The sequence below is a fragment of the Larus michahellis genome, chromosome 3 (genome assembly GCF_964199755.1).
Source record: "Larus michahellis chromosome 3, bLarMic1.1, whole genome shotgun sequence".
Classification (NCBI taxonomy): Eukaryota; Metazoa; Chordata; class Aves; order Charadriiformes; family Laridae; genus Larus; species Larus michahellis.
Genome location: NC_133898.1, coordinates 22,116,380 through 22,404,737, shown reverse-complemented (window position 1 = coordinate 22,404,737; position 288,358 = coordinate 22,116,380). Strand labels below are relative to the sequence as shown.

Sequence of the window (288,358 nt, the reverse complement as noted above, 5' to 3'; positions counted from 1 at the left end):
CTGAATTCCATCCCAAAAATCTGCTTAATCCCCTTTTTAATACTTGTGAGAGTGCCAGAAACGTTTTTTATTTGCTTCAGCAACAGCAGGCAGTTAGTTAGATGCTATCAGCTACTTCTTCATTCAGTTGTCCTTTGCACGCTGATAAACACCACATAAGACAAGGGGGAGAAACCTTCAGGCACAAGCTTCTCCTGCGTATAATAAGATGCACCTTGAAACAATTTTGATGTCTCCATTGAAATCAGCTTAGGTTAAGCCTACATAAATAGTGTCAAAGGGGGAACACACCCAGAACGCTCTGGGAGACCATGATAAACACTCCTGATGTTTTGCAGCTGTGCTCATCATCTGTGCATTTCACAATAAAATTTTACAAAGCATCCAGACACCCAGCTGGTTGTATTCACCGGGAGATGGCTTTCTCCACGATGGCATTTTGTACTGCGTCTGTTGCCCTGCGCTGTTCCCTCCCCCACCTTCCGCCCCCATCGCTTATTCCTTAACAGATACAGCAAACCGTGATATTTTTTTGGATGCATATTTTTTTAGGCTGCAGGATTGAGTTTTACTTGTTCAAAGGTAAGAAAAAAAAAATAACTTCCTTGAATAGGAAGGAGGTCCAATTTGCAGTTAATTGCAGCAAAGAACATGTGATTTCCAAGTATTTTTGAGTTAGTACGACTGTGGCTGTGATTTCCCTCTGAAGTGACTAAGCCTTGATGCTGAAACATGTAAAGTCTAAGTATGCGGGCGATCATGCTGCTTCTCCTGCCTCTCTGCCCTGAGACCTTCGGTACCCAAAAGCGGAGCACAGCTATCATCTGCAGGGTCTCCTTTTGTAAAAGCGAATAAAGGAAACCCAACTAAAAGGACTCACACCTGAGCCTCCTCTCACTGACAGTATATCACCGGCATAATTCCCTTGATGAAAGTGGAATTCCTCCTGATTTACACCAAGAGCATTAAGGAGAGGGGGCTCAGGTCTTAAGTGCCAGGGTTTAGCCGTATTTCTTCTGTCTTCATTCCTTCCCCGACGATTCCCAGGAAATCTCACTTTGGGGAGATAAGTGCCTACAAGAATGTTGAAATTAATTTCAGAGCAGCCTGAAATGGCCGTGCAGTCAACCAGCCGGAGGAAATGCCCCAGCAGAGGGATTTATGGCGCTATCGCTCCTCTTCGCCAAGCTGCAGGGTCTTAATCTTTCATGATGACATTATTATGAACCAGCCAAAGCAGAGACAGCCCTGAGAGACCAACAGCCCAGTCCTTCGTGGCTTTCCTTGAGACCTGCTAATCCTTGACGGGACTTAAGCAGAGCTAACCGAAATGTCCTGCAGGTCACCCCGGTCTGGCAAGACGTGGAGTTAATTTTGGGGGGAGCAGCGTTTGCCTCCTGACCTACAAACCAAGCCAGCGTCCCATCATGGGAGGGCATTGTGGTCTCCGTTTTGGGGGTTACCAACGCATGGCTCCACCAGTGGCTTTCTCAGGTCTTGAATTGGGGGGATGGCAGCTCCTGGACCACAGAGAGCAGGTACCCAGCATCCAGGTCATGAAATAACCACGCAAAATCGAAAGGTTTCTAGTTTGCAGCCCTACCAGAGACTGAGAAGAGAACAGAAAGCAGAGGAGAAATGGGTCTTTTGTCACGCCTGTTGGGCACCGTCCCATCTTCTACAGCATCTTCAGTTTCTTTGTGTTTCGAAGGAAAGAAATAATCCTTGCTAACTGATAATATTAAAAGCCCTAAATGGCCTGTTCCTTGGCAAACCGTGCATTGCACCTTTGCCTTTTAGAAGCAGAATTAAACACGTAATGACCCTCCCTCTCAGCTTCCAGGATTACAATAGTTTTCTCCGATTTCAGCACAATTACTTGGCTTGTAGGCTGGATCTGGGTTGGTCTGGAGAGTCCCATCTTCTCCTAAGGTTAGATGTCAGCGTTGAGTCTGAGACACATTTCAGACAGTTTGCGTCATTATGTAAACAGCGATAACAATATTTAATGATGATAAATCTGAATTTCACCACAAAACTATAAAACAACCGAGAGAATGAATTATGCAATTTACAGCTAGCAAAAAGGCAGCCAAAGGGAAAGCAAGGGATATGTGCAGCAGAGAGACAAATTTAGTGGTCTGAGACTATAGTGTCATTTGTTTTTGTGTTTAGTAGCACTTAGCAGTCACGGTGCGTAAATAATCTTTATTGCAGTGGAACCCGGGAACGCTGCTGGCGACTACTTGTCACTGTGCAGGACGGCTGCTTCGTGCAGCACAGCAAGGTGTATCTGGGGTCTGGAGGGTTCAGCTCAGGCTCATCGGTCCCCCGATGCTCAAGGGCTGATGCTGGGTGACACCGTGCTTCTACCCACCCCCTGGGTCATGTGGAAACGCTGGCGCTCGTTGAAGCCACTTTCTATTCCAGCCTAATGAAATTCTGCTGTTCTCACTAACCTAATTACTCGGATGGATTTTAAGTATACAGTCCTACGGATGGAACAATGGCGAGAAAGGAAAGAAAAGGAACAATAAAAGAAAATTGCATAGAGGGGAGCTACGAAAACTCAAACATTTCTATCTTATTTTTGGTTCACTTGTTTATTTTTAATATACAAAGACCAAAAAGAGGAAGAAAAATAAGGAACAACATCTGTAAACTATATTTCTTCCCTTTTTCTTCCTCCAGTGTCATCCCATTATTTTATTCTTCTTTTTTTTTTTACGACAGTATCACAATCCTTTTAGAAATGTACTGTTTTTCACGCATTCCTTCACTTTTCCAGTGAAAACCTTGAGACACAAAAAGTCAATATTCTTCAAAATCTCGCGAAAATCACATCTTGAGAACAGAAAAAGGAAGAGTTGTTTTTGAAAACTGAACACGATTTGATTTTCTACCTTGAAAAAAAAAATTGAGAAAGCGCAAATATAGTGGTGGTTTCACAGAATCAAAAATTAATATCAGCGTCAGCGGCTATTTTATTATTGTGATCCCACGTTGATGTGATGTGGGTGATATTGCGTACTATAAAAAAACCGATGTGTGCAAGAATTAAACTTCAGCACCTTGCCTTGCTACAATCATGGATGACGTAAGGGAGAGAGATCAACTTTGTTGCCCTTTTTCCTCACCCCATTCTTGGTAGGACTGGGCATCTTTGGGGCCTGCCTGGTTGTTCCTCCCACCAGGGTAGGAGGACCATGATGGTTGCGGCTGCGGTGGCAGGACAAGGAGAACTCACTCATGCTCCGGGGTGGACGAGCCCTTTGGAGGATGAGTTTCTAGGGCAGGTCCTTCTTTCCTCCCCAAATCCCCTGTTTGGGACAGAGATGGTTCCGTACAGGACTCGGCACAGCTCTGACCCTGTCTTTGCAAGGGCTGCTTGCCTCCTGCCTGTAAAACAGGGATAGTTTGCGGATAATACTTACCTACCTCTGGGAGTGCTGTGAAAATCAGTAGTCTCTGTGCTTAAGTCCACTGTGAACCACTCTAAGTAGAAAGTGTCTGAGCTTCCTCCAGCCCACAGCGAAAAAAAAAAAAAATCAATATACAAGAGTGAGGAAATGCCAAATTGCTCAAGCTCTCCATTCTTCTGGCTTCTAAGAGGATACTGTAAATTACAGGGTAAACAACTTTTGAAACGACATTAAAAAAGTGATGTGTCACTTGCCAGTGTCCCTTTAACTATGAAAAATAACAGCAACATAGGAAAAAATGTAAATTTACCATCAGGCAGATCTTCCCGCACAGCATAATGAAGAATTTGATGAATAGAATGAATGAAACAACAGAGGATCCAAGCATTACACAACGGCTATAATTGTGCTAACCAGCTGTAGTCATCTGCTGCTTCCAAAAAAAGTTCAGAGCATTTTGACAGTGTCGCCTGTGCGGATTGGAAGGCTGCAACAAAAATGTATTTCCATTTATTATTTGAAAAAAAAGAGGATCTATTCCTGAGTGTCAGATTTTGCTTGGAAGGTGCCAAGACAGCGGAGACCGGGGAACAGGATTCCTTACAAAGCTGGGGGAAAGAAAAAGGGAAGAAAAAAAAAAAAAGAAGAAAAAGCAGTATCTCTTCCAGGGAGAGAAGATTTTAGATGACAATACGCTGCTGGATCCAGTCTTTTCCTGAGAGCAATGGGAGCGCTGTGGCCATGCAGGTCACAGGAAAACCCAAACTGGGGGCTTTTTGTCCCAGGGAAAGGTGTTTTTTTGGGCACAAAGGCTGACACCGGACTGCTATTTTGACAGCGTTATACGGTGTGGCTGACTTGGCTGCTTGAGGCAAGGCTTGGGAATTAGGCATCAAGAAGCCCAGCTTTTAGGCATCTGTAGACAACATGTGGTGAAAGCTGGGGCCGCGCAGCAGCTGGGCCACCTAACTCGGCTACCGGGAAAGGTCGAGGAGAGGGACGGTGGTCCCAGCCCTGCCCTCTCCGGACAAACACCGCTCTGCTGAGGGACCTCCGAGCCAACACAGAGATCAGGAGCAGGACAGATGCCTGCTGTGGGGGTGTCTCTGCCATGCAAACTAGTCCTGAGGACACAGACCCATGGCAACCGCTTCTGGGGCCATCTCTTTCCTTGTAGCGCTAGCCAGAGCTAGGCTTTGTTTTTTTTCGCGCTGGAGTCAGGTCATATAGGGGAAGAAGAGACGATGCAACGTATTAGGATACTGTAGCTCCATAGGCGTGGTATGACGTGGGAATGCAGATGAATCCTCTTTGGAAAAGCTCACCATTGGTATGATTTCAAATGGACTGTTTTTTAATAAATGCCTTTTTTGATACATTCATGAGCCGCGGAGCTCTAGGAATGCTTTGGTGTGCATGGTGTGCCGGTCAGATTCATTTAATTTGGAGGTGAGATAGGCGGTTTTATCCAGCTTTTAGTACTTGGTTTTGTTTTTGGTCACAGATCATTTACTGAACCTGTTTTAAGTGGAATGGAGGGTGTTTTTTTTTTAAGCCAAGAGGGTTGGTTCTGGCTTGTTACAAAACAGCGGCTTTCAACAAGATCCAAATCTATCTTCAGCTTTTCTGGGTAACTCTAAATGAGTACTTTAACTTGGGGATTTCTGTTCTGAGGAAGAAGGGAAGTTAACAACTCAGCACAGCGCAGAAGTAGAACTGGCATGTGAGTGTTTCTGATTTCCCGTGTCTCCCTTTCCGTACTTGCACAATAAAAAGTGAAGCTGCTGTAGGTCGCCCTGCATCTTATGAATTGTAATCCTCCTGCCCTTCCTCGGATTTCAGCTCAGGTGCTGCACGATCCTATTGCCAGAGACAGTGGGGATGGCACCTCAGTTCAGTAGGTGTCTTGCTTAAGGGAGAAAAGACTTTTATTTAGGGTAGAAAAGCCTTGAAAGAACTTAGGGATTGCCCACTTCCTTTACACAAATATTTTCATGGAAACTGTTCAGCCCAATCATGTGAGTTGACATGAGCCAAGGGGGTAGATATGAAATGTAACTAAATTTTAAGGTTTTGAAAAGGCTGTTGCAAGCCAAAATTGAAAAAAAAAGAGAGAAAGAAAAGAGGATGGAGGAAACTCACAGATCATACCCTGAAATACAGCCTCAGTGAAACACTGCTGGTGATAGTCCTGCTTCAAACGGGAAGTCGGACTAGATGACCTCTAGAGGTCCCTTCTAACCAAAATTTCTATGATTCTGTGAGTCATATACATTTCCTCATCATTCCTTCTTGTCATTTTACTTGTTAGTTTTCCTAGGGAAAGCCTAGAATTTAGAACTTCAGTCTCTTTTATGCCAGAATATTTGAGCAGTGACTGCTGTCACTGGGTTAGGCTGTAGGCGAGCATTTGGCTTCTGCTGCTAAATAGTGTTAGAAAAGAACAGGCTAAATCAAGAAATTTTTTTTCTTTCCACCATCAGGCAAAACACTAGGTCTCAGGACTCTCTCAAATTCACTTGGTATTCATCATGGTACTGCTATACAGAAGTAAGGTGTGGTGGGTATTCCAGCTAAGCTTATATGATGGTGTCTAGCCCTTCCGAGCGAGGGTTGGGAGTGGAGGGGGGAAAGGGGAGGGTGCAGGATGGGCAGCTGAGTCACACTGCGCTGTTTCAGCTCCTGGGCTGGGTGGTTGAGTCATTTGACAAGGAGACCACTGAACAGCAAAGAGTGAAAAAAAAAATAACTTGGTCCACTTTGAAATATTTATACCTGCAGCACAGGAAACTTAAAGGATTTGACCATCCATCTGTTTGCAAACAATGAGCAGAGTACTGGAGCAACAGCAAATCACTCTCCCGTTATTAATTTTCAAATCATGTTTGGACTGGGACAGCTCTGACCCAGTTAGGAAAGATGCGGGCAGGGCAGGTCAGCTGGAGTTCCCTCCACCTGGAGTTCCCACCAGCATTCCCAACGCTCTTCCTCAGCATCCATTTGCGGAGACGGAGGCTCGAATATTGCCAGCTGTGAGAAGGAGTGTGGGCCACATGAAAAGTTATCCCTAGGAGTTCCTCCATCTCATTGTCCAACCCAGCAGTAAATTATTCAATTCACCTGGGATTTAAAAAGCTCAGAGAACTTCAGCCGTGGCCTCAGTCGACTGCGATTGAGATGCTGGGTACCCTATTCTCCGCCAGCTCCCGCTGCCTCTACTCATCACCTATCAGCACCGTGGCTTCCAACTGCATTGTGTGCTTCCATTTGCGTATATTCTCATTCAATCCAGATCTGCTTACCAAAGAGAAGCCAGCGCAATGCAGGACTCTGGCCCTGCTGGGAGCACGCAGCGGGCTGGGAGCAGGGCTGTGGCACCCATCAGGGATCCGGGTCACTCTGGATGGAGCCGGAGCTCCATTTCTTTTAGTTGCTTTGGTTACTTGCAGTGACTCAGGCCAACCCCCCCACCCTCCCCCTCCCCGACCCCGTCCCCAGCATTCGCTCTCTGGAATTTGAATGGTTTATCTCACGCCCCAGCGGGGTCCGAAGCAGCGTGCTGCACCAAGCCCCTGCTTATCGCGGCTCTGACATGGCTTCTCTAAGCAAATGTTTAGCCCTACTTGACTCGGGATGAGTGCTGTATTGATTATTAACTTTAAACAAACATCTGGTTTTCATTACGAATGGTAGCAGACCAGAGAGGGGTGCTGTACTGGGCGGTGCGGTCACTTAACAACCATCAGGGCTGACTATAAAGAAAATTTAACATATCCTGTAATTACAGTCTGCACAGCACAGGGGGATTTGGGATCTGCAGATCTGATTTCAGAACAGAAGAAAATGTTTATTGTATCTGCTACGCACATTTATTTACTCAGTAGTAGCAAGGCTTTTGAAATATTGCCTGTGCAAGAGCTTATTCCTTGCTTACGAGAAGGACTTTCTTGTTTAAGCCAGGAAATCCGAGCGAGGCTGACGGTCAGGATGGCCTGCTTAATGCTTTTACAGGCTTCAGGATTTCAGGGTTTGTCGAGTACGCGGATCTGTTCTGAAATATAAATAACGCCTTCCCCCCCCGCCTCCCCACCCCCTGTCCAGCCAGCTCCAGCGAGTCCCAGCTCCTCCAGCTGTGAGGAAAAGCTACAGCCGGGGCGGCAACGCGGCGGCCCTGTGGGGTGCGAGGACGGGATGGTGGGGACACGGTCCCAAAGAGCTGGTGGCCCCAGCGGTCCCCAGTCTCTGGCCTGGGAAGGGGTTTTGAAGGTTGTCCGAGGGCGGCCCTCAGCCCGTTCCCCCAACCGATAGACCCAAAAGGGTGAATTTGCACCCGGCGGCCGCATCTGTAACCCTGCGCGCAGCATCGGTGCCCGGCTCCCAGGGAATTATCAGCCAAAGGGACGTTTTTGGGATGATGTAATGCTGTAACTCGAGCTCCAGCTGAAAGGACATGGTAGGTGGAGTTTCTATGGAGCCAGACAGAGCTGGGATCCTCTCCCTCTCCCTTTTTCTCTTTTTTCTGGCTCATTCAGGCTGTCTCAATTAAAGCTCGGTCGAATTAATCTTACACTCTTAATGTCAGTTGCTATTTTTCTAATTCACCTCCACACTCTTAAAGACTATTTCTCCAAACAAAACGGGTCTGTTCTTCAATTTCAGGCTGTCAATTTCATGGGCTGCTGATACATTTATTAGGTGTGTAATTTGCTATTTTTAGGAGGCTGCGGGGGAGCAGCACCGTTTTTTTTTTCTTCTCTTTTGCATTTATAAACCTCTTACAGTTCCCCGTCCACTGAAAATATTTTTACTATTTAAAATATAGTATCAAAGTCCGGGTATCTCAGTCCAAATTCCTCCCTGGCGTAACTCTACTGACCTCTATTTCACAAGGAGTGAATTTATTCTCTAATGTTCTCTTTTTTTTTCTTTTCTTTTTTTTTTTTTTTCTTTTGGTAGACTTGAACACTCGGCCACTGCTGGAACCAGGAAAGCATCCAACTGTAGGGACCGATGACGTGATCAGAAACAGGCCTCAGCTACAAACTCTGCCGTAGGAAATACTTAGACCTTTTTCAGATAAGCCTGTCCCCTCGTCCGACTCTCTCTCTGAAATCACAAATGCCCCCACACCACACCGGGCACGCAGTCGAAATTTGTTGCCAGACTTTGCTCATTTCAAAGTAGCCGTGAAGAATTTGGCAACAATTTGAGGCCGATTCCTGTGGGGCGCGGGGGGACTTAGCTACACCCCTGCAATAAGGCAGTCTTTTTTGCCTGACTTGGGCTCTGAAATGAAGAGATTGGAGGGGTGGTCATCATCCCCCTGGGGACAACCCCTCTCCTCTTGTGCCAGCCATGCTCGGCCTAGGAGGTTCACCACCCACCAAGGCCAGGACAGGTGGTAGAGGCACAAGGGGATCGCACGATGGCCATACGTACAGGTAGAGCGGTGACAATGTATTTGTACAAGTCAAGAAGGCTACCAGATCACCATTCATGTTAACCAGGAATGGTTAACCAATGAAAGAGTGCTCACATTACACAGGTTGTAACTGGGAAAGGATGGTGGTACTAAAGAGGCAGAGGAGATATTTGCACTTCCCTTAGCATAGGTTTTGTGGGGTCGTGGAAGGACTTTGGGTAGAGTCCATACGTGGTTCTTCAGTGAAACCAACCAGGGGTAGAAGATGCCTTTTGGCATCTCCTCATGTCCGTATGCTTTTTCCAGCTGCTTGGGGAGATTTTCCACCTCCTGCCTCTCTTCAGAATATGGGGGCTCTGGGCTGACTGTCCCAATTGCTCACAGTTGTTGCCGCACACCTTCTGCCATCAACATTGCCAAAGATGCCTTGCAAAGAAGGGGTGTGAGCGCGACATGTCTCAGACTTCTTCTCTGGTGTTTGCAGCTTCTGTCCATGGGTGAAGCTCATGCTGAAGCCCAACACTTTCTACTGAGCCCTTTGCTGAGCTGTCATCTCTTGTCTTGTTGTCCCCATTCTTCCCTCCCATGCCCACACCGTGTGTGCACCAAAAATGTGATGAAGCAGTTCCAATGGGGTCTATGGACAGGAAGAAAACATGGCCATGCACAGACAGCTTTGAGCTGAAGGTGGGTTGAGAGACTGGGATCAGGGTCTCACAGCACTAACTCATGCTACCTAGATAGCCCAGCGGCAGAGAAGATGGTGTCTACTGTCTTCATGGGCAGCAATAAACGATGCAGAAATAAACAATGTGGGAAAGCAGAGCTCTAGGGCCAGACCTCCAAGCATAATTAGACACCTAATTTCCTTGTGGGCCTCCCACTGGAATCAGTGGAAGGTTAAATGTCGAAGCACCTAAATGCCTTTGGAGATCTGGCCCATCACCTTCTCATTATAAAATGCAAGAGATAAGCTCGCCTGTGCTGTCCACATGCCAGATGCGGTTGGACTTATTTGCTCTCTCCTGTGTGTCTGCATGCTGGAATTTCTCTGGGATCTAATTCTCGGCATATCCCCGCAGCATGCTGGTCTGCTCTGGGCATGTTTGAGATGGTTTGCGGTTTAGTGCTGCAACCCAGAGTTGCTTCAGAAAATATCTCAGGACTGCCGTGCCGACCGGGCTGCTGTGCCGCGGGGGCAGGATGGAAATCTCTGCCGAGGGTACGGCAACCTCAAAGTGGGGAAACAAGTCAGAGTCAAACCGTGCACCAAAAAGTGGGGGGCAGGATTTAAATGGAAATGCAGAAATGATGGCAGCTGCTTTAGAAACATGTCTGAAAAGTCGCTTTGCGAGGATGAGGCGGGAAACTGAAGGCGCATGATGGCAGGGGCTAAAACCCTTCCTCTGCATGGCCCCCCTTCCAAATAAACACACAGAGTTAATTACCAGCCGCTATCTCCGCAGATTTGCTAGGCATGCTCCGCCGTGCTTCTGCTGCCTCCTCTGCCGTCTTCAAGCCCGACCAGTCCAACAAATTAAGCAGCACAACTCCTCCGTGCAGGCTCATCCAGAGCTCATTACAGCTAATCGAGTGGCACGTGATGGACACCCCAGATAGTCGTCTGCTGATCTGCACGGCCCCGTTTATCTTCATCAGGAGAAGCGGCTGGTCCTGGCTTGTCCTTCCTGGGGCCGCAGATGAGCACCCATGGCCTCCTCTCGCTGCTGCGTGGGAGGCCTTGCTGGGAGGCGAGGGGAAACCCTGGCTGCAGGGGGGGGATGCATAGGGTCAACAGGTGATGAGTGTGTCAGACCTCAGACTGAAGAGCAGAGATGCTGCGCTTGTGGGTCCCGCTGCATCCCACTCTGTGGACACCGGGTCCCTGTGGTCAGGCTCTTGGAGAGCTTGCAGATGAAGTTGCTGGAGGGTGGTTAGGTGTTCAGGCCGGCTGCTGGCATTGCTGGCTGCTTCCTCCAGCCTGGAGGAGATGCGCTCTCATGGCGGGGCAAAAGGTGGTACCATGAGCCAACGCAGAGTGACAAGGGGCACCAGCACTGCAGAAAAAAAAAAGCCAAATTGGAAACAAACGATTTGATTAAAGACTCTTTCACAATGGATGCAGGTGCTTGTTTTATATAACCAAACATACTCCAAGGCAGTTCTCAGAGTTACTAAGTCAAACACTCATTATCCACGTTGCTCTTCCATATTTTCAATTGAGAAGGAAAATAAATAGCTAGTGTAAAAGTCAGGCAAATTGTTGAAAACTCTTGACCAACAATTGTTATTTTTTAAACTGGCTACTGACTACCCTGGTTTTGTGCTGTCAAGGGGGCTCCTTATCTTACTTATGGACTTGGAGGCCAACGCAAATCTAAAACATCTTTCATCCTATTATAGGAAGAGGTTTCCATTCACTCTTGCCAACTGTTGGACTTAGGGATGTTACGGTACTTTCTGACTCCTGTCCATCCTTATAAGCAGCATCCAATCAAATCATTTACCAGATGATATTATTTTTGGTAAGATTTTTTTCATGCAAAAATTTGTACTGGTAAATAATGCAGGGTAATAATTTTCAGCCACATTTTTTTTTCCACTGGTGAACACGTATTTAGGATAAATGCAAAATTGCTGTAAAAGGAAATGAATTATTGTAGTTAAAACAAGTCTGAAAACATTGAAACACTTAATGTTGACATTTTAAAGATAGCCTTTCAATACCATTATTCAAAACCAATGTTTGTTTCAGATTTACTTCAATTTTATCGAAACTGCTTGAGAATGACATTAAAAGCTTATGAAGAAAGCTTCATAAATACAGCCTTCAACTCAAAGATTCCTCCTCCAACGTTTCAGTTTTGCAAAAAAACCCAAACACCCCAACCCAAAACTGACACATGTTTCGGGTCCACTTCAGGCAGTCCTTCCCCCTTGTGCTCCTCTCCTGTTTGGCTTTGCCAGTGGGCTGAAAGATCCATTCTCCGCTTCTATCTCCGGGCAAACAGCACCTTTCAGTCATTCTCCATCTACAACCATCATCCATGGGTATCTCAAGTCTGACTGATTTTCGTTTTGGCCTTCCAGGACAAAGGCAGAGGGGGGTGACCCCCGTGCAGCTCAGTGGGTCCCCTTTCTGCTTCCTACGGTCCAGCCGCTGCCCCTGCGGCTGCTCTGGAATTTCAAAGGTGTGATAGTGGGAAGACACGAGCGCCACAGGTACGTCTTTACGTGCCGCAGAGTTTTGGAGTGTGACTCTCTACTTTCTAAGAACAGCGTGGATATAATTACGCAGAAGAGTGAGCAAGTGTTTTTTTGCAACTTTCCGCCTGCCTTCAGCCTGTGCAGCTGAGGGGGAAGTGGCCGGTGGTGAGCCATATATAGGATCTTTAGAGAAGTAGGTGTCATGCCACACATGGCAATCGTGCAGGCGTGCTCTGGCCCAGCTGATGGGGCTAATCAAACCATAAATGAGATTCATCACAGGACAAGGCAGATGAATTCCTCAGCTCCCGTGTCCTAACCCCAGAGACCCTGGTGAGGGCACAGTGGTATTGCCTTAGGGGGATGCACCTGCTGGAGGGTTCTTTCAGTTGAAATGTTCTTTTGCAGACCAACTCTGCGTCTGATTTTTTTTTTTTTTTTTCCATGGTTGGGTGGCTGTTTTTCTCATGAGCTTGACACACGGGGCCTGTCCTTCTCCCCCCCACTGGAAGGGGGGGCCTGGGTGGGAGAGCAGCCTCCGAGGGCTTGGCGCACTGATGAAAGATGACTGGCAAGGCCCCACTGATGAATATGGGCGCTTTGGAGACTGTGCATGGCACTTGCAGTAACCCTACTGAGATCCCTGCAGCTGAGGCACGGGGATCAGCAGAGACGGCCTGTGTGTTCGGGCCCCTGCCTGCACCCCCCTGCCTCCATGGGTGCCCATGGTGCCTTAGCCCGGGGATGCAGTCCCAGCTGCACACCCGGACCACCGCTGCAGACGCGCAATCCACCTGCACCCAGCTCCTCAGCGTCAGCCCGGCCGCGGGGCTGGCGCGGTGGGACCGGTGTTTTGGGGGGGGTGGCGTGTGCCCCCCAGCACTGCCTGCGCTGGAGGGCAGCTCCCCACGTGCCGCCGCGCAGCCTGGCACACAGCGAAGCCAGAGGTATGCGCTGAATCACCCGCGATTAGCAGTTTATAAACCACACCGACCACGGTAGTCTGATTTCTCTTTATTGTGTATGGCTCCTTGGGAACCGAATGTCCTGCTTTTTTTATACAGTTTTCTCCAGACAAAGGTCCCTTCCCTTTCTCTAATCTTGCCCTGCTTTTCCTTCCCAAGGCTGGCATATCAATCATTCATCTCTCTCTTGTATCCAGGAGGTTTCTAAACAACAGGAAACTTCAGGGATGGAACAGAAACATAAAACATTCCTGCAGTCGTTTGCCTTCTGCATGCTAAGAGAGACAGTGTTGCACCAACCGGCTTGCGGTTTTTTTGCTGAGCATCCTGGTTGAGACCAGCTGTGATAAAACCTTACGACAACACATATTTTTTTGCTTATTGGGTAATAGGGCTGGAGCTGGGCTTCGAGTGCCATGTCTCATACGGGAGATGATACATTTATGGGAGCTGGCAACAACTGTTAATGCTGAATCAGGACAAAGTTAGCAAGAAATCAGCTGAGGGTAGTTGCAGAACCCAGGAGTCACGGGCATCCTTGCCTTTACTCTAGGTCTGTCTTTAGACAAGCAGAAAAAGTCTCCTTTCTGCCTTTTTCTTTGCTAGCGGCTTCTTATTTGCTAGTTTGTGGTATGTAGTATATCCCTTCGTAAAGTACTTTCTACCTTCTGGGCATTTATGTCCTGTCTTCCTCTCTTTCTGCTCCAGGACGTAAATTTTCTGCACTGCTGTTGTCTCCCTCTGCCCACAGGATGGATGTGGCAGACATCTGAAGTACAACCAGAAGCGGCTGGAGGGCAACGCAATCCTTTAGTCAGCAAGCAAATGGGAGCTAAGATGCACCAGGACAATTCAGAGTCGCCCTCTCTCTGTATATTCCTGGTCATTTTCCTTCAGCAAGTCTTGGAGGATGTCCTGGGGTCACCACAGCACCGTGAGGGCTGCCTGCCCTGGTAGACAGTGTGCTGAGCAAGAACCTGAGACAAGGACCTAGCCCTAGCTCTGCCATTAACTGATTTTGAGAGGCTTCTTACCTTAATTCCTGTACCTCTCTTACCCCTCTTTCCCTGCTCTGTTTCATCTCCAGATGGGAGGCAGCGGGACGATTTCCCCTGGGAGTTGCATGATGCCCAGCTGTGTTTGATGGTCTCCGAAGGTATGTTCGTAACGAGCCCAAGCTTTCCTGGCCTGGCTGCGCCTCCTTGCCGTCAGGTCTGTCACTGTCTTAGAAGCAATACAGCCATTCATCCATACCGAGACCGGACTTTACACCTCAGCAATTGCAAATCCCTTTTTTATTTTAAAAAGACAAAAAAAAAATAATCCCTTCTCTCATAACTTTAGCGGATACAGACTTTCACGGCGGGGTTGTTTCTCATTCTAAGAAATAGGATCACATTGCTCCCATCCCCTGTCACCTTCTTATCCATTGCTGAATTCAATTCAAAACCACTTTCCTGCCTTGTAAAACCCCTCAGGACTCTGCTTCACCTTCCTTCATTTCCTACCAGTGGGCCGCTCTCCTCCTGGACCATATTTCTGTTCCTTCCTTGGGATAGTCCATGTTGTTTCACTTGTGCCTGCTCCTTCTCTCCGGTTTTGGAGCCAAACATCTTGCCCCTCTAAATCAACTCCTTCCTCAAAGCCTTCATTTTCTCCTTAGCTTACATTTGACGGTCTATAAAACATTTTTTAACCTGTGTATTTAAGATCTTTTATTAACCCCCCCCCCCCCCACCACACACGCACCCACAATTTATTAGCTTCCTGCGTTTGCACAATATCAGAAACACCAGCTTGTCTTGGTAGGGCACAGGCCAGTGATATCAGATAAAGCTCTGGAAGCTTGTTCCCTTCGTAAACCGATGGGACGGAGATTTATCACGGAGAAAATGCACAGTTACGTTAGCCGTAGGTACACGCAACTTTAAACTTGATATACGTAAATGACAGAAATAATCGACAGAATTAGGGAGCAGGTATGAGTTCAAACGGCAGCTAATTTGTTAAAGTAGAAAACCCCGGATGCAAGTAGAGATGTGCTCTGCTTGGAGGAGGTGTGTTTGATGACTCCGCAGAGATCTGCAAGGACGGGCTGGGGTCCCCGCAGCCCTGTGTGCACATACAACAGACCTGAAGCGCAACACCAGAACGATTAGTAAAAAAAAGAAGTTCTCATGCTTTTTTTTTTTCTTTCATTGAAAAAAAAGGCCATTTCAGCCAAACCCTAAAATCTTGCTTGTCAAAAACATCAAATAATCTGCCACTTTAGGAGGAAGGGTGTGGGGGATTCTTTTTTTTCCTTTTTAATGTTCTTTAGTGAACAGCTTACATATATCCTTGCACACCCACCCACGCACACATATATAAATATAGATGTATGAAAATAATACGAAACGTAGTTCAATCTCATAGCACATAATAATTAAGGGCCCAATTTAAATAAGCATTTCAGCATATGCTTACAATCTACCTGGCTTCAATGGGACTTGAGCACACACTTCATTTCCAGCACTGGCCTCTATGCCCTTTCTGAACCGGGATTTTACCTGAATGAAAGCTAAAACATTGAACAACTTTTTTTTTCTTTTTTTTTTTTCCTCCCTTACAGAATAAATGTCGGAGATAGGCGAATTCCAAGCTTTTCTATGCAGAACGTAGCTGTACAAAGTTGCCGACTACGTAGGAGAAGCCGCGATATTACACATTGTTCTCCTGGCAAGTTGTTGTGGCGAATATTTTTATTTGATTTGAGTCCATTCATAGTGTGAAGCAGCAGTTACCCCGCTGAAGATAAAGTAAGAGCGATTTGGATCGGAGCCCTGTTTTTGACTACAATAACTTTATTGGCTAGAGTCTAGTTTGGGTAATCACTAAAATTAACACATGACAGTACGAGTGCTGAGTTCAAAGCAGGAAACTATCCCAGATACAGCTACGAAAATTGCTCCAGCCCAATTACTGTAAAACAGATGAAGACAAACTTAGCGTCCCAGTGAATCATCCAGCCCAAATTCACATTTCGAAAAAAAGAGCCATTCCAGGGGTAGAAATGAGGACAAAACTGTTTCAGAATAGCCATGAAAAATATGTGCAGAACACGGTCGGATTATACAAATTTGCAGACTGTTCCCAGAAAAATGAAGGAAAACAAATGATCCTTAGTAATAAAGGAGCAAATATCTCCCTGGTGAAGAAAATAGAGTGAATTGGGCCCAGTGTGTTTTTCATTAGCTCTTTCCATTAAAGGAACACATTGTGCAATGAAGTTTGGCTTAATATTTAAGTTTTGATTAAATTAAATAAGCTTTTTACAATATTTAAGACCAGTAGAAAACATTTTTATGATTTGCTCCAAATCCCCAGGGAAATATTTAAAAACAAGACCAACAAGCAAACATGTTATTACCATATTTTCAACTTAGATTTTCTAGCACTGTGTTGAGCATGAGAATCTGAAAGTAAAATTCAGCAGGAATTGACTGGAAACCAAACTGAAAGAAGTTAGCTACGGTTCAGTCTTTACGCTGATAGAACTGGGGAAGGGAAGAGAAAAGGAGGAAAGGGGAGAAGAGGGGAGAAAAAGAGAATACAAAAAAAGAAAAGACACCACAGAGGGTGCAAGGAGTAAAAAACACATCTGCTAATGTTTGAATAACCTCAATTGTTATTTGAAAAATGCTAATTTACTTTAAAAATATATATATGCTGCTGGATTCAGGCATCAAGTTACCATGATCGGACAGGGTCCTTCCTCTTGTCTGATTTTCATTTACGCTAAGATCCATTTCTGTCACTTTAGCCAGGCAAACTGGTCATACATACAATTTGCTTTCCTTTTCAGTTCCTTTACATTGCTAGAGAGAGAGTCCGGGCATACCTGAGAATGAATCCCCGGATTATTTTTATTCGTATTTTCAAATGGATAGCATCAATGTAATAACAGAATATTATTTGCGTGCTGCACGTTGTTCCCATCATTTATCCCCCTCATAACACAATTATTTCCTAGTTGCTTGTCTTCCTTCTCAAGACTACCTCCTCCTGAACCTGCAGGCTGGGCTGCAATGCCTTCCTCTCGTCCCTGTAATAGCAAGAACACGACCGTCTCACGGTCTCAAGACCCCGTTGGAGCACTTGGGTGATGGGAGAGCACATAGCTCCCCGCAGCCGAGTTGCCTCCTGCGGGACTTTTGCAGTTGACGGGCAGCAAAGGCTTCCCAAATGATATATTTATTTTGTATTAGATTTTGGCATGCTGCATAGAGCTAAGGGCACCAGCTAACATCCCGATGAAGAACTGAACTGTAACTTAGACTTAGAAAATATTGGCTTGTTCTGACTCGATCAGAAGAAGTCCAGACACGCAGCACTACACAAACTTGGGTCACTCGTGTATTTCAGTCCTTGGTTTATCTCTCTTTTTGCCCTAGACCCAACCCCCTACAGGGGCAGCGTTTTCAATAGTGCTTTGTATAGGCCGTTTTGCACAATAATAACATGAAACAAAAATTGAGAGAAATCTGAAACCCAGAAAAAAAAAATTAGCTAATATAATATATTTTTAAACAAGTCAAATCAGAAAAAGCAGGGAAAACGGATACTGCCTTATCCTTGAAATGGATGGGAAAAAGTGCTTTGTGCTGTGTTCCCAACCGGGGTTCACTTGGTTCTGCGCCTATAGTGATAGAGGCTGTCTATACCATACTCGTTTGTAATGTGGTTTCAGATCTCTCTAAGTGCAATCTTAGAGCCAAGTAACATGATTATTATTACAACCTTAGCTCCAGAGTGAAAACAGCAGACCACTTAATGGTGTTTTCTCCCAGTCCAAAGAGATAAGGAGCTAAGCATCTCATTGCATTTGCAATAGGTGAAATAACTTTTTGTGCGACTGCTCTATGGAAGGAGTTAAAAGAGGGTTGGTGGCCATCCTGCGGTGTGGTGTCAATGCAATTAGTGCTGCTTATTGTTGACTGGGACAGCAGAGGTGGGGAAATTGCAGCTTGTTAGTCCCAAATACATTATGGCCTCCTAATGAACTCCATTTTATAGCCAAACTCCTTTAAATTGTCTCTTCCTATGATTAATTCACCTCTTTCTCCCCTTTCGGCAGGCTGTTGTTGATAGGGAGTGTCCAGTGTTGAATGAGTAAAAAGTACTAATGCATGTTCTTTCCAGGGAGAGATAACCCTTCTCTAAACATGATGAATGCATCTTTTACGGAGGAAGATACCCTGTGCGGCGAGGGCTTATGTATAAGCACTGGAAAGCATGTATTGCAGGGGGAGGTTGGTGGGACGACTTCTTGCAGCTCCTGGCTATTTGCGGGGGCTCTGGGGGCTTTTTGGGCTGCTGGCGGAGCCAAAGCATCCTTGTCGCAGAGGCCTGCCAGGCAGGAGGAGAGGGTGTCACTCACCCCAGATAGGACACCCAGCCAGTGCTTTTCTGTTCAGGGACCTTTGTTTTTTGGCTCAGAGACTTAAGGCCAGACTGGAAAACTCATAGCCAGGACCTGAGCCTGTTGCTCCCAGCTCCCCTGGTCAGGGGGTGCTCCTGCTCACCCCAAGCCACGTCCCCCTGTACTCGGCACTGGTGAGGCCCCACCTCGAGTACTGTGTCCAGTTTCGGGCCCCTCACCGCAAGAAAGACATTGAGGTGCTGGAGTGGGTCCAGAGAAGGGCAATGAAGCTGGTGAGGGGTCTGGAGCACAAGTCTTATGAGGAGCGGCTGAGGGAGCTGGGGTTGTTCAGCCTGGAGAAAAGGAGGCTGAGGGGAGACCTTATCGCTCTCTACAGCTACCTGAAAGGAGGCTGTAGAGAGGTGGGGGTTGGTCTCTTCTCGCAAGTAACAGGCAGTAGGACAGGAGGAAACAGCCTCAAGTTGCACCAGGGGAGGTTTATTATGGATATTAGGAGAAATTTCTTCACTGAAAGGCTTATCAAGCATTGGAACAGGCTGCCCAGGGAAGTGGTTGAGGCACCATCCCTAGAGGTATTTAAAAGACATGTAGACATAGTGCTTAGAGGTATGGTTTAGTGATGGTTTTTGTCAAGAGTTAGGTTGATGGTTGGATGGGATGATCTGAAAGGTCCCTCCCAACCTAGGCAATTCTATGATTCTATGATTCTGCGTGGAGTCCTGCAGGCTGGAGCCCCTGTTTTTGATCAGTCCTTGCTGAGGCGAGGGTCCCACCAGTGCCATGTGGAGCTGGGCTGGAGGAGGGACCATGCAGCAGCAGAAGCATGACCTGAGGGCTGTCTCCCCAGGCTCTCCTTGCCCTCCTGTTTACCCAGATGCTTTTGGCTGAGGGTATGTAAGAGTTAAACAGGATTGTACAGGGAAGGTGATGGTACTTGGCATTCTGCAGCACAGAGGTAAAAGGCCAAAAGATGTGTAAATACAGTGGGTTGACTAAAATTATACACATATATTACCCATATATATATATTTATGTGCATACCCACATGTCCCCACAGGAACACACAAATACTATCACAGCACTCACAATTATTCACGTGTCAGAGTTTTTTTTCCAACTCATCTCTGGCAAGAGAAGACAGCAGTAAAAGAAAGAGAAAAAAAAATAATCTTCCCCAAGCTGATTATCAAATAAAATACTGTTTTATTTTCTGTCTAATAAGTACAAGAAGTTCCATAACTCCCCTGATTAGGCATATTATCCTTCTTCAGAAAGTCAGCTTGATTTATGCAGAAAGTGATTTGGACATACTTTCCTCTGGCTATAGAGATTTCATAATTCCTGGTGTATGTCTGGAAAATCTCCCCTCGTCCTGAGTCCAAACCAAATTAATGTCTTCCAGAATGACCTGAGGAATTAATGAGGTTTTCGCTGTCAGTTCTGCCCATGCAGGGTCAAGTAAATCATTTGCTGGCCCTTACTCCAGTGTTTTTCGCTGTCTTTCTGACTCCATGTACAATGATAACAAAGTTGCAGATGCCTTTGAAATACGGCATCACTGACACTCTCCGTCCATCTGTTGGGACATATTTTAGGCTCTGTTTCTCTGTCTGCTGTAAACTCTGCCTTTAATGGAGTCAGTAATTGCTGATAAATGGGGTATCAATGAAGTCAGTGTACTGTAGGTTTCCCCATTCTTTTCTGCTGATGTGTGCTATTTAAATCTCTCTGCCATTATTTAAAGTTATTGTGTGTTCTCGTCTTTAATTCCAGCCCCAGCATTCTTGGCCCCAGCCGCGATTTTTAATACATAACAAAACTAGGTACTACGGAGAGCTGTTTGGCAGTAAACAAGTTATCCTCAATTCCCCACTCTGCTGTCCCCAACCAAAGCAAATGCGAAGCACATTGAGAGTACATACATCAAGTTCTGAGTAATTCACAGATTTTCTTTCTCTCATGTCATAAATATTTTAAACCAACCCAATTTTGACATTGCAGCCAAGCAATAAAACCCACGATCCGTCCCTTCTCCCCCTCTTCTTTGGTCTCCACATAGTAGAGAGCCTGAAGTAAAATGACCCCACACTTTATCCTACATTTTATATGACCTTTCTTTATAATTTATCACAGCTTTTAAAGGTATTAAAATCTTACTTAAGATGAGTACTGCTTGTGTCTCTGACACCATATAATCTATAATCTATCAGTCTCTCTGCCAGCTATCTTGGCAGTTATACCTCATTTTCTTGCATGGCATCTGAGCACAGAATAATCACTCTAATTGCAAAAATAACGATGACACTTGCAGTACTATCTGCACCCAGCAGAACCTTCCAAAACACCCAGGTGGACACAGTCTCCTTCCACACCAAAACCAAAGAAGAGGCAAAGAGCATGAGAGATGAATGGGAAAATCAGACCACCTCGTTGTGTGTGTCCTGCGACTGGCCATAGCCGACACCAGAGGATCTAGGAAAAAGGTGCAAAGAGATTCATATTGGGTATATACGGAAAAGCCATTACATAGGAGTACTGTTCCCAATGCCCGTCAATCAGTGCATAATTTATGCCCAGAAACATAGGAAGCTTTTGGTATTGCCTGCAAGGTTAGGACTGGGTTTGCATCCTGGCTCATGAAATGTATGAAATGTATGTTCCTTAGTCTTGAAGGATTTTTGGCTATACTTTGAGGACTCTTGGTTTGCTGTTTGAAGCCTGTTTCATAGTTCCCGTAGCCCTCTGGGAAGCGATGTTTGGGTCAGCAGTTCTTCTCTACTAAGCTGATGGCATCTGACTTTGAAGGAAGAGTTCTCTGCAGCTGGCTCTCGGGCCCAGTGGGATGATGGAGTGTCTCTTTGTCTCTTTCCTACTTACTTCAGGACACCGTAATAAAAGAGAACACTTTGGTGGTTATTCCTGGTTGTTATGTTAAAATGTATTTGTGCTCCTGCAGACCAAATGCTCCTGAATTGCATCAATAGCTCATAGGAGAAAACACTGCTTCGAGAGACATGGACTTTCCCCCAGCTGCCTGATTTGAAGGCACTTATTTGCTTATATGCTTCCAAATCCTCTTGTGAAAGAAGGATTATTATGACAACTTTGCAAAAGGACAATGACATAAGCTTTGTTCCTCTGCAATTTTATGGATTTTAAGGCAGAATAAATGGTTATATTGTAGTTATCTAATTTAAATTCCTGTCAAACAAAGGCTATGGGTTTTAATTGAATAAACCCTGAATAAAAATTTGTCCCCTTAGATTAAGTTAAAACCTACTTTTCAAAATACGCTGCCTTGATTCAGAGGCCTCACCTTATGGGAGAATCTGCCAGGCATCTAGGGAGGTTGCTGAAAACGCTCCCTGTTATAACCAGTGTGCCTTCATTCTGCTGGTTTCATCTTGTAGTCACTCAACCTTGTTATACTCTTGTCTGATAGGGAAAACGTGTCTCCTTGTGTAGATGGCTGAAGGGCAGTCAAGTCAACTCTCAGCGATCTCTTGGGGAACCCTAGCAGATGTAACCTCTTAAGTCTCTTCCTGTTAGACTCAGACAGCAACCCCATGAAAGAAATTCTCCCTCTTTGCTCAGGGGGAAGCCTGACCTCCCTTTCGCTGTCCTTATTTTGCTGAAAACTTCCTTCCTGGTTCTTTTCCCTGAAAGAAAGCAGCTTCTGGATTTTCGTTCTTCTGGGACAGATATGGCATGATGACTTTCATTTCCTCTCTTCCCTTTTCAGTTTCTTCTTCATACCTTCTTTTCTTTGCTCTTCTCCTCTTTTCTTTTCTCTTCTCTTCTTCCTTTTTATTTTTTTTTAAACATAAATGATGATTTCAGTGCTTTTTGCTATGGTCCCCCTAATGCAAGCGAAGCAGTCACAGCCTGCCTCTTGGGATGATGTTACAAAATTTTCAGAATATTACAGCGTGTTATAAATCTTATATTATTAAAAATTATTTTTGTTGGGAACACAACACAGCAAATGCGCACTCTCCTGTTTATTTTTAACTTTTGTCCAAATGGTTTCTACCTGCTCTTGTTCCTCTCGCGTTCACTCAGCTCTAGCTTGTGAGATTACTTAAATTCTAGTTACCCCTACTGGTATGACCAGGGGAAGAGGTTGAGAGACAAATTCAGTCTCCTCTCGGTCCTGCCAAGCACGTCCAGAAAGTTTGGTGTGTCTTTGGCCCCCACCACAGTCAGCCAGCATTACTTGCTGATAGCTGGCAGTGTGGCCGCATATTCTGGCCAACGCTGGGTAGCAATACCGAGTGGAAGTAGGATTGTGATGGAGCCATTCAGTCTTAAGTTGAGATTGTACAGATGTCCTCTTCCTCTTCTTTTCTTTTTTTCACGAACCATATTCTTAAAGCCCTGTAGGGTTGATCCCTCTTCAGACTGGGCTCTCTGTTGTTCTTGTGCAACCGTACCTTCTTGTTTTATCATAATTAATTCTTATGGTGTTGCTGGAGAAACAGTTCATTAACAAAAGAGCCACAACTTTCTTCTCACATTTGGAAGAGTTGGTTTTGTAAACCATGTCTTCAGGCCTCACCATTCAGGGCTTTATTCTTTATTTTCTAAGTTTTGCTCTATTCTTTTGTATTATATGGCAGTGGCATTACCATTAGGTGAATGAAATTTCAAGCACTTTGCTGTGTTGGGTTACTGTTTAAAAGAAGTAATCTATTCAGATTGTTTGTTGCTGTGAAAAATGAGAAAGACGGCCTTAACTATTACCCTGTTCACTCGGTACCAGTGTATGTCCATTATAGTGCTTAATATTTAAGAACTATATATTTAAGCACTTAATATTTAAGCACACAGTAGCTAGATCAGAGGTTTCCAAATATTTTGGACAAAGTGAGCACTGGAGTCCTGAAAATTTCTCATGGGCAGCCATGTACCCAAATATCCAACATTCAGCTGCAGAATGCAGAATTTTACAATTGCACATGTGGCCATGGCCTGGCTGTGGCTCACTTGCTATGATATCATCCGACATCAGGGTACGTGTCCGAGTTTTGGAACCCATGGGCTATATGATTCTTGGGTATGTCATACTAGGGACATCAACATCTTGAGGGGGCTCAAAACGTACAGAGATGGCTATTGCTTCTGTTCCCCTTTTGTTTTCACTCTGTCTCCCTCCATTCTCCTTTAACTTCCTTCTTTGTTTTATGTGAGTTGTATAAAATCTAAATTTAGGAAAAACCTTCCCCTTGCCCTTCACTTGTCCCTCTGTGAAGTATGTTAGCAGAAACATCTTAAACCTGTAGATTAAACAACTCATGTTCATCCCAGGTTTCATATATGTTAACCTCCACAGTTAGTTTGTCAGTCTCAGTTGTGACAGTTTTTTATTGCTTTCATATTCATACTCCTTTTAATCTTTCTATTAAAGTTGCTTAAAAAAAGCTGTTATGGGAAATTTGGGGGAAAAAAGATAGTTTTTCTAAGTATTTTTGACAAAATGCTTCAGTTTTTGATAAAAAGATGGAAACCAAAGCTTTAAAAATACAATTAAAGTTTTTGTGAAAATATTTAGATTTCCATTTAAATGTTTGTGGGATTTTGGAAATCAAACTATTTTACAGGGAAAAAAAAATCATTTCCAGTTTTTGTCCAGAAAATTTTAACCCTAATGAAAATTTCCATGAAAATGTTTGCATTGGTCTAAAAGCAGTTTTTTTACCCCTCTTCTCCAAAAATATTTCAAAAGAAAACATTTCTATATGCTACTTGATTTCCCTCTCACACCTGTGTAAACCAAATGCAATTCCATTGAAGTGAATGAAGTTATGCTGTTAGAAGAAAGAAAAAGCTTAAGCCTGTTGCATTTGAATAGATGACTCTGTCATTTAATAAGCCAAGCTTGTTCTAAACAGAACACCCTAAAATCCAAAGGTTCACGTCCCAGCAGTGTCACAGTCAGCTCTTCATCCATGCAAAGAAGCTCAGATGGTTCTCTGCAGTTGACTCTAAAATGTTCCTCTATTTAAGAGTAAAAAAAAAGCCTAGGCATGGAAAGAGGAATGGGCATGGAGGATCATGAGGCATAAACCACTAAGCCTTCCTGAGAGGTGATCAATGCTGAAGCACTTTGACGTGACAATATGGAAAGTCTCCACTGCTGCGGTTGGTGTTGGGTAGAAATGCAGAGAACTTCAGTCCTTTCATTCTGCTTGTCTTGGAGTCCTGCACTGACCTTCCTACAAATATCTGGACCTGAATCTCCCATGGTAGAGGAATGAAAATGGTGGATACCGGCATCAGCATTGATAATCTGTAAGTGATCCGGGCCTTTTCATTGCACTTGGTCATAGGTAACCGTGAGAAATAACTGTAGAACTGGAGCTGGAAATGTCCTGAACTATGACAATAGGTGCTAAAGAATACACAGGTAATAGGATAATAGTCTGGTCCTAACTGGCAACATCTAACATGTGCAATAACTCATATGAAATGATACTTTTCTTGATGGAAAAAAAGGAGAAAAATAGATGAAGCTTGTATTCATAGCAAGGGAAAAGTATACAGAGGTTCTGTTTCCAACCAGTGCTTTTCATTTTGCCTTGGGAAGAAAGGCCTGGGAAAGTCATCATAGCTTCCAAAATATGTACCCAACCATTCTGGATACAGACACTTCTGGAAGAGCTGCCATGATTTTTGGTGGCACAGATACCTGCACACAGTGTTGTAAGTGCAAGGCCTGGAAGCAGGGCAGTGGTTAGTGGGGAATCTGCCTTTTAAGTTCAGGGACTGAAGACTTGAAAGTTGAGATTGACCCAAATTATACCCCTGAAGACAAGTTTAACGCCCACTAGTCTTCACCGCAACCATAAAACTACACAGAAACATCTCCGCATCAGTCTTTTCTGCAATGCAATTTGTACTAATTTTTCCAAGAGTCCCACCACTAGTATTACTTAGCAGCTGAGATGACAGACAAGACTTCCATCTTTAGAGCCTCTTTCAGAGAGCCCCTTCAACTAAGTGCCCTGTGGGTTTTCCCTCCTATTAAGTCTCTCCTTTTTTTTTTTTCTTTCTTTTTTTTTTTTTTCTTAAGAATAAAATGATGAAGGAAAATTAATTTTCATTGCAGTGCAATGAACTGTGAAAGAGACTCTTAGTTGTGGTCTGGAATGCAGACACTGCTGGCTACCTTCTCAGACCATGGCTAATCACACCACTGACAGACTGGAGCTCACGGGCTGAGCTGTACGCCTCAGTGCAGCCTCTGCTGCTGTGAGCCCAGAACGCGCCGTGTTGCTGAACTCCTCAGGGTGCTGCATAAGGGATGATTGCTGACAGTGGATGGGGGAAAACTCCTGTGGAGCTATTTCATCCCGCTAGTCACCGCAGTGGTGTTATTCTGCCATCTTTGAGATGCTTTGTTTTGTCCCCTCACACTAACATCTAGCTATAATTCTTTGGCTTGCTTTTGCAGGATGCTCGCCGGTATTTCCACAATAACAGACTATGGAACAACATTATTCATATTAACCTTAGAAGCAGTGGGAAAAGCATGTGCTTGTGTTGCCCATGCCCCTGTGCACTCCTGGTGATTGCAGCTTCACGGGGAGGAAAGACAATTGTGGAACATGTCCATGGAACAATTCTGTGAGGCGCTCTGGACTCAGCGTGTTTCTACCACTCTCTTCCTTTTTGACAGCTTCCTGCGAACACTCAAATGGGGGGTGCTCAGCCTATTGCCAAGTTCTCATTGTTCTTCTCGCAAATGCCCGTGCTTGCATGTGGGCAAGGTACTCGTGTGTGAATGTAAATGCTGGGGATTAACGATGGAAGTACCCTCTCTCATGTATCGTGTTTCACCCGTTTCATCACAGATTAGGAACAGCCCGACCAGCAGTGGTGACCAGTCCCACATGGGAAATAACGAGTGATTGGTCGGAAAAAACAGTTCTAAAAAGAAAACAAGCACCCTAGAAAGCTGAGCTGTGTGAACACAAAGTGTTCTGTAAATAATTGCAAAGAGGGAAAAACTCAACCCTGAACTGAACTGAACTCAAACTCTGTGGCTCGATAATCTCTGAGTCTGAAGAATTGTGTTTGTCTTTACTCAGTCAACTGCTTGTTCTGCTCCAGGTGTGCTGGCATTTCTTATTTCAAGTGGGTGGGAGGCTGATGTGAAGAAAGCAAGAAACAATACCAACAGCTACCTAAGCAACTAAACTAGCCATAACTATAATCTAATCATTCTTGATAGGCAGGTAGTGCATCTTTCAGGTCTGAGGTACATCCTCCTCCCCACGTCCGTACTAAGGAGCAGGAGAGGGGTAAATCACACCCTTGAAGGTCACTGAGACGATTATATGGATCTGATGATGACCTGATGATGTCTGTGGTAGAGCCTCACGCACTGTCTGGTCATCAGCTGCTGGCTCTTAACTGCCTAAAGGGCAGCAACAAAGACTACTAAAATTCATCAAGCACTTCCCTAGTGAGACCTCTCTGTGTGTTCCCACTGTGCCCGACACATTTTACGGTCATGGCTGGAAAGGCAGGTAACTACCATCTGCCCCTTGCTCGTAGGCAAGGCAGCCTCTCAGGGGATAGCCCCTTCCTTCCAGAAAGCTGCATTTGGGATGTCTCATCACACAAGCACCCAGAGTGGTTCCAGAGACAGGCTGTGAACTTGAGCTGTTACCAAATCAGGACACCGACAACCTCAAGAGACAGGGACTATGAAGGCTGCCACCCTTCTGCTTTCCCTGCGAATTCCAGTGACTCCCTACAGTCTTTCAGGGAAAACCTGGTGGACTGAATAGTACCCTTACACCAACTCTGGAACCAGAGGAGTGTCACTGTTACGCACCCCCATGCCTGCTGTGGCAATACGGACATCCTGTGACCAAAGCCTCCAGTCCTCAATGGGAGGCTTGGCCTCACTACCAGCTGAACTCAGGAGGCTGTGGCATTATTTATTCTTCTAACCTTTGCAATTCCTCCCTGAGAAAGCAAAATGAATCATGCCAGGTCTGAGATTCCCCAGAGAAATGGCTGTGTTTGGTACACATGACTGTAAACTCGTCCCTTCCACCCTTTGGTGATTAATGGCCTGTGATCCTCCGTGATTCATGGCATCCAGAAGACATTATTTTCTGGGATGTAAGAACTGGACAGCATGTTTTCCTCATCAGTTACTGACTGCGATTGTAAGTGCCTCGTCTACGTTATCTAGGATGTCGGTAAAGGTTGTCAAGGAGGGAAACGGGGAGTTGGGGGAGAGGATGAAGGAGAAAGCCTGTTCCATCACTGACTTGCTTCTTACCCTGGCCCAGACACTTAGTGCTTCTCTCAGCCTCTGTAGGTTGAGTTTTCCTCTTCTTGGTCCAGTCTGAGACTTTTCATGTCCTGAAGCTGAATTCTTTTAGGCTCTCTTAGACCCTTGGAGGGGATGGTGTGGAAAAAGAAAACCGTTCAGTGACTGCTTTTAACTTGACAGTGATCCTACGCACACCTGTCCGCAGAACTGGCTGTGCCAGATAGCTCTGAGAGCCAGGTTCATGCCGTGCCATGCAGCGCACATTTAGGTTGAATTACTGTACTTAAACAAATTTTCATTTCCATGCACTTGATATACACTTTTTTTTTTCCCCTTTCCTCTCTCCCCATTGGCAACTTAAGGAGCCATTTTTCTTCCTGACGCCATCTTGGCACTCTCTCTACCAGCATGTGAAAACAGCAGAAGTTATACATATGGAGACCTCATCCTCAGTTGCCTAATGGATTCAGAAGACATCCTGAATATTCATCATTTCTCTTTTTATGAGCACCTTGGCAATTGCCTCCGAAGTTAAAGACTGTTGTAAATTAAGGAATGGCACTTGGTGAATACCAATTTATCCGCATTTCAAGACTTCCCTCACCCCCCTCCCCTCCCCTCCACACAATATTGAAGTTCCTGTAGTCTTTGTGAATACAGGGCATTGTTTCTGCGCCGCCGAGGCAGAATTGTTTGTGCATCCCTGAAGACTGCGAAATGTCTGCGCCGGGGCTGCTCATTTAAACTCCGTGCACTTACTGTACCCTCTCCGGAACTCCCTTCCCAGAGAAGTCAGCAATGACCTTCTCAGAAGTAATGTTAAACACATGCTGAGGAAGCTTGGCTCCTTGACAGGCCCTTTTAATTATTAGTTGTAAATTAGCAAATCATGGGGTTTTTTTCAGTTTCATATCACTGGCTGCTTTGCAGCATGTGGCATCCTCCAGGTACACAGTCCCCACGCGGTCCCTGAAATATATACTGGTGACAGACTCATCTAGCAATGTCAATATTTGGTGCTTTTTCAACATACGTAATTTTTCTACGCAACAAAACATTACCCCTTCAGAATAACGTTGATGCAGAAATCGATGCAGAGGATTAATTATGGTTAATAGTTACTGAGTTTTTTTTGAATGTGTGTCAAGTTCATGAGGAAAATCCCTGTTGCAGAGAACACTTTGCTCACTGGAGAGTAGAAGGACAGAAGAAGTAGCTTTGTCCGAGTTTTACGTACAGGACACCGAAGCACAGAGGGCTCCATCCTGCAAGATGCTGAGCACTCTCTTCCCGGCCTTGCCCAACTAAGTGGACTCGACATTTTCAGTGAAACTAAGCAGGATCCACTTCCCTGAGGTGACACGAAATCCCGTGGCAAATTAAAGGGTCAAGCCTGGATTTCTCAAGTCTCATTGTAGTCTTAGCTCCATCTTTATTCTTTGCTGGGCCTCACACTAAGGTTTTCATAAACACAAAGAGTGTTGCTGACATTCATAATTTTACTGGGGATGCTTGCCGCTTTTTTCCTAAAGCTCCAGCTCCTGGAACTGCCTTTATATGACAACCTCAGCTGTACAGGGGAAATACATGGTTTCTAATCCTTGTTCTTGCACACCTTGTGCCAGGGCGTCTCTCTCCCAAACTGTGCTGCAGGGCCTCGCAGAGGTGCCACACAGGGCACATTTGAGTTTCTCCTTCTTCTGTTTGATTTGGAAAGAGCCTGGGCTGCGGTGCAAAGGGGCCAACAGTGACCTGGGGAGGTGCAGGGAGCCGGGTACACTGTGCGGTGTGAACACCAGCTGGTTGTGATAGGAGGACGGCACCCTACCCATCACTTTTTGGGAATGTTCACATTTGACCAGAGAGAATGAAAGGTGGAGAGCAAAGGCAGCACGTCAGGAAGGATTTGAGGAATGCCAGCATGGCAGCTGATGCCAAGAAGATTGAGGAGAGGGGCACCTCGCTGGGCTAGAAAAATCTTTGTTTAATACAGTCAGCACAGCCAGAGATACATCAGGGGCTGAGATACAAGTGCAGGTGTGAAATTATCCTCCGCTGTCCCTCAAAGCAGGGCAGGGAGGAGGCAAATCTGGATTCTTGCTCTGTTGGTTTTTACTGCCCACATGGGCAGGTACAACCTTGATCTCCTCAGACTCTTGCTGGAAATCACAGTTGGTCTGACTGGATCTCCCAGAGCACATTGTGGAGATGGGAGACCACAAGCTGCTCTCAGCCGGAGCGAGCTCGATGTGTGGGGTGAGCCAGGGACTCAACCTGCGAGAGGCAGGAGGTGGGAGCAAAATAAGCCCCTGGACTCTGGATCCCACACACAAGACACGGAGCCTTTCCTTTTAACTTCAGTTATCTCCAAGATGTCTGGGAGGCCATCAGAGGTCTCCTCTTCTTGAGCTGTATTAAGAGCTGTCCATTAACAGCTTAGCCAGTCTGCATGGGTTCAGACTAAAAAGAAAGAGAATAATTTTGTTTAAAAGTCCTGTTTCATATACACATATATAAAAACATGTATATATACACACACAATATAGTCCGCCACAGGGCTCGTGGAAGAGTATTAAAAAATAAGATGTTGAAAGACTGCTGTCATTTTCCATTTATGTTATACATGAAATCAGGAAATTTTTACCAGCTTGTGATTTATAGTTTGTGATTCACATCTGATCTGGATCGGCATCCCAATAATTAGATCTTTCTTTTTTTTTTTTAAATATGCATAGGGAAAGACACACTGAGGACCAGCATCAGCTCTGAGGCTTCCAGGACTACAGTTGGCTAGGAAAAGTGCTTTTCCATCAAGTTTAACACTTCTGCTTTTACTGCAGAAGGGGCTCTGAAATGCCTCCTCAGACACAGAAGAGGTGCAATTACTGTGGTAGTAGGAAGACGGCCACTCTCTTGTGCAGAATATCATCTGCAAATCGAACTGCAGGAAAGTAGGTGAAGCCAGGGGTGATGAAAAGCGGGATTAATTGCAGAGATGACTAAAACTTTGTGTGAGTCTTTGTCATGCTTGCAGCAATTAATCTCCATGGTGATGAGAGACTGCGAATACGATTCTTCAATGAGAGATGGGGTTTGATCTGATAAAACAGAGAAATAGACTGCTGCATCAAGTTTTAACTGCTACCTCCCTGATGCCCCCAGAACGGAGAAGGAAATATTTTTCGCAAGGAAGTAAAGAATAAGAAAATGAATGAGATGTGTCTTAGCTGGCAAGGCAGCACTAGAGAAGCCCTTTGCATGGGCACAAGTGAACAACAAATTTGGCTTAAGGTTGATGCATGGAAGGAAGGAGGACTCAGGAAAGGGAAGAGGTTAATATAATCTGAACTGAAAAAATTGGATGGGTTCAGATTTCATGCAAGTGTGTTTACCCTCTCTCTATCAATCTGCTTCTTTATAGCTGAATTTCAAGTTGAATAATTATATTCTGAAGCTGTAATCATCTGATAAGCCTTTGTATTGCTGTGTATTTTTCATCTCTGGACCTCAAAAAGCTGTCCAAGCACTAACTGAGCTTTGCGTAAGATGTGAAGCTGGCTAGTATTACAATCCCTTCTGGGGGAAACAAATCACAAAAATCCTACAACTAACGTTAAAGAAAGTGGCCCACTAAAGATTGCAGGCAAGAGCTGGCCAACTCCCAGATGGCACCGCAAAATTTTCTGGTTGGTGAGAGCTACAAGACATTTTCTGCATGCTTGGGAAAGCTCAAGGCAGGAAGAGGGAGGTGAGAGGGAGATGGAAAGCTGCTTCCAGGGCAACCCATGGCTACCCTGGGGCCTGCAGCAGAATAGCTGTGGCTTGAGCAGTGTGGACCCCTTTGAGTCAGCCACTGGAAGAAAGCAATCACATATCTACACATAAGCAAAAGGGGTTTGCTTGATCAAGGTCTTAAGAAGGGCTTTGCAGATTTTCAGAGAATCTACAGCGTTAAAAGAGCTCTCTAGAAGCTTCATTTTTTAAATACCAAATCTTGGTCCTCTCTGATGGTGCCCACAGGCAAAAATGAGACAAGCAAAGTCATCTGGTACTTTATGAAATCTAGTCCAGAGTGATTAGCTGGATTTCTGAATGACTTAATGACAAACTCTAAGGTAAAAGTCAGATCTGCTGCTTAATCTTCTCTGTGAATGGTTTACAAGACCATACCTTCTATCTTCATTAATTAATAGTCATCATACAATATTGCAGTTGGAAACTGTTTGGTTCATATCTTGCATTTTTTCCTTTGACAAAATTGAGGGGAAAAAAATTCTTTCTTTTCCATTATGGAAAACTGTCTCCTTTCTATTGGAAAAATCTGTGTCTGACTCTAAATCAACCTTGTCAATCTTTGAAGAAATATATGTGAACATAGGTACACGACTGCTCCCAAACCAGAAATCGCTATTGTCACCAAAAAACTACATAAAATTATTACTTCCTGATGAGAAACACTCTCTGAAGTTTGTATTCATTATGCTAACTGGTCGTTGCAAGAGACACATTAACTTATTAACACCTTGGAAGTTTAGGCGAATATTTGCAATTGCAAATACTTGTTTGAAAGGTTATGACTGAAGAATGCAGAGAAATGCAGCAGAGCTCTTATAAGAACTTTAATTGGCTATCAAAAACTATCCACAATTTATTCGATGTCTCCTTCCAGGAGAATATATTGTTAGTTCAGCTGCAACTTCTTAACTTCATCATATTTTATATACTTTGGCCATCGTGTATTGCCACAAAGTATACTATACAGTGTGATTTAAAATGTGTTCTGATTAAGTACACAGAAATGGTCCTATTCACCATGCAAGGAATGAGGGGGGCATCATAAGTACCCATTGTTTAAGTGTAGATATTTTTAATAATCATTTGTTACATAAGCCTTTTAATCTTCTGCTTTGTGCTATACTTTTATTTGTATTCTAGGGTATTGTTTCAACTGCAGACCTGAAGAGCAGACAATGTCTTTCATCTGCCCCACTCCCATCACACAACAATGGGGAAAGAAAATGTAGGGGATGTGTCTCCATGGAAAATGAAAATGAGAAAAAATGGCCAAAAAAGCATCATGAGAGACCAAGCAGCTGAAAGATGGAGTGAGAGATCTAGAGAGTGCAATACAGGGAATATGCTGTTATATTTAGTATTGCTACAATGGTACCTATCCGGGACGTAAAATTTTGTTGTGTCTTAAAAAGAATACCGTAATTTAGTAAAATATCACAATAATTAGAGAGAAGGGTGATAAAGATGATTGGAGGCTTCTCTACAAGGAGGTGTTATAAGGTCTTGCTCTCTTCAGTGCAGAAAAGAAATGGCAGAGCTGGAATCTGACAGAGCCCCGTGAAATGCTGAAGCTGGCAGAGAACACAAAGAAATGATTAAGTGCAATGTACTCCTACAATTACACCGTGAGGCGGCAGTTACGAAAGTAATGGAGGAAAAGATGAGGTTCCTTGCTGCTGGGCCTCGTAGAGACCAAAAGTACTAATGACTTCTGCAAGGGATGAGACAAATTCATTAAGGATAGGTCAACCAGTGACTCTTCAAAGTGATTGTCCATGTGTGACGTCTATCTCAGAAAGTCCAAAACTATTGCTTCTCAGAAACTAGCTGAGTGTAATGGGGATGAATCACTCTGTGATATATGCCCTAGTTGTTCTGTGCTTTCCCTAAACATCTGTTCCTGGACCATATAAGAAGTAGGACACTTCTTAGTCACATACACAGAAGACTGGACTCACCAGGATGAGCCAAAAAGTCAGAGCCCCATCTCCTATGCTGACCAGCTTCTATTAGTGATGTTACCATGGAAAGCCCTTCCCCCTCACTAGGAGCCTGCGCCACTGAAACCTTGAAGACAGACTTGTATGATGAGCACCTTCTTCTGGCAGTCAAGTTACAGATGAGAATAATATTAAGAAAAATGAAACCAGCAGAGATTCGGCCCTAATGAGACAGGCAGAAGTATACTCACACTCAAAATACAAATATTAATATTTTTAACAAATGTGACAAAGGATATCTCAGTGCCTTTATCAGCTTTTTAAAATACAGATAAACTAACCCCTCCTTCCCCAGGAATCTCCAATATCTAAACCCGCAATCAAGACTTTTACTTATAAGGGAAGAAAAATGATTCCTTGGGAAGATCTTCAAAATAATTTCTTAAATGAACCCTAAGCCTTATCTTGCCTGTCAGTCATGTTAACGCAGATGTTTCCAATTTGAAGATGAAGAGTGAGTTTGTCTGAAGCCTATGTCTGTGAAGAGCCATCTCTTCCCTTCTTTTTATATGCAAAGGAGTTGGCCTCCATTTTGCAGAGAGAAATCATAACCTAGGAGGGTTAAGAATAAGAAGACATCAGTGCTTAGGTTCTGATACTGAGGAAGGAATTTGATGCAGCTGGGAAACTTGGGAAAGACATTACAATGAGGACAAAAGAAGGATGCAAAAAACGTGATCCTCATTGTTAGAAGCCTGTTAGATATGGAGAGTCATTAAATTAGATGTTGTGATATTGCAGAAGTGAAGTCCAAAATCCTGAAATCACTAACAAAGACTAGAGTTAACCAGCTCAGAATAAGGATCCTGGTGTTTATCACCTAGGAACAAATTTCGGTTCAAGCACACCACAGAGATCTCTCTATTGACTTCAGCAATCTTGGTCTCACATAAGAATGTGGTACAGGAAAAGATTGCTGAAGTTACTGTGTAGGAGCCACCACTAATGCTCTCTGCTATCAGTAGTATGCGGCACCATTGAAGGGGACAAGCCAAGACCTCTGCACATTTGCATTGGTCCTCAGAGATCCTGGGGACTCATACAAGGTGGAGCTTTCTCCACGGACTTTAAACAGAAACACAGTCAGCCCAGGACCGGAGAGTGCATTCCTAAGCAAGAACTGCCCCTCCAGCTACTCAAAGGTCGTGCTGTGGCTCGCTTGGGACCATCGCTATTGTCCTGTGTCTGCTGCCTGCAGTGATCAAGAATGTGGTTGCTTATTTGAAGAAGAGAAAATGAACTGCATCTTACATATAAAATAGTTATTCTCACAGTAAGAAAGTGAAGAAAATGAGTTTTTCCTCTTCGGCTGAATATTCCACTCGTTTCTTTTCTGCTCTAGGGCTTCCAGCTTTCTAACCTGATGAGTTATGGACAGTCATTCTTTCCAGCGTTAGCTGAATTCTTTTCTAATTATACATGTTCTGAATAGCACGAGGCAGACCTGCTGGTAGAACATTTGGTGCAGAGAGCATAATAAATTCCACAGAGAGCTTGACATGCCTCGCCATAGATGCAATATTCATTTTCATCACCACAGAAGAGATGAGACACTGAGCCAGAGTTTAAAAAACCATCGTGCTCCTTTACTAGGATGTGTGGGCGGGATTAACATCGGCTGTTCAGTTAAAAGGCTGCCTTGTAAGACAACTTCAGTAGAATAAATATCTAGACTTTTGTAAATCATATTTTGCAAACACAAAAAGATGGAAGACGCAATTAAAACCAGCTCTGTAAGATACAGAACTGTCACAATTTTAGCACTCTCTGTATTTTGGGATAAAACTGAAAATAACACATAGAAAGCATAAACTATGTCAAGAAACTTTATCACATGATTTTTTAGTCAAAGATCTTCTCTCTGGAAATTAGGCTGTAAAGTGCTCACAGTAAAAAGCAACTCTGAAAAGAGCGTGGGTTTATTGTCAGGCAATGATTTACAGAACGAATATATTCAGATTTCAAGTAAAAACATCTAATTTTTTTCAACGACCAGGCCTGCAAATCCATCCTGGGACCTCGAAGCAGATTCTTTTCTTGTTTCTCACGGATAGTAATAAAGTTTCTAAAGACCATCTGTGGAAATGGCCTGACATGTCTACAGACTTCGCAAACTGAGTATTCAGATTTTGGAAAAAAGTGGAGAACATATATGCAAACATGGAGATTTCCCTTCTTTTTATAGATTATCTGTAACCCAACTAATAACACGACAAGAGAATATTTATGGGACAAATAGCAAACCAGCAGCAGAAGGAGGAGAAGGGAGGTGGTGTCTGGTTGTGTGCTTAATGCATTAGGACATGGTACCCCGTAGATATACAGTGGGGCATTTGGCTTAAGGAAGGAAGACGGTGAGAGTCAAGGACAGGGAAGAATTTCAGCTCTTCCTCTCTGTTGGTTGCTGGGATTTCCATGTCTCGTGACATGCTGAGCGGGTCAGGAGGCTGTAAATTGTGTGCACAAGTCCTACCTGCTGCAAACGGAGGGATGCTGTGGAGACAAGCTCTTCGGAGACAGCCTTCCTTGTCCTCTCCTGCAACAAAAAAAGCTTTCCGTGAGCTGCTTGGACAGACAATTCCTTGCTACAACGGCACAACTGGCAGGTGGTGCGCACTGCTGGTGCAGAAGCAAAGGCTTATCAGTGCTCAATAGTCACGCTTTGGGTTCAACACATCTTGGGGAGATGAGAAAAGGACTCCTGATAGGGTAAGTGAAAGTAACAGTAACCACAAGCTACTGACCTCCAACTGCAGACTCCCAGAGAGCCCATCTAACCCTCTCTACCAGTATACCGTTTGTCCCTGTGGCTGTGAACACTTTTCTGGTGGCCAAATGTGTCCAGAGGCACCTGCTTTTCCTGCTCTGCAGTGCTGTGTCGCTTCCCTGCTGCTTCTTCCCAGACAGCCAAGACACTGCTCCCTGCCCTCCTGCTCCCGCCTGCCCACCACTCCCTTTGCGGGCAGCGTGGGGCTGATGGAGCTGGTAGCCCAAAGGAGAAACGAGGACCACATCCCTTGTATTGGCTGGATCCTTTTTCCTCAGCCCAAGTGGGCAGAGAGAAGCCCAGCAGACATATATTAATCATTGTATAACTAGGTAAAAACTCATGAATGAAAAGGTTATTTACTTTTGTGAACCATGACATGTATAGCTCTATAACTCACATGCCTCTATCTTTTTGCATTTTTAGTGTGACCTTGTGGTCAGGGATGCTCAGGGCTGGCAAACGGTTTCCTTCCAAGGCTACTGTCAGCATGGAGGTAACCGCCACGTTTCGTCTTCCCACAGAGATGTTCCTTTTGTTCTCTCTTGCTTTGTTGTTTCCCTTTATATATAATAAGAGTCACTCAGAGTCAGTGTAAATGTTTGTTCAGAATAGGGGATGGAAAAATGTAAGAATAATTCTGGTAATGGAAGTAGAATATAAACAAAGAGCTTAGAGAAAGTGGAGAACCAGTGGAGAGGTTTCCTGTTTAAGAAAGGAAAATGGAAAAATTAAAATGACTACTTATGAAAATGTAGAATAAACCTTCCACAGTTTAATGAAAAAGGAAGAATTTGCATCTGCTCACAGGTCCACGAGGTATTTTAACACAGGCAGTGGCAGCAAGAGAATCTTTCTTCTATTGGGAAAATGACTTTTGTAGGTACTTAAAGACACATGATTTCCATACATGTGAAATAGAGTATAAGTACTTGACAGCACAATGTAGACACAGAGGCGCGTGTAGATTTCACCACTCCTGACAGGACTGGAATGGGGAAGGAAAATCACCACATTTATTTCAGTCCTTGCCATTACTACTGGAAAGGCACCTCTCAGATACGGGCATGAAGGAAATCAGCAACAGGATTCCTAACCATGGTTCTTCCCTTCTTCCTGGCTGCAAAGACCTAAGCTTGCATATGGGCAGGCTCACAGGACGTTTGTTTTGGAGGATGGGATGTATTTCAGAGCTTCATAATCACCCTGATAGTGCTGTGCTGACCGTTTCTAATGTGCTAAAGGAAAGAACATTTACTGGGATTATTTTTTTGCTTAAGTGCATGTGTTTCACTTGTTATTTCAGATTTATTGGTGTTTACTTATTGCTGAATAATGACCCTGAGGGTAATGGAAATCTTAATAGGCTAAAAACTTGGAGCCAGTATCATCAAAAGCTTCCTGTTCTTTACTGGTGCAGCGCTGCCACTTTATTTGCTTACTCTGCAGGACAAATGTGTTTGTTGCAACATTTTGGCTGAAATCCTGATTCACACTTACACAGGGCTGGGATTTCATCCTGTGAGCTGTCTGCCTGTGGGAAAATGTGAGGGAGGCAGCCGCCACTCAGCTCCGCAGCACGGCAGGGCTGTGCATATGTGTCACCACAAAGCTCCAGGGATGTGCTAAGTGATCTATGACACGCAGCAGAGCGGAGCCCATGTTATCCTGACCAAAGCTGGCCATTTCAGTGACACCAGACAGGCCCAGGGTGACATGGTGTGAGTTGCAGGGAAGCCCCGTGACGCAGCAGGGGCATGCAGAAGACCAGGTCATGGCCCAGATGCTCTTCTGGATGATGTTACCCTGGCTGAAATGTCACACATAGCCTACAGATGTTCACGCAGTCAAGTCAAAGTGAAACTCAATAATTTCGAGGGCTGGATGGTAATTTTACCACCTGCTACAGGCAGCTGATCAAGGTTTCTAGAAGTCATGGGATACTTCACTTTGTGCTGGGGGCCCTTGGTTATTTCAGCTATGGCTGTTTTGTGGAGGGCTACCATCACCTGAAGAGCTTTGGAGCGCACCAGCTCCCTAAGAAACAGTAATGAAGTCTTGTAGTCACTGTGACAGAAAGGGGATGTGGCCTGCAGATCATCTTGTGCTTCTCTGGGCTGGCTGACACCCCTGAGCTGTGGGTCTCTCTCAGGTGTTTCACCCCAAACCTGCACCTTGTGGGAGCTCCCCGGGGAGCCAGAGGAAAGCATTGCTCCCACCTGGCCCTGCACACTGCGGCAGCGGACCACCACAAACCCTTCTACCTGTTCCTCTGACCGATCTGGTAATTTCCATTTGGTGCAGGAGACAGAGGGGAGGAAGCATGTACACACAGTCCTAAGACAAAAATTACTTTAGCCCAAAGTTTTTTTAACACATCACCTAAACTGTATTTTCAAGTGTCTGCTAACAAGAAGGTCTTCTGATGAGCAGCGGGAGTGCGCTGTAAAGGAATTTGCAGACCAGAGGTGCTCACCATCAATTTCCTGCTGTCTACGATTACTATCATTGCATTTTTGAGGCACTTTTAAAATAAACTATGCAATGATGTAATGCACACAAAAGGGCTGGGGTGGGAGTGCAGAGAAAGGAAAAGAAGCAGCATCTGGATTTTGACTGGTATCTTCTATAGAGCATCTTGATGTCTGTAATTAGTGTCATGTTATGAGAGCTTAAAAAAATAAAGGCGCCAGAGTTCCAAATAAAACATAAAATGGCTTTGATAGAATAAATGTTACTATCATTGTTTAAAAATGTTGTGACCTGTCTGCTATAGTTTCTGAGAAAGATATTTTCCAGTGCTGCTGCTCTCGCTCTGACTCTTTTTTAAATTCTATTATTACAGATAAGGACAGAGGAAAATCCTCAAGACAGACTTGTTTTAAATCTCTGTAACACAATGCCAGCATTGTCTCTCCTCAAGCTGAACTTCTAAATTAAAATAGGCATGATCTTTAACAGAGCTCTGAAACGCTCTGTTCTACAGACACTTTATCCCCTTTATTAGAGGACATTAATAATTCAAATGTTATGGCTTTGGTTAGGCAGACCCATTTGTCTGGTGTTGGAATAATTTAGCTGTACTGTGCTGTTCAGAGCTGTTTTGATACCCAGTGGGCCAAATTCTGCAGCCTCCTTGAGAGTCATGGGAATTTTACCTGCATCTTGGCTACATGCTGGGGAGGGAGACACAAATAAGAGGTCCTGGCAACCTTTTCCTTGACCTTTAGCATGCACAGAGAATGTACAAACACACACTCCCAGCCCAGTTTTGCAGACTGCATAAGGCAACATTTCCATTTCAGCCAGTTGGATTTCTGCCTGAGCAAGGCCTCTAGTTTTGTGATCTGAGAACTCTACATAAACACACTTGCAAAAACACATATGCAACCCACCTTAGCAGTAAGTTTTCCCCCAAGCTTTTTTTTTTTTTTTTTACCATGTGTGAAGCAAGATTTTTTCATTGCACTGTGCACGTTTGCCTCTGAATACATCACATTTTCAAGTCACAGGGATTTACTGTGACTTTTTTCTAGACTTTAGCAGCTGAGCCACTGTCTACCTACAGGTTAGATGTAGAACTCATTAGCAACACTGATTTCCAGGCCTACATATCTATAAAGTCTTTGGTTTAAGCTCAAATGTATCAGCATGTAGTGGCAAACAGATTAGTATGTAAACATAGTTTTTCCAGGTGGTATGTTTCTTTGGTATGAGACCAGCTCTACCTCCAAATACTGCTGGACTTGAAGTACTTAGGATGTGGAGCTGACCTCCGTGGTCTGACCCTAACACTAATAAAACACAAGCAATGCCCTGAAGAGGTTTTGTCTCTTTTAGAAGCAGCAACATAAATGGTGGATTAGGAAGAAGTGGATTCCAATACTGTTCTACACCTTGTCTGGACTGAAAGAGACAATAAAGCTCTACTAGTCTTGGTTGACCACTACATGAGCTGATGTAAACGCTATATAATGTTGAACCTTACACCTACTGATACACAGGCTACACAGAGACATTAATCTTGCTTCAGGTTGCCATTCCAAGAGAAGTACGATCATTATAAATAAGGGGTATTAGCTATCTGGACACAGATAGGTTAGAAACAGATTATATATTATCATAGAATCATAAGGTTGGAAGGGACCTCTGGAGATCATCTAGTCCAACCCCTGCCAGAGCAGGGTCACCCAGAGCAGGTTGCACAGGAACCCGTCCAGGCAGGGTTTGAATGTCTCCAGAGATGGAGACTCCACCACCTCTCTGGGCAGCCTGTGCCAGTGCTCTGCCACCCTCAAAGTAAAGAAGTTCCTCCTCATGTTTAGGTAGAACTGCCTACGCTCAAGTTTGTGCCCATTACCTCTTGTCCTGTCCCTGGGCACCACTGAAAAGAGCCTGGCCCCATCCTCCTGACACCCACCGTTTAAGTATTTATAAGTGTTGATAAGATCCCCCCTCAGCTGTCTTTTTTCCAGACTGAAGAGACCCAAATCCCTCAGCCTTTCTTCATAAGAGAGGTGTTCGAGTCCCCTAATCATCTTATATAATTTTATGTTTCAATTTATAATAATGCATTACATAGATTTATTAAAAAAAAAAATTGGATGCTTACCTTCCACCAGTGTTAGTCTCAGAGCAGATCATTTACCTATGAAGTGCAAGAAAAGCAATCAGACTTTCGCATATCTATGGGTCTTCTACATTATGTAACTCTATAAGCAATATACAATTAAATTTGAAAGTGAGGAGAAGAGCAAAAGTAGACACATGTTTATTACTACACTCACTGAAGACAGCCTGCCAATCACAATTTACAGAAAAATTTCCTCTATAATTTTACAGTAGAAAACCCAATTGGTTTTTAGTACCTTCTGTTGAGATATAAAAAACCACTATTCAGCTCCCTGCTCATCCACAGATGTAGAAGTGACACACAGTGTGCCTAAGGACAGATTAATCTGTCTTTAAGCCAGATTTTTAAGGAGACTTGGCAACTGCAAGTTACAGGTGATTTCTAATGGGCTATCAAATGCCCAATTTGACACCTACTGATATTCTTGAAAATCCCACCTGATATCTTCAGGCAGTCAAACACACTCACAAATTGGCCCATCGTAATAGGAGACTTAGACAGAGAAGATATCCTTAAACCCCTCACATCTAGTGCACCAGCCCAAACAAAAACCCCACAGAAATGAAAACGGCTCCAAGTTACTCCCTTTCTGCACGGTTTAGCCAGAGGTAGGGGCTAAACTCATTATTAAAAGCTTAAATAGTTTTCCCTGTCTTTAGACCTGCCATTGGAGAGGAGGCTCCATATTGCATTACCAAAATGAGGGCAGGTCCAGGTGTGTGCACCTGCCTTCTGGGGAGAATTGTGTTTGAGTGAGTGAGGTTATCTGTGGCAAAGTAGTAGATTAAGTAGATAGAGCCCACCGGTTATGTTTGAGTGGGCTCATTGATTCTTCTGTGACTTTTTAAGCTACTTGTTTCCACCTGTTTCTCTGAAGAACATCAGCTCTTCTCTGTGTGTTAATACTTGTTTCTGTGGACGGAGTTCAGCTGGGTTCTTTGTCTAAATTGGAATGAAGGCAATAACAGCAAAGTACTCCCTGTGGCAGCAGCCCCCACGGTGACTGTTGAGCTTTCCAGTGGCCCAGATGTGTCCCCAGCTTGCTCCTCACCATCCTGTGGTGCAGCCAAGGGACTCCCAGTGATAAACGGTCACTAGTGCCAATAACAGAGAAATGTATGATGAAGACATGTATGATGAAGCTCTGGGTGAGGAAGAGTGGCCACTACAGTGGCAGAATGAGAAGGAAAAGGAGCAACTGGCACTGAGATGTGAGAGACCTGGGGCCTGGTCCCAGCCTGCCTACAGCTTTCCTGGGTGTGCTTAGTCTGCTCATTTAATTTCTCCACCCCTCAAATCTCGAGGGGCTTTCTGACAAAAAAACCCATTAGTGTATGTGAGGTGCTGAAAGCACATGGTTATCACGTGTAAGGCTAAACATAGAGACAGTAGGAAAAGGGGCCTGGTACTTACATATGTGGTGTATAAGTCTCACAACAGAGTAAGCATATACAGTTCTACTCAATCATTGTGGCCATCAAATCTATTTAAATAAAACCTCGCACAGTCTGTTCAGCTGTTCCTCATAAATCTTAATTTTAGTTAAAAAACGAACTTCATATTTCTTCTGGGGTTTTGCTCTCCCATAGCTAAATTCCTGGAACTGTTGCAGCCCAGAGGTCTAAGGGAGTCTTCCCTGAGAAAAAAAATCCCATCCTTGGATCTGCAGACCGGAGTCAGACTCTGGAAAGGACTCAGAACCGGGGGAGGAGAACACTGGGGAGATGGAGAGAAGCAGGAAGGACATGGTGTTAGAGCTCTTACACAGAGAAACTCGTGTAATCTCTAGTGCTGTCTCACAGAATGCCTGTAGGTAAATGGGATGATTTGATGGGAAGCAATGCAGTTCTCCTCCAGATTTAATGTTTGTTTTGCCTGAGATGCTGTGGTTGTTTTGTGACCACTGTGTTCGTGCTTATTTTTTCTCTCCCAATACTTTACTCTAAATTTAATTTGCTGGCCTGGTAGAGACACACAAAGCCCTGTCTGCGTCCCATCTTTCTGCTCAGAGACTCACTAAACTGCCTGAACAGCCTCTGGAAGACTCGTTCCTCAGCCGAGGAGAACTGTTTCATTTCCAGAGTCTTCAGATTTCTTTGTGCACACATACCAAGTTGCCAATGCCACAATGGCTCTCCCTCTGCTGTGTTGACTGTGATCTTTTGAAGGATGAGATGAAAGCACAAATCACTTTCCCTTTGGCCAACCTGAAGTCTTCAGCTTTTGACCCTCAACCCAGGCTGGATGTAGAGAGATGATTGTCCCAAGGGGGATCAGTGCACCTTGCTGTGGCAGATTATAGGATTTCTAATAAAACCATTCCAATAGACTAGCAATGAGTATGAACTTGCACCAATAACATACAAATCTTGGGCTTTTTCAAGACGATGTAAAAAGCCTGGTGTGTGAAACTGTTTTTGTATGAAACCCATTCCCAGTTTCACAACTGTGATGTCACTTGTCCCACTGGATTTCAGCAGGTCTGCAAGTCAGAACTAAATGTGCATGCAGGAGCTGAAGTGCAGGCCTCCTTTGAGAGATGACGGACAACCATTTGACTGGAGAAGTCCACACTTGTTCATTAGTAGCATGACAGGAGTTCCCAGAAACCCTAATGTGGCCCCATTCTTCCAGGTGCTGCATCCATGGCCAAGAGCAGTCACTGGTCCAAAGAATTTACAACCATGATGTTGCAGCCACTCCTCTGCATCATGTCGCATTGGTAATATCAAATAATGTTCTGTTTATTGTTAACTTAACTCTCCTCCAAACTCACCAATGCCTTCAAACACTGGTTTCCAAAATTGCAGGTTCTCAGTTCCCACTTGTCTACAGTTAGGTCTTGGTGTGAGTGAACCAAGTGGTGAGAGCTGGTCAGGTGTCCTATCTAGGGAGAGGGAGTCAGAGCAAGTGCCTTGCACCAGGTAAGGAAAATCTAATTACTTACTCCTTTGAGAATATTACAATATTACCCTTTAAGAAGACATCACTCTCTGAGGAGAAACAACAGAAGTAGCATTCATCAGCTTTAGAAATGGTTGAAAATGAACCAGCTCTGTCCCAAACAGAGGTATTAAAACATGACAAATGTTGCAGTTATGTCACCTTCTGCCATTTACACAGCTCTTAATCTGCCTTCATGAATAGCCCCTTTAGCTGCAGCCCTCCCTTGTCCTTCCCTGCAGGAATGTCTCTGTTGCCATGTCTCAGACTTGTCTCTCTCCAGACACACCACGAGATTTATTTCTTGCTCTGTTTCTCCTGTTCCCCATGTCCTTTGGCCTTCAAGCTTGACTCCATAACATGAAGGACTCAGTCCACAAGCCTTCCTCTCTTTGTGGCTCTCAGTGAGAAGACACCAGCCGGTCACTCTAGTGGTCTCCCAGTTCTTAGTCCTCTGCAGCTCTTTCCATAGACCTCCCACTAAGCAAGTTTCCTTCTTCTCTATTTATTCACCCCCAAATGCCGCCACATAGTCTTAATTAGGTCCATCTGGGAAGCATATGTTCAGTTGCAGGGACTTTGGGCCCACATTAAAGGGGCAAGTTCTCCATGACAGAAAGAGTTAGAGACCCTGTCCTCAGTCTTTGCAGGAACACAAATACTGAAGAGTTGCCCTTTTTGCTGACAGTCAGGCATTCTTTTGATTAATATATCTCACTGATATCAAATAGGATTGATATAGATGAGTTAGAGGAGTTGGCAGCACTTTCTCTCTGGTGTGCACTGTACCTTCAAGCTCCCTTGCTCACTAACAATTCTCCTGACTGGTGGACTAGCAATGGCAAAACAAGAGAAAATCACACAGGGGTGTTCACCAACCTTGGAGGTTTCCTGTAAGGGTCCACCAGACTCTTCCATTCTGGCTCAAATTATAGGTATTACTAAGGAGAAATCTACCTATGACTCCTGAGAGATTGTATGCTCTTCAGACTTGGTATGTTGCTGGAAAGGATTCAGCAGGAGTGAACAAAGATGACAACTTAGTGTTGGCCAGGATAGGTGGAAATGGGGCACTGACCAGGAACTCAAGGCCATACAGCAGCATCACTGGTATGTCTTTAGCTACCAACGAAAAACACCGAACTATGCATTTTTCTTCTTCTGAGATATTCAGACTCATAGTAAAAACTGCTGCGAGGTTCAGACCTTGGTGCACATGGATATAAAGCAGTAGCAAGACATACAGAGCTACCTCTCTCTCCTTCTTTCACTCCTGTACTTTGTTTCTGTTCTGAGGTATCAGTGCGGAGTAGCTAGAAGAGAAGCCACCATGGTTTAGACCATTAAGCCTCCTAGACAGACGGATGTGAATTGAGACTGACAGGTTGGGTAGGGATAGTTGGAGTATTGCCTCTGTCCTTCAAACATGCTGGCTAGTGGAGCCAAGCAAGCACAAAAGAGTACAGTAGGCTGTAAAGACATTCAGACAGCTTCCTGAGAAACAAAAAGCTACAGAAAACAAGCTCTGACTCCCTAGACTGCCCCATATTTGCAGGGATTCAACAGTCATCGGTTCTCAGACTCACTCTCTTTTATCCAAAGTTGACTCCAGGAAAGCAGGAGGAAAGTGGGTTGAAGACTCTAGTAGGAAACATCATTTAGGAAAGATCTAGAATTCATCAAATCTCGGTAACTTAGGAAATAATTATTTTTGGAATTCTTGCAATATTATCATTTCTTTAAAGCAGAGGCCTTGGGTATCTTTAGGAAAGTCTCTTCCAGTGGAATTCACTTGACTTAACATCTCCGGTGCAGGTGCCCACAGCGTAGTTTCTGACACCTCTTCATGGAGAGATACAGGCTGTATGAGGGCATGATTCATTTGGCCAACCACGACCTTCATCATCTGTCTCAGGAAGATTTAAGTCACATTCTGCAAGTGCCTTTTTTCCCTTTAAGTTGATATTGTGGGGTCAAGAAGACTAGTTCAGGGATTGATATCAAACACTAGCACAAATGTACTCTACCCTAACTTTCTAAACCAGCAGGTTTCAAGACTAACAGGGCTGCATGGATTTCCTACACATCGTCTAGGGCAAGGCATTACCAGGAATGAGTGTTTGATTTTTCTGACCTTCAACACACATTACAAAGCCTCTCTCTTTGCCTTGGCTTCCCTTGAAAATAAGGTGGAGTGAGGAAGGTGTGAGTTTTTGTGGGACAGAGGGAATTCCTTTTTTCAAAGTCAGCATTGGATCCATGTAGATATTTTCACTAAAAAGTGTGCTTTTAAAGATCCACAGGTCCCACTTGGAGAGTTTAGTGGGTGATCCATGCATTACAGCTGTAAAATTCATAGCTTGATTTTGCAGCCTTTGATGCCATGAGTCGTCCTTCACAGAGTGAAGGGGCAAACCTCTGGCACTCTATGCATTTTTATCAGCTGAAGGGCTGGCTGTCCGTATGGCTAAGAGCCATTCAGTGTGAGTTAGGGGTGTGAACTCACCTCCCAGAGAAGTCTGGGAGAAGCCTCTTTCTAGTCTGAAGAACTTTCCTTAGACCAGGTAGGAAAGCAGAGAGGGTAGAAACTCCTGAGCCCACCCGCAATCACATTTTCTTGTCCAAGAACATCAGATTTTTGGGATATAGGCTGAAAAATAAAAACATCCTATAAGGAGACTGTTTAATAAGTTGGGGCAGCCAAGTATGTGAAAACTCCTGTGATCTTCTCAAGCCTTGTTGGGATTGGCAGAGAGGTTTCCGAAGCACATGGAGGTGGTCAGGCACTTGAAAAGGACTAAAGTGTCAAGTGCCAGCTGGAAAAAAAAATCTGCTAAATGTTATCACAGTATCTCTTCTTGGTGAGGTAAATTTCCATGCACTTATGACTTACTGCATGTCAACTTCATGTGCCGATTCAGGCCATAAACAGCCTGTCTTTATTCAGCGTATGTATGATCTTCCCCAAACACCGTCTGCTTCAGGATTTTGTGCAATTTAATGCAAGCTCATTCCATGCACTACACTCCATTAGTATATGATCTCAGCATCATTTAAATCAAGTGCATTGTGGCATCTCAGTCCTGAAAATAACTGTGTAGCAGGTAAGATCTTTCCTGTTCCTGCTTTGCCTTGATTTTTCTACCTGTCTAGAGGCTTCCAGAGACAAATGTGTAGAAGGAAGCCTCTCTACAGCTTTTGTGGCTTTTTAAAAATAACCACAGGCTCCTTGAAACTGATGTTGCCTTAGATGAGCTGAGCTAAGCAGTGCAGTGTTCAGCACAGATGTGGTAGTACAGGATTAACCTCATCAATGAGGTAATAGATTCTTCTTCACCTAAGAGTCTCCATGCCCTGCACATCAAAGGCTCCTGTAACTCTGGGTCAATACTGGCACTGCCAGGTACTTGTGCTCAAAAAGCCCAAGTCCCAGTACAGGTACTACAGAAAAATCTTTGTGACTTGACCTTACAGTGCTTTTTTTTTCTGAATGATCTACCTTAGCTCAAGCAAGATTTAATTCAGGGAAGTCCTGTGGTCAGTGTACACGAGAAAAAATAGCCTCTAATGACTACAGTTTGTAATTAATGGAACTATGAATGTTTGTGAGGTTGTCTAGTAAGTTGGAGTGGTTTTGGTATTGGTGTTGGTGTAGACGCACAAGCTGTTCCCTCATTTTACTGCAGTCTATATTGGTATGCAGCTCTACTGGCAAGAACACTGTTCGGAATACAATTTTTTGATTATAATTAAGGTGCTAAGAATCAATCATGATACTTATGAAGATACAAGTACAGTAAGTAATGAATCAAGGAATTCAAGAAGCTGTGAAAGTTACTGGTCTTCATGTATATGTTAACTATATGCAGTGTTCCCTAGTTTCATAATCTTGAGATTTGCGCTAACATTTCTCATTCCTTTCTTTTGCAAAGACGAGGCCACCTTACTGAGAAGGAATGTGAGCAATATAGTTCATCAGGATTTGAACATATACAGAAATTGTACAAATTCAACAGTGACTTAATAGCATTCAAGTTACTTCATGCGTTACATACCGTGTTATGTTTTAAGGTCTGGCTTCTCTGGTTTCAGAGAAGAGCTTAAGAGTAGAGCATACCTCTCTCAAGATATTTGCACTGTCAGGATGATGCATAAACTGATCCTCCTCATAGAAGATAAAACTGGCTCTGTGGATCACAGTAAAATTCACAGGCTCGAATGCCATTCTGGTATTCAGAGGCACCGCTGCTGGAGATCCGACCTTGCCATGGAAGCTGGTGTTTGCTGTATTCAAAGGGGAAAGCCCGTGCTGTCTAAGGCTTAAGACATCTGGCTTGTTGTTGTAAACCTTAAAATTCCAGAGCGTAAAAGCCATTTTCAGGTACTCAATCACAAATCAGATTTGAGGTTATCAGTGTGTACATGTAAGGTTTAGGATTCCTTTTAATCTATGTAAACAGTGTGCTCAAGAGCTGCGTGTATTTATGTAGAGATCAAAGAGGTGGCAACGTCTATGGAGAATAAGCAGCAAGAAAAATCATAGGGACAGTAAATGATCAGTTGTGAGAAGGAAAACTTGAAAAACTTGATTCTAGATATGGCAAATAGGTTGCACTCAGACGTGGCTCTGACATGTGCACACTGGGCTGGCATGTCACCCACTGCTTGTAGCCTCTCATTACCGAGTAACACTGCATTCAGCCCTGGGGACGCAAAGCAGCTCGGCCTCCAGCTTTCTCCGACTGGCAGCTTCCTGCCTTTTCACCGGCTGCTGCCTGCACCATGCGGAGACACGATGCGCTCCCCCATGCCAGGGCTGGGCTCCTTTTCACCATCAGATTTAGCCTCCTGTCCGGGGAGCATGAGCAGCTGTATGGGCTCTCCCCAGAGCTCCCACTTTTGCTGCTGTCTGTCCTTGCTGTCTCACCCTTTGAACCTGACCACGTGTGTGCTGAAGTCAGTGAGGAATTTGCTCTGGCCTTGATTACCTTCTCTGGTGGCTTCAAGTTAATTCTGCTGTGGCCTGAGCACGTCCAGCAAAGCATCCAGCAACCCCCGTGTCCACAGAGATCCGCAGGCTCTCCAGCTGCCCGCCTGCTGGCAGAGTATGGGGAAATCAAGGCAGCAGTGCCTGGCTTGGTGCTATATAGTGTATGGGGGAAGGACCAGGTCCAGTGAGACCAACCCTGTCCACCTCCACTCAGGTTGGCCACTTGCTGGCTCCGTGAGAAATGCCAAGGTGAGAGAATAAGCCACCTGACTGAGGAACAAGAAGCCTTGGTTAATGACTACTGCCTCTCCTTGCACCGACTAGAGTCAGTGGAGAAAGACTACTTGCTTTTCCATGGTCATTTGCGTGCCTTCGCTGTGCCACGCCGCCCACTAGAAGATCGTCTCCTTCGCAGAAATCTGAGGGTGGCAGGACAGTGTGATGAAAAGCTGCTGAAATGTACTTTTTAATGAGAAAATGAAGTGTTTTCCATTGCGGTACGATTACTTTTTTTCTCAAATTCAGCAAAAAAAGAGGAAACAAAAAGAGGAATATGTGTTCATTTGTTGTAACTGGAGTTTGTGAAACGAGGTCTTCTTGAGAAAGCTACCAAACATTCATTTCAAAGAATACGGACGTTTTGGCATCCAAATATTGTAGCATGTCCAGAATATAATTAGCTCCTGAAGTGGTTTGAACTTGTAAATATGTCTTTAGATCATAAACTGGTCCAGTAGCTATGCCGAGCTTTAAAGCTGACTCTTGGAAAAACAAGGTTTGGAAGGAGAGCTGAAGCCACAATAGACATACGCTAGGACCCGAGAGAATTTTTTTCATGCATATGGTTCATCTATTTACATATTTTACTGTAACCTTTTCAAAACCCTTGTGCCTCAGGCAGTGGATGAGATTACTATTAGAACAATATAGGTAATCGTGGATGGTTTGAGCTGTTTAGCTGCCAGTATGTATTTCATTCACAATTTAGGCTTTAATTTTCACCAGGCAAGTGAGAAAGAATGAGAAACATCTGCATCTGCATAGTAACTGTCAGAGGACCTCAGATGCATCATTGAAATTAAATCTCTCAACAGGCCTGCGAGTGAGGCTGGAGAACATGCTCTCTGTTGGGTAAACTAAGGTAGAAAGAGGCGGAATGATTTCCTATAAATGGGCTCAGTGGCAAAAACTGAAAGAAGAACCCAAAAGGCAAAAAGGATATTCCTGCTTTTCCCTTCTGACTTCTTAAATATACTCTCCAGGCATGGGAGAACTGATTCAGATCAAACAAGAGCTGATCCAGCCCATTGCCCAAAACCTAAGTAGTTAAAGTCTGTATAGTGCTTTCAAACTATAAACTACACTGTAAGTGCTAAGTATTATTATTACCTTGAATCAAACAAAACCCAAACCTGCTGGAGAGGTTGAAAAATATTTGCTTAACTTTTATGTATTTATTTTAAATTCTGGCTTGACTCTGTGCTTCCTGTTGTCTCCCGGGACCGAAAGCGCAGATACTCCAATGCCACAAGGTGGCTGTGCTTGCAGTATTTCTGACTTGGCTGGAGACAAGGAGCTCTGGAAATCTCACAAGAAAGCCTTCTGTGTGACTCTCCACAGACAGCTTAATCCACCTGAAAAGCGGGGGGTGAGGCGTCTGCTGCAGGAAAAGCCCCCGCTGAAGCCAGAGCGTGCTGCTGAGGGGCAGCCAGGATGGTATTATACTTGCCCAGCAGGAGCTGAAATTTTGGAGGTAGCGCTTCCCAAAACCTGGAGATGACACTAGGGTATTCAAAAGAGCCTAGATAACTTATGGACACAGTTACCTTTGATTGCTTCTCTGAATTAGCGGTTTTAAGACTCTTGTGCAAGCTGTGATCGATGACTCCCAGCCAGCCAGCATACGTCTTGGAGAAGGGGTGGGAAGAGTATCATCTGCACGAGACAACCTCTCCTGCAATCAGTCAAATCATCACAAAGTCTATCTGTTTTCCTCATTTGATAGCAGTCTGTTCGGTTCACCTCTGAGGTTTGTGTCGCTGTTTGAAGTCGGGTTGAGACTATTAACCTCTTAACTGCTTCTGGCCCTACCTGGCAGAACTGCACGCTATACTGATTTCGGTGGAATGCCAGTAAAATGTTGGCAAAGGAACAGATGCTGTTGGGACCCAACAGAGAAGTGGTTAGCCGCATGTATGTTGTTCAGCGCAGCGGCCTGAAAGCTCATATTGTGAGAAGCACTTTTCACCATGTGTAAAGTCTGACACATATTTCAAAGGAAAGCTTTTAATTACAGTTGGCAGGTCTGCCCCCATGGCTGAAAAGTGACTTAATTTTTGACCCCAGCAGCAGAAGAGTCTGTAAATCAGGATGCCATTGCAGTACGAGTTCAAATAAAGATCTGCAGCTTTATTGCCTGCGTAGGACTCCTTCGTGGGTTGAGTATGACCCACCAAAATGACTGTTGGGCTACAGACTATAAGCCAAGTGGCTTGAAACAAGTCACCTTGAGCCTCAGTTTCCTCATCTGCTGAATGGGAGAAAGAGTACATCCATTCTTACCAGGTGCTGTTGGACCTAAGGGTGAAACCCCCTCCCCTAGCTATTATTAATTACAGTGTGTTCAGATAACGGGGGCCGCAGACATGTCCTAACTGTAAAGTTGCATCTAGATTTGTATTTAGACTGCGTCTGACTTCTGAAGTGTTACACCTCTAGGTTTTACTTCAGCCCAGTAATGTCGCAGCCAGGATTAAAACTGAGTCTGGGTTGCCCAAAAAATGTGAAGTTGGAGAAGAAGAATTCGATGCAGGATATCATTGCTGTGGGACAAGGCACAGCTGCTTTGCAACATAGCAGCCATCCAGCCAAAGTTAGGTCTATACCAAGCCCAGCCCTAACTGCCTTGTTGCTCAGAAAAGCATGTTTTCACTCAGTTTGGCACCTCTCCACACTTCGTATTTAGGCTCCAGCAAATGCAGTAAGAACCAGAGATCTCAGGAATAGCACCATGTTAATGAGAACTCAGGCCCTTTTTTTTTTTTTTTCAGACATAAAGGGAAACCAAACTTGGATTATTTCACTAAAATAAACTGAAATTGAGCTATTGGAAATTCAGGGGTTTTTTTTCCTTCTTTTTTTTTTGCGTTTTGCTTTCTATCTCCGTCTTGTTCAGAGCACCACCTTTTCTCTAGTAAAATTAGAAGAATGAATGATGAAAAACTGAACAGATGAAGGAAGAAAACGTTCAGTTAGGGGAAAAAACTACGAAGAAATAACTTCTGAGAAAACTGCAGGTGCCAGCACCTTTGGAAGGAAGCCCTTTTTTAAGGTGTCCAGGTCAGCAAGCCAGAAAGTTCAGAGACTTTAGACAAGCCATCCACAGACTGACAGGCAGCTTGCTGAAACTAGCTTACGATGTACGAGGGCTCTAGGAGACAAGGGCTACTAGAAGTAATGGATTATGAAGGGCTGGTGAGAGTTCCAGTTTCTCCAGCCTTTCCTCCTTCTCTTTTCCGCACCTGTCTGTCCGTCTGTCTCCAGAGATGAGGACAGTCAAGGAGGATTGCCCATCCATGCTCTGTCTTGGCTTGTAATTCATACGCAGCAGGGGCAAGCAGGCATCGGGCCCCTTCTGTCACCCTCCCGCAGACCATTTATTTTAGAGGAAAGGAGGGATGTAACATGGTAAATACGGGGAGACAGAACTGGCAAGAAATAAGAACTGGCTGACAGAGAGGGGGAAGAAAAATTCCTCCTAGTGGTCATCACAGTAGGTTGATATGGTTTCGTTATTATCTCAGGAAGGAAGCAGCAACGCACAGAGCAAGACAAACTGTCCAGCTGTAACACCTGGACACCGCAGTCGTTTTCGCCAGCGATTAGATGAGAAAGCGAGCTTTCAAGCTACTGCCAAGTATCTTTCAAACCGCAGTTCCTCCAAGACAAAAAGACTGGCGTTGCACAAAGCCCACTGAATGGTTTTGCACTCTGACAGTGGTGTATGTGTCCTCCTGTGTGCTGCACTATGTATATACACATATTCCTCAGACACAGGTTTCCATAAATAACTCCCTGTCAGCGTTCCACTTAAAATGATGAATTTGCACGAGCAGCACCTTAGCTCACAACGGTGCAGAGCAGGATGGCTAGCTCACACACGCTTGCTGCAGATAGGCACTCACAGCAAGATGGATTACTCTGTGTGTACTCTGAGGCTGGTTTCTTTCTTCTCTTTTGGGTTTTCACCGAACCACCATGCCAGCAGGCACCAGCCAGCCCTGGTGTATTTTAAAAGGTGCCAGTAAGGAGCTGGGTAGACAGTGTGATTTGGCTGTTACTGGTAAAGGACTGCCTAAACCTATGGATAGTTTTAAAATCTGTAGCCTGTGCAGATCCTTGTGCACATAACAGAGAATTTTCTTGCATGTATGTGCAAAAAAGATAATGTTTATTTCACAGTAAAGGTGCCAGCAGATGATGCTGAAGGTGGTGCAGCATCACTGTCTCTGTAGGAGCAGTGGGCTTGTGCGCCCGATGTGGATCCCAGCTCCCTCACCTGGGGCGGTGGGGCTCTGAGCTGCCAGCAGGCATCACTGGGAGCCCTTTGGGGCAGAAATCTTGCTTTTTTTCCCCTTTGTGTGTGGCGCTTCTCAATGACTAGGCCCAGTTAAATGGGCTCTCAGCAGAAACCAGAGGGCATTCCTACTTATTGCTTGCATGACTACTATATGCAGGAGCTGGAGGAGACCATTATAAATATTTGCGATAGACACTGCACAGTGACAGTGCATGAGAAGAGCGTGAATTTAATTTTGTTAATCAGAATCTGTGAGTCTGTGTGAGAAAGAAAAAAGTCTTTTCAGTTAGGAGAGTCCAACGCTGCATGGTCCAGTTTTATTACCATAGTCACACTTTCATCAAGTTAATTCCATGGTTTCCAAATGTGCCAATACACAAATAAATGATCTAAACCAAATCTAACCATTTTTACCTTTTTGAAGCCTTTTTGCAATAGCTGACACCCAAAAAAAGATCCCTGTTGAAAGGTTCCAGTAAAAAATTCCAGCAAAACAAGAAATAAAGGTCAGTGTGGACAACACTCTTTTACATCACTGCACCAACTATTACTGTTGCGATGAACACCCTAGATAAGGTAGAAAATAAACCAGAGTTCCTTGAATAGCTGTACAGCATGTAAATGATTTAGGAGAGAAGCTACATTTAATAACTTGTTTATTATAACAAATCCAGTATGACTTCATGCTAAAAAGTTGGGTGGGTGTAATTCTCCTCTAGCTGAATACTCTGAAGTTTATATACGAAGCTGAGTTTTTTGGGTTTGAGCTTTCATCATTCCACAAGCAATTGTAGCTATGCACTGACACCACTAGGACAATAACAATGATTTAACATGATAGTAATAGCAATATAGTCAAAGGTTCGTCAGAATTTCCATTTTAAACTCTGTTTATTTAGAAATAATATTTCAGCCAGTTAAAACTGCATCAAGCACAAACTTGGCATTTGTGGTCAGCCTGGATGCCTGGATGTAATTACTTTCTTTTATACAAAAAAAAAAAAAAAGTTACTTGATTTTTTTCGTTATTTTCAAAAGCATTTTTTTCTTTGTTGTTGTTGTTGTTGCTGCCATTGTCCAGATGAAAGAAGTTTAATCTTAAACAACATGGTTTTGCAACCACACTGTCCATAAAGAAAACAAATCGCTCTTCGCATTAAAAACAGATGAGCAATTTAGGCCTGCACGAAGCTGATCCTGTGGCCTGGAGATCAATGGGAGCTTTGTTACCCGCACCACTAGATGCGAGAGCAGTCCTGTGCTGTAGGAGATGCGGGAGCTGAGCTCCCAGTACTCATCCTGATCTACCCATCACTCCCAGGGGATGGGGCTGGGAGCACTGGTTCACAAATTGCTGTCTGGAAAGGAGAAGGAACTCCCCAGCGCTGGGTAATGGTTTTGCCAGCACGTCGGTACCACACTCCCAAAGTCAATGCACAGGAGATTCAGGGGTGGAAAGCATTCCTGCTGCTCTTCCAGGCCCCCTCAAAGAAAAGGTAATCCCAAACACAGGATGCAAGCTTGGAGGTGGCTTGGCTATGGGGTCCGACCCATGGTATTACTCATAAGGGGATAAATTCTAATTCTGAATTGGAATTTGCTGAATTTTTGGAAAAGTTCAGAATTGGCCTAACCTTTTGAGCATATATATCTATGATACCTTCCCACACAGGAAAAAGAACAAAACCTTACATCAAAATGAAGCCAAGACTGAGAACACGTATCCATATTCAAAGGATAAGAAGCCCAACATGGTAATATACTTACCTTAACTCAGGCACTGTAAACCCCAGTGAAGGCTGCACTCGCAGCAAATCCAAATGTGTTAAGGGAAAACAGGAAGGGAAAAACCACCCAGGCAACATTAATCCTCTCCTGAAATCAAGTCAGATTGCTATTTCAGAGATTATGACCTTAAATGAGAATAAATTGATTTTTAAAAGCCTCATTGCTTTTTAAGTTGCCCCCCCTTTTTCCACTTCTGTGTGTCTGGACTTCAGGGAAGAATTAAGACTCTTCAGGTGCCTTGAAAGTATTTACTGTGTCTGAAGCATAACTTTAATTTTGATTTACCAGAGTTTAAAAAGTCAGTTTGGAGATGATGACAACAATTGTGTAAAGAAATGTACAAACTTTGAGCTCAGATGACTCATTTTTATGCTTGATTTGTGACTTAGCAGCAGCATATTAAAGTGTTGTTAGTTCTAAATACAAGTGAAATAAGGCTGTTTAATATAACAAAACTTCATAGAAACAAGTGGGAAGCTTGCCTCATTGATTTTAATGGGAATTTGTTTCCCAAGAAGAATTTGCTGGTTCAGTATTTTCCTAGTTGTGCAAAAACAATTTGCGTGGAAAATAGATCTGACATACTTGGGCTTTTGATGCTGCAGAAAGAGCGAAAAACATATTTTGGGACAGCCCTTCTTGTGGGGCTTCGAAAAGTCCGCGGTCCTTTGCTGTGATGACCGCAGCGGTTGTAGAGTTGACAGCATTTGTGAAAGCAAGCAAACTCCTCAGATACCCATAATGGGACATACAGGAGAGTCAGGTTTGCAGGAAGAACTAAGCCTGCCCTGCTGTCGCACAGCTGGTTAGCCCAGGGCTGCAGGACTGTGGCTGGGAGGAGCTGGCTGTGGACCACCCCAGCCCCTGTTTGCCCAAACGTGTCAGTCGTGCAGCCAGGTGGTTCCTGAGCCATCGGAAGGATCAATTCCCTCTCTCACGTCAGACCAGCCCAGTGCACTCCTCTTCTCACAGAGCTCTGAGACTTGGGATTGGGGATGAAATACTGACAGGAGCTGCTGAAAACTTTTCAGGGCTTCCAAGGCCAAATTTTCGTAGGAAGAGGACAAAATAATTCGTCAGCATGACATTGCATAATATTGTGTAACGGTCTTTGGAAATAATCCTCCTCTCGGCCCTGAATGATGTGGTTGCTGATGTGTTTGGTGATAATCGCATCTTTCTGTGGACAGCTCTGGCAACAGCCACACTGCCACCTCTTCTAACCAGCACATCAGGCCATCCTGCTGATTTCTGGGGTATTACTTCTTCTGTCATCTCTCTTTCCCCTCCTGTCTCCCCAAATAGAACCATGGCCATAACCGTGTCCCGCACCAACAAGACATCTATGGCTTTTCTGGTGCCAACTGGCAGCAGTTTCCTCCTCATTTTGTAATTGCTCATCCTTTAGCTGACTAAGGACCTCAGGCAAAACACCAAAGCCCGACGGAAGCAGCTTCCTTGGACACCAGCCGGCTTGTTCTCCTTGCCACCACGCTGGCATGACCCCTCGCCACTTGTTTTGAATTGAACGGGAGCCCCAGGGTTGCTCCCGCCATTGCAGCCCCAATCCAGGCATGTGCCCATGCAGACTCAGGAGATCAGCGTGGTCCCCTCCATCAGCTTCGATGACAAACTCACCAAGTGGAGTGATGGTCTTGCCTGCGGAGCTCCGCTTCCCATCTGCTGGAATGGCTGACAGCACCACTCCCAATTTCCAAGGGGTTGTGCTTTTAAGCAACTCTACCTTTCATTGTAATATCTTCTATTTCATTTAAGACTTAGGAAATGACACTGGTGTGGTAGGTGGTGAGCAGAGGCAGAAAAGATGGGCAGGACTTCATAACCTTTGGACTTCTTTCAGATTTGCAAGCTGATGAAAAACCCAGGGGAGCTTTTCTGATATTGTTTTCATACTCCGTGTAGCTGGAAAAGTGAAATTCTTCTGAATGAGCAAGATGAGGAAAATACTTAGCTCTGACGATGCTGGGAAAACTCTGGGGTTATTTTTGTCCACACATATAATTTCTGTCCAGAAGAAAAAAAATAAATTGCCTCAAGTGTTCTGAGTATGTGAGTTTCTTATCTTCTATTAGAAAACATAAGGACTGGCAGGAGAAAGCAGACTTTCTTCATTAGGTGCCAGAATATTTAACATAGGTTCCTCAATATTGGAAAAAGTAGTCAGAAGAAAAACAAGAAAAGTCATTATCTGTTTTTTTTCCCCTTTTAATAACCTTTTCAGTAGCACAATGCATTCAAAGCGAGGCACATTCCCCTCAGTGCAATATGGTCTCAAGACATGATTTAGATGGAAAATTTAAGTAAGATTAATGCAATTTATTATCCGCCAGGATATCCCTACAAACCACATTGCTTGGCTGAATTTTTGATTCTCAATCTAATATTTCAGATGAGATTTCCAGACGGGTGTCTTATTCCTCTATTAGTTTAGTGAGGGTGATATAGAGTTTGTAAAACAGGAGAGGTTAAGCTAGTTTTAACACTTGATTAATCATTTAAATTACTTTGTTACTGTTTGAATCCATTGACTTTTGTTTACCAAGCAACTCCCTGAAACCCAAAGCCAACAAAAACAGCAGGCAGCTTTCCAAGTTGTTAATTTATTCAATGAGTTCTTCAAAGGATTTCTAAAAGGGGAAAAAAGGAGCAAATTTATAGTTGCATTGAAAGGGTAGAGTAATTCCTGTTCATTGCTTGCTAAAAATGTCTAGGTTTTTATGACTCAGAAAAAAAGCCAATATTCAAATATGCTGGCCAGCTCCTGGAGACATATATTTTTTAAGCAAATCAACCAAGTACTTAATAGAGCCTGACTGCGTGTTCGTGCAAATACTGATTGAAATAAAATCAACTTGTGTGACAAGACACACTTTTCTCTGCTTTTTATGTGCGACTGTGACTCCGTCTGAAGTGAGATTCTGTTCCCCCGAAAGAAAATGTGAGCACTTTCAGCGGCAGCAGGATCAGGCCCGTAGGAAGTCAAGTCAAGAGCACAAGGACAAAGCTTTTTCAAAAGCAAGTATGAATGGGTGATTAAAAAGCCCCTTCAGCTACACAATGTACATGTGTACAGTTTGCAATTGTCCACTGGGGAAAGGAAAAAAAAATAATCCCAAGCCCTAAATCATGAAAAAAAGGCTAGCTTTCTATTCTGCATATTACAAAGTTCGAGTTTGGTAAATTGATTACAATTTCTTTACAGAGACCTATCAGGAATAAACCACTAAGTCTTAGACATAAATTTGAATTCCAGAGTCTCCAGCTAACCCAGCTCATAAATGAATTCCTAAATGCTGACTGTGCCAGAAGACCCAGCACTGCAAAACCACTTGGCAGAAGCCATTAGTTTCAATGAGATGAACTGCTCTATTTAGCTCTCATTCAAAACTTTACAGAAATGCCAGATTTACATAAACACAGGTTTCCTTGAATTTCCAGGGCTTTGATTAACTGGTAGATGAGGGTGTCTTACAAATATAGATTTGTATGCAGAGTTCAGCTCAGAAAGCATGAGAGACTGGAAACGGACTATAGGCTTTTCTTTCTTTCTTACTTTTTTCTCTTCCTGACCTAACAGAAAGCAGGAAAACTCCTTTAGAATATTTTGGAGCTGAGGCTTTAATAATTAATAATTATTCTGTGGTTTAGCGCTGTTGTAGATCATTTTACTGTCATTTATATCATCGTGTGTTAAGCTTTTTATGACAGATTAATATCCTTCAGCTTTTATAGTATGATTTTAAAGTCTTGAAGCAATGAAAGACTAAAAGAAAAAGAAAAAAACCACCCCTGCATTTTTCTATCTTAAAAAAAAAATCAATTATTGTGGAAGCTATTAAAGGCAAAGGCTACCTCTTTTGTCAAGGGACAACATCTGAATTTTGCTATTTCTTCTTCTATTTACCCGCACTTTTTGTGACCCACCCATCAGTCAATCAGGTTGAGACCAGCAATGTTTTTTGATACATTTGAATTTATGGTCGTGCTGGTTAGCTGAGGAGAAGTTTGGGGTTTTTTTGGTGTGCATTCTAGGTTTAGGGCCAGGTTATGGACCAATGCCTTTTATGGCCTCGATGTAGCAGCACTACAGGTTAGAAGATCAAGTCTCTCTCTCTCTCTCTCTCCTCTCCTCTCTCATTTTTTCCTTCCACCAGCAAATGTTCCTAAAAAACTCGTAACCTCTATACTACTATGGTGATCATCATAAATCTATGAATAAATGGCATTGCTAGCGAGAGTGCAAGAACTGCACAGATAATAACATGCAACTATGGTTTATTAACCTTAAACCCTCTTAAATCAGTCATAGAACCATAGCAGCCAAGAAAACTATTGTGGTCAAACGCCATGAACTCTAGGTTGCTTTTAACACTAGGAATATTTCCCCTCCTCTCCAGCTTTTCTACAATATCTCTGTTCTCGACCAGAGTTTTTATAATAAAAATTATAGTTTATGTGCATGTTTTTTGGTTAGACTCCGAGAGTCTGATTCAGCATATTTTTTTTTTTCTTTGCTTTTTAAAAAAAAAAAATCGTTGGCTGTGTGGGTGCTGAGCCACGGAGCCTGTGTGTGGCCCCGCGGCTTGGCGCCCACACAGTGGAGTCCTGCTACAGCTGGCAAAAACTGCTGGGATTTCATAGCTGTAAAGCACTACGTTAGGCCTTTGGCATTACCCCACCCTTCCTGAGCGCTGCCTTTGAATAAGCCCGTATCCTTTGGCCATCTATGGATTACGGGCTTTCCACTGTATTCTGTTTGGCCAGTGAATGAAAAAGGTTACTGAAGCCTGTACGTGCAGAAATAAACGTGGCTCAAGCTTTTCATTGAGAATTCCCCTCGTTTACCATTGGCTTTTCCTATGGGACTTGCTACCAAGAAGCTGAGTTTGGGTATAAGGCATTGTTGTGTTGAGAGAGGTTAATTCAGCCAGCGAGAAGAATGCCACCGGAAAATGTAACCAAAGCAAGCAAAGCGAAATCAAAGCAAATCCGAAGGCAAAACTAAAGAGCATTAAATTAACGAAACTATGCAGAAGATGTTAAGATGTTGAAGACCTAAAAGGAACTGAGTCCAGCCCTCAAACTTAGGTAACAACAAATGATAGTGCTGAAAATGAGAGCTGTAATGTGAGGATTTCAGGAACTCCAGAAATGAGCTGAGCAGTTTGATCTCAAACAGGATGGAAATGTAGTGTTTATAGAGCACTTAGAGCCATGACATGTATTGGGGTACAAAATCTGTGTTTCACATATTCAGACTTCAGGTTGGGATAAACATCATATCGAGTATGAACTTCAATTTGACTATTTAAACTATAAGGTCCTCTTTACCAAAGAATAACTGGAGAAACAGGAAAAAAAAATCCCTAAAACCCAAACCCCAAAGATAATTTACTACCGTTGTACTATTTCTCCTTACAGAAAAATGTAACAGGAAGAAACCACTGAAACATAGTTTAGGTCTGAAGAACCGTGTTTCTTGAGTATCTGTAAATCTATGAACATCCTGCTGCTTTGACGGGTTTCTGTGAGCCCTAAAGCCCCAGCTTTGGTGAAAGGCCACACACAGATCACAGCCCATACAGGAGGAACCCTGATCTCTCATTTGGCATGGCACAGAGGCCGTCTGTCCATTTGGGAGTCGGCGTCTGAAATCCAGCAGCAAACCTTGTCTTTCATAAGACAAATGGATCATCTTCTTCTAGAACATGGTCAGAACAAGTGTCCTGTTTCTATAGCCAATGGGCTGGTGTGTAGAGAACCCAAACAGATTAGGGGACCTCCAATGGCGTGCTTTCCTCCCCTGGATAAAACACTGTGCCTCCTATAGCCCCCGAGAGCAACCTCAACAAAGATGCTGAGATTTGTGGTAACAGTGAGAGGGTTGGGAGTTCAAGATCCGGGCTGATCTAGGGGCCAAAGAGTGAGGGTGTCTAAGGGGAAAGCCTAAGCCCTGCTCCGAGAGCTGACTACATGTTTTCGAGTGACTGTTTCACCTACGCTGAACTACTACAGGTATGCTTGTGAGCATTATCAGTCCTTTATTAGTTGGCCAAATTACTCTCTGCATTGTGGAAGCAATGAGTCTTGAGAGGTTCTTTGGGAGGAATTTGAGAAAAGGAGTAAGTCATGTTCTCTGCTGAGCAGAAACATGTGGGATATAGTCTTCACATTATATAGCATATCATCTATACCATCCACAAATAGCATAGATAATGCCGACACAGAATAGCTTTAATTTTCTTGACAAGGATTTTGTGTCGCCCCAGGGTTAGGATGTTTACAGGAGGCTTGCACAGGGTGGAAGGAGTGGTTTATATACGGTTTCTTACGTTTGCGGAGAGGTGCTGGTGACAACAGGTTATTCTTACAGTGCAAGAGCACCAAACCTGGTAGCATACGTGTTAGGGGCAGGTACGCAAGCACAGAGGCACACGCATACGCACAGATGGGGTGCGTTATCAGTGGGGTGTGTTGGAGATAGACCCGTGGGATCCAGCTCACTGTTTAAGAGAGGGGCAGGGATGTTTTCACACGTAAAGCACACTAAACAAAAAAATGCTTCAATAAAATTCACACATAACTCGGTGCATTTAGAAAAGGTTCCTAACAAAAAAAACAAAAGAAAAAAAAAAGAAAAAGAAAAGGAAAAGCATCATTATCAGTTTTTCTTGCCCATTTGAGTATGTGAGGAATTCTGCCAAGAATTTTTATTTCAGATAACAGATTCCAAGCTCCCATTATCAGTGTGGAGGAATTAATACCCTCTGTTCATATTTTTGCCAAGACCAAATGTGGAAAATGCTCAAGCCACACCTGTTTCGGTTCTACAACACATAAACTTCTGCTTGCCAGCTCTCTAGCTGATAAAATTAGTTAGGGGATTTCTGATCCTATTTTTTTTCTATTTTGTTTTCTTTTCAAGACAGTTACAGAACAGCAGTAGCAAGAGTATGTGGTTAGCTCATAGGGATGTGAGAGGAAAAGCAGAAACGCTCTAAATCTCCGGCAGTAGCTACACAGAGGAAGATCTGGCTCTAATATTGAATGCTAGCAAATGCGAGGGTGCTGTGCCGTTCCACGGGCATCGGTGAGGGGATGTGAGGTTACACTGCCAAACCAAGCGGGTTTACTCAATTCTTCTTTGAGGTACTGTCTGATAGGGCTCAGCACAGCACTTGGGACTGTCCATATTGTAAAGTAGGACAGAGAAGGAGAGGAGGTTTTTTGAAAGAAAGGGTCTTAATCGGTTTAATGCTCAGTGGAAGAGACTGCAAGGGAAACCGATGGCAATATTCATTTCAGTGCCCCTCTTTCTCCTCAGGAATGCAAGCCTGAATTTAAAAATTACCCTGTTATGATACCCCCAGGCTCTTGTATCAGTTAAGTGGAGAATCACCCCATTAGCACCTCGGAATGATGCTCAACACTCGGCCAACTAGCCAGTCACTGACCTTGTGTGCTCCCAGTGACCAAGTAAAATCCCCCTGGTCACCGGATCTGAACAAACTCTGTGCTGTACTACGTAACAATCAGAACTTCCCTTGTCCTCCCCTTAAACCTTTATCTACAATGTACACGCTGTCTAAAATTTAAGCTACAAAGCAAGATTATTATGCAGCTACTTTTTCAGTTACCTGTAATTGTTTTCACCTTCTTTCCACAGATTTCCTGGTTTTAGCTTAGAATAACAAAATCTGGTTAAAAATGCACTGAAATGCATAACTTCAAGGAGCTACATTAACTAATGAATTAAATTTCATCTATATCACACCAACACAATAGATTACAAAGCCAGCATTTCTGCTACAGAAGTGATGAATAAAAATAGTTTCAGAGAAAGAAATAATTTTCTTGGGAAAAAATTGGTTTTACTTTTGAAATTGCTGTCTTTCATTTGCTACTCTAGGTCTGGTGGAAATACTCAGCTCTCTTTCACTTTAGTTTATACTCACATTGTTCTCACCAATTTTCACAATGCTGATGTGGTTTACCTTCTCCTATGGGAGGGACCTTTTACAATCTTAAAGTAAAAACACAAGATCCCTCTTTCTCTCCTCCCCCCAATAATTTTTCATTTTGTTTGCACTGTAATTAACAATAAAAATAATGAAAGAAGCTCATAATTCACAGGTTACACAGAACTGTTAAACAGAGATCTACTTCAAGGTGTTTCATGAAAGACGTATATTCTTTCATGAAAGAAGTCTGCTTATTGTGAAACACTGGATAAAAACTAGGAAGTATCAGTACAATGGTATTGTAGTGGCAAAGGAGACATATTTTTGCAGAATGATTTTCAAATGCCATTGGCGTCTGAATTTAGGAAGTTCAGTTTTAAGGAAGAATAGCTCTAAGAGTCAAACCCAAACCAATTTGTGTTCTTTAATGTTTATTCCACAAACTAGCAGGTTTTCCCTTTTTTTTTTTTTCTTTGAGAAACTGAATCCCAGTGTTTCTTCAATATCATAGAATCATAGAATCATAGAATGTGTTGGGTTGGAAGGAACCTCTAAAGGTCATCTAGTCCAACCCCCCTGCAGTAAGCAGGGAATATCTCCCCAGAATATTTCATTTGGACACATCCAAAGGAGAGTTTAATTGCCATTGCAGGCTAATGAATTTGAGGCTGTGTGAGTGACATTGTTTGCAGATACTTAAACTATATACACATCTGGATAGTTCTTTTTCCTGAAAAACAAAGATTTCTGCAGCCAGTCATGTCTCCTGACCAATCCAAAGAGGAGTTTAGAGCACCTAGCCTCTCTGTCCCTGCCCATTTGATGATGACTGCTATTTTTGGGCCCTGATGCTTAGTTGGCTCTTTACACCATTCAGTACCTTACATGCTGCATTATAGTGTGTAATTTTTGAAAGTCTGAATGTCATGTAGTAGTAGTCAAAAACCTTAAAAATTGTCTGTTACATATATGCAGTCACCTTTATCAAGCAAGTTTATAATCTCACCAGAGGATGAAATCAGATCTGTCCAAGGAGACTGATTGTTCATAAAACAATGTTGACTAGCATTATTTCTTTTCCAGTCCTTTACTTCTTCTTTGATTATATCTTGTGTCAGTTTTATTCCTGGTTCTGCAATTGGAAACCCACAATAACAGTGCTATAATGTTTCACAAATCTGCTCATGGTCAGCTCTCCTGTTGATTCAAACTGTGAGCTTTTCTATCTTCCTTTTTTCTTTTCTTTTCCTTACCCCACTTCCCCCCAAATAGGCAGAAAACATTTAAGTCACCCAAGTAATTTAAGAGTCCTGTTAAACAATGCATGTAGAACCAAAGGCATTGACAGCTGAGTTATGGTAGCGTGACAATTTACCACCCAACCCTTGACAAGCTATCTGTGCTGGGTGTCTGTGCATTGCGGCCATGATGGGGCTATCCTGAGGTTCAATTTACACCACACGAGTAGGATGAGCTCTCAGCTCAAGCATTCAAAGGTAGTTACGGTCCTTTGGCTGTGGAGTGCCAACTTCTTATGGTGTTGCCTTGACATTGTGTTGAATCTCCAACAAGGAGTCACTTCTAAAAATGAGGCACAGGCTCCTAAGTCCCTTAGGTTCATTAAAAGTGTTCCCACTGTCTCTTTCAATGATCCAAACACACACACACGAGCACATGCACACACACGTATATATTCTTGTTTCCATTGCCAATCAGTCACTCTGTATAGCATAAAGCTCTGTTAGCCTTCTGTACACAACAGGTATGTCTATAGCCCAGCAAAGCGTGCACTACACTGACTGCACAACCAGATGGTTTCCAGAGCTCTTCTGCATATGCACCATGTTTATCAGAACTGTGAAAATCACAGTGGTACCTTTTTTTTTTCTTTTCCGTTTTCCTTCTTTTCCAGCTATTTATGCAAACAACATTTTGAAAAACACACAGAAAACTATTCTTTCCTGGCAACAGTGGGACTTTCTTTTTTTATTTGCTATTGGTTCAGGAATGCTTTTGCACTTAACACCTCCATGAACTTTTTTTGTGACAGAATATCTCATCTGGAAGGTCCATTCAGAGGTGGCTGGCTAGCGTGCCAAATGCAGGCTCCAAACCCTATCTTCCCCAGGTGCTAAATTACCTTTCCTGATAGGCTGAGTTAAATCTGGGGAGATGTTTGGATTAGGTTTGAATGGTACACTCAGATCCCAGCCATTCCTTCTTCCGGACACCCAATAGCCCTGTGAATATTCCAAACTGATAATGTCAGTCTTGAAAGGGAGTTGGTCTGAGAAAGCACTTTTCACTGCATTTTTCCTGAGCAGAGATCAAATGTGGATGTTCTAGGGGAAAAATAAAGAGCAGAGAACCATGTGGAAAGTCAGGGTTGTGGTTGTGGATGCACTCTCCCCCACAGCTGCCAGCGGTGTGCTCACCTGCTAGGATAGGGTAACATGTCAGCATTCACTTGAGTGCGGTCTTTGCTCTGGCACTTCATATACAACTTTTTATGACTTCCAAGGGGCACCTCACGGCCCAAGATGCAGCACACAGGGGTCCAGCAATACTCCAGCAGACCACGCTCCTTGGAGAGGATGGGCTGGCAGTGGTTGTGGGCATGGGGAGACTGGGAAGGGAAGAGTCAGCCTGCTCTAGCAATGGTAGGAGAGTTGGAGAATGAGAATGCTTTAGCTTTTCTTTAATTGATTAGAGGACTAAAGGTGGCTGGTTTTGGAGACGATGCTATTCGGCCCTCCTTGTCTGAAGAGCGTTGCCTCATTAAGAGGGAATTGTCTTGCACTTGACAAGAAACTCTACAATGAAAATGAAAATTGCAGGGATCTCAAATTTGAGTCATATCTGGTGTGTGGGTGTGTTAACCTGTCTGCACATAAACCATGACACAATGTATTGCGAGCATCATGACAGGCTCAAGAAAATTGCGTCACGGGGATGCAGAAACAGACACCGTGGGTGAGAACCAAGGTGCCTTCAGCTCCTTCGTAATGGCCAGATACAGATGTCTAAGGGAGAGCACCAGCACACGTAACACTGTGTCTCCTGTGGGGCTTCTTCCCACCACCAGTGATCCCAGATCAGGCCCTCCCTGAGCCTGCTACGTTATCCTCCTGTGAGCCAGAGCCCTGGGCTGGCTGGGCTCCCTCTAGCCTTAGTCACTCACTAGTAAGGTGTGGTGCAACGCTGGTTGAGCTCAGCCAGGATACTTCTAGCTTCAGGAGCTCTGGCAGCATAGGGGTGAGGCGACCCAGCTGTTCGCCCCTTGCACTACCCCTGTTCTCTGCCCCAGCCCATGCAGCCAGCGCTGCTGTCCTTCCCCTCTTTCTGCTTCCCACTGCTGAGCATAGCATGGCACAACCACCGCCTCAGGCCAAACCTTGTGCCAGTTGCCTTGCCCTTGGGCAGTGAGTGACGAAGACATCACCAGAACCCAGCATGTCTTGGTGGGAAGAGATGCGGGTGTTGCCCCTGAAACAATAACCCATCACCAGGTACCTGGGTATTTGCCTTAATTCTCTTTGCAAAAAGGAGACTGTTTTGCTTTTATTCTTTGTGTTTTGTGCTCTGATATAGATGTATTTCTCCAGAAAAGCTCCTGTGCATCAGGATTTCTGTTTTCATTTATGATCTTAAGGGAAAACATCTGTTGCTGTTGCTCCCTTACCATTTGTCTTCAGCTTTTCTTGTGACTGTTGTTTTACTTGTGATATCATGATTCTTTTTGTACCCTCACTATCTTTCTACACTGTATCTCCCCGTCCCTGTGACAGGTCACTTGCTGATGTCAGCGTTTTCCAGGACAAACTCTCATTCTTAATTTTTAGGAGGTGTTTAAGCTAATGTCTTGTCTGTTACTGCTCTTGGGACTTTTAATGTTCTATTCTCTTTTTCTAGAGTAATTTTTCCCATCTGAAATAGTCACAGGGAGATAATCTGCCTCAAAATTTGAATCTTCTCATTTTTCTCTACAATGGACAATTGCTGGACTTTCTCCGGCTTGGTTTTTAGGTTTTTTTTTTAGCTGTATTATTAGTGCCTTGATGCCATTTGTTGACGGCTGTTGTAGGGAAATATTCATCTTTCAGGCCCAGATTCATCTGATTTATGCTGCTTCTCTAAGTGCTTTGTAAATCTCCTATAAAGCCAGTGGAGAGACAATGAAGACAACTGAGATATTAAGTGAGTGAAATTGTCCTCACTGCTCTTTTGACTAAACCGTCACCAAATTACATAGTGACACTGTAGCACAACTGTGCTCCTAACTGAGGCAATTCAGGAAAAGGGTTACAGTTAGATGGGTAGCAGTCAAACCACAGAAGGAAGATATAACCCGTAACAAGAGTGCTACTGAGGGCCTGATCAGCACAATATCCCAACAGAATACCTCTTCCATGTTTTATTCCCTAAAGGAAAAGAAGGGAAATGTCAGAGAGCATAAAATCATCAGTGACAGCAGCTTGAGTCAATCCTGTGTTACCTTTAAATGGCTCTTTCTTTGAAATGAAACAGTGAATTCAATCCAATTCCTTGACACCTTAACTGCTACCACTGAGACCTGAACAAGCCATGCGCACTGAAATATTACCTGGACTTTCAGTGACTGATAGAGAAACTGATTTCTTTTCCAAGTATGTTATGAAGGACTTAATATAATTAAGATAGAATTGCCAGGCACATCTGTCAGTGCACAACAAAGTCTGATTCCCTTGGAATAAGATTGAGGATAATCTGAAGAATAATGTGAGCAAGCACGGTACTTCTCTATCCCAGATAATAAAATATAGGAATTTGGTTTCAGGAAATGTAATGCAACCTTTTTAGGTGCACAGGCCTTAGCTGAGTATAAACAAAAAGACATGTTGTTTGGAATAGGCAATACTGATATCATAAATCTTTCCAAGATCAAGAGTAATGAAAACAAGATCTTCCAAGACAGCTCATCCACTGGTCTCTGCATATCCCACATTCCCTTGAACTATCTACTCTTCTCTAAAATTAAAAAGGACGCTTGTCCTCTTCTGATTACAATGTGCTTATATAAGGCTCAATTTACAAACTGTGTTATACCTGTCCTACAGGGGGAATTGCCAAGTGTCACACTGCAGCGGCCTTTCACCTCTGGATGAGCTGTAGGATAAGATTTGGATTTTGGCTTTGAAACTGAGCAAAGGTTTCACATGGGGTTTGAATTCCATCATGCTCAGCTCTCAGGGGCTCTTTTCCTGTGAGATCAAATGCCTTGCAGGGCTGGTTCTTGTGTTATTTCCATCACTAGATGCTGCCTGCACTCTGCAGGCTCCCTCTAGCTTTGCATTCCACCCTGGATTCAAAGGAAAGGAGTAGATCCTGATCTAGAAATGCCCATGTCAGCCTCTTCTCCCTAAAGTAATGGGGAGAAAAGAATGACAGATGCTACTGCTGACACCCAAGGCAGTCTCTGATCCTAGTATATAAAATGTTTCCCAGTAGTTCTAGGGATCTCCCACAGACTTTTAAAGAGTGTTTTCAAAATTCAAGCATAAATTGTGAATGAAAATCCTTTTCTGGATTTCCTAGATACTCAGGAAACGGGGGAAAAAAATAATGTAAAGCTTTGATGGCCAGTTCTTTTCCCTCTTATAGTTTTGCAAAATTCCACCTGAGTGGTGCAAAACAAAAAAATCCTGATTTTATCAAAACAACCCTGTGAAACTCTTCTAAAGGATTTAAAAGTCTTTAGAGGATAGAGATGCCTGCATCCACTCAAAGAGCTCCAGTTGAGGTAAAGACATAGATTTTGTGTTGTGGAAACTCAAGCCAAGTAGTGAATGATGAAAAAAACCCTCATTTAATTTCTTGGCTTCTGCAGTCTTATCAGAGTGTTCTGCCCAGCAGAACTGAGCCCTGTGAAAAATGTATATCCCCAAGTTCAAATGTGCAGCGTAAAACAATATCTAAAAGAAGTTAATTCCATTGCTTGTTTCTTAAATAGTTTTCAGTGCGAGAGATGGTTTTATAATCATGTGTCTATGATCAGAGACTTTTGGATAGACACCAAATCAAAACATCAGCAAAGAGAATGGGGTGATGTGGAAAACTGATTTATTCATTCATAGTCAATAAAGTAAGCATGCAGTAGCTGGATTGTAAATAGCACCGTGGAGAAGATTTATAAGTCTTAACATCGGGAGACAGGTTTATCCCAGTTAAAAGCACATTTTAACTGGAAGAACTCTTCACCGTGTTTATAAAATGAGGCCTTGGGTGCAAGATGAAACCTTCGGCCTGTGTGAATTCGGAATGGGCAAAATATGTCATCTGCAACCATGTTTTTAATCTCTAAAGTAGAAAGTTATAATTGATATGAAAATGTAAAGAAAATAAAAATAAAAATTGTAAGCAAAATAAAACTAGGCCTCAGCAGCAGCAGGTACTGTGCTTAAAACTTCCCTTTGCTCCAGATTGCTGTGTTTATAAATCAAAATTATATGTCCAGTGGGGAAAAGGGAAGTAAAACTGTTTCCAAAGAAAAAAGGACAAGTGATTCATTTCTGTTAAAATCATAATTGAAAATACAGAACGTAGAAATGCTCTGGGTTTACTCTTATTTTTATTTGTAACATTTGCTTTGTTGCAGACAACACGACCAAGAGACTGAAAAAGAATCTATTTACCACTATAAATCTTTCAACTATTTGAAAAATAATACACATTGCAGGCTTTCTGCACCCTATAAAGTAGAGCTTTGTCTTTACCAGGGATAAATGCACTTCCTTCGATTTCCTGATAGAACAGGCGACTCCAGTATTTCATTTATTAAACAAAAAAAATCTTTATTGACTGTAGTGTATAAACAATTCTGAAGAAACCCTAGTGAAATCTAATGAGGTATTTCCCTTTGCAGCATGACAAGGTTCAAATATGTGCATATGTGCAGTAAGGAAAATAAAATTGACTCTGACAATCAGATACCCCAGTGAGCTTCTATCTTTGCAACAAATGTGCTCTAAATTCCAATGTGCTTTGACAATCACCATTTATTTCAATGCATCCTCCCTAGACACTAATTCTTATGGGCCAAATCCCTGTCTTATGAAAGTCAGAAGGGAGTTTTGCCACAGGTATCAGTGTTGGAAAGATTTGATCTGAACTACGTTTAAAAGCAATCAGATGGATGCAAAATGAAAGGAAATGAATGCGTTTACTCCTTGAAGTTCCAAGGACATGGAAAAAGCATACAAGTCTGGTATTTTTATTTTGAAGCTGACAGAATATCAATAGCCCTTTACAACTTAGCAAGATGCCTCTTCAAGGCCTTCACAATCCATTTAGGGGTGCAATTGTCTGTCTTCCAGTGCAATGAGTCAAATCTGTCTCCCTAGGTACACTATGCCCTTCTGATAGCAAAATATTATTCCCAGGAGCTCATCTGCACTAGAGACTCTCATAGGGTATCGGGCAGCCATAGAATTGAGACACTTGGATTCAAAGATGTGGTGCGAACATAGTCCATTGCACCAAGAGGTGGATAGATCTCCTTGCTGGATAGAAAAACTTAAAAGCAAGAGGAGGGCAGAAGTGGTGTGGGCACCTCTGTGCACAGGAAGGACAATCCTAATAGAGGGGTTCCAGGGTACATGTGAAATGAATCCTTTGGAAATTCAGTCACTTATATGACAGAAGTTATTGATAATTAATGTTAACAAGGAGATAAGGACAATTATATAATCATAGGTTAATTTTTTAAAATTGTTTTTTAACATGTTGAAAATAAATATAGACTCAGATGTTAAACTCTTTTAAGCATTTAAGGTAGATATCACTTGTCTTCTGAGATGGGTGGGAGGCTGTGTACATCAGCAAGCTTAGGTCATGGGGTGAAGATAAAGACTAAGCAACCAGATTAATGCCACCTAACCAGTCACCGTATAACTGTGGGAAGTCATGTCATGAAGGAAAAAAAATATCTAACATACCTTCAACTCCCAGTCATTTTGCCTTCCAGGATCAACCCGTCACTTCTTCCATGTGACTTCCATGATTGGTCACAGCTCAGCACCGCAGGACAAATTTTGGACATTCCCAGTCAGTTCAGAGAACAAACAACACACAAAGTAATTGTGAGGAAACTGTGATCTCCCTTCAGGCAATTCCACAAATTGAACAAACAAGAAAAGAAAAACTGCTCACTGTAAAATGGTCACATAATCCCGGAGAAGAGTCAATTTCAAACAAGAGAAACCTGGATACCTGTGAAGACATAAAAATAGAGAAAAATCAGTTCCTGCCTTTTAAAATACAGAAAAGGGGCTTGAGCAGCACTTGAAATGCAGTGGTTTGCTTTTGATGCCAATTTCATGGTTCTCATCAAATCTGAAGTGATGGCCAATGTGTCTACTGTCTCTGAGGTGCTAAGACAACATGTGAAAGGAAAGTGTGACAATAAAGGAGGAAAGTCTCCCTTCCTCAGAAACTGTGCTGCATCTTCAGTTGAGGCCTTATCTAGTTTTGTTTCTATTCCATCTGTTCCTCAAAAGGATTGGTGGAAAGGTGTGACTCCAAGGAAGATTTGTACTCCTCTAGCTTTTGGTTTTATTCTTTATATTTTAACATGGGCAAAGAGAAGACTTTGTGTGGCATAGCTCCAATATGCTTTGTAAATACACTTGTCTGGAGCTGTAAAGTTGGATGAGGGCTTCTGCTGTAATTTCTGCAATGGTGCTTTCTCACCCAGCAGAATACCACGTGCTGCACTGTTGGTCCCCTACACTTATTTCTGACTAGCTGCGTAATTACTACATGACTGACAACACTTCCCATTTCCTAGAACTGCTCCAATTATGAGTAATTTCCTTTTTATAAAATAAGGAATATAACTTGTAAAACTTTCATCAGGTTGCTACCACCTACCAGGCGAACAGGACCTCATTAAATGGGAGCTCAGGACTACATCAGTTCCTTGTTGGTGCATGCAAGTTGCTAAAAATCTTTGTGGGTGAGGTCTGGTTACTCAGACTGACTTTTACTGTGCGATTCACAAAGACATATCAATGAGTGTGCTGTGGATCAGGATGCACTCAGCAGGTGTGACATTAGAGAAGCTTTCCAGAGAGATAAACAAATAAAAATACTTCATTTTTTCACATATTTAAAGCACAGATGAGGAACTGAGTGACAAAAAGATTGCGTGACTTAGCCAAGGTCATACAGGAAGACTGTGTCAGTGCTGGAAACTGCAAAATTTCCAGCTCCCAGCTAGCTCCTTAATTATTTGATCATCTTCTGCCACAATAGGAAGATTACTGAGAGTGCAGCCATTCCTCAAATAATTGCTGGGAATTTTGAAAGATTTTTCCATGTACTCATAAATACATTATGAAAGTGTCAATTTTTAAAAGATGTCATAAGCATTGCCTCCTAATCTGTATTTCTTCCTCATTGTGTTCAAGTGACCTAATTTTGTAAAGGTATTGAAACTGCACATCAAAACCCATGGGTGGGCTCCCAAACACCCTGGAACACCGCCTTTAATATGTTTGGATTGTCCTCTGTAGACAATAATTCCTGTCGTCAAAAAAATGTGGTTTGGTTTTTATTTATGCTTAGCAAAAAACCCAAGACATATGTTATTTCTCATCTTCTAATTTAGTAAACAAACCACTCATAAAATGAGAGATTGAGGCACTTCTCATGAGCTTTGTAGGTGAAGCAGATAACGCAGACTCCTACCTTAGCCAGCCTTTATGTTATATGTTACTTTGCATTTCCTTTTCAGTGTTGCCACCATTATTTTTGCTTTGCTTTAACATCATTAGTTATGGTTCTCAAAGATGAATCCACTCCAAATGTACTTGGCGTGGCTATGTTTAACATTTGTCAGTGGTTTCAATAGATTTGAAGTAGATTCAAGTACCATAAAACCAGAATGGGTCAGTAGACCATCCAGCCTGACTTTCTGTGCAGCCCAGACCATACAATTTCACCAACTAGGTCAGCAATCCCTAAAGTTTTCAAATTAACTAAATATATATATATATATATATATTTTTTTTTTTGTAAACCAAACAAAGCCCCGCAGAGGTAGCCTTCTAGTCAACTACCCTACCCTATCAAGTTGTCTCTTGCTTTGCCTTTTAGTTTTATAGTTATCTTTGCAATGAAACAGCATTAATAAACAACGCACAAAGGCAGGAGAGTATCAGTCGAAAAAGGGTCACTCGCAGTAGGATTGTGATATATGATACTCCCAAAAAAAGTCAAAGCGATTTGGGCAAAAAATGGTATGATGAATTACAGGAAATAGTAAATTACAGAAAAGTGTATTCTTTGCTACTTTTTCATAAATCCCTTGAAACTATTGTCATGAGATGATGATTAGAAATTTCAGTAACACAGTGGTAGAAACAGTCTGACCCGAGAGACTGTATTTTTAGTTTTGTCTGCATAACTTCCGTCATTGTATGTGTGAAAAGAGCAGGAAAGCATATATATATGAATTACCATTAATCCATGCAAACAATGAATAATTTTATATATTCTAATTTATCTTCAGATAAATTATTTGTAAATTACAAGCCAGATCCATGGAGCTGCTCTCACTTAGAGATCAAATCTGGCCTCCTATTTTCATTATAAACCACAATTATAGATAGCTGAAAAAAAATTGTGTAAATAATTTACTTTCTTATCATTTCCCTTCAATCTGCAAATGTTTCCTTGAACGCAGTTTTGTTATGTAAGTGCTCTTCGGATCTTGGCAATCTAAGTACAGTTACCAACCCAGATTTCTACAGTGCTGTCAATCCAGTCTCTCCTAACTTACTATTCTTTTACCTACCGTTGAGACCACTTGTAAAATAAAGGTTTACAGTTCAGCATTTCTTTACATGACCTACTACGCAGAAATGGACTTAACTAGGTAAGACCTTAACTTACATTGCTATTGATGTCTTACATGCAAGATTGCTGTGTTTTATCTATTTACTTGGCATGAAATCCATTTGCTTCCCTCACTGAGAAGCTCCTATCAGAAAGGAGCCTTCTGGGTGCAAGTAGATTCCTCATTTTCCCTCTGTTTATTTTTGTCCATCAGGATTTTATACAATGCCCACTGAGACTGACAGAAAGACAGCTATTGACTAAATGGTCTTTCTGTCATGCTGCAGGAAAATGAGGAAGGCATATTGATTTTTCGGTTTGCTGTTAAGGCACATTTTGAAATTCTGTGGTTTTGGCTGACACTATAGACTTGGCAGGGGCTTAAACCTGCCAGATTAAAATCTAAAATTTGCCACTTCCCCAACTCACTGCTGTTCATTGCTCATACCAGGAGTGCTGTGGTTCTCTGACACGGCAGCCGTCAGCCACCCGAGGCAGATTTTCAGCTGCTGCCACGGCTCCACTGGACCCAGCCCGCTGTGTGTCTGCCTTACAGCCTCCAACCCCAGTTACATTGCATTCAAATGGTGGGAGCAAGTGTGTGGTCTGTCACAGACAAATTCTCCTTTTGTAAGGGAAGAGATCTCTGGTATTTCTCACAGAAAGTTTCCAACTAGCTCCTAGCTTCTCCCAAAACATTTTCCTTCGCTGGCTCTGGGGTTTAATGACTGAGCACACGACGATGTTCACATTGACATTACCAAATCTAAGTGCCAGTGCTGGGATCCTGGAAGAGGTTAATGGGAATTATGCCCCGAACCCCTACTCCAGTGAGACATAACCACGTAACTTTCATTCCTACAACAATCTCACCTCAATTCCATGTGTGTCAGTCATAGACAACAAAACCTCAAATCCAGCATTTCACTCAAGCTTATGCTTAACTTATAATTATATGAGTGTTCCGATTGCAGCCCCTGCCATAACTCAGGACACTCATATCAACTGGCATTTTAAATGCACTGGTGAGACGGGTCCTAATTTCAAAGCCAGGCAAGCAAAGAAATTAGAAATACGGTTTTCACAAATGCTTCTGCTGGCTCCCTTGAAAACTACGCTACTTGCATGCATGTCTAAATAAGGATTAAGGTGGGTTGCTATAGGCACCCAAATTTGGAGATGTTGGCCTAAATGACTTGGATAAGGAGAAGTGTTTTTTACATGAGGTGTTAAATAAAACCCTTGAGTTCCAATAAATAAATACAGCTATTTAGGAAGTGGTGACAATGTGCAATCTGCAAAAACGGGAAGCCTAGGAGGTGCTGTGGTAATAATGCAGTTACTTGAAGCACATTTAAGATACAAATATCTCTGTGGTTTTTTATTTGCTTCCACTCTTTGAGTCATTCTGAGAAACTTCACAAAGCTGTGCACATTCCAGTTACGGCTGAAGCATGATGCACTCCTCACTGCACACAAAAAGCTTTACTCCAGAGAGCGTGGGCTGAGAACAAGTCTTTTCCAGGCATTGGAAAATGCAGATTTGAAGCACAATGTAATGGAGAACTCTGTTTCATGTGTATAAAAGAAGAAGAAGAAGAAAGGCAAATATTCTTGGCACAAAGAGACAATTAAAAAAATAGGGAAGTAGCCACTCTCAAGACTGAAGCATTTCTGTCATAACATGTGCTGCTGAAGTCACCAAAATGTTGTGGTGGTGGTGTGGCTTTGTCCTAGCTGAGGAGAGGTTGTTTTGATAGTAGTATTTTGAATATTTATTACAAAATCATAAACACAGCCAAATCCCTCAGAGGGTTTACCTGAACCAAAATTAGTTGATGAAGCAACGGTTCAAAACAATTTTGCATCCCCTTATTTTAAAATCAAGGAATGGATCCAATTAAATTAGTTTCCAGAAGCTACTTAGAATACAGTAGCACTGGAGTACAGTTCATTTTGCCCTACAAGTATCAAAGACAAGAGAAAAACAGATCCAAATATTTTCAAATAAAGCCAAACAGCAAAACAACAACCATGGTTCAGTTTATATTGCTTAAAGAAAGATGATTTCTTTTTTTTTTTTTTTTACTCTCGATGCTTTGTGAAGTGGTTATCTAGTGATCAGGATCGATAGATTATGGATGCAGATCTGCAGCTGTTCTCTGCACAAAATTAGCTGCCAAATGCTTCCTAATGCCTCAGTTTACTCACTCACGGAACAAAGTAAATAGCTATAAATTTACCCAAGAATCTTGAATGAAATTTTTAGCACAAGTAGAGACGCTCATGATCATTACTAAAAGACAGTGTTTTCTTTGTGGTTTACTGAGGTCCACAGGACTCTTCGAATTTAGTCAGAGTTTGCATTAGGGGTCTGTCCATGCCTGCTCCCATTCCTGTCAGTTATCCAGGCTTTTTCTAGCTTTCCCAAGAGAGGTTGCTAAACATTGCCAACCAAGTCTGACTCTTCCCTCACTTTTCTATGAGCCATCCATCTTCCAGCAAGCTCCACACTGATAGATCCCTGAGGTCGTGCATAACGCTAGAAAGAGTCCGAGGCTGCTGTGTAGATAGAGGAATCTGCCTGGGGAAGGCAGGGTGGCGTTATCGCAGGATGAGGGCCTCTCAGGTCATTTAAAAGACCAACTTGGGGGGATGCCTTTTACTCTAAAAGGAAATGCACTCTCTTGCATATGCAGACTAATATCCAAGTTTGCAGAGGGAGATCAATTCCCCGAAACCTTATTGGTAGCAGTGCTAAGAACCACACAACATTTCAGTGAAAACCCATGAAACTTCTTCAGATAACAAACCCCAAGCCTGATTTTAAATGCTTGCTGGGCCAGGCCCAAAAGCTGAAATAAAGACCTGACCCCTATCACACACACATGTGACCCATTCCTCTAACTGCTCATAGAGGAAAAGGAGGTACTGAGCACGTCAACACTTACCTAGGCTTGGAGGGAAGGGTGCTTTCCCATAATCAGAGGGAAGTGTTGGAATGTATTGTTGCTATGTTTTTTAAGACCTTTTGAAACTGTGGCCCTAAGGAAATGAGAAAATACAGAGGATGAGGTTACATTGTTATTATTATTTCACATTTTTTGAACACAGGATTATATGGCTGGATTCATATTATATTAGCTTTCTAAATCTTTAAAAACACAGGGCCTACAGTGCAGGTCCGATGCTTTATTCATTAAATTCATGTTTTTCTATTTAAAAAATCCTGCCTATCTAGCAAGCATTCCTTTCTTGCTCTCTGTCTCTCGCATACTCCTTGGAATATTCTTGTCTGAAAACAAGTGTGTGCAAACTTTCTGTTTCATAAGTAAAAGATTTGCTTTTTGGTAATAAATCAGTGTTTCCTGCTTTCCTTAATTTTAGACTTGATGCTGACAGCCACTCTCTGACCAAGTTCCCCGACACCCTCACACAATGAGGAGCCATTGCACAGTCTTAAAAACACGTGGGATCAGTCCCTTCAGACATGCAAGAAGCTATCCTGTTTTCCAGAGAAGTATTTTCCACACATGAATGCGTTTCCAGGTGCTTCAGGTAAAAGAGGTAAGCGAGACAACATTCATGTTTCCCCTGAGACAGGGAGCCTGATCCTGCACCCACATATAACGATTTACATGATTATCAAGCCTGTTGACTTCAGTGGAATTGTTCCTGATTTATGCAAGTCTCAAGAAGATCAGGTAAAGGCTCATTAGGTTTACTGCTCCCTAAATCCTAAAACAAGAAAGATTATGATATTGCTACCACAAGAAATAATCTGTTTGCCATGGTAACACTGCACCATCTCGGACCTTCTGGTGTGTTTTTCATGCAGATGTAAAAAGTTCCTAAACTGATTTCTGAAATAATATCTTCATATAAATATATATATATATTTAATTTGTTTAAAGTTTTTGTGTGTGTTGTATAGTGTATAGTACATAACAGAAAAGAGATGAAGAATTATCTCACTAATACTAATTAGCCAATTTGGCAGGGCTTTTCTTCAATGGAAGATGACTCACTCTATACTTGGTTGACTGCCTTATGGTATTTCATCAAATGCTATTGTTGTATCTTCAGGTAGCTGCAGGGATAAATGGAAATGACAAGTAAAATGCATCAGATCTTTCTTCAGACATCAGGCCTAGCAATTGTTAGAGATGATCACTTGCCTGTTTTCGGTTGTACAGGCTCGTGTAGCCAGTAGCCTTGCCCCCTTGGATATCTCTTTTTCTCCCTTTCTCACTATTGTCTTATCCTCCTGACAGCTGTATTTGCCCTGATTTGATTCCTTTTCTCCCTTTTCCCAGTTGCCAGAGTTATGATAGCTCACCATCCACCCCAGCATAAACACATTTCCCCTTCAAAAATCACCCTTTTCCTGTCCCATTTTCATGGATGAGTAAGAGAGAGAGTGTGAACTAATTAACTTCTAACTGCCATCACAGTATTTCCTCAACAATCCTTAGGCAACTGCTTTTCTAAAATACTGCAAATAGGAAAAGAAATCATTAGGATGTTTTTCTAGATTTCAAATAATTGCACAGTACTGCACATCCTGTTCAAAACGCCATAATAAGATACACTCTGTATTGCTGAAACACAAAAGACATGAGCAAATCAATGCTTCTGCCTAACAGAATTTCCTCCATAACACATGGGAAATTTCGCAACTTCCAGAGGAATCACTTCTCCACTCTACTGCCCCTTGAATATCTACTAAACAAACTCCTTAACTCATCATTTTGGTGTGAATGAAGAGGACAGCTGAGCAGCACTGGAGTGAAATGTTCTGCCAGGCACCCTTTACTCTGTGTCACAATGGCCTCTAGTGGATTAGCAGCAACTGACAGACAGCTCCATCATCCCCCCCCTCGGTGGCTGCCAGCTTCCCTGGGGGTTTGGCATGGCTACGGGGCCTGATGCACCCCCATGGGCCAGGGTCTGCTGCAGCTGCAGGGCCTGGGCCAGGGCCTGGGCTCGAACCTGGGTCATGGCCTGGGCCTGGGGCCTGAGCTTGGGCATCAGCCTGGGCCTGGGCCAAGGCCTGGTCACGGTGCCAGATACTCCCCCTTGAGTTGCTGTCCCACTTGGCTACTCGTTGACCCATTTTCCCTCTCAGCTGGCTCACAGGGCACCCCAGAAACCAGCCATGTATTTCCTTTATGGTTTCCTCTGGAGTAAAGGAAGGAAACCCTGCAGGCCCGTGCACCTGTTGTATTTATTGTCAGAGTTGCAGTGGGGATGAAACAGAAAGAAAATTACAAAGTCTGCTCCCAGATGGATATAGCATTAGCCTTTTGCTTTATCAATAGAGTTTCTTTTGGTTTCTTAGTAAAAAAGAACAAAGTTATTTCTAACAGGCTTATTTGGCTTTGACCTCCTGCTGGTTTTTAACTTGTCTAATGCAACTTCATTGGTATTGTTTTCTTTCTACTTGTTACAACAACGAGTAAAAATTGGAATAGATGAGGAAAAATTCAAAGGAGAAAGTGTTTTGAATGCAGAAAATGACTTTCACAATACTGCCTTTTAACGGTCCGCTGTTCGGTTTGTGTAATTTATGCTTCCTGCTTCATAAAATACACTGCCTTATCGCTGAAGGTTTTGTGCTGCTATTTGTCTGTTAATGGCATAGCAGTGAAAGCGTTGCCAGACACATTCATCTTGAAATTTTAACCGTTAATCTTTCTTTCAAGAGTCAGCATGGACTCCTTGTTTAATGGTGGATCACCCATCAGGGGAATATGTGAGCTAAAACGCAAGGACCAATAGTTCACCCATGGTGCAGTCAGCACCATCCCCAGATCCAGAGAGCTGCCATGAGAGCACCTGAGACTGGAAATAAACAAATGAGGTGTGTCTTATATGGATCAGGGAAAAGAATGGCAGCTTTTCAGAAAGAAAAGTCAAGTGAGCAAACCCCTGTCCATCAGGGTCCAACCTTATTAGCTACTGCAATGAGGGAGGTTTTTCTCCCCTCAAAGTGCAGTATGACGTTCCAATGTACCTCATATACTTAGGTAGAACGAGAACAGAGAAACCCTGATTTTGTCAAAAAATGAATGTTTTGTCGCTAGCTTCAGTGAGATCTGGATTTTCCTGCTTCTTGAAGGCATGTATCAGTCATCTTCTTACAAAACAGCAATGTGTGTGATTGGGAGAGAGAGAGAAATTGCTGCTTATGCAGCACTGTCTCCTTTCTTTGGGCAGAGGGGCTCGCAGCTTGTTCTTGAAGTCTTAATGTACAAGTAAAGATGGGGCATGGCCCTCTGAAGAAATACGTATGGTCCCTCCTACAGCACTTATCACAAAGATCAACACCATGGATCTCATACAGGGGAATCTACCATGCAACTGGAAGACGGAATAACCACCTCCTTTGGGAACTCCTGCAGCTTGCTGTTGTTTATACCTTTCAGGCATGCTCAGGTGAAGTTCAGTCTTACGCAAGGCCCTGTGCATTGTTCAGATTCAGGGCATTACCCACAGGAGAAGGCAAGCCCTTAAGGAAAAACAGTTTTCAGCTTGGCATCAGGAGCATGGAAGGGCAAACAGTACACCAGCAATTACTCCTGTTCTGTAGTGATGGAGGTGGGCACTGGGTAGGCAAGATGATTCCACTGCCTCTCGGCAGTTTCACTGGCTTATAAAAGGTGATTTTCATTCCCTTGCAACATGCTTAGCAGATGTAGGATCCAATATAAGCATTTGTAGGTTAAGCTAAGCACCTGACGTAAGAAACACCTTACAACAGGTACATTGATAGTGAACATTTTCATAGATGTAGGTCCTTGGGGAACTTGCACTAGCACATACGTTCTTTAGTTCCAGATATCCTGGGAATCGCCAGGAGCACATTATGGCCCTGGTGTGAGTCAGTGCATGGACGAGCGTTTGGACTTTGTCAAGAAGGCTGCCATGCAACACAACTCCTTTAGACACCTCAGATTCCTTGCAAATAAGAGAAGTTTAACTGCTTTTAGCAGTTACGCTCACACGTTTGGCTGATTTGCTATTGCGACAAGTTCTGTGCCCTGCTTTACTAAGGAAATAAAAAACCAAAGCCTTAATTTTCTATCAGAGGGCCTCCACAGCAAAAAGATAGAAGAGGAGAAATGGAAAACACACAACACAAAGGCAGGCTTGTGTCTTTGCTGAATATTTTCATTGTTTTCCCTGAGGGGTCAGTGGGTTTTTACACACAGCACTAGCACATTTCATTTTGACAACGAGTCAGACTTTCCAAGTCACTACACCTTTCACAACACACTGCAAACTGTCAGTGTGGTAACTTCCTTAAGTTTAATGAAGTTACCTTATGAAATCTCTTGACAGAGCTGGCCAAAAACAAAAACAACCAACCAACCAACCAAAAAAAAAAAAGCATAAGGCTACTCAAAAAATAAGAGGAGTCCCCAGTGAAATGTGATACATGCAATCTGGAAAACCTCTGAGGGGAGAAGGAAGAGTTGTGTGCTGACAAATGGTGCAAACTTCTGGCTAAGATTAGATTTCTACAGGCCGGATTTAGATAACTGGCCCAATTTTCCAATGGACTGAATGCCTGCCGGCTCGCAGTATTGGCCGCGCAAGCCACAGGCAGATCATTAAGCTTGCAAAATCCAGGCACTAAGTTTGAGCCTGAATAAAGCTCCAGGGCCAATATCTTCTAAAAAACTCAAAAGACTATTGCCATTAGAAGTCAAAATGTTTGGAAGGTCTTGTTGCACAGCCCAGCCTAGAGAACTGTTCCTAAGCACCCATTTTTTAAAATCTAAGTCAGTCTTCTTTTTTTTTTATGGTGGCCATATGATGAGCCTAGAGAGGTAGCTTACCCTTCACTGTACAGCTGAAGAAATTCCAGGATAACAGTCACCAAAATTAAGGCATGTCTGTCAGTGACTAAAAGCAGAGACACCCACTTAGACCAGATTAAAAAAACATATATAATTTAAGGATTAGCAGGCTAGCAGAGTTGGAATAATTTCAAGCTCTTTACTGGGCTCAGGAGGAAATCTCTTTTAATATTCTATTTCATTCAGAAGTAGTCAAGGATTAGTGGTTTCAGAGGAATAGGTCAATACTGATGCATGAAAACTCTGGGGAAGGTCAGCACTGTTTGTCCCGGGTGCTGTGGCAAGGAACAGGTATCGCATCTTTATCTGCGCTGTTTGAAGCCCAAAAGAGTATGTAACAGGAGAGGGTCCTTCTTGCTAGCTTTGTTTAAAAGGGATCACTACTAACATACAGATGCCTACGCTGAGAAAATCTGCTGCCTCCTATTCAATGTTTTCTGGATGTTTTCTCCATTATGATCTATTTCAGTCCTCCTCTGTAACTTTTGTGTAGAGTTTTCCTACACAAAAGATCATCTGGGGAAATCCTTATTTTGATCATTGCAGGACTGATCCTGTGCCAGATCTCCTGTTGCCTTCAACAACAGCATGTCTGAGGCCCTGCTCATTAAAAGCTAGTTGAAAATTTTCAGTAAAAAGGAACTTTAAAACAAACAAACTCAGTCTTAGGAACAGTACTTGAGGTTGCAAGTAAGTGAAATATGTTTTTGGTTTTTTGGAGGTTTTTGTTTTGTTTTCAGTAATTGAAACAGCAGGTTTTGGTAGGCTGCGTTTTCTGTTCTTGGATTGTGAATGATTTTACTGAAATAAAAAAAAGTCCATATTTTTTTCAGAGGAAAAGAAATTCAATTTCCTGAACAGTTCTATAAATGATTGCAGATCCTGATCTGGGCTAGAGAAAAGCCCTTTGGACTAGTCAGGCACAGGCAGAGAACTGAGCCATCTTCCTGATAAAGTCTACTCAGATGTTGGCGTACGGTTTGTGTACTTGGAAACCAAGCAGGTCACACTCCCACACTCCCAAGCTTTTATGTACCAACAAGTGAAGCCAAGAATACCATGTTTCCCTTAAAAATATCATCCTTACTCTTAACTTCTCTTATTATAATAGCCACTAGGAGGAGAAAGAAGAGGTTAACAGATTAGCACATATCAAAAATGGCTTTTAAGAATAGATCACTGGGGCCCTGATACCGTGTTGCTGAAGGTAAAAGGAGCCCAACTGAGTAGGCTGAAGACTGCAGCATTAAAGTCATGATCACCAAAGCTGAATTTCACTGTGCTCAGGAGGCAGAGTCTTTGTTAAATCTAGGGGAACAGGAAGGGGAAAGACACCAAAGAAATTCTTTAAGTTTCTGAGTAAGGTACAAGCATCGCTTTTCAATTCTGTGTTGCTTGAACCTATGCATTTATTTCACATGAAAGGAAAACTTCAGGGAAAAATAAGGTGAGGCAGCTTTCATATCTGCAAACTTTTGATGGCAGGTCTAGTTTTCAGCAGCTGCTGACTGAGGGGTTTTAAGTCCATTTTCAATTTCTAGGCACGCATCTTCCTTTTGATCCTTTTCTACAGCTTGCTGATAACAACAGCATAGGCACTGAAAACTCCGAGGGGTTAGGGTGAATTCCCTTGGGAAGCAGTTAGTAAGCTGGCTTCAATGATGACATTTCTGTGAGCTACTCTGGTTTTCTGTGAGTAAAAGGAGTCACAATTTTGCTATTTAAGCAGCAATAAAAAGGATGCCTGTGTACCAGCTGGTTAATATTTGAATGATTAGACTCTGTATTTATCTCCTTTACTAAACCTGATCAGACCAAATATGATGATAAATAAACCCTGGTGAAATATTACCTCATTTGCTAAGAGCTTGTTTTAAGCATAGAAACAGCTTTGTCGAGTGCTTTTTAACCACAGAGCTAAATTCCAGTGCTATCAATATTTAAAAGAACTTTACATTCCCATTTTTTTAATTAATATCCTCTACTTTTCATGTTTACTTACATGGTAAGTCCCTCATTTTATAACTCATCCTTTTGATTTTACATAGAAGATCACTGAATTTGAAGCCAATGTCAAGGTATGACAGAAATGTGACATGATCAAGCTGTAACACAACATGACACATAATCTTGAGCATAACCACTGCTGTGGTGATAGTACTGAAAGCAAGGCAAGGAAAATAGAAAATAGCTGCCCAGGGGACTACTTTATATGGTGTGCAAGGTTCCACATCATATGGTATAGAGCCCATAGATACTGCTGTGACTGGAACTTGTGTCAAGAGTTGTGCTGGGTAGATACTGTGATAAAATCTGACGTTTAGAATACATTTTCTGTAGACTAGGTCCAAACACCTTCAGCTTCCCTGAGTTCACTTGAACTTTCCATTTCGCTTCATTAATCCTTCTATTTTCCTCTTTCTTTATCTGAATGAATCCGGTCCATGACACTGAAGTCTGGCCAGATGGGTTAATTCAAGAGGACATGAAACTATGTTTGGCTGTGTTTATTTGTGTGCAAAAGTCTCTGCCCATAAATTAAAACCCTCTCAAGGAAGCATGTGCAGACACACATGCACTCACACACACTTATGATTTTTCACACCCTGTGTAAGAGAATCTCAAGCACTTTACAAATCTTTAAGAGTGCATTGCACTCCCTTAAGATGAGTAATGACTGAGAACACATTTGCAGGACCTCGGTTTGGCCTGCATCACACATCACATTTCTGTGCCTGCTGTAGGAATTGCCCAGTGGGATTCAAGCAGAAGTTCATTTAGCCCAGTAGCCCATCTAATTGCCAAAACATGATCCATTGTCCCTTTTGAAGCATAAAGAAATGCAAAGCAGCAGCATTATTTATCCCTTCTATTAGTTTTTAAAATTCTTCTTTGTGTTTCCTGTTTAGCCTTCTCCTCTAAACTGAACAATTCCACACTTTTCATCCCTTCCTATTTGGAAGTCTTTCAGTAATCCCTGTCCTGCTCTGAAGACTGTATGCATATTCAGCATCAAGTTTATCTTTACTATGATGTGAAGGAAGGATCACATTTACAAAAAAAAGAGATTAAAACCATATTTATTTGGTATTCAAAGTTAGTATTTATGGGGCATGCTGCAGAATTCTGTAAGAGCCAGGAACTGAGGATGTGCAACACTAGCAGTTGGATGTCATACAAACCACCACTCTTTCAGAATCAATTTGCCAAATATCTAATTGATGACTTTTGAAAACCTGGACCTAAAATATTGCCTATAGAGCGACACAGGAAATTTGTAACAGAGCTTGAAATAGATTTCCAGTCTCTTCTATTCCACTGCTTAATGTTTCTCCAAAGCCTTTGCCACTCTGAAAGCCCAGAGACAAACTCCAATTGAACTTTCTCTCCCACGTGGCAGCACTTGACCATGGAGCCAGTCTCTTCAGGACAAAATGAAGGTGGGACATGATGGTCCAATACATCTGAGCCCAAATCAAGAACCCGATTTTTTAAATTAATATTTCTTCTCTCCAACAAAAGCATAAATGGAAGCCTAGCACTGTCTTTAAATACTTCCAGGATAGTTCCATTTCATCAGAGTTGGTGAAAAATTTCTCAAAAAGAGCATGGAGCTAAAGTGACATATTTATGAGGTGAAAAAATCAGTTGAGAGACTGTCAGAGAGATCTCTGTTTATTAGGTAAGTGTTCTCACGCTCTCATGACACCTGACATTCGGGGCTCACTCTAGGGAACAACCCCAATTCAGAATAATGATGCGCTCCTGCCTATTACAAGAAATCAGTTTACCAAGTTTTACACACAAGATAAGCCTTTTTTATTGTTCTTCTTGGACTCAAAATGCCCAAGGGACTTCAGCAGGTGTTTGTTCCATAAATATCAGGAACCCCTTTATATTAAATCCGGAGGGAAAGATCACAATAGAGCCAAAATCAAGACAAAGTCAAGACAAATCAAGCCAAAATAGACTTACTGGGGAAATGCCAATGTCCTAAGAAAGATTTTAGTGATGTAACCCAGAATTAGGTGCTAATAAGAACATGTAAAACAAATTAGATTAGATTTAAGATGCTTGGCAGCATGAGGGCTTTGAATAGCACAGATGGACTTCCATGTCATGTTTTGATCTGCTAGACTAAATGATGACATTTATTATTGAAAGTAGTTTTAAGGAGCAGTTTTGTAGCACAGTAAAATTTAGATGTGGTTTCTGTATGCAGCTTCTACAGCGATATCTTCTCATGCCTGCACATGTGCGGCCACTATTGACTTTCAGTGAAAGTACCATCTGTACACTTGTGAGGTACCATTTGGTTTATGCACATCATATTACCATAGTTAGGGCCACGTGGTACAAGGTTCTAGGCATCAGGAGGCTAGAATGAGGCCATTCAATATTTTGCAAGAGAGAGTACTAAAAACGGAAAGTTACTTTTTTTGCCAAATGGCAGGTAGTAAATTTGTGTTAGAGAAGTCCTGCTCCCCTTGGATTCAGAACACTCTGAAATCACCCACGCAGTCCTTAGATACCTTGCATACAATATGCATTCATGTTTGGATGCTTCTTTACACCTGAGTGCAAAGAAAGGTGCAACAAACATTTATATGCACTGCAGTGCAGAAGTGTGAGCAAATTCTAACCCCAGAATCTGTTTTAATGACCTTTCTCGTGTCGCTTTACGTTTCTTGCCGTATTTCGTCATCTTAAAATACTGCAGATCTTCTTTTCCACATCACTTGCATTGGTGTAAATCAGTTATTTACCATAACAGTCTGTTGTAATGAGAGAAGCATCAGTTTCCTCATGCATTTGTAACTCTACTTTTAGCTTGTCTCTGCTTGCAGACACAAAAGACAAAAATGGCCTTTCGTTTTTACTATCAAGAAGCCTGACAGTACTATGCTAGTTACTAATGAAAGGTAAAGTCAAAGAGCTAAATGTGGAGCAAGAGAATTCTTTTTTCTAGGGAAGAAACCATCCCTGGGAAATAAAAAAGATTTCAAAGGAGTTTAGTCACACATAAAGAAAGTGTTCCTTTCTGATGAAAGGTGATCTTTCCAGCAGATGCGTTACAAGCACTGGTGAAGAGACTTCATATCTGTACCACTTAACAGCATTTGAATTTATGCAAATAAGTACAAAACATTTCAGATTATGATGACTACATATTTTTGGATAAAATTGATAAGTCTCCTGAGTCTGATTCTGATCTTCCATCAGGATCACACTAATATCAGCAGAGCTACTGCTGGTTTTCTCTGCTGTGGAAATAACAGAAACACAGTCACATAGCTGTAGCCAGAGGTCTGGGGAAAAAAACCTCTGAAAATTTTCAGATAGAAACTAAATTCATTCTATGGCCTGTATTTCAATTATCTTAGCTTTCACAGTTGTATTTGGAGTCCTCTTGTTTTCCATTGCTCTTAATGCCCTACAGATGAGTAGTAAGAAAAACCTTCTGTAGTCCACTGGCCTGATGTCAGATCTGCCTTGGCAGTGCCCTCTCCCTTGTGAAACACATGAGCCGAAGGAGCATTTGTGGATATCACAAGCATGGATGGATCACAAGCAAAAAAAACATAGAGGAAGCCAGAGAGAGCAAACAGAACAGCAACTGAGACTGAGCTGCAGGGTGCCTACCATCTGGCCACCGCAGTGGTGCCTGCCGCGTGTGCAGGGCGCCCAGGGGGACCTCATGGAGGCACAGCAGCCTGCAGGGCTACCTGCCCTACTTCTTAGGGTATTCTCAGGTCTAGCTTGCAGCCTTGTACTTCAAGTGGTTCTCTGATACAGGACTGTCATCGTTCAGACCACGCAGAAGGAGTGAACCCATACAGTGACTTCCTTTTGCTTATATTACTTCCCTCTTGGCCTGCATGTCCATGTGAGCTAGTGCCATAAATTCTTGTCCATCATTTTTGAAGTTGCCAAGTCTCTGGTAGTTCTATCTGCATGTATACAGACACTCATTTGCAATGTACTCATATTTTCCTATAACTTCACTGTAAGACTTAGGTTCACTTCAAGCAAGAACTGAAATTTGCATATTGCAGTTTATCAAAATAATTTTAGTCTCTTGTTCCTCCCTGTTAACCCAGTTTCCCTATATGTGAGTTCAGTGGAAATAAGTTCCACGGCACATAGCAACATCTTTTTTTTTTTAATATGAGTGCAATTTCTTACAATTATGTTGCAACTCAGTAAGAAGAAAAGATTCTTTAAGAAGAAGATAAAAGCTACTGCATAAAAGATTACTCTGCACAAATGTTTATCATCTGGAATATCTTCTGCTTTTCTTTTTTTTTCTACTTCAGTGCAAACAGATGTCTAAGGAATCCCCTTTTTTCATAATTTTCAGCAGCATGTTATAGATATTCTACGTGCAGGGTATGGAAGAAAAGCAAAATCGACATTTGGCAGGTTCAGTCTATCAAGTTCATAAACTTTGCTGTGTCTGTCTTGTCCAAGATTAGAGACAACCTGCTCCAAGTCAGTTTCCCATTTGCACTTAATTAGGGAGTTCATTTTAGAGGTCAATGAAAAATAGCAGAGTACGTTTTCATAATAACTCTCCTCACAATAAAATTATTTCTCAGGCACTCGTCCAATTTTCTCTGGAACAAGGGCAAGAAAAGTGGGGACACAAAATAGAGTTATTGGATACCTTATCTGGAACTACCCAGCATGTTGTCCATTATCCAAGGAACACATAGTACATTCTGGATCTGAGGAAATCGGCCAAACATTGCATCTTTTCAGACAATTTTCCTAACCATATAGCTTCATTTTCTTCTAACAACTGGGACAGAGGTTTTGAAAATGCTCTGAAAGATAGGAGATAGTCTGCACAAGGAGTTCCTCAGTATCACCCTTACGTACAGACATTTTAATTGCTGTGGATAACAAGGTGCCCTTGCGGGAAATTGGATTCATGAAGAAACAGCGGTGAAGAGAAAGTTGAGCAGCAGCCGGGCTATGTTTCACTCTGTGTCAGTCTGGTGACATCATTTGCAAGAGGAGAAACACTTCAAATGATGCCTGTCAGCCATGTCATGAAGTCCCTCAAAGGCGCTTGCAGCATGAATTTGCTGTTATCAAGCAGCTGAGAGTGCCCAAGTTAGGCTCCATGCCTGAACTTCTCCAAAAGCCTAAGGTTTCCATGGATTTTGGATTTTGAGCTGATGTCAGCTGTATCTTATAAGTTTTCCTGAAATTTGGATGAATCAAAACTATTTTGTAGAATATGAAATATCTTTTCAGAAGAAGACTTTCCCAGCACTTCTTGGTCAGCTAGATTCCAATACATGTCTAGTGAGTAGCAGAAACAACAGGGTGCAAGGATTTGACATGAAATACTTTAAATCTGATGTGGATTTGGGGAAAGAAATTAGGTGAGTTTGTATTTTATTATAAACAATGATCAACTGATTACAGATTGTGGATTCGATGGAAGTATGATTTCTTGGACCAGAATCTGGCTAGGTGGGTATGATCTCAATTTCTCTACTGCGGTTCTTGCAATCAGAAAGAAACAAGGAATAAGCTGAGAAAAGCCTATAGCCTGTTTGTCAACGAAATACTCAGGCAAAAGTGAATTATAATCTTCACACGTCATGCTTTGACATATGAATTATGTTTTTGTTTGGCACTACAGGGATAACTTTGACCTATACACAAGAATTTATACCTGCTTAGACAAACTCCACACTATCCAGACCACTGACTTGCTAAATCTTGTGCCTGGCTTCTCTGAAAGTGCATACATAACAATACCTGATTTCTTGTTCAGTCTCACCTATAATTCTGGGATCTATGGTTCAGATCAGTTCATTAGATAAGGACAAAGACCACACCAAAACAGTTGGGTTTGGGTTTATGTTTTAGATGTCTTTTTTTCATTGACTGGAGGAAAGGTGTCTTCTTTTCCACGTGACATCCTTGCTTTTGGGTAGTGATTCAAATTACTTTATAAGATTATAGTATGGTAATGTCAATGCCAACCACCAACTTAGAAAGAAATAGTTGGGTACCCATCTCAACACTCTTTAGGAGCCACTGACCTTTTAACCTTTTTCTTCTGGAGTATACAGTGAACATGTTATAAACACATTTCCTTGACATTAGATGATAATCTTTTCTGAAGAGCTACATTTTGTGCCACAGAAGGCACGAATCTTAATTCACTTTGGGCCTCATTCTTTGCTTCTTTACGAAGACCACAGCTGAAGGTTCCAGTTGCCTGCTTGCTCTAGGTCAGAGACACAATTACATATATACAGAAATCCAGCAGTTTGCAAAGGCCTTGTAGACAGATCACTTGGGAACAAAGGCTGCCTAATAAACTATGGTCAGAGGAACTTACTCAGTGGTTCCCTTTTTTTTTTTTTGGTTTTGTTATTATATGAAACACAACATAGTAATTTTATCTAGGATATTGAATCAAGGCAGGCAATAACTGCTGTAGGTGCTTCCCTAAATCGCGTTTTATTTTCTTTTTTTGGCTCACCTTCATCCTTCTGAAGAAAGAAAGATGCAAAGAGTGGTTCAAATCATCTTGCAACGCCATATCGCATTTCAGATCATTTACACTCACAGTCATGTCAAGCAAACAGACATTTCGAATTGATCAATGCAGTAATTGAAACAGCAAGAAGAACTGGAGGTTATTTTGTCAGCAATAGCTTTCTTTATGAGACTGAACAGTGATGCCTTAAAATGGGATGTATCCAGGGAAAGCAAGCTTCCTGAAAATGTTGTAGCCATTACTTTAAAATAATATTATTTAGCCTTCATGCTCTATCCCTTGTGGGTTTTCAATTCCCTAGCAAACTTTCTTTCCAACATGTCTTTGATCCTGGTCTCAAAGACCTGACACTTTCATTTTGTAAAGACTGGATATACAATGGACTAGTCAAGAATAAGGGCCAGATGCCCCAAACTGGTGCAAATTGGTACTGTTCCATTGCCCTCCACACAGATTTACAGAAGACAAGGATCTAGCTGAAAGCCTTCCAAAGTCTTGGCTGCTTTGCTTTGCTATTTTGTGTAAACATTTACCTCAATTTTAGTCTTACTTCCTAAGGAAATGGAGTTTATGCAATCGTGTTCTCTGTGTGTGTGTACGCACATGCGTGTGTGAGTGTATGAGTGAGCAGTTGTTTGCCCTTTCCCTCAGTTCCTTTTGAACCTGGCGGTTCAGCTCAATCAAACTGGAGAGGGCAGGAGGTTTAAAAGAGACAAAATTCCTGCAGACACCACGCTAGCGTTCTTATTGAGGAAAAGGCTAATGAGCCGAGTCCTTCTAGCCTTCAGAAAATTTGCACTGTCAAGGACTTCGTAGACCTGACACCATCAGTTCTGTCCCTCTTGGAGCCACTTGCTGACCCAGGTGGGTTTCCCACATCAATATTTGAGCATCCAAAGCTCAGACTAACCCTGTTTAACTGGACCGGTGTTTCTGAAGAGGTTGTTTAGTCTGGTTTTCTCTATTTGCTTCAGAACATAGGTATGCTAATTATCTCATCTGGTTGAAATCCTTAATCCTCACCTGGTATAATAAGCTTAGCACCACTACTGAAGTTGCTCCCTTTCTTCCAGCTGTTGAGCAAAACAAAATCAGGCACAGCATTTCCCATGGTTTTGTATTCAGTTGCGCTCATTTTGTTCTGCTCTTGCCAAGGGTCTCAGACAGAGAGATCAGAGGGTGAATGGGAAATTATAGATGCTAATTCACAAACAACCTCATAAAACTATCCTTATTAGTCCTGTAAAAAAAGTAACAAAATAAAATGATAACTGCTTCACTGCTAAATCTTTGTGATAAATGAAGTGATCCTCGTGGGGGGTTATAAGGAGGTAGCAGGCTTCATTGCTTAATGGAGTGATGTATTTAGCAAGAGTGAAAGAGAACTGCAAAGAAAATTATGTGAGAAAAACATCTTACCATTTGCCAAACCAGCTAAATAAATAAATTATCTTCTTTGTGGCTGGCAAAAAAAACATACCACACCAAACAAACAAAAAAGGAGCTGTTAGTTAAGCTTTGTTTGATAAATATGGGACAGGGAAGTTATGACAAAAGACAAAAATGGAAATCTAAGATATACTTTGAATAAAATATGATCTGGAACTGAACAGTAATCTGGTATGCAAATGATGTATTTATGAGATTCAAAAAGTGATTTTTTTTTGCATTGAAAACAGAAAAGCAGGTGGTGTTCTTCAGCAAACTTTTTTACTTACTTCATAAGATAGTTTATGTGAAGAAAACACTGAGAGCACCCTGACCCACGGCAGTACAACAGGCTCTTTTCCTGTGTGCGAGGTAGGTCCTTTCTGTATGAAGCAGCAGGTAATGACAAATGAAACCAATGATACTTTGCTGAATTGGAAATCAGTGTCTTATGGGAACAAGCTCATGATCGCATGTATTTTTTTAACCTATGGACACCATTAAGTTAAGACTGAAGCACAAATTTGTCTACTTCTGGTGACTGCCTGATAAGGAAATAGGTGGACGGTGGCCAGCTAGCCAGACTGAGATCCCCTCTATTGTACTTACCCCTCTATTGATTTAAGCAAAATGTGAACAGATCTTTCTCTTGCATAGCAAGACTTGCTGACTGCTCATGGTGACCTCATCCATGTGTAGTTATTTTGGCAGACAGTTAAAACTTTTTAAAGGGCCAACAAGAATAGTTTTATGAGGCTGTTTGTGAATTAGTATCATTCTTTTGCCCTTTGCCCTCTGGTCTCCTATTTAGTTTGGGCCCCTTGTCAAGTGTTGGACAAAAGGAGCTCAAGTCAGCATAAAACCCTGGGAAGTGCTGTGCCTGCCTTTGCTCCTTGCTAGAGCTGTAGGTCTTCTGCTGGTTAATTGGTACAGCTTCATGGATGGAGCTATGCCTGCTGATATCAGACGAGGATGTAGCCCTTCAAAGTACGATGCTAGTTTGTGAGTACTAATTGTCCCATATCTTTTGACATGAACATGGACACAGAGAAAAAACCATGCAATCTGTACTGAGATGTGTCAGGTAAACTTTGACTGAACTACTCTTTCTGTCCATAGGTACTCAATACTTTTATAGAAGTTTCATCATTCTCACGTTACAGAGAGGGAAATTGAGACAGAGGGAGCTGAAATGACTTGTTTGGCCTGATCTGTATGTGTGCAGTTCCTGTTTCAGAAAGAACAAAAAAAGTTTCAAAATAAAAATGAATGCAAACAAGTTGCAGAGCAGTTATCCTCTATCTTTTTTAAAGTAAAGAAAAGCAGGGGGCAAGTGTAGTGCTTTGGCATCAGAGCTTCCTTGACAGCTGGACACAGTTAGGACCTTCATGAGGAAGGCACAGCTGATGCAGGTGTTTGCCTCACACAAGCTGGGCGCTGAGAAACCCCAGGTCACTTCTTTATTTTGCTCTGGATTTTCTGAGTAACTTTCAGGACCTCTTTTGGGCCAGCTGCTCAAACATGGTTTGACATTAAGGGTCTTCGCACCAAAATACTCGAGGATGTGAGTTTTTCACACCTCTGAACCTCAGCTCCCCTTGGGTGTAATGGATGTAGTTACATGGCCGTACCTCACAAGACATGTCATGAGTTCAAATATGTTAAAATATATTTTTTAGCTTAGATTTGAGACCTACAAGGAATCTCAACTTGATAAGAAATTTGCAGAAGTGAAGGCACAAATTGCCACAGTTAGCCAACCACGGTGGGGTATCTAACAGTCTTTCATTAGCAAATATCTAAATGCACACTAACAATGCAGGGTTCCTTTGATGTGACTAAGCCCCCTAGGAAAAAAATAAGAATATTTCTCAAGATTATCCAAATTGCTTGGACCAGCAAAAGTGAATTTTAACCTGTTAAAGTTTGATGAACAAGCTTTCTTGCAAAATGCCCAATGCTCCCAGGAAGAGGAAGCAAACAGACTTTCCTGATGTGGCGGTGGTCCTTGCAAAGCAAGCCAAATGTCATAGCAAAATGGATAGCTTGCATAGCAAAATATGTTGCATAGCAAAATGGACTCAATTCTGCAGCAAAACTCCTAGATTCTCTGAAGGGTCTACTTAGATGAGAAAAGACAGGGCTTGAGTGAGTTAAAAATACACTGAAGAATGCAATCAGTGCAATGTTATTCATTTTGATATTAAATGGGATTTATTTGACAGTAACACCATATGCTCAGTGGTGCTGTCCACAAGATGACAATTCCATTTTGCAACAACTGTTGAAGTTCAAAAATTGTTTTCATTCGGCTTTGGAATAAAAACAAAAAAGCCTTTCAGTTCTTTAAGGAATGGAATTGGATTGAAATGGCTGATTTCAGATAAAAAACTCAGGCTTTTCTTTTGTGAGGCCTTTTTGCTTCTAACGGGTTCCTTGGTCACCCAACGGGCAGGGCTTTGGGAGAAGGCAGGAAGACTGGGACACGGATAATCTGAAACTTTTCGGAGGTCCCGATGCTATTCAATAGCATTGCTTGATGAAGTGTCAACCTGCTGAAAACATTTCCATCAGCACTACTAGTCAATTCTTGATACTACTAGGATTTTTTTGGTATTGATTAGGCATGATAGTAGTACGCAAGCTTTTTCAAGGATGAGACCGGAGCCTTTTTCTGATGGGCAAAAGAGAAGCTGAAGATTTTGGCAACAGAAGAGCTTTGGAAGCAGCTGAAGTGAACACGGCAAAAATTGGGTGCTATTACTAACATGTCTCACAATGTCAGCGTTCAAAAGCATCAGGGTAGTTTTAAAATTCATTGGATTAGAGGGATGCAGTCTTTTACTCTCTTTGCCAGAGGTTTTCTTTCACATTGATTGTAGGCTAAGAAACGTAGGCACAAAAATATGCAAATACCAAAAAATACACAAACACCATTTTTCCAGTTGTGGAAAAATGTTTTCTTTCTCAAAGACGTTTGAAAACCTGGGTTTTTATCCAAAATACCTCCAACCTTGAAAACCTCGGTGGGCGGGGAGGGGGGAGAAAAGTTTCGATTAGGAAATGCTGCTATGACACCTTGTGGGGATTAGTTGCCTCAGGTACCCGTTTGTGTGAATGGCCTTTAGACCCATTCCCTGACAGCTGACTGACGTCGGCACTGACATTGTCTGTCTTATATGCTCCTAAGCTGCACACCTTTCCTCTCTTGAAGGAAGGATGTCATGGTGCATCACGGCAGTCCTCCCTGAGGTGCATCTTGTGAGCTAGTGTTTAGCTGGGGAGTCTAAATCCTTGAGAAGAATGAGACAGCCAGATTTCTATTTCTGTGAGGCACCGTGGTAGCATTTCTGAATTGAATCGTTGCTGTTTTCGGCCGAAACTTTTTGGTTTTGAGGATTTTTCAGCTCTTCAATGAAAAGTTAAAAAATTTGGCAGAAAGTGCGCATTGTGACAAAAAAAATTGTTAACATACAATCTTCTATTGAAAAAAAAGTTTGACAGGAATGTTGTTTTTTTTAACCAGCTCTAACAAAAGGGCTATAAACACATCCTTAGAGCACTGCAAATAATTAGACATCAGAATTAAGGGAGTTTTCTAGTTTTGGTAGAAGTTACATGTCACCAATGAGACTTCAGCTCTTTGGGCTCTCAGTGCTGTTCTTTGTCTGCAGGATCGTGCTCTTCCCCACCTCCCTGCTGCACTGACATTGCACGTAGTCAGACACAGAGCGCCCTGTTTTCCAGTGTACACACATGCACATGCGCTGACAAGTTTATAACCAGACCAGTTTGACACTCTCGGCTCTAGCTGTCTCAAAATCGGGCACATATGGTTAATAGGAGGCAGCACCAGTGGAGGAGCTGGGTTTCCTTTGAACTGGCAGGTGACAGGAGCAGAAGTATTTGGCAAAAAAGACCCTTCTGGTGGTCTTGTGTGTGCGCGTGGGTATGTGCATGTGCGTGTGTGTTGCTACTGTTTTGAGTTTCTCAGCAGAGCACATAGACAGAGGAAGACGACTGTACGGCCACCACACTGTGCTCCTTCCCAACATGGAGCTGGGATGATGCCTGGCCCAAGGGCACTAGACAGAGTACACTGTCACCAGCACCCAGGGCAGCCCAGCCCTTGCAGGTGCGGAGAAGGTGTGAAAACTCAGTTTGGCTGGTGGAGAATGTGTGTGCGTGTGTCCCCGCACTGCCTAATAAATATGTTCATCCAATTAAGAGGAACAATGATTCATTAACAAAACAGGTACTAAAAAAATACTCATTTAAGACAATCACTGCTACTTCCTCAGCTTTTCACTTCATTGCTGCTTATGTGAGTAAAAACAACAAACTAAATGGAGACCTTATGGGCACCAGGGACCAATTAATGCCACGTGACTTCCTCCCAGGCTTCCATGAAAATAACTGTATTATAATGGTCTGTGATATTAATATCGGCTTTGGGAAAGTTAGGCAGCAGCTCCATAGGGAAGGATGTAGCATGAGCAAGCACTCTGGAATGTGCAGTATTTGACAGAAGAGAAGTGGTGTGTCTCTATAAGTTGCATCTTTTCTTGCTTATTGAAACAGAAAAGTCAGCTGGGAAAATACAAATGCCTGGGGAAATCTAAGAAGTTTTTTATAAAGGGATAGCTTTCCAGTATCTGTTTGAATAAATTTCAGAGCCTCTCTGCTTTTAATACAACAATTATCAATTCACAGATTAAGTCTAAGAATTACATTCACAAGTGAGTTTGGGATCCTCAATTTATACAGCCTCAAAGTTCACTTTTCAGGTTTTATTCCTCACATCTTAGATAATTTTGAGGATTTGCGTTTAATCTCATGGCTATGTGGAACCTAACCAGACTTTTGCTGCACAGTATGTGGCTCAGGGCTGTGAAGAAGCAGCGCCATGGCAGATATAACTGCTGCCTAAAGTCCCTACGGCTGACAAAGCTATATGGGGATTGCTTCATAAGAAGAAGAATTTATTTTGCTTCTTAGGCTGGCCTGGCTTCTTTGAAACACAGTTCTGCTATTTCAAACTGCATCTGCACTGAGACACGAAGAGATTGCTCTCCTTACACTGGTGATGTACAGATAATGCAGAAAAGCCCTAGGCAAGTCCTATGGGTGCCAGCGGAGCTGCTCTGAGGTAAAAGTAGCAATCTCCCCATCCCGGCCTGCCCCTGGGACCCCACACTTCCTCCCATATTTACACCCTGCCATAATTACTAGGCACCATGCCCGTGCACTTGTACCGCAGTGACACCACGGGCCATAGCTTTCTCATGCTGGACTCCTCTTGGGGTGGAGAGACGCACACAGACCCGCCGCCCCAACCCCAAGGCTGGGCAGTTAAAAGGCAAACACATCGAGTAAGGCCCACCAGCAAACCAGGAAAGCACCACGTAGCAGTGAGATGGATGATCCAGCAGGAAACGCAGCAGCCACAGCAGCCCAGGTGATTGCAGCCATCCAGCCCACATCTCCCCTGCTGAGCCACGTACCTGAGTGTAAAGGACACATAAAATGGTTTAATGTGCGTGCCAAGGCACCAAGTGGAATGAGTACAAGGAAAGCAAGCCAGAGGAGGGCATAGTTTAACGTCTGTCACGATGACTTTGGCCTCGGTTTCTGCATCCCCACAGTAGGAACATTAACTCCAAAGATGCATGTTAGTAAGCAAGAGCAGACAGTCTAATAACTGAGCATGAAGTGGGTTAACTGAAAAAATAGATCTAAATAGCATCACATTTGGAGGAGTGATTTGGGTTAGAGGTTCAGTTCAGCTCAGCATTGGAAAGTTCAGATACTGGTTAAACTTCGGATAAACTTTTGACCCCTTTTTCTTGTAGAAATCAGACTAGAATCACACAAACACAGACTCTCTCATGAGCTTTCCAATACTGCTTGTTTTTGACTGAGCCAGTAATAGAAGAACAGATTTCCTCATGATACTCCTGTATTTCTGCTTTCAAACTCACCCAGTTTTTCTTTTCTTTTCCAAACCTGAAAAGTTTTTCATTCTATTCCATATAAGGTTTGGATGATAGCTGAGGGCAGGTCCAACTCTATCCTGACTGATTTTCACATCTCTGGGGATAACTGTCATCTTTGCTGGCCTTTTTCCCATGCAGTGTTAAATATTTTCATTAACGACTGGAGAATTAGTCAGTCCAAAGACACAGAGATTGTATTTTCCAAACATCAACTGTTCTTCTCCTCCTGACCAGAAATGCATGGCCCTGGTGACCCTCACCCTGTGCAGCTCTGCACTAGCTGACCCTCTAATTTTTTTATTCTCTCTCTCCTGATCTTCTTAATTTGGAGACTGCCAGCTAGCTTCGCTGCCTTTTTATGCCTTCTGCTCCTTCCTCTGTGGCCCTGAGTCCTCTCTCCTCATGACTCATGAATAGCAGCTCCCACCAGTTATATGTGCTCCCCCCTCCCATTGCTAGCTAAAAAGGGGAAGAAGGAAATATCTTCTGAAAATATCAGCACTTTCTTCAAGCCCACTCAGATCAACTGTTTGCTGATTCCTATCCTGTAGCCTGTGACCTCAGCAGCGCAGGAGTTTTAGTTCTGTTTTCTTCATTGGTCTGATTGCATTGTCAGCACTTAAAATAAATAGGAATTAATAACAGTAAAATTAATCAACACTTGGGAGCGTAACCACCCTTAGGATTGATGGAATCAACTGGTAGGTGATAATTAGAACCAGCCAGAAGCTTTTTCCCAAAACTTAAATGTAAATTTCCTCCATGTTAGAAACCACACATTAAAACACCCTCCCACAGCATGCAACTTTCCTTGTTCTTTTTTGTATTCTCACAGTTTGGCAGGTCCTGTACTGGCCACAAAAACAAACAAGAGTATCCAACCCTCACCAAATATTGCTTTCACATATTTCTGGCTCATCCAAACTTAGAAAGCACCAGAAATACAACTGAGCCTGAACTTCGGAAATTCTCAAGCCTGTTTTTCAGGCCCAAGAGGTGGAGGAAACATATCTGATCTCTTGGATTCTTTTTCCAAATGGATGTTTCTGTGGTTTCCCTGCCAGCGAGTGCTGCTGTGACTGGGTCTGCGTGCAGACGCGCCCCTTGCCTGCCTGGGTGGGGAATTCAGAGTCAGTGCTCAGCTGGGGGAACCAAGCCCAGCACTATGCTGTGCACCCATCCCTGCAGCCAGAGGCCAAATTCATCTGCATTGTAGCAGTATTAATAGTTATTTAATGATTTCCATTGCATCCAAGCTGTGTTTGCCTTCGGAGTGGCCCAAGTTATTCAACTGCACAAAGGACCAGATTTATCTAAGGGGATTCCCTCAATGGAGGTCAGGCGTAATGACAAGAAATGGCTTTGACTTTGTGCTTCCTAGTCATTTTCTTTCCCTTCTTCTTCCCCTCTTTAGAATCCAAAGGGCAAGGCTCTGTGCTGCTGCTGTTGACTGGAGCGAGGAGCAAGTCCAGGTCCTGCAGGCAGGAGCACGATGTGAGCACCCCAGCTCAGGAAACAAGTGTAGCAACTTTGCAGTTGTGCTGGGAACAACATCTTCAGAATGACTCGGTGTTGTGGCTTTGATGATTTCTTCAGACACCGTAAGTAGACTGACAAATTGACTTTCAAGTGAAAGGTCATTGAAAAGAATTGCGGATAAAAGCATCTGGATTTACAATTAAAAAGCTACAGAAGTTCAGTTTACAACTCTACTGGGTTCTGTGCGTAGGAGTTTCTATCATGTAATTTGGCAGCTTCTTCTGCCTTCTGATTGGGGTTGTAGAAAATAAAAATTCCTTGTGGTTTCTTTATTTTTTTTTCTTTTTAAACACAGTGGAGAGTTGTGGTGTTTTGGCAAGTCTGATACAAAGAAATATTGTACTGGCATTGTCTCATATTGTAGGTGACCTCAGGCCTGAACTGTACAAGGGAAAAAAATAGGTCTCTGTTGAATAGAGCACACATGTGCTTGAATCAGATTATAGAGAGAGTGTGAAAAGCAGAGCGTACACACACGATACATAGAATACTGATGTTGTAGGCTTAAACGCAATGCCCAATTCTCATCTCATCCAATGGGCGCAAATCAGGAGCTGTTTTGTGGTGGTAAGGCTTGCCCTGCTCTAGTGTATGAGGTTCCTTCTGGTATTCCTCTCCCTAAGCCCCCAACCCACGCACAAGGGCATCTGCAAGGCAATTAGGTGGCTGAGATTACTTAACATGTCCAAATGCAACATAACACATGACTCCGGTGGGTGGTTGCTTTTCAGAGTGTTTGTGAGATGTTGTTTATGGAGCCCATTTCTTTTTTCCCCTCTTACCCTTTCAGGAACCAGAATGGGAACTTTAATCCTGGAAATCCTTACTCATAAAGGCAAACACTGCATGCAGACAGGCTCCCTCTCTCTGTGCCTCCCTGGCACTCCCTCCTCCCTTCCCCTTCTTTGTGGGACATAAAACTAAACTAAACAGAGATTTGTCCCTATCAATATTGACTTGACTGATTTCCCTTTTCCTGACTTCTCTAATCCTGCGGTACATTTTCTGTGACATTTGTTTCCGGTAGCAGATTCATACGAATGTTCACTCTAGAAACAGAACATTTCCAAACATCTATTAAAAAGCAAAACAGTGTGGTCAAAGAAAATAACGGGGGATGTTTTTCTCCACAGTTTAATTTCAGCAGCTTCTGGTATTTTTTTTCTACTTGTAAAAATAGTTTTTCTTCAGTATGTAAGGGTTTCCTTTCATGAGAAAATAGACTCTGTTATAGAGCTATTTTGTGTGACAGTGCACTCAGCCTCCTTACATTGTCTTCTTTGCAGGAATTGGTCACCTAATATGGCCCAGAGATAAGATGCCATCCACAGCTACCTGAAAGCCCAGGCTGCAGCTTTTAACAGAAGCCTTATGACCTTCAGGCTGGTACCTATGGTGGGCCCGAGACAACTGCACTGATTTCCTTCTTTCCATCAAAAGGTTGCTTTGTCCTCAAGGAAGACAAGGACCTGCCCTGGTTTTGCTTCCAGCTGCCTCTCCTGGTCTTTATGTGACGGGAACAAGTCCTGGGGGCAGGACTCATGTTGCTGGATGAGAACTGTACAGGTCCCATTGGAAATCTCACGCTATTGCCAAAGGAAGATGGGGTAGAGGGGAATCGTATTCTCAAAGTGCCTCTACTGATGGCAGAGGAAGGTGCTCTACAACTACTAGAGTTAGGGTAGAAGGAGCCTGCCTGCTTCCCCTCTGAAAAATGCGTGCAATGACCTTTCTCTCTCTTGTTCTCTCTCCCTTGGATGCATTCAAAATTGCACAATATATGTTGCATCTGTACGACACCCAGACTAAGTAAGACGGAAGAACTGATGACAAATTTTGAAATATCAGCAAAGCACTAAGCACGACTTTTTTTTTTTTTAAGCAGTACATCCCCATTTTTTTTGTGAAAAGTGTAAATATACCCAGAAGGGGGACACTCCCTATTTGGGGGAGCTTGAGCTCCAGCACGCAGGATCTACACTGATAAAGGCAGGAGGGACAGCACTGAAATGGGAACTTTTCACGTGGGCATGGCTCCTACATAAAGGGGAGGTCACTGGGTCGACTGTACTTGGAATGAAAGCTGCACGTGGCTGCTGCTGCCAACTTTTACAGTAGATACCATTTTGCTCTCACAGCCAGTGTGAAGGAGGCTTTTGGCTGGTTGCATGTTGGCACGGTGGGCAAATGCTCTCTGCTCCCCTGTGGAAGAGATCCACATGGAGGGGACAAAGTTTCCACCATGTGCCCAGTGAATGATGGAGAATACAGCCTGCATAGAGAATCTGGTGGTTATTGAGGGCCAGTGGCTTTGCTCCATGTCCTTCTCTCTGCCAACTTATTGTACTCAAACACTGGGCTGAGCCCAGTTTTCAAAGGAAGTTAATAGCTAAATATTACCTTTCTGCTCTAAACCAGCATTGCTGGGAAAAGATGCTGTCAGTCACAGTGCACATAAGCCCTCCTGCAATCCTTGCCCACTGCAAATTGATGTGTCCACTGGCAGGATGCAAATGAGCTCCATCACTTAGCGCTGGGGTCAATTCTTCTAGGCATGAAGTTGCAAAGGTCCCAGATACTCCACAGCGTGGTGGGAGCTTTAAGGCCATGTGCTGGTCTGTGAGGCTGACTTAGGACAGCTGATGATGAGATGCTGCTAGTTTGTCTCCATGCCACAGCTCTGCAGATTTAAATGTAAATGATTGTTGCTATATTGTGATGCGTTGTAAGGCCATGCTTTCATCAAAGACCTCCAATATAAATAAAAATTGCAGTGACTTCAGCAAAAAGAGTTCTGTGGGTTTGGGAACTGCCCCTGGAGATGGAGGCGGCCCCTGGTGGTTTGCAACAGGCTTTGGTTGCCGTGGACCTGTGCTGCAAATGGGACCTGTGCAGGAGAGGAATATATGTGAGCACAGGGGTCGAAGGTCTTGCCTCCTCTCCCAGCTGCTCTCTCTTTCCTGCTGTATTCAAGATGAACATCTCACCCCACCCTAGGGGTGGAAAGTCCTGGGAAACAAGCATGCCACTTGCAGGAGTGAGCTGGGGGAAGCAGAAGAAACTTGATTGTTTGACTGACTTGCAGACTTAACACTTTTTCCACACAGAAATAAGTTGGAGTATCGCTCAAGTGGACAGTTGCTGAGGTTTCTATTTTTGTTCAATTTCTCCCCCTCCCCCTTTTACTAGTTTTCCTTCAACTCTGCTTTCCAGTGTCACTGAGTTATTATTATCCAGATCCAAATCTCACAGTTTCACTGAGGGAGAACGTGTATTAAAATACCAGATTTACCAGAAAACATCTGCAACTTGCAAGCCTATTGTATTACTATTATATGAGCAAGCCATTGTAAATTCTTTTAAGTCTGTAACTTATTTCACGTTAACACACTGTGTGTTTTACAACACCATTTCAAAGTTTATGGCCTTTTTTCTTTAGCCGCTTGTTCCAATTGCATCTTATATTTCATCAAATATGGTAAAGAAACCATGAGAATAAATTGATGCTCCATATGAACCCCCCTATAAATGGATGTTGCCAAATTGCTGTAAAATGGTTTTCCTTTTTAGCCCTCCAGAATTGTTAGTAGGTTTCTGAGGCCAAATTCTACAGGGAAACGTTATGACCATTTAAGGCCTCCAAACTTTATGCTTCAGTACAAAAAGGCCTAAGGGCGAGGATTTAAAATGGATGAAGTGGAGAAATTTGCACTTCCTTAAGAAAACACAGAGCATTTCCTTCCCCGTGTCAGAAATGAAAACAGAAAATACAAACTAATTTTTCAGGAAATTTTCCTTCTATAATTCCCTCTTCAGCCCTTCCTCTCCCGCCTTTCCCTGCTCTCACCGCAGCCCCGCAAGCCTTAGTTTCTCCTCCTGGCTGTCAGCTTTACGGCGGCGGGTCCCAGCGCCGGGAACTGTGATGGACGACGCTCTGCTCTTCACCTCGTGCGCGAGAGCTCTGCTGTAATGTCTCCTCGTGTTCGCAGCTTGCTCCTGCCACCCTCTTCCCCGCTCACCTCCCCGCCCGGGCTCGCGCCTGCAGACAATCCTTCAGGAGATAAGTACCGTTTGGGGACACCAGCCCAGCCGCCAATGACGGTTCGTCATTTGGCTCTAATTGGACGCTGGTGTAAAATGAAAAAAACACTTGTCATATTTATGAGTTACTGTGAGTTAATAATACGCTGGGATCCATTAGTTAAAGCACATTTGCTCCAAACATGTGGCTCCAGCTTTTTGTTTTTCATTCAAGCAACATTTTTTCAGATGAAATGCTGTGGCCGTTTTTCTCCCAGGCGCTCAGCGAGCCTCAGGGAGTTATAGCATCAATTATTTTTCTCCTCATATGTGGAACAAAAATAAAAATATATATAAAAAAAAAGGAGCGTCCTAGCCAGAGAAGTTGGAATTATCGTCCAAAATAATAATAAAAGAAAATCAAAACATCCAGAAATCAAAAGCTGCAGCCAGCTGAACAAATGTAGTCAAAATTGAAAACACAAAAAGTCGGCAGAAGATTCCCTTGCAAATAAGACGGGTTCTGCTCTCTCTGTATTTTTAGTAATCTCCTGCCCTGCCCGAGCCAATTCTTCTTCTGTTAAAATCTGTCTACTTGAGTCAATTTTCTCTGACTCTATTTTGAATGATAAATTCATTACTGCCTTGCAGGTGGATTTGCCTGAATTTAGAGACTCCAGAAAGGACTAAAATGACAAGCAAAACCAGAGCAGGAACAGAAACTTGTTTTCATACTCTTGCTTCTGAAATGGTGCTGCGTTTACGTGTAATAAAAATCAAGATGTTCATCTTTCTTCCTCTCCCCCTCTGCAATATTTTTCCAGTGCTGAAGATGTCAAGAGCAGAATTTACCCTTCCCTTGATGCCCTCTTTTTTTCTTTTTTCTCCTTCTGTTTCATCACAGCTGCATGGACTCCAGCCAACTCAAACTGTACCTTCGCACTTCACTGCTTAGGACTTTGCTGCACGTTCAATTTGACGAGACCTTTTAATGTAGATAACTGATGAGGCAGACTGAAACCTCAAACTGGCAACCGCGTTCACAAGGACGCCAGCACTTCACACCTCACTGCTTTACCCTTACGTAGGCTGATTTCTCTAAAATCAGGAGGCGGCGGCACGACAAACTTCATGGAACCCTGCTTACTCGCTCTCGTTACCTGCGGCTTAATTTGCAACGCCTCGCTTAGAGGAACAGAGCAAGCTCCACCTGCTCTTTGATTCAGGATATATTTTGCCCACCATTCCTAGGAAACATTTATGGAACGTTTTACATATTGTTGCTGTTTTGTTGGTAATAAGTTTCCTTTTATTTTATAAGCTTGAATTAAGCAAAAACCTCCTCCACTGCTGACTCAGCCTCCAAAGCTGCACTTTATATATGTCAAACAACATATATAAATTTATAAGGTGAACAATGGTTGTATTTAAGTACTGATTTAGTAATCATGAACTTCGCTGGCAGTATCCTTTGGAAACTAAATCCATAAATTTTATTAGTATTAAATGTTTCTAATGGGAGTTGACAAATACTTGAACTGAGTTGCTTTTTCTCCACACTTGGCAAAAGGAAAGGGACAAAAATTCCTATTACACAATGAGAAATGCATTAATACTAAAACCCATTCATCTCAATTTTGTACAAATATAATTTAAGACCTTTTACAACCATTGGTGAAATTACAATGTGCTGCGGGGAAGTTGCAAAAATTTTATGAGAGTAATAAAATTGTCATTGTAATACCATTATAGGGTGCAGGGACAATATAGATATTTGAATTACCTATTGTCCTTATGCCAGGTTGAAAAAGCTACATGCAGGAATTATAGCATGTAATGGAGACAACTGTTGAAACAAACCAGAGAAATGAAATCCAGGTCCACTTCAGCTGGCCTAAGACAAATCCTCATCAGAAACCTGGACTCAGAATACCCTTCCCACTTGTGTCAACAACAATTAAATTTAAATGGGCGGACTGTTTTATATTTGTGTCAACGGTAGCACAGAGACCAACTAATTAAGCAGAGATTATGCGTAATAAAATAGCGTCGCATCCAAAAACCTGATGTTTTTAGCTTCTGTGACATATTTCCTAGGGTTTGCACTCAAGCCTGGCTGAAGGTAATCAGGGTGGTCCCCCGTGTTCATAGCCAAAAAAACTTCTCAGGTAGCTCACGGCAAACCCATGAAATCTTACCTGGGATTAAAATGGTGTTAACTTTCTAGAGGTGAAAATTCCTTTCACTGAAGAATAGCATTGCTGGGCTACATCCAGGGAAAGAGCATTGCTTTCTCCCTGCCTGTCCAAGAGACGAACAAAAGGAAAAGAGAGAAGGGAAAACAAGAGAGGCAATTGCAGCCTTGTACGTTAGCAACATTTCACTGGCTGTGTTCTAGAGAGTAATAAAAGAATTGAAATAGTTCAAGCATCTGCCCTTGGCTGAGGGACTTGTAATTATACACTACAGACTCCACTCCCTTGGAACAACTGTCTTTGATTCCTATCTCTTCTTTTATTACAGCTGAAACGCAAAACTCCTGATGAAACCATTACATTTCCATGTGAAATTCACAACTATAAGGGGAAACCTCTGCAAAGCTGCCAGACTTTTGAAGGGGGGCAGAAACATATGGGCAAAGGTTGTAAAGTTCCCTTCCAAGTTTCAAAGGTCCAACCACTTGGGGCAGCCTGCTCTGGAGTTTGGGGTTTATTCTTCTCCTCTTAGTAAACACTTTGGAATGGGAGTAAGAAAGTTAATTTTATTTCCTGTTTATTAAGAGTTACCATATTGTGAACTCCCCTGGTTAGGCTGATCGCTCTCCTTAAAATCACTGGCTGTTTAGTCCTCACCGGGATTTTGAGAATCGTGGCAAAATCTCCCAGTAGACATTTCCAAACACGCAGAGACTGAGTGAGACCTACTCTGCTTTTAATACCACTTAAGGTTTTTGTCCTGACTTCAGATGACACCCTCCCACAGGTGAGAAGGACTCATAAACCTTGCCAGGACCCTCAAAGTGACAACTGGAGTTTGCTTTGTCTGCCCAAGTCTTCCCTGGAGGAGGTGGACAGGGAGCATGAAAGAAGAGACAGAGATGCCAGCCGGTGCTTAGTCCCTCTTTCTACACAGGAATCCACATTCAGGCATCTGCTCTGAAACCCCCAGCAGGGTGCACAGCAAGTGGGAGCTCTGGAAAGCAGGTCCTGGTCCATAAGAGTTCTATTTTGGGTGCTCCTGGTGGGAGAGCTCGAAGGATGTCACTAGTGGCTTCTGAAAATGCAGGCTGAGGTAGTGCCGCTGCCTCTCCCGTGCCCCACCTGGAGGTGGCAGTGCCAGGATCCACACTTGCGGGGGAAAGTCACCGCTTCTAAGGCCACAGGCAAAATGTCTAAGGGAAGGCAAAATGTCTGAGGGAATCCTCCCGTGCCCATGCACACACACTTGATATTTTATCGAAAGCAAATTAAGAGCACACCTTTCCGTGCTGAGGCTGCCGAAGCCTGCCCCCTCAGCTAGGGAAGCTATTCAGCAGCCTGAGCTCCCGTCACGCTTATTCCCATGTTTCGCGTGTTGCCAAGAGGCAAGAAGGTATTTCCCTACACTGCAACCTTTTATTTTCTGTTCTTTTTACTCTGGCTAATATGTCTTCTTGGTAACCACAGTATAATAAATTTCATAGAGCATGACCGGCATACTTAGTTCATATTATTCATTTGCAGTCATTTATTTTTTCCAGCCTCTCTTCCCCTCCCGGTCCCCTCTCCCCAGCCCTCACTCTGTGGAATGATAATAATACACACACAGAGTGCCGGCTGGCTGAGAAGGACTTAAAAACAACAAGTAAGAGGATCTTTCTGTCCTCACACCTGTTTTAAGATTTGTTATCCTTAAAAAGGAAAGCTGTAGGGATTCACTCTCTTTCTTCCTTGTAGACCCCAGTGGAATATACCATTAAACCACAGGGAGGAGAGAAAGCCTTCAGTGCACTTAAATATACTTATGTCAAATCCATCTCATTCTTCCTGCCTTCTTTCCTCAATCTAGCCACCGTTCCCAAGGGCTGGAGAACATTACAACCCATTCACTTTATATGAATGGGCACAGACAGACTTTTTCACCATTTCGATATGTCTACATTTGCAGGCATATCCTGTAGGCCAACTGAAACAGCCTTAATTTCAATTTACTGTCTCCCCGAGGAACATGCCATTCTCCTGAAAGTGGAAAAAACCCTCAATGGCCATTCCCTGCCCCCCTCTCCCTTCCCTCCACCTCAAGTCAAGATCTGAACTGGAGGGAAAATTTCTCCCAAGATTAATGGACTGCAGTTTTGATGCTTATAACAGGGCACATGATCTTTATTAAACAAGTAATGAACAACTTTCACCAAAGTACTGTATTTGCAAGGTGCTCAGTGTTACCGTACACGACTCATCTAAATCCTTTGCCAAGTCCCTGTAGAATGGTGTTATATTAAGAAAAAGAAACTGTTCCTCAGTGGTAATTTAACTCTGCCTTGTTTTTCAGCGGTCCTATCAGTAATGACAAAAACAACACTAAAAAAAAAAGTAGCCAAGATCTTGACTTACTAACTTTGGATGCCTGCTACGATCAACTCAGTAAAGCCTAAAGGTGGGATGCTCCCACCTTCCTAAGATGAGCATTAGAGGTTAGCTATTAATGCGACAAACCATAAACAAAACAGATAACAAACAAAGATTCAATGAATAGTGGCAGCATGGAAAAACACCAGTACCGCTTGCCAGGCCTTTGTGGTCACAGCTCTGATTGAGAGCAAACCAGCGTGAAGAAGTCTGGATTTAGGAGAGGGATACGTGTTTCTCTGCTGAAACACCGATGCCATACTGTCATTCAGGCTCTCCTGGTACCTCGTATTGCAAGATTTCACTGGGCCTTTGGTAATTGTCTGGAAAAACTGCCAACATAGAGGTCAACGTATAGTACTGCTATGGTGCACAGCTCTGCAAGGTTATCGTTAACCATTTATCATCTAATAACCACGGCACAAACCCAGTTATATCTCCCAGTGCTGTAAATACCATGATATTCAAACAAGCTTCTTAGGAAAGTATCAAACACTGGAGTGTATGGCCGAACAGTGATTCATTTTATTACACCGAAATAGTTTTAGCTTTGCTGACGTATTGCTGAACGCTTAATGTTTTCTGTGAGGTTTCTTTTGGGAGGATGATAGTTCATAGACTGATGGGCCTGCTCTAAGTTATCCAAGTGGCCTGATGCTGTAAATTTGTTCATAGAAGTATTGCATTTAAGGCAGCTCTTTCTGGTCCACTCGCATTTGAGATGTCCACTTATGAGCAGGCATAGGTGGGCAGAAAGGAGCGGGGGGAACCTTCTGGTCAAAAGAAGTCAAGCAGATTTGAGCTGGGACAGAACTGCCATCTCAGCTTCCCACGGACAGGCAAATTAACAACGATAGCCACCTCCGTTTTGGAGGTTGAAGCTGTTCTCTTTTTTTCTATTGTAGGGGAGCATTTTATTTATTTTAGCTACACTGCAATTAAAAATAGCAACAAACTGAGAAGTGGTTAGAGTGAACACACAGAAGAATCGTCCTCAGTGATAAATGAGTTTTGCTTCCCACAGTTACAAACAGCCTCCGCTTAGCAAATTGGATGTCTTTTCTGATTGCAAATGACTCCAGAAAAAACAAAGTCCCAACTGCAACTTGAAGGCCAGAGTTAAGTCTGCTGTACGTGGCCATGACTAAGTAAGAAAGACAGCACAGTCAGATAGTATTTTCTCCTCTGAAAACGTCCATCTTTTGATCTGTTTTTTTGGGTTGTCCCATTATCATTTAATGGGAACGGTAAATTTTCCAGGGAGTATCCAGGGGAATTCTTAGACATAGTCAGATTCAGGATATGGCACAAGGCCATCTCTTAACCAAATTAATAAATACTTTACAGCAAGCCATGAAAAGTCTTTGGAGCTATTATTCTAAAGGTTGGTTCTGGTCATTGCTTCTGTGTTAGCATTACTCCATAGTTCCCTTGCAATCACAGACGCTGGCATGAAAGAAACATTATGCTGAGACTAATGCTTTTCATACTTAGGAAATCTTTTTCTTATTAGTAGCAAGCAACGGGGAGAGTACCCCACTCCCATTTTCCGCTGACTGTACAAGTGTCCTAGATGGCAGGTTTTTTTAAAGAGAAATAGAGTTAAAGAAAAGCTAAAGCTTGACCTGCAACCTGACAGAGGCAACTTTGAACCCTGCGTTTGCTCACTGTGGGTTTGCCGAGGGCTGGAGGCATTGTGGGGGCTGCACCTGAGAACAGCACAGGAATGTCCCCTCGATCTGGGGATCATGTCAACCTGGTGATCCAGGTTGGAGCTGCCCTTTGCAGCCTTCTGCTGGTGGAGCAAGGCAGCATGGGGCTCCTGCAGAGGTGCATGCCATAGGTATGAGTATGGCCATTTAACCTGCAGAGTCAGTCTTTCACACAGAGCATAAAGTGCTTGCTATTATTAATTGACCCAGGTGTTAATTGGCTTGATTCTTAACTGAGAGAAGACTACTTTTCAAACACCCGGGACAAAACCTCTTAAACCTCAATTAGGATGCAGACAGGGAAGGTGCAGATGAGTCTGGAGTAATTACCGGGCAGTGGCTGACAGGCAAGTTCCTGTATTTTCAGCCAGAGCAGGTGATTTTGAAACCCAACCTCCCAGCAGCTGCCAGCTGGACAACACATTCGCTCCACAGGGGCTGCCCAGGGTGGCCTTTTCCCCCGCTGACAGCTCTCTGCAGTTTGTTGCACGTGAACAACCTAGCGCTGCATGGGCTAGTGAAGCTGTCGGCTTCCATACCCAGAGGATGGCCAACAGCAGGACGCAACTGCAGGGACACCACTGGAGGTGGTGGATCAGGGCTGTGTTGGAGCAACCTGTGGGCTGCTCTACCCATGCCCTTCTCCTCCAAAAAAGCCTGCAGGATAAGAAAGAGTGATAAGGAATTGGGCACCTTGCGCACCTCTGCATCCACGGGTGGAGCGCCTGCCTTGTCCCAAGGGATCCCCATTGCCCACGCGTTGCGAGGAGCTGGCATCCCTGTGCAACACAGTCTGCATGATCAGGGGTGGGAAGACGGGGCAATGGCCCAGCTTTCTGTATAACTGGGAGCGAACCTCGCCCTCTCTGCGCTCTCCTGCTTCATGCCAGCATGTGAAGATAGTCAAAATATGCGGCTCCTAGGGAGAGGCTACATCATTCGTGAAACAAACGTGTAGCTTGAAAAACCGGGCAAGCTCTCATGCGCGTTACATTGCAGCTCATGACATGGTAGAGGACTGGGGACAACGTGCACTTTAACACCCTAATCCAGCTCTTTCAGGTGGCTCTGTTATGAGCTTGGATAGCTTTTTTCTGTATTATCCCCATTTCACATTCAGAAAAATGAAGCCCAGGGTACGGGATGAACTTGCTGAAGTTCACCTGGCAAAGCACAGGGTACAGAATATGTCTTGTATACTGCCTGGTCTCTACAGCCAAGGCAAACATATTCATGTACATTTAAAGAGAAAGGATCCTGTGAGCAGAGCTGGAGCTACAGACTTTTCTTAAACACACACTCAAAGAAGAGATCATTTTCGGAGAGGAAACTATGCACCTGGAAAACATACTCAGTTTTAATGGATATTAATGTCTTGTAAAAACAAAACAAAGCTTGAAACTTCATAATTTGCCTAAAAGTAAAGACCATTTTGGTTTTAGTATTAAACCAGAATTAAATTATCCAGCACACGTTTGATATTCCTGAGCTGAAGCATTTTGAATCTGATGCACAGACAATAAATTAGGTAAGGCAACATGGTGCAGTGGACGGAGGGGGGTGAGGAGACTGGGGGTAAAGGTGCGCACGCAAAGTGTGCTGTGCCAGAACATCGCCGACGCCGGCTCCCGAGTGAAAGCTGAAAGACCCGGCTATCGGAAGGCAGATGGAAAAAATGGGAATGCCGTTCCATCTGCGGATACTGTTTCTTTTCATGGTTCTCACCGGCTGACCTCTTTTTCCCATCAGTTCCTCAGTGACGAGATCAAGGTGAATTACTGTGGATGGGTGAGTCTCGACAGAGCAAACACAGCTGCTGGCAGGGAGCGCTGCTTTGAGAAACAACATGGAGAAAGCAGGAGGGGAAGGCTTTTCTAAGCCAGCCCTGCAAAAGGTACTTCTCCTTTCTCTCTCCAAGGCTTAGTTCCTGTCCCACGGCAGTCAGTGATAATTTCCCTCTTGACTTCAGTAGGAGGATTGAGCTTCTGGAGGGCAATGGCTCCTGACCCGGTTTCTCCTCCTGTTATTATGTTAGGCACTAAGCCTGAACAACTTCTCTTCTACAGGCTTAAATGTAGCTGACTTGTATTCCCTTCAGAACAATCTTCCCAGCCCTTATTTGTCTTCCCCATCAGGCGGTTCAGACAAAGAAGCAGCTTGCGTTGCAGTGCCGTGGCATTGCCAAGGTGAAAGGAGTCTGCTCTACCCAAAGAGCAGGTTTGGAGCAGGGGCCCAAACTGAAGCTGTGGTGGAGGCGGAAGAGCCTTCTAGGAAGCTGAGGCTGTGTCACTTTCCCTTTTATGAGAATAAGGGCGCAGTTCTGCTATACACATAGCCAGCTAGACTGTACTTTGGCTTTTTTCGGGTCTCCCATGTTTGTTCCAGTAGTTGAGTTATACGCATATTTTGCTATGCACATAATACATAGCTTGACAAGCAAAAGATAGGAAGGGTAAATGATGGTATGTTTACCTTAGCTCATGGGGATGTCTTGGTAGTTCAACCTTCAAATGTGGTGTGCCTAACTTTTCTCTAACCACAGGTCCAAATCCCAGCTGGGCTGACTCAGCCTTTATCTTCCTCAAGATAAATTCAGTCCTGTTCACTTCACAGTGGGTGGGTGTTCCAGATGAAGCCTTAAAAACGAGAGTTTTGTCTGGTCTGGGTGGACCCTAATGATCCCTTAGCACTTTTCATGAGAAAAACATTGGTTGTGGGCCAGAATTCCTGTTCTTCGCTGCAGCAGCGTGCTGGGAGCGCAAAGAAAAGGCTCTAGAATGGAGATGTGCTTAGAGAGCAAAGGTACTAATGCTGCAGTGTTGAAGCAAACGCGATGATGCTGTAAGCCAAGCTTACTGAACCCCATGGGCATGCTGGCTATGCCCTGAAAGAGCTGGGACTTAAGGTTTCTGGCTGGCTAGAAGGTCTTGTACTGCCCACTAAAGTGGCATTAGGTGACAAGTGCTTTTCCCTGTCTGGGAGGTTTAATCCTACTGTGGAATAGGAAACCAAAGTATTCAAACCTTTGCATAGGAAGCAGAAGACAAGGAGCAGCAGGTCAGTTAGTAAGGCACTTGCACGGGGATGTGAGATGCTGACACGCCAGACCACACGCTGAGGGCATGGGAAATATAAGGATGTCCGTCACTTTGTGAGCGAATCTAGATAAAAATTTTACCCTGTTCCTAAGAAATCTTTCCAACCACACTTCTTTCAAGACCAGGATATTCCTGCAAAATTCTCCTTTAGGCAAATTATAATTTTTGCCATCCCCCCCCCCCCCACCCCGAAAAAAAAATCCCGATTAGCTCTACTTTTCTGACAACATAGCCACAGAAACACTATCATTAACACAGCCTCAGGTTCCTTCTATCAGCTCTGAAGGCTGCAGTCCTAACCCATATGCCACAGGCTCAGGCAAGCAGGTTAAGCAAAATAAAATTATTCTGTGCAATTTTGTCAGAGCTCAAATGGTTTCTGAAGCCAGTTAAAAAGAAAACAGGTTTTCAATTGCATTTTTCCCTCAGTACATCCTTCAAGGCTTGAATGCCTCTGTTCTTCCAGAACTAGAGGCACCGCGATAGCACAAGAGAGACTAATGGCTTTGTATTTCTGGCCAAAGCGGAAGGAATGGAAAGATCGTGAAAGATGACCAGTTTGCCTGAGATCTCTATCCATTTTGCAGGCACAGGTGGTTTGGTTTAGCATCTGAAATGTTGGATCCTGAAGCAGACCAAAAGCAACTTCCAAGCCCTAGGGAAGAGCCCATAATTAGTACAAAGAATGGACAGTCCTGGCAGGTCATATGGAGCTATATTTCCAGAAGGCGGCATTTGTTAGTGTAGCCAGCTCACTTTTGATAAGGCAAGCGCATTTCAAGCATTTAGGCTTAAATAAACACACTGATTAATGTGCTGTAGGTGGAACATAACTTTCCAATGTGCTGCTTTTAAAGTGTTTTCTATTCTAGCAGGCAGATCTGTACAAAATGTCATACAATAAAATACCGTGAAAATGTTGGAGATGGTTTGGAAGCGTAAGAAAAGCTTAAAATTAGTAGTGTTGTGCAGTCAATGTCAGGGAATTTTCTCCTTGGCTTCTTCACTGACTGTGTGACCTACTCTATGGGTGACTCGACTAAGGTTTCTTTCAGATCTCGCTGGTATGGTGAGTGGACTGAAAAGTATTACTTGCATGTGAAGTGATTTGAGAACATGCGCAAAAGTGCTACAGAAGTGCTAACTAGTATTATCAGCTGTGAATAGATATCCTTATTATCAGCAGACACTCTTCAACAGTCCTACTCTAGTATGCATCTGCAGCCAACAGTGATCTCATTCTATACAGCAGCAGCCAACGAAATAGGTTGGGTTGCTTAATATTAAAATGCATTAGGGGTTAGTAAGCAACGGCATAACTTTTTTTTTTTTAACTAAAAGGGCCAGGGCTCAGTACACGGTTGAGTAAATTTATAAACATGCAGTATTACTCGGTTCTGTTGTCCAAGTCCATTTTATACTCTAAAGAGCTTAGCAATATAACTATTCTAATTTAGAAAATATTTCTTTGGATAAAAAGTGGGAATGAAACTAATAAACTTTTTCTTAGTTTAACTTCAGAGTCCAACTGAGCCACTCACATGCTCACCTGCACCGTGAGAGCTGGCAGAAACCAAGTATGACTTTACGATGAGCGTATTTATCGCAGCCGTATCTGGCATAACAATTCTAAGACTGACGTATTCCAGACAGAATCGCAAATAGAAGGATACGTATGCATACATAAAAAAGCACGGGACTTGGAAGCCTTGACTTAAACCAAAGGAAAAAGGTGAGGAGGAAGAGGAGGTGCTGGCAGCCGAGTGTGTATCTCGGCTCAGTGATGAGAATCCCCTTTTACATTGTGCAGACTACACACCAGTAACAGCTGGCAGAGTATCTTTGGTTCACGCAAAGCGTGCTCCTTAACAGACAGACCTCCTCATGTTATCAAGTTCTTGGAAACCCCGTGTACAGAGTAACATCAGTCCTTGTTCCTTGGAGTTTCAGTAAAAGCCTACAGCAGCAGAAAAAAGAGCTTAAAATTTATTAGTAGCTCTGAAGAGAGAAGCAGATTAATTAAACCACAGAACTGAATCCCCCTCAAGCTTCAGGGTATTTGAAATTTAAATTCTAATGTTGTAGATTTGGGCCCGTCTCTTGTCCTGAGCTCTGCAGCAACACCTTGCTGTGCAAGGACCGTAAAAAGGAACCTCATATTGGGTGATGTCCCTGTAACCTTAGTCAGGTAAGCAGTCATCAAGCAGATTAAAGCTGAATTTAGGATGAATTTTTGAGAGATCACAATAATCCAAAAAGGAGCTGAAGAGTGAGCACAGGACTTCTTTGGTGGTGTCTCTCTTAAATGCATGTGACTTGAGTTGCGAATGCTGGTTCTCCTGCAGTAACCTCTGCAGAACATTTCATCTCCCATTTAAACTTCGAATTGTAGGAAATGTCATGTTATTTGACTTTCTATCTTCTCTCCCAGAAAAGCCAGGTTTTAAAACAAAGCAGGTACGAGAAAAAAAATGGCTGTTATAAGTGGAAAGGCTGTACTGGCACCTTGAGAAAGTGAACAGAATCAAGTACATTCAGGAGTCTTCAAGACATAAACTGGTACAATGTGGGATGTTTTCCTGGAAACATGTCCCTATTTAGTGGTGGTGGCTTCCAAGACAACAAGAGGCTTCCTGAAATGGACACATTTCCCTTGGAGCAATCCTATAGTTTGGAATACACCTTTTGCCCTCATCCTGCAATACAAGAGGCTGGAGCCTTGTTCTCACTTGCTCTGGCAGGATCTTCAACTGGTACAAAAAAGCCATCAGAGCTGTGCTGCTTTACAGCAGGGAAGGCTCTGGTCTATTAGCAACAATAAAGATAAGGTGAAAATCCAGTCTAAATGGATGTAATGTAATTGAAGTAACGATCAAAACGAGCAGATCTTCACCTTGCCTTAACCACCGTACCTCTACTCACTTACTGTTTTTAAGTCCTTTCCCAGTGCCTTTCCAATGCACGATATCTAACTATCCAAAGCGGTTTTGCACAGCCACCACTTCTCAGATGAGGTTTCTGTCCTCTCTGTGAGCAGGTAAACTGAGGCACAAACTGCTGGAGTAGGAGGTTTATAGTTGCCCTGAAGATTGATGGCTGACCGGGTAGAAAGTCAGACAAGCTGGCTGGATTACCAAAAAACTTGTGTTCTTTCTAATACTGGGTAATATTAATAAAAAAGGGAAAACAGCAGCAAGCCTGGCTTAAATGAAGAGTCATTGATTCAGTCCCAGAGTATATTTAAATATTTTATTGCACAGATGGGGCCCCTACAACTTTGTTTTCCTTCATCCCATAAAGGCCTTGTTTTACAAGGATACTTGCTGCCCCTTGGGAGGGCTGGATCCTGTTTCCTCTCCATTTATGTGTGGTTTTTTGGGGGGAGGGCTGGGCTCAGGTAAGGAGAATCGATTACTCAAGTGCAGGACAGAGCAGCTTTCCTTTATGCAGGGGCTGAGACTGCTGCCTTTGCTGTTCTCCCACCCACCACCTTCGGGACACGGCGGTCCGAGGGGTGTTTGTCTGGCTGCAGACCTCCCTCCCGCCTGTGAGATGCTGGCTGTCACCCCGCGGGACCCTCCACCACCTTCCAGAGAGCTTCTGTTCAAAAACAGACTCGTTAAAAACCCTGCACCAAAGACTCATCCCTCTTGGGGGCATTTTTAACTTAGTGCGCCCACATTTCTCTCCCACCTAAAGGGAGGGTGGCAGATTGCAGGGGAAATTACCATCTTATTTATCGTAAGGTTTTCCTAAGAGTAATTTTTCAGTCTTTTGGAACCTGACAAGTCTACTAAAAAGCAGAGTTCAAAAGATAGGTCCCTCTTTCCCACACCAAAAAACCATATATATATATATATATTTTTTTTTTAAGTCAAAAAGAGAATTTTTTAATGGTTTCTGTGAAAGAAGAGCTCACAACCTGAAATGGATGGGCTCCACAGACAGAGCAAGACACACGGGGAGCGATAAGCTCTAGTTGGCTTGCGTAAGACAGTGAATTTGGAAAGCTCTCCCCCTAGCTTCTAGATAAGAGGTTTCCTCTCGAAGGCAGTGACAAACACCGACCAGCCAAATTGTAGCTTTCTGCCTAGCAGCACATCACTTATAGCTTCCAGCAGGCATCACTGCTAAACGCACCGCGTGTCTCATGACCCGCAGGGAATGCAAAGTCTGGACACCAGTCATTTAAAAAAAAAAAAAAAGAAAAAAATCCAACGTAGAACCATTAAAGGATTTCAAAAACCCACAAACCAACAAAAGTTCCTTGTGATTTACCTGACTGGTAAAAGTAGAGTTTCTGCGGCTCTGCAGTCCCATAACAGGAGTTCTCAAAGTACCGACAAGTGACTTGCTAAGAGCACAATCCAGCAGGAACAGAAAGACAACCCATATTTAAGAAACCTCACCAAAAAAGCCATCTCAGCAGCCACCAGCAAATTCTGCTTGATGAGGATATAAATTATTAGCCTATGTTCTGCATTCCAGAGGGCAAGGATAGCTTTTCCTTACTCTCTAATTCTCCCCTCCTTTTTGGAAAATACATCAGGATGTGTATTGAAGAAGAGGAGTAGCTTTTTTCTGTGTTACTTTGTTGCATGTTTCTTGCATGTTATAGGCCCTTGATCTCATGATTACATACATTTCATGCTAATTTTATCCATTCTGTGTCTCCTTGCACGTTATGGCCCTTCTATAGAGTCTGAGATGTACCCTGCTTGGGAAGCGATGGGTTAAATGACAGAAGCAGTCTAGGTACGCATGAGTTTTCTGTGCGCAGGAGAAAGACTAGATCTTTTCCAAGGGTCCCTCATGCCATTATTTTATGTACTAAAATATTTGTCAGAAAGCTTTTACTAATAAACAGGACATTTTTGTTGTCTCTCCCATTCAAAACCACGAATCATGGTGGAAGAAAGGGTAGAGTGGCCTCCCACTGATAGCATTAGATGTTTAAGTATGCAGTGCTGGGAGGCGTCGGGGAAGAAGTGGATAAGCTTCCCCACTTTGTGACCAAAGTAGGTGATGAGAAACAAGTAAGCCCGATTTACCTACATTTAAACATGACTGTATCACCATTGCAAGGTCACTTTTTGATTAAACACCTCCACCTGGAGAGCAAGACAGATATACCCATGCTATCTTATTTTCCTTTGAGTCCCCAGATTGTGCCCTCATTTTCACACCAGCATAATTTCTTCTTCTTTGGTGGTTGAGATATGGACGTTAGGTCCATATGCCCTTAGCAAAGCTCTGCTTTTGCGCATGGACAGGGGGGCTCTGGTGACAGGAACCATTCAGGGTGGCTGTTCACATGCACTGAGAAAAAGTGAGGCTTTCAGTTAGCAACAGAAGAACTACTTTGGGTCCTTCACTCATCCCTGACGCTGCATTTAGGCACAGCCAGGCTAAATTCAGCGTTTCTGAGAGAGCTGAAGGTGGAGAAAGGCAGTGCTGGAGTGGTGCCTTACGGAGGCAGGACCGGTACGGTACGCTGGAACGGGGAACGTCACGAAACAAAACAAAACTGCTTCCCACTCAAACAGACAAGAAAAACGACAGGATTTGGAAATGCCTGGACATTCCCAACAGACTTTACCCAGAAGTATATCAAAGTTTGGTTTGGAGTAACAGCTACATGTCATTGAAAAATTACTTTCTCCCCCCAGATAATTTACAGAGCATCCAGGAGTGACCTGTCATCATGATCTCTGCCTTGAAAGCAAAACAAAAGCAAACAATAAAGAGTTTTGCATGGATTTATGCTGAGTTCCAGCCCTTAATTAAGCTGTCCAGGGGCTGCCGAGTATCCAGACTGCTCTCAGGGATGATGGCATAAATCCAGAGCAAGCCTACTGAAGTGAAAAGAGCAAGTCCAAACAAGAGTGGGAGAGACTATTTCTTGAGCAAGGAGAAGAGTCCTAAAGGCAAAATCCATTGGAACCCAGAGCCCCCTGCTCACGGAGGGTGACAGTTATTTTGGACTCAGCTGGGCTGAATCCAGCCCGATTATTTGTTTGCAGTGCTAGTATTTTGCCTTCAGAGAAATTGCAAGCCATCTGTATGAATCCATCCATCTGTATGAGTCCCATTTAACTTGTACAACACAGAGCAATCCAGCAGAGCAGTCACCTTAACAAAGAGCAAAATCATTAAGAGGAAGAGCTTTACGCAATCTCCAATTCACTGGTGCGAGGAAGATAAGCAACAGAGACAAAACCCAGTTATAGCCCTAGAGCGATGGATGATTTCAACCCTCCGATGGCTCTGCATGCTTCGGATGGCAGCACAGAGCCAGGCAGAGGTACTGGCTAAGTGTGAGATGTCATTACTAGTTTGAGAGATCTACCTTTCAGAGAGCTTGCACTTACTTGTGTGATGCTCTTTTCTTGTCCTGAAAAAAGATCTCTATATGGATCCTATCTGAAGTTCAAAGTCTTTTTTGGGGGGAAACCCATCAGCCCTACATTTCCAGAACTGTGGTAGGATAGGCTGCATCCCAGACCTTGAGTCTGTGTCTAACCTCATCACATCAGCAAGAGTTAATACCGGTTTCCCCCATGCCCGGGCAGTGATTGACAATGCTCAGACTGTCTCGCTGGGGCACCTGCAGATAACCACCTGAGATAGATCAGCACAGGAAACCATTTCCACACAGCGTGAATGTGCAGGTGGTGAGCAATGTAAGGAGCATGATTATTATCCCTTTTCTTAGCTAACTGTTCTGGGCCCCCTGCATGACGTCTGCATAGTTGAGATGTCATCACTCAGCCAGATGTTGAAGTCACATCTATCTAAATCCAGTTGGATATAGGGAAAGTATTGTCTATTTTGAAGGGCATAAATCAGGGAGCATTTCTATGAATAAGGGATTATTAAAAAATCGTGCACTTTCTATTAATAGATACCTATTAATGCTGCAGGTGTTAGTAGTAACTGCTCTTTGAAGCATTACTTAATCACCCCCTTTGCAAATCCCTGTAATCCAGCTCTCATAAAAATACATGGATTATTGATTGAGAGGACCTCTGGGATCCCTAAAACGAGGTTCAGCTCAGATGCCTGCACAGTGCAGGAGACGCACTACAGATCGCTGCCTGGAATGTCTGCCAGGTGTTTGCAGTTTCATGCATAGCGTGTTTTGGAAATAATAAAAGAGGTGGGGGTGGAGGGGAGGTCATTCCCATCCGGGAAGACCAGGCTCAAGTAGAGGAAGGAGAAGGAGAATGAGGACCATTAGTAATAGCCGGAGAGGTTGAAGGTGCAGAGGTTACCGGGTGGGCTACTTCTTCCTCTCAGGAAAACTTGTGAGAGTGAAAATACAGAGGAAGCAGATCAAATATACGTTATATTCTCCTCCAAACTAGCACACGGCATTCAGTCAGGTCTGTGGCATGCTTGTAAAGCACACTAGCACTCAGGACAATGTGCTGGGTACAAGGCTAGGTAAGAAGGTAAGTTAATGTTTGGGCAACACGTGAAAAGCCCTAAATAAAAGAGGATTCCCCCTAACCCAGTGTCAATATTTTAGGATTACATCTGCAGAGCTTAATGCTGGTGGGAATTGAGCAGATGAAGCTAACGCACACCCGTCTTCCTGCTCAGCAGGCCTTCGTGGTCGAGCTCTGTGTGGCTCGGACCTGCAGAAGGACTTCGGGACCACTGAAGTGGGACTCGGGCAGAAGGTGGTGGCTTAAAGGTGTGCTAAAGCCATGCTGTGCTGGCTAGAGACCCTGAAGTACTTCAGGTGCCAAGAGTAAAGCAACGTTATCCGCAGAATAGTAACAAAGCCAGTAAGAAATAGACGCTGCAGAGCCCCGTGCCCACAAGGCTACCCTGCTTCCTGAGCTGTTCGGGTAGGGCTAGCAGGGGACCCCTCCACCATAAGCACCGAGGAGCTTGCAGAGAGGTCCTTGAAACTCTAATCCACCCCATTTCATGGTGCCTTGCACCGTACTGCTGTTGGCTGCACTCTCTGAACTGGGTGTTTGCAAATCCCCTGGCTGGAGGAAGGGGCAGGAGGGACCACGGCTCTGCAGCCCAGTAACCGTGAGTGGGAGAGAGAGAGAGGATCCTCACCCATCTCTCCTTCCAGGTAGGTCTGAAAGTTATAGCCACCACGCCATGGAAAATACATAAACTGGACCTTAATCAATCAAATCCCAGTCTTCAAAAAGTACTGGAAGGTGAAGAAAATTTCTCAAAAAGAAGAAAGAATAAGAAGAAAAATCAATCCTTCACAGAAGTGCTTGATAAAGCACCATTTTCCAGGGTGCCACCATCTGTTCTGTGTTATGGGGAATAACCTTGATGTTATTACATTACAGGATTATTATTATACAGTAGTGTGTTAAATCTCAACCAAATATAACAAGCGTGAGAGCGACACATAATATCACTGATGGCTGGAACAACAAACACAGCTCAGGAAAGCGCATCTGTGAGGGTGCAGGGCTTGTTAAGGTGCTTAAATGTAAGCACGTTCCCAGCAGCTCTGCTGAATGGGCTAATTTTTTTAAACTATGGATCCAAAGGCAAATTGTCCCACACCAATTCTCCATCCTTTCACAGGAAAGGGGTATTAGGGCTTGAACTCTTGAACGTCACTGAACTGCAGCTGATTCAGCAGTACCCTATTGACCACGTAAGGCGTCGCGTGCCTTTTCTCTTTCAAGAGGACCAGTCTGGAGAATCCAACACTTTCCACAAGGCAAGGGGCGTTACTGCTCTGCACGTGTATTGGCTACCTGCACCTGAAGGGGAATGGAAAAGACATGAAAGCGCTTTCAACACTGCACTGTAGTATAATTTGTAGGAGAGTTCAACTCTTTTTGTGTGTGTGCACGCACTATAATATAAAAGACCAACGGAGAAAATGTGACAGGGTGCATGACTGTATTCCTAATGTTTCTGCTTTTCCTTTTCATTCCTCATGTGGGATTTTTTTTTTCTTGTTCCCTTTCCACTTTTGCCTTGAACCTTGGAAGATGAACAGCTAGGCTTTCTCAGCTAACTTTCTCAAGTCATCTTGGAGCACTTGGAGGTTTTTTTTCCCTTCACATCCTAATTAAGGGTATATCAGTGTCCCGTTGGGACCCAAGCAGTTAACGAACACCATCCGGCAGGTCACTTATAAACTATTTGCCCTGAGATTGAGGGCAAACTCTGGTGAATTCCCAAGGAAAGAATCAAATGAACCTGTTAATGAGCAGAGCATTAGGAGGAAGAAAAAAATAAGGCAGGATCTGAAGTCTTAAGGAAATGTAGGAAATAAAGGTTTGTTTATCTAATGGTTACTGGTGTCAATGCACAGGACTCCCCCTCCATTTTAAAGCAATTGCAAACAAAAGATTCAGTTGCAGATAAGCTTTGGGAGTTCACTTTTACATGAGACACTTGTAAACATTCCTCAAAGATGGAGAGGAAGAGGGACATGTAGCCCGTTCACTTCAAATAAAACCTGGCAGCAAGGTTTTCTCATATTATCATTACTATCTGGAGTGCCAAGATGAGCTTTAGGCACATCTTAGCCTGATTAAACCCTCTATATGGTAAATCAGATTCTCTGTCCCTGGAAAGTTTAGTTTAAGGTGGTTACTGCAATTTTCCAAACCCACCATCATAATCTGAAGAGATGCTCTGGGGACATTGCCAGCCCGTAAGAAATGTCGTAAGGGCCTGCCTTGGTGAAATTTTACTAGATGATCCAGAGAAGATATCCAGTGTGAGTTTGCCTGTCAGTCAGATGACTCATGGGTCAGAAAACACACACACCACACCCCCCACAAAAAAGAAATTCACTTGCTGTCTAAAAGCAATCATGCTTTTTTTTGTACCTGTGTCTGGGAGTGGGCTTGTCCTTCACTCTGAGCAGGCCAGGGATGGGGTTGGTTTCTTGGAATTAGAATTCCCTGTATTTTCATTACTTGCATTAAGGTCTGACATATGGCACAACTAAAAGCTGTGCTGCAATAACACAAAATGGCTCCAAAACTAGAAAATGTTTGATTTGCATGCAGCTGCACGACTAATGTTCAAAATGAAAAAAACAGCTGTTTAAAAAAAATAAATCAGTTAATCCCTAAAAGAAATTAACGTTTTAATTAAAATATAGGAGAAATAACAATAATAATAATTTTAAAAATCTTATGAGAGCTTGTACTGCAGGTAGTGGAAGGCATCCTACGTTGTCCTAATGTTCCTTTCTGTTTATCTGCAGAAAACATGTGACAGGACCTCCACTGGCACTCTGTGTCTCTGTTTTTGTTAGAAGTAGACCAAAAGCACCACATGCTGTTTTTTTCAAGCCTGAAGCAGCAATGCGGATGGGAGGACAGACTGGGGGTGGGAAGCTTTGCAGTGCAGCAGAAAGAAAGGATGTAAATCAGAGTTTCTCCTTCATCCAAGTTCTTCTGACACAGAACAAGAGAAAAATTCTTTGATCCCTCATGTTTGTCACGCAGCACCGGTGCTAGAAAACACATCTTGATTTTCTAAAGCTATAGCATGACCCATAAAAAACTTTGTTTATTATTTTTGCCAAAACCAGAAGGTCCCCAGAGAAAATGTAACAAAGAAAGGCACAGAAGTATCTAAACTGTACAACTGGCATCTCTGATAACACTGTGGATTGAAAACTTCTTCAAGCCAGAGCACCCAGAAAGTTTTCAGTTTGGCTGTTATCCCCTTCTCCAAGTGGATGGCTTTCAGGTTCTTGTGTCTGTTGGAATTTATTGTCTGTACCCTGCTGCTCAAAACAGCTCCGCGCATCACTTGCGGTGTCCATCAGAAGAGGGCTGACAGACACTGAAGGTGTCTCATCACCTTCCAGCCATCCTGGGGGAGCATCGGTGACAAAGAGGGAAATATAAAACAGAGGAGGGTCCTGGAATTTCTGTTCCCTGCTAGGCAGTGAGGAGTGGGTGCACTCTGTAAGGACCAAGCAGAAGGCTGTAAACTTGGCATGCCTGCACCTGCCCTAGGCTACACACAGTCAAGAAGGGTCTCTGTATCCCAGCCAGAAGAAGTAGTAGCGGAGGAGAAAGATGAGTGACATCTGCCCCTGGGCTTTTGTGCTGTCCCCTGGGGAGCGAGATAAATGCAAGTTGAGTGGATCCCTGCATGATAAACTCCACTTTCAAGACATGACTTCATGTGAGACTGTTGTTGTGGAGTCCCTTCTGCATCACCCAACCATGGCAACCTCCATGAACCCCAAGCAGCTTCACTAACTCTCAGGGCCACTTCACAAGGCAACACCTTTGCAAGCTGATAATTGGCCCATTTCTTTCCCTGCCCGTTGCCATCAATAGGGTATTTTCCACTTGCATCTCTGAAGCCAAGGCTTTTTTTTTTCTGAAGAGAGAAGAACTACTTTTGTGGGGGACAGTAACAGGAACACTAAATATGTTCATGGATGCAGACAGCTAGCCAGCTACAAAGAGAAGGTAAACTTTGATGAACAGCAGGAAACTCATAATTTAATACGAAGTGCAGTAATAGGGTCCTAATGTCCACTGGCTCCTCCTTTTCAAGGCCTTGCCTGAAATACAGACAGTGTAGCACTGAGGTCCACACATTGACTTTGGAAGAATTGAGTGATCCTCCCAAGAGTCTCTTATTCTGTAACCAGGGGATCTAAAACGTTTAGATATTTTTGGCCCCTTACCTCCTCGGCTAACCCATGCCTCCGGTTTTTGAGCCAGAACAAAACGTTCAGCTCAAACATAAGTCAACCGTCCTGACAGAGAAGTCAGTAGAGGTTTCTAGCCATTAATCCCAACTGAATTGCTCCACATCTTCTTACGACACTTCCAGGACTATGCGAGTTGCGACACCAAAATATAAGAATTAGCCAGCTGGCCCCAGCCAAGGCTCGTCTGGCTCCTTTTGTCTCACTCATCTGCCTCTGAGGAAAACTAGTTTCTACCATAGGCATGGTACCTACCATGGATAATTTGCCCCCATGATTCAATACGCTATGGTGGAGGTTCAAGAGGACTTTCACTTCCTCCCTTCCTCCTATTCTTATTTCTATATTTTGCCAACAATTCAAGACATCAAGGGAACTTTCAAAGCAACTTTCTCTGTTTCACAATGTCTTGGTAAATCAAACATATGTCGACAGAAAATCTAATAAAAAAAAACTATGAGGAGTTTTAATCAGAGGAGTATATTGAAATGTAGATAGTAAAACTGCTGTAACTAACTGCAGATGCTAAAGAAACTATAAAGCCACAGTCAGCATGGTTTGCCACATTACTGTATTAGAGCGGAGACTGACTACGGTTTTACTATTTGACTTAATAAACTAGCATTTTTTATTATTATATAATGCACCAAGGTCCTGTAGTTTTACTATAGTAAATATAATTCAACCGTAGTTTAAAGAGAGATACTGTTTTTGTTAGCTTTTTTAATACACGCAGTGAAGCTGGGAGAAGTATTTTAGTAACGCTTTTTCTGTGCCCTTCCTTTAACTTTCACATCACATATCTGTGTTTGAATATGTGATTTCTGCCTTCAACCATTTTTTATTTCGCTTGTGCTTTTTAGAATAGGAATTCATCTTCAGTGATTTTTGCCGCACAAGAGTTTGATATTTGAGAGAGAGACAAGTGACAACATTTGGATTCTAATTTCAGACAGATATGAAGGTGCCCAGGTCTGCCCTCTTAAAGAAATCCATTTGAAATACAGGCAATTTTGCAAAATTTTCATTCGTTTCTACGTAAGAGCTTGCTGGGTAGTGGTCATTTGGTCCCTGTGGAAATAGCCACACTAAAGGACAGAAGGGTGGGCTGTAAGGAAAAGGGGGCCTATTTTTCCTTGTGGTGTTATATTTGTACACACAGCTTAGCTCTTTCTTTCTGCCCACGCTTCCTTTGCCATTATATACCCAGCCAGACAGTGGCAGTCTGTTGTTCTCTGGGAACTGTGTACTAGTACCAGACTGACAACCATAGAAACCACAAAACCAGAAAAATATGTAGATGTTACTTTCATTCTGCCACAGGATGACACAGCTCCAGCATGGATGGGGAGAGAGCAGGTTAAAAAAAACCAAACCAAAACAAAAACATTTTCACATTTACCATCAAACTAATGCCAATTGACAATGATTTTCTCCATGTGTCATTGTTAATTGTGTTCTTACTGCTTCACATGTGAATATACATGTAGTCAGCCCCTGCAGCCAAGGAATACGGCAAAACACAGGCCTGTGATACCATTCAGCTTGGTGTATTAACACGAGCGCTGAAAGAATTCACTTTTGTTGTATGCATGCACACACACGTGTTAAAGCTGTAAGCTTTAATATCATGCAAATGCTTTGGTTCTTCCTGTTCTCCAACAGCAATTCACAGCGGCTGCCTGTGGCCAGGACATGCCCTTCATCCCAGCTGCCCCAGGGCATGCCCTCTGTCTGTAGCATGGGAGATGCTCTGCTTGAGTTTCTTGCTTGCACACAACGCAGCTTAGCGAGGAAATCCTGGCATAAACGGCCAGAAATCCAAGCATGTCCTTAATTGAGACCTCGTGCGCTGGTCCAAAGGTATTTGGAGACAAACTGAGAGTTAACTTGCCTGTTTTCCTCACCACTTCTCCCTAAAGCTGTCACTGCCAAATTTTCTCGCTAGTCAAAAAAAAAAAAGACCTGAAATTCCTCCTTTTTTTGGCTGGCCCCCCCCCCTTTTTTTTAAATAACAAAGACAGCTAGGAGTTTATTTAAAAAGAAAAAAAGAGTACTTGGTAAATGTGATTTATTGCCAGTGCAAGGATGGCCAGATGAGATCAAGTTAACTTTGATTTGAATGAAGACAATTAACCTGAGCAGTCAGAGCCACTGTGGAAAAGCACTGGTCCAAACCTGTTCTCTGCCACTGAAACGAGGTGTAATCACTGACCAAAGGAGAGAAAAGAATCCAAAGCATCTCTGAGTCTTTGATACAGGCAAATTCAATTCCAAATGTCAAGCTCCTGCAATGGAGGTAAATAAACACTGCAACAACCCTTCCCCTCACTCCTTTCAGCTGAAATGCTTGTGAGAAATTAATCTCTGGACCAAAAATCTATAAATTTAACTTTGCATCTTACATCAACTGTGAGACCTGGACTTCAAATCTTCTCTACCGTAAGCAAATGAAATCTGTGGCTTTTGGGTGTTGTATCACCAAGTCAGGCTGACTCCTGAGAAGCACAACACCACCAGCGGCAGAAGCAAAACAGACGTAGCAGAGCCACTAAGCATTTAGCCATATTCGGTCCATCTTCGTCATTTTTGCTTCCTTCCTCAGCCATCCTCCCTTTACAGCCCAGGAAAAACAGGCAGCTATTTTAGGTGCCCCACTGTTATCATCGAGATGCAATCTCTGCTAAACAAACTACTTCCAATACATCGCCAAGTAAACCCTGGGCTGACCTTTGACTCCGTCATCTGAAATATGACCATAAAAATAATGAGCCTGTAAACTGCTTTTGGCAATTATGCCGCTGCTGGAATGAAAGGACATTGTCATTAGCATGCAGCTTATGAACCCCAGCTTGCTGGTCCTGGCAGGCAGCCAGCCTGGGAAACCGAGCCGCCCTTAAAGCTGACACAGGTTCAATGGGATAATTAGGCAGCTTTTTTCTTTGAGTTTGTTGATATAAATGTGGTAGAGATTAGCCTTTTCCCCCTCAGCTCTGGGTAATGGTCAGGGCTAACAGGTGTCAGGCTAATGGTGGTGCGGGGAATTAATACTTGGTTTCCTGGTACCTTCCTTTGTTGTTTTTCCCTACAGAGGAATTCCTCCAAATCTTCCAGCACTTTGCAAGTGCCTTCTCTCCCTCCCTCTTTCCCCCCTTCTTATTTAGCTTTGCCCAAAACATTTTATCAAGAAGACCCTGCTGTCGAGTCGCACACAAAAGAGCTAGGAAGTGCCGACTGGAAAATAAATTACCATCAATCAAATCCGTCAATCAGCCTCCCATTTATTAGAAATAAAACTTAAATTTCAAAATAGCAATGGGCCAGATCTTTTTTTGAAGTTAGGGGGAAATCTCTGGGGAAATGAGCCAAAGCAGAATAAAGGACACCCAAAGCGTCGCACGGCTCTGAACAAACAGTACCACTTATAAAAGTGTTTAGGTCACTTAAACATCTGGTTATCTTAAGCAACTCGGGACAGGGCTCTTGGCACTCAGGAGGAATTAAAAATGCCAGATCAGCTAACAGCTCTCTATAAGTCCTCAAAGCAGAGTCTATCTGTGCTTAATGTCAACGCGAGACAGCAAGAAAAATCATGAGCGTGCCTTTATGCTGTAGCTAGCTGGTAGCCCAATGCAGCAAGCAACCTTTCATACTCATTTTACTCATGCACGCTGCCTTTTATCTCCAGAGCACTGTAAAGGGAAGGCTAGACCCTACGGCAAAAAAATCGCTCCACCCACCCACAAAACGCAGCTGCTTCTGGGAAGAAACCTCCTTGATCAAACGCATCAAAACCATCAAAAACACGTGGCAGCTTAGCTGGGAGGGGAAAAAACCCTACAGAAGGATATTTTTCCAGTGACATGCCATTGTGTATGCAGGACACGGTGGCAGGTAGCCTTTCAATTAAAAGAAAACGCGTCAGGGAGGCTGAAACCCCCATTCTGCTAACACGCGGTGCAGAGGAGCCAAGCCCAGCCACCCCTCAGCTGCCTCCAGCTGTCACAGCTAAGCCCTGACCAGAGGAAGCCCCAACCTCCCTGCAGAGCCTCCAAAGGCTGCAGCACCATCTGCTGAACCTCATGGTGGTCTCAGCAGCCGCGTAGGCTTCCTCCCCCTCTTTCCCTCTGCTTTTTCTGAATCCCCATTAGTATTCCCTTTCTCCAAGACCTTCAGCCCTTGCCTTCACAGTCTCCCACGCTGTCCTCTGGCTCCACACTCTGCACCCACTTTCTGGGATGCACAAGCCACTTAATTTCCTCCTTCCCTTCTCATTGCATTGATTTGATCCTCTGCTGACCCATGCCATGCCTCATCACCACTACGTTTCAAAGAGCAGCCATGCCACTACTCACCTCCTAGGCACAGAGGTCCTATTCTTTTTTTTCCTGCTCCCCACAGAGAAGCTGGGACCGGGATGTGGCTACTCAAGAGTCCTCCTCTGCATTCAAACCTTGCTTTCACGCCAGCAAAGCTTAGCAAAGGTGCTGCAGGGACACCATCCCTTCTCAGCCCCTTCATTTCACAGAGGAGGACACCTTCCCAATGCTGCTGCTCCCTCTGATTTAAGATTATCGAGTCCAACCATCAACCTAACACTGCCAAAACCACCACTAAACCATGTCCCTCAGCACCATGTCTACCCATCTTTTAAATACCTCCAGGGATGTCGATTCAACCACTTCCCTAGGCAGCCTGTTCCAATATTTGATAACCCTTTCTGTGAAGAAATTTTTCCTACTATCCATCCTAAACCTTCCCTGGCACAACTTGAGGCCAGTTCCTCTTGTCCTATCACTTGGTAGTTGGGAGAACAGATTGCTGCAGCCCACCTTCAGTCCTGCGGGCCCGCAGCAGAGAGGAGAGGTGCCCGTTTTTTACAAAGCCTCTTGACAATACAGACAGCGTTCCAAGAGTCACCAGCATGATCTTGTATCTCCCCCTTTCAGTAAAGGCACCTCTTGCAAATCTGCTGGACATAATTTGAGCTGCTACTGCAGCAATGGAGACATGGGACTCAGCGCAAGCCGTGTATTTCCCAGCTTTGCAGCGTACCATGGACTATGTCCTGCCCAGACCACCAGGCTGAAAGTCTGACACGGCCCTATTCATCTGCAATCCAGTCACTTAAACCTACCTTTACCATGAGAACCTGAAAGAAGGCTATATACGGGGCATGGGAAAGAAGCAGCTAAGAATTAACTTGCTGCCTTGCCCCCAAGCACCTCTCTGAAGAAATGAGAGAGCTAATATGAGAGTCCCTCCTTCAGTAGTTGAAAGTGGAAGATGCAGTGCTTAGAATTTAAGAGTCAGCAAATGTTTCAATTGGTGATAAGCTGTAAACTTATAACGGTGCAAATAAGTAACATGGAACAGATCACTACGGGCCGTGGTAAATTCTCTGGTAAATTTGCTGGAGTTTCTAACTGAAGAGCAAATGTATTTCTGAAGAGATATGCCCTACTTTGAAAACAATTTGTTGGGTTAAAGGCCAGAATCACTGGATTAAATCCATGGCTTTTATAACAAAATAGGTCCGACTAGCTAATTACAAGGGTTTACTGCAGTCTGACAGTCTATTTATCTACCTATTCTAGAAAACAGCAATGAAAACATACTGTGCCTACAAAGTCCTGCTTCTTGCAAGAGGTGTATCTGAGTTTGCGTACCACAGCAGTATTTCAGTTATCTCAGCTTTGGGCCGGTGTTGCTCATCCACCTCAATATGAGAGATTAAAAAAAAAAAAAAAAAGCAGCAATAATTAACCTCCCTTTGGTAGACTGCCAAAGATGGCAAATTAGAGGCAGCACTCATTTCACTGAGATTACGACACACCCTTTCCTTAGCTTTTCTTACTATGAATGGCCCAATAATTAATTTGCCATAAAAGTCAAAGGGAGAAGGGTGCTACTCTGTCCTAGAGAAGACTGACACCAAAAGAAGATGAGACAGCCTGCCCTACAAGGGTAAAACCACCAAAAAACCCCAAATGCATCAAGACAAGCAACGATCGTTCCATAAGCAACTTTGATTAATCTAAAATCCCTGCTTGTGGGGCAGTTCAAAGTTTTCAAGGCACAAACTTAATTTATTGGCTAAGAGGAATGAGATGCCAAGACTTCTGTATGTATATCTCTTTCTGTGGCTGAAGTAGTGCTCCAGAGTGGCTGCTTTAATGCCTGGGTTGGTCCAAACTGTTCCTGGGTTGGTCCAGAATGTTCCTGGTTTGGTTTTGGGAAGGAGCGAGTAGAGCTGCTACAGCTTTGCTTTGGTGTAGAGACACCGTAGCCGTTCTGCTCCGCAGTCAGCAGCGTTTACATTGAGATGAGGCTGTGAAGTGTCTGCCCAGGCACATTTGGAGTTACGATGTGCTGCCAAACACTTTTTTTTAAAAAAACAAAACAAAACAACAAAAAAACCCCGCGTCAAGTAGCCAGTATTTATTTGTGTGGCAGTAGCATTCAGAGGATGACCTGAGCATGAGCCGGCGCTAAGGCAGGGTCTGCAGCACCCCAGACCCTCCACTCTACAGGCTTCCCAGTCTGAGGCAGCAGGAGGGGCGAGAAGAACCGAGCAGGGAAAATACTTTTGCCAAAGGACACCCACGAAGCCAAGGGGCAGTGGGGGGAATAAGTCAAAACAGAAGACAGACAGACGATTGAGCATATAGGATATAGGGATATTTCCCTCCCATTCCTAGAGGACAATGGCAGAAGAGCATTGGCAGGGTGGTACCCTCCAGCGTGAAGGCAGATGAGTGGGTGAATTAAGGCAGTAGCCTGGCAATAGCACACACGCACTGTTTAATACCGGGCTGTAGCACCGAGGATCCTGACAACCTGCCAGCACTGCAGGTGCAGGCTGAGAGTTTGCATCCTGACTTTAACTCGCACGTAGTTGTGAGTCACAAAGTCTTCCCATAAGAGAAATATCTCGTGCCACAATTCACAGCGTATTCTTCATCTGCCCCTCATGAATCCTTTGCTTAAGTCAGTGTCCTAATCTGAAGAAGCCTGACCTTGAATTGGTACCTTCTATAAGGCCCTTGGGTACTTTAGTACTTAGTGTATGGTTTTAGAAGTCAGAGCCAACAGAGAGAGAGACTGCAATGCAGTCACGTGCAGACACAGACAATCTAGGGTCTCTGTAAGATAAAGAGGGGAGATGAGAGAGAATAGCCAGAAGCCCAAAATAAAGGTTTAAACTCTCATTTCTACTGATTGAAGTTGGAAACAAATCCTAGGTCTGCATTAAAAAGTGGATGTTTTTTGGGACGGGGGAGTAAAAACACTCAGACCCAAAATCCAAAACATCACTGAAATGTGGAATCTGGAGATGGGAGAGGTCAAAGAGGATCCGGGTCTTGCCCTGGAAAAGTTTGCTGTCACAGACACAGAAAAAAAAAACAAACCCAAACAAAAAACAAACCCAAAAAAGTGAATGTTTGCTGTTTCTCCTAAAACAGTGTCTTTAAGATATCTTTTAGTAGCAGGGTATGGGGAAGTGTGGGATAGGATTTCACAGCTTTTGGCAGCTGTCTCTTGCCTTCTTTCTCCATGCATGATGACAGCAGATTTCTCTCTAAAAGTATTGGCTAACTCCATGGGGAACAAGGACGCCTCAGGAGGAAAACATTTCTGTTGAACTCCCATTTGCACCAGTTCTGCACTGATATACATCCAGTTGGCTTCACTGGCATCAAACCTCAACTGTACCGATCTTAAAACAAATAAAAAACCAGCCTTGGAAAACCCGTTGTGTCTTCCCTGACCTGATCTAGCTACTGGAGATTTTTGGTTCCCAGTGTGCAAGAAGATGCATTCACTTGAGTAAGGATCCAAGGCATCTTCCTAGTGGGCCCTGTCTCTGACCTGTCACACAACTCACTGGATTTTTCCCATGCACTGCACCAGAAAAAGTGTTTTTCCTCATTTCACAGACATCTCTTTATAGCAGTCATGAGTGAGTAGTCCACCCTTGAGGAAGGGTTAAAAATATTTCCAGATAAGCTCCCATGCGGGCAAGCAGTTGAGAAAAAAAAAAATCTATTACAGGATCCCGAATACAGGATACGTAATATTAGTAAATTTAATTTTACTAAATAACCATCCCGCAAAGAATTCAATGTTATTGCAAGGCCTTTCAACATGCACATCAATTAGGAAAACACAAGGATTCAAGAAAAGAAGCAATAATTGCTGCCGCGATTGAGGTGGGGCTAATGATGACTAACGCACTTGTTATGGAACATTCTTCAATTAATTCCTCTGGGGAGACAGTAAATCTTGTTATCTAATCTTACACACACATCCCTAACCTGCACTTACTTTCAAAAAGTATGCTCGGCGCTTTCTGTGCATAGAGAAAGCCAAAACGTTTATGGTTTTCTATGAGAAACACAGTTAAGGTATTTATGTCGGCGGAGGGCAGAAATTCTGAAAGGTAAGAGGGAAACTCAAACATAATTATATCACACAAACATGCTTAGAAGTCTGTAATGGGGTGAATTTGGAATAGGACCTCATCTCAGTCACACCAAGACAGGCAGAGTTGCTTTTCTCCTTGAAAAAAAAAATCTGAGAAAGCAGATTTTCAGCTATACCAAGAATAAAGACTAAAAATATTTTCCATAGAAAATTCTAACAGTGCTTGACGGCGTGATCACAAAAAAATGAAACACTTATCATAATTCTTTGAGAGGAAAGTACTGTTCATGCGGAATATTCTCTGAAAAGGTCTTGGAAACTGTTACAGTTCATTTGATAATATATTGCCTAATAATAGTTTCCTCTTCCCTCATGCTCCCTTCAGTTGCAGTGATTGATGATGAATTTATACTACATGATGAAGTCATCCAAAGATCTCTGAATAACGATTAAAAATGTTAGTACTGTTTATTGTTCTGGCTTAAATGCAAGAAGGAGCTAATAAGATAAACAATAAATACCTCAATATTTCATAAGTACTGTTGTCTGCAGCAATAGTTATATACAGGTGAAAAATAAGGAAACCACGGGGTGGAAAGGCTGTAAATAATAAAACATAGAAAAAATATTTACGTTATGAAGAAATTACCATTTATTCCAGCTGCATATAGTAACATTGAAAAGGTAATAAATGTAGCCTTAGGCATTTAGTCTTTATCTTACATAAGATTTTAGTCAAACAAGACCAGGAAACTCACTGAAAGCTGTTACTGATATATGACAGGTTTGAGCAGATTTGGGCAAATCAAATACAAATTTCACATAATTGGTGAAAATATATTGCCATTGCTTGCTTGTATTGTGGATAATATGCAGCTGTTTAAAACTGGATGAATACTAAGGCCATACCTGCATATTACCCAGAAGCCTTAATAGTTATTATCTCTGATTTTGTTTATTCCTTCCATGTGTTTTTTTCCTGTGAGGAGGATTTTGGTTATCTGGAAAATATCTACCCTATAATGTTGCCCTTGTGGAAGCCCATCTGTAACATGTTTGGCCTCCCTAGTTCTAGTTTAGAGTCCCACCCCCACATAAACGTGCAATTGCCTTGATGTTGGCAGGTGCTGAACACTAGGAAGACTCAAGTACTGTCAGGTCCCATATTGCCAGACTTCAGCCATTCAGCTGTGAGATTCAGGTTCCCCTTACTCATCTTTAGAGACTCAGGGAAACCTCCATCACTTTTCTTCCCTCCCTCCTTTCTTCACTGAACTGCCAAATCACCGATCAAGAAGGATGAGTGTCAAGAAGGATGAGTCAAGAAGGATGAAAGCAGCCTTGGAGGCCATGCATCCACCCGTGGTTCATCCTATACAGGCATTTGGGCTCCGGCTTTTCACCCAGATCAGCTCCACTGAGCTTTTGCTCCAGATCGACGCTACAACCACTCCTCATGTTTGGAAGGGGCAGCGCTTCAAACTTCTCTCTGCCACTCTATTCCTACTGGCTTTTACTTTACTAATAACAAAGGGCTCTGCCATACACTCAAACATAAGCAAAATATCGGGGTATGTGAGAAAAGGGGATCTAAACAGTCCCAGCCTACCAAGAATAAGAAGGTTTATAAAATAATGCATACAGACAGGAAAAACATGAAATTCCAATGCCCTCAAAAATAAAGACTCACGGAGACAAATTCAATTTCCAGTTTTTAACAGTACAGCATGAAATACAGAAGAACCCCTCCCTTGCTTTTCTTCATTAAGATCAGTCGAAACCTGTGCTTAAAAGACCCTCAGTATTTAACGCAGAAATGAGATACTCATTAAATGCTTGTTCTTTAAAAACTCTCACTCTGTAAAGGGAATTCAATCTGGTTCTCTTTAGATCCCCACGTTAAAGGGCCTTATGGCGGGTTTCTCATAAGCAACGTCTAACTATTTCGGCTTGCTGAAAGTATAATGTGGAAAAAAGCGCATTTATTTGAAAAACAAATCTTGAAAGTTTAGCCATTAGCCTCAACGCCAATAAAATCTTCTGGTTCAGTCTGGAGTCTCTCAGGGGTAAATGTACAGGTGCTAAGTGCTGAGCAGCTGCAGCAAGTGATGAATTTAGGGAATGGTATGAAGTTTAAAAACCAAGATGACCAAATGAGATACACTTTACAATCAAAGCCCAAGCTTATGTTAAAAATTAGAATGCCTTTATAGATGCTTTTGTTTTTCCCCTGAGCCTTCTAAAATCAGTATGGCAGCTAATGCAGAGCTAACGGGGAAAGTATTGAGTACTTCTGGCAAGTTCTGGCTCGGTGAAAAGCTGAGGCATAAAACATTTGTGGGTTATTGGTATTTTTAATGTGTGTGGTAGAATGAAAGGCACAAGATCAATGCTCGTGCCCTACTCATTTACACAAAAGCCTCCTCATTCTACTCAGGCAGCCCTAAGAAGCTACACAGTAAGTGTAAACAAAATGTGCATGCATTTCTACGTGTTTTTGCCTCGCCGGAACAGTATAAAGGAGCTTTAATGTTACTCCCATTCTTATCCTGTGAATAAGAAATCATCGGATTCCATCAAGTGTGTCTGTGCTGGTGCAGCGTTAGTCACAGAGTGACGCAGAAATAATCCCACTTCTTGGCCTGAGAAGTCGTGTCTGTGAACATTACATGATCACAATTTAGCATCCAACGAGCAAGTCAGTCCATCCGTCCCTCCACGCAGGAGACCTCTGCGTGGAGCTCAGTGGGTGCCTGCAGGGGCGCTGGGAGCCCGTCTCCCCATCTGTGCTGACCTGCAGGAGAGGGGCTGCTTCTGCTCAGCTTATGCCACTGGAAATGAGGAGAGGCTCCTCAGTGGTCCTCAGAGTTACTCAGGTTTTTAAACTGAAGCCATGATGCGGGCCCATGGCTTTGCGCAGGACGGCGCGGCACGTGCGGGAGGGCAGGGAGCCCTGCCACAGCACCAGGTGGGGAAGAGGAGATCCCTGTCCTCGGACGTGCTAGGAAGGTGGAAAAGAGCTGAAGAGCAGGCCGTGAGGTTTTCTTAAAAAATCAAGCTGAAAAAGAGCCTTTCCGAGATGTCTTTCAAGTAGGCAACAGCAACTAGTGTTTGTCTATTTGTTACGTTAAATAACATCCCCCACATCGTCCTCACAGTAGCGCAAATGGGAAACCTTATACCTTTCTCCCTGTTTAAACACTGGCCTCTGTTACCTACATGTCAGGCTTCACCCTGAAATTTCCTCCAAGCTGTGTGTGGCTCCTGGCAACACCACAGCCCAGTGCAGCTGACAGAAGAGTTTCTGCAGCCTTCCAGAGAAGCAGGAACCAGGCCAGTCTTGAAGTAAAAACCATGTATTAAAAACATCAGTCTTCCTTTAAAAAGGATCAATCTAAATGTACATATTGGATCAACCCCTACCAATATGCTTTGCTTTTATTTTTCTTACAAGAAAAATTAAACAGCTCGTTTAATGAATTAGTGATTTTCTCCTCCATCATTAAGTCATTTCTGAAAGAAAAAAAATACTCTAAGTCCAACTGTATATTTATCATGTTTAGTGCAAAATAAATCCCATACCAGTTCTTCTATCCTAGGCTTCCCAAACTCTTGTACACGCTTTATAAACACTATTAATCATGCAGAACCTGTCAGCGGTGTTAGCAGAGCACATAATGTATTTGGAACATTTGCAGCATAACAGCTTTGAATGTAAAGGTCACCATCTCCACATTAACTCCATCAAAATAATTGGGTAATTTTCCTTTAAAAACACACAAAACAGTTTCTCTCCGAGATCCCATGTGGCAACTGAATCTGACATCTGTGAAAGAAAGCATGGAGCTGCATGTATAGTATCACAAAGCTGCATGGAAGATCAAAAGAACGTACTTGCTTATGTTACCTCACAAACAGAGGAATGTCAAACCCAGGAACTACACCAATGCATCCAAGCCAAGCCCATGCAAGTGAAGCGTTTGTTTTGCACGAACGATATAGCCCCTGTCCATCAGCGAGTGGGACCCAGCTGGTCTGCAGAGCGCCTGAGGAGTTGCCATGGCTGAATAAAGCCCTCTTCCTTCCTCCTCTTCCTCTTCTGCTGGGAGCGACTGTGGATCTCCTCCGCTGGGCACGGGAGCGGAGGCTGACCTCCTCTGAAGGCACGCCAGCGCTACTAATCAACTAGCGGGGAAGCTGTCAGCGTTTCTTCCTTGCCTCTCCTGCAGCCCCTTCGGCTCTGCCTGTCCCACGACCCAGGGGTGCACCTCGTCCTTCTGCTTCTCTCTGCAAAACCTTGCCTCCGACCAAGCTGACAGGCAGCCACAGCTGGTCTTATAAATAATATAGTAAGGGATGGATGACAAAGAGGAGGGATGGGCTGTCTCCTCCACCCTTGCTAGCACAAAGCCCTCAGCTCCAGGCACTCACACAGAAAAACATCGTTCTGAAAAATCAGGGCAGCTGTCTGGTCACCAGGACATTCACCTTTTTAATCACACCTTTGGATGCCTTTGAACATGTTGGAACAACGTCTGGGTCTTATCCCAGGTATTATATACAAGTGAAAAGTTCTTGAGACCTAAAGGAACCAATCCAAACGATTAATGTACCTGGGATTTCCATAGCCTAGGCAGTGCTACTAGTTCCTAGCACAATTTCAGCCAAACCTGGGCTGCAAGTATTCTGTATTGATGAGTCTTAAAGGACGGCTCTCAAGGGTTACCTTCAGGCTTTGAATTTCATGTTAATCCGCCTCTAACGTGCCATAGGTCCAATTAGAAGTTAAGAGAGATTTAAATTTTAACCAAGCCCTTAGGCACGACATTTTCTCACAGTAGCAGAGGTTCATGCCCTCTTCAGTGTCTTCCAACCTCTGCTGCTCAGCTGGAGGCGTCCCAGGAGCAGTCACAGCACACCATCCGGCATGGGGAAAAGATCAGATTGAGGGCAGAAAGGAGTCAGGTGGGGTGCATCCTTGGTCTGTCCTGGAGCTCTCTGAGCTCCAGCTCCCTGAGTTTGGTGTCACCCCAGCAAGGTGGCACCCATTCAGCACGCTCTTTTCAGCGCTTGTTCTTCAGATGGCATTTCAGCAGTGGTCTGTGACAATCGGTGACCAACAGCGCTGGACAGATGGGCTCTACCAGATCAGTCGGCGATTGCAGATGCCCTCAGCAAGGGCAAGGAAGCAAAGAGAAGTCTGCACCTCCGACGCCATTTATGAAGGTTTAGCAAAGATATTACACACAAATAAACAAACATTACACAGCCATTTTTGTGGAGTGAGACGTGGTCTGCATCAAAATAAAATTAAATAAACTTGTGATATTTTAATGATTGGAATCTCTTCCCTTTTTTGCAAACCTAGTAGAAAGAAACTTTCCACAGCTTCATTATTAATGCTTTTATAAAAAAAAACCCGCTGCTTCAGGACTTACTGCCTGACCATTCTCTACCATGACTACACTGACAGAGCCCTAGCCCATAGTTTTGTAGGATGGAAACTGGAAGTTCTTTGAATACCCAAGATTTACCTATTTTGGTTCAAGATTCTTACATATAAGAAGTATGGGATGAAATTATTGTGTCATATATGCCCCATTTTGGTTCTAAATCACTGCAGAAAACAAATAGAAAACATAGCAGGGAGACTACTGGACCTTACATGTAACTGCAAGGAGCAGATAGTTTTCCTTCCCATGAATCAATAGAACATTATTAGCATTAAAAAAAAAAGTCCTCCAAAAAATTCCAAAACAGCCATAACAAACCAGAAGCTAACTATTGCTTCTCCTTTACATATAATCACATTTCAAGAAAAGATTTGCAGATGGAGAGCCACAGAAGACCACCAGATAGCATAAGTGATATCATGTGGAAAGAAACACATGTGCACTTTTATCTGTCAGCTAAGACCATTGCTGCAAACGCCAAGATTCGTCCACATAAAATGAATTGGGAACCAATAGAGGCTTCTTTGTCCTGCACGCTTCTACTTATCAGAAGATATAACTGCTTTATGAAGTTATCTGTATAAGTTACGTTATTTCACGTAGTCAACAGTCCATGTGATAAATGGATTCCAGTCAGTGTGTCAGTTTTGACCTTTCCCAGATTTGTTACCCTGGAGTCTGGAACGTGACTCTTGCCATGTGGGGCTTGCTCTAGTGAATCTGCTTCAAGCACCCCAGGTATCTCCTTCACAATCAGATAGCCATCTTCCTCTAGCTTTAAAATAACTCATAATAATTTTTGAGAGAACACACCAATGTGCAATCCACCCCCCCTGGAGCTAAGTTAGCATATGTGTTGCCATGGGTTAGAGCCACGGAGGAATATATCTTCCACTATTTGTGTTTTGAACTGAGAGTTTTACAGTGCAGGGAACATAAACCTGTCTGAATGAGCTGATGTTAGAGAGGAGACTCAAAACATCCAGCCCATCAGGACGACGAGTGCTACTGATAGAATCTTCATGGAAGTATAAGTAATAAAAATCACTTAAATCTGTCCAAATGGTGGACTGGAAAATTCATCAAGTCTGTTGTACCCAAGGAAATAACCAGAAATAGATTCTTTCATCAACACTGAATTCTTATCCAAAGGCAAGCTGGTGTTTCTGAATTTCCTAGTGTCCTCATCCCTAGATAAGGTCACCATGTCCTCCTTGGCATTGCAAGTCTTTCCCTTCCTAGTAAAGGGCTAGGCCAAGTTGCTCTTGCGCTGGCCTTACATGGTGTGGTGGGAGAAAAACCGCTTTAGTCCACAGCCATTTGATTCATTGCTGTGACTTCTAATGAGTGCCGATAGCTTAGATTTTTGCAAAGGAAATAGCTGCCTAATATAACCAGCCTTTGGCCACCAGCTTGTTCTCAAATAGCATTGGCTTGCTCTGACCATTAGCCAAATCCAAATCCGAGACAGCGGGAGTGATGAGGCTCTGCGTTTTACTGTTCGTCCCTTGTACCGTCGTCCAAGGACCGCTTCTAAGTCATAAAACTATACCTACAAAGGGAACCAAACGGGGAAAAAAAGCACACGGTCCAACACATTGGGAAGGAGGTAGCAAGAAAGGCCTGTTCAGGAGATTTCTTTCAAAGTGGCAGCCGGCAGCTGCTGCTCACGCTATCCGTGTCACAGCGAAGCGCTGCCACTTGGCCTCCCTCGCAAGCTTTACTGAACCCAAATGCAAAGCCAAGACACCGAGCACAAGATCTTGGCCTCACAAAAGGAAATGGCACCCATTCCCTCCCAACGTCCAACCTCAGGGACAGGGTTTCAGCCTCAGGCTCTGCCATTAGCTCAGCACATTACCCCAAAACCATGCGGTCCCGTCACCTTTCCCAGCTTTCCCACCTGCAGGGGAGAGGCACATTTCCGCTCCTGTGTGAGCTGATTGAGGTGAAGGTCTCTAAAAGCCTCACTGAGCACCCATGGCCGCTGCCGTGCTCCTCTCGCACAAAGCAGAGAGGAGGATGCTGGAGCTGGGACTGCAGGCCGGGCTGGAGCTTCTGATAAATACAATAAAAGCCGTCCCAGCAATCAGTAAACAGTGGTATAATTAGCAAATGTTTTTCTATTTACTTCCTTTAATATGCAATAGGGGGAAACGAAATAAAATGTCAAGGACTTCATCAAACAGATGGTTCTGCGCTTATTATTTTTCTCCGCCGTATTGTTTGCGTCAACTAAAGAAGAAACTCCTTTACGAAGTGTGACTCATGGATTCCTGGGATGCTGCATTCTCAGCAGGGGGAAGACAGCAGGGGAGGAGAGGAAAGGGGAGGGAAGAGGACTCAGCTCATGAGCTTTTATTAGGAGTATTATTATGTCTCATTAATTAATCCAACCGCCGCTTTAGTGACGTCTCGGTCTCATTTCACAGGAAAAAATTACTCTGGATTGCCAAGTTAAATAGACAATTACAGGAAGACCAAATTATGCCTACATTGCATTCCCTCAGGGCACCAGGCCAAGTTCATGTCAAATCCATAATAACTAGACTACCCTCACTAAAAACAGCTCCTGTGGACATACGTCATGAACCATTTGTAATCTACACAGAGGATGTATTGATCTTCCTTGGGCTTCCTTTCTCATAAACTCATTATAGCAAAGACAGGATTTTTTTTAAGTATCTAACTCTCTGCAGCACATATGCAGAGCATAAGCCGTGTTAACTCCAATAAAGCCTAATTAAAGCATAACCATTAGCTGTTTAATTTCCTTTTCCTATCCCAAGGGGCAGCTGCCTAGAGAGCAGGAGGAGAAGCTTAGTACATTTCAGAGGAGGAATGAAAAAAAGAAAACCTTGTATTTTTCCTAAAGATACACAGGTAAAATCCAGGAAAGGTCTCTAGCTGTTGAAAAAAACCCCAAGTTTCTAGATCTCCTTGGACTACAGAAGAGCTAGGAGATCCCTAGGAAAACAAGGGATGTGAACAAATGTGTTCAAGAGAACACAGTGCCCTTTAAAAACTAGTTGACATCAGAACTACTTACGCCTTCAAATCTTGCTGTCGTAATTCATTCTCCCACCTGCAGCCCCAAGCTCTTAGTCTATTCTTTTGCTCTTCCCCTCACGTGCAGGTCCTGCCCTTCTCTCCTCGCTCCCATCCAATGGCTCCCAGCTGGATAGGCCACATTGTCCCCAGTCTCTCTATGTTCCCTGACTGGTCCCCTCAACTCTGGTGCTTTGGAGCTCCCTCTCAAGCACAGGTTTCCTTACTCAGGGCAATGAGTGCCAGTGGCTTAAGAAAAACTGGAGAAACTGGTGTTGATTGAACCAAAACACCAGGAGCCCGGCACGACCATGAGGCACAAACCCTCCTCCTTCCTCTGAGTCCCGATTATTCTCAACCTTTCTGTCAGGCCAATTGTAATTTACGTTTTTGTTATTCACCAGCTTAGTCTTCACATGAGGAAACTTTTTGGACAACACTGCATCCTCCTCATCTGCCCTGAGCACATACCTGGCCTGTGGCCGCTGCCCAGCACAGGAGATCTGGGTCACTCTCCTTCCCCTGGCAGGCTTTTCCTCGTCAGAGGAGAGGACACACAGCTTCTCATTCCCTTTCCCTTAAAGGTGGAGGTGAGCTGAGCTCCATGTGGCTTGGTCACCACCCAGACCTGGCTGCCCACCACCAACAGCCTGCCCACCACCAACAGCCATGGATAAGGCCATCTGCGATGCGAACCCCAGCAGTTTCCAACTGACTCGCAGAAATCACACTTTCCACCTCCCTCAGCTACAGCTCTGTACTGCTAAGCATGCCATGGGCTATTCCCTTCTGCTCCCCCAAGTCATATGCACATTTCTTGCTCCACGCTCCTGTCACCTCCTTCCCCTGCCAACAGTGAGAACAGCTTAACCGCACAGACAGCATTCGTATCAAGCCCCCAAGGAGCAGCCAGCTGAGTATCAACGTGTCTGTCAGCCTGGTGTAAATTTTAGCATGGCGCTGCACATCCGTTCTGTTGTTCTTGGCAAGCCGGCATGACGTCCTCACCATACGGTTCACACCAGTCAGGACCGGCACAACAGAAAAGCACGACTAGCCTCAAGGAAATGCCTTCCAAGCTAGCGTGGGGATCCTGGAAGGGGCTTTGTTTTCTCTTTTTTGCCTTAACACCGTACAAACAAGCAACAAGCACTGTTAAATCTCTGTTTCTTTCCCAGGCTGTAACACTCTCTTCTCTCCCTTTTTCTCTCTACTGCCCCAGTTCAGGATTTTTCGTGATCCCAGCCAACCTATTCAAGTGACAAAGCAGATCGCTTTGCAACATGGTCTCCAGCCAAAACTGTGACCTTTATTAACAGCGAGGTGAAATGGCAGCATTTTGATTATCATGGCTCTTTTGTTTTGGAGCAAGGCAAATAGTTTTTCCTTTTTTCCTTCTTTAACAACCAAACAGCTTTTTACCTTGCGAGCAGTTGCTTGGTATGGAGAAGAGTAGCAATTTTGCAAAATTGTCTGGTGACAAGATATTCCATCTTTTTCTCCGGCATTCATGAAATGTTTTGTTGATTCCTCACAACTCCTGTTAATCTTTCCTTTTCAAAACTACTGTTGAATCTTCAAATAGCGCTGTTGAGCAGGGCAAAAATGCTTACAGCACCCTATGCCTTATTTTGAGACGCACAAAGCAGTCTTTATTATTAATTTTAAAAACTGAAAATTCATTAAAAAGGAAAAAATCCCAGTGAAAAATCAAAACTTCAAACAGTCTTTGTGATGGAGGCTGAGCTGCAAAGGATTGCACACTAATAAAGGCTTTCCTGTTCTGAAATAGCAATAGGAAGAGGTGGAAGCATCAGCTTCTTGTTTGGTTCCCAGCTCCAGCTCTACTTGAAGGCAGCCTGAGCCACGTTGCACTCTGCTTTATTTTGCTGGCTTTTGCCAATTTAATTTTGCTGGTTTTTGCACAGAGTCCACCTATTCTGCAGTCACCTCCCTGCAAAATAACTGAGGGATCATCAGCGCAAAGGAGATTTTTGCAACAGTGCAAGAGGAATTCTGAGCTAAGAAGGGAAACTGTACATAGCACAGAGCCCTGCCTCTGGATTGCTAATGCAAATATTAATTTATAGTCATGCTTTGAAAAACCTTGTTTCACCTGACATTAATATCCACTGAAAAATAGAGGGTCTTATTATACAAATGCTCATAAAGACTAACTTTCAAGCTGCAAAGTCAGAATCTTGTTTTTTATACCAAAAGTAAATCTACATTCTGTACTTCAGCAGCAGCTTAGGCTACCCACCAAAGGATGTGTGTACCTCTCGTGCAAGATCTTTATGGGGAATGAAACGTCTATGGCAGTTACAGCAGCAAAAGTTTCTTAAAGCTTAGGGCCGCCTTCTCTTGGTTTCTACTCTGGAGAGGTTTGGAAGCGAGGAAGAAAGGTTTGTGGGTTTAGGAGGATGCATGTTACCCTTTCCTTAAGACATCTACATTATTTGCTAATGAAGGTACAGTGCAACAAGCCTTAACTCTTTAGGAAGGTAAAGCGCACCCTGCACAATGTCACATATAGTAGCAGAGGTGTTTTTCTGCAGGTGCGGACATCTGTCTCATCTTCCACTCTGGTCAAATCACCTTCAGTTCCTTCATTATTTACAATCTACTGCCCGGTGGAGAAGGTGTTTATAAGGAGGGTAGCTGCCAAGCTTCACAAGTCAACGGCATAATCTTCTGGTGTGTGTTTTCTCCAAAGAGCCTTCCCTCTCTTTATGGTCCCCCTGCCAATCAGTGGTGCAACGGAGAAGGTGTTTACAGGCAGAGGTGCAGCAGCACTTCACCTCCACTGGCAGCGTTACGCGGTTGTAAAAGTCATCATGTAACGTCTCACTTCTCCAAAGCAGGAGATGTCACGCAGCATGATGAAGATGCTGTCTGCTGCGTACTCCTCCAGCAGGCCAGGAAGAACATCTGTCACCAACATTTCTGCTTCAGCTCCATCTGCACCTGGTTGTTCTTTCTGCAAGTTCCCGTGTTATTTTTCTTCCATAGACTGAGACACCCTGCAGTGGGTTTGTTATCTTACATGGATTGCCATGGTCAAAGCGTTTGTCCAATGGATGCAAGAAAAAGTGAAGAAATTAGCACCAAGTAGCAACACTTTTTCCAGAAGAGAAAACATATGCTTCTTTTGTGGTTCACAAGATATTCTACGTATTGTATGTCTTGATGTTTTCTCTTTTATGAGGGTATAGCAGGAAAGACTCAACTTCTGGCCCGTTAGAAAGAGCCATGATAACATGCTTCAGGGTGGTAGGACAGAATGAATACAGATTTGTTCCAAATGCTGTCAAATAAATCTTAGTACTGGGGACAGGGAGGAATCGTGCTGCAAATAAGCTGAAAACACAGAATCTGTAAGAAGACACCAGAGTCAGGATGAGAGAGATTGAGCTCGTGATGCCTACTGCATAGAGGACTTGACTTTTTCTTTCATCTCTTTTACTTCAGTATAAAATAAGATTTGAAAGAACACCGCTTTCCTTGGACAGGAGGAATTGCTAAGATGTTAGAAGAAGAAAAACAATTGTGTTTTGTTTACTCAGTCCCTGCTTGTTTAGCCCACAAGAGAAGCTTGCACATAGTCCGGTTAATGATCTATCATTCATGTCCCTTATCATGCACTGAGGGCACGTATTGTGCATGAGTCATAATTAGCTTGTTTGTATAATACTAAAAGGAAAACAAACAGCCCCATATCTCCCTGTCACACTAACAATAAGCTGACACATACTTAATCAAAATAGAGGATGCTGAATTAATTCAAAGAGGTTGACTTTCAAGAGGGACAATTGGAAAGTCCTCCCAGAGCAGTTAGTCACTCAGGGGGAGTTCAGCCAAACGCAAGATGAAATTTGTCACATTCGTTCCAGAATTAATCATTTCTCAGAAATTATTACAGTTTGCTTTAACGTATTTCCAGACTTTGCCATGAAGCAGATGATGAACGACAGACTGATGCATCTAAATATTCGGAGGGTCAGACACAAGAGAGAAAAATACGCAGGGAAATTTCCTTGCTCATGCTTCTGACACAAAGCCAAGAACACCTTCACGCGCCCTGGCAATGCCTGCATCAGTGGAAAACTCTTGGGGAAAAAAAAAGACACCCAGTTAACCAGCTGCTGAGAAACAAAATGACAAATAGTACCGTTCGTCAAAGAATCTCATTTTCACAGCTGGCCCTTTGTTAAAACATTACAGGCAGAGGTTGCTGGAGCAGGAAAATGAAGCAATTGCTGGCCCTTTGGCTGCTCTGCAAGTGCCCAGGATGGGACGGGCTGTTCTGTACAGCTTTAGGTATTCCAGAAATCCTGCACCATCCACTAAAGCAATACATTACATTTGGGTGGACTCTGCTGGCAGTGCTGTCAGGTATAGAAACTGGGATCCAGACAACTTGTCAAAGGATGAGCCAGCTCAGCAAGAGCCTGCCTTATTTACCTGTATCAGACGAACAAGAGGAGAGGAAAGATCTTTCATTTACAAGGCAGAAAGAGAAAAACCACGGTATGCTGGGTGCCTACATTAGTCCATTGCACTTGAGCAATTACATGCCTTCCTCCTCTAGGGTAACACTGGGGTACCCTTAGGATCAGAGACACTTACATCCAGAGACTGTGCAGGCACCCTATACGTACACATCTAAGTTCAGCATTAAATATGGCAAAAAGCAAACATCCCCTTGCTTTAACATTCAATTTTGTGCCCTCTTTTCAGGCTTATGAGTGTGACTTGCCCAGCAAATAGTACTTTTGTTACATGGCATCAGAGAAATGCAGGTTCCTAAAGAAATATATGAAAAAAGGATGAATACTTAGAAGACTGATGGAAGTATCTTTGATATATTACATTATTAATACACAGGTTTTCTCTTACAGGTAAAAAAAAAAGTTGTGGGTTGTTTTTTGTTTTTTTTTTTTTTTTTTTTTTTTTATAGCTTGGCTAGTCACTGGTATGTCTCCTGATTTAGGTGAGTAATAAAACGGTTATGAAATGCATTTGGAACAAGTCACACTGCACGTGCCCGATAGTCTCTTTTGAAGCTTTATTCTCGTCCTCCTCAACGTTGCTTCCTTTCAGACAGCCTGGCTTTTTCCTGCCAATTTGCTCATCAGAGTTCTGCTTGTGTTTACAGCACCACAACTGAAAACCTTCATGGACTGAGTCAGAAATGATCATCTCATCCATATGATACTCTTAAGCACAGACTAGCCAAGTCTTTGGGAAAAAAAAAAGTTCAATGTCAGATGATTAGTCACATTAGCTTCATACCTCTGGAGCAACGAATTACTCATTTTATATCTGCAGAAGTATTAAAAAAAAAAAAAAAAGAAGAATGCAAGTCATGACTTAAGCCTGTCTTTCTTGGAGTAGGCAAAGATACAAATTACTTAGTGGAAGAATCATGAAATATCATGAGTATTGGATGCTGCTGCTTTTATTTGAGAGGCCAATACATTTTTGAGAGGATGAAATGTGATAAGTAAGCAGCTCTGCTTGGAAAGATTTTTACTTTTTATTTTTTTTTTTTTTTAATATGGCAGCTACAGAGTGTTAATTCATGTTACTTGACTTTTTCAGCCTACCAGGGAGGCTTCCTGGAGAAGCCAGGAGGAGGTTTCTGGCAGCTTTCAGGCAGTCAGACCAGCTTCGAGAGAATTAAAAGGACACGCTGACTTTTGGTCGGTGGTTTGGAGGATGTCAATTTATGCCCAGAGGAGGAGATTTTAAAATTTGCTGTGCACAAAGCTCATCTCGTTTTGCGGCCATCTGCTGACAAAACCAGGTAAGCTGCCATGTGTCTGACAAGCATTCAGAAAAACCCGGTGTGTTCTCCTCTGCGTTATGGCCCTTCACTGTAGAAGTTCAGGTGTTTCCAAAAGTAACCCTTTATTTACTCAAATGATAATGTGAAATGGAGCATTTAAAATAAACCAATAAATTTTAAGCTAACTAAAATGAAAACCTTCACGTAAACCCGTTTATGAAACATTGTTAATAAAAACAGAGCCCAAGTGAATTCAAGGAAGTTTTAGTACGTAACAGCTCCCCCCCATCTGCACCACAAGTGTTATGACAGCCGGAGTCTCACGGTCATTTGTCACATGAGGATTACGGTTCGGCTTTCGTATTTGGCAGAGAAAGGAGAGCAGGAGCCACCGCACCACAGCAGCCCCAGCTGTTTGGTTTGCACCTTCCCCCGCACGCTGTGCCCTCACTGCCTGCCCCCCTGGGTGCCCGCAATGCCACTGGGGCTCGGCCGTGGGCCCGCGGCACCAGGGAGTCCTCCCCACCGGTGTGGTCGGTCCTCTTCTGCAGCCTGTGCAGCAGCGGGGTAAGGCTGATGCTGCGCAGCCGAAGAGTTTCACTCTCCCACACGTGCCTGGTGGTGGCCCAGGTCACAGCCTCCTGCTGTCCTCACCCGAGGTGACCATGAATCACCTGGTCTCTGCAGAAGACCGAGTCCTCTCTCCTTCCTCTTGTGTCACCTTCCTGGGGCTGTGCTGCCTTTTGGGGTCTTTCAGCGCTGCAAGCCAGCTGCCAAGGAAGACCAGAATGTCCAGAGGCAAACGGAGGTGGTACAGAGGAGACCACCACGCCTGTGCCTCTCTGGCCATGCCTCTCACCAGCCCAGGGCAGCGCCAAATCCAGGCACGGTGCCGTGAAATACCCTGACACATGCCCCACAGCCTGTAGAAGACATCCGAGCCACGTGCATTCGTCAGCCAGCAGCAGCACGCAGTCCAAGTGTCTTCAGTTCAACCTCCCCTTGGTTTCACACGCTCACACAGCCCAGCCTGCTTCGGCATCCTCTACAACAGCGCCGGTCCTGAGGGTATCTCCCTGGCCTTTGCTACCAAGTCAGTGCAAAGCAGAGCAAACAGCATTCATAGCCCCAGCCCGATGCCAAAATCGCTTCGCACAGTGCTCTTGTAGTGGTGGATGTCATCAATTACACAGCAGCTAGGGAAGGTCATCCTCCCAGCACAAATATTTATACGAGGAGCCTATGGCAAATGTCTCCATTCTTGACACTTCTCTGTATTTACATCCTTAAACAAAACTCCTCAATAACTCCCCAAAATGAGCCATAGCAAACACACTGTTGGACTCTCAGTTAATGTCACTTGTAATCCTTCTCCTCTGAAGCAAATCCTCAACATCCATTAAAACCACTTAAACCGTCCATTAAGACCAATCTTCAAAGCCTGCCCTCAAACACCCTGTCCCCCTAGCTAATCATTCCTCCCGTGGTCCTCCCTCCTCCTGACCAGCAGAAATCACTTGTAAGACACGCTTGAAAGCCTGGCATATAATTCCAACAATTTTCTACTGATCCCATTTCTCTTGTGCACTTCCCAGCATCACCACCTAGGCTGCACTTCAGGCAGATGCTCTTTCCCTTCTTCCACGGTCTTCTCCAATTAGAGTTGTCTCACAGAGTATGCGGAGAAGAAAGAAGGCGAAAAAAGATGAGAGAAGAATATTGCAGCAGGGTCGCGTAACAGCATATGAAGAGTGGGATAAGCAAACCACAAAGCTACCGAGGGCATTGCTGCTTTCAACCATGGCTACATAGCTTCCACTTGGCCACAAGACAGTGAGACTTAACATTCATGAGAGAGGGAGGAAGAGGGTTGTGAGGTTGTTTTGTTGTGTGTTGCTATACAGCACAAAAGCAAGCTTGACTGAACATACATGAAAGGTAGAACCACATCCCCATGACAAAAATTCATTTGTGGCCTGCCCGTGTCTTCTTGCAGTAAACAGTTCAAAGTGTTCCACACATTTGGAGTTTCCTGTTTTCATATGGGCCGCTCAAGAAAAGATAGAGTAAAACATAGGAAAAAAAGAAAAAAATTGAACACTTTTAGATATTACTAAAAAAAATGGTGATTTTATTTTTTTTTTTAAGAAAAGAGCTAAATGATTGAAACCTTAACTTTTTTTTTTTTTTCTTCAGAAGCACACCAGTTTCAACTACAATTTGGGCAGCAAAAGCTTCTTAATTCCATGATGGAAACAGTGAGTCAGAGACCTGAGCTTTGGGGACTAACCAGAGAGACAGGGGGTTCCCCCTTTAAACCCCATCTCAATGAGAGAGCTACTGGTGAAGAACCAGAGCAGCTTTTTAGGGCAATCCCATGAACCCTAGGACGAAGGCAGGGAAAGGGCAGCTCTGCGACCCTGCAAGTGCAAGCTGTGCTCATCATACTGTTGGCAGTCCTTAGGGTGGGTGGAGAAGACATAATATCTGAGAGCATTTTTCTCTCTTCTCTTTCTCTCTATCTTTGTCTCTCTTATTTTTACTCTTAACAAAAACATGTTGAAAAGTTACAGCTTTCTTTCCTGGGTGGAAAAGGAACAGGTTTTGAAATCTCAAAATTTTGCAGGACAGGAGAACTGCTTTCTGCCCAGCTCAAAGGAAAAACCACGTCACCTACAAGATCTGCACATGCACCTTCTGGAAATACGACTCTACCTAGAGCTTATTAGTGCGACTATAAATGAATTGTTCAGCTCCCTGCAGAATTTATGTACCTTGCTTGACTTGCTGACTTTGGCAGTTTCTTCTATATTCCAAGCAATAAGAATTATCTGCTGCATTTCTTTTCTTGCATGGCTAGTTTAATACAACTGAAATATTTTCCTGCCTTCATTCTTTGTCATAGATACTTGTCAGACTTCAAAGAAATAGTCAGAGTATTATATTTGCAATTTTTCCTCTCATAACCCCTGTCCAGGTTCAGCAATTGGCATTTTCCAGTCTCAATCTTTTTTCCTAGTCTTTATAGAAAGTCTCTATAATATTATTTTAATTCCTCTTACCTAAAAAAAAAAAAAGAAAAAAGAAAATCCACAATAAAACCCTTCACCTTTCCCTTCCCAAGAGAAATAGTCTAAAATAGGAATATATTTTCTTTATATAGTGTCCTGGATTAAAGATATTTTGGAATCAGAAATTTGGTTGGTAGAATTTGATTCCTGCAGCTGTTTTCTTAGCTGCAAAGGAAAGAAGAAAGTTTCTACATGCAGCACTGAGAAGACTGAGAGCCTGAGGGTAGAGCCATCCTCAGTCTGAATGAAATCACAAGAAATGTCTCAGCTACAAGACACAACCCACACAGACAGCAAAGATCCATAAAGGTGCCCAGGACCTGACCCATCCTCACTGTCATTAAATCCGAGACAGTAATGCTGTGGGGCTGCTGGCAGCATGGCAGGGAGATGAGATGTGGCCATGTCTGCATGGAGCCTTCCTGGAGGCCTCCCCACTAGCATCCTACTACCTGGGGTCTGATCAAAGCACTGGGCATGGCCTCACAGCACCTTCACACCGTGGAGCCAGGTAAGGCTGGCCAGAGGGACAAAACTCCTTCTCTGCAGCCTGTGCCCAGAGATGGGCTGTCCACACCCTTCAGTGAGCAAAACAGCCATTGTGGTCCACAAGGAACAGTGTCTACAACTCACAAGGGTCAAGAGGTGGGAGCCTTCCTTATGGCCTTGCTCACAAGCAAGTCTGACTTGCCACGGGTGGCTGATGGTTGGGGGATGCTAGCTCCTGAAGGCTGCCTTCATGTCTTCTTCATGGTCTGCTGTGGGAAGAGGGTGGCCACCCCACCTCATGAGTACATGATGAGCTTAGCTTAGCTCTCCAAGGGGGATACGCCTATGTTCTCATCCCACTTAGGGTCATACTGGCTTTGAAGTAGGGCCTTTTCCTGTTCTTTTTAGCTGGTGATGATTGTCACTTGGGTCTCATAAAGACTAACTTGAGCTTCTGGGAATGCCAGAGCATGTAGGGTCAGCTGGCAGTTCAGAAAATGTGGAACGAAAGGGTTTATAGCACAGGGCTCGAGCTTGCAGCTGATTTCTTTTCTCCTATCTGACTTGTACCAGTGACTAACACATTAGAGGATAATGGATGGTTAATTCCTGTGCCCACAGCAACAAGAGGTGTTAAGAGAGGGAGTGGGATCAGGATAGAAAAGCTGCTTCATGGGTCCTAGACACCCGCACATACTAGGACTTTTTCAGCACCGGTTTATGAACCTGTACTTCACAGAAAGACAAGTAGCTACAACTAACGCAAAGACACCCAGTGCCTCCGTTTGCCACAATTCATGTGTGTACGACACATACATCACCCCCAAACCAAATGCAAAGCACATAGTCAGCTTCCCTGCTCTACCAACACAGAATTATTCAAGCCCAAAAGCCAACTAAATGACATAAAATTTGAGCTCTTTTATGCCCCACCGAAATCCAGCCTCCAGCTCCGTAAGTCTGTAGCTGTATATAACCTACTTTGCTTGGCAGAGCAGGTCTTCTGGTGTGCCACCTGTGCAAAGAACCACCACTATCTGCAGTGCTTTTCTGGCAACCGATTATGCTTAATCTGCTTCATTAGTACTGGTCAGGGGAAATGACATTTCTAATTAAAATGTTCAGCATTACCAGAAGTTTTTGGCTCACAAAAGTCTCATTGTGGAGCTGCAAAGAGAAGGGAGAAAAAAAAAAAAAAGAAGCACTGCAGGTACAAATCTCATGGTTGTCTTTGGCAAAAAAAGAAAAGGAAAGGCAATCATGGGAATCTGTTCCCCAGCATAGACTAAGTTCAGAGCTGCTTTCCATGCCAACTTCATAAACGACGTTTCTGTAAAAGTAACTACCTTTGGGTTGAAGTATAGTCAGTCAAGTGGGTAACCAACACACAGCTGAACACATAGAGATATACAGAAATATCTATGGCATCTTTGTTGAAAGTTAAAAAAGGAAATGCTCATAAAAAAAAATAAAAAATCCATCAACAATGAAAGCCAGCCCTTGGACCAGTACGTATTGTGGAACATAGCTTGAAAAAGAGGCTAAATATATAAGGACACCTGTGTCCGAAGTACCCAACTACTATAGCAGAACAAAGCCATTCTAAATGATGCTGCTGCTCATCCTATCTGCAATGAAAGGGGAAAAAGAAAAGGCAGATTTAGGTAAGAGTGACAAAGAGGAAAAGAAAGAGACATTGCTTACTTGTTTCTACAAGGACTTCTACAGCAGAAGAGGGGATGGGCCTCAGCTAACAGTGTCATTAGATAAAAATCATTGCTCGACAGGAAAGGTGATGATGATTAAGAGCCGGATTGATTGATGGGGGCAACAGTGAGACGTGGCACACAGCCAAGTCAAATCATACCGTCTTCTGAACAGCCCAAGTGAGATGATATGGTCTGCATCAGGCCAAAATTAGAGCCTGGCATATTTTTCATTGCAGCGCCTGTTTCTTTGTAAAGACCTGAAGGTATTGAAATTTAGGCTGACACACTGCAGGCTCTCCCTTTCAAAGGGGAGGAAGGAGAGGGCTTAATCCAAACATACAGATTCTGTTTTGCCCTAACGTAGCTCCTGTAAATTTCCAGTGCCTTTTTTTTGGTCCTTTTTAATGTTTTGAAGATGAGGGATAGGGCACAGAGATCACTATTATCCACTGGGGAGTCAGGTTTGCTTGGTCGCACCCCTGAGGGCACCCTTGGAGGCAATTCCCTCTGGCTTGGGAAAGCAGCACGAGAACAAGGCCATGCCAAGGGGGATGGGGGGGCCACCGTGGGCCTGAGACCAAGCTTCACCACCCAGCTCAGCCTATGGCCCAAGGGGGTGCTCCAAGGTCATGAGTTCTCTGAATTATGCAGAAAAGAACTTCTAAATAATTAAAAAAACCTACCCGTTGACAATTCTTATGTTGCTATTTAAAGCTCTTATCAAGGAAGAAAAACAGGAGATTCAATGTACAGAAATACATCCCCCCACCTGGAAATTATGCTATTAGAAGGAAGTAACTTAAAATAGGAGTTAGGATGCAAAGACATCCAACATCCAGCTTCCCAGGCTCTGTGCAGATCCAGAGCTTGGGCTGTAATAATCACTCCTATTTCAGTAGCACCCCAGGCCTTGAACCAAGACAGGCCAGCGCATGATGGCTTGCGGCTGGTTGGTCAGCATGGAACAGCAGGGCAGGACCTACATTTTGGGACCCCCAACCCCCATTTCACGCACAGGATACAGAGGCCAGAGCACCCACGGCCAGTCAGCTATCCATTTTGTGCTGTTTAGCGACCGCGCACAGCATCGGGGCAGTTTCTGCCACAGACCTCCAGCAGTGCTCTGCCCAACCCGTTGCCATCTGTGAAAAAAGAGAAGATGCAACCGGAATTTAGCAGACAGTTTTGCAGGTGCTCTGTACGTTATGATGGAGCCAGAAACTTAATTGTGGTCAAACGCATTTTGGTTCCATTCACATACTCCTCCTCTCCTCTGTCAGTCAAAACTGTCTGGGTATACCTGCAGTGATGTGAAAGGTCCCCCTGCCCTTCTGGGTAGTCACTTGCCTCATCAGCATTTTGTGAGATTCAGTGAACAAGTGTTTCTCTTTGCTGTGTTTCAAGAGGTGAAAAGTCAGATGAGATTGGGTCTGAAAAAACAAAACAAAACAAAGGTGGCCTGGGACTGAAGTAACGCTAATCATCCAGACGGGTTGGACTCCTTGAGCCCATCTCCACAAACAAACAAGGATCTGGAACAAGGCAGGAGACCGCCAGAGGCACATGGAAGAAAAGGGATAAACACACTGTTGGGCTCAGCTCTTCTAAGCCATCGTATTACGTGCTTGTGGTTAGGGGGAGCAATTTCATCGGAAAAAATGTTTCCAAGAGAATTTTCTATATAAAAATAACTCATTAATGAAGGATAACCCTGGGAACCAGCTGGAAGCATCTGCATTTAAACCTCAACACAAGGGGAACAAATTAAAAACCCTGAAGAGGTGTCATGGCAATGTGGGTACTTGCTCATTGCATGACAGCATGTTCAGGTCAGTTATCCCGCTTCAGTGTTTACCGAGGTCATGCTTGTAGTTCCAGAGACGTCAGAAGGACAAAAGCTTGCTGTGCCACATCACTAATCGATTTTGCTAAGAAGATTAAAAAAAAAAAAAAAGACTGGATATTAAATGAAGGGAGCAAACAAAACCACGGACTTCTTGTTTTCAAAAAAGAAATTAAAAAAAAAAATATAGGTGAGTTCAGTAGGGAATCCTTCAATTTTCCATCTGTGTTTATTTTAACTCGAAGTTGTCTTCCTTACTGTGGTGTCTCTACTCACAGGTGCAGGAAAAAAAAAACCTCAAAAGAACATAGTACTCCTCTGTATCATCTCTGTCCTCCCTTGGCCGCCTCTGTTACCGGAAAAAAAAGCAGTAAGATCTGTTTGAGGTGGCCTGGTCATGTTGACAAGCTAGTCTCTAACCAGAAGTCACAAAAGAATTATAATCAAAACCACACGGGACTATTTCAGGAAAGCACGTGGGCTGCTGGAGTGAAGGATCTACTGTATATGGAGAAATTGGTGTCTCTCTCCTGTATTCCTCCAAAGTGACACATATGCCACAAATAATCTTCCAGTATTTGGGACTGAAGCTTGCTGGCATGTAAGATTTATTTACATCTAGCCCTTGTCTGCGTAACAAAAAGCTTGACCACCGCTCATCTCAACATTAGTGAGAACATACCCTGCCCCTTTTGCCCAGTTCTTGGAAGTAGTTTCTGGCGAATAAACACAGTAAGGAATAGCAAGTGGAGATCTCGCATAGCCTCTAGGCTACAAATGGATCGTTATTCACGCGATGCTTTTCTCCCTAAACCCCACACATTGTTAAGGTTATTTATAGGGCTCCTCCCAGCAGTAGCAGTTAGCAATATAAACAGCCAGTAAATTTCAGGGGTGCACTGGATACAAAGATCATTCTGGTTTTACACTTTCGCTGGGTATTTGGGGAGGTTTTGTCTATGAACTCGGAGCCTTGTGGGACCTTCAAAGCCAAAATAATAAAATTCACACTGTTAAACATTATTCATTGAGCTGAGAGGTTGCAGCATCACATCTGAAATGGTGGGTGGCTTTTTAAGCAAACGCCCTTTGCTGCCGGACAGGGGGCAGGCTCCAAACTGAAACTCGCCCTCATGCCTTTGTGAAGTTACAGCTTTATTAAGAGAGATTTTTTCAAAGGTGTTGCTGAAAGGTAACTGCTTAAGTCCTCCTCGGTGCTTTTGAAAACCTCTTCTGCTTTATGAAGCAATTTGCAGGTCCAGCCCCTCCGAAGGGCTCAGGTGGCGCGCGATCGGCAGCGTGGCGCCCGGGTTGAATATTTCAGAGGCAGAGCAGCGCCAGGAGCTCCCATCGCCCGCAGCCACACGCGCTCCTGGGCTGATGCCTCTAGCAGCCAAAGCCAGCTTTGCACCACCTGTGGGCAGCTACCAGAAGACTCCAGCGGGGCGGCTTGTGGCAGAGGGTGTCTTACAATAAAGTCTAGAACCGGCTTCTAGATCCCTTTTCTCCATGTTCCCGGGGGTGAGCTGCAAACGCCCAAAGCTTCATTTCCCCTCTTCCCCCTACTCTTAAACGGGAATGAGTAGTTTTTATTTGAACATTTGCCTTTCCTTGCAGTAGTCCTTGAGAAAGGGAGTCAGGACACTGCCTCAAGAGCTGACTACACACAACAGGTAGGACATGTGTCTGGGAGTCAGGAGCCTACAGCTTTCATCCCAGCTCTGCTTTTAGCCGAGTATTAGCTGCAAAAAGTATCTTCACCTCTCATTTCCTTGCCAGATATTTGGACTGCGAGCACTTAGGAGTAATGATAACACCTCCTTACAAATTTGGACAGCATCAGCCCTGGCAGAACTCGGATTTTAGGTGAATCCCACCACAACAGTACAAGGCAGCCCATAGACAAGGTCCCAGGATAATCAGCACGATCATGGCAACAGGCAAACATTTTTCAGCAGAAGACACTGACACCTAAACCCAATGAAGTTAATGAGGATCTCTTACAACTCAGCAGCCGAGTTTTCCTTAACACTTTCATCAAGTCATTCCCTCTAACTTATCTATTAAAGTTTGCTAATTATACACTATGCAGCACTGATACTAAGTCAAAGTATTCCAGCTGTATAAATAGAGAAACACTTAGGCAATTGCTTTTGATTTAGGTAACAGTTTTACTTTAGGGCTATTTAAAGAAGCTGCTCTCCCTCTTAATGGCTAAAATAAAACAAGCCGATGGATCTGTCATCATTCCTGACAGGTGGGTGCCAGCATCACAAATCAATCCCACAGCCAGCTCCCATTAGCACCTCACTGGAAATCTCTCTCTGAAGAAAGGTCCATGCCTGAGTCGGGGATAAAATGAGCCCCCCCCCCAACTCTATCATTTCTAGAGTCTAAAACACACAGATACTGCAGTCGCATCAGTTGGCCTGAGTCGGAGGGGGGGAGGTGGAGGAAATTGTGATGCCTGAATTATTTTTCTGAATGCTCCGTAAAGGTCCTCTGTTAACTCAGCACTTTATTCCCTGAAAACCTGTGATGTTGACTCAAAATGATGCGACAAGCAAGGCTCAAAACAGGAAAGAGAAAAAGGAAGTATGGTGGTGATAACGAGACGAGGCAGTGAATCAGCAAGAAATAAGCACATTTTCAAACCAACCCTTACGTTAAGTTTTTAGTATTAACTCGGATCCACCTTTCTCCCTGATCTCATTTCTTCACCCGCCTCACGACAGCGAGTATTTGGGGTTGACATGTGGAGTCGTTTGTAAATCTCTGAAAGTAATTTGCTCAAGAGCAGAAGTTGCAAAAAGGCAAACGGAAAGGCTACAACTCTGGCCCAAGCCAGGACACAGCAAGAAGCACGACTGTGTTAGTCCCCAGCAGAGGAAAGTGAGCAGAGCGGGGCCTGTAGAGACGCAGCAATAGATAACCCTTTCTTGGGACGGACGACAATGGTACTATCTAATGCACAGAGTATACACTTACATACTTTTTTTATCTCATTAAAATCCTGGGTATTATTTGCAGAGTGAGCAGAGAAGAAAGAAGGGGAGGGGGGAAAAAAAAAAAAAGATTTCCTGAAAGAACAGCAAGCAAAACCAAACTCACTTCAAAATAATTTTTAATGGTCTCCTACCCTTTGAAATTGAGAAAGTAGAGAGTAAGAAAGTGGCAAGATTTAAAATTCCAACTATTTAGGATACACCCGGATACACTCCTGCATAATAGTGCTCAGATTGTAGCTAAAATAAGAGTATGGAAACATGGGAACTCAAAGCAGCTGATGTAAAATGCCTCTGTGAAGTGATAGGAACATTGAAAATTTGGGAACAATATGTAGTCAAGTTGCTCATATACTTCTCACAGAATGACCGAGATCATTTTAAAAAACATGAATACATTTGATGCGAGTGATCTTTAACAAAGATTTGCTCCATGGCACATGGCATCCTTCAAGTCCTTTTGGCAAACAGGTGTTACAGGTAGTTGCTCTCTTTCAAAAACAGATCAGCTTTGAGGGCTACAAATGTTTGGAAATCATTAGCTAGATTAACCATACCCATGTTCAGAAGCACAGGAGGGATATGCTTCCAAATGCTACGCACCTCTATATTTGTTTAAAAATTCAAATCTAGTGAGAAGACATGTCCCTTTTGGTTGACTTTTTCAGAAGTATTTTTCAGTCTGAACAGTGCCTATAAGCCAAAGAAAAAAAAAAAAAACAACAACAACAAAACAACCACACAACAAAAACCCCCAACTATTAAATGGAAGTCTTGTGAGATCTTGCTTGATAAACACAAACATGTATTTTCCAAAACAAGATTGTGCTTGCTGATATGCCGGTGGATGTCAGCCTGGCGGACCCGAGATTGACGTGACTCCTCAGTGACTGCAGCTCATGTTTATTTGGTTGGCCCATCCCTAAACTCTTTGTGCTGGGGGGCGGTTGTGGTAGGATGAATTTTAACTGGACGCTCACAGTTGTAATAGCGTATTGCGTTTTAATTTCATTACTTGACAGTTTTCACCAAGAGTGAGCAACATGCTCTAGGAAGAGCAGCAGATAAATCTAATCTAAGCACCTTCATTATTTTGTCAGGAAAAGGACAGGTCACATTTGTTTGACCTTTTTTTCCCAAAGTCCAATCTTTGCCCAGTCATGCGCAATCATCACAGAAGTTCATTCCCCACTGCCAGCAGGGCAGGCAATACTGAAATAAGCGCGTGATGACATCTACTTGTGTTAAAAATAGAAAAACAAAACAAACAAACAAAAAACCCCAAATCAAGCAGCAACAGCAGCCTATTCAGTAAAAACAACATGGTATGGGCCCCTTTAAGTGGAGGAGATTTAAACCTCTGGGAGTCTCTGGGATGAATCTCCCAGGCTCTTGCGGCAAAAGGGTCTCTCCGTCACTTGCTGCTTTCTCCTTTTCCCTCCATGTGCAGTCTCACACTTGCCCCAGGTGGCCGAGCTCCAAGGCACCATCACTAGCCAATTGCCTGCACTGTATTCTCCAGGGTGGAATAAAGATCCCTTTACAAATGCGTTTCAGTTAGGAGGGAGGCAGAGGGACGTGCTAGACCCAAGCACAAGGCTAGAGAGCTCTAGCTTAGGAGAAAAAGCTGGTCTGGTCTGTTTGTTTGCCTCTTTGAAGGGCTGCTTTAGGGTCTGGCTCCAAGTTCAGGATTTTCCATGCTGAACCTGATTTGAACCTGAATCGGAGCCCAAGTTTCCTTTGGACATAAATCAGCTTAGGGACAAGATCTGTCCAAAGACACATGTGAGCAACTCCCAATGAAGTTAAGGGCTGATGTGTGCGTGCACATGTCTGTGTAACTGTAGGAAGGTCATGACTACGTGCCTATTTTATAAACTTTGGGTAGTTGTTTGATGTGTTTTTTTGCCTTTCATTGCCTCTGTACTTGGTAGTGATTCTTGTTTCTCAGTGTTTGGAAAGAACAAGGCTTCTCCCGACACTAGCTGTTGCTCTCAGAAGACATCATACATAAAGTCTTGCTGGATTTCCATCTCAGTCAAATGTTTACAATAAAGTTCTGGAAATGAGAAAGTCAGGGTTATGGCCTTCTGTCTGGCATACATGTGCTATCTCACTGTGGCTGATCACAGCGAGCCAAAGCTATCTAAGATGTCCCGCAAGACTGAATACTTTGAATCAGCGTCTCCGCACCTTCTACTCTGCTCCATGCCACCTCTGATCTCTGTGGGACTGCACACATTCACACGCAAACAGCAAGTATTTAACCTTAGCTAAGTAGAGTTTTTTTAGCTTAAAAGAAAGCCGATAAAGAAATTCTCCTTCAGCAGACCCATCTTTCAAAGATTTTATTATTCTTATTCATACTGAGATGTTTTTTTCTCCATAGGGAAAGAAGCCCTCTAGATTTCTTTAAGAGAAGTCTTAAAGATTCAGTCAGCCTGCAGTCATAACAAGGTAGAAAAAAAAATATTACTGGGGGAGCTGTATGGCGTGGAGCACATGGGAAGTTTCTTCGAGAATTATTTTTTTTCCTGCCAAAGGAGACTGCTCAAGAAGTGACGACCGGTTTCAAGTGAGAGTGGCAGCCTCACACCTTGAATAAAGCAAAGATCCTAAACAAATACAGACTTAATTACTTCTCCAAGCATCAAATGGAAAGCTATGTATCATAGGCATGTCATCAAGTGAGAAGTCTTGTTGAACATATAATAGATGGTTGATTTATGCTGGTCCCTCTCCACAAAGGGCCATCACCGTCCCTATTGGACCTCATTTCCATGGCAGATGTGACCTAGAAAATGATGGAGTTTACTTTTTGGTTATGATAATCTTAAATACTTAACTACCACCTTTGTATACTGCATTCAAAAGACTTTTTTTTGTTTGTTTTTATTCCGAAAACTATAACAAAAGTCAGTTCAGCATCAAGTATAGAGTTGCTCTGTGTGTGGAAAAAAGCTAATAGCTCCAAGTACAGTATAGGATGAAGTGGATCTCCATACCTTCAAGTTCTCAGGGAGAAGGGGAAAAAAAACACTGGATCAAATTTAGCTTTGGCCTAAGCGGGTGCAATTCCCAGAGGGATTTGCACCCGCTTATGCCAGGATTGAGTTTGGCTCATGGAGCTTGCAGGGTGGTCGTGTAATTAAATTATATGGTGGTTCAGTATATTTCTACAATGCCAAATGATGCAATATTTTTTCAAAAAAGACAGCTGCACATTATTTAAAACAAACTACCCTACCACCTTCGTTACCGGATTGTTCTCAGGATTCAGCAGTTTTTCAAACCATCGTTGAGGCATCTTAAGCTTTTGTCTTTAGGCAGGAACATTGACAGTCTGAATTATACACTGCTTCCTCCTTATTAGAAGCTGCTTATAAAAAAAATACTGCCACTGTGGTCTACAGTTCAATGAAGTCCATTGTAAACTCCCCAGTATAACATAAACCTCCCTAAAACACATAAAATTATTGGCTTCCAAGACCAGTCTCACTGAAAGAAAGCTCTGTATTTAGTCTTTGCTTAAAACACAGGTATTTGGTTTGGAATTCAAACTCCCAACTCAGTTTTAAAAGACTGGGTCCAAGGAAAGTTGACACGGACCATGTAATTTTAATTAAAGAAAGATTTTGCTCCTTTATGGCCAACAGGGGCATTGTAACGTTGACATATTGATGCTAAATAATTATGAGTCCATAAATAATTCAGTATATAAAAACGCTGTATGGCTGGTGCCAGGTAGCGAAGTGAAATAGCATTGAAATAGCTGACCTGCCAGGTTACTACTACAATGCCAGGGGATAGACAGGTAACGTGACCTAGCAGCTATCAAAACAGTGTAGCCTGTGGTGTTCGCTACCCACAGAGAGCACTTGAAAGTGGAAAACCAAGGGCTGTCCAGTTTTGTCACCTCAGTATTTTAGCACCACTGTCATGGAAGAGGATAAGCTTTTAGGACTGGTACCAAGGAGACAGGCAGTAGGGAAATCACATGCAGAAAGAGAAATATTAAAAAGCAAATTAGTGATGAATTTAAGGCGGCTTTTTTTTTTTTTTGCAGGAGCTGGGCAAATACCACAAACTTATTTCCATGGATAACCACTCAACCTTTAAGACTGAATTCAGTTCAGATGTGCTCCTGACCCTTTGCTGTTTGCTCTCCATGAACTTTCAGGAGGCAATTATTTATTGACATAGATAACTGGGAAAAAGAAGCTTTAACCTCTCACTCTAGAGTATTCATGCCAGCAGGGACATCTTTTAAGAAACATGGGATTTTAAATTTGTATTTATTTATTTTAAAGCTTGATAGAGAATCTTGCAGCTCTGGACCAAATGAAACATGTCACACAAGTTTGTCATGAGAACCATGTCCATAGGCCTTTCCAAATGTTTCTGCTCTGTGCCTTCAGCCATGATAACACTCGAAAATGGTCACCCATGGAAGCTGTGAGATCAATACATTTTATAAGCAATGAGCTTGGCAGGGAGTCAGAGGCCCCAGGCAGACAAAAAAAATCAAACGATCTGCCTAAAGCTTCACAAAGAGAGATGCGCGCAAGTGAACGTTACATTGAAACTTTCCTCTTTTATATTAACTATAGATAATAAAGACAATAAAGTGCAAACGTGACCAGGTTTCATAGGAATACTCATCACCTAGAAAAGCTCCGCAGGCTGATAAAGAAAAGATTTTCCAGTTTGTTTTCCAAGATTCTCCTTCCTGGTTCATCTGCTACACCTTTTTGCTCCTTTCCCTTTGTGAAGGCTCAGTGGCTTCAAGTACTTCCTCCGATTATTAGGGTTACACATTGACCAAAAGGAAAACAACTGACCACCTGTGACCAGCAAGAAGCCAGGCAATACAGCTCAAACCAGAATATCCACTAGGAAAAGCCTGGTGCTGGATTAAAGTAACGAAGCAAACAAAACTGCTAACAATTGTACTAGGAGACTTCATCAAGTCAGGGCTGGCTGGAAGATCAAGTGCTGAACAGGGATAAAAAGGAAATGCTGGACTGCTCCTTGCATCTGCCAGAACTCAAAGAATACCTCAATCCAAGAAAACCCTTGCAGCCCATCGAACCGTATGGTTTCAGTAGTTTACCACCGGAGATTTAGTTTTCGGTGTTTGGGCTTGGTTCATTACCCCTCTCACGCATACCTTAGGTCTTTGTACACACTCCAAGCTGCCCCTGTGAGTACAGTTGTGTTTGATTTTCATTAGTGGATTAGAGCAGAAAAAAAACAAAACAAAAAACAACAAAGAAACATTTTCCCTCAAGGAAATAGTCTTCAAATACTTGTGTGCCCAGTTCTATGTCCGCACGTATGTTGCCAAAGACACAGCCAGTCCTATGCACACAGCTGGAGGTCCAAGCAGCACAATGGCTGCAGTGGGAGAGCCAGGTCTACCTCCAGGTTCTCACACACACTGGCCAGTGGGATGCCGGCAGCTACCTCCAGCAACTGCAAGGGGGTATATGAGCAGCAGGAGTGCAAAATAAAGCCCAGGGACACTTTTACATGCCAATATAAGGTTACTTAGGGTTTGGGGTTTTTTTTTTTGACCCCACACAACTCTTGTCACATCTCCACTGCAGGTGCAGCCCTCTTTTCATCCTCTAAATCAAGACATTTCCTTTCCCATGGTTGGGGAAAAGAATAGGCTCCTCTAACTCCAACCAGAAGGGTACCTCCCTCTGAATGATTTCTTCCCTCTTATTGCTCTCCTCCCCCACAGTGACAGCTGCCTTGTGGTTGCTGCTGCAAGGACCAACATTACAGGCAGACCTGAGAGCCTGTTAGTGCAGGGCTGTACTTGCACCCTTGCTTTACTCAAAACCTTCATCCCTCCTTTTTTAAAAAGGGGAATATACACAGATCCCTGACCTCGATACCTACTATCGCTTTGTGGGTGGAACCCACACTTCAGTTTTGGAGAAACAGAAGACCCCGATGGCCACATATGGACTGGCTTCACACAACTAGGGAATGGTCCAAGACAGAGTGCCACCACCAGTATGTACCTCTGAATCTTCATACAGACTCACAAGAACTTAATATGGTCACTTATGACCGCATTTATAGAGGAGGGGAGCTTTGCCAAGGCCTCAGCATTGGCAGAATTCTATCTCCTCCAAAACAATTGGGCTTTGGGGATATTTTCAAGTTCAACAGGACCAGAGCAAGTCCAGGCCAGAGAGTGTGAGTTCTGAGTTCGCTGCAAACAAGACGCAAGCCACCCACCCATCACAGAAATCACATGCAGACCAAGCACTGGGAATTCTCATAAAATTATCACTCTCCTTTTTGCTGAACCCTGCCAGATAATAGAAAACTAAGACACAAAAAAAAAACCCCAACCCAACAGCTTGACACAAATCCATAAAACATCTCATGGATAGGAATAAAAGTGTGCAGAGAGGAGGCAGAAAAACGCATTGACCCTAAAGCACAGGCTAAGGAGAAATGGAAACAAGACTTAATGCAGAGAAACCTAAACAAGACAAAAGCAAGCTGGAAAACACAGTCCACCTTCTACTGTTACAAAAGCAGCTTGGGCTGGCAGAGAGGCACCTCTGATTTCTGTGTGGCTTTTCCACCAGCTCTTGGCTCCATTTCCCTTCTGGAATGGGGGCATCCCTGTCGGGAAGGTCCCAACGTGGCCATTGCCACCCTGGTGGAGTCAACTTTGACAAACACATATGTTTGTGCACATTTGCTAAGAGGCCAGAATTAAGAGTCAGAGCTTTTATCTCTTCTTATATCACCTTTTCTAAGAAGCTTCATGATCCAAACAAACGAAAAAAGGGCCTTATTTCCATGGCTGACAGCCCAATATGCTCAGCCTGAAAGAAAGAGCAACGTGTGTCTGCGCAAATGGTTTACTTTCCAAGAGGCCTTTGTGCTTTGTCAAATTAACACCTGGAGAACGAGACAAGGAGCAGTTTCATCCCCAGGCAGCGTGGGACATCCCCCAAGTTTCCTCACGGCCTCTTTTGCAGACGCGGTTCCCAGAAGAGGGAGAGCGCGAGTTGCTGTGTGTTTGCTGTGTGTGGCCGAGCTCCTATTCCCAAGCTCTTAGTTACTTAATTATCCTTCCTCTGAAGGGTCAAGCTTTGGCTAAAGAATATCCTGCACTCAGTTATCCCTCATCCTAATGAATGCTAATAAAAAGCATTTAGTCGACAAATGCAACATAAAACTCTGCCCTATTTCATTGCATCTGCTTAATAAGAACCTCATTTAATATCAAATTACTGCCTGCTCAGCCAAAGCCTTGTATTTGTGGTAACAGGGCTGCGAGGCGGGAATATCAAGAGCTGCAATATGGAAATTCCTCACTAATATTCTCTGCAGGGCCGTGCGATTACTTAATTCATTTAGCCGAGCAAGTCTGATGGCTCGGCCAACTGTTTCACAACACCGAGCACAATGCTAGGCAACTGGCCTCCCCACGGGCCGGTCCTGCCGTATCGCTTTTCCTGGGACCCAGCTATTAACAGTTGCTTTGGGGATTTCAAAGAGGATCACAGATAGTGTTACTAAATGAATGAGCTTGTAGTAGCGGACATGAAATCCTGCTTCTTCCCAGTCAAACACCAGCCAGGAGATGCCCTGCGAGACAGCAGCCAACAAAGAAACAGCGTAGTTGGGTTTAACCTCCATCTGTCTGTTTCGGGGAGCATCAGAGCATGGGCAAGTTGTCCGCATTTGAAAATATTCCCTCTTGCAGTTTTAGAGAGACCTGCCTTAAAAATCCACCCTGCCCCTCCTCCTCCCCACAGCCGCTTGACTCAGCTGGCTCCTGTAGCAAATCGAGTTCTCCATAGTGCACATCAAACCTTTCGGGGGAAATTTTAAAAAAATGTAAACAGTGATAATTCCCAGCTCCCATGAACAGTCACTTACCAGAACAATTTTCACACACATTCTTCACAGCTTTAATCAAACCTCAGACAGTAACGTTTTAGGGGAAGGGATTTAGTCAGTGTATTTGAGGTAGCAGAAGGAACCATATTAAGAAAGAAGGCTAAACGTTACCATTCACAGACCACGGGTTTTTAAAACAATTAAAAAAAATATCCTATCATGATTTTAACTGTGTACACAGTTTTGGCAAGACCAAATACTGAAATATTTTGTCGTGGTTTACATTTGTAAAAGGATATTGAAAAATTGGAGAGGGTATAAAAAGACACAACCCACAAATGTGATTCAGCAGCTGCCTTACAGTGGAATTTAAAGCGTTTGATTTTCTTAGTTCTGTAAGAAATGACTAGATTATGGAATGTGTGTGTCTTCACAGGAGGAAAACGGTCTAAAAAGTGTGATGAACAGCAGCAGAAAAATTACCTGCAGCACTGCAGTCAGGCTGACACAGGGTATCCTGTGATGGGCACAGGCTAACAAGCAAAGCAATAGCTCTGTCAGTACCATTTTCAAAACAGATGTCCGTCTTGGAGATACTGTTTCATCAAATAGGTGATTGAGCTCAGGAAAATACGTGGGTGGAAGGCAATGGTCTGCAGCAGGTCAGACTACGAGTGGTATTGGATGGGGTACGGTACAAGTGCAGAGACTGGCAAGAGAAGAGAGTTGAAAAAACCTGAGGAGACCCACTGTGGAGAGAAACATGCACGTGAGAAGCAGAGCAGGGCAGTCTTCTGCTGTACAGAAACGTCCCTCCACACAGGGCATCGCTCTGAAGCAAGATAGCTCGTTCCTACATGCGTCCCTCTAAATCATCTTATTTTCACCATGACCTTCCACTGTTACATGCTCCCTCGCGGACATAACGCACACATGCTAACACTGGGACAAAGCAACTGGAAAACACTGCAGATACTCTAGCATATATTTTCCTATAAGAGGAAAAAACCACATAGAGGGCCAGGAAACCCGCATTGTTTCAAGACTCTCCAGGGCAAGCAGATGTCCTGAGGGCTGTGGGGAAAGGCATTTGTGGGAAAGGGCAGCGCCTGCGTTACACACCGGGGCTGCTGCCGCCACCACCTCCCTGGCAGAGGGGAGGCGGACCATGGGTAGCAAAGTGCCATTGGAAAACTGGATATACCTACGATGGCACACTAATGCATCTGAGTACCCACATTTGGTAGGGCAGAGTGACCCCATCTCTTCCTGCTCCATAGGACTTTTGCAGATGGTTTCTGGGGTGTCAAAGCGGGAGCAATGCGATCCATTTCAGCCTTCAGCACGGTTGTCTTGTGCCCAGCTTTACCGCTTGCACAGTTTTTACACTGCTGCTCCTCGCAAAATGCTTGGAAACCAAGGGTGTGCCTAACTTCAGCAATTATAAAAAGCTATTTTGCATAGGAAGCCATTGTTTTACACACACACCCCCCTAGTTTCTTGCTCTCATAAAAAAAATAAATCGAAGCTGGATAATTTCAAGAAAATTTTCAACCTTATTTGCATGTAAAAAAAGTCATTCCCCCTGCACACATGCCGCCCACCCGCCCTCCCCCCCATCTGCTTTCCTGCTTTGCAACCCACAGTCTGTCACCAGCAACATGCAGAACCCAAAATTCAGTAGCAACCTGGGGTCCTGTCATGATTCATTCTTTGGTATCTCTTGCCTGGTTTTGCTTTCAGTGGCAGGTTCCTGTGGATTTGTGATCTCACTGCAAAACTCTGAAAAAAACCTGAAATAGTTCAGATTTGACTTAAAGCTGGAGATGCACTTAATGGAAAGGACTGACTTTCTGGGAAGAACTCAGCCCTTGTTCATCCATGGATGCACAAACCATGGCCAAACTTTGGTATGGAAGAGAAATCCTCCTCCCCCAAAATGGCCTCGTTTCCAATTCAATTAAAATGAAATAACCTTACTCTACCGTCAACTTTGCCAGCCTTCAGATTCTCAAAGCCAAGGTATTTCTTCACCTGCAAGGAGCACCACAGGACTTACAAACATCAAAAACATCACCCTTGCCAGTATTGGGCATATAACATTATTTATGCACGTGCTGAGAGGGAGCCGCCGTTACGTCCAAAACTGCTGCTGGTGGTTACAGTCATGACGAAAAGACCTCCCCAGCTGCACTCCTACATGCCCAGCACAGAACATGGCAGTTTGGCTCTGCTGATGAGGAGTCTGGCAAAACAAGCAATCTGGAAGGAGTTTTCAAGGAGGAGCAATGTGGCTGCAGGACACCTATGGCATAAACAACTTGGAGCTGTACAGCATCTTCCCCAGCACCCTGCGAGCTTTGCTGCTTTATGATCACACGCTTAACTGTCTGCTTCCAGGTAAACAACCACCTCCTGATCAGCCACTACTACTTTTAAAAATTTGTTCTGCTCATGTACTCCATAACTCCTTTGAATACCAAAGGGTATCTTTTTAGCAAATTTCTAAGAAGTTTCCCTATTGTAGTGCTAAATAGCAGAACACCACAATAGGGCAGGCAAAAAAAAAAAAAAAAAAAAGAGACAAGTCTACAAGTCTAAGTCTGCAAGGCTTGTGAACAGACAAGAAAGCAGATGAAAACCAGTACAGCCCTACAGTAAAAAGAGAAAACCTCCCTGGGCTTGTGCTTAGTCCGGCAGGTCCCTGTCTGCCAGCTATCATGGGTGGGGGGAACATCAGTGGGACCAAAATCAGAGACCCAGAAGGAAGAAGATCCCTGCAGTGGACTGAAAAGGCAAAATCTAGAGGACCTCTGGACAGACGTGTACTGAGAGCAAGGAAACATCTTCCCACATCTACAACGCTCTTCTGAGTCCCTGCCTCATCCTGGCCAGTCTGAAAAGCCAGTAGGTCCTTGTGGTTTGTAGGACGATGGACAGAGCAGGTGAAGAGGGACAAGTGTCCCTGATGCCCAGCAGCTGGTGGCAGAGCCACTCAAGCCTGCATGACCACCCAGCCCCTTCCCAACCTGAGCATGATGGGGCCACCACCACCAGCTTGTGCCACCTCTGCCAGGTAGCCACCGAACAGGGCTGCTGCCTCTGGAGCACCGCGGAGAAGTGAGCATATGGCAGGCCACAGTGTCCTCTAGAGGTGGAAAAAGATCTTATAATTTGGTGGCAGAGGAGGACGGGAGGGCAGTGGGAAGCAGGATTGCTCCACCATGCCAGGAGGGATCGCTCCAGGCTGCCAAGGGACACGGGTGGAGGATCACTGCTGGGCACAGGAGGGACAGACAGGTGTGGGGTCACACCACCCGGCTCCTTCACAGGGAACAGTGGCCCCAGCACAATGAAAAGGGTCAAAATTCACTTACCCAGATCCAAACCACATAAATAAAATAGCTCCTCAAGGCTCTCAGATGTCAACCCCCAAATTTGGCAGCTTTGCTACCCATCACACCTCTTCTACTACTGGAGGGGGTTTATAGCCATTTGGGTTGCCAAACATAATCAACCTGATGCTGTGTGGGCAGATTGGGAGGGAGCCCTGCATGGTGGTGTGGCTGCTTTCTCTGGCATCTTCGGGTCAGACAGGACAATCTTTGTGAGGATAAGAAGGAAAAAAAAAATACGCAATTGCTGTGTGAAGTATTGGTTTGAGCCAGGAGCTGTTTCTGGTGTTCCTAAACATGAGGACCCCATGAGTTTGAGTAGTCCTGTGAGATTCCATACGACTGTAGAAAATGAGGCTCTTAAGTGCTCTAAAACTTGCTTTCAGCTAGTATCCTTATAAAACCAGGAAAGCCTCCTACGTATCTTTCAAAAATAGCTAAGATTTAAAAAAAACTCTTGATGGGAAAGACAAGAAAAAATTTAATATCCCTGCAAGAGGCTTGGTACTCTTGCCAGAGGCACTGTTCCTTGAAAGACAGATGCTCATACAGAAGATCCCACCCTTTCCGTCTGTACCATTGCAGTGTAGCTGCTGGTAAATGCCAGTCACCACAGGCAATGCGGTCCCACAAAAATCACTGCGCACAAGTACAAAGGCCTGATGCTTGACAAATCAAGAATCAAACAAAAAAAAGACACACACACACACACACCCCACACACTGTCGAACTGTTGCCCTGAAATTTTGCCTTGCTTTTCCCTCCTTATCCTCTTAGAGGTAAGCTGTGCTATTCCCTCAAAACAAGATGTCACAGTGCGTTCTGGTATCCACTTGCCCCAGGAGTCCCAGCAAAAACCTCTCTTGGTCAGCCAGGTCTTGGTAAGTCCCTCTTTTGAGCACCAGACTCTATTATTGTGAATATTACTAAACAAAAGAGTATTCAGTAACTCCCTTTAGTCCAGAGAGGAGGACAGCTGTTCCTCCCACCACCCTTTTGGCTTGGCCTTAGACCAGTCCAGAGCAAGCTGCAACACAAAGAAGCTGGGAATGTCAACCATAATATAAATAGTTATTTATAAACTGGTAATGGCTGCAGAGCCACAGGTACCAACCAGCTCTGCTTTGTGGAGAGAACGCTCAAAGGGCTGCCTTGTTCACGAACCAGTGACTGAGAAAACAGATGCCCACATGAGGACTGAAAGCCTCTGGGACATTTATAAAGGAATACATTAATCTCTGCATCCCAGTCTTGCAGCTGTAGTTGCTAAACCAACCTGGAAAGTACAATATTTCCCCCATTTCCAGCCTAGGAGAGGGAGGAGAACGAAAAGAACTGAATTTTAGTGTGTTTTCAATGAGCTCTGACTGTCGGTTAAGCTTGACCACGTGTGGCACTGGTGGAAATGATGGTAGGTGTCCCAGGGCAGAAACTCACCCTCCCACTACATCCCAAGCAGCTGCAGTAGGTCCAGTGGGGTGAGACAACAGCTCTCCCTGCTCAGGCCGCAGGATCAAGGCAGACTGTAGGATCAGCTCTTGGCTCAACACCCTGGGCACCACATATTGCATACGTTTGTAAGTAGCAAAACGTACCGAGAAGTAAGCGATAAACACGTTTTGTGTAAATCCTGCAGAAGCAGGGTTTCTAAGCACGAAAATACTAATCAAAACAAACCAACATCCCTCAGTACTAAACTCTCCCGAAGACACAAATCTCCGGTTTTTTGCTGGACTGTTCCAGCCAACGGCTCTGCCTTTGGTAGAAAATCAGAAAAGTTTCCAAGCCCGGAGACTTAATGCCTTGCTCAGGCAGGGAAGAGCCTCGTTACTTGCTGGAGTAGACGGTTAGAAGCTGCACTGCTGCGGCGTGCCCAGCAGGTGGTAATATTTGTTAAAAGTTTAGCCAACGCAGTCCCTGAACAGCAGCGATTTGCGCCTGAGCGTTAACGAAGCAATTCTACTGTTTGCAAAGAACATTACTTAAAAAACAATAACCGGGAAATAATTGTGTCGATTTGGTCCGATTTCTGCTTTCCTTTCAGAATAATCTGTCTCTGCACAGCGCAGTGGTCGCTGCATACTGAGGAAAAATTCATTTTCATCTTGTTCATACGTGCTGAAGTTCACAAAAGATAAAAAAAAATTTCCTTGGAGTAAACCAGGATTTCTGTAGATGGTTTTTGTCTGTACCTAGCATTCCCCAGTTCCAGAGACAGGTGGTAAAAATTTACAGATGCTTCTTCTTGGCCACCAATTGACTTTAGATTTCCGATTCTTGTGTTATCGTTCATTCAAATTATTTATTACCTGCTAACTCAAGCACTTGAGAGTTGGCAAAAAACAGTCACAGAAACAATCTTTCCTAAAGAGCTGCTGTATTATACAAGCAAGCAAGACCTGTGTGAATATACGTGGGAATGTGTCTTTCTGATCCCTAAACTATACTTAGAGCAAGCATATTGCCCACACAGCTGTATAGCACTGCTCAGTGCAGTAGCAGCAGCATCCTGATCGGTCACAAGTCACCACCAGAAATACCAAGCAACTGAGAACTGGCCCAAACACGGGTGCTTACCTCTTCTCAGATGGTGTAAGAGGTCCTCCACCAGCTGAGGATCCCCCCGCAGAAGAAGATCACTTTCTACCCAGAGAGGTCCTCCCTGCAATTTTTAAAGAAGTGGAGATCACATACCTCTCTCTCCTCAAAAAAAGCATAAACACATTGCACAGAACAACTCAAGGAGCAGGTTATGGTCCAGTGAGAAAGGCCAACAGGCAAGTATTAGTGGTCCAGAAACCCTAGCCTGGCAATGTTTGGCACGCTCAGTGTTGATGTTAATTTTTAACTCTTCTTAGAGTTATATCTTAGCAATAACAGGATTTTAATGATTTTAAGAACTTCATTAGTGGCAGCCAAAATGGTTTCTTTGGAGGTTCCTCCTCCCCCCCCCCCCCCCCCCCCGCCTTAAAAATCTAGTATCCTTGAAAAAAATCCAAGAAAAGACTAATGCTAGAATGCTTTTCTATTTTTTCAAGCTTTCTTATATTTGTCTACATCAGTAAACAAAGGGTACGAGTACAAGCACATTAGAGGTGTCATCTCAACTGTTTTGCTCAGTTTCTCACAAGTTTTATGTTCCTTTACTCTCCTTCTTGGAGGGCTTGAAAAAAATAACACAGCCTTTTTAATTTTGACCAAGGCCATCTAGTGATTAACAGCTGTGAGACCAGATTTCAAGACTACAGAGGAGCATTAGTGTAAGTTGTCATAACCTACTCTGCTCCCCTGCATCATACAAGCTAAAAAGTTTCTACACTTAGCTTGCAAACTCTAACTGAGATCTGGTTACTGTTAGCCAGCCAGAGGGGACCGCAAGTATACTTTACTGGCCCGTAACTGATGTAGATCTCAGTTATCATTAACAGCTTGGTTTAGCAGCAACCATTTCCTCCCTGCCACACCTCAATATCTCTTCAGCATAAAGGTCAAGTTAACACTTTTTTGGTCTGAAGTATCTTAATAATTTCCCGTTACTGTACCAGAAGAAAAGCAAAGATGTCCTAATCATAGTCTATAAAATAAGGCAGGTTGCCTTGTCTGAGAGGTTACATCGTACTCCAACCCAAAGCCCAACTCCTCCACTAAAAGCCAAACCTGATAAAGGAGACTCCTGCTCCAAACTCTACAACCAGGAAGAGCTTCTCCAATAGAAGACAGAAGAGACCAACTCTTTGAACCTCAGCAGCCAGCATAGCCTCCAGCAGAGAAACAGAAGCAGCAACAACTAGCCATCCTCATATAGCATCAATCTTCTCCCAGGTGTTTTGTTTAGGACCCACCCACCTCTAATCTTGTGATCCTCATAATAAGATTCAGCTGTCTTCCCTCTCCAAACAGCTATACTTCTCTACCTTGCGCTTTTCCCCTGATTATACCCATGGTACTTGTCTTCCTCCCTGCCCATGAGGAGCATGCTCTCATGGCATCTCTCTGTTAGTATTGCAGGTGTTAGATAACTTTCTTAGGAACAAAGTGACCTCCTAACATCCCTCACACTAAAGCTCTATGTAAAAACACATCTTCCCCATGCTACTGTGTGTATGTAACTGTTAAGCTGTGTGAAAAGCATTGGGTGGTCTCTCTCTCTCTGTATTATCTTTACATGTGCTCTGCCTGTCCTTACAAACACACCTGCAGGAGGAACCTGCCCTGCAGCTGGAGGGGTGACCTGCCACCATTCAGTACTTGCAGCCTTTTCTTCTCCAGGGGACCATGACTCTTATGTTTCTCTTTTCCTCCCTGAAACAAGGGTCACTTTGCTTATGACGGGTTGTACAACAAAGCCTGAAAGCAGTATCCCACCCAAAAAGGAGAGCATCAACACCAGAGACAAGGAAACTATTCAAAACAGTTTTCTCCCATAGAAGCAGCTCTAGCTTAAATAGGCTACTTAAATATCTATCAGATCAGAAGGACATAGCAAACGTAACCACGCACCCATGACATGTGGGGCTAAGGAAGCCCTGGGATAGACTGTTTGGGGTGAAGGTTGAAGGTGAGATGGCTGCCACCTTGGACTCCGGTATTCCTGTACGCTTTCTAGCTTGAGTCCACCAGCTGGAAGAAGGGAGAGATGAACTGGGGTCCCTCTCACGCTGAAAATTTGCATTTCAAATGAGCCTGTAAGCTCATCTTGGGGCTTTCTGAGTTAGCCAACCACTCCTGCTCTGGTTTCGAAGATCAGACTCTGAGACCTCTTGACACTTTTCATGGTCCCACAGAAACTATGGTTCAGACATATGGATTTAGGTGGGCAGGGACGATTCTGGGCTCCCCAAACATGGGGCTCCTGACCCTTCAGCCTCATGAAGAGACCAGGAATCCCAGCTTTCCATAGGCGATCTGACAGGAGAAGGACTTTGACCCAAGGATGAATATCCTCCAAGGGAGCAGATGTGGCACAGGAGCCTTTGGAAAAGACACAGCAATCCTGCCTGCTAGCGGGGGAAGGGGCCAAAATCCTGCTTACAACAAGATGTTCATCTTTTGCAGAGGAAGGTGATGACAGCTGGGATGAGGGAAGGGGGAAAAAATTCAGGGCAGCACCCTGTGTGGGAAAAGATCGCTCCCCCGCCTGCCCCAGCTAGCTTGCTCTTGGAGCCAGCCAAACGGGTCACTGGCCCCAGCCAGCCCACAGCGTGGCAAGGGCTCACGCCCCACGTACCACTGTCTCTCAGCAACTTCCATCTATCTATACTCCGTGCTGGCTCTAGGGATAAAAACCAGCTTTTTCCTTGGGAGGGCTGGGCAGAGGATGTGGAGAGAAGTGGGGAAGGCAATGGCTGCATCTGCCTGCTACCACTGCTTCTGGGTCAGGGATGGGCATCTTCAAGAGCCACATGAGTGGAATGCTACTGCTCCCCCTTTATTCAACGTAGCTACCTCTGTGGAGCAAGGAGCCCACCTGCTTTGAATGGTTTCCTTGTCTCCAGTGTTAATGCCCTCCTCTTCAGGTGCTTTCAAGCTTTCTGGCCCATCCCATCTCGTTTCAGGGAAGAAAAGAGAAACTTAACAGAGGGAGGTACTAATGAACCAATATGTCATTGCTTTTTATTAAGTTTTCCCCATTTGGCAATAAATCCATGCGGTGTCTGTTCCTTTAATTAGTTGTCTCTCAGTCAGGAAAATCAGGGCTGCAAAGTGCTGATATGGTGCTGAATAATTACCTGGGAATAAGCGCTTGGGGTTGGACCAGGAACTTTCTCATTGCTATTAGCAGATTCCTGCAAGGCACCGGGAAGAAGCAGGGCTGGGCAGGGGTGGGAGCCCCAGCAGTGGGAGCCCACGCCGAGGGATGTGGGGAGAGGCTGCTACTTGCGTGCAGTGGCTTAGCCCTCCCTTCCCATGTTGGCAGCAGCTTCTGCAGGGAGCAGGGAAACTGAAGCACAAGAAGGGACAAATTTGGCCCACAGAACACGAGGGGGTGGTCCAAGAGTAAGTGAATTACTACCAGGTTGCTTTGTTTCCCTGTCCTCCTGGGCCTTAAAGAGAAGGAAAGTCTTGCCCAAACATGACCCAGCACTGATGTGAGACCCCACTCGCATTTCTGTCTGTCATCTGGTGACATTCATCTGTCCCTACACGCACGCAAAGAGCAAACCATACATCTTCCTTCAAGGACAGAGGAGAAAAAAGAGTGCATTATACACCCTTATTTTGGAGGGATACACCAGGCAACGTGACTCTGTCTTATTTTTTGCAATGAATGTGTAACACCAGATGACGTTTGCTTTCCAGCTAGGTGGGTGGCTTTTACCTTTATGTGCACAATACACAGCAAAGGCTCTGGCCACACACAGGGAGACACTGAACTTGAGGTAAACCCTTGGAGCAAAGTGCACGGTTGCAGGAACGGCCCAATAAGTAAACCCTTCACTGAGAGGTGTGAGAAGGGAGCAGGCTGTGTATCAAAAGATTAGGTGTTTCATCACGTGAGGAAATGGCCCACAGCGAAGCCAGGAGTAAATCTGTTGTTGCTGGGTGGGCTTAGTGACTCCTTAGGATTGAGTCGTGTATTCACAGCTTTCTGGAAACTGGAACAACTTGAGCTGCTGTGGGTTAACCCATTCGCGCACCCATGGCCTCAGCCTTATGCAAACACCTAGTTTTATTTCCACAGTGATTACGGGACACTAATGTGAAACGCTTCTCAGGAGAGAGCCAGCCCAGTTTCTCTGCCCCCAAAGCTCAGAGCAATTTAACTGGGCACAGGAGATTTCCAGCGTGTACCCGTCCCACACCTTTACATCCTGGGATGCTAACCAGTTTCAGCATCAACAGATAACTCCTATTTTGCACCTTTAGAGGACTTGTCCTCTGAGTGCGTTTCAGCCAGACGCAAAGGATTCCCTGCAGAAGTGCAGTGAGTGGGAAAATACCGTCCCACTTTGGGGAGACACCCTGAGATACACAGGGGTGGTACCTGTGGGGCTGGTGACAAGGCCTGTGAGGGCCTGGCTGCAGCCTGACTCCACATTTTGGATCTCCCTGGTTTCTTTGGGAGGCAGCCGAGACGTGCAGGCAGGCAGGGAGGTGCGAGATGCTCCCAGAGGTCTCCTATTGCTGGGCGGTGAAGGGCCCAACCTTGGGACCCGCTATGGAGCCCACCGACCCTACAGCCGGGTGCAGCCAGGCTGTGTGGGCTGGGGCCAGCATCGCTGCAAAGACACTGTGGGACACATCTGCCCCACAACAATGACACAGGCAGAGGAACCGGCTCTGAGCTGTGGCTGCCCAACAGCACAGTCCCACCAGACATCAAGACCCGTCCAGTCCAAGACTAATTGAATCAGGCAATCTGGCACACGCCTCTCCTGCAGATACACTGCCATCATCATACTCTACCTACCTGCTACCGCATTATCTAGTCATAGGATTTGTTTCTGGGTGTGACTGATTGTCCTTTTCGTTTGTTACCACTTAGAAATTTGTTCTTGCATGTTTCTACACTGCAAATAAACTCTTTTAATTGAAGCTTCCCAACCTTCTAGGCTAATGCTGTTGACACACAGCTTCTCTCTTGGTCTGTGCCAGGCAATGAGTTGACGTGTTTTGTAACAGGCAATGAATGAAAGACAGCACAAGGAAGCCCCCAGCCAGAAAAGGAGGTGACCTACCCAGCCTGAAAATCACACTGTTCCCTATTTTGATTCTGCATTCAATGCATGATTTTTTTCCAATTCCATGCAGCAGGACCCATGGGGTTGGTTGATAATCAGAGCCAAGTCCTACTTCTCAAAATGAAATAAGTAGAGGGAGACACCATCTCCCCTTTGCATCAAACGCCTTGGCTCATCTTGACTTTCTGGTTACATTGTTCTCCAGAATTCAAGCCGAGAAGGAATCTCACAGCATCCAGAATAAAGATTAAATTTAAAAACCAGAAGAGCTGGCAAGTTAACCCCAACAGAGCCTGCAGATATGTACTTAGCCTGTAAAAATTTTAATTCCACTATTTGACTGATACCCATGGGACAGTCCTTCCTTACAGCTCATTTATGATTTCACACAGGATGGTGCCCTCAATTAATGTTGCAGTTTTCTTTGTGTGAGGTGGAAGATGGCTCACAGTACTTACTGTTTGGTCAATGTAGTGAGCATCAGGATACGCATACTAGTCTGTAACAGATGAAAGCTACAGCCTGTTATGAATCGCAATGAATAGACAAAAGGACCATCAGAGGTCATGTTAGAGCAAAATTCGTGTGTGCACACATCTCAGATAATACTGCAGACAGGAACAAACTGAACTCCACTGGCAGAACGTTTCTGCCCAAAGTCCATCTCCCTAAGGCAAGGGGAGCTGCCAAGGCATTTCTGTGGTCCTCCACTTCCAAAGGTGGATAAGCCAACAGGCTGACAAGTTACAACATGACTTCCCTTGCTGATTAGCCAGCCTTTCCATATTAAGGCTGATCTTCATTAATGAAAATAAAGATTGTTCTCACCCCACTTTGCAGCTGTGCTGACTCAGGGGTCCAGCAGCATTCACACACGTACTGAAACCTCTGCATGTCTATCATGGCCATCAGGCTCTTCGAGCTATACTTTTGTGTCATGAATCTGACTAATTTCATACCTTTTAGGCTCTGGTGGCTTTTACAACGCAGGCACATTGAACAGGGTGTCAACAAAAACTGTAAGAGGCAAATGTCACTGTTTCCCCCGGTCCCATACATGCCTCTTGGCCATGCAGCTCCAAGTTCCTCCTGGCGCGATTCACTGATCGATCAGTCCAATGTCTCACAGTGCCTCAGTCCCAAACCCAGCAGCTAGAGCTCACTGGCTTTCCAGACTGCTGCTTCACCGGCAAAGCATTCGTGACCCCTCTTCTCTTTACATCTCCTGTTTTTCAACTACAGCAATATATCCCATGCCTAAAAAACACTGGGAAATGTATTTGTGCGCTTTGCAGAAGGCACTGAGTTTGTTTATACAGCTGAGTCCACGTGTGAAAATGAGGAACTGAATTATTCACTGCACGTCTCAGACCTGGATGACTAAATTGGAATTTGCTGCTTTATCTTCCAGGGAGGAGGGGGAGTGGAGCTGAGGGGGGAGAAGTCTAAGAGAAAGAGGCCGCACTGTGTCCCTCTGCTCCACTGCTGGGAGCATTGTGGATGCTATAATTAACCACCTATAGCAAGCAGAAGCCGGGCCGTACCACGGGAATTACAACCTCACAGACCCTGTTATTAAATAGTCACGCATGGCGCTACCTGACTTACATCTCTCGGGGTTTGTTTACCTTTTTTAATACAAAGGAACAAAAAAAACTCCCAGGCAATTTCCACAAGATTTTAACACATCTGTGTCAAACAGCAGTCCCGAGCCTCTGGATTAAAAACCGCCACATTTATGCCATTGGAAAGATGTTGTGAAGGGAAAGACCTGGTTACGCACAGGCTGTGCGAGGTGCTATGGTGGTCTGTGCTCCCCACAGTGACTTTGGGGTCCAGACAGACACATCTTTGTGGAGTTCATTTGGCAGAGGGGGAAAGATTAGGGACCTTTAAAAAATTGACTTCTGTATGATATCTCCAGCTGAGTGTGCAAAAATGGAAGCATCTGCGTCATCCTAATGCCCTCTGGATGCTTTTGCATCTTAAACAGATGAATCCTTGAAAAGGTCCCAGTTGGTACAGTTAAACTAAGTACATCCACTTTCCCACTCCTACTCTATTTCACCCCGCTATTCGGCGTGAAACGGCCAGGCTACCAGTAGTGTGAGAGGAAAGGAGAAAACTCCAACATGATGTAGGTATTTGCTTGCTGTACGGAGAACCTGAGAAGATTTTGTACTATTTTTGTAAGCTTGATGTGCACCCTCCGGTTTCTCCAAGCAATTGATCAATGGACAGGATGCGTTAACATCTTTTCTTTAGCAGAAAGGCAAAGAGCCTGCAGATACGCGCGCTTAATTGTCTAACCTAGAGATGGAGCAGTCCTTCAGGATTTGAATGAGGCAATTACCTGAGAGAATTTAAAAAAAACAATTCCAAGACAAGAGGAAGTCTCATCCACCAAATATTAATTTTTAATATATTTGCCCCCCATTCCCCTCCAAGTGGGATTCAAATAAACTATGGGGGAGGAGGGGAGGGGGCAGGGAAGAAAAGAAAAAGCTAAGAAGAGATCAGGAAGGTAAAAGAGGAGCGAAGAAAAACCTCAGGAGAGGACCAGGGCAGCCGATGCCATGGCTGAGGGCTAACAGGTGAAGGTTTTATAGAGGTACTCTCCGCTTCCCAGAGCTTGGCTTCTACCACCAGGCAACTAGTCACTGTAGCATCCCTTAGGAAAGCTGAGGTGCCGTGCCATGTTCTGCACCAGTGGCTGTGCTGTCCCCAAGGCCTGCCCTCCACCAGTAGAAAGGTGAAGGTCCCCAAGGGCCCAGGAGCTGCCCCACACCACTGCCCTTATCCCAAGGCTACACCCAGAGGCTTCTTTTAAAGGTGATCTGAGGGGACCACGGGAAACCTCCCTTTGGCCAAAAATTCATGATACACGCTGCATATATAAAAATACACATCCCCCAGCATGGGAATCAGAGAAACTACGGGAATAAAGGTGGGTAAGAAAGGAGGAGAGAGGAAAGAGAGAAAACAAACTCTGAATTATTCACATTTTCCTAGCTGATGTACAATAGTCAGGAAAGATTTTGTTCTCTTGCAGCATTACCAAAGTAAAACGTCTAACAAGTTCTAACTACACCAGTGCTAATTCTGGAGTGATGGACTGGGGCAAGTGGGAAAACAGACACATTAAAGAAGCCTGTTTGATTCTGGGTTGCTTCCAGCAAGTCCCTGCAGTGTACTGTAAGAACATCACTAAAAATTTTTACTCCTTCACTTCTATGAGATTAAAGTTATTCCCTCCTTGCTCTGGCCCAAGCACTAATAATTCCCACCTGAAACCATTTCATTTATAGATAAAATAAATAGAGCTGTCTATTTTGTGTTTTCCTCTCCATACAGTGAGCATAAACCAGTCTGGATGTTCAAAGCTGTAAATACAGCGAACCTTCAAGTGCACCTTCATTAACACGGGCACAGTTTCCTTGTCTGCCCAGGTTGCTTGGAGTGTGCAACTTTGCATTTTGGTATCTGTTGAAAGTTTAACGTGTGAGGAAAAGACGTCCTCTGTGTTTCCTGCTAGGACTTAGATCCCAGTAATCCCTATGTGAAGTTTACACAAGGGCAGGGGAGCAGCGTGGCTGGTCTCCTGAGGAACATTAGTACTTTCTGTGCCAGCACGTGTCCCGTAACACTGCCAGGATCCTTAGGGTCGTTTTGCAGCCCCATGTTTAATTCATGTACAAGGGTAGAAGAGGCAGAAGTTAACTAGATCTTCCCTCTCACCTTTTCCCTTTCCTGACTCTCATTTGATTCTTGAGTCCGTTTGACAAGTTACAGCCATGAAGCAGTCACCATCTGCTGGGAAACAGCTCAGTACTGCCTCCTGAGACAGACACATATAATATTTTGTAGGTCCCATCCATCTCACAACATCCTGGCAGGACATATTATGGAGAGAGGAAGCTTTATAAGCCTCAAGGCCCGCATCAACAATGCAGTCAGTCAGCCACTCTGATTTCTCTGGCTTTTTTCCTCCTTTGCCAGACCCTCTCTGTTTCACGGTCTGCAAGGCGACCTGGAGATTCTCCCAGGGAAGAAGACAAGACCTTGTACCCCTGCTTCTTGTCTTCACTATGTGGACTTCACAGCTGTTTTATGGCTCCACGTGTCACACTAACACACACACTGCTGCAAACAAGCTGGAGCGTCATAAAGTGAAGGTTAACATTAAAACAGAGATGAGCTGGAAGGGGATGCCTGGGAATAGCTTGTTAATAGGTCTGCCCAGCTGAGGGGGATTTCATGGCGTCAGTGGACCCTTCTCCTTCAGCTCCCACAGCAGTACCCAGTGCCTGCTTCTGTTTGGGACGTACTGACTTGTCCCAGAGATCATAGAAAGGATTCTCAAAGTATTCACCACACAAGCACAATCCGGATTGCACAGATAAACGCCATATTTCCTATCAAAATCTTTTTCCCAGGACACAGCTGATAACTCCTGCTGCAAGATGCGGTATAAGTTTTTTTGCTAAGTGGTGCTGCCTTTTCTCCTTAAGAAAGATGAATTAAAAGCATTTTCATGTAAAAGGCACAAGTTAACAATTTTTCCGATCCCTCTGTTCACAGAGCTCAGAGTTTACAACAAGGACATTTTTAAGGAAGGCATTTCTTAAAATACTGGCGGTACGTTACTGAGAGCCTTCAGAAGTAGCTACCATTCACTTGCAATCCCCAAATCACGCTCCAGTTCCCCAGTGTATGCAATACCTGCCCTCTTACAACACACACTTTCAGTTACACTACAATTGCCTTAGAAATGCGCAGTCTTGAACAATGAGGCATGTCTGTATGATTCATTCTTTTGTGCTGTTCATCGACTGTCTCCCCCATGCATTCATCCTTAGTTACATCACTCTCCTTTCCTCGGGCAGTGCGTACCTTCCAGGCTAATACCTTTAAATATAAAGCACATCTTGAGTTAAACATTAGCTACACACTAACTGGGGCTTGCTTTCTGATTGAATAATCAGCTTTAAAGGAGAAGGTTTTCTACAGCTCAGATGAGAAAGCTGCAAAGAAATTGCTTAGCAATCCTCTTGAAAGAAAGCATTCAGCATTGGAAACCAAATCCTATTTTATCTATTTAGACTTGTCTTTAGTAATTACTTGAAAGCTCTATCAACTTCTAGCTTTAATGATGTAGTACCTGCTACAAGCGCTTCAGAAAGGGGGAGCAGATCATAACAAAACCAAAAAGTTGGTTTAGATTAGGTGCGTATTTCTGTAAAACCAATGCAGAACTGAATTCCAAGAAATATCTTCATGTGCTCCTTGGCCTACTCCTGAGATGAATCTTGAGGTCATCTCCCATTCATGCCAGGCTGATCTAGCCTGGGTACCAGAGCTGGGAGGGACTTCCTTGGTCCCTGGGATGATAAGTCCGAATCTCATGGGCCACACTTGCTCACTGCTTCAGCAGAAAGGCAGCATTTACTTAAAACATGTAGTCTTCTGAAGGCAGCTCACCTCGCACAGGCTGACAACAAAAGCAGCTAAAGGTAAAATCTGGAAAGAACACACCGTCTATTTGGATACGTCGCTGTATAAGGTGAGGTCTAGCCCCTTGGTGCCTGGCTCCAAGCCTCAAAATCCCGCTTGCTTTCTGAAGCTTTCCGAAGTTGTTACTTGCAAGTATTAGACTCTAAAAGGCAGCCCTCCCTTAGGAGTGAAATAAAGGACATCAGTTCTAGAAAAGTCTGTTGATCCATACCTACTCCCACTACATTAAGACTGCCTGGCAAAGATTTGTTTGCACAGCCTGATCTTCTCAAAGGAGCCGACTCTGAAAATTAATGTTTTGGAAGTAAGTTTAAGGACAGCTGTATGATGGGAAGCCAGCAGGGAAGACCAAGTAGATCTCTGGAAGCTGGGGATGATAAACTCTGTCACTGAAAGAAGAAAATACCTGTCGCTGGAGTGGGCTGTAACTGGCACCACAACCTCAGAGCCTCGCTGAAGCTGCATTGGTCCCCCTGACAATCTGAAGGATCAGAAAATATCAAAAAAATTACTTTATCTAGCAGAACCTGTCCCTTCCTATATTATATGTTTACAGCACTAGGAAAAATGTCAGTATGCAGCTTATTTTCCTTCAATATCAAGATGAGAGAAGCTGCCTCTCAACTCCCCAAGTGTTTTTTGGGGCCTGGGTGTGTGACACAACCCGTGACTCCATTTAGCACAGAGTCCATGTTGTACAGTGCAATGGGTGAAAGCTGTCAGACTTGGAGAATGGGACTTGACTTGCACATGAGGTATGCGGACCTGCAAACAGAGTGTGTTTTCTATGCCTGACTCCTGGAGGAGGACTGGCTGATGACAACGTGGTCTTGGATATCACATGTCTGCAAACTCTTTGAAGCCCTGGCAACAAATACTAATGCTTGGGATTACTGCAGCAAACTTACTCCTGAGCCTGACTGGGACCATGATCCGTAGGAGCGCTGGGCAGGTATGTGCCATCAATGCTGCCCAAAGCAAGGGAGGATTAAAAAACAGAGTGCTGAGGGGAAAAGGAAAATCTGCTTTTCCATCTGCTACTCCTCAGCAGGGTCACAGCTGGTGAGGACTTCCTCGGAGAACGGCCATGAAGTCATGAATTTACTAGTACCAATGGGAAAACGCTGCCATTCCCTTTCACATCACAGCAAATCAACAGGAATATTGTCCAGCTGAAGCATTAAAACAAATTTTGCAAAAGCCAGGATGAAAAAGTACACAGGTCAGACGTGGAGGAACATGCACGCACTGTCACTGATGGCCGCATCACCATATTTCTCAAAGTCTACCCAAGATCCACTCAAATCAAGCGGGATGCTCAAGTGGCAGCCGCGTGCTGAGATCAGAGCAGCTTCCCTGTAACAACCAGCGCAGAACTCAGTGAAAATCCTTTAAGATAATTCTATAGCCAGGGTGGGGAAAAGCCTTTTGCTCCATAACACCGTGAATAATTCCCTAGGTATGAGCTACATTTGAGAGGCTATGCCGTTCTTCGAGTCTCCACTCACAAAGCACTTTGGAGGCAAAAAGGCAAGGAGGGAGAGCAGCACACAGGGAGCGCTGAGGATTTTGTACTTTCCCAAGCAAACTCATTTTCCAAGGGGCTGCACGGCCTGCAGTTCCACATCACCCATGGGTCAAGCTCTCCTCAAGGTGGACGATGACACATGTCACAGAAGCTTTCTGCAATCAATTAGGAGTGAAAATGTCTCCTGAGCTTTTTATACAGTTCATCAATTCAGTGAGCACAGTTCGTGCCTGGCTACCTTCCCTCACCAAAACCAAGGCTGCTTGAATAGGCCAAATCTGGAGGTTATGTAAAGGCTATTAAATTTTTTTTGTAATGTGAAGGGCACAGTGGGATTTTTTTTTTTTTTTAAAGGTGGCAGTCACTTTGCCTTCTTTCACAGCAAACCAAATGTTAGAAACTCCTCCACAGATGGTAATTTTTGATGCATGTTTCTGTCCTAGAAATGGGATTTGTCCATCAAAGTCTCATCTGCTCTCCCTGTTTCTGTGATTTTCATTTCTGTTCCCTGCAGTTTCCTTCCAATACAGGCATTCAGGTGCCTTTAGAAGACATTTTTTTCTTATATGTCCCTCTTTTGAAGAGAAGAAGGGGGCATTGTACTGCCCACTTCCACCTTCCTGGACAACCTCATCCTAGATGATCCTAAGAAAGAAACTACTGGCAGTTCTGGGTTTTACCAGAGCTGTGATCCCACAGCAAAGGAGATTATTCTAACATCCCCATTGCTCAAAGGCCACAAAAGCTGTGAGCACCAGCTGTTACAGGTAGAACAGATCAGACCTTGGTCTCACTATGGAAGATGGGGGTAGGTTGCCCTTCAGCCACACTACAACCATGAGTACCGTGTTGCTCCTCCTGTCCCTCCAACTACAACCAGGGCTCTTCAAAGCCTCCTTGCACACTGCGGGCTTCACTGCAGTTTGAGATGCTATTTTTCCCCATTTCATCTGTCTACACATGCTGCTGAGGGCCCAGAGGGTTTCCTCTGAGGTGGGTATGTCCATCAGGGCATTCATTCCCCTCCACGGGTGCTGGCTGCAGATGGCAGGCCAGGGAGCAGGCTGTGTCAAGTGGAGCACTCTGGTTTTGGTGTAAATAAGGCCATACAAACCACTGATGTTTCTGTGGGTGTCAGGTCTTATCTCACAGACAAAGACAAGCCTGCTGCATCTGTTTTCAGATCAGAGTAAGCGCTGAAACAGGGAGTCTCCTGCTGTGCTCTGCCTCAGAGCTGAGGCTTCAGCCCAGGGAAAGAGTGGTCAGCCAGACCTGGCAGAACAGATCAAGCAAGGCCTGGGAAAAACGTGTATGTATGTACAGTCGGAATTGGTACCTGAAGAGCAACAGCGATACTGCACACACTAACCTAAATACTGACAACGAAACAGATCACTTTGCCCACTTGGTTTTGTATAAATTAGGTTTTAATGCATTTTCCACCTCAAGTGACTAAGCAGCTGCGCATCTCCTCTGCTGATGACTTTTAAGCAGGCTGTTGAAATGATGGCAGCCAGGCGATGAGAGTGAAGGAACGACTTCAGAGTTCCCGCTTGTCTGTGCCCAAGCAGTCATTCTGCAGGTTGGCATCGGGAGCAGTTTAATGCCATGACATGCTCCCAGTAAGTGAGAAGCTATGGCGTCCCTTAACAGCAAATCCCATTTGTTACTTGTGCTTGGACGCATGACCTCTCTTTCTCAGCTGTGGGTGCGAGCAGTGATTTAAACGAAGCATTAAAAGACAGGGGGAAAAAAAACAGCAGCAGGAGAAGCCTACAGCACTCCTATGGAGGCAGTAGAGCATTGAGATAAATTTATTTGATAGTTTTCTGCAGCAAGGGAAAGACAACACCTAAAATTTATGCAATCATTAAACTTTCATGTGCAGTGGCCCAGCGATTCTAGAGCGGTGACACAAAGCCACCAACCCCAGAAGCATTGCCATCGTTTATCAAACTCACAGCTTTTCCCCAAAAGTGGGTAATGGGACAGGGCAAAGAAGTTCACAGTCGAGGACTCTGGCATTGATTCTTGTGTGTAGTCCACAGCAATTGCAGGCGATAATTTCATTGTTCACCAACTGTTACGCTTTATAAAAAATGAAAATAAAACTGATCAGGCATGAAGGTGTTATTCAACCACTTTCAGAGTTCCCTGCACCTTACAATACAAACCCACTTATTCCCAAGCACGGACCGATCTGGCACGGCACCAGCTGAGCTGAGAGCTGAGATGGGACAGGATGGAGACTCCATCGCACTTTCAGAGATTCAGCTTGCAAGACAAACTACGGTCAAAACCAGCCTGAACGGGGAAATCTCTAACCTTACCAAAGTGCCTCTGACAGTAAGGACTCCTAATTCTTTCAAATGTTTTATTCAAATGACCTGCCACTGTTGTTTTATTTTACCCTAACCGCATTAGAGATTAAAGTGTTCAGGGACAGAAGCCAGTTTTAGCAAGTTCCTGAAACCAGTGCATAGCTTTTTCTGGAATGGAGATGGGCAGAGACACATGATACATTTTGGCTCCATTTGGGTGTTCCTGGTGCGCCTTTGGAAGTGGAGAGCCAAAGGCAGAAATCCATTCTGCATCCTCAAAGTAACTTTGACCACCATCTGTAAAATGGTGTGAACTAGGAAGAAATGAAAGGAAGCTGGTGGAAGGGAACAGCTGAGCAGATAAAGTCTGAGCAAAAATATGGAGATTTCTGAAGGGGATCTAGAGAGGGTTGGGTAGCACTCAGGTAGATCCCACAGGACCAATAGCTGCCACAGAAGGAGGCTGCGAGGGTAAAACTGAAGAGCTCTGATCTACAGCTAAGATGTATTTTTCTAACATCTAACAAGTACGAAATATGAAACTCAGAGATCAAGCTCGACAACGGCTCTGTTTGTTAAGGTGATTAATTTGTCAAGATCAGCTGATGTATACATGGATATGAAAAAACACCTTTGTTAGCAGGCCAGGAGAGAAAACTTCCCATGATTGCATCCAGTGTTAACATCTGTATCTGCCAGCATCTAAAGTTACATCAACAGAGTACGTATTTAGGAAGTACCTCCAAGTGGTTGCTGGGAAAGTTTATGTTATCATTTAGGAACCTGCATTTCTACCTAGTTTTATTTTATACAAATGTGTCTGTGCTTGACTGCCTTGTCTGATGATGTGAAGGCAAAAGCCCAAAATTTATAGGCTTACCACTTCATGCCCATTTCTACAGCGGAGCCTCAGGCTCAGCTATCCCCAAGTGTTGTCACTGAATTGTGCCCCTGTGGGTGCTTTGATTGAGTTTTGGTTCATGCGAACGAGATGCAGGGATGATAAGGATGGGAAGGCGGGAGATGCAGGTGCAACCTGACCGTTCCCCATCACAAAGGGGTACCGGGAACACATGTTCTTTCTGACAAAGACTAAAAGAAAGGCATCCCACAGTCAGGCTGCTTCTCTGCCTTGGCATTTGAAGGTGAGGGACAGGATGGTGGCAATGAATGAAGAGATGCGGGTTGAATCAGATGCACGGACACACATTAGAGGTCTGGTTCTGATCAGGATTTTAAACTAGGAGGTCCTAAAACAATCTCAGCAAAAAGTTCAGCATTACTCATTTGTGGTTTAATGTTTCGACTGTAGCTTGTTAACTTGCCATATAACTGCTGATGATTTGTTCATTATATTAGCTTAATTGCTGTAAGCCTAGTGTGTCTGAATCAATCAAAGTTAAAACAACAGAATTATGTTTTTACATAATCACATTTGACTAGAAAGCAAGCTGTGCGGGAGGAGGTTCCACACGATGTTCTCTGATATCTTTACAAAGGCATGATAATTAATTCTGCACTACTTCTTCCAAAGGGATAGAAGAAGATGGGAAAAGATAATGGTGGGTGGTGGTTGCGTAATCCCTGCCCATTCGGCTTGCTGCAGTACACTGATAATGAACAATCTGAAGTACAAAGCTACTTTGAGCCCTAGCCCAAGCAATGCTTAACACACACACATCAGGATAAAATGCACATCTCCATTTTCTGGACAGGAGCTGGGTCGTTTTTATCCTGATTCACAATGACAACTCAGACCCATTTACAATTGTTCTGGGAGGCTGAGTACCAGCAAGCAGATCGCCTTAGAAAGCATGTTCGAGCACAGGGTGGAGACACGTATAGCAGATCAGAGCTGAATAATCAGCTCACCATGCCCAAACCCAGGTTTTCCATCCAGGCCAGGCACCTTGACAAGTTGACATTTACTTCCAGTTCCGGTAATAGGTTAAACTGTCCTGATGAAGGATAGTTTCTCTTTTTCTCGCTCGCCCTTCCTCTCCCTGTGAACTTTTTCCCATGACCCACAGAGGTTCTATCATCTCCACTTAGGTGAAAATTGCTTAGAGAATACCTTTCTTTGCACTTACAGGCACATGCGATGTTCCTCCTCTCCCTTCTTCTGAGCTTATTCTGAGAAGTGGAAGAATATATTTATAAGGAACTAGTGACATACACAGAAGAGCACGTCACATACTAGGTGCATGAGAAGTTTCAGTAGAAACTGAAAATCTTTTGGAAATCTTCTGGTTTGGGACATTTCTGAACTTTTGGGGTTTCTGAGCAAATTAAGGTATACTCTCATTCAGGGTAAATGATAATTTGAGAAGACAAATGAAAGACATTTGATCAGTAAAAATTATATGCAGCTCTGAGCTTTGCCCAGTCCAGGAGTGGTGGGATTCAAGATACCAGAGAAGGGCAGGGAGAAATTTCTAGTCAAAAGAAGGAAAAACTTGTATTTTAAGACTGACTCCTGGCAGAAAGCAGCAGTTATAACTGATTTGTTTGACTGTAGGCTTTAGATACTGACACGAAACAGAAACTAGATGATGTTTCTAAGACTTGAAAAAAGCTGAGGGATGAAAGTCCCAGAGTGACTCTCTCCTGCTTTATCCAAGTTAATTCACTCCTTTCCCCTTGTGTTGCCATCCTTCCTCTCTTATCACAAGGTATTCTACCAACATAGCACGGGATGGTGTTAGCCATACAACGAGCAAACTGTAGAACGAACGCACACACTACTCACCAAAATACCTGCCATTAATTCTAATATGACCCAATTATATTCTTAGACAGCTGGTTCATGAATCATGCAGAGAAATGGGTTGTTTCAAAATATATGCAAAAATCTTGTGGATCTACATTGTATAATATTGCGGTAGTCACATATCTATTATTAATTATAATTTATCTTTACTGCAGAACCTGGACAATGAAATGCCTGTATTTTATCTTGTAGAAGCTTCCTCCAATTTAAAATAATTTTAAATAGAAAAATGAAACTATTTTAATTAAAAAAATGAATGAATTGTAGGGGTGCTGGCACTACAATCAGCATCACTGAAAGGTCTTGATGCAAATGACTACCGTTCTCTGAATGCGGTATGTTCAAAGGAAAAAATTGCTGTGATTTCACGGGACTTCAGAAGATTGTTACGTTGGAGCTAATGCCTTTAGTGACTGGGTAAGGCAACCTAATGAGTAAACTTTGATCTGAAAGCCATCACGAAGCTTTGCATTACTCTAGCCGAAGAATAAACAACAGAGATGCAGTGAGGGACCTTGCTGCAGTCAGGAGCAATGCATATAGAAGCTCAGGCAAACTTAGCATTAATGCTGCCAGATCCAAATGTTACAAAACCTCACCCAGCACATTGACAGCAAACACCAGCACATCTCCAGGGACTCCACAAAAAGACTTTGTTATCTCAGCGTCCATTTTAAGGACAGGGCACATGAGACGTTGTGAGCAAAAAGGATTAACTTAACCTTAGTCAGGTGGTACCAGGAAGAGACGAAATTGTTCTGCATCTCTCACATGGTGTCTTACAACATCCATAAATTTCTTACAATGCCAAAGGCTGATGCCTCACAGAGGCCCAGGATGCTGAGAGCCCCGCATTAGATGAGATCCAAGCTGGTTCTCTCCTCTGGGGGAGTGCAACATTTTGCAGAGGTACCAGTTTGTGTCTTTACAGCAGGGCTTACAGCTTCAGGTGCAGCACCGTGAAGGGATCCACTCCGTCTTCCTGTGAGAGCAACGTGCCTCGCACTGGGCACCCAGGCTGAAAGCTGGGGTCTCTGGGTACCACAGCAATGCAAATAACATTCACGGCACAGCAGGTGAAACCAAGAGGAGGTCTTGCAATAGGAAAGGCGTTGCCAGTTACTTTGTCAGAAGGAGCTATTTTTCTTGAACACAGTGAAGCTGACTGAGTTTTGGGAAGAAGGGCTTGCCACGTCATTGCACATACTCCTGCAGGTAGTGGCATTTGTGGATTTACAACATCACGATTAAAAGAAAAGCAGACACACACCTACATAACGCAAATTTGTTAATGTGGTATGTTCCCCTTGTAGCTTGCTTGCTATTAATTTATTCATGTGCCCCAGCTGTTTTGGTAGCAGTGGAACTACAGCGGTGGCTTCTATGAGAAGCTGCTAGAAGATTCCCCCTTGTCCGACAGAGCCAATACCAGCCGGCTCCAAGATGGACTTGCCGCTGGCCAAGGCTGAGCCCATCAGCGATGGTGGTAGCACCTCTGGGATAACATAGTTAAGAAGAGGGGGAAAAAACCCTGCATGGCAGCAGCCAGAAGAGAGTAATTTTGGGTTTCAGAATAGGTACAGCTAGTTTATACCATTAACATAGTAGTAAAAGACAGAGTATCTTTCAACCCAAGCAATTACTTCATTTAATATCTGACGCCACTGAAGTGTAGATAGAGTTCTGGTTACCTCCGCATAGTTTTCTTCCATTGTTTTTGCTATATACCACTATCAATTTAATAATCAGAATAACAGCCACACCAGAGAAAATTTTATTTCTGACTAAGGACTTCTGCCACTGGGTCTGTATGGAAAGCACATGAAAGGAAGACCTATGGAGGGACAGGGCTATGGGAAATGAGCCATAGTCCTGTCTTTTCTTCCCTTTCCCCTTCCCCAAACTCTTAAATGTGGTCCCGTCTCTTTCTGGAGCTTCCCAGGAACATGGGAACCACAAACATGGAATTACATGTCTTCCCACAGTGGGTGGGAAGAGAACTACGATGTCTCTGGGGGGAGTAACTACGCAAGGGAGTCTGACAGCAAACCCCAATATCCATCTAAATTAAGTCTCTCACGTCAGCTTTGAGGTATTTTAAAATGTATAGCTCTGTGCCTGCAGAGTCACAAGGATCGAAAGAGGCTGGAGTGAAGTGACTCTCAAACTCATTGCTGCAAGTCAGGAGAAAGGAATGGTATGCAAGCCCTTAGCATGGCCTGGATTTGGCCTGGGTTATGGCACGGGAGATGTATTTTGCTAACCTCTTAAAACACTTCCAAGTCATGAGGTGCCACAACACCTTCAAGACAACAGTAAGCTAAGAAACAGCCTCAATGATTTGGGAATTTTGCTATCAGATTCAAGGGGAGGAAAATAAATCTCTCAAGTTGGCAAGCTATACAGAAAGTCTTAGTTTGCTCTGTCCTTTGACATATTTTCAGCTTTTGGAACATAAAACATTAACAGCGATTAACATGGAGCTGGCACAAACCAAAGCAACTTGTCATAATTCAATACATCACTATTATGATAGACTCCAGGGACAATCGGATTGAAGACAGCTGGCTTTGCAAATTTACACCAGAACTTGTCTCAGTACTATGAGGAAATAAGATATTCATAAAAATATTCTAGAATCCCCAAATCTATATGAATTTGTGCCAAAAAACTCATACAAAACAAAATCATTATTCAATAGTCATTACTCTTCTATTTATAAAGTTTCTGTCACTCACTGGCAAACAGAGGTAATAGCTTTTGACTTGGAAGACAAATCACAAACCATGGAAAGTGGAAAGTGAATTGCAAGTCATCAGGCTGAGCGTGTTGCAAGCTGAAAAGCGTTGGTCCAAACTATTCTGAGAATCCTTATGAATAACAAATACGTTTGAAGAAATCCAGGTCATTTCATGCACAGCTCAACCAGAGAAAAACAGGCTAAATTTATGAGCATCACTCACAGTGGACAAATTAACCAGCTCTGCATTATGCTGCAACTGCGACCAGAGAAATTATCTAGCACCAAGCATGAGTAAAATTTCAAGTGGCATTCCCCAGCAGCAAACTGCAACTCCTTTAATGCGGTTTCAGGCTCATTTTCCTTCCCAGGGATGAAGTGGTAGAGATGAGTTGTCCCAGCTTGTCCATATGAACACATAATACCTCTGGTATTGGATGGGTTCTTGAAAGCGTGTACTTCGCATTCCCCTTTGTGAACAAATGGCCAACAGTTGGGAATGTTGGCAGGACATGACACAAAGGGCAGGCCACTCTCAGAGATGAAAATGGCATCAGGACAAACGTGATTTATGGCAGTGACTTTGGGGTTTCCATATCTCTTTTGGGTTATTCTTGACACGAGCGCACTGACTCAGAGGACCTAAGAGCTTTGAGTTGGAATAGATACCGGATGTTTGGCTTCAGGCTTGGCAATATTGTCGTGACCTTGGCAATGAGAGCCAAGGGAGAAGAGATGAAATGGATGAACCGGGTGATGGAAATAGCAGCCCAATCAGGGCCCTCTATGTTTCCCTCATAGCCCCATGCAGGAACACCGTGCAAAGCATGACCAAGTCAAAACCTCGAAGTAGTATTTGTAGAGAGGAAATACATCAAACAAATTTATAATGAAGTAAATAAGAGTCATCACAGAATAATACCAACAAAACCAAGGGTCCTGCAGCCTTACAGACCCTGCAACTTGAGGGTTATTTTCACTCCCATCCCTCATTGTCTTCACACTCATGGTCTCTCAGACCTCTGCCTTCTCCTTACACAGCATTTTCCTGAACTGCACCTTCCTGTCCACAATTTCTGTAAAATCTCTGAGTTTTGTCTCATCCATTTCTCTCCTTCTCTATCTAGAAGATCTCAGCCTCTTCCTGCTTTATTTACATGACCAGTGTCTACTCTGGCTCCCCGCAGTGCTCCTATCTTTTTTCTGAGACATGGTCACCTGGAAGCTCTGCAGAATGGCCAGTGCCGCTCCCCCCGGTCCCGCTGCCCTTGTTCCCCACCTCAATCTGCTCTCACTGCTCTGTCCCATCTGCTTCTACATCCCTAATCTTTGTGCCTTGGTTAAGGGAAGGTGATGTACATAGGTTATGTACACAGATGTACATAAACACACACGTACACACAAGCTTTCCCTTTCACTGTCCTCAGCCACCACTTTTGGAAGAATCATCTTGGCAGCATGTTTCTGCAAGGGCCATAGGGCCCATTCCCCAAGACCACTGAGGCTACACCTAAGGGGCAGACACGGGAATTCAAATAACATGAGGAAAAAATGCCCAAAACTTTGGTGTCTGCCCTCAGACAAAGCAAATTGTGGCACGCAACCCAGTGAAGCCACAGTCAAGGTTAGCCTTGTTAAGGCCATCTGGTGAATTGCGTAGATGAAGCTGTTGGTTTGGGTTGTTTTGTTTTAAATTGCATCATGCAAAAATGATCCACCAATACCCAGAGAAAGATGCACAGTCAAATAGCCCCGGGAAAGAGAAAAAGAGACAGATGGAGAATTTGCCTGGCTAATTTTCTCCCCTGTGGCTACTGTGCTGTTTCTGCTAGAAAGGATGTGGAAGGAGGCAGACTGAATAAATATAAACTGACTTTGTGGGACGCATAGATAACTGTAGTATTTCTTTAAGTCCACATGAAAAACACCAGTGAAAAGAAAAAAGGATTAGTGAAAGCCAGAAAAGAGACATTAAAACTCAAACTAAGAGTGACGTGGAATTTCTTTTTTATTCTGGTAAAGTTCCTCGTTTAGTCTTGCAAGCAAGGAACACTTTTGTTCCTTAATTAAATACCTTTGAAGGGCCCTAACTGTACACTTGAGGTAAAGTTCATGAGAAGGCATTTTACCAAAAAAAAGAGGATTTCAGTGTTTGCTTCAATGAGGTCCCTTGAGATTCTTTATATTTGCCAAGTGCCCTGCTGTGGGCGAAGGCGGGGGCTGCTCTGTCCCGCTTTGCAGAGCTGTGAAAGTGCTTCCAGGGCTGGGGCAGGGGGGGTGAAGGGCATTAGGACACAGGAGGCACAGCACACATCAAATGACCTCCGAGCCACGGCACCACCTACCCTGTGCTGCCCGGTGATGGGCTGGAGGTTCCGTCAAACCCCTGAACCAGAGCAACGGTAATGAAATATTAGTGGCCAGATCCAGCGTATCACGTAGCCATGGACAGACCAGTTTTCCACCCTTTCCACGCAGAGGCTGGGGGATGCGGTCCAGGCAGGTGGTGCGGAGGGGAGGTGGGCTGGGGGGAGCAGGCAGGCTGCACGGGACATGAGCGGTGGCCAGAGCGGTCACCAAACACAGGTGGCCTGTGCCTGGCTAGCTGGTGGGTGCATCGTGCCCTGCTTTCCTTGGAGTGACATTCAGTGGGGGGGATGTGGCAGCTGCTCGCTCCTCGCCCCCAAGGATGTTTCGATCCATCCTTTCCCCCTGCATTCCCCCTTCAACCGTCTCAGTCAAGATTGCCGCCTGCTATCACCTCCAGTGATTTCCAAGGGGTGGTTTCTACCGTTTGAATCATTTACCAGCTTTCCCCTAGTTCCCCCCAACCAAACTTGGGGGTTCCCTGGTGCTGCTTTGGTCCCTCTGGGCAGCTGCAGCGACGTGACAGGGGTCAGACCCGGGGCTGTGAGTGCAGAGAGACATGCTTGCAGCAACATGCAGCTTTGGGTCTTGTTTTTTTCTTTTTCTCTTTTTGTTTTATTTTCTTGCTTTGCCAGCTTGGCCCATCTCTTATTCCTCACACACCACATTAGGGAAAGGCTAGCCATAAAATCCTGTATGTATTTTTCTTAGCATCTCTGGCTGCTTAGTCAAATGTCAAAAATATAACTACTTCAGAGAACTGGTTTCCTTTTATGTACAAAAAGCGAAAGGCAGGAAAAGAGAATTCTGTCTATGTTAAGTATTTTCTTTGCTTTTGTTAACAAAGGGAAGGAATTAGGCAGTTAAAATAATAATAAAACCTGTAACATTCATTTTGAACGCTGTTTACAGTGGGGGGTTATTTTTAAGGCTTCTGTTCTCCCTCCTCCCTTTCTCTCTCTTACTGAATAGAAGGGAAATGGCCTAATTTAGTTTGGTAGCTCGGTTGGCCATATTAGTGCATCTCACTCAGAAGAGCATCCCCGAGAATGATGGCATGTTTTTAATGCCCACTTAATGTCAGTCTTTGCATTTCTTCTTAGACTTGATTAGTGCAGTCACTCTGAAGATCTGATTTACAAGCTATTCTCCTGGTCTCTGAAAGAATGTTAGCTATTTCTCAGCTGGAGAATTACTGTACTTGTAGCTTGACCTCCAGATGTAAACATCTGCTCTGTTCACCCCTTGTAAGGGTAAAATTGGAACATTTTCTCATATGCCCATTTCTGTCCTCCAGTTGCATCTCTCCCCAAAAGCTATATACACTGGTCCCTGAAATATTAAGTAATACCCTTACATATATAGGTGAATTTGCGTTAGAGTAAAACCTGTGTACCGATGTGTTTTGGTACAGTATCAAATTACAGGGACAGTAGCAATTAAAGGACCAGTGAGTGATGGCAGTGGCCATTACCATGCTCAGAGCAACTGCTTTAGAAAAGCAGCAAAAGTGACTTTGCAGAGTCAAGTTCTGCATTGCCAAGGAGGCACCACAGTTAAACAGAGCACTTAGAAAACAGAAATATTTGTATTTAAATTTTCTCCATCCAGAAGCATGATTGCTGTCATGGAGCGGATCCTGGACGAGCTTGGGAAGCTGGACAAGCCTGAGAAGCAGGCCCACGTGGACCTCATGAGATTCAACAAGGCCAAGTGCAGGGTCCTGCACCTAGGCTGGGGCAATCCCTGGTATCAATATAGGCTGGAGGATGAAGGGATTGACAGCAGCCCTACCAAGATGGATTTGGAGGTACTGGTGGATGAAAAGCTAGACATGAGCCAGCAATGGGTGCGCTTGCAGCCCAGAAAGCCAACCCCATCCTGGGCTGCATCAAAAGAAGTGTGGCCAGCAGGTCGAAGGAGGTGATTCTGCCCCTCTGCTCTGCTCTGGTAAGTCCACACCTGGAGTACTGCGTCCAGCTCTGAAACCCTCAGCACAGGAAAAACATGGACCTGTTGGAACGGGTCCAGAGGAGGCCACAAAAATGATCAGAGGGATGGAACATCTCTCCTATGAGGACAGGCTGAGAGAGTTGGGGTTGTTTGGCCTGGAGAAGAGAAGGCTCCAGGGAGACCTTGTGGCCTTTCAGCACTTAAAGTGGGCCTACAGGAAAGATAGGGACAAACATTTTTAGCAGGGCCTGTTGTGATAGGACAAGGAGTAATGGCTTTAAACTGAAAGAGAGAAGATTTAGACTAGATATAAGGAAGAAATTTTTTACAATGTGGGTGGTGAAACACTGGCACAGGTTGCCCAGAGAAGTGGTATATGCCCCATCCCTGGAAACATTCAAGGTCAGGTTGGACAGGGCTTTGAGCAACCTGATCTAGTTGGAGATGTCCCTGCTCATTGCAGGGGAGGTTGGACTAGATGACCTTCAAAGGTCCCTTCCAACCCAACACATTCTATGATTTCTGCCATTACAGGGACAATTAGAGGGACAAGGAGTGCCATGATCAAAGGGCTGGAGCACCTGTACTATGAAGACAGGCTGAGGGAGCTGGGGTTGTTCAGCCTGGAGAAGGGAAGGCTCCAGGGAGACCTTATAGTGGCCTTCCAGTACCTAAAGGGGGCCTACAGGAAAGATGGGGAGAGACTCTTGATCGGGGAATGTAGTGACAGGACGAGGGGTAACAGTTTTAAACTGAAAGAGGGTAGATTTAGATTACTTATTAGGAAGAAATTCTTTACTGTGAGGGTGGTGAGACACTGAAAGAGGCGTCCCAGAGAAGTCGTGGATGCCCCATTTCTGGTGTTTCTCAAGGCCACGCTGGATGGGGCTTTGAGTAACCTGGTCTAGTGGGAGGTGTCCCTGCCCATGGTGGGGGGTGGGTGGGGTGGGTGGGTGTAGAAATAGATGGTCTTTAACGTCCCTTCCAACCCAAACTGTTCTATGATTCTACAATAAGGTTTTGTCTTGGCATGACTGAGAACCACAACCAGGAGGTCGCATAACTGTGTGTGTGTTCTTACTGGCCCAGCGTGAAGTTTTTCTGATTTCATCCTATAGCAAAGAACAGCATAGACAAGCACCTGGACTCTTTTATGGGTCCCCAAAGGCATACTGTACAGATACTGTGGCCTAGAGAGTGTGTGCAGGTAACCAGAACAAACTTGACTATTTTCAGCAAATCATGTTTTCAGTGTACAGACATCCTTTCACACGTTTTATCTTTCAGCAATTACAATGCTTCCCAGTTGCAGCTGTTTGTCGCCAACCCTTTGCTTTCTCAAAGAAGTAGGCACTTTTTGAAATCCCGCAAAACTCTGTTGGTGGAAAACCTTGTCTGACAGCTCTTGCAGAAGAGTTTCACAGGAAGTGAATGAAGTGGGCAGCACATTAATTATCTTTCTTCAAACAAATTATTTTAAAGCCATTTCCTCCCACCATTAGCTGAGTTCTCATGCTGATATGGGCACTGTCAGTCATGTGCACATGGCAAAGCCGGTGGCGGAGAGCAGTCTAGCACATCACTGAACACATAACCCTCCCCATCGCTGACCTGGCTTACCCTGGGAACAAATTCAGCCCTCACACACATGGGTGTTGCTTCCATTGCAGCTGTTTTGCAGAGATGAGGGACACTGAATTTAAAGGAATAGGGTTCCAGAGCTATCTTTCATCCTTTTGTAATCTGTTTTTCCTACTGCATTTGTTTTATTAGCCTGCAAGGCTCATTCCTCATCAGAAGAGGTCATGCTAATTTGCCACTCACACCCATTTTATTACAAACATGTACCCAGTGTGCAATTTACTCCCCCAGTTACAATAACAGCTGGAATTATCACAGGGCCTTCCTCAGTGTTTTTTCTTCAGTGTTTTTGCAAGCTCCTGCTGGGCTGAGTTTGGCATATCCAGGGGAAGATGGTTCCAATGAGACGGAGGACCACCACCACCACGCTACACCGGAGGCACTGCACCACTCTGAACAGCCCCAATGCCTGCTGATGGTGGGGAGATTCAGTGCCCAAGATGTGCTCTTTGGGAAACAGGTTCCCCTTGGCTTGAGAAAGCATATGAACAGTAACTAACAACAATACGGAAAAAAAGCACAAATACCTCCAGTTCTCTTTCCTAGTGCTTAGCAGGAAAACACCCTTCGAAACAAAAAGGTTGCTCCGTCTTTAAGTCAATGAGTGCTACTCCCTAAACACATCTAAGTAGCTCTGGAGTCTAATTTTAGCAACTTTCCAAACATAAGAAGTATCAAGGCACCTATTTCCTTACTAAAATCTACAACAGGTAACGTAAGTGCTGGGAGCCTACATCCCTCGCAGGGCTGGACATGAAACCTTTAAATTGCATAGAATAATACTTGCAGAACCACATGCTTGCTTGCTTTTTTTTTTTTTTCCCTTTTTTTTCACTCAAATGGGAAAATTACACACCAATTCCTTCCATGTCAATTTACCACAACTGCGCGGCAAGATATGGCTTACTGTATGACGAAAAATTATATATGCTGCAGGACTGATGGCTCAGCAAGGAAGGGCAGGATAACCCAGGGGCCAGAGGAGAGCAAAGGGAGAGCAGCGGGATGGAATGGGGTCTTTAACAGGTTTGAATAATAACCTACGCTTGCAGCTGCCTAATATACTCCCAGATGGGGAGAGGTTAGCTAGCCCTGTGCCAATCTGCCTGGGGAAGGCAGGCATTCAGGCATGGTCTGGCTAAAATCAAGCCAGCAGGCAGATGTGTGTATCGATTGCCCATGGCTGGTACTTGCATGACCATTTGTTCTGTTGCCCATAAAGATCCCTTGGAAGTTATCAATATGTACAATGGTTTCGCAATGTCGGGTTTCCTTATCTGGTGCCGTACTCCAGCAAAACAACCCAGAAGAGGCTCTCCGTGCCCAGGTCAGAGCGTCAGGTCAAACTCATTTCTCTCCCTTCAGCTTTCATAAATTTCAGTTAAAATTCCCAAGACTGATCCACACACCAACTGGTACGAATTCCTGACATTTTTCCTGGACAGGCCTATTGGAGCGATGGGTGAACATTGCACAGGATCAAGTTTTTCCATCCCTCTTGCACCCTTCTGCTGCTCCCAGTGACTGCCCTGCAACCTCTTGCTCTAAGCTGCCTGAGGCTGGAGCAGGCAGGGCTGGGAAGCAGTGGGGATGTTCAGGTGGTGTGCTGTGGGTAGGGAGATGTTGTCATGGTGAGGGAAGGCAGGATCCACCCGCACATAACACGGCAAATCTGGCCTGTCTGGAAACCTCTGTCTCCTCTTTTATGAGAAAAAACAACACAGTATATTTAGTGCGGGGCCGTGGCACTGAGGCAGAGACAGAAGCCATCTAAAAAGATGAAGTCAGAAGAAAAGAAGTGTGTTTTGTCCCAAAATGAGAACTCCCACGAAAATTTTCAAGCAGGAGCATTTTTCTTAGCCTTCCCTACTGCCTCTGAAGCTTCCCATAGGGACTGCTTCATTTTCCCGCTCCAGCCACAGATGCACAACCTCAACGTGACGATGCCCTCCTGTTGGCTTATAAATCTCATAATTTCCTCTTTATGGGCACTGGCAGTTCTGTGGTGAGTGGTGTGAGACTGATCTCCCCGCTGAGATTAGAGGCGCGTGCGACACCGACTCTCCCTAACCTGTACATATCCCGCTGCTGTCAGATGCAATAAGGATCCACCCCAGGGTGGACACAATCGACAAAGCGAGGAGAAGTGGGGCTCTCAGAGGGAAAGAAGAGGTGAGATGCCCTCCGGCAGGAGCCATACACCTTGCCTCCAGCTGATTTTATTCTGTAGGCCTTGGGTTGCTGCTCTGCAGTTTCACTGCCTGGGGATTTACCGGTTATGCTGAAGTAGGAGTTGTATGCAAGCAAAGAGCTCGTATCTCCTTCAGTGAACATGATGGATGGAGCAAAGGAGCGACACGGAGTTAAAACGCTGATTCCTGGCAGGGGAGATTTTATCCCAAACTGCTGAAGTCTGGCAGACTTGTAAGCAAGTGAATGTAGGGTTTCCCACTGCAAAATATCTGGTAAACTTAACTGGGACAACAGCCCTAATGATAATAGTGCAGTGACTCCCATGGGAAAAACAATCTGATTTAAACACCCTTCACTCCCCTTTAAAAATTCTGTTTACGGGATAAAGATATCATAAATGCGTAGTGAGGCTTTGCGGGGGGAGGAGATACGGGGAGGCAGGGTGGGAAGACTATAGATGCTTTTGAATCAATGGGCAACAAACAAAACCTTGAGGAAGCTGGCCACTGGGATTGTCAGATAATGCTTCCTATAAGCCTTATGGAAAAAAAAATATGTATTTATGCAAAAGAGACAGAAACTGTGAAACAGCAAATCTGCTTTAAATTTTGAAAAAGGTCTATTTGCTTGCAAATCTCTCGTCAGCTGCAGAAAAGATATCAGAAAAGGATAGGACTGAAAGTCAATTTGCTTGCAAATCCTACAGATAAAGACGAAACTGGGATACAATTGAAGAAATAACACACACATCGTTTTCCTCATTTTGTCATTTGGAGCTTATGAAATTTTTCTGGAGCATATCAGCAAGTGAGTTTTAAGAGGTAAAAAAAAAAAGCTGGACTGTGTTTATTTGAACAAAGTTTAGATAGCGAGTTGTCTACACTTTGGCAAACTCACAGTTCTGTGGGAGCAAAAATAAACTGTTTAATTTTACTTCCAAAGAAAGAATGAAAGATAATAAACTCAAGCTGCAGGAAACAAAAGTAGTCACTGCTGTTGCTGCTTTTGAAACAGTAAGCTTTGGCCTAAGTTATCTTACATTTAAAACTCAACGAAACCAGAAAGGTAATATTCATAATAGATATGCGATTTTTCACAAACTTTTTTTTCTGCTTTTCTTTCTGTATTTGTTAATAAAAGCTCACAGAAGCGGAAAAACATTATATTCGCTTTGCAGATCATATGCCAAGTAGACAACTGTGTATAAGAAGCGTCTCCTCTCTATATGCAAATGGGTTATTTTTTATAGAACGCAAAGGATACAAATGCAAATTACGCAGAAGTATTTTCATCAAGCATCTTAAAAAAAAAAAAAGGCTTCCGACGGCAAGATTAGCAGCTGGTTTAAATGCAGCTCCACATTTCCCTTTTCCTCCCATCAGACCAAACCCTGCCTTTGCTCTGGCCACAGTCCGCGGGGGGCTCCCCACCCCAAAGCCCGTCGGCAGCTCTCTGCTTTCTCACACGCCTCCCTCTCTGCCTGGAGAAGTTGGGGGACACCAGACCCCACGTCTCCCACTCCCCGTCTCCAACCCTTGCGTTTACAGTAACTGCTGCCATGGCACGAGCAGGGACCTCGCTGGCAAGCAGCCTGCCGCCGCGCGGCACCCACACCTTGTCCCTTTGCGGACACCCGTCTCATGTAGGTTTTCCCGCAACCTTCCCGCACGGGGACTTGGCACAGGGACCGCGCTTTCAGCGTGGGGTTATGGTTCATGGACACAGCCCGCACGTGGTCTGGTGAAAGGAAATAATATGGTGTCTGAAAGACAAGCTTTACCAGGGCGAGCAGTGGAAAAAATGATCCGTATCATCACATGTGCAACGAGGGGGCTGAGGCTTTAGTGGTACTGTCCCAACCAACCGTATCAGCTGAACAGGGCTAAGAAACGACTCAGGCAGAACGTGGCAGCACAAAGCTGAGTAGGTAAAACAGGAAAAACCTGAGGATGGACCTCAAGAAATGTAAACCATAGGTGTCAAGTGGTGCATATGCAGTCTGTATTGCTGTTCAAAAGCCAACCCCCCCACCCTGCTCTCTCAAAAGATCTGTCAGCAGTTTCCATCCACGGGGGCTAGTGCTGTTTACCTGGCAAGTCTTCAGCAGGCAGGCTGCTGTTTTTAAGGCACGAGATGAGGAATTACCCCATGATCAGGCTGGGATCACACAGCTGCCTGTGGTCCTCAGGGAACACGTGCCATCAGAGCATTTCTGGCTCTGTTCAGTCCCTTCCTCGCTGACGTGAGCCCTGGGTTTATTTCTACTGAACCAGGAGCATGAGACATGAACCCTCCCAAGCATCCTCTGCTTGCTCCCAAACACCTTCCCTGCCCAGTTAAAGACCTCTATTCTTATTATAAAACCAAGAGAATGTTGTGATTTGGCTTATAAACCATCAGGACAGCTGTTGCCTTTGGGGTCAGGGTGCCCATGAGTCAGAGCTGGCTGCAGTGGCCATGGCTGGGGGGGGTGTTTCATGCAAACAGTAGCCTTTCAGAGGGGCACTGGTGAGTTGGGTCACAGCCCGCCTTGAAGACCCTTGGGAACACCTTCATCTTCCTACAAGCTTTCCCCAATTGAGGAGTCCTGCTCAAAGCTGAAAGCCCTCATGCCATTGACTGCAAGAGAGAGAAATTAAATCTAGCCCAACCCGTTCTTCCTTTCCACCACAAAAGAAAAACTACTAATCCTAGCAGATCTTTGACCAAGAACAAAAAAAGGAAGGAACGGCACAAACTCCATGAAACCCCTAAGGGAGATGGCTATTGATTTTGTGCTAGAGGTGGGCAGACACACAAGTGAACAAGTGAAAGTCAAGAAGCAGGGACATCCTCCCTGCTCCCCTTCAGTTGGCAGCCCCATCCCATTCCTGCCAGCTCGGGCACATGCTGGCCCATGCCTGGCTGGAACTGGCTGGCTTCAACGGGGCTGGCTGTGGGGCCAGCACAGACCCTACTTCCCAAGTGTTGCATCTCCAGGTGTACGTGTATGCTGCCACGAGTGAGTCAGATTGTCTGAAGTATTGGGCCTGCCTGGACAAAACCAAGATTTTTTGCCCCCAGCAGCCTCCGGGAGATGGGCAGCACTGACACCAGCTCCTGAGAGAACATTTGTTTCCATGCTGCTAAACCAGCAAGGAATCCAGCAACAAGCATTAGCAGTGGGGACTGGCATTTAAACTGAGAGTTACGCCATTCCCATTGGTTGTAAAGCTACTCTGGGATGAACTTTAGCATTCATGGCTCAGTGCGAGGAAGTGTGAAGAATTACTGCAGAATGAAAGCCCACGAAGGGAAAGGCTGATTCATTCTTTCTGTCCGAAAGCACACACTCTAATGGTGTATTTTAAAAGCATTCTAATTTTCACAGCTGTTATTTCGGTCAATGTGGCTTGAAGAGACAGTTGACTGTCTTTATATGTCACTGCTTTTGAACTGTTACTGGTGATAAATATGGCAGCTTTCTTACTTTGCTGAATGGAACATCAGTAAAAACGCCACATATTTGCGAGGGCTGGATAGGCAGGTAAGCTCCCGAACACTTTTGCTCTTTCCCAGTGGTAGTCTCACTCAGATATGTGGGAGGGATAGTATTTTTTTCACTGACTGCACACAATTTCTCCCATTATCTTTTTCTCAAAGTGCAATAAGCTGCGCCAAATTTGCAGGACTTCACATGCATAATTGGTAAAGAAATACCTTCCCTGTTCTGATAGTCGGCTCCGGGGATAGCAGGCCAAACAGCTTTGCATCCCGAAGAAGTGGAATCTACATGAAGAAGGGAATAGATTTGTGGCTTAGGCACTGGGTGCAAGAGAACTGAATTTAATTCCCGAGCTTAGGCATTGCCTGTGCCTTGCAGCAATTCCTTCACTCTTGGTGTGCTCCAGCTCTCTCTATCTGTAGGAAGCTGCCCTGACACCTCCAAGCTACAGGGGTTCTGCAAAGATAACTTAATTGTGCTTGAGTGCCAGAGAAAAACAGAGGTATGAATAACTCCTGCAGCTTCCACTAGGTTCAGAGTGCTTACTATTTTACGCCCAAATGGACTGAACATTATTCCTAGTAGGAGGCAGGCAGGTGGAAGATTGAAGAGATGTATCTTTTCATCCCAGAAGTACGCAGCAGAAAGATCGCAAGTTAGCTGCAAATTCAGCCAAATGCAGAATTTCGGATGACAATTTCCTAGGAGGTTGGGGTGCTTGCCTCCAGGGTCGTATATCTGGCAGATGTCATGCTTAATGTATTTTGTCAAACACACAGCCTTAATCAGGGAGTGTTATATGAGGGCTAAGCACAACCAGATCACAAAGGAATGTACCGTCTCCAGAATACTAATGAAAGATTAGCTCCTCAATTCAGCCTCTGAATTTTGAAGAATCTTTTGTTTTGCTTTTAGGTTAAACTAAGGACAGAATAAGGAGTAAAGCATACAGATGAGACACTGCCCTGAGAAAATAATAATTTGTTTCACTGCAAAAAGAAATTTCATTTACATAAAATGAGAAACAATTAAATTGGAGCTGAACTGTGTGCCCTATCAGTTTAACTGAATCTGAGCTACATGTCTGTGGCTGTGTTATCGAAGCTGGTTCCTGGAAAGCATTTGTTATTAGTCACTTTTGCAGCAAAATGATGAATCAACACTTCTTAACTGAGCAAGAGAAATAAGTCCTGGAATAAACTCCTGCTGAGCACCACAGATCAATACAGACTACAGCGATGTGCCCGTAGAGCTGTGGAGAGCATAGTCAACGGGGAATTTAAAATATTGGTGAAGAAACCCTTCTGTGTCCATTTGATGCCAAAGACAACTGCTGTAGCTCTCCACTCTGACCGTTTTAACAACTCAGGCCATATGATTTCACCACATAACTGTCTGCCCTCCTAACTACTTCCTTACTACATGAATGGACAAGATAAAACCCATGGTGAGGGTAGAACATGTCTTTCAGGATTGGAGTTTCCCCTTCAAAGTGGTCCATCCAGCTGATTTATGTTACAAAAGTGCTCCAGAGCTGCCCGCTGTCAAAGATTGCATTTATTTTCCGGTGTGCTTTTAATTTCAATATTCACTCATTGGATGTCATCCCCTTTTCCTGCTAAACTATGAAAGCTCTCATCAATCAGATTCGGTGTCAGAAAAACAAAGACCATCAACAACTAGGCTTTCACCCTTTTCTGAGAGAAATCTAGACAGTTGAAAATCCTGCTTCCCCACTGTAAGGCACATCCTCTAGAGCTTTACATTATTTTACAGGTCTTTCCGAAATCCCCCCAATTAAGTGCAGACACCTTGACTACACAGGATTTCCAACTGTGATTTGATCTCACCTCTTTGTATACACACATCTGTTTCAAATTGCTTGAGCTTTAAAGAAAGGTTTCCAGTATGTTCATCTACATGGTAACAAGGTCCCTGTCCCTCCCCAGCCGCTTGTGAAAAGAGCTTTTACATTTCTCCAACTGAGGAACTGCTGCTTTCAACATCCCCAATCCCAACCAGCTACACCCGGAAAGTCACCTTTCCCCCGTCTCCATTTGACACGGGGATTCTTCTTTCATTTCTCACAACATTTCATCAACAAATACTGATGAAAATTACTCAAACTATGAGTTGGGCATGATCCAGCCTTAATAACAACATCTGATTTGCATCAGTCATCTGGATCACACGGTGTTGTTCAAAGCTATGATGAGACTGTAAGTTTGGGACTCATCAGATTGACTGGTTTAGGAATGACCACAGAAGCTTTATCCTAAAAAGGATGAAATCACTGATCTCATGCTGTATTTCAGCCAGCCTCGCCAGCTGCAAACACACTGTTTGTTCCAACATTGTGTTGTGCTCCTTCCAATGCATCTTTGGAAATATGTGCTGCAACCTCCCAATTTGTAGACCTCCACTTCAGGTGTGGTCTCCTCTTCTGGAAGGTCAGGGCAAGAGCTGAGACTGGAAGAGCAGAAAGAGCAACCTGCACTACTCGGTATGTGTTTGCCCAAGGAATTAGGGGGATCACAGATTTACAGTTCATACAAAAAAAAGCTCCTGTGCTACCAGCTTCTCGGCACAGCTCAAACACGCATTTGGGACCCAGACAAAGGAAAGGAAAAATTGGTGGTGTGTTATCACCACTGTGCAATAAATGCTTAAGACAGTCCTCAAAAAACAATGCAAAGAAGTATATCTGAAGTGCCCGAAGCACTCAAAGCTTGAGTGACCTGCTAAAATCACTGGATACAAAGCCACCACATGCCTCATGCTTCTCACTTCAATGGTGCCATAGACCCAACATGGCTCCTGTTTCAGGTCCCCACCAAGACTGGCTCTTGCTCATGGCACAGTCTGTCATCTCACAAAAGCTCTGTTATTATTATCAAGGTATTTTTATCTTTCTAGGTCAAAGGCACGTTGGAGGTTCGCTGACAGCAGGTGACGACTGCGCATTGGTCGCCAGGCCCCCAGGTGGGAGGTGCGGTGCCAGCAGTTCTGGGAACGGGTAACTTGCCAGGGGCTGAAGCTGGCTGAAAACCCATCCCCCTGGCACAAATCTCTTTCGGCTTTCCCTGCTCCAGTATAAAACTTGGAAAAAGGGTCGTGGAGGGTCACCTTCGTATATGGTACAGCAACAGGCAACTGAAACAGAGACACAGCTTTTCTCTTTTTTGGTCCAAGCAGTGAATGCTTTGGGCATTTTGGCATTTTGACTTTTTCAGTCAGTAATTTGAATGACTTGGTTAGGCAACGCGCTACTCCAGCCATGTACTTCTCAAGGAGAAAATCGTAATTAAGCCCAAAGCAATGACTTTTAAAGGAATTTTATTGCTCTGTAAACCAGTCTTATTTTGGGCAGAGGTTATTAGAAAATATTTGTCTTTAAATGGGGAAATAATCAAATACATTTGAATGTGTGTCCCTCCAATGCAAATATTGTTTCCACAGGAGGTGGGAATGACCATTTAGCCTCCATTTCCCGAAGATAGTGCAACTTTTAGCATAATCATGGCTACAGGTAGGCAGGAAATGTTTCTTCTCTAATTTGGAGGTAATCCTGTGCTTACTCCTTCCTTTGCTTCGTAACCTGCATGTGCACACAAAAGGATTAACCTGTCAAAAAGATTAACCCATGGATGTGCATGCGAAGAGAGCTGTATCCACACTGAAGTCTGCTTTGCAGTGAGGTCACGGTTTTGTAGGAAAGGCACAACACCCCGCATGTTGACAGAGCTCTACCTGTCATCTCTCCTAGTTCACCTAGTTTGTTCAACCCAGCTCCAGTCAAAAAACGTAAATGAGTAATTTAATGCAGCAAAGACCAGAAAAGATGCATCACCCATCAATTCAGCCACACATTATTCACACGTTTTTAAGGAGAGTGAATGGAACGAACCTACATCCTCCTTCTGCCACCTGATTAAGCAAATAAACACCACATATAGCCTTAATGGAAAAAAATATATAACCTGCTTTTCAAATCAACCCTACGAGGTATAAACGACTGTTAAGCCAAACACACCGATCACATTGCACTCATCTGAATTAAAATGTGACTCATTTTTCCCCCGATTATGCAGCTACCACCGGCTTCCTCAAGCCCTGCCGTCCTGCCGGCAGGACCCAGGTGTCAGGAAGCCTCCCAGCAGGACACCGGTGACACATCTACAGTTGTAGCAGGGAAATTTCTTTAAGGTTCTCTGCCCTTGGACTCCTCACACGTCTGGGAAATTTTGGAAAACGCGGGTCTGATGTACCCTCCACTTGCTGAACAAAACTTCTGTGAGTTATCCCATTTGAACTCCCCTTTTCCAGTACAATCGCTCCACTCTGATGACTTGCAGCGTGCTGACAACCACCACTGCCCAGAGTCAGAGGGACATCTTCTATCACTGCCTTTGTGCTCGTTTTGCAACCCAACAGCGTGTGTGGCAGCGGTGGGGAAGCAGCACCTCAACACTCAAGAGCAGATCAGAATTGACCCTGTGTGCGCCTTGCAAGCCGCCTCCTGGAGTACTGGCATATATCAAGAGCAATTCCAATGGGCTCAATGAATTCGCAGTGCTGAAGCTAAAGTGAGCGAGCAAAGGGGCAAAGCTGCTATGCCCAGGTGCAGGATTTCATCCAGCAGACTGGAATTACTGGCCTGACTGTGGTGTGAACTTCATCCCATACGTTCATGCTTGCTACAGAAACAGGCCAGAACTGTAAAACCATGGTGGCGTGTCTTCCTTTCCTCACTCACACCATTTCATTTGCCAGGGCTGTAAGACACTGTTCCTCTTGCAACCACCTGTGAATTCAAGGCTCTTGCTGTACACCCTGGAGCACTCTGAGCAGGCAGAGAGCACCAGAGGGCAGAATAATGACTCGCGCTTTGCACAGAGAAGCAAGGCAATGGATGGTTCTTGCACCTTCCCCTCAACCACCCAGAAAGGCCAAGCTCCAGTCTGTGCCTACAACTTGCTTCATGTATTCAGGCTTACTGACACTTTAGGACTAGCAAGTTAATTCTCACTTTTCCCTCACTGCACTGTTGTGAGCAAGATAAAAGAAAGCAAATTAAAAAAAACAGTCCCAAAGATGTAATTATGTGTATGGTGCACAAGGCCCAAGCAAAGACTCAAGAGGAATTTCTATTATAAACTGAGTTGTTAATCTAGTTATGCATCTGATTATTCTGCTAGAGATATTTTCAAAAATAAGTTGGTGTGAAAGCAAGATTAGACTCTGGCAGCGCACAGCTGTGCAGACACCTCCCGTGCAGACTTGGCACCCGCAATAGAAGGTGAATGGGACTTCAGTACCTACAGGCTTTTTTGACCTCTCTGGACCTCAAGTTCCCTCATAAAATAGAAACATCACAACTTATTTACATTTTCAAAAGGCTGTAGGAAAAGTGCCCTTACTTGATCTCATGGCTTATTTAATTCAGTATGCTCTTTTCAACAGCAACATGATCATCTTTCACAGCTAGAGCTGTGAACAAAGAGCCTTGCTTTCAATTGCGTGAAGAAGTACGTGCGCGTCAGGTATAAGAGTAGGCATGATCATTTTCGTGTAATTTTAAATGCATTTGGTGTTTACATCTGAAATGATCAATTGTTTATAGAGCAGCCCAAAAGAAGCCCTACCCTGTGGAAGAAGCAGGGCAGGCAGTCAGGAGTCAGGCTCAGCTTTTTTACCCTCCCCACGTGCCTCTGCATCCACAACAGAAGCCCTGTCAGTGCTTTGCTAAAGCTCCTACGGGAAATAGCAAGGACGATAAGAGTGGGGAGCAGACGGAGCAGCGGTCGCTCCTGCAGAACTGACCCCGCAGTTGCGTCGGGGGACGGGACAGACACACGTGGCTTTTAGATGCTGGGCAGCCAGCACCTGAAAGTGCTCCCACCACAGCCTCCAGTCAGTACAGGGGCAGTGCTGAAGGTAATATGTCCATATTTGAAAGGCAATGCCACTTTAAAGTTCCTTCACTAGACGTTCAAATCAAATTATAGCTCTGGGGAAATCCCTGCTTTATAATTTACAAGGATGCCTACGGGAACAGAGGAAATGGAGACAGATAAACAGTAAAGCACTTATACCCCATTAAACACAATATTCTAACATTTCCTTTTTTGTTTGTTTGTTTTAAAGGCATAGCTGTAGATAAGATCTATGTCTCTGAACATCACTTTCTGTCCTTTACTCTGAGCAGGACTACAGTCAGTATACTACAGCCTAGCCAAGAGTTTCTCCAGGATGGATCCAGAGCTGAATTGCTTTTCTTCCCAAGTCAAGGCTGTTATTCATTCTTTCCCCACTCAAAAATCTTGCAACTTTCGCAAGATCCTCCAGTAAAAGGTGGCAACACGCTGTTTGCACACAAACTGCCTCTCTTAATTCCACATATATTAACACTGGCCCAGCTGGAGAAAGTGAAAAAACCACCCTAAGCCCCCGCAAAAAAGAAAGGAACCAGGATGAAAGCCACCTGAATGGAAAGAGTCACTGGAAAGAGGGAGAGGAATTTTCCCTGTCCAGGTCAGGTCAGGCCAGGATCTAAAACTGCGGGGAGAAAGAAAAAAAGCCTCTAAAGCCAAAGCCAATGCAGCACTGCAGGGATGGCAGCAGGAGGCTGCAGCAGAATTCAAGAGCAGGCAAGAAAATTGTTTTTAAAGGGTGGTCTTAAAGAGCTAATCCCAGGTTGTGGCAGGACATGACATTTTGGAGTCCCTTCCACCTCCTTCCTTACGATTTCTGTAACAGCTGCGCTGAAATCAGTCACGCTGGCTAAGGATCAGGCCTAGAAAGCTAAAATAACATTGCCCTAGCTTCTCGTGATACGCTGTGTAAAACCTCAGCCTGAGGCTTCACTGCGGGCTTTGTTGTTCCTCTTACTTGTTCTCCGCCCCGCGCCAAAACCAAATTCTCACTCCAGCCCGAGGGCAGGTCCCACTTCTCTTTTATGTAAGTGAGAGAACAAGTCAGCTGCACCAGTGAGCCAGCAAAACCCACTTAACACTTCCCAGCATGAAATCCACCTGCTAGCAGTTTCATGCCAGAACTGATAGCCTGCTATGACATTTTCCTAAACTAGAGTTTTCCCCCAGTAAAAATACTCCAGGGATGGCTCGGCATCACTTCCCCGAAGATCAAAGTATCGGCTTCAACACTCTGGTATCGTTTGATATTTCAACACTATTTAAAACAATCTGAAAGCTGAGTACTAGAGAAATGCTCCAACTCCCTCAGACTGCCAAACCCCACAGCAGAGGCCCTCCCAGGTGTGTTTGCAGCTCCCTTTCCCTGCGACACCCTCCATGGACCTGCAGAGCAGAGGGAAGAGCAGTTTTGGAAGAGCAGTTTTGGAAGTTCAATAAATAGGAGATGCAAATGTTGCAGCTCTCCAACAGCCTGAAGGAGAAATCTTCACCTCAGCTTCCTCTCCCAGTCCTCCCTCCTCCCCTTGCTTTAAAATGAACAAATAGACAAAACTCTGAAACAGCGAGTGAGTGCTAAAGCTAAACCGCGTAGCTCGTGTCTGCTTTTCTCGCTCCTTTCTAAGAGAGGATATGAGGGCTCAGTGATGGTGAGTCTCCGGAAGACGTAATTGTTTTAATTTACCGATGAAGAAATCTGGTAGTTTCGCCGCACTGTTGCATGAAGACATGCTTCACCTTACTTCATGACATCTGAATTCTGGAGAAAGGAAAGTTTAACCTTAGCTCTGTGCTCACACAGGAGAAGCCACGAGGCCAGTGCTTCAACAACTCCTGAAGAGGATATGGGTGGCCATGGATTTGGCTGGTGCTGTTGTAACCTGGGGGATGCTGCACACCAGTCCACGTGGTCCTATTCTTCTACCATCATTTCATATGCTGGCCATAGAAGAGTCGTTCAACGTGTAGAAGTTCCTATTTTGCTAGCTAAACACACAACTGAGGAAGCTCAAGAAAACTCAGGGTCTTTGGGTTTGGTCTTTTTTGCAAAATCACAACTGATCGCTTGGTGCCTGGAGCAAAGAATTAGGGTTGTGGTGTTTTATACTTCTCCAGAAATTCCACTGTAGTTCATGCTGACGGAGAGCTCCAGTCACTTACTAGAAAGCAGCATTATCAGATAGGTTTAAAGACTCATCTAGGGGAATTTTGGACATTCTGTATGTGAAAACCACCGCTCCCCACAGCTGAATCACTAAGCGACGCTTCTTTGTGTTTTAAAGAGCAACTATAGTAGTTAAAGTGACTATGAACGAAGTTACTGTCTCACAACCGCAAACAGAAAACAACCTCCACTGGCAGGATCTTCCCCAATACCTTTGCTCTCTGCAGATTGGTGAAAAACGCCACCCCATTTTTCCCTCAGTTCAGCAGTTACTTACACTTCCTTTTATTAATTTTTCCCTGTAACCCCAACGGTGTGCTGCAGCCATGTCAGCCGAGTAATGCCCTGGAACATACTTTAAGCCTGCAGAGGACTGCAAAGGGTATTGTAGAGAAGACAACTTGTCTTATGGCAGCTTGGATGTTCCATGTAGAAATACCAGACACCCAGGTGGCTCAACAGTAACGTCAGTGGCAACAGTCCAGGCAGTCATTTGCCCATTCTGACAACCTGAAGTAGAAAAACTGGTTGTGACTTGGGATGTGCACAGAAATGGCAAATCTCTGTTAATGAAAGAAAAGGCTAACGATGCTTGATGGCCTGCCTTCTCTTACTTATAAGTAAGAAAACACACAATAATGAAGGTGGCACTCTAAGAACTGCTTCAAGAGTCATTGGAGCATATAGATACCACATAGGAGCAGGATTCTGCCTTTGATAGATCATTCGTGAGGAAAACAGACTTGGCATTCCTTAAAAGGACACTGCTATGGAGCCAAGCACCTGGTCTGTTCATATTGTATTTGTCTGGGATGCAATGAAAACAAAATAGTCACATCTTATGTATATAATGTATGCAGAAAAATAGATATCTCTACAGGCACATATACACACGCATATATCCAACATGTCTGTCTTCTCTCATGTACAGAAAGAATTTCAGAGCCAGGCAGAATTAATCATTAGAAAAACGAAGAATTCCAAGTTCATTTGTATGTGCGAGCATAGCAGCTGTAGACGCATTGGGCCACTATAAAGGGATCCAGATGTTCTTCCTTGACAGGGTGAGATGTGGGGGGCTGGAAGCGAACAGATGACAGACTGTGATCACCAGACTATGATCACCATGCATCAGCCCAGAAATCCTTCACTACAACACAATCATTTACGTTGAGCAAAGGCACAACAAAAAGGCACCAAAAGAGTTAATCTAAGGGCTGCTGGGCCCTAAAAAAAGCAACTTGCTGTCTATTTATTCTTACTCAGCCCTCGGTAACTGTAGTGCTGTTGATCACATCACGTTTTAAGACTTGGTGACTACAAAAGATAAAACCTATTTGCCTACTTGTCAAGGAAGTGTATTTGATCTAGAAATCCCTAAGAGACCATAAAAGAAACATCCCTTCATGTTTTCTTTCTATACCACATTCATATTACAAGAATGCTTTTAAAACATTTTCAGGTCCAAAAAGGTGGCTCCTACTTTTTGCTAACTTCTACGATTTTAAATAATGCATGATTTCCTATTTCAATAAATACTTTACTGAGGAAAATGCTGCAACTCTTGCTCTATGAAACAAGCGATATGAGCAGGTAGGGAGTTGCCCGGTTAGAGTTTCTCACTAATTGAAGCTCTCACTGGAGGTATGAGGGGGAATGGGAGAACCCTTACACTATCTGTGGACAATGTCTAACTAGAGGGGCAAAGGAAAATGGGAAATGAAAAAGGGGAGAAAAATCCAATTTCTTGTAGTTAAAACAATGGGAGATGATGGAACATGTTCATTCACCCCAGTGGTGGGTCTACGTGCTATGCGTTAGTTCAGTAAGTGCCACAGAAAAGTACAAGGCACAGAACATGGCCGAATATTCAAACATTCAATGTGTAAAGATCATCGGGAGCATGGAGGTGTTATTGGAGAACATTTTAAAGGGTGAACTCATACCTCTCATACCTTCTGCTGTAAGGTAAAAATACACACAAAATACTAGCAGCCTCTCTGTTCAGTTCTTAGCCTGCTTCAGCTTTTATTTTCACTCTCTCTGTCCTGCTTTTAACTGAGAGCTTTGGTTTAACCGAGCCCGGAGCCTTCAAACCCTCAGGCTACGTAAGGCAAACTCATGCGATCTTTCTTGTGCGCATTTGTTGTATCAGGACGTCTGGCTGCCAGTTCTGCAACAAGGGCAGACCCCCGCGCTGGCACAGACGGAGCACTCATTGACGCACGGGTCTCGTCACGTTTGCTCAGCCTGATTAGTACCTTACTCTGCCAGTACTACCGCCAAAACCAAGAGGAATGGGGAAGCAATAAAAAACTAGCGATAGAAGGCAGCAGGATTTGCCTCTAGAGAGGACACATATACTTTTGAGACAAATAGTTTGTCACATCTTCCAGCAGGCTAATCACCAGGCAAATATATCTATGGCACTACCCAAAGCAGAAACAGATCGGTAGCAAATAAGGAACCATCTCAAAACAGCAGCGAGCGGAAAAGAAAGCAGGAAGTCCCGGGAAAACTCTGCCCCCTTTATAGGGAATTAAAGCCAGGGGGGAAATGACAGCGCCTCATCTTCATTAAATGGATAACCTGTGTGCATTTCCGATGTAACCCCGGCCTGAATTTCCATCTCATATCAAGCTTTTGCAGAAAGATCTATCACACACAGGTGCCACTTCACCCCTAGCTGATGCAGAGTGCGCAGGTGCCCTAAAGCGTTGCACTTTCAAAATGAATGTTGCTGATGTTGCTGTTTTATTCTTTCGGTCCTCTATGACCTACTTATAAGCCTCTCCGATAGCCAGTGCTTCCAGCACCTTCTACATGGACGCTATTTTTAGAAAGCACACTTTATACTTACACTTACATCTGTCATCAGGAGATCTATGGCCAACATCTTATTTATGCTACTGTACTTTGACACATTGTCAGGCCTGCATTTCAGCTGAAGTTTGATGCTACGTTGAAGGTCACATCTTCACTAGGATTTGGACAGGCACTCTTCTAACGTAGGCTCTGTACACTGATCCCACCCAAATCCAAGCGCACCGCCTAGGAAAGGAGCCACCGCTGCCTTCCCACCCTCCCAGCAGCAGAAGGGCAAGTGAAGGAGATGACCGAGGGGTCTCTTTTAAACATTAAAATGTGGTGGGAGAGGCCAGAGCAGCATGGCATGGAAGAGCTAGACCTGACTTTGGATCGCCTTTGAACCTTTAATCAGGACTGACCGGACATAAAGCTTTCTTTTTAATTAAAAGCATGTTTTAAAAATCCCAGAGGAAAAAAACCAAAAGCAACCCTAAGGAAAAGGGAAAAGTTACACAAAATTTGTCAGTTTTAAGTAGAACATCTTCCTTTCTGCAGAAAGTATAGTCCTTTCCAGAAGTCTCACAAGAGGCGGAGGGGGGCACTCGTCACAGCTAAGTGAGAAGCACAAATCTGACTTTCCTTCCAGTAAGACTAGCGCAGCGTGGCCATCCATTGTTATTTGTATAATTCAGAGAAGATCTGTGCTCTTCCCTTTATATTTTGCCTTGAGATTGGCACGTAAGGCTAGACATAATCCAGCAGGTCATACAGAAACTGAGAGGGGTCTTTCATTTACTTCATCCCTGTAAGCAAACAGCTGAGCGCTGCTTTGAGACAAAGGGGTGCCTCCAGGAATGAGCTGTGCTCTTGCAAAGGGAAAATACAGGGTGCTGAGAGCAGATCCCTCTACTCCGAACCCAGCCTCTGGCACGCCTGTCACAGCCATCGCCTCCTCAGCCAGGAAAAGGAGCAGCAGCTCCAGATTCCTCCCATGGTGAGACACATCCCTCCTCCTGCAGCCACCGCGCTGACACCGCTGCTTTACACCCTTCTGAGGCCAGTAAACGTCCAGACAGTGCAACCTGCGACTGCTCCACCACAAGACATAGGCACAAACCAGAAAAAAGCGAGCTGCAGCTGGGACGAGGAGACTTTATGCCCTTCGGGGTGAAGAGGAGCTCTTCCGACTCCCGGTTTGAATGCAATAGCTTGTGTCAGGCCACGCAGGCTGACTCATCTGCTTGGGAAGGGCTGGCCATCAGGAAGCCTCTTCCCCTCACTTCTTAAGGACATTTTTTTTCTTACTTTTTACTTTAAATACTTTGATTTATTCCCCCCCGCCCACCACCACCACCACCAAAGTACAAGATCAGCAAAGCATTTGCTGAGCTACGTAGCGGGATTTGGTACAATCAGATCTCTCTGGGATAAAAAAGAGAAACAGAAATCAACTGAGCACCGGTGACACACGAGGGCTGTAAACCCTGATGAGAATGGGCAAGTCAGCCTACTTTGAGTATCATTTGGCATAGTGAGGAGAGAAAGTTCATACCAAGCCCATGGCATGGTTGCATTTTAAACAAGACTGTATATCTTTCACTGAAACTGAATCCCCAGAAAGCAAGATGTTTTTAATGTGGATATCTGGGTGCCTGTATGTGTCTCCTGTCCACGACTCCTACTGTAGTATGGCCACTGAAGAAGGGGAGGATTACAGAAAACATCACTGAGCATTGGTCCTTTTGGAGGAGGGAAAAGGTGAGTCTTTACAGCTCTTTGCAGGTGCCACAGTCCCTTGTTTCAGGATTGTCTTTCTGATAGGGGGGTCTGGAAACCCAAACCTCATGTTTTCATGAAAAGCTAAAGCATCTTCCAGAGGAAATACCACTGCTTGCATCTTCACAGATGGGTAGATGAACCCAGGGGCTGCTCCGAGACCAGGAGAGCTGTCATTCTATGTTATGGGCTAGCAGGAGCACCAGCTGGACCTGGTTTAGGGTAAGCCTGGTATTTCCAGGGCAGGCAGGGACTCCAAGTGTGCTCAGACCATTAGAGGTCTTTCCTAGGGCCTTCTTTGATGAGCCCCAGTGCATTTCCTAACAGAACTCTGATGTGGTCCACACCAAAGGACAGAGGAGAAGCAGGTCCTGGATCAAGCCTGGACCTGGGATAAGGAGTGCAGGCACAGGTTACCACGTCCCAAGAGCCTCCTGCAATGCAGAATGTGGCCAGAGCCTCAGCTGCAGAGCAGAGGCAGCCATTAGTCCTATTCCCCAGGGGAGGAAACTGGAGCAGAGAATGATGGTAAGAGCAGCCACTCTGGATGAGACCGAGTACCCATCTAGTTTTATTTGGTACCCCCCACATTTTTGGGTTTGGTAATTATAGGGCAGCAGTAAAACTAAAATAGGAGTTTTAACCATACTGATAATCCCAACTACAATTAGAAGGCTTAGAAATCAGTACAGAAAGGACACCAGGAACTGCCTCTAAGAGACTAGTTTTGTTGCATTGCCCAGGACTTCAGAATAAGTTCTGTAAAAATATGCAGACTTAATGCCCGCTCATTTCTATGCAGCTCTTTAATATTCCTCTATCCTGGGTACAGAAAAAACTAGACAGCATAACTCAAACCTGCAGCATAAACCACGCGCTTGGCGGTGCTGCTGTCTGGCGATCGGTGGATCCGGCTGAAGGAAAGCAGCAAGATTTGCCTCGAAGCACTTAGCCCTCTTCCCGGTTGTCACTGTCGAACCCTCGCCTCCCCCTCAAATGACAGGGTATGGAAACTATCATGCACAGGACCCTGTAGCCTGGGAGCTAGTGTGCGTGGCTGCTCTCCTGGTAGGGAATTTAACAGCTGTGGGATTACACGATGATCTTCGTGTAAATCATCCCGTGTATAAATAAGGGTGTTTCATCCAGTTTTTGGAAACAGCGCAGCCCATTTTAGCCATGACGATTGTTTGGATGGCTGAGAAGGTTTCTTGTGTTGGGCCCGTGGGTGGAAGTGTGGGCAGAGGTGGAATTACAGGGTATTGTTTCCACCGCTCCTGCCTGCAGCATAACCTCACCACGGACATCCCCCTGTGCATGGACACTTGGCTGAGCAGCATCCCATAGGAATCTCAGTTCGATGTCTCTGTAATGCTGATTAAATACAGCAAGCACACGTGCTGGATCAAACCAACTTTCCTTTGCTCCAGGCGGCCAATCTTCAATCAAAATCCATTTCCCCCCCAAATTCACAGTCAGCATCTGTACACAGCAAACCACGTCCCTCCTCCATGCTCACACCTCAGCGTTCAGCCCCAGGGACAGCTTTTCCCCATTCTCTAAAGGACAAAATGTTCAGGTACCATCAGATCAGAAAAAAAAAAAAAAAAAGAAAAAAGAATGCCAAAGCTGAGCATAAAAACTGTATTAATGCTTGTTAAAACTTTTGCTCCTTCCCCCTTTCCATAGCATGCAGTCACATTTTGCAGGCAGGAGGAATTCATGTCATTGTAGCACCAGGCAGGATCCCATGAATCATTGCCCCTTTGTGACATCTTATGACACAATGCAAATGACATCATACCCCTGAGAAGCATTATATTTTCACCGATTCCTCTGTCTGCTTTGAAAGGCCAAACTATAAAAATATTCACTTGGAAGAGATGTCACGGGAGGGAAAGGCAAAATCTGCCTGCCTGGTTTAAAGCCTGGGTTTCCCTGGAGCTGGAAACCCTTTTTTTTAAATTGAATTGCATCATACTAGAAAATAAGCACCAGGGGATTCAAAGGCTACACAGGGCTACCAACTGAGATCCTTTTGTGAATCCCATAAAAACTATACAAAGTGGGCCAAACTTATTTGTCCTCTTCTGCTGTATGTCATTTCGCAGCTACATTACATCCCCAAATATCTACCAAAAGGCACTGAGGCTAAAAAGTCAAGCACTCAGAAAGTTGTTTGGAGGGAGAAATTAAGGTAATCTTGTCTACTTATAACAGAGTCTTTAATTAGATGATGCCACGCTATTTTTTTTTTTTTCCTAGCCTCTGTTTTGTTCAATAAGGAGCTATTGAGGCAAACCTTCCTCTTCTCCCGCACACCACATGCCCCACATCCCAGCTGCCAAACGCTGCGGCTGTTCACCTGTGGTGCCCTGCACCAGCTCTCTTCACCGAGATTCCGGAGGACGCAAGCACCCAAGGAGATCTCTGCCCTTCAGCTGCAGAGGGGCACCGGTGGGTCACCCTGTGAGATCCGACGGGCAGAGGATGCCGAGGCCCAGGTCTTCGCGCTAGGCTCTGCAGCTGCTTTCTGGCAGCGGAGGACAAAGGCTCAGCCCCATTTCAGACCCTGTGGAGAACACGCTCCAGCGCTCAGGTCCCTCCACCCTGTTCTTTCCTGGCCTCTTTCTAGGGCAGGTCTCTTTACCCTCCGCCTCTCACTTGCTGACCCCTTGCTTATTCTGAATCTTTTTTCAGTCTCAGTTTTGCCCCAAAACACTCGTCTACCTCCCACACCCCTCCATTCCCTCCAAGTTCACCATTCCCATGCCTTTGTCCTCCTTTCCTCGCTGCATCCCAGTCTCAGTGTCTTCCCCACCAGGTCCTCACCCCAGACTACCTCCACCAGTCTTCCCAGAGGAAATCTTTGCCCTCCCCTGCATTTACACTCAGCCTATAGCTTTGGCTTATATAAAGAGAAAACAAGAAGTGTTTTCTCTTTATATCTCTTTTCCATCAGCGCGAGGTACGCACTAGGTGAATGCTTAGCACCTGGGGAATCTACCCGCCCTCCCAAAATTTAAAGCGTTTTCTAGCCTGTTTATATGGTATATTTCACTGAAGAAACATATGAAGTATTGGCTTTCCAGCTAATCACTTTTAACCGTCTTCATTGCTACGAAGCAGCTGTGAAGGCATCTGTCTGGACTGTGCAAGCCCACACATCAGATGTTTGTTCAGCATCAATATAAACAGACACAATGTAAAAGCAGCAGTTGATGATTAGAAGGAGCATGTCACTGCAGACAACAGAGAATTTCCCTTAAGTGGACAGGTCACATCCTTTTCTTTCTCCCTCTACTCATTTTCCTCATGCAGGCAGAAACAAAAGACCTCATTTCTCCAAGAATCAGTCTCACCTGCTTCTGGATTTGGCAGAACATGAAAGCAAGAACCTCCATAAGCAAACAGTCCATGGTTTTTTTTCCCAAGACTGATTTTATTTGGAGGTTTGATTTCCAAAGCCCCTACTGTACTCCCTGTAGGCTAGAGCGTCTTGGGAAAAACATATTGGGTTGGGTTTTTTTTGTTTTTTTTTTAAGAAACTTCTATAAGCATCTACAAAGTGTCTCTGTTGCAGTGCTCTCCTGCCAAGTTACCCAGAAAGAACCTGACAGCTTGTAGGTTGCCGACTGCCCTAGGTCCTCTGTGATGCTGAGTAGCACCGTTTCACTGTTTTCTTGTCATCTCCTGCGTGTCTTGGACCATTTCGTCCCAGACTGGAGAGTTTCTTGGGAGGGGAAGGTTCATCCACACAGCACCCGGCACTGCCACGCTCTGGGTAGGAAGTGGGCAGTGACATTACCTCTCTTTCCCAGGTTTTGCATGCCAAAACTATAAGGGAACATTGCAACTGTTCCTTACTGCGCAAGTGACGCCCCTCCATCAGGACGTTTCGTATTTCGTATTCAATTCCACCCGAGAGCCCATTGGCACAGAGCAGCAGGTAACAAACCACTGTTCCCTCAGCATCAGATGGGGCAGCAGAGCCGGCTGGCTCCCGGGAGGGAAGCGTTTGGCAGAACAGCGTTCGGCCGAGCAGCTCCCACCTTACCTGCGCTTTGTCACCAGAGCTCTCTGCCGACACCGCACCTGCTGCTTCTAAAAAGTGGCGGAGGAAATCTTATGATATACCCGGCTATTGCATTACAACCCGCCTGGCATGTAGCAGAGAATCGCACAAAGCCCCCAGCGACAGATTGCAAAGTTATAAATAGGTGCAGGACCTACATAACTGGAGTGACTCGTTAGCTGCAGAGCCGGCCTCCAAATTAATGACATTTATGAAGTTTCTTTCTCGCTGGCTGCCGAATAACTGGCTCTGCGGACTGGGCGGCAGCAGCTTCCCTCTAAGTGGCATCGGAGACAGCTAGCCAGTGACAGGGACACCCAGTCAAGGAAACTTGGTGGAACACGTGCAAACAGGTGGGGGAAAATGATTTTATGTAGATGTCTCCACTTCCAGGGGGTGTTGTGTTCACAGCACAGCCTGTGTGCTATGCCTGTATTATTTGTCCACCTAAAGCCACGCAATGAGGTAGCCCCAAGAGCAATGTGAACAGAAAATGAAGGAGTTTGATCTATTTACTCAGTCCAATTACCACCTCATCTGCCTGCTCACGTGGTTCTGACTCCTCCTCATAAGTGATTTAATTAAGAAAAAAAAGAAAAGTGATTTCTCTATGAATTTTTAACCACTTTTATACCACTTTTTATAGCAGACTCCTGTTGAGGGCATGCATTCCCTGAACTGCTGCTCTGAGCCACAGCTCAGTACCCCCCATTCGATCACCCCCAGGAGAAGCGCATTTGTCACCCCCTGCACGGTGGCCGGGCTGTGAGGTCAAACCCATCCCCCGCACCCAGCTGGGAAGCCACCTACTCTAATCAACTGGTTTGTTTTCACTTGGAGAGTCATTAAAAACCGGGCAACAATTACACCCACTGGATTATTTATTTATCTTTTGCCAGAATGACGAAACCAGAATGTTGTTTTAAATATCAGTATTGTCACATCTCCGAGTTTACAACCTGCTAAAACAGGGATTATTTTATGCCTGATGAGCTGCCCCCAGCAGCCTGCGGGCTCCAACACAGGCAGTACAGCATGCTAACTGATCGGCAACAGCCATCCTTGGGCACGCTCTCACCTCAAACAGCACACAGTGACTGAACCAGGTTAACCCTCCCTTAAAAAAAAAAAAACCAAAAACAAAACACACACGCTCCTCCAAAACCCCACTAAACTAACTTAAACCAGCTTGTATTTGCTGTGAGACAACAGCAAGCCAGCAGATGGCTATGACAGATTAGCTGAGGAGAGGCAATCTGCGCTTTTCCAAACCTTATGTAACACGGCTTCACATTTTGGCTGAGGTTTTAACACCTTCCTAACTCCAAGAGTTTGCAACAGCATTTTCCCTTCATGGGACGCATCCCATGAAGCCAACTCTCTGCCCGGGGGAAGTAGAGGTTTTTACTGACATAGTACTGGAAACTCTCAGACGGAATTTGGTCACATTATGCTGTGTCCATATATCTTCATCTTCCCAGCTATAATCCTTCTCTCTATATTCTTGCCCTGAAATACTGATGGTCTAAATAGCATGCCAAATATACTCTGGTTTCAAAGAAAGTCTTTCTTAGGCATTTAGTTTTCACATACATTAGATAGGGGCTATGGATAGCTAAATCATGCACCGAGATTTCCCATATGCCATGGACACAGGCGCTGCAAAAGGCAGGTATGGGTACTTAAATCTCTCTGAGATTAGTGACCTGGTAACGACCTATTGCAGGAGCCTTTATGGCCCCAAACTATTTGTATCATATTTTATGCGATCATGGACATTACATCATACACATGCAGCCTGATCCTTTTTTTTTTTGGTTATCCCAAATTCTGGGCTGTGAGTCCCTCCTTTAGCAGGAAGTGCCCTACAATGGACCATGTCTTAAAAACAAATGTAACAGATTCTTGGTTTCCCAAGTCGGCAAATACTACAGAGGCTACAAACCAACTCAGTCTTGCGTCTCTGGTCCAGCAGAGATATTGTGCTTCTCTTCCTTTTCATAGCCTTTTCCCTTTTTCTCGTTTTTTGCCCTCTTATAACGTAAAATCCCTTCCTCCCTGTACCCTACTCGCCCACAGTTAATCCTTTTACCATCCTCTAGATCCTCCCAGCACCACCCCACCCTGTTTCTTTTTCTACTTCAAATTCAGGCTTAAATACCTGATCCTCTCTCTCTCTGTCTGTCTCTCCCTCCTTTCTGTTTTCCTCCTGGCTCCCCCAGAAATGTTTTTCTTCTTGATGGACCCCACTGCTTTCAGCTTCCCAATCACCTCCCGCCAACACCCCCACATCACATGCCTCCCGCCCTCCCCAACCCACCTGCCCTTGGCTGGGTGCGAAATACCTAGTAAAGGCCAGGACATGTTTTGTTGAGTATTTTGAGTTGCCTACCAACTTTGGCTGGGTCCAGCGGGTTGTGTGAGAGGAGGCGGAGCAGAGCTCGTCATTGCATGCAGGAAGGGTGCCTGGAGGAGAGCTGTGCTGTGGGCACGCTTGTCCAGCCGTCCCAGGAGCTGGGGACACCACGCCAAGTACATCATCGGGCTCGTGAAGCCAACACACCACCAGTCTTCAGAAAAGCTTAAATGCCTGCTGGAGAGCTGACAGGCTAAAGCTTGCAGCATTAATGGCAGGCCTAAAAATACTCCCCCCTGGGAATTCAGACTGCATGGCATGATCATTAGAACTTCTGATTTCCAATAAAGTCGGAAGGTGTTTTATCTATAAAAAAACCCACCTGATCTCATGAAAGTTTTCGAAGAAATCTTCTGGCAGTTCCAGCTGCTACTGAAACACTTATATTATGTTTCGTACAGAAGGTAAGAATAGAAATATACAAACAAACCCCAACCCTTTCCACGGAAATAACACCTGCGGTGTCCCATGACAAAAGTCGTCCTTCATCAGCCTCAGGTCTTCATTCAATTTCTGCGCATACAACAAAACCGCCAGTGATCGGGGACTGGGAGTCATGGAAACATCACACAAAACAATTTTTGGAGAGGTCAGGATGGGACAGAGAGTTTTGCATCCCGACTTTCCCTGCAGCTGGCAGCATCCAAGCACATCCTGCAATGGCTGGTCCTTTCGCTCCCTGGAAAGCAGCTCTCAGTAGCGCAACAAGGAGCTGAAGATGATGAAACTGTTGGGCGTACATTAGGTTAGAAAAATACCTTCTAGCCTGCTAAATCAATGTAAGGCATCAAGCAGCGTTTTAGACACTGGACATTTTAGACACTTGGCCCTATTTCCAGTTCTGACACACATCTCCTGTCTAAAGTTGCCCTCTCGGTGACACTTCTCTTCTCTCTTAAAAGCCCTGAAGTGATGAGAGAAGTATGCAGTGAGATCTAGGGAGCTGCTAACTGGAACTAAGACCAGAAAGAAAGGAGTAAATATTCCTTTCATTACTATTTGCCCCACTGCTTTTAAGGCAACCTCATCTCACACACCTTGAAAAAGATGTAAAAAGACTGAAGTGAAATTGTTGTCTTAATCTGCAGCTAAACTATTTAGTGGGGAAAAAGCAGCTCTTTCAGCAGTGATTGCTGCTAAGATCTTAGTGAAATCTCAAGCAGATAAGCCCCCGTGAATAGCCCACCTCAAAAACATAAATTTATAATCGTTTGGGCCTCAGGCAATGTGGGCTAGAAATTTGGTAGCAAGAGCTGACAGAAAATGTCATGCTGCTCTGTGTAGGGAGGACAACTAAAAATAAAGTAGTATCAAAGCTGAGATGACTGCGTCATGCACTTTGGACATTATTTGATCTTTCAGTGCACTGGAAGTAAGGCTTATAAATTATAGATGCTATTGGGAGCGGCATGTAAATATCACAAGACAGAAACAGGTTATTAGAGGGAAAATAAGGAATAAAAAAGATGGAACAAATTTGAGACAGCCTGGGGAAAACAGTAAAATCTGTTCTTGGCTACAACTGTGTATACAGAGAGGTTTTAATTGGAAGAAGTAGCTTTTTCTGTCAACTACGGCCTTATGTTGTCATCGACATCCCAGCAACAAATACAAATATATGAGTCAATGCTCTGAAAAAATACAGGACAGATTAATGAGTCATTATCTCCTACAGACCTCCAAATCATGCGAGACAACAAGGTGATGAGCTCCTGAAACATCCCCCTCTAATACAGCTTTCTCATTCAGCATTATGACCAGGATTTCAGCGCAAGGATCTTGTTTTGGAGGTGTCAAACTGCCAGAACTAAAATACGCCTGTGTTTTTTTAATTATTGACAACAATTTCAACCATTTCCTGACTCAAAAAGGCTGTATCTTGACTCGATCTGGCAGATAACAAGGAAACACAAAACCAAAACAGAAACCAAGTGGTTGGCACATGCGAGTGCTTTGGCTATTCATTTTGAACATCACAAATGCATAGCCCAAACCACTGATCTAACTCTACTTCCTGCCATTTCACACAGCTAAAAGTATTTGACAGTGAGATGGAAAACAGACAGATAAAAACATGAGTTATCATTATTTAAGAGCATTTTACTAAATAGCCTAGAAACGAAGATACCATATTACCAAAAAAAAAAAAATTCACTAATTTTAAAAGCCCTTGCCTTAACACAAAGTGAGCAACTCTACACTTGAAACAACATCAAAACCCCAAGCTATAACACATAGCCAAGTGCAGAAGTTGTTAACTGATAATAGAAATTTCAATAGAAAATAACAGAAAATTGAAAAAAGAAACTGAATTTAGCGGTAAATAAAGAGGTTTGGGTTTTTCTGAGGATGCTAAGAAAAGCAAACAATACAGAAACTGTGTAGTTATCAGTAGTAACAAAGAAAATGCTGTAGTAGTTGATAGATATTTCTGTGCTACAGAAATAGGTAAAAGAGCATCGGCTCGTACCATATGGTGATGAAATACCCTCTGTTATAAAAATAACAAGAAAAGGTTTAATGAAAGCTAATGTGGATTCAAGTTTTAAAAAGAGTCGTCCAAAGGGTTGTTTAAAACACTGAAGCTGAATCTTTAACCCTTTGAATGTTGGGGAAGCTCCAGGAGAGTACAAGAACACGTATATTGTACCAGAGAGACCCAATTTTGGCCAAGACAAGAGGATGGCTGGTGCGGGACTTCATAAGAGAGGTAATATAGTTTTTACCCTTCTGCAATAGCTTGCCTTCTGGACCAAAAAATGACAACACAAATCCATGTGGCACATGCCAAGCGGCTCTCAACCTGGACAGTGGTGAGATCTTCAGCAGCAACAGTAAATAAGGGATCATTTCCAAAGACAGGTGGGTTTTTGCAGGTTTCTGTAGGAACCAGTCCTCGCTCAGTGTTATTTACCGCTTTTTATCAGTGACCTGTCAGCACAAGAAAAATCACTCTTGATCCAGGGTTACAAATGGTAGAGAGATCTAAAGACTAGTAAGTAAGGAGGAGGACAGGTATTGATGCTTGGTGGCCTGAATTGCTGGTGAGCCGAGAATGAGGAAACACCTCCCACTCCAGGAGAGCCGACTGAGCGGCTCTGTACCCCTGAGGGAGGAAAACAGGCCACGCTCACCAGGGAACCAGCAACTTTTAAAAAAGGCTTATGTTTACAGCAATTATCAAGCTGCTGTGGCTTACCGTGATCAGTATATTTAAAGCATGCAAGCAGGGGAATATCAAGAAGCCAAACAACCTCTCATTTGGCTCTGTTGCAACTACTGCTGTGCTCCATTCTGGTATCCACATGCCTAGAAAGCATCTGAAAAACTGTAAAGGGATCAGCGAATAATGAAAACAGTTAAAGAATGAGGGATGTACGCAATTCGGTCTGTTTAATTTACGGAAAAGAACACTACAAATGTTTTCATCCCAGTTTAACTTCCACAATTGCCATAACTAATGGCTCTTACATTCAGCAACCAAAAATACAGTAGGAATCAACTGACAGAAGATGAAGCTAGAAAATTCATCCTAGAAATAAAACACAAAGCAAGAGTGGAATAACTGATTGCTGGGTTTGTGTATCCCATACCTTGTGATGGATCTTCCCTCACTGGGAATCTTAAATCAAGAAAAAAAAAAAATAATCGTCGCCTGAAAGCTATGCTCCAGATCAACTCTGAAGTGGACTTTGAGTTATAGTTAATTCCGGGGAATTGTTATGACCTTTGCAGCACAAGAGCTCATCACTTACATCCCTGTCCATTCCCCAAACATATCTGCTTGTAACCCTGAAATTTAAAAATGGAAATCAGTATAATTCCCAAAAATATATATACTTTTAATCCATTTTGAGGCTTCTGTGCTACCCCATGACCTCACAGTAGCTCCATGTGGATAGATCTTTGTACATCTGTTACCCTGATTGCTGAAAGAGTAGTGCCTGGGAAGCGGCAGACACCAGCACTAGAATTCAATACTTGGCTCAACTCTACCTCAGCAACAACATCTGAAAAGGCCAGGGCCTTACGACACACATAATAAAAACAGCCTTTCTATTAGTCTTCGATATGTTTTGAGGGCAAGTGGGGCAGATTTTTGAAAGCACCATGAAGACAAGAGACAGCTGTGCGTTTAAGGCCCCTCAACGAGCGAGACTTTGGTCCACGGCCAGCAGCTGGACTGTGCCGTGAACTTCAGCAGAGTTGTTCCCAGCGCCCTCCGAGTCGTCCTGTCCTGCCTCCCCACACCACCATGCCATGAAGCTGGGCGCTTGTGGCAGCACTGCTATCTATTCCCCTCGCTCTGGTAGGTTTCAACCACTGAAACAGCCACTGCCCACATCCCCATTGCTCCCTGGAAGGGTGCACTAGAGCATCTGAGCTGGTAGAGCCGTTTTGAGCTCTGAAACCCTCCTGCTTTTCTCTGTGGTGACAGACGAAGCATAAAGGGGGAGACACCCCACTTTGATTGTGGATTTTCCCAGGAAAATTATTTTTAAGGACAAAGATCTTTTGGTGACTGGGGAGCACAGGAACATCAAGCTGCGCACCTGAAAGCTAGGCTATATATTAACATCTTTGTTGTAGCCGGGTTGCACTTAATTTGCAATCCAGCAGACGTGGTAACATCAGGGAAATGCTGGCAATAAAACTTCCTCCTTTCTGTCCCCTAGCCAGGCTGTGGTTTGTGCTGGGACATCTCCTTTCCTCCTGTGACAAAACCCCAACTGGCTTTATCGTGCCAGTCTGCCAAACTCAGATAGGTTCTGCTCCCTCAATAAATCTCTAAGATTTGATGCTTTCTTCTCCTGGGTACCTGAAGGAGACCCCTAAAGCTCACTCGAGACCTAAAACACACTCGGGGCATTTCTGAGAGGCTAAAGGAAGGCCCAGGGCTGCTGGGATTGATGCTCTGCCACCTCTTCAGCTCTGGCGAGCCAAACACTTGGCTCTCCCGCCAGCTGAACTCATCCTGTTGCACAATGCTCATTTTTTACCCCGGAGGTGAACAGCAGAGGAAGAACTGCTGCCTGTTGGTGGGAATTAGGGCACCCTAAACTTGGGCTGGGATAAAGGAACTGGAGGAGAACTCCAGTAGCCTCCTGCCAGCTGTATTGCTCACTCCTAGCATTTCCCTAAATAATCCACTTTGTGTCTGGCTTTAATAATCTCTGAAACACAACCAGAAGGTGCTGTGAGGCACAATGAAAGGCACGTATCAAAATGCTTAAGGCTGTCTGATGCACAAAGAGTTATCCAAATACAAAACACCCCTAGTTTTCCCCTAAATGCCTACACAATGCTGTGTACAACTCAAGGACTCTCAGCGAGAAGTTGTTGTAGAGCTCTTGTCACCAACTGCCTCAATGACTGTAGTGTCAATAAGTCATTCAAAGCTAAGCATGAAATATTCAAACTGAAATATCTCGGAAACAGCAGTCTCTTTAAAACATCAACAGCAAAGCGGATCACGATAAAGACCACAGGAAGATAAATTTTCCTCGAAAGCATTGTCCTATTTAAACACCAGACTAGCAAGAAATCGGAGGCAAGAGAGATGGAAAGGAAAATGCCATTTTCTGCAGGACAAGCATGAGAGAAAGAAAAAAAAACTCTGGGACAGCCCATAACACTACAGTCTGAGTTCTAAAGAGACTTAAGCTGGCAAAAGCCTTTATTATTGTCTCTAATTATCATATAGTCTATATATTCTTCAGTGTGATGACGAAAAGGGCAATTTGATTTTGGAGCTTGAGAAAACGCTGTAGAAGTTTATCAAACCTTACCCATAATTGCTACTGTCCATAACCGTGGTTATTCTAAGGATGGGGTGAATAAACTACTTTGCAGAAGGAAAAGGGCTCATCACCAGTCCACTGCAGGCAGACTGGCTGTGAGAAAGGTACATTGAAATGAGGATAACTTCGCAATTCCAGCCAGTCAATGCCCAGACTCAGGTTAGAGTCAAGATCCAGAAAGTACATGGAAAGCAAACGAGTCGGTGAGCACCTCTCCTCCAAAAGTGCCTCAAGGGCACTGCCAAGACAACGCTGCATTTCCACGGTTACAGATTGAAGGGTTTCTCCTCTTTGTCCCATGTCACAGCCACGGTTTGCACCTCTTTGGGTCTGATTCTCCGCTGAAATAATTCAGCTGAGCATTTGTCTTTGAGTTGCTGCAGAAAATAAGAGACTAAAGCTACCGTATAACCGTAATCAGTGAAAAATAAAAGTTGTCAGGATTATTAATTGCCTCTAAAGGGATGACTGGACATGTTAAAAATCAAGGCTTAGCTGGCAGGAAAAACAATCTAGAAACCAAGACTGTAATTGCTTTACTTCCACGTGTTGAAGGGATAACAGTGTCTTTAAGGCAACCCTTTTTAGAGGGGTAGGTTCACTGATATGTATATGCCTCACTGCTAGTGTGGGTTATGTACCTACAGTGTGAACAGCAAGGGTAGAGGTTTCGTGCACACACAGCTTACTACAGGAAAGACTTCGCGGACGGTGCAAATGGGAAGGGACAGGGTATATAAGTGACCACTGATCTCTTCTTGCCCTATTAATTCAAGATCATCCATCACATCGGGTGTTTTCTTTAAAAGAAAAAAGAAGTGCATATACTCATATATTTTATATGCCTAAGTATGCTGTTTCTTCTTAGCATGTTGAATGCCTGCCACTCGGTCACGGGGAGTGATTTGCCATGCAAGACCCAGCAGACATTTCTGTAGCCTGAAGGGAGAGAAACTTGCCAGAAGCTCGGGATCCCAGTCTCTGGTTCATAGTGGTGCTTCCGACATGCAGAAGTGCTATATTATTTACTAATAGACTTTGAGGCCAAGTATTACAAGAGATGACCATGAGCAGGACTCTTCTCCAAGTTTTCATGGAGTCCTCTCCTTGTTCTTGCTGCAAAACCAGAACAGCCACTGCCATTTTTCATACCCATTGTGTATCCTCTGATAGTTCAAGTGAATTAAGTGCCATTTTGGGCAAATGGCAAATACAGCAGTCAGAAAAAAAAAAAAAAGAAAAAAAGGAAGCTTGCGTCTTTATATAAAGCTTCATTTAACGTCCTTTGAAATCAACGTAAAGCCTTGCATTGACGTCAGTGAGCTTTCAGTCAGACTCATACCACTGTAAATGTAAATTCAAGCTTTCCAGTAGTAGAGCTCATGTAATAAAACACATTTTTGATGTATTGAACACTGCAATCAGACTTCCCTTTGATCATCCACAGCAATCTTCTTCTGTGGGTTTTAAAGTATGTTACAAAGGCAGGCAAGCATCATCAGCCTTAATTTACAAGCGAGAAAGAAGAGGCAGGAGGAGACGAAATGATTAGCAAGGCTGCCTAATACGTCAGTACAGAGATGAGAATATAGCACACGCTTCCCGACACCAACCCTGCGTCTTATCTAATAAGTCACACTGATAGAGGATCTAGTTTATTACTGAGATATCAAAACAATCCTTCCTCTATCTTCCCAGGCAGAGTTTTCAGAAGGAATGAGCTCCAAAAGCTTCAGACACAAATTCCAATCGGAACAGAGGTTAAAAAAACAAAACAAAAAACACCCAACCAACCAAGGAAAAAAAAAAAAAAGACACTCAAAAGCCATAAACAAAAACTAAATGGTGCAAGGTCTCTGTAACGACCTCATGTGACCTCTGCACGATTCAAAAACAGGCTCAGGTCCTCAGTGAAGTTTCATGTATGACCCTTACCTTTAACTGGGCAAAGGTTCACGAGGGCTATAATTTGGGTATCCCCTGGCTCCTTTCTCCTCCTGGGGGTAGGCTTCCTGACCGCATGACACCTTCCACTACATACCACAATACCCCTTCCTGCCGAATGGATCGTGTCCATGCCTCATCACACGTTCTCCCAAGACGAGGTGGTCCCCAGTTCCAGCCAGCTGGCACTGTAGGGCAGCCACAGCTCTAATTTCCACCCAGAGGTTAACTAAAAGTCAGGGTGGGCAACAGCTCTGTGCCCAGCTGTGGGGTCACCCATCCCCACGTCCACCTCCCCCAGCAATCAGCGGCTCCTCTGTGGGCTTGCCTGCATGATGGCCTTTGGGCACAAAAAACCTGCCAGGGGGCTAGCAAGCTACGTCAGCCCACCTCAGGGACTGAGGGCGTGCAGGGCCCTGGTAAAGTGGGGAAAATTGATAAACAAATAAAAGTAAACACCCGGCTTCACAGTTGAAGTTTTTCATGTTGCTGTGGTCAGATACAACACCACGTGCTGACCTTAACCGGTGCACGGGTGGAAAAAAGGAGGGAAGTCTGATCGATATGTGTTAGGTTCAGCAAGCACATAATTATTCAGTTTAAAATAAAATAAATAATCAGGTTAGTTCAAATAAAGCACCTATCTAACATTTTACACATCATTTCCCTTGCTCAAAACCCGCAGCACTGTCTTGCGCCACCCTTCGTCATTTGGAAGTTCGTTTGCTTTCCCTAAATTTCAATGGGCAGCACGAAGACAGCAATATCAGACTGCTTGCCAGAAACCCTCATCATTTATGCAGAGAAAAGCCTGATTAATTAATCAGTCTTTATTTAAGCACAGAACAGGAAGGGAAAGCGGAGATACAGAGCCACTCCAAAAGAGACTCTGTAAGGAAATGCTATTTTTAATATAAAAGATTGGCTCACGGTGCAGTGTTCAAAGTCGGAAGGACTTAAAAAACTGTTTTCTATTTCTGTTAAGCAGAGCAGTTGCAGTTAGGAAGGCTGGAGCCCACTGATGCTTGTGCATCAGCAACAAGCCTATTTATGTAAGCTGTCAAGTATTAATATCTAAAAAAAATAAAAAAAAAAAATCACAGCGCACTTAGTTTGTAAACAGGCAGACAATGCCGGCGAGCCAGGGACACAAACACACACACGCTTCATCTCCTCCCCAGGCGGAGCGGGGAAACGCCGTGCCCTGAACTACCTGAACTCTACATGCAGAGGCGCCTCTGCCAGTCGAACCCGAAGCTGCCAGATAAATGTTCCCTGGGATGCATCCGCGCACATCGGCGTGACATCCTGTGGCAGGTTCGGTTAGTCTCAAGTGCTTGCTCTTACCTATGTTTCCCCCACGCAGCACCACAACTTTTGTCCTTCCCCCCCCACTCCCAAACCCTCTCCCAGCCCCAGGAGAATGGTGGATGCAGGTGGCTGCCTCATCACATCATGCCATGCTCAAAGACAAAACGAGCGAGAGGGCTTTGTTTTCATCAGCTCCTGGGTTAATTAACACTCTTCTGTCTTTTCTCATTCGGTGGTCAGCGCTGCATCCCTTTTATCATCTCCTTTGCCAGGGGATGCAGGCAGCACCCTCAGCCTTCCCGTTATTTTCTCTTCCGTCCCTGTGAGAGCAGAGGTTTCTGCTGGGGGGACGTGGGGCACTGCCATGCTGCTCGCTGCACATCACGTTGCCTTTTAATATTTCAGGCACGGATCCAGAAACAGCAACGCATTTTTCTGTGTCACAGCAAATACACCACATGGCCAAGCTACTGTTACAGCGTTCGTCTCCAGCAATCTGTGTTTCTCTAGGGTGCTCTTATGTTTAATCTTAAAATCCAGTCTCTCTCCTTAGGTATTTCCCATTCATCTAGAGGGTCACAAGCAATACCTTTCCTCCACGTCAGAGGAAAACCTTTGGTTTAGGTTTTTTTGAGATGTGCCTTGCCCCAGAGGAGGTCTCAGGTGGCTTGGAGAGCCAGCCGGCAGCTTCACCAGCATGGAATACATGAAGATCCTTTCTGCAGGTGGCATCTAGGATAACCCAGTCGGGTTCACTAGGTCTTTCTTAAGAAAGACAAAAATCTTAAACTATTTTAGAGCCTGTTGAGACGCAGCTAGTGAACTAGCAAAGTCTGGGGAGCAGGGCTGCGTCCCTTTCTCGCCAAGTGGTGGTGATAGGTCCTGTTCACACCTCACGGATGAACAGTTTTTCCATTAAAAACAAAATATAAAAGGCATCTGTATTTATTTGCAGCAGCACTTTCATAAGAGCTGCCTGAAGCAATATTAGGACTGCATCTCAATGGAATTGACTTAATCATACATAAAATACATACGTTCTTCTCCTGGGACTCGTTGACGGGGCTGGGGGCAGACGGGGCTGAGACCACGCTTCTCGATGGCTAGGTGGGAAAGGGAGCTTGGCCTACTGGAAAGGCTTGAGAATTGCTACCGTAACAGGCTGTGATTTAATGCTAGGAAAAAACTGTATCCCCTCAGTAGATGTACTTGGACTAGATTGTACATAAGTAAATGCAGAAAAACCTTACTCACCCTCACGTCACTAATCCACACACCTCATAATTTGCACAGGGTGGGGGGAGGAGAGGAAAACCAGCACTCTGCTGCTTGCCAGCCAAAACGGTGATTTCTCACTACCCAGATTTCATTAATTTTCTACAAGACAGCAGCAGAGTATTTAGTAATGTACACAAAAGCACAGGCGGACCCCTGGAGGTATTTATTGCCTTTGCTCTTTGATATCTACTATGCATAACTAGATGCCTGTGCACAGGCAGATGTAGAGGCACAGGCTTTACTGGCGTGCCACATTTGAACTGCTACAAATGAAGTGAAATTACACCAGTGGCCGTTATTTGGAGGCAACATCCCTCTTTTCCGTCTGGTTGAAGCTCAAATATTTAACAGATCAGCAAGTAGCGTCTTAATGTCAAGTCACTCTTTCTTTGTATCCTTGTGCATTCTCTGTTCTTGGAAAGACAGCACAGTCATTATCCCCTCCACTTTTCCATCCTTCCCTCTACCCACAAACACTTCAGAGGCAGCGAGTAATTCAGTCGCTGCTTTCTCAGAGCTGCCTCCTTACCCGCTGTGAGAGTACACTTTAAATAAGAGCAAATAATGACAGAGAGCCTTTGAGGAGCTAAGGGAGCCTGAACGCACAAGGTGTAGGGTCCCTTGATTGGTAGGAATACATACACCAAGCCCCACGTACCCCAATGAACCTCAGATCATCCCAGTCACGTGCAGGGGCTTGGTAAGCTTCCACTTCATGAAGCAATGGATGTGCTTTAATCCCCCATTGGCAGTACCCAAAAGAGCATCCGCATAAGCAGAAAAAGAAAATTAATCAGTTGCTAAACCTTTCCCAGGAACCACATTACCCTCAGACTTAATGATCTCATCTGCTGGTTACTGGCTTTGGGGCTTTTCTTAACAGCTCCTGATTCTCTTGGTCCTCTTTCCCTGGGAACGCTGCTTTTTCCATACACAGGCACATAATTGTCAAGGCGAAATGGTAACACCACTCATGTTCAAAGTTATTGCTCCACAAGTACACCAACATGTTATGAAAAAGCCCCAGGACCCACAAATCTGTCTCGTTCCTCCTTAATTGGGCCCTACAAGACTTTAGAACTACAGATAGCAAGAAGGAACTGAATACACATATCCACTAAACAAGCCAAACCATAAATATTTACTAAAAAAAATTTTCTAAATGTTCTTGCCCTTGGAAATTTTGCTGCTGAGTAAACTTGTAGAACGAAAAAGATAGTGTCCTGACCTTAGTGCCCCTTCCCTTTGTGTTTGGTAGGAGGGTCTCCCTGCCTCTTCAGCCAAGAGCAGCCAACCACCCAAATTTTACTCGAGCGACCTCCCACGCGCAGAGATCCCTCCCACCAGCATCTGTCTGGCCCTACCCAGCGGTGGGAAGCGGCCCACACCGTCAGTCCTGACAGGTCCCGTTCAGAGCAGCACTTTACCACAACACAGACATCGGCATAACTGAAATGCCGTGGAGTCAGAGGCAACCTCGGCATTTCAGTTGGCAACAGCACCGCTCTGCTGCCACCAACAGCAGGATCTCCTCCCTCCTGGGAAAGGGGAAGAGGAAGAAAAGGACTCCTCACATCTCTGGTCATACTCTGTCGTAACACTCGAGGAAAACACAGTGTAAGCCTAGGGGAGCGTTTCAGCCTGCACGTTTACCTATTTGGTCTTCACAAAGCTGAGGAAAATGTGGATTCGGGATCATGAGAACTTACAGGAACATGACCAACGCTCACAGCTCTACCCAGCCTCAGCCAAAACCTCATGTTTTGGATGAGAACAAGTCATTTTGGAGACCCTCCTGAGGAAGCCAGCTCATTGTTTTCTGAAAACAGGGCACCGGTCTATAATCAAAGCCCCAAACCCAGACGCTTGTGAGTATCCCACACCTTTCCGTCAGGTAGCTCTGAGAGAGATGCGTTTCGCCACAGCTGCTGCTTGAGCCACTTCTAGCCATGCATGAAAACTGACCCCAAGTTTCATGAGTTTTAGCCATGCTATAATTCACACTCTCCTGCAATTATTGTCATTTTATGACTTTTAATTGCGATGGTTTGATTCTATTACATCTCATTAGATAAGACATGATTTTATGATGAGTCTGTACTTCACACTGATCGCTGGCTACTTAGTTTTATGTGACATCTGGCCTTTTAGGAATTTCAACTCCCTTTTAATTTCAGCTTTACTCCAGGTTCGTACCACATTTATAATGAAAGGCTGGATTCCCACACACCTTTGGGGGTCCCAGCCCGTGGGCTTGGGGAATGGCAGCCCCCTGGGAGCAGAAGGAGCTGCATCTCCCCATCCTTGCGTCACCAAGGTTCAAGTTAGGAGTGTCTGCAAACTTGCCCCAGGGACAGGAAGGAAAGCACAAGGCAACACAGATTTTTGTAAAGTCATACTTGCATGAAACATGTCTCACCCTCCCTGAGCAGCTCCCTTTCTGAGGGGAAGCATTGGGAACAGCAGGATCTCTCGCGAAAGCTCACCGTTACGTTAGGATGGACTAGAACAAGTATCAGTGTTTGGTGCAGACGTTTTTCAGGCAAGGTACAGACGTCCTGGACTCAAGATCATTTCCAAGCCCCTTTTTAAGCACTGCATAACAATTGCATCAACACGTGGCTTCCTCTGATGGAAATTCTCATTCACGACTGCCTATTCCCACCCTTTCCAATCAGACAGAAAATGCTCTTTCTTGTGCAAGCCCAGTCCTAACCTATGTCCCCCCTTAACCAAATCCCTCCTTCATGATCAACCAGGACAGATGTGGAGAGAGGGCCGTGATTCTGCTTATTATCCAGAAAGCTACTTCTTTTTTAAATGTCTTAAATTTGCTTCATTCAAGATATCTAATGCAACCCCTTCTCACCCCAAATTGTATGCCACTCAGAAACACTGTTCAGCCCCGCCTGGTGGCAATTATTATGGCCCGAGTTTGTTTCAGGGTTCATGAAAAGGCTTCTATAGATTCTGGCAGCAGATTTGTTTGTTATTTTTATGTAACATTCACAGACCGCAAGCGATCACTAAGGGTGAGAGTGTTATTGCCAAAGAACTTCACCCAGGCCGGCGGTAGCACTCTATCACTTTAAAACAAATAAAAGGAGAGGTAGCTCAGTTTCCCTGCCCGTGCCCACAGACCGAGAACAACAACGTCTTTGAGTGAAAACTACGCAGACTGATCCGCCACTCATTAAATTGCTTACATAGTAAAAAAAAAAATAAAAAATAATCAGGTTTTAATGGAGGTTCCAACCTACAATTGGGTTTCTCTGATGCTGAAACCCATTCACAACTAACTGATGCATTTCACGTATGCCACAGGTATCTCCCAGCTTTTGGAAAGTACCTGGCTGGACGGGATTTGATAGGTGACCTGACAATACAGATGGACTTACCCCATCACCCTTCTGCCAAGCCATTTGATTACCAGAAACTCAAATTAGTTTCCTGAAGTAGAAACTTAAAGATCACGCAGTCCATTAGGAAGGGAGGAGATCACAGCAAGGCGATGCTTCGGGAATTGAATTTGTCAGGTCAGAGTAGCTTAGAAGCAAGGAATGAGGTTTACTTCTTTCCAATTTAGAAGTTAATTTAAGTTATTCACTGCAATTTCAAAACCCAGTGTTGCTATCAGAATTGTAATGCAGTAAGGATATAAAAACCTCAACACAATTACGGTAAAAAAGTGATGTAAAGTACATTAATAAAATAATTACATTAAATAATTATCCCCTTATTTGCATTCAAAAAAAAAAATCCTTTAAAGGATTACGGAAGAAGCTTGAAATAAAATTACTCAGTCAACCAGTTAGTATGTGGTTAGGATGACAGAAAGCAGGCTGGCTAATTGTTTATGGAAGGTTATTGCTGTGGCATTCAACCTCAGGGTCAGTTAAGGAGAAGATGATGAAGCAGCAAAGCTAAGCTAGAGCAAAATAAACCGCATGAGCTACCCGTAGTGGGAGAAATATGCTGTCAGGGGATTGAGGTGGATCAAATTGTAAGCGTGACTGATGGTCACCACCATCCACGGAGTCAGGAAGTAAGCAAGCAATAAAAACCTGGTGCTAAACATCACAAAGCTTGAAAATCTGGACTTATAAGTAGCCACTTTCAAATAGGTACACAGATTTTGGCTTGAACTGCCACAGTTAGTGTGTAATTTTAAAAGCACGGGTACAGAGAGGCAGACTTATTTTGTAATCACTCCAATATTGTGGTTTTGATAACTAGACTGGAATTTGAACTTTCACTGGTTTATTTTCTGGGTTAGAGTGGGGCTGATAAGGAAGAAAAAAGGACCATCTTTTCTGAGAAATATTGCATTCTGTCTGGTAACTGGGTGCTCAAAACATAATAAGAAGGGGAGATCTAGAAAAAAAAAAAAAAGAGAGAGATATTTTTCTTTACAAATTACCTCTAAGTTTCCATTTACAGAACACAACCAGAACCTGGAGAGAGGAGCAACAAGAACCAGGTGTGTGGAAGGAGCACCAAAGTCTCCGACCCCTCGAGAGCTTCAGGCAACCTTTGCAGGGCTGTTGAGAGGGTTTTACTTTGCAGGAGCTCAGAAGCTTGGGCGACTCCATCCCCAAGGCAGTAAAAAGGAAAATAAGATGCTTAAAAGATGAGTTTGCAAACTCATGAGTCACCTGGACTTTGGTGGAGACCATGGAGCTGTAAATGGAGAAGCACCAGACTGTCTCTCTAGCTACACCACTTCTCACCACTGAGTCCCACTGGGGTGAGAAATCCTCTCTCTTGGAGAGCTGAGGGCGCCTGTGCTCCCTTCGCTGGGTCTCCAGCCCGGCAAAGGGGACACTGCAGCCGTAATCTCCATTTTCCTGGTTTCTGAACTTGCGTTTGCTCCACGCTGAATATTTGGATGAGTTCTGACAGGGTTTCCTCCAAGAAACCACATACATCTTTCCTGAGGCCACTGTTCAAAAACAGGCAGAAAATGCCATGGCACAAGAACTGTGCGTCTCTCAACTTTCTTAAAAGTTTACTCAAACTGCTAATTGCGAGAACACTTTTGAGGAAATTAGATTGCTAATGCTGTGATCACAGGTCTGTAAAAATTTTGCTAGTGACTTTCAAAAAAAAAAAAGCTATAAAATTATATAAAATAATTCAGAGGAGGCAATCCTAGTTCCATCCATGCAAAACCAGAAATGTCCAAACAAGACGCAAAATCCTGAAATCTACATTTCAGTAGAGAACTGTTGCTGCAAAAATTATTTTAAATGATGCTTTTTACCTTATCAGTGGAATTATCTGTATGAAATGAAACAAATGCTCTTCTGCAAGCAATATGCAGATGCTTTACAAAGAAATAAGAGGGAAACTACCAACTAAAGAAAATATCTGAATTATCAAGATATAAAAATCCCTTTTTGGCATACTTCGCTTGCTTCTAACTTGACCTTAGATGGCAGCTTCTCCACAGGACTGGTTTCTTCATAATTATGAACGATTTTGTTCCTTTCAGCACGTTTTCAGCTAATTTTCATATATTGTATTGCAGGTCTTTGTACCTGCCTTCACCACTTGTTCTCTTTTATCATAGAGAAACCAACTTCAACTGGTGCTTTCTTCCTTTCACAATTTTCTTGACTACGCTAAACATCAAGCCTCCTTTAATTTAACACTAATCATCCCTAGTGAATACCTAAACCCTTTTGTTACGTCTCTGAATGACCCAGGATAATTATGCACAAAGTCACAGGGGTCATACAGCTGAAAAGACAACAGGAACGTTTTTCCCCCCCAAGATGAATTAAATGCTCTGAATTAGAAAGACACGTGTTGCCTTCATCTATAGCCTGGTATTCAGGCATACCTTGATTTCTTACTAGCATCTTGCAATTGGAAAATTATGCTTTCACTCAAGCTCAGAAGAGCATGGCACTTCAGGCACAAGGCTGTTGGCATGGCTGAGCACTAGGAAAGCGGAGCTGAACAAGTCAATCGTGGGCAACGTGAGGCCCTTGGCTTTCAAGCGTATGAACTTTGATACTCCCTGCTTCTTGGGTTGCTCTTTGGCAATTCGAAGCACTATGTCGACTTCGGTTGCATAATGTTGTTTCAGAAACTTACTAATGTTCCCGCTTTCGTTCATAAGCATTCCTATCCCGTTACCACATGCAGCAGCAAGTGCTCTTCAAGTGCTTTCAGAGTGAATCCGGAGAAGTGCACCGTCACTTGCTCCTTAAGCTACAGCTCCTCTCTGAGGACCCCCAACTAACTTCAAACTAACAATACTTTCTGCAAGGAGCACCGAACCCTGAGATGCAAGCGATTCCCTCTGCTCATTTTACAGGTGAGAATGCTGAGGATGAGAATTAAGATCACACTTCACCACATAAATGTCTACCTGCCTGGAAAGAGGATCAGAAACAAGGAAACCTCCCCTGACACAGCTGTCAGATCAGATTCCAGATCAGGCTGACCAGTCCCTGCTGTAACCCTGCACTGACTGGTGGCCAGCCTCAGGTCAGGATGTGCTCCAGGAAAGGATCTCGCATCCCTCAGAGTGTGAATATGGCATCGCTACAGCCACAGCACCACCCTCAGCAGCATGGTTTGTTCTTGACGTTGCCTTGGAGTCGACAGTTTCCAGGGGTCCCAGCTGGTCTGGACCCTCACATGGAGATCCAACACTGAACGACCAACTCAAACACATGCCCAGAGTCAATAGCAAAGGAAGAGTTGCACTTCCCAAGACTACAGACTTCAAACTCCCGAAAGGCCTTCTCCTACTACTTTCAGGATATCAAGTGAAGGCTTTTCCCAGTAAATATAGCTGAGTGCTTCTAGTGCTAGTCTGAGTGGTCCAAAGGGAATCAGGCTAACAAACATTAGCAAGGAAGAAAAAAAATACTGGCATAGAGTATGTCGTTAGAAACTGTCATCTAGAAGGAAAGCTTCACTCCCCTCTAAGTTTGCCAGGCTCAGGAGACTGAAATAGTAGTTTGGGAAAGCTTGAAACTCCGGGGAGCCTCTGTAGGTCAATGTTGTTTTGTGTTTCTTTTAAGATCTCTCATGAGTGTAAGAATGTCATTATTTTCTATAAGGAGAATTTCACCTTCACATTAAGATGCAACTCACGAATACACGTCTATTTGTCCCCCCTTTTGCAACCACATAGACTTGGTAGAACAAATACATTGTCAATACCTGCCCTCCAAGCTACTGACATGGACATTTTCCTTTCTCAGCCACAGTCCCATAAAGTCTGGTTTAGCAGTACCATGACCAGGAGCCCGCGCCGCAGCACAAACTGCCTGAAGACAATAAAAACAGGACGCAGGGGCCTCTTTCTGTTTTCTCTCTCCCATCAAGGCCAGGCCGGACCCTTCTCCAACCTGACTCCAACCACGAGTGAACACTTGGACTCACCTGGCAGAAGAACGGCCACGTTTCAGGATGTCAGCACACCACTCCGACGTCGTTAACAGATCCGTGTCACACTCGTGATGCAGGCAGTGCAGGCAAGTGCTGGGCACCAGCGGTCCCACCGGTGACCCACACAGACCCTACGCCAGCCCCTGGGGAGGCACCTCCACAGCCTCAGGGTACTTCAAAGTCTGTAAAACAAACGAGGCAGTCAGGAAACACCGCTCTCTCTGTTCACATTTACTATTTGGGATTGTTATCCGCTGGGAAACACTGATATTCCTTATGAGAAGAAACACCATCATTTCAAAAACTGCCTGCACTGAGCAGGCATTTAAAAATGGTTCATTTGAAGATGACCAAAAAGTTTTTGACAAAAGTCAAAACACTTCTTTCCAACAGCAACTTTATTTCGTCTTAGATATGCGTTCAGAAAATGAAGTCCTTTTTTGGGATAAGCAACTGAACCATTTCATTGCTAAAAAGGTCGAAGTGACATGCTCTGACCTTATCAAAAAGGTTTCTTTCCAACTATTTTCTAAGCAAAAAACCTTATTAGAATTATGCATTCGATGCAATGCCTTGCTGTTAATGAAATTAATCACTTTCCTAATGAAAATTATGTTATTTTAATTTTCCTACTGAATAAAATCAAAACATCTTATTCCAAAAATTCTCATCAGTTCAAGTTAAAAGAGAATTACCTAAGAGCACGACGGAAACAGAGTATGTCAGCTTCAGATGAGCACAAAGGGGTGCTTAGCCCTGACATCCACCCAGCATGGAAAATTTTCGCCCCAAATAGATCAAGTTCATCAAAGTTTTAAGGAACTGAAACCTGAGCTTTCTCATGATAAGTGCAAGGAAACCGCAATGAGGCTAACAGAGCCAGCAGGGTCGATGACAAAGTGCCCAAGTCCCCTCCGTAAGGCAACAGAATTTAACCTTCACAGCAAAGGGTTGGAAGCCAAGATGGTTTTCCGGTGGGCGAAGCTGCCAACGGGCTGGATGTCCAGCCTTGTCTCCCAGCATTAGGATGCCAGTCGGACCCAATCGGCTTTCAGTCACTAGGATGCGGTTAATCCCAGGCCCTCCCTGGGAAGCTGAAGACTCCAGGAGGATCTCAAACCCTTGGACAGGCACACAAGGTCTCCATTGCTTTCTGCAGGCATCCTATCTCAACCCAGCTCTCCTCGCTGCCTAGAGCGGGGACTAAGGTGGGTGGGCTTTTGGCCATGTAGAAGCTCCCTTTCTATCTGCCTCACCATTTCCATCTCGCTCAACCAAGTCAATAATATCATAAAGAACTGTGTGAAGCTAAATTATTGTTTTTCTCCAGCCCAGCTCCTGGGACACGTTCCTTTCCCTGCTCAACAGCTCATCTCAAGAGGTCCAGCTACCGGCTGCCAGAGGTGGTGTTCCTGATTCCCCACCACTCAGCAGAGATCTGGCATTGTCCCTCAAACCCAAGGGAGGAGGGACTCACTTCTGCACCCAGTTTTCCCCTGTGTGAGCCACCCTCTGTTTGGCATCCCCCACGCACGGTACTTTTCAGGAAGGCGGTTATGCCCTTTCCACCCTCCAATCATTAAAAGCCTTAAATTTTTTCACCATAAAGGTGAAAAAGAAAGCAAAGAGAAATACTATCTCCAGCTGAAGAAGAAAGGAAAATTTTAATAGGCAAAACATCACTATTCTGTGGGTGTAGGGCATGTGCCTGGAGTGCTACTGAAGGCATCTTGCAGACAGAAACATGGAATAGGAGAGGTTAAAGAAGCAAAAATACTATAGTATATTTCTGTGGGATCTTAGGATGATCCTTTTGCCCAGTTTCTCCATACGTGACCCTTAGTCTGACAGATTGCACTAAGTCATGGTTCCTCCGCTTCCTCACGTACAATGTGCGGTCATCCTAGCGAAAGCAAGGCAAAGGTAGCAGGAGCTTATTTACTTAATTCCTCAGTAGTTTATCTAGACATATCCAGCCCAGTCACCCCAGGAATTCACCAGGGAGGGACATTAGGTCCAGCAGACCCTGGATTTGCAAGGTGGTGAGTGGGAAAGGGCTCAGCTCTGCAGGAGCCTGTCTTGAACCAGGCTGGTGCCGATCAAACGGCTGCAGGGGGCTGCCGGCATCCAGCTGACATATCCCCACCACGTCGGGGTGCGCTGTAAGAAGCTGCTGTCTATCTGTTCGGTCCCCCAAGCCAATAGGACACGCACAAGCCAAATGAAGAAAATAGACGAGGAAAACATTCCTGGCTTTCAACAGGCATTGGCCTGTCCCAAAAACAAATCTCCCGCCTGCACAATACTTAGTGACCCGCGTATCATGTGGGTGCAGGAGGCCAAATCCCCATTTAGCAGCCAAAACAGCGGTACCGTCACTCCTGTGCTTGCCCTGTCACTATGGTCCCTGTCTTTGTACAACTTTCTCCCATCTTGCCACACCAGGTGGGCATCACTCCGCATCTCATGGTGCGCAGCACGGCCCCTGCCCCAGGCAGGAACATTTCCCAAGTCCCCATCAGACCCCAACTTTGGCTTTCTTGTTCAGTGTAGTCCCTGACTCCAGGCTCCTACCGCGAGGATTTCAGGATGATTGCAACAGGACCGAGTGCTATTGAAGACTCAGGTTCCGTTTTCAAGAGCAGCTCACACCGCCTCTCAAGAGAAAGCTTCTGCAAACACAGCTTAGACTTGAAGTCACTGAGGACAGCAAGAAAACACAGACTTGGCTTGTTAGCAGCACTCTTTATAGCCCATGGGAAAGCTTGGTGCAGGTGTCCAAGAAAAAAGGGGTGGGGGGGGAAAGAAGGGAGAAGCACAATAGCGTGGTCCCTTTGCCCAACAGCTCTCTCTGAATTACGTCCTCTGGCTTTAAAGCCGAGGCTGCAGCAGAGTAAAGCCATTCCAGCTGCGTCCGGGGCTGGTGGGGTGATGGAGCACTGTTCCCACCACACAGGTGCTTGTGCTGCACAGCTGATGGTCACCGGCATGGGCAGCAGCTCCACCACCCCCTGAGCGACGAGAGATGCTGGCGCGATGGTTCACCGCTCACCAGCACAACCCCCCGTGCTGCAGGGCCTGCCAAAGCAGCTCTCCTGCTCAGCCCCAAGGTTGCACAGACATCTGCGTACACCCTCGTAGTCTCCCAAATTGCTTCAAAGCCCCTCATGCCCTGGGTCATCTCTGCCATGGAAAGGCAGCCCAGCCAAGTGGAAGTCCCTTTGGGGCTGTGCTGGAAGCTTGTCTTTTCCAAATACGTCGAAAACAGAAGGCCAGGGCTGGATGCAGGTTTGCTGAGATCAGGGCTATTCTGGTGCAGACAGGCTATGCGCTGCTGATAGGGAGGATTAATGAGCCGGGCTGCTCATCTGTTGCAATTAGAAACAACACTACAACTATTTTGGTGCCATTTCTCTGCAGAGTACTCAAACGGCTTATCAGGCCCTTCTATATCTCCACGTAATCGTGGCTTTGTTAAATATAGGATGGTACGCTGCTGTACACACACATTGCTCTTCGTTTAGAGCTGAGGTGCAGAGGACCGTCTGCTAATGCTCGTACAGCAGCAGAAAGGGGTTTTGTGAATGGCACTAATAAGACTTCAGTGTCACTTTTCTCAAGCTACAATTGCCCTGGCAATTTCAGTGCATGTAGGAGATTGGGACACAAGGAGGACCTAATCTGCTCCAGCTTCAAGAAGGGCCTCAGTGTCTGAAGGTGTAGCTAATCACCACGTTTATCAGCAACCAGCTGAAGCTTTAAGAGATGTTTTTGTGACATTAGTAAAGCAAGAGGAGTTGTAGCTCCTGGGCTCCGTTCCTCCCCTCTGCTCTGTGGCCATGGATGTCCCTCTCACCTGCCCCAGCCGCAAAATGGGAGGGACAACACCCATCTAAAGGATGAGGTCTTGCCTCCTGCTTCCATGGGGTTATTTACAAGCACAGGTCCTAACTAGGGACAGAGAGGAACTCCCAGAGAAACCCAATCCTGTCTTATAGCAAAGATGTGTTCAAGGCCAGGCTGGATGAGGCTTTGAGCAGCCTGGTCTGGTGGAAGGTGTCCCTGCCCAGCGCAGGGGGGTTGGAACGAAATGGTCTTTAGGGTCCCTTCCAACGCAAACCATTCTATGATACTGTGTTTCATACAGATCTTATAGAGCTATAAACATTTTATCTGCCTAGATCCCCTGACAAAGATAATTCATGACTCTGCACAAAAACTTAAATTACACATCAAAAATTCAGAGTAGCATCTGGGCTCTCATTTCAAGCCTTCTGAGATTGTTACTGATGCTCCACAGGCAGCCAAGTTCATCTGGCAGCAACAGCCCCCCCAGTGCACTGGAGTCTCCCTTTCAGGCAGTGCCAGGGACCCCAGCCCAGAAGAGACAAGCCCAGAAGGGTTTCTCCATAGGTCACGCTCCAGCGGGAGCAACGTCTGAAGCGCAGCTGGACTTCACGCTGTGGCCTGATGGTCACCACAGCCCTCAATACCCAAGGAGCGCGGCTGAAAACCAAGGAGGGTTTGGAGGAAGAGCACAAGGTGTCAGTGTGCTCCTCGGCACCTGTTTGCCTCCGGCTGGAAACAAATCTTTATAAGGTCCTACCAGTACCTGAAAAAGTTTGGTCTCAGGTGACGGAGCAAAGCAACTCGATGCAGATGTGGAGCACGGCATCAACACTGGATGCCTTGAAAAGAGCTTTCAAATGGATGTTAGCAGGGCAAAGCTTTGTTTGGGTCTTTCAGATGGACCTCTGAAAACGTAAACGGCTCCAGGCAAGCTCCTCAGCCCAGATACCAACACCTCACAGTTTTTCACGCCAGCATCCTCTTCATCACCCCAATGGATTTTAGCAAATGACCAGGACATGCTCTTGGGGACACCACTGCCTGTGCCTCCGGCTAGGCATTTTGTATCTGCACGTGTCCTGGACCAGAGGGAGATCTTACAAATCCAGTGGCTCTCTGTGCAGAGTCCCTGCAGCACAGACAAACCTCTGTCCATCCTTATAGCAAGTGACTGCTCTGCTCCACAATGCGATCTTCTTTAAACGCTCCACTGGCGTCTGCCAGAAGCGCAACTTGATATGAAGCCCCCAAGTGCCAGGCAGCTCCTTCATCTCTCCGTGACAAAAAAATCTTCATGATAAATCCATGTTCTCCAATGTCACCTCTTATATATAGACAATCAAAGAAGCTAAGGTACTTAACCAGAAGTGTGAAGACAAGGCATATGAGTCAAATTACACATAACCCCTGGTTTAGTGCTTTTATCTATCAGAAATAGTTTGTTGCATATTTTAACTTTACTCCCTGATTCACGTTACATTATTTTTTTTTAAATGTTTCTGTACTGTGGTGAGCTCTCCCCTTCACAGATGCTGCAATTCTGATCCCCAGGAATAAAACTTTGTTATTTTCCCTCGTCACTGAAATGAACCCAGCCCCGAGGCTCCGTGCTCCCTCTGACAAACTCACATCACAGCCGGGGAACACGCCGAACAGACGGGCATCTCACGGTGGAGGATTTAAGCCAGACTGGATCAAACCAAATTCAACGGGAGCTCAGACAGCTCCCGAGGCAAGGGACCATATCTCTACACACTCCAGGATACCGGCTCCATAAAGATGCAAGACGACGATCAGCTGCTAAGCCACCAGTGGGATTTCTGGCTGCACACTGGGTAATTCCTGCTACGTACAGCTCATTCCACACCTGACAGGCCTCCCCACCCTGGGCAGCACCAACTAGAGACTGGGACGCTACTCAGCAATGCGTAATTTTGTCATCCCAACAGCATCCCTCGTTTCTAGTAACAAGGCGGTTGCAAGCAGGAATTGCTGCAGGAGAAGGTCTTGGACTCTGGCTTCCCTAGGAGAGATGCTGCCTGGATAAAACCTAAATCAACCCAGGAGCCCATCAGGATCCCGCTGCAGTACACCTTCAAAATGACTGGCTTTAAATTGCTTTCATCAGGGTTGGAAAAAGATGCGGTAGACAGCTGAAGCAAGACAAGAAAGGAGCCTGCTCCTCCATTCCATGCTCCGCTGGGACAGAAGTCCAACCGAGGGAGTGGAGACGGCAGAAGAAAGAAACCCCTCAGCAAATGGAGCACCCAATTGAGCAGAGAGATTAATATTGCACCTGGCAGTGGGATGATGCCAGGGGCTGGCAGCACCCGGGACCACTCCTGGGAACACGGCATGGCTTGAGCCACCTCCCTTTGCTGCCAGCAGCAGCACGCTCAGGGGGAAAACCAAGGGCTCTAATTATCGGCTACTGATGTCAGTGTGTGCTCAAACCATTTGAAACCTGCTCATCAGTAACCTCCTCTGTGGTACCTACAAGAGCAGCAGGCAAACATGCCACAGGAAAGCAGATACCTGCTAATGAGACAGCCATCAACCACTTGTTATCTCTCTTCGATTACCTCCTTAACTCAGTCAAGAGATATCACGCTTTATTTTTGTCCTCCCTACTGAATCAGCATCTTCAGTTCCTAGAGGCTTTCCCGTTTCTGGTACTGCACACGCTGGGAGCCAGCTCCACTGTGGCCAGAAAAGCTCCCGCTCCGCTCGGCGCTTGCCCACACCCCTTGTGTCTCCCATCTACATCTTATCAGCTCCTGCCTGTGCTTTTGAACACACCCCCCTACAACGAGTCATTGGCAGATCTTGTGGCCATAAGGTACCAACGCGCTTCCTACGCGATTGCTTCATCTTGAAACACTCCTAGCCTGCATCCGTCAAGTGGGTGGGAGAGGGACCTTTGATTTGTCTTTCCCCAAAGGATGCTAGCGCAGCATTTGTGAAAGGTAAAGTCATAGGAAGCCTCAGAAAACCAACCGCCAAGAAAAAAAGTGGTATTTGGTTTGATCCCAAGTGTGACACAAAAGAACGAAGCATGCGAGAGACTTTGCACAGAAAGTTAAACCATCTCCTGGCTCTGAAAGTCCAACCTTAAAATCAGGATATCTTGCGAGACCAATGAATTGAACAGTTTAAGCTTTAACAGAAATTAAAGGTCTTAAAGGGTCTTAAAGAGGTCTTAAAGCTCTCGCACGCTGACAGTTCACCATTTGGTGGAGTTCCCAGTTCGTAAAGAGAAAGTGGATTTGCAACCAGAAGCGGCACTTGCTCCGAACACCCTGCCTGCCTTTGCAAGCTGGATCTCAGGGACCCACTCCCCAGAGCCAGGTCTTCAGGGTAATGCTCTCAGAAACACACACTCAGGGGTCTACCCCAAGATCCCCAATGGGGAGAAGTGGAAAACAAGGTATGAGGTAATCTAATTTTCCAGGACAGTACCTATTTTAGCACACCCTGCACACATGCACGCAACGCTGACGCCGAGAGGGGAAAAGCAGGTCCCATCCTCGCTGACGCTCATGTGTGTGCCAAACATTATCAAATGATTTTCCTGATTTGTTTTGTTTTAACCATGCCCCATCTCGGAGAGGCCAGGAGCGTGCTACAGCCAGTGGTAAGAGCAGATCAGTGATCAAGCCTCAATTCTGGCCTTAAAGTCAAAAATAACCTTTCCGGAAAATTCTGCAACAGAGCAACGACAATGTCTGCTGAGATTCCTTCGTGGCTGTGGCTCCTACCCCTTCAGCCTTGTTTCCCCTCTTAGAAATGAGGGAAAATTCTTTTTTTTTTTCTCCTGGCTAGGAGCACGCGGTGCTCAGACAGGGGCTTCCCGCTGATACACAGGCACATATTCACCACGTATCATATCAGGTACCAGCAAGGAGGCATCCCCAACACACGTGCACACAGGCAGGTCTCCATGCGTGCCAAACGCGAGAACTTACACGGCTGCGAACTTGATCCTGGTCTAAGGCAGCGTGTGGCAGCCGAGGCCACACCAGCGAGGACGCCGTGAGTCACGCCAGCGTGGCAGACCCTTGGGAGAGCTGTGTCCCACGTAGGCGGCTCACACGCTCCCCATGCTGAGCAACCCGTTCCCCTGGCAAAGCGTCGGCACTATTACACAGCGCTGACGGCCACAAACACGGGCTGCGAGGACCAACCTTTCCGCCAGCCCTCAGTCCTTCTGCTGCTGCTTTTGCTTCTCTGGCACCAAAGAGGTTTTCTAACCTCCTCCCTGATGTCAAATGACCTGCACCTGCAGCTCATGGGGAGCAGCTGGAAGAGGTTGAGCCTAAATGCAAGGAAAGGGGTGGGGGGAGGAAGGGAGGGAGACCATCTCTGCTAAGGGACCTCCTTCCTCCTGGAGCATGAAGGCTCCCAACCAGCTAAACGGTGACTTCTCTGACTGGCCGCTCTCTCCTTAGCCCCAGGAGCAGTCACAGTCGCCCAGGTTTTGCCACCTGGGCAACGCTCGCTGCCAAGAGCGTCTCAGCAAAAGGACCAATATTGAGCATAGAAAAGGGAAAAAAAAAAAAAGAAAAAAAAATCAATTCCAGTAGAAAAATAATTTAATAAAGGGATAAGTTTCAAGAAAATATCTGTATAGTAACAACATTTTAAGTAAAATGTCCACAAAAATATACATGTCTAATGTGATTATACATAATTTTTCCAACAGGTCCTGTTTTAAACCTGGTTCAGTCCATCTAGGCTTTCATCTAGGAAAAACCTTCCCTGCTACCAGACTTCCTGGGATATTATCAGTTTGCACAACAGAATCATATGAGAAATGTTTTCTATCTCAATTTAGGCTCATACAAATAAACCTTAGAGTTGGTAACAGTCCAGAAGAGATCAGGTTATTATCGTTGAATTTAATTATCATTAAAAAAAAAAAGTAAATACAAACAAAGAAAGCAAAAGTCAGCCACCTAAGGGATGCTGTTGGGCAGAAACACCAGCCCTACAATACACACCACACTTAACACTGACACAGCTGAAAAGGAGGGGGATGAAGGAAAGATGGGCAAGTGAGAGGGGAAAACCCCAGGAGGAGAACTCCCAGGAATCGTGGAACTGCTAAAGGAGCAGGCTATCGAGAGGCCAGGAAAAGCACACAAGAGACCAACATATTTCTAGAAACCAGACAATTTTGTAACATAGAAAATAAGTTAATTGGAGGAAGATTAAAAGGAATCAGTGGAGAATGTTTTTTTTCTTATTTTTCCAAATGGTTACTGAGCTGTAGAAATCACAGGTCTGTCCCAAAGAGCCCCCACCAATATTGCTAATCCAGCCGAACAGCTCCAAAACTGATGTACTTCCAGGAGAGAAAAAATCTGGTTACAGAAATTGAAGGATGCGAGAGTACAGTAGAAAATAAAGAAAACATGTTCCACCAGCAGAGGACAGGAACGAAACACTGAAGAGGAGATGCCAAACAAGAGATATCAGTTTTGTCAGAGAGAGATGTACACCGCCACAAAAAACCAAAACAAAAACAACAGAAGAAAACCCCATCCCACAGAAAGAAAACGTAAAATTGGTAAAGAAATAAAAGGACACACATTTTCCAAAAGATTTTGTTTTATAATCAATTTTTTTTTTACATAGACAACTGAAACACACCAATATTTTGTGCGAAAAATATTTTTAAATAAACTTTGCTCGTTCTCGATTTTTGTACATTCCGATATACATATGTAACAAGGTTTATGGCACTGTAACCAGGATCAAAATCATATAAAGGAACGAAATAATTGCTCTCATTTTTCCTTTCTGAACCAAGCCGGCTGCCGTTGCACTATTAGACTTTAAAAATTATTATCTTATTACTAGTGGGCAGCCAACTCTAATTGGTTTGAACACTCAAAACAAATCCCAAATTATTATTGCACAAGAAGCCAGTGAAGGCATATGGCATAGAATGATCAAAGTCCCTTACTGTTAAAACCTTACACCCCAAAATAGAAAAATAGAACTGGAACATGAAACACGCCAAATAAACTTCTTTTTTTTCTTCTTCTTTAGTTTGAGTCAGGAGTGTGAAAAGTGCCTTACAGACTTTTTAAGCTGCTCCAATTTCCTTTGCATCAGTGAGCGTTTTGCTAGGTTATCTTTAGCAAAGCCTTTGCAGAACGAAGGCCCTTATGTTTCAGGGAGGTTTCTTTCCTGCTTTGTTTTGGCTGTTTGTGTTTCATCTTCAACTTAGGTTTCTTCAGTCTATGAACCTGCACAGACTACTTAGCCATAAACTCTACAAGTAGCTGGAGAGGAGGGAAAAATAAAAAGAAAAAAAAGCCCAATATTTCTTTTTCTTCTTCTTGTTTTGATTTTAAAACATACTGCTTTTGCTCCGAAGCCTCCCTGCTCTGCCGGCATCTGGGAAGGAAATCACAACAGCATCCCAAACGTGGCAAAGTTCTTGGATCTCTTTTAAAAACCTTTCCTTACAGAAAAAGAAGGTTTTTATTCACAAAAGGTTTGCCACAACCCCCCCCTCGAAAGCTAAAAAGAAAAACCCACAAACCCACCCGTCACTGCCCCAAATCAGGTGAAGAACAGGTTAACCCCTTCATTGACCACCTCCTCCCAGCTTCGCCGTCACACGACAGTCTCTACGCCGATCAGCTTTGGTGTGAGGATTCGTGGTGTAACACCATTGTTTAGATCTTCTTCAAACTCCAGTAACTGCCCCATAAAGTTAAGGTTAGGGGAAATGATTGGTCGTTTGCCTTTTACAAATTTATATGCATCCGTCATGGTCATGCGCGTGTGCTTCATTAAGTACGCAATAACTATGGTGGCAGATCGGGAGACACCAGCCTGGCAGTGGATGAGGAGACCTTTTCCACACTGATGAGCTTCCTCTGGAAACAAGAAAGACAGAAGAAAGTAAGACTTTTGCCAGTTCATAAATTGGAAAAAGCTCAGTGCAATTAAGAGTAACTTAATGTGAAATGTCTCTTTATTTGACTACAAGCACAACACCATCTCCTCCCCTTCCCCTCCAGACCATCCTCGTTAGGGGTTTCAGAGTTACTGAATGTGAAACACACAGGCCAGCCTAACAATGAAAATCTTCAGGTTCACTTGTATCTCTTCATTAGATGAACTGCACATCAAGAGACGCTGCTCGTGCACCTATTTAGGAGGTCAAGGCCCATGACAAGGCAGCTTGGGCTCCACCTCCACCTCTGTTGCAATGCCTCTGCGCTGTATCAGCATCTCAACCTCCCTGTCTTTCAAAGCAGGACACCACCTTTTCAAAAACAGGTATTTTCAGATTTAATTCATAATAACACATCTGTTTCAAAGCCGTATTCTTTGAGGCTTTTATGGAGCTACTTTTGAGATGAGCTTCAACGGGACACTCTGCTGTGGTGTCTCTGCAAAAGCAGGAGCTAGGTCCTGTTTATAAATCAGCAGGACTTCAGCTGTAAGAGACCTCAAATTCTGACTCGTCGCTTGCTGCGCATCAAGCTCTGCCTGTTCTGAGTCACCTTCTGCGGTGTGAAAAGGGCATTTGCCATCCCTGTCTCTTTGCGATTTGAGCCCAGCATCTCATTCTGCTCAACGCTTCCCCTCCAGAGCTTCTCGCTGGGAGCAGTGGGGAAGGAGGGAAATGACAACACACATCCACAATCACACACGGACTCTCCACCAATACACATCACTTAGAGAGATGCAACCTGGGCAGGATTTAGGGAGGACGGAGCTTCTGGAACCATCTGCTAATATGACATGAGGAAGAGGAAAGTCACTACCATACCATCTTCATCTCCCACAGCTTGCTTTTTAAACAGGAGACAAAACTTTCAAGATGCGACACTTCAACGTATTTCTTCTTGTTTTAATCCACAGGAGGAGCATGAATTTAGTTTTAAAGTTTTGGCATGAATCCAACCCCACCAACGCTATGGTTCATCGTACCCGACATGTTCAACCTGTATTGTGAAAGCATACATGCAGCCAGCTTCCCTCCAGCCATTTTTGCCAGTTACTATTTCAGAAAGCTGAAACTCTCTAACACATTTTGGCACGCTTTCCCCAAAGAGTTTTTGATGATTTCACTTCCTATGGCTTTAGTCTTAGCTAAACCTGGGTTTGGTTGTGTTTTTTTCAAGACATATTTAAAGAAACACAGGCCAACAATCTGCTGTTTAAACGTTTCCAAATCTCCTCAAATGCAATTTAAAGTTTACCCTGAAGAAGGGAAATCTTTGACTAGTTACTTCCCCGGCTGGCTAAATTTGCTATGGAGGAGGACTCCGAATGGAGAAATCTTTGTTTATTAAAAAGAAAGACAGACCCTCAACCTGTAATTATTAAAAAGGAAAGTAAAACAGGTTTTGAAACACTTTCTAAACCTTTTCAGAGCAAGGCTGCTTTCTCTGTCCTTGGTAAAGTTAAAAGCCAAACACTATCTTTTAGTGGTTTCAAGAGCTCTAATGCTGCAGTTTGTAAGGATGCTGGGTGTAGAAATCTCCCTCCCACCCCCAAAGGACCTCAATGGAGCTTTGCAGTTTCTTTATGTAAGCTTAGCCTATTGCATCTCCCCATCGTGCAGAATTCAAAGTTTAAGGTTTTACTGGATTTCTTGACCCAGCTTTTCTTCCCAAAGGATCAAAGCAATGTTCCCTCACTGCTGCTCTCCGAGAAGGCTCTACCCAGTATGCCCCAGTGGCCAAGAAGGCCAACAGCATCCTGGCCTGTATCGGGAACAGTGTGGCAAGCAGGACTACTGGGCACTGGTGAGGCCCCACCTCAAATATTGTGTTCAGTTTTGGGCCTCTCACCACAAGAAAGACATTGAGATTCTGGAGCAAGACCAGAGAAGGGCAATGAAGCTGGTGAGGGGTCTGGAGCACAAGTCCTATGAGGAGTGGCTGAGGGAGCTGGGGTTGTTCAGCCTGGAGAAAAGGAGGCTGAGGGGAGACCTTATTGCTCTCTACAGCTACCTGAAAGGAGGCTGTAGCCAGGTGGGGGGTCAGTCTCTTCTCCCAAGTAACAGGCAATACAACAAGAGGAAACGGCCTCAAGTTGTGCCAGGGGAGATTTAGACTAGATATTAAGAAAAATGTCTACGCCAAAAGGGTTATCAAACATTGGAACAGGCTGCCCAGGGAAGTGGTAGAATCTCCATCCCTGGAGGTATTTAAAAGACAGGTAGGCATGGTGCTTAGCAACATGGTTTAGCGATCATTTTGTCAGCGTTAGGTAGATGGTTGGACTAGATCTCAAAGGTCCCTTCTAACCTAGACAGTTCTACGATTCTGTGGTTCTACTCACATGCCACAAAAGCTGTGCCCACAGAGACATATAGAGGGGCAAAGGACTGTCCTCAAAAGCTTTCAGTATCGCATGCTGATGTCCTCACTGACCAGCCCTGCTTAAAGAGGCCATCTGGCTTTAGCCTAGATGACTAACCAGAGCTGAACACACCCCTACACTTGGCTGAGGGCTGTGCAGTGTGGATCGTAGTGAGGTTCAGAACAACGCAATATAGATGGGTAATTTCTTCAGCAACCTTCTCAAAAAGCTGCATGTCTGTGATGAGCTCTCTCACACAGCCTACAGGGTTTAGAGGCTTATTAATATAAGTTTTCATCACAATCTACTCATCCATACACACACTCTGAAGTTATAAATCTAACAATAGAAAAAATGAAGTATGAAAATTTGTCAGTTTTCTCAGGAAATTAAGTTAGGAAAGACTCAGGCACCATTAAGAACCATTAATATGAAAGATTGGCTGGAAGCCACTGGGGAAACTAGGAATGCAAAGCAATCAACAAGGGTGAATGACAAAAGTCTCAGTTTTCTGGGGTTTCCTGAATTTGGAAGCCTGGAGGTAGGCATCGCTATCAATGGATAAAAACTGTACCCCCAGGCTACTTAACTGCATTTGCCGGAGATGAGAATGAGTAGAAACATGAGGTGCTCAGCATTTCTGACAACCTAAACAAGAGTAAATACAGCCTAACACAGCCTTCGGGGTAGTTAGCGAAGCATAACATTCACTACGGATTCTTACAACAGGTGAAAAAAAAAACCACAACACAGGAGTATTTCCAGTCAAGGGTAATTACCAATGAACTCAAAAGCCTCTTCAAAATACTGCCTGAGATTCTGCTTGTTGCTGTCAGTGGCCGGGAGTCGCTTGTAGTTGAACAAGCCTTTCTCGTAATGGTACAGGGGCAGGTGGGTGGTCACATTGATTACGTAGCCTATGTTCATTCTCTGCATTTTCTCCAAGTCCTGAGCATCGTGCTCGTTTCCGAGGAAGAGGAAGGGCAGGATAGGGGTGAGCTCAGCGTTCTCGATGTCCGGCGTGGTGGGGATGGACTGAGGTAGCGTGGGGGGCACGGCAGACGCGCCGCCCCCTCCTCCCCCCTCCGGGCACTCTTGCAGCTGGAGGGAGTTATCGCAGAGGTTTTCATGGTTCTGCTTGAAACCACTGAGTCCTCCTGGCAAGAGAGACCAAGCAGATATTTTGGTTAGACATCCTAGGTCAGCAACGCTTTGGACCCACTTTTCTTCAGAGCCCGTGCTGGGGCCACCAGGACTGGAGCTGACTCTATTGTTCCCACCGCCACTGTCACGGTGACCAATGCTGGGCACGGCCGCCAACAGCAAGGGTAGCATGAATCAGCAGCACGCATTGTCCAGCCCTCCACGAGGCTGATGGTGCCAAGGAACGGGCTCACAGACAAACATGCCTCTGTGTAACATCAGTGCGCTGGGGCTGCCTCACCTACGAGCCCATGGGAGGAGGAAAGAAAAAAAGACAAAAGGCATTTTTCTAAGAAGGAAAAAATATCTCCAAAACTATGAGCAAATGGGCTAGCAGCATGTCAAAACCGAGCGGTGAGCCAGCTGGGACAGTCTTTCAGCTTTACCTGCAGAGCATCCCCCCATCCAACACTCCCAAGCAGGGGAGGGCGCAGCTCAGGCCGACACCGCTCTGGGGAACGGTACAAACACATTTGTGCTGCCAAATAAAACAAAATTGCTCCTCATAACTTAACAGCAACCGAGGTGCTCACTTAACATGTGGCAAACAGCTCTCCTTTTTCTGCCCTGGTTGCCTGAAAATATCTAGTAAGAGTTATTTTTAGGACATTAACATGGATTGGGAAACAGATCTGAGGGGGGAAGGAGTCGTCACTTTTTGGCTCGTGCCTTCCCTGGCTCTACTGCACGTCTTGCTGGCTTTGTCAAGCAGCGTTTTCCCCTTTTTTATTTTTTTTTAATTTTTTTTCAGGAGGGCGGCTCCACAGAACCAGAGCAAGAAAAGCAGGACTTCTTTCTACACCTCATTCAGCAATTACATCAGCCCCAGGCTCCCCACCTGCCCAGTTTCCATAGCGATTACACAAAGCACACAATGACATCAGCTGGCATGACATCAGCTCTTTGAGCGCAAACAATACAAGAAGAACTACTTTGTGTAAGGCCTTTGGTAGGAGGCGGCGTTCCTGGGAGCCGCTGATGTAATGCTAACAGGTGGCTCCTCCAAAAGAAAAAGGCGGAAAGAGGAGAAATGCAAAGATATATTCCCCCCACACACACACCCCGCCTCGCCCACAAAAGCGCACGTTTATGTTGTACCAGGATACTTAGAGTCATACACTGCATTGACACGAGCCAAGTGTTCAGAATCAACGGCACTTTGTTAAATGCAAGCCAAAAAAAGAAATAAAAGCCAACGCAGGAGGAGGGGAGCGCTACACTGAAGTTACTAGAAAGAGCTACACTAATAGAGCTACTAGAAAGAGACAAAATAAATGCTGAACGTCACCACCCCAATAACATTATTAAAAAAAAAGAAAAAACGTTATTTGTCCTTTCCATGCTCTGTCACAGTGATCTAGGGAAGGAGGATTTTAAAACAGAGCAAAACATGCTGTCACGCAGGCTCTGGATCAGACACAAAGAGCTTAAATGCTTGTGTCTTGAGTGCTGCATCTCCAAATATCCACACGCCTGCCCATAAGGTGGGACTCACCCAGGGACCATCTCAGTGCCCTACACAGTACGCAAGGGCACGAGGCACCCAGACTACACCATGACCATTTGAGCCCTTCTAATTCAAGTGCCCTTTCTACTGTCCAGACTTCTGTCCTTCACATGCTGCTAGTAACTTATTTTCCCAGAAATCCTTGAATTGCCCACAAAACATGGAGTATTTCCCCCACCTCAAAAGCATGCTTATCTTCAACTGTTTCCAGGACACAGAGCAAACAGATCTGCCTTAGAGATCTCAACTCACAAAGTTGTTCTAACAGGGGAGCAGGATGGAAGGAAGAGCACGGACAAAAATCCAAGCTCACTGCTGGCCTTGACAGGGTCTGAAAAGTCTTCTCAGCCCACACAAGAAAACAAATAAGACTATGGTCCCCAAGCTGAAGATGTCTGAAGTCTCATCCAAACCGACAGCCCCAGCCTAGAGTCTGGGCTAAGCCCTAACCCACATTCCCATCCTTCTGCATAGGCAAGCAAGCCATTCAGCTTAAACATTGCTTTTTAATCAATAACCAGTACATGCTGGATTCCCAAGAAAACCTCTGAAAAATAAGCTGCTTCAGTGACTCCAGAGCCAGTACTTATTTTCCATCTCTCCTGCAGCCTTCTGGGAGTAGGCGGCCATAGGATCCCATTGCTTCATCACTCAGGTGTGGACACATCGATGGTGTGGCAGACACCATCCTGCTTCACCAGCCGCCTTGTAAGATACAGCAGAGCTGGAGAGTTTAGATCAAGCTTTGCCCACTGCCTATGTCTATGTTCTCCTTCTGGGGCTTCCACCTGCCCTGTTGGCCAGAAGACACTATTACTGCTCTTACCAACTCTTCCTCACTGCTGTCTGAGCTTGGCTCCAGCAAATGAGAACAGGAGAGTGAGGACAAGAGACAATTACATTGTGCAGAGCTCCTCCACTATCACCATACCCAGCAGAGACCAAGGGGTACAGGGCAAACCCCACCACTCCTGCGGGAGCATCAGGGGAAGGTAATCCCAAATATGCCATGTGGAAGATGCCCAAACAAGTGGGGTAGACAAACATACAATAGCTTCGCTCACAATTTCTTTCCTGACATTCACCAGTAAAGAGATCACCTTTCTTAATGTCAGTCCTCACTTCCCCTCTCCTCATTCTCTTACCTCGTGGGTAGGGAGTTAAAAAGTCAGTTCAAGCGCTATTTAAAGTGCCATACCCAAGCAACTCTCAGAGCAAACATCCCTGAAATGATACGTTACTGGGGAGAGGATTAATAAACCGAACCAGCTCAGACATGTAGGCAAGGGAGGACTGGACAAGAATAGTGGTGCCCAGAAAGGATGCAGCAAGATGCAGTCACAGAGAGAAGCTGAATTCCAAAATCAGCAGTAGGAGCTTAGCTTGGATTTGCACCACCATATGCATCACATGGGTCCCAAAACATGATCCAGGCACCTTATGAGCCCTGTACCCTTCCCTTAATCCACTCTCTCCCCATGCTTGTCACATGTGATCCTTGCTCCTAGTTGCTTTATGAGGCACTAGTGTAACTGAAGTGGAGCTCACGCACACACAATGCTCAGGTTTTTTGAACGTTTACGAGACTACTTCCCAACAAAAGTTAGACCAGTCAAAAGAGTCAAAGAGTGATGGACCTTCCACATGAAGGTAAATACAACATACAGGGTATTCAGATGCATCTGTATTCCTCTGTCAAACAGGTGCTATTTCAGCATTTGAAGTCTTTGTGCAGCGGGGGAGAGGAGGTGGGAGACAAGAGGCCATACTCGGAGAAGCCACCAACCAAGTAAGCCTGGTCTAAGAGTCGATTTGCTCAACACAGCAAGGGCCAAGACATAACACTGCTACTGACAGCAACTCCAGATCACGAGGAAGCTCAAGGCACAGATGCAGAGACTCCACTCATGGCTGTAACAGAAGCTGTTTGTGACTGAAGCTGCTCAAGCCTCCCCAAACCTGGGACAAGGAGGAAACGTTATGGAGGGCACTAACAGGGAGCCTGAGGGAGAAGCAAAACCTGGCATAAGCCTCTCACCAGCACAGGAGTAAGTTGTATTTTAAAAACAACTTTTCAGCTGCCATTTGCAATATGCAAAAAGCCTTCATCATATACAGGCAGTCTAAGCAGAGAGGCAATATAATATGTCCAACGAGGAAAGGCCATTAGCTTGCATAGCAGTGCAGTTTGAACAACGGCCATGAAGCCTGGACTCAGCTGTGTAACCACCTTCAATGACAAACCAAAATGCCAGCCGCTAGATAAGCCACCAACATTCACTTTTACAGAATGTCATGCTTGTAACCTGTCTTTTCTAGCTTTAAACACATCACAGAGCTTTAATGACCAAAGTACAGCAGAAAGCCTGAACCGCCCAGCCAGTCTGACACAGCCCACGCATGGATGCAGAGAACATCTCAAGTGCTTTTGTGCACACTCTGCTCCAAAACAGCTGCTGAGCAGGCTTTCAGGGGGGCTGAACCTACCCAAACAGAGATGAAGAAGGGTATGCAGGGATGCCCAGCACGCTGGGGAACCCACAATATTTCTTCCATAAGGAAATGAGTCAACAAAGCAGGAGCCTCCACAGTAGGTGGCCTTGTCTGCTACCTAGTGAAAGACAACAGAAGACCGAGGGCTCTTGCTTGCCACCAATGTGAAGAGCCAGAGATTTTTGCAGTTATCACTGCATGACATGTTCCATCATCCTGCCCTGCCAGAACAGTTAGTGAGCAACAACAGACTTTGGATTGTCTGAGACCTCAAAACTTTTCGGAAGTTTCAAGTCAGCACTGTACAAGCTCCAGCTATTCATACTTGTTTGTTCAAGTTCTTTGCAGCCATCTGCCCATAAACATCTCGCTTAACGCTTCTCAAGATCCCCCGCCGAGCAGCACCCGGGCAGCAGCTGCACACAGATTTCCCAGCTCCGAAGCCACCCAGGAGCCCAGGGCTCGCACCCAGAGCTACGAGGCCAGGTGAGCAGCTGGACAGGAGCCAGAGCAGCTCTGAACAAATAAAATTAAACAGAGACAAGCAGCATGGCACTTGCATAAAAATCGCTCCAAACATGGTGTCTGTCATTTGCCATCAGAAGAGGGCAAATAAGATGCAAAACAGGCATAAGAGGTACGGCAGGAACTAGGCAACCAGCTTTTACAAGGGACCATGACCTTGCAATAGAAACAATCATCTTCAAAGAAAGCAAGAAAAAATAAATCTTACCTGCACACTTTTTATACAAGGTTTTTTTTGGTGTTCTTTTTGGTTGTGGGTTGTTTTTTTTTTTTTTAAAGAGAAGATTGAGAATTAAAGTACAAGGAGCACAGTAACAGCTGCCCTCCTTCTCTGTGTCTTCTTTGGCACCTCCTTCAACCATCACTGCTGCTCTACGGCTGTGTGACTACATACACACTAGGATGCGAGTTCACAATATGTTTTGGTAGATTTGCAATGTGTTTTCTGTCTGGAAACAGACTCTTACCCACAGCAATGAGAGTAAGTGAACTCGTTCCCTCTATAGTGAGGGCGCTTATAGAGAGGCAGTTACCATGAAACACCCTCACCATAAAGCAATACCTTTGCATTACCTCATCGGCATGGCCATGCTTTGTTGTGAGCGAGGCAGGTACCGGGTGTTCCTGCTACGATTACAAACAGGAACATATTTTTATACATAACAGATTGCAGATGCAGGATCCACATTTAGACAGAACACGTGGTCCCGGGAGACAAACAGACCTTTTATACGGCTTTCAAAGCTGTCCAGGCAGATTTCTGAATCCACTCATCCTCGATGACAATACCACAAAGCCATCTCAAAAAAAAAATAAAATAAAACCAACGCATACACATGCACGCATGCAACAAGAGCAGAAATCCCAGGACACTGCGAAGTATCAGCAGAAGAGATGTTTGGTCTGTAACTTCCCCTCCTCTGGAGTTGCTGGGCTCTCACAGGGAGGCAGCGGAGAATTCAGCAATAGCGGGGTTGTGGCCACCAAAAGCTTTACTCGCTCAGGAACGAAGCCAAGTTTTAAAACACCCACTCAGCATGTGCCCTGTCAGTACCGACACAGCACATCGAGCCCCTGCGGCTGCGTTTGAGTGCATTTAAGGTCAAAATGTTACAGTGAGCATTTGGGGTGCAGGACAGAGATATTCAGACATTTGGTGCATATCTGTTTAAGATTACGCTTTGAATTTGTGCAAGTACAGCCTGTTCCTTTAAACCTGTGACCTCATTTATTTACATTACTGCAGAAAATCACTGCCAGAAGCAACAGCTAATGACAGTCTCATGTATTTTTCCACTAAGACAACAATTAAACTGCTCCTGTGTTATTAATGAACAGCTGACTTTGTGTCAAGTTGATTCGAAGTGCAGGATGCCTCAAGGTTAAGCAAACGTGATTCCAGAATGTAAAAATAGAGGCCAGGTCCTGCCAGCCGCTTCACCCACCTGGTGCTGCACCCCTTCACCATCCAGGCAGGAGGGTTTGGTCCCCAGGGCCACCCTTGTGCCATGCTGCTGGAGGTGCCCCGATGTCCTACTGCGGGGTGGCACGCTGGTGTCGAGCCACCACTGCTCTACGGCTTGTGTTCAGATCCACTCGTGTACCACAGGTAGGGCATGCTGTGGACTGTAATGCCACGCTTGAATGAGCCATACTTACCTTTGAGCACCAAGCTTGCTTATCTAATTTTCCTTACTGTCACATATCCCTCCCTTTTGGCTCAGGCTACAGCCCGCACTGGCTTCAGCAGGTAGGTAGCATCACTTCTCTTGTGCTGACCTTCACATGACAGGTTTATGGAGGGCCAAGGCTGGCTGAGCTTGTTTGGAGGCAGTGGCTTGTCCCCAAGTCACAGGTACATGGCAGATGTGCTCTCCCACGCAAGGGGAACCAGCGAGCTCCAGCGCAGAGGCACCCTGAGGGACACTGTTCCCCATCCAACACAGGTTCACTTTTAGCAACAAATCCATCACAGGTAGCTTGCTTCCACCAAGGAAAAAGGAGCTGTACAGGCTGAAGTAGAATTCGGCCAGCATAGGCCAAATCCACCCCCAGGATGTAGACAACCACCTAGACCACCTCTTCATACCACCAACCAACACAGCCATCTCCACAGAAGTTTATGGCTGCACACAAAGGATCTTGTATCTGGGCCATAACCAAACTAAAGGCCCACCGCCTTATCTCCAAACACCACCAGATGACATGGAAAGAGTAAAAGCATGGGAAAAGCACCTAACTCTCCATACTTCTTCTCCAGCACTCCCTTAGCCTCAAGCAGGGGTAGATCTACTGGGTACCAAAGGCGCTAGTAGGGAAGGCATGGATGCACTGGGGGTGCATCCACAGAGCACAAGAGCTAAAACTACCTTGTAGTGGAAGATCTGGCCGTCACTTTCTCACAGCTATTGAGGGCAACATTTTAGCCACATCAAAGACGGTTCGCAGCACATACTGGGGATGCTTCTCTGCTCACCCTGAGGTACTGAAAGAAGGGACGTACAAATTTCCTAAACAACACGAGACAGCCACTTTCCTTGTCCAAACAGGGCTCCGCTCACTGTGGTGAAGAACTGTGCTTCCCACACCTCTTCCAGAGCAACGGGGCTAATCCAAGCAGGTCATCACAGGAGTGTTCCTACTCTCCAAGACAGATGTCCTTCTCCTCACCACAGCTGACATGGTTGAAAATATTGTATTTGCCCCATACAGCGTGAAGCCAAGATGAGAAGGGCAACTCCCTTCTGTCAAAAGGGGTGGGGACCTCTCAGACCACAGTCACCTAAGCGACATTAGGAGTTGCTCATTTGATTTCAAGGAAATTGCAGTTTGGTTTTTTGTTTTCAAAACACTGGAGGGAGACTGATGTGAGGTCAAGCCCACAGCAGCGGTGAGCCCATCCTTTTGCAGTACAAGGAGACCATAGCGATACCAGGACTGCTTTACACATTACCTGCTGTTAAAGAAGCAGGAGGGGGTCCTTTTACAAAATAAGTATCCACAGTTACCTCAACAACCCACACTGACCCCCTATTTTCCCAAATCAAAGGCATAACTGAAGGTTTTTCTAATTCTACTTGCTACTAGCAAGTAGAATAGGTCTGACTTTCTGGTCCTGCGAGCATATTTCTCACCTGTCTGCAGAAGGTTCAAAAGACCCATTGCAGGGTTTCTTTCCCTGTTGCCCACATGGCATTCAGCATCAGCCTTGCTGCAAAAGATTAAGCTTTAAACAAACATAAAAAAAGTAAAAGTAAACATAGTTCACAACGAACAGCTTCCACCTCAAAACACTCAATCTAATCTAGTCTCTCCCCGTAATCGAGCTGCCGACAACACTTCAAAAAAAAAAAAAAGGCAAAATGCTACATTCCAGAGAACTTGCAAGGTCAGGTTTTTTCCATGTGGGAACTATCCCGAGAGGTCAGTTTGTACACAAATTCTGTCCGAGTTACAAGCACATCCTTGCCACAACCGCTTTGAGGTCCCTTTAGAAGTCAAGACTGTGTCACTAGATAAAGAGGAAAGGTTTCCCCTCAGCATCGAGGCACATGTGTGCAAATTTGCATGTTCTTTCTAATTTCACCTCAGTGCGGCCCACGCCCCCCACCACAGCACATCCTCTCCCTTTGCAGTCCCTGGTCTCATCTACTTTTATTCTGTACTTTGACACCAGGCAGAGCGCAGCTGGCTGTCCTAGGGATACATGCCAGGGAAGCAGGAGAGAGGTCACCGAAAGCCCCTTCCCCTTCTGGGCTGGGCTGGAGGTGCTGGCTCTGCCCAGCTTCACTCTTGGCTCCTCCCATCCCACCACCACCTGCTCTCAACCACGTTGTCACCCCCAATGCCTCCCACACCTCAACACATGACTCGCTTCTTTCCACTGTCAGCTCTCACCCCTCTGCTTTCCTTCTTCTGAGGACCACTACATCATCCAAAGTAGCTCCAATTAGAAACAAAAGAATTTTTTTATTTTTTTTATCCCCCCACCAGGGAATCACCTTTCTTGGGATTTCCATTAGGGATTTGGTTTTTTGCCTTAAACTTATTTTTCTCCTTGGACCCTAAGTTTTGGGCCCAGGTCACCCATGCATGTTCCACAAGTCCCTTCCCTACCTTACTAGCCACCTTTTCCAAGAGATGCCACTAACTTCTGGACTACTCAGTCTGTCCAGAAGCCGCTGTGAATACTTCTGGACCACTTCTCTGAATTCAAGATAGTGGTTCCAGCTTGTAACTGGAATTTCCCCTATGCTGGTGAGTACAGAGTCCACCCATTTGAAAGAAAAAAAAAAAAAAAAAAAAGGCATTCACAAGAAAATAAGCCACATGACAGCATCCTTCAAAGCGCTGTTGGGGAGCGGTCAGGAAGGTGAAAGAGGAGAAGGCCTGCTCTCAATTTTGGTACAAGGATTAAGCTATACAAGAATGCAGTTACGATCAAGACAAGAAACCCCACATCCCAAACACACTATGGTGACAATTCTGCAGCCACAAATGAGGATTGGACTTAGCCTCCCTAGAGGGCAAGCGTTTATAGCAGAAACTCAAAATTAGACACATTACAACCTCTCATAGCAAAAGTATGCGTTCCCTTGGGGATGTATGCTAACATGAAGTTCAATTAAATAATCACTGGAAATGTCAGCGTAAACCCTGAAGGAATACATACTTCTACTGTGAAATGCTCCCACTGGAAATCATATTAACAGAAAGGTCATCACGAAATGCTAAAGCTATGTACAAAGGAGCTAGGGGAAGTGAGAGGGGAAGGAACAGAAACTATTTAATGCAATAAAAGATACCACAAATGGTTTTATATTGACAAAGAGCCACAAGCATGTTTTCACAAACAGAGGTAGAGCAGACCAGATTCACCCAAAACTCCTGGTTTTGTTTGTTTTGTTTTTTAACCCATTACCAGTTCTCTCCCTGCTCATCACCACATGCATCCTTCACGCACCTGGTCTGCTTGGCCTGGAGGCAGCCAGCAGCCGCCATGGTCACACACAAGCACAATGCGGAGAGAGGGATTTGGCTCAGCAGGTCTGAAGAATGAGAAAGGTCCCAGCACCGAGTCAGACATCTGTAATCCTCCACACATAGGAGTGGACATTTCTGTTTAATTCACATGTTCTGGAGAACACTGACATTTTCATGGTTCAGCCCTCCATTTGCTCACTTTACCCTTTTAAGGGCAACCTCTTCAGGACAGCTTCTTTCTAACAACAGAGCAGGCTGCTGTATTTCTCCCAAGGATGAACATATGCTCTTTTCCAGTCCAAACCACTGCTCCTCCACATCAGAAATGCTAGCTACATTTGCATGAATACGAAAGGAAAATAGGATGCTGATATACCACACCAGCATTTGGGAGTACCATCCATTCCTACTGGATCTAAACTCTTTTTAAAGTGAAGAGTTTGTATCCTTTTGGCTAGAAATAATACTGCTAACTGGCTCCAATTTGACACTTCCCAGCAAGGTATTTCAAAGCACTTAAAGAAAACTCAGAGAAAATAAAGGGTGCTGTCTTGACGTATCCCAGCATATCCCAGTTCCACACTGTCCACAAATAAAAGCAGTAAACTACTGGAACTAGCATGGTGCAAGCCAGCCCCTACTCTGACACAAAACTTCGGCGCCAGCCCTGACAGCACTTAAATCCCAATCCTAATGGTCAGGGAGGCAAGGATAGACCCTAAAAACCCCAAAGGGCAAGGGAAAGTTGACCCAGTTTGCATCCATGTACTCCAACGTCAAGGGAATAAGGGGCAGGGGCGAGGACATATTTACAGAATCCAGAGCTAAACAGCAATCCAACAAGGAATCGCTTCAGCCAGATCACAACCAACCCAGGTCTCCTTGTCTCCACAGGTGAGTTAACACTAAGTTTTCCCAGGAAGCACATGCACTGTGTTATCCCTCAGCAGAGATATCATGCTGCCTCGCAGGACTAACAAACACCTACGAACCTAAGATCAACCTCATGTTAAATGGTCACATTTAGTGGTTTTGTACCTAAAATATGCCAGCAAATTCTAAGCAGCGGCAAAAGGCTTATTCTTAGTTTACATCAATTAAACAGACAGAGCCCCATCATCTTAGCAGAGACCATGAAGAATTAGAGCCCATCACCAACACAGTATAGGTCAACTACTCTAACTGCAGCCTTAGCTTTAAAACATTATTGGTCAGCTGCTTACGTAAGGCTTAATATCCCACTTTGACATAATAAACTGGAGACATCCAATATGACTGATATGACAAAAGCTTGCAAGTGATCTACTGCTTTCCACATCTCTAAGCCATTGAAGAGAAAAAAGCCTCATATATATAATTCACGTGTAGACAAGAACTAACATTTGTTCTTCTTTTTATTACCTTTAATTAGAAGCAGATCTTCTCTGTTGCAGTAAATCAAGTGGGAATTAACCCTGGCATGCTGTAGACCTTTTAAAGCTAGAGCATAGTAAAAGAGTTGGAACCAAAGTGTTCACATTACTTTATTATTTTCTTCTTAATTTTTTTTCTAGTTTCCTCCTTCAAAGACATTATCTCAGAAACATAGTCATGCATACGTGCAAAGCAGCATCTAACCATAGTGAAATCAGTGGCTCCCAAGCCCTCCCCCCAACTGAGCGCATTCATGTCCCCCCAGCCGTGAGTGATGACAGATTTAGTGTCACCCCAACGGCGCTAACCCCTGAGCCCTCCGGTGAGGACAGCCCACTGCAGGGACACATGCGTGAGCTATGGGTATAGTTGAGCTAGACAAGCCTAGCGTTGCCCCAGGCAGCAGCAATCCAGAGGCTCATTCCTTCAGGACAAGAGGGATTAGGCGGCACCCAGACCGACAAGGTCCCAGTTGCTCCCCACAGACCTGCTGGCTCAGGTCTCTCTGCAAACTCCCCTGGGACGTGCTCTTAGGGGTATCACCAAAACAAGTGCCAGGAGATCATAAGCTTGCACCCCTCCTGGATCTTGGTCTCTTCCCTGGGAGTGGAGCTTTCCTTTAGAAAGGAGGTAAGCTGCTCACCCAAGCAGAGAAAGGCATGAAAACAAGCCTCTGATTTTTAAAAGAACATAACTCCCTTAGAGGCAAGTCAGAGCCTACAGTTTATCACTTCAGCAAACCCGTAACTGCTGAAGGAGGAGGGGAAGGGGGTGCTTGCAAGCCTCTTTCCAACAGGCAGCTGCGTTGTTCCAGGGCACCACTGTGACAGTGGATGAACTTGGATGAGCCACACTTAACGCTGATGGCAACAAGAGAGATGAGCTCAGTGCCACAAACGGTGCTGAGGACAGAAAAAGAAAACACAGACAAATTAAAATCACTTGTCTAAGGCCTCACAGCAAGTCTGTTGTGTGTTCTTAGTCACAGAGCAGGAGAATGACCATTGCACAGGCTTGGTCAGAGCTCCCCTGAACCCAGGACTGCCCTGCTATCTAGGCACAGATACCCCTCCAGACACACTACCCCCTTTCTGCACCACAAAGAAGAGACACTTCTCCCATTTCCTCCCTCCTCTCCTCCAAGCACCGAAATGCTGCTGTACAGGTCCAGAAACAAGTCACAGAACACCTTCTGGAGGGACACATGCTCCTGGGGAACCAAAATCTTTCACAGCAGGGGAGGACACACCAAAGCCAACCTCCAGTGGGCTGAGATGCTTCCAGATGTGAGGTTGCCTTAATCATAGATATTAATTGAAACAAAGAGTTTCCTGTACTAAAAAGTCACAGGGCATTAAAAAAAACAACCTGCAGCTTCACTGCACACAGAAACCACGAGCACCCCAGGACCTTCCAACTGCAGAAATAACCCTGCTGAACCACTCCATGCCTCCTGCTCAAGGCAGCCCCCCGTTCTGCCTCCACAGAGGGTGTGGTGAGAGGCACAGCCAGGGCTGGTGGCTGAACCGAACGGCAGTGCTGCACGGGTGAGCTTTACCACCATAACCATCAACATTCACTGGATCAAGACCAGGTGAAAAGCAGCCACCTGAAAGACCTGCCAGCTGCAGCAAGCTCAAGACAGCACCTTTATCCAGCCTCCTCTCAACAGGACTCTTGGCCAGCTCTGACTTTTAGGGGAGGAAGGGAAAGGTGACACCCACGATATTTCACCACTCTCCTTTAAGTCATGGCTTACCAAACACCTTTGTGATAACAAGAATCTCAAAAGAAAGTTTAACTCTTACAGTACAGAGGTGTTTAAAAAACACTGAAGACAGATTCAGGTGAGCACCTAGAAACAAAGCTCCAGGCAAACAAGTGCTCACGATAATTCAGGTCAGCCTTGTGATTTCTGAAGCCAGCAATCTCCCAGGCCCACCAGAGACTTCCCAACAAGGCCAAGGATCCACACATAATCTTATCTTATGTGCAAAGGGACAATGCATTAGGTCATCTTCACAGATTACCATAATCTATTTCTTTAAACAGTGTGACTTTTATAGCCCTGCAAGCCCATCCTGAATATCTGAAAAATATTTCTCTCCTGGTTGGCTGGTAAACATGCAAACCAGACAAATTTTAAGACTGTACATGTTGCTCCTATTTATGGCATTTCTTCACTTCAGAGTTGCTTGCATAAGTAAAAAAAAAAAAATCATTATAACGTGGCTTTTCACAGAGTAAAGGAAGTGTGATAGCCTAAGGACAAGTGGCTGATCCCCCACTTCAAATGCACTGTAATGCCAAGGTAATCTCACTAAAAACTTTTGTGCTCATAAGTGTAGTAAAAACATCGGCTGCTGCTTTGGAAGGAAAACAACTCATGTACAGCTCCAGAAAAAAAAAAAAAACAAAGTCTAAAGTTAACATCCAGAGACCACTCAAGCCTCAAATACAGCCACTCTTCCACCCTCAGCCTCTCAAAAAGGCTGTGCTCACCTTAAGAGCAAAAAGCCAGAAGACAGCAAGCAATTCCGTAAAGATTTTACTAGTATAGCATCTCACCTCCAACAGGGTGAGGGCAGCACATGAAGCATTCGGCTAATTATAACCCAACATCTACCTACCAGGAACATTGCAGCGGATGTCCCCCCAGTTTAAACACAGATGGAGCCAGAATTTTCTTTACAAGCATCAGAGATATTTGCCTAATGTAAGTTTGCTTCTTGACTCTTAGTTTGGTTTCTAAAAGTACGAGAAGCTGCAGCGCTAAAAAAAAGTACAAATAAAATCAAGTTTCCTGCCTGTTCCTCTCTTTCCAAGGCAGTGTTATTGCCTCTTTCCCCACCAAGGACCGGCACTGCGCAAGCCAGCACTTTGACCTCTCAGATGCCCTCATCTGGGAGGAAAGGCTACACTTTCCATGACTGTTGAAGAGGCAAAGTTCAGAGGTACAGTCCTCTGCAGAAGCATCTCCTCAAAGCACAGAAAATACTGTGATCTCCAATCACACTATTGCCCCAATTTATCTATATGCAAAAGGTATAGGCACACACAACCGATTTTCAAGTGTTATGGCCAATAAGATTATCTATTCCAGTGGAGACAGAGATAGTTTTTTGAGCTCCTGCAATCACAGTCTGAAAACTGAAGGCGAAATCTCAGCCCTAACACATCCAGCAGAAGTTTCTTCCCCAGGGACTGATGGGGCCAGATTTCCTCTGCAGCACAGAGGGAACACACTTAAGTTTTAAACACACTGGCCGCTTCACAGGCATTACTTAACACCTAAAAATACACATTTCCCTATTACAACCATGACCTAATAATTATTCAGTGGAGATCTCCAATGGAAATAAGTGCCAGGCATGTGTTTTGTTGGTCAGCTGGATTTGTTGACCATTGTGTCAAGTTTTACTCTCACGTACACTTGTGCAGTGTAATCTAGTCAGGGTTTAAAGTAACACTAGCACTGTTAAATTTTATAATTAATAATATATTTGCAACCGATTATGACCAGGTCAGGTATTCTAAAAGCAGATGATCATAGTATTTTACAGAAACATGGGACAACATAAACCAGGTACTTATTCCTTTTATAGGTGTCTTGGTCCCTCGGTAGTTGTTTCAACTTCCCTGATAAGTGACTTCAGTGCAGTAAGAGACCTGAAGCTATTCTTAGAACGTGGCAGAAAGCATGAAGTGGTTTGCTGGCAGGTCTTACGCTCCCCGCTATAATGAGAGCAAGTCACTTCATTTATTTCCCTGTTAGATGAACAGTGAGAAGACTGAAAGCCAGAGCATAAATAAGCTCCTCAGACCAGGAACAAGAACAGAGAAGCAACCAGTTGCTATCACCAGAAGCCAGTTCCTCCCCAGCCCCCTTGCAGCAGTCCAGACATCATCAGTCTACGGCACGCGGTGGGGAAAAAATGGATTATTCACCAAGTTACGTTTTGCACCTTTGCTTTTCAGTTTGTTTTTTCCTCCCACAGTCAAACACGTAAGTCTTTAAGAACTAAACACAAGACTTGAGCGGATTCACAAGGCTGGAAGGCAGAGAAGGAAGGGCAGGATGAAGACAACCCCGCTAGACGCTGGCCAGGGAGACAAAGGCAACTCCTCTTGTGTTTGAATCATAGAATCGCTTGGGCTGGAAGGGACCTTTAAAGGTCATCTAGTCCAACCTCCCCTGCAATGAGCTGTTGAAATGCGTTGGCACAGATGCTTCAATTTTTCATTTTTGTTTCACTTGTAGATTTAATTTAAATTGGAAAAAAAAGAGATGCTCAATTCCAAACCTGAACACTTCATTCTGGGTAAAGTAATACTTTTCATCTGAATGCAAATGAATTTCCCACTTCCTATTTTTAGGTCCTAGTAGCAAACTCAAGCACACAAACCCCCAAGACTCCAGGCCACTTTCACTATGAGCCGAGGTGCTCAGGGAAGGCGGGGATGCCTTGCCGTTGGGTCTGCAGGAGAAAAAGGGGCACAATCCTGCCAAGGAGGACCAGGGCTGCGGAGCCAGCCCCCCGGGGCCGCACCACCATGTTTTCCCCTCCTTGAAGTCAGCAACAGCTTTGCCACTGGCCTCAAGCAGAAGGGACGCTGGGCTCACATGACTGGTTTTTCCTCCTCTCCTGCCCAATGTTAAGCAAAAAAAAAAAAAAACCACAAAAAAAAAAACAAACCACAAAAGAAAAAAATTTAAGAAAAATGCATCCACAAAAATGAGGCCTTCAGGTTTCAGTAAGCATCCAATACCATGGTCTAGTACAAAGGTGTGCAGGTGCCCAGGGGAAAACATGACTTCTTCCTATTTTGTATACAAACAGGCTGAGCAGCAGCTTCAGCCCCGCTAAAGCCCGTGTAGCAGCACTGTGAAGTACATGAGGTTGTTTTTTTTTTTTTAAAAAGATAGGTGATTTATGCCTGTTCTCAAGTCCTGCTGTGCCTTGTGAACAAAGAAATAAGCAAATCTTTGCTTCTAAATAGGTTAAATCAAAATTATGCTAGTATTACATTTGTGAACAAAAAAATTAAAAATGTTCCATGTTAAATGAAGCAGCAAAGAGAGGCACGGATAGGAAGGAACAGAAGTCTTAAAATCCCCCCATCCCACAGCATACATAAAACCCCAATGGTCTCTTGCCACAGTGCTAGTTTATATATTGGTCTGCTACGTTAAAAATAAATCAGGCCATCTCTTTTTAACTTGAGCCTCATAAGGTGCCCCATACATACGTTTATCTATAGCTCACCGCCTGGCCTTTGTCAACAGCACAGAGTTTCTCTGCCGCTTAAAAAGACTCAGGCACCTAAATCCCAAATGCTCAGAGGGCCACGTCGCTACCCCGGTGCGCTGTAAACCAAAGCTGTAACTCAAACCCTCGGCTTTGCCGGTCAGATTCGCCCCACAATGTGACACCGCACCACGAAAACGGCAACGGGGCAGCAGGCTGACAGGCAGCACCAAACATGGAGAAGGTGGCACCGGATCAGGGGGACATAAACTTGGCCGTCCGGGCTAGCAACCAGTGTTTGCAAACAAAACACGGGGGGATCAGATGGGCCGGCAATAAATTAGGACGGGATTGCAGCAAGAGAAATCGCTCGAAATAACAGAGGGAGGCAGAGAGGGCTCTCCAGCTACCCCCAGTTTCACATTGGTGCCTGAGCCCAGGGGCATGCGTGCACCAGCTACCGGGCTAATGAAGAATGATAGAAAAAACCCTCTCCAACAAGTGAAACTAAGTATTGAGCGCATCCAGCACCGCTCCTCCAGCTCAGAAACTTAATCACAGCCTTCCTAAAGGCTGCTTTATCCTACACCTGGCTCCATCTGACCCCAGTTTGAGTGCCACTTCAAAGGAGGGAAGAGGAGTTAGGGTGATGGAGAGAAGCTCCTCGTTACACACTTCCCCAGGTGAGGTATGCTCTGGCCCAACTGATCACTACATCCAAAGAGAAAAGGATTTGGGCTTCTTCTGTCTTCTAGCACACTTCCAGATCTATTGGCAGAACAATTTAGGGAGGGGACTTCTGCTAAGCAGGTCTTTGAGGCAGATGCTAACATTTCTCAGGGGCTGAAAACCAAAAATGGTCTAAGCAATCCCACAAGCACTCAGTTAAACCCAAGGGCAGCAACTAGCCTTGGAAGGTGGGAGAAGGGGCTGCCCACAGGACCCGACAGCTCGGTGCTGCCCAACTACAGCTCTGAGGCTCTACCACAGACAGGGGCTCTTATTTCAGGTTCTGGAAAACTGCTAGTTTGAGGCTCACAGAAGCTTCAGCATTTTCAGAGAAACACAGAGGAAAAACACCTTCAGCATCCCACTTTTCTAAGGATAGGAAGGCTTGTGGACTACAGCCATGTATCCAGTTGTAAGGGCTGTACAACAGAATGACTACTGCAAGAAACAGAGGACTTCAACAGTAACCTCACCCTCTAAAGCATCTCCTCCCCCCCTTTTTTTTTTTTAATAGATGAAGATCATTAGAACACTGGGAACCTGCAGCAAATGTCAACGTAAACCCAGCATGACCCTACACTTGCTGGGTGCAAGAAGAAAGTTCAGCACAATTTTAAGCTTCCACAAGATACATCCATAGAGGATTATCTCACAGGACCCTTAGCTCCTATAAAGCTCTGAAACTAAACAGAGGAAAGGGGATAAACTATCAACCCGATCCACTCTCCTGCCACATTGTACAGGTTAAAAGTATTAAGTTGTACAGAAAAATCAAGTGAATTAAAGACATACAGTATGAGCTAAGCAACAAATCCTTCCATAGTTTCTCAGTGGCACAGCCAGTCTCTGCCAACCATGCCTCCGAATGGCATAAACGCCCAAGGGAAAGGAGATTCAATGTAGAGGGCAGCATTGTTATAAATAGGAGCCACAGAATCAAGTAAAGAAAGGGAAGTGCCCTTGGATGCTGCCTTAATTGGTGGGGCTCATTTCCCCTAGAGCATTAAGGGACAGACCAACCACCACATTAAAACAGGATCCTTTACAGGAAAGCCATATACACATATAAGCATGGATACACGTAAACACAACACTTTCAGATCCCTTTTCAGATAAAGTATCTCCCTCTGTCCACTATTCTGACCCCATACAACCAAAACAAGGCTGGACCGCTCCTCAAGTTTTGCTGACTGGCCCATGATGCAATGCCTCAGACCAAGTGGCCTCCCTCTCTCCTCCTCCCTTCTTCTGCTCTCCCACTGCTCATCTCCAGCACCCATGAGTTCAGTTTTATACGGACTAAAATAAGGCTGCTAAGTAAAGGTCAGTCTGACAAGCTAAAAGAGAAGTATACCCTCCTGGACCTCTGCCCCTTGGGCTATAAATACTCAGAGCAAGCACTGGGGGAAATTCTTTGTCTGCACAGACAGACACCAGGAAGCACGCTTCCTCCTCCTTCCAGTTCCCACCCTCTCCGCTACTGAAGGACAACAGTCAGAGAAAAACAAGCATCTCCCTGCTGTGCTCATGGAAGACACTTGCTTTGCCATCAGTGACTCCAGGAACACAGGCCTTCCTAGAAATAAACAATGCTTTGGAAGTTCAACCATCAGCAAGACTGATAGCAGAAGGCATGCACTGCAAAGCAAACCTCGAGGTTATGTGTGGGCAAAGAGAATTACCTTTTAGGACTAGGGGTTCCTTGCCTTCTCGCTTGAGTGACTCCAGCACTATGTGGAGCGGCTGGGAAGGCATTACTCTGCTTGGCTCATTGGTATTCTCATCATAAACTATGATTTCTTTGGAAAAGATCCTCTTGAAGGAGTCCTTGCCTTCCCGGCAGGAGATCAAGTCCAAGACAGTGATCTTGCCCTGCTGGAGCCTTCTCCGGCTGATCTTGTCGGAACAGTTAATGTGGACAGCCCCTTGAATGTGGCTCTTATTATACTCCATGAAGGGCCTGCAGTCGATGATGACAGGCCCTTGGTTTTGTTGGTGGCTCTTGCTGCATTTGGTCATCTTCTTCGCCAGATCATTGGGGTAAATGATTTTGATGCTAGCGAGTTGCTTGGTGGTGCCCGAGACCGGGCTCCCCACTCCACCCAGGGGGCTCAGACTGCCGGCGTTCTCATTGCTGTTGACCATTTGGTTGGCAGGGCAGGCGGTGGAGGCTCCGGCGCTGGTGCTCGCTTGAGTTTGGGCCTGAGTGTCCTTGTCGTACGTTGCCACAGTGCAGCAACTGGCACTGCTGCATCCACAACTCAGGGAGCGTGCAGAGCTGTTAGATGAGGGCATATACGTGAGATTAGCAGTCTTTAGGGACACGACAGCTGCGCCGAGCAGACTGGAGTGGCTCTCGCTGGCAGAAGAGGCAGATTCAAGATAGCTGGAGTCTAAACAAAGGTTGAGATCCTGAGGTCTCACTGGCCTCGAAAGTGCCACTACTACCCTGTCGTCTAAAGGAGATGGAGGCATGAGGAGGCTGAGCACTAGCAAGTTAAGAAGAACTCAAGATCACCCTGCAAGAGGAAAAAAAAAAGGGAGGGGGAATAGGAAGAAAAAAAGGTGATGAAAGCAGATCATGAAATCCCATAAGCCTACAGTTACAGCAGCTTAGTTTGCCAACACCCCATTACCCACAGGTAACAGCCTAACAACCCCTTCTGACACTTACCACCTCACAGTAGTTGCTAAAAAACCTTTTCCAGTCCCGCAGCAAATACTTCAGCTATCTGCACGTGTGCGCATGGCACGCAGAATACACACTACCAGCCCGCACTCTGCAGCTACACCCAGGAGGTGGCATTTGTCTACACGCAGATGGTGCTGAGCTATTCTGAAACCCCAGGCTGCGAGGCACGCAACCGATAATGACAGAGGGGCACGTTCTCTTGTTCCCATTGCTGACTGCAAGAGAAGCAACCACTGGGCTGACTCTACTACTGGGAGGAACACGCGGGAGCCGAGTGTGTCAGTGGTGAGATACAACTTTTCCGGCAAGCTACAAAAAAAAAATTAGCTCATGAATAAATTCCCCAAGGCAGCTGTAAACTTAAAGCACATAAAGCTAAACAAAAGTCACACAAAGCTAAACAGAAAAATCAAGAAAATTGGGTTCTGGAAATCTTTACAAGAAGGAAGTATGTGCCTTGCCCCCATTAGAGAGGTTAATCCAGCCCCCGTCAAGCCCCCAGGCCCGGGAAGGCTGCTGTTCTCCAGCAGTCCCGGAGCAGTGGTTCCCTCCTCCCCAGCACCTTTCACACCTTCTAGAAAGAGGGGTCCCCTCCACCCCAGCCAAGGTCACAGCCCGCCCAACCTCGGGCTCGCCATTCCCTAAGAGACAGCACGCAGGTTTAGGAAAACAACCCCAACCCCTTCCACTTGGGAGGGAAGGAAAACAAGAGCAAAACAAGCTAAGAGAGCCCAGACGGTGCCTCCTCTTCCCCAGCAACTTCAGGAGCAGCTGCGGCTCTCCTTGGAAAACGCATCCTTAAGGACACTAACTTCACCAACTCCGCCAAACCCCCCCCAAAACCCAGCGAGCGCTCGCGACGCGGCTTCGCCTCCCCAGACAGCTTCGGGCCGGGCCCCTCGGCAAGGGGATGCCCCATCCCGAACAGTCAGCCCCCCGCCCGGGGCCGGCTCCGCAAGACGCTGCCGCGTGTGTGCGTGTCCCCGTTCCGGCCCCGACGTCCCCCGGAGCAAACCCGCCGGAGCGGGGGGAAGGTGCCGCTGACGACGGCGGTCCCGGGGCCGGGCGGAGCGGCCCCGGCGGCTCTCCCGGGAGGTTCCCCGTCCCACTTCTCGTCTTCCCAAACCCCCTCACCCTTTCGGCTGTTCAGAAAAAGGATAAACAAACCCTGAGCGCCTTCGCCTGATACAATTCATAATAAAAAAAATCACTAAATAAACGCGGGAGATAACTCGGCTCCTCAGACAAAAAAGCCCCGGAGGAGCGGAACGCTGAAGTTCTACGGCCGAGCGCGAAGAGCCGGGACCGCCGCCACCACCCGCCCGGCGGGCCGGGCCGGTGCTCCCCGCCACGGCCAGCCGGCCGCCCTCCCCGGGCTCCCGCTGCCCCCGGCCCCTGCCTCCTGGGGAAGCTCCGCTCCTCACTCACTCATTCACTCACCGGCGCGGCGCGCTCCGGCCCGGTGCGTCGCGGCCCCGCGCGGCCGCCGTTGCCTCTCGCGCCCGCTGCCCCGCGCGCGCCTCCCGCCCCGCTGCCCCGCGCGCGCCGCCCCGCACCATCCTCGTTACTTTCTCTTTTGGCTACCGCGTAAATGTACGGCGGGGCGGGCGGCGACGGGCGGGCCCGCCGGCCAATGGCGGGGCGGCGGCGGGCGGCGGTGGCGGGGCCGGGGGCGGGGCCGGGCGGGGCGGTGATGTCATCGACAGCCAATGGGGAGGGCGCGGCCCCGGGGCAGCAGCTGCTCCCCGTTGACAGGCGCAGGCGCCCCCCCCCGTCTCCGCCCCGCCGGCGCAGCGCCCCCTGCAGGACGGGGTGCGCGCAGGCGGCCCCCGCTACCGGCGCTGCGGGAGGGGAGGGAGCACCGGCCGCACCGCTTCTACCGGCAGAGCCGTTTACCGGGAAGGGCCCAGCAGGGCACCCACCGCCCGCCCGCCATCCAAGCGGGGAAGGGCGAGCAAAGCCCCCACCCCTCCTCCCCCCGGTTGCCGGGGTTTGGGGGCGGCACGGCGTGCCCCCCCCGACCCCGCAACCGCAGTTCGGTGATGTACAAGGGGTGTCGAAGGGAGGAGGCGGCTTTTTTAGATGCTTTTCCGAACAACCCCCACCTAACAGAGGTACTTCCAGTAGAAAACCAGTAACTTTCCCGCACGGCAGCCAGAAATCACGGGAGGGCAGGAGATGTCCCCCCCGGCGACGGCAGCCAGAAATCACGGGGAGGGCAGCAGACAGCCCCCCGCACGCCGCGGGGGGTTGGTGGGTCTCTGCCTGCCCCACCTCCGTGTTAAAAGATGGACCCAGTTGCTCCCCGTTAACGGGCGTCCAGATGGAGCCCAGCCTCTGGCGCGCTGCCAGCCTGTCCCCGTCCAGCAAAGACCAGTGGTGTTCAGATTAGACCGGACTCTCCCAGTGGAAGAAGGAAAGCGATAACAGGCTTGGGGACAAGGCTTTAGGGACCAAGATTAGACATTAGGAAGAAGTTCTTTACAATGAGGGTGGTGAGGCACTGGCACAGGTTGCCCAGAGAGGTGGTGGAGGCCCCATCCCTGGAGACATTCAAGGCCAGGCTGGATGAGGCTCTGAGCAACCTGATCTAGTTGAAGATGTCCCTGCTGACTGCAGGGGGGGTTGGACTAGATGGCCTTTAAAGGTCCCTTCCAACCCAACACATTCTATGATTCTATTCTAAGTGACGAGGACAAGAACAAACCCCTTCCATCCTTTCTGTCAGACCTTGGCACAGGTGACATGATGAGCTCTCACTCTTGCCACAGGTGGGCTACAAGGCAAAAGGTGAAAATTGATTTTAGAGCCATATGGATCTACTCATCAAACACTGGGAAGGTACCTGGCAGCAGCACCAGACTTCCTCGCACCCCTTCCTTCCCCGCTGTGCAAAATCCATGTTAGTATTTCCCGGTTCAGCAACCGCATCTTATCACCCATCCATCCGTCACCTATCAATCCATCACCTCAGAGACGGGGGAAGTGGCGTCGCCCAGAAGGAAGCAACCCAGCATGTCCTTACGGACAGAGGGAGTGCCGGAGAGCTTCAGTGACAGCCAGGAATGCAAACCCTTTGAGCCAGAGGAGGAAGGGTGAAGTTAAAGCAGATAAGATGTTGTCAATATGATAACATTGAACCTAAATTAGCCCCCAGAGATTTTGGTTCTGGGGTGAACACGGAGCATTCATTTTTCAACTGGGATTTTCAAGCTGTGACTACCAATCCAACCATGAAAATTACCAAAAATAGTGTAAAATGCAGTAATACCAGCATTCATCAATTTAGAGTAAAAAATAAATAATCATGAAAACTAGTAGCAAGATTTCAGAAGCACTGAACACTTAGTTTTTTTGATGAATAGTTCTAACTTAAACAGCAAGTCGAGTCGTTCTCCTCACAGCCATCCCTTAAACAATCAGTTTCTTTCCCCTAAACGCTCCTCACAGGACAGTGACTCACCCAGAACCAACTCAGGCTTTTGGTTTCCAGCCTTGCGATGCCACAGAAGGGCACCAGTTCTCCTGCACGCCGGAGGGGAAAGGGGAGCCGGGGCCAGGCTCTCCCATGCAACAGCTTCACCTTCAGCGATCTGCTCCAGCTGAGAGCAAACACAAGGACAAAGACTTTGAGCAAGTAAGTCATGGAGTGGCTTCAACCTCATACTGGCAAAGACCACAGTCTGGAGGTATTACCTTCTGAAGGCTTATAAAATGGAAGTCACCATGATACCCAGCATAAAGGCAAGTTGGGCTTCTAATACTAGCATGGAGTCACTGCATTAGCAGTTGCCCTCGCCAACGAGACAGCGAACAGATCGGTGGAGAAATGCACTGGTCGCAGGCTCTCTCCACAAACATGGTTCAGTTCCCTGGAGGTGCCAGCGTGAGACACCACTGGATCTTCCTCATGCTCTCTACTCCCCTTTGTCCATGGCTTGCTGTGGTTGGCACCAGGCTCACCACAGAGAGGAGGGTTAGCTCATGGTTCTCTCAAAACTGTCCTTTCAAGCCATGCTTAAGCTTGGGGAAGGAGCTCTCCATGGGCTTGTGCTCGATTCACCACCTGAAATGGTCCTTCCAACCAGGGGAGCTGGGAATGGTGTTTCTGTGTTTGGGCGTCATAGAATCACAGAATGGTTAGAAGGGACCTTAAAGATCATCTAGTTCCAACCCCCTGCCATAGGCAGGGACACCTCCCACCAGACCAGGCTGCTCAAAGCCCCATCCAGCCTGGCCTGGAACACCTCCAGAGATGGGGCAGCCACAGCTTCTCTGGGCAACCTGGGCCAGTGTCTCACTACCCTCACAGTGAAAATCCTCCCAAAGCTAGAAGTGTCCTAAAGAAAACATTTGCTAGAAAACACTTGGAATCATTGAGGTAGCCATCTTTTACTTTCTGACCAAATTTCTCAGTACTAACAATGTAAACTGAGAAAACGTTTTGTGACTTGTTTATGGAGGTGCTCACCTCGCAGAAGAACCGTGCAGAGCTTGCCCGCGGCAAGCACTGCTCCCTTCTGAAGAGTACTCAGCCTTTGCCAAGTTTTCTTACAATACAAAGGGAGGCCAAATGTAATTTTGTCTCATATTTTACTTAACTCTATATATTTTCCTAAGAATGTTGAGTATACGTTGCTATTCGTCCCTGGTTTCAGAGGATTTCCTACAGAACTTTTACTGACTTCATCCTTAATATATTTTATTAGCCTATGACATAAGATTGGCCTTTTTCCTGCTCTCAGAAACCACAACCCGCTGTGATTTTTTTTTTTTTCTGAGCATATTCAATGAACAGCTTTCTAAATGCTTTTGCTTTCTGTAATTCAACACCCATGACTTATCTATCCCCTAATAACTAAATTTCTATTTTCTGAAAAGCACACAAGAATTCTTACTATGAAAGCTGGCAGATCTTAGTTAAATTCCCACTTCCAGCAGTAGCAGCACACGGGATTTTGGCATACATTTTCCTCAAATGCTTTTGCCATCATGGTGCACTTGCTCAGATATTTGTAGAAAACCACAAGCCGACAAAGAGAAATCATCTCAGAATTGAAGCAAATCCTCACAGTATACTAATTGCACAAAATCCAATCAACCCCTTCAACCTCACAAAAAGGGTAAAGATTGCTAAAAACACATGCTGAATACTGAGCAGATGTGGAAAAGAACCCGTCAAAACTCTCGCCAATAACACAGATATCCCTTAAGTGCTCTCAAACTAGAGAGTCCTTTGTTATTGAAAGATTTCTTCCACATCAAACCATTCTTACCTTCCACTCTACAATCACGGACCTCTTCTCTTGTTTGGGATTAAAAAAAAATAAAATAATAATTACAGGTCTGTCTGTCTGCTTAACATTCAGATCTCCTCTGAAATGATGTGTGAGGAAAGGAATTGACGTGATGTATGGGAGGGTACGTCCCTCCGCCACGACCACCGCGTGCTCTGTGCTCTGAACGACGGCAGGACCGGGCTCTCCTGTGTCCGCTGCTGCCAGTGCTGCCCTCTCAGTGTTATTCCAGTTTTAGGAGCAGAGTAACAACCGAAGTTAGGTGCTCACCGTTACAGGCTGTGTAAAGACAATAAAGGACAGTCGCCTGACCCTCCTGAGACTGGAATGTAAACAGAGCAAAGAAAGCTCCCAGTTTTACCAGCAGAAATAGGAAGCAAGAGGTTGAATGACTTGCCCAAAGCTACGCAACAGCTTACACCGTGGAGCAGAAAATAGGGAAATCTGGAGAAAGCAAAGGTGGTAACCAGCACAGTAATTAAACTGCAAACCAGTATCTTGCACTTCAGCAGGTATCGCGTGAACTGGCTAAAAGCACATCTCCCTGGGGCCAGACTGAACTTCTAGGTGTTCGCTACTTAAGTTTGCCCAATTGGTTTTTTTAAGCACTCTTTGGTTCTTGATAGGTTTTAACGCGTTGCATCGTGCCTTCGTTTGTTCTCATTAGGGATGTCAGTTCACCACACAGGCAAAGCTGAGAAACCGCTTGATTTAGTTTCCGTCAGCCTTTTGCAAGAAAAAGGATACCCCCTTTTGCTTCTTTTTTTTTTGCAGACTGTTTTCAAGCCTTCCTCAGTAAAATACAAACTTCCCTCTTAACCGATCCTCTAGGACGAGAGGAAACAAAACCCCTTTTAGACAAACAATTCATCTCCTAAGGAAGGGGATGGGTTTAAAATTGTGCCCAAAATGAGTTTATAAGGAAAATGAGATCCAGTAGTAAGCATAAATTTGATCCTTCTACTCCTGCTTACTTTTTATGGCTTACCCCCAGTGGGGAAGCTGCTATAAAATGACCTAGGTGAGAAACGAAAAAGCAGTAGCTATGGCCCTGCAACTCCACGTGGATGCTTTTGCTCCACAGTGAGCAGCCTGCGTGGGTTTGGTAAGCCACGGGTGATGTCAGGTGTCCCTTTGCCGGGGCATGCTATGGGACCATTCAGGCAAGGAGGTCACGGTGGTGAGCAGCATCGCTTAAACAAAGCAACAACGCAAGCGGTAAAGCCAGCCCATATCTGCTGACCTCCATGCCTGCTCCAGTTTAGCTGTCAGCTGCTGCCGTGGGGCTGTGGTTGGGCTCTCACCCCACAGCCCTTGCAGACATCCTTATCTTCCCGGTGCTTGTTGGCAGATTGGGCTCGTGACCACCCTGCAAGCACCTTTAGCTGCTGCAGGTAGGATGGGTTTGCTTGACCAGCAGCTGAAGTAGACATGTCCCTGTCCAGCCTGCTCTAGGTGAACTTGCTTTGGCAGGGGCGTTGGACTAGATGATCTCTGAAGGCCCCTTCCAACCCCTGTGGTGATTCTGTGAGAAGCTAACCCAGGGAAATGTGCCTCCAGCAGCCCCCTGAGCACCCCCATGCCGGCAGAGCGTGGGGACAGCTTTGCACTGGGAGGAATGGGAAGGGGTTTGACACCTTTAAGACGCGGTGCTCGAGTGAGAAGATCATCTGTGCTCACAGCCTTGTTTATACAATTTCATTAAACAAATGCAGATACAGATTGACATTTTAATTCCTCTACAGGACATTTACCCAGGGCTTCAAAACAAACATATTTCCACTTACCTGGCAGCATATGCCACCTTTAAAGCAACAGTGGCATGATTGAATAAGCGTTTGCTTCAGTAAAGTTGGCTAGTTTTTCATACCTGCTTCGATCCAGCTTGCTCATTTGTATTTAAGCTTCTCCAACCATCTCTGGCTGCAGCCTGGCCAGGAACCTCATCAGGACATACAGAGATCTATTTTTTTTTAGTCTTTTTTATCATTATGATTTCCCTGTTTAAGCAGCGGCTGTTTGGGTGAGCACAGAGTGACTGACCGCCCCATGGTACACGTACCATAGGGAGCGGGACAGACTCCGGTCACGAGAAGTCTTCAGTTTTGCTCCCGGAGCTCCCACACCACCAGCACGAAGCAACGCCAGGAGCACGTCAACAGGAAGGGACAGGCAGCACATCTGTGCCGTGCAGGAGGGGACACGAGGGCCAGGGAGGGAAAGAGTAAGAGAGTGTGAAAAGAAAAAGGGAACTGCTTTCTGAAGGTCTTTATTTATAAATTGCATTCAGGCCAGACACGGTCTTACTTCCTTTTCTTAGAGATTGGGTGAGATCCCTCGCTCTGCCTCTCCTTAGGAGAGCCAAAGGGGAACACACCGGTGATGGAGAGGAGATAGGAAGCAAGAGGACTGAAGACAATCCAGCTGGAGTCACTCCTACAGCTCTGTTCAGCAGTTTGGGGTCATAAAGGCTAGTCCCTCCTGGCTTCAAAAAGAGATCAGAGGAGACGAATTATTCAAATCAGCTCTATTGGAAAATAAGTGCATGAATAGTTGCTGCCCTGACAATAACTGTGAGCTGAGAAAGCTGCAGCGCTATTGACAGCCTGCTGGGCCAAATCCTTCTCTCCATCGCACCCAAACCACCCTATCGATTCGATGAGAGCAAACTCTGCCTCTTTTGGTGCACTGGCACAAGGTCTCCTTCCCAGAGGCAAATATCCGATTGTCCTGTCCCAGCAGCCTGGGAACTGCAGACAGACGTGCACGGGGCAGGCGAGGGCAGGACACACAGCTGACACTGCAGGACAGGGCACTTCTGAGGGTCCTTCCAAGCCCCAGCGGAGAGATGCTGTAGGTGCTCTCCCAGGCAAACCTGAGCCCTGGTGCCCCTTTCCAAAGCTGGGTAAGGCCAAGCCCTTTCCTCCTCGTGCCGGGGAGGACAACTGCCCGCTTGCCAGAAGTGACAGCTCTTGCCTTTTGTGTGCTCTCCCTCCTGGTTTTTCTTGCACTGGCCAATGCGGCTCCTCCCTCCTAAGCCACAAGAGTGAGAATACTCTGTCTCGCACATTTCTCCCTCCACCCCCGTAAACAAAAGGGGAAGCAGGATGGGAATATGACCTTTATTGCTTATCCACACTTGGAAGCATACCAGAACAGATTTTCGGAGCCGCTTTTTTCAATTGCTGCTGTAGCTGCTTCAGCAGCAGTCCCTTTGCAGCCCCTCTTTGGGAAGGGCAGCTCCTGTCTTACGTGAGAAGGTTCTCGTCTTCCAGAACAAGCTTCCGCATCAGACCTTCCACCCAGCCCGCAGTTTTGGTCCCGCTTTGGCTGCAAACAGCAGCCAGCCTCTGAAGGTCAGGGGTGTGAAAAAGCACAACGCTGCACGGCCAGATGAAGCCCTGATAGACAGCAGATGTGTGTCTGTGGCAGAGCTGAGCTCTTACCAGCCCCACTCACTGCCATGAGCGACCTGACTACTGGGACGGGGCGCAAATCGCAGCCCAGATAACTGGCATTAGCAGTCCTGGTTTGCAAGCAACTTTCTAACCCAGCATTTTGTGCCTGCGTCCCCTCCAGCTGCTGCTCCTGCCTCGCTGCCTGCTCTCTGCTGGCCTGCGCGTGTGTGCAGACACATGGCACGGGGAGCTCATCCCACCAAGACGGGAACCAGCAGAAAAGGCATGAATCCCCCCTTCCTCTACCTCTTCTTGCACCAGGTCAGTTCTTGAATTTGCACCAGCACTTGTGCCAAACCCAGCAGAGGGGCAGCAGGGAGCAGCCGCCAGGGTGGGCGCCCCTGCCCAGGAGCAGAGAGAAGACCTTCACCTCCAAAGCATCACCCATGTGGGGAAACCACTGGCTCCGCTCCTTTGCTCGAGGACTGCCTGAGCCTGCACCTTCCTCAGGGGCACGAGTGAGACATCTCACCCGCTTAACCAGGGAGAAGGACCCTGGGCTCCCAGCCCTCCCTCCAGCCCTGGGGAGACGAGGGGCCGGAGGACGCGCACAGGCAGGCTGCAAGGTAAAGCGCGTCAGTCTGCCATCAGCAGCCCTGCGCTTTGGCATTCGCAGGTGTTTGAGGGAAACTAATTGAACTATCATAAAAGCACTCGGAATGTTTGTCCTAAGAGAACATGCTAACTAATTTGTTTACGGCAAAGCCTTTGTGTTGTAAGTTGCTGCTCATTTAGATTAGCATTCAGTGCCAGTTTCCACCCCACCCCATTTCCGTCTGTATTAGACAGAGCTGTCAGCATCTCGCCTCCAACGAAAAAAGCATCAATATTCCTTGGCAGCAGGCAGGGGAGGCTCTCCGCAAAGCCAGTTTTAATCGTTTAATGGATGTGTAGACTTGCAAACCTGGAAACTTCTGCTCAGCCAGACTAGATGGTTCAGCCCAACCACCTCCCTCCTTCAGTGTTGCTGCCGCCAGGAGGGAAGGAGAACAGGTCCTCTTCTGACCCATGTACCTTCTGCATGGCCACACCGATGACTGGACGGGACCAACTCCTGAACTGCATGGACCCTCCCCATGGGCCAGAGACTTGTTTCTAAAGTACATTTTCAAGCGACTCCTCTCCTCCTGCCTGGGCTTCAAGCAACTTCCCCTCCATGGGATAAACGGCCTCTTCCTCAGCTTGATTACAGCAATCCTAAAATTGGAACTGAGAAGTTAACAGGAAGAAAGAGCTGGGATCTTATTGAGATCAACTCTATTTCTGTCACGTTGACTGAAATAGGCAGTTGACCTTGTTCTACTTATGACTACCACAGCGCAAGCCACAGCTTGCTTTATCACCAGCGTAGGGCGAGCAGGTACAGCAGAGGCTCCCGGCGTCTTCCGTCTGCTTCACAAACCCCATGCCTCCCACCACAGTCGAGCGACCAGCAGTCACCCCTGTGCAGCCAAAACCAGGCAACAGGGAAAGTGGAATTCTTATTAATGGGCTTCAAATTTTCACCTCGGTAGTCAATGAGCAAAGCGCTCTGGGTCACAGGACGAGCTTGCCTCCCTCCTCCTCTGCTTCCCCGAGGCGGTGAGCAGTAATTACGCTCACCATCGTCCTTACGCTGATACGACAAACCAGTCTAACTACAGAGGCTGTCTCCCTTGCCAGTCTATTGTACCAAAGGCCAATGAGCCCCACACGGGTTTATGCAGCTTTCATTGAAGAGATTTCCCTTTGAAGGGCATGACAGTTTAATCAAAAGCATCTCCTGCCTCCACAGAGCCACTCTCCCACCAGAAAACCACTCCTCGCTTCCTTCTGCTCTCACAGCTGCCAGCTGGGTCCCACAGTATGCCTATGATCCCCCTTAATTTCAGCTCACTGACTGCAACACTGGGGGCTGCTGAGACTTCCCGGAGGGGGTGCAGGAGGCTAATCCCTGCAGGTGAGGCGAGGTGAGGCAAGGCAATGGGAGAAACCAGCTCACAGGTTGCTGGTACCAAGTTCTTTCCCCCACTTTTAGCTTAGTGTGATGCGCTGGCCTTGCCAAGCCTCTAAAAAGGATGCTGTTCCAAGGGGAAAAGCGCATTCTCTCACTGTGGTTCAGGTGTCACGTCTTCCTTTGTATTAAAGCCACCGGGAGGGAAGGACATGAGGGAAGGACACTGAGGGTTAAAGATGTTAGGAGAAAACTATAGATCAGTTTGGCTCTTCCCAGGGGAGCCTGCCTCCGTGCTTCATGCTTGCGACCAAACTTTAAGCAGGCAGACTATGCTCTTACCACATAAATCAGGGCAGGTCATTCAGGTACCAGAGCAGTGGGACAGTATAACCAGCTAATCAGTATAATCAATGCTTGCAATTGACAAAAAATTTAAGGCAAATCCTGCTCAGTTGACTCATGGGATTGAGGGACTTTCTAAGGGACTTCTAGCACTCGTGGTAGAAGGAAAACAACATGATGTAATTGAGGAAGAAGAGGAAGCTGGCTCCCTCGTGCCCACTTGTGAGAGTACAGCAAGCAGTATTTGGCCGTAAATATGGATTCGATGCAAAATGCTTATTCTTGCTTAGAAGGTAGATTACTCACGCTCGGGTTAGGCTGCCTGCTCCTGATAGGAAATCGCAGCGCTCTTCTCTTATATAGCAAGGTACAAAAAATAAAACCATGTTTATTTAGGGTTAATATTAATGTCCCAGGCATTTCTTACGACTTCTGTTTTCCCACGCCGACGATCCTGCAGCTGATGGACTGTGAAACCACAGCGCAGGGACTCAAACAACAGATGTCAGCAGTGGAGATTACACACGATGGGCTTGCTTCCCCAGCCCACTGAGGATTATCACCACACCTACCATCTACTTAGATATCTCCTTGAGAGATTAATTCATTGGTTGGACCAATAATCATTTTTCCCCCTGCTACTGGCTGAAAGCAATTCGGCATGCAGCCAACGGCCAACCAGTCCTTTTTCTTACTCCATGCCAGTTCCTGTAGTTCTCTTGACCTCTAATGAGCTCATTCAGTCTTTATAAGTACCCCATTCTCACTAGGCAGCTACATGGCTGCTCTTGACCTGGCTATAAAATCCCTACCAGCAAGCAGTCCCCCTGGCTCCAGATGCCAGAAGCACTCTTCCCTGCAGCAGGCGCAACGTATTGGAAAGACACCTCTTCGCGAGATGTTCATGCCACAGTTTTGGGTTACGCGGCTCTGCTCTGGCTATGATAGTCTCTGAAGCAGCACAGCTGTAGCTTCACTTCACTGTCTTCTGGTGGTTTCGGTCAGGTCAGCCCTTGTTTCTCTGTTCAGCAGCAAACTGGATGGGCAATTAGGAACTGGGTGGGCAAGCTTTAAGCATGGCACCCTTCGCTTTCTCAAAGCAGCGCCTGAAAGGGTGCGTGTGGTATTCAGTGAGGTGTGGGATGGGCTGTCACGACTATCAGGATCATTAGCATGCAACACCGTACTGCTCCATCACTTCACCATAGTGGCCTTTTGCAGGTGATCTCTGTAACTCATGGGTCATCCTTTCAGGTCCGTCTGGAAGGAGTTGCTACAGATGACAACAGTGGTAGTGGCAGTCCTCCACAGCTGAGCCGGTGTTGCCCACACCACCCACATGGCAACAACTGCACCAACCCCCAGGTTGGCCTCCTTCCTCTGAAGAACAGTTTTGAGTGAGCTCATAGTAATGGACCTTGCGTGTCCTCAGAGTGTTTTCAGCATGTTGACTGGTCCTCCATGCCATCTGCATGAGACAAGGAAAAGACGACCTGGCACTTTGCAAGCCAGTCAGATGGTGCCAGACCCAGAAGTGGCCCTACAAGCTCCAAAGTGACCATCTGAGTGATGAGATCCTGTCCAAGGGGTGAGTGTATATGGTGGCTTAGAGATCCCAGGTGACTTTAAAAACAGACTAGTTAGGACATAAAAGGGTGAGGAGCAGACACAGAAGGAAAAATCCAGGGCAGACATCTCTCATCCTCAAGATCAAACCTCTAAGAGCGTGACAGGACACATGTCAGAATTTCAGTTCTATGTGAATCCCGCATCAGCAGCAACACACTGAGAGGGGCTGATGGTGTAAACAACACCTGGGTGTTTTTCACCATTGTTTCCAAATTGTGCTCTTTTCCTAAAGCCCTGCTCAATTTCGCTTTTATAAGCATGCTCAAAGAACACTGCTTCCCCTCCTTCTCCAAAACAAGGCCATTAATTACAGACATCTAATAATAAAGATACAGTAAACTTGCAGGACTTTGTATGTTATTTATGAGGTGGTGACTCAGCCTTAAAATGCTGCAGAAGCCAGTGTAAGCGGCTGTAACCTAGCAGGAGAGCAAGGTTTCGATAGTAAAGTCAAGTAAAACAATCTCCTGTACACCAGGACAGAGCGTTGTGCAAACACTGATGAGCTGTGCCAGGCATTTGTGCTGCATCAGGCAAATCAAGTGGATTTCCTCAAAAATGAAAAGGATTTTTCCTAGCTGAGCGACGGCATTTACTATTAGTCTGATTAAAGTAGGTTTTAGATATGGCTAATCTCATCTGGCCAGCAAGAAAGTAGATAACAGCTTTTTTCCCCCATCAGACGCAGCAGTACTACGGCAGACAGTGGCACTCCAGGTATCACGTTTGTCTGCTCTGAGTCCCATCAAGGGACTTTCATTCAGGATTTTAATCCTCTTCCTTTCTAGGCAGCCATGCCACCCAGATGAGGCACCCAAACCACCCAGATGAGGCACCCGCTGCCTAAATTAGATGCCGCCCCCGGATCACTCTAGTTCTCTGAGTCACCCCCCTGTCCACTGCTTATCGCAGGAGATCTAAGAGGAGATGCCAAAGTCAACAGGGCGAGTAATCACTCACAGTTTTAATCGCAGGAGTGTAAAAATAAAAAGTGATGACATAATGAAGTGAAAGATTCTTTCTTGATGAGCATTAACTAAGTCATGGTCACACAACCCCTTGTGGGAGCTGTGAGCAGATGATGGTCTTCAGGTGGGGCAACAGACATGGGTCTGCTGAGCCTATGGCCATTATGGGATTAATATTCAGTAAGGGGCAGTTACCATCCCTGCACTCATCCTGCGAGAGAAAACTCTCCCTCACCATCTCCCTGATGCCTTTTGGCTCTTCCCCGGAGGGAAGAGACAAAAAAAGGGAATGACATCCTTCATCTGGTATAAGATATCACAGTTCCCCTCCACATCCCGGCCTCGTTCTGCTTTGCTGCTTGGCCAGGGCAGTGGTCAGGCACACGTGGTGTTTCGGAAACACCACAGAAAATCACTAAGGAAGAACAATTTTTCCAAGAGGTATTTCCAAAGGCATTGCAGGAGACATACGCGTTGACAACAGCAGCTACCAGATCCCTGCATGTCTACACAGGCACAACACATGTTCAGGAAGATTTATCTTCTCTATTTCTTTACTTCCTGCAGTGCAGAATGACCTCTTCAGAAATAAGCACTCCAAAGGGACTTTTCCCATTACGTTACTTAAGATGTACTTCCCTGCCCACATGGGCAACCTTATATCACAATTCAGCAACTATTAGCAGTAGCAGCACTGCCCAGGTGCAGCTGGAGGACAGAGAGGGACGGGAACTGGAGTTTCATTACCCTTTGAAGGGCACAGATCATCGACTGAACAGGTTCCAAAAAATAAAAACATAAAGGACTGAAACTTACTGTTTGCAAGATCTTTAAAAAAAAATAAAAATTAATTCTTTCTGTCATCATAGCCAAACGGGTGCCAGCAAATCATAGAATCATAGACTGGTGTGGGTTGGAAGGGACCTTAAAGATCATGTAGTTCCAGTCCCCCTGCCACAGGC

At 44.7% G+C, this 288,358-nt stretch overlaps 1 protein-coding gene and 3 long non-coding RNA genes across 7 annotated transcripts; all 4 read right to left on the bottom strand.

Moving 5' to 3' along the window:
• Positions 1–29,496: 29,496 nt before the first annotated feature.
• Positions 29,497–41,229, bottom strand: LOC141740409 (uncharacterized). Its single transcript, XR_012586021.1, has 4 exons — positions 41,161–41,229; positions 40,905–40,940; positions 35,999–36,061; positions 29,497–30,190 (listed from the first exon to the last, which is right to left on the bottom strand). It is a non-coding gene; the product is annotated as an uncharacterized LOC141740409 (long non-coding RNA).
• A 10,392-nt stretch (positions 41,230–51,621) lies between these two features.
• LOC141740411 (uncharacterized) lies at positions 51,622–77,127 on the bottom strand. The gene is made up of 3 exons (XR_012586025.1): positions 77,034–77,127; positions 71,181–71,454; positions 51,622–57,250 (listed from the first exon to the last, which is right to left on the bottom strand). It is a non-coding gene; the product is annotated as an uncharacterized LOC141740411 (long non-coding RNA).
• Positions 77,128–96,556: 19,429 nt separating this feature from the next.
• Positions 96,557–247,869, bottom strand: LOC141740410 (uncharacterized). 3 transcript variants are annotated; one of them, XR_012586022.1, is made up of 4 exons: positions 247,602–247,869; positions 239,782–239,969; positions 171,256–171,340; positions 96,557–97,406 (listed from the first exon to the last, which is right to left on the bottom strand). It is a non-coding gene; the product is annotated as an uncharacterized LOC141740410 (long non-coding RNA). The 3 variants fall into 3 exon arrangements; XR_012586024.1 differs by lacking the exons at positions 239,782–239,969; positions 247,602–247,869 and adding an exon at positions 172,336–172,437; XR_012586023.1 differs by lacking the exons at positions 96,557–97,406; positions 239,782–239,969; positions 247,602–247,869 and adding exons at positions 153,577–153,696; positions 172,336–172,437.
• Positions 247,870–248,210: 341 nt separating this feature from the next.
• On the bottom strand, positions 248,211–275,362 carry DUSP10 (dual specificity phosphatase 10). 2 transcript variants are annotated; one of them, XM_074579069.1, is made up of 4 exons: positions 275,207–275,362; positions 272,757–273,593; positions 253,752–254,129; positions 248,211–250,529 (listed from the first exon to the last, which is right to left on the bottom strand). In XM_074579069.1, the coding sequence occupies exons 2-4, from the start codon at positions 273,547–273,549 to the stop codon at positions 250,264–250,266; spliced, it is 1,437 nt and encodes a 478-aa protein (XP_074435170.1). In that variant the 5' UTR covers positions 273,550–273,593; positions 275,207–275,362; the 3' UTR covers positions 248,211–250,263. The 2 variants fall into 2 exon arrangements, with proteins under 2 accessions (XP_074435170.1, XP_074435171.1); XM_074579070.1 differs by lacking the exon at positions 275,207–275,362 and adding an exon at positions 273,749–274,741.
• Positions 275,363–288,358: the final 12,996 nt, after the last annotated feature.

Bases quoted from the DNA above. Each gene is read 5' to 3' on its own strand.
- DUSP10 (XM_074579069.1), bottom strand. From the start codon at position 273,549: ATGCCTCCATCTCCTTTAGACGACAGGGTAGTAGTGGCACTTTCGAGG. The intron at 254,130-272,756 runs GTAATTCTCTTT...CTCTCTTGCCAG, and splicing joins GGAACCCCTAGTCCTAAAAG to GAGGACTCAGTGGTTTCAAG. The intron at 250,530-253,751 runs GTAATTACCCTT...TCTTGTTTCCAG, and splicing joins AGAGGCTTTTGAGTTCATTG to AGGAAGCTCATCAGTGTGGA.